The 288358-nt window shown below is 37.4% G+C and overlaps 2 protein-coding genes and 1 pseudogene across 3 annotated transcripts in view; 2 read left to right on the forward strand and 1 right to left on the reverse strand.

Annotated features, from left to right (window-relative positions):
* Positions 1 to 10292: 10292 nt before the first annotated feature.
* LOC123645661 lies at positions 10293 to 11062 on the forward strand (annotated as a pseudogene).
* Positions 11063 to 24837: 13775 nt separating this feature from the next.
* Positions 24838 to 149796, forward strand: LPAR1 (lysophosphatidic acid receptor 1). Of its 2 annotated transcripts, XM_045563644.1 has the most exons (4): positions 24838 to 25129; positions 74239 to 74397; positions 95940 to 96687; positions 147317 to 149796. In XM_045563644.1, exons 2-4 carry the CDS (start codon positions 74353 to 74355, stop codon positions 147616 to 147618), a joined length of 1095 nt encoding a protein of 364 aa, XP_045419600.1. In that variant the 5' UTR covers positions 24838 to 25129; positions 74239 to 74352; the 3' UTR covers positions 147619 to 149796. The 2 variants fall into 2 exon arrangements, with proteins under 2 accessions (XP_045419600.1, XP_045419601.1); XM_045563645.1 differs by lacking the exon at positions 24838 to 25129 and having other exon boundaries at positions 74235 to 74397.
* A 50370-nt stretch (positions 149797 to 200166) lies between these two features.
* MUSK (muscle associated receptor tyrosine kinase) overlaps positions 200167 to 288358 on the reverse strand; it is a 93620-nt gene continuing 5428 nt past the window's right edge. Inside the window, exons 2-15 of the mRNA XM_045562207.1 lie at positions 285818 to 285944; positions 282449 to 282600; positions 277915 to 278042; positions 276449 to 276590; positions 245905 to 246029; positions 235698 to 235857; positions 230051 to 230057; positions 222218 to 222481; positions 217074 to 217249; positions 216378 to 216401; positions 213269 to 213470; positions 212606 to 212797; positions 211424 to 211572; positions 200167 to 201312 (exon numbers count right to left, since the gene is read on the reverse strand). Coding sequence (XP_045418163.1) covers positions 200630 to 201312; positions 211424 to 211572; positions 212606 to 212797; positions 213269 to 213470; positions 216378 to 216401; positions 217074 to 217249; positions 222218 to 222481; positions 230051 to 230057; positions 235698 to 235857; positions 245905 to 246029; positions 276449 to 276590; positions 277915 to 278042; positions 282449 to 282600; positions 285818 to 285944 — 2531 coding nt within the window. The 3' untranslated portion in view covers positions 200167 to 200629. The remainder of the gene's footprint in view (positions 201313 to 211423; positions 211573 to 212605; positions 212798 to 213268; positions 213471 to 216377; positions 216402 to 217073; positions 217250 to 222217; positions 222482 to 230050; positions 230058 to 235697; positions 235858 to 245904; positions 246030 to 276448; positions 276591 to 277914; positions 278043 to 282448; positions 282601 to 285817; positions 285945 to 288358) is intronic.

Consider the following 288358-nt stretch of genomic DNA (forward strand, 5'->3'; position numbering starts at 1 on the left):
CTGCCTCTGAGAGAATAGGATTGGAGATGAGAAAGTTGGTATCTTATTCCCTGCAGCAAAGGGGCTTTGTGGAAGCACGTTGAGAACATATTTAGGACTAGGTTCACTCTCAGGTGTGATTTAGCATATTTTGTTTTCAGGAAATAGATGGATACCCTTGTACTAAGAAGAATAACTCACTCTAATTTTTTTTTTTTAATTTCAAAATATTAAGAAGGTTTAAGTGTTTTTGTTACATGGATGGATTGAATAATGCTGGTCAGGGCTTTTCAGGTGCCTGTCATCAGAATACAGAGTCATATACATTGTACTTGATGGGTACATTTTTATCCCTTACCCCCCTCATCCACTGTTTCTCCTTCTTAGGTTCCAATGTCCTTTACACCACTATACGACTTATGCACCCATTGTTTAGAGCTCTGAAAATTTAATGAGACTCTAGTGTTGCGATTATGACTGTGCAGAGTGCTGAGCTGGTTTGCTGTGGTCAATGACCAGTCCCCGTGGGCAGCGTTTGGAGTGTGATCCCTAGTGAGCAAGAAGAGGAAGTGAGTAAGAGAAAAAGCTGATGACAAAGAGAGAAATAGTGACAGGTTCCAGATTTCCTTTGTTTTTCCTTCCTTTAGCTTAAGGTGGGAGCTGAAGATTAATAATAATTATTATTTAGAAAAGTCTCTGTAATTGTTATTACTTTAGGGCAACAGAGATGGAATCTTTAAAAATAAGCAAAAATAACCTAATGTAGACATCTTTTGGGGAATTCCAATTCATGGACAGTCCAGAGATAGTTGTAAGATTTTCCACCCTATCGGAAGCGTATTTTTACTACCTGCTCCCACAGCTGCCAGTTCTTTTAAACCAAATTCTAATAAGTGGTAAGTAGAATTGTGCAAGTACAAAATCAAAAATAGCATAGCAGCATAGCTAAGGTCAAATTTGAGAAAGTTACCTTTCTTGCACATTCTATGAGTGTGGGAGAAAATAGGGTTATAAACCCATAGAGAAATAAATGTCTTGGTATGAGAATAAGTTATGGAAAAAAAAAATCCCAACCTCTGAGATTTGCTACCCAAGGAGAGGGAAATCATCTGCTGTCTTCATCTCAGAGTTTGACTCCCTTTTCCAGGCTAACTGCTTGGCTAAAAGTTATTTCTTGCTGAAAGGCTGCTGAGAGAAGAGGAATCCCACAGTTATGGGTTTGATTTCTGACTGAAATATTGTCAGTTCAAAGCTTTTAGTAATTCTTTATTTGTGTGCATGTGGGGGTGGGTGGAAAGGGGGGCAAACATTCCTTTGTTATGGGAAGACCACCACAAAAAACTATTCTGGATTGGATAGGAGGGAGACCATGTGCTTTTAAGGAACTAAAATCCTCTGCTATTCCTACAGAAGGTTAACTTGTGGACAGAGTTAGATCTTTGCAGATTTTGTGTCCTTTAGGAATATGTTGCTTTTCTAAATATGGTTTTAGGCTTCAGTGTTACCGAAAAGTATTTATTATTTTTATGAAGAATGTGTTTGTGTGTTTTCACAGTTAGACACAGGCTGCTGGGGAAGAGGTACAGGGCCAGAAAAAAACAAAAGCATTGGAATTATCAAAGTCTTACAAAGACCCATGCTTAGAAACTCATGGTGCTATGACAATCAGAATAACCTAGACTTTTGGAAGAATTCTCATCAGATGATTTCATTCTGATGCCTTGGTTGTGGGAAAGAACTTTCTATTGAAGAGACTTTCTGCCATAAAGCAGGGAAAGGAATTTAGAAAGTTTTAACTCGATCATATTAGGAAATGTGAGTTTTACATGTTAATGAAATCTAGGAAATGTAGGTTACAAGAGGAAAGAACTAACTAGTTGTTTGATTATTGAATTGGAAAATATTAAACAAATTCACATTATCAGTGTATTGTTACAGTCTTTTGAACTTTCTTCAAAAGAATCTGAATTCTAGAAATACTTTTGTTTTTATTAATACAGCAGTAACTCTTAACTTTTCTTCCTTTTCTTTCTCTTCCTTTTATAATGCTTCCCTTTCTTTCTTTCTCTTTCTTTTATGATATTATAGCAGATGTTTATAATTTTTTGGCTGTCAAATGTGAACTCTCAACTTATATTTCGGAAATTGACTCATATCTGAGTCTTGGCAGAGAGCTAAGTCTGATTCCTGATATAAAAGCTAAAACTTGCTCTCCCAGATTCCCTTGCAGCTAGGGCATGGACACAGGACTGAGGCTCTGCCAATCAGAAACAACTATTCCATTGTTTGAACTTTGAGCTAGCAACTGAAAGAAGGGAATCCTTTCTGGTAAATGACAGTGACAAATGCAGAAACACTCAGTTTCCATGAACATCAGTGGCAGAAATGTCTCAGTGTTCACTGCTAGTGGTGTCAGTGGTGCCAGCTGTAGCTTTGCATATTGGTGGCAGCAGTAGTAGTCACTCTGCAGTGTGATTTTCGCTGTGTCCTATTTGGCTTCTCTTTGCTCTTATGCAGATTTTGAGTCGATTCTCCAGTCTTCCTGGCAACTCAGCAACTCAGTAAGATAGCTAATATCCCTTCAAGAAATTCCTCTTCTGCTTAAATCAGCCAGGATCAGTTTCCATTTCTTACAACTAAGAACCATGGCTGATAAAGATTTTTTTTTAAAGTCATTTATTGTATTCCTTAAAGAATTTATCTATGTCTAGATTCCCGGGAGCAGGGGAACTGCTTGCAACAGGTCTGTCTCCTGACTTACTACTAAATGAAGACAGTGTTTGAACAACCAGGATGGCTGGAATTTAATATAACCCAATCCTTGGCCATGAAGGACTAGAGAAAGTGCTCTCAAGAAGTATTTTCTTACAATCCTTCTTCTGAAAAAGATACTTAGTGACTTGGGCAGTAGTAAAATTTAGCTAAAATACACATTTTTTGAAGTTTGATGATAAATAGAATTTGGCATTCAATGAAAATGTATGCAAATTGCATGGATCTAAAGTTCAGTTATTTAACATTCAGTTATTGTAATCAAGTAATGGAGATATATTACCTTTCTGATAAAAATGCTTCCTAGACAGAAGAGGAAATTCTTGCTACCTGTACTTACTTATATTTACCGTGCATGTGTATTTCATCTTTCAATGGTTTGTGGCCATTGAAAGATGAATTATTAGTCAAAAAGTCCCTTTCCAGATTTTTATGTTGACCAAATAAAATCACCGAAGATACATTTTGTTGGTTAGCTAAAATCTAAAATATATGCAATTAGAGTATGATTCTTTAACTTTCCTTTACTAATGAACTAAAAAATGTTTAGAATAATGATTCTCCCTGCCTACATATTAGAATCACTTAGAGAATTTTAAAGGCTGGGCACTGAGGCTCACACCTTCAATCCTAGCATTTTGGGAGGCTGAGGCAGGCAGGAGGATCAAAGCAGGAGAGTTGTTTGAGCCCAGGAGTTAGAGGCTGCAGTAAGCTAAGATTGTGCTGCTGCACTCCAGCCTGGGCCAAAAAGCGAGACCCCCATCTGTTAAAAAAAAAATGCTGATGTCTAATTCCCACCCTAGAACCAATTAAATCATTATCTCTCGTTGGGATCTAAGAACTGATACTATTTTAAAGGTTCTCAAAGGGATTTTAATGGGCAATTGGGTTTGTGAGCCATTGATTTAGACCTGGGGTTGGTAAGCTTTTATTTGTAAAGGGCCAGATAATATTAGGTTTTGCAGGCCATTTGGTCTCTGTCATTGTAGTACAAATACAGCCATAGATAGTATGTAAATAAGTGGGAGTGGCTGTGTTTCAGTAAAACTTTATTTGCAAAAACAGGAAGCAGGCCAGAATTGGTTTGTCAACCCCTGATTTAGAGGACTAGAAAGAAGGACAAGAGGATTTTTTTTTAAGAGACGAGGTCTCACTCTGTCTCCCAGGTTGGAGTGCAATGGTGTTATTATACCTCACTGCAGTCTCGAACTCTTGGGCTCGAGTGATCCTCTTGCCTCAGCCTCCTGAGCAGCTGGGACTACAGGAGCACACCACCATTGCTGGCTGATTTTTTTTTATATTGTGACAAGAGGATTTTTAAAGAAAGAGAAGCATTTCAGGAATGTTGCATTTGTACTTTCTGCCTTTTATGCCACCCTTCAGATCTGGTCCATACCAAGAATGCTTTGAAATAAATATAACCTAATAACAGAAGAAGTCACTCTGTTCTTGAAGATTTAGATAAAATCTAGGAATAAAAAAATGAAATCCCATGTCCCAAGGACTTTGGAAAGACAGTTTTCACCCATGATTTCACTTACATTCTCAACGTTACTTCTTGTTCCAAAATTGACTACATCACTTTTTCCATGGCTGATCTCTTCTCTCTATTTCATGGCAACCTCGATTCTTCCTCTTAACATGTGAATAGCAGACTCTCCTGAAGTTGTGGAGCAAAGGAAGAGATTTATCTTACAGCAATACAAACAACTTAAGTTTGATGATTAATATCTCTCTTCTAAAGAGTCTGTTGGCCACCTAAGCAGTTTGCCAAAATTTTGTTTGGCATTAAATTATTATAATCAAACTCTCTCACATTAAAATGATAATTTTTATTCTATGACATGTAGAAGACTATAGTGCTATATGCTGACAACATATGTTCAAACTGAAGTGTTATTTCAGTTTTAACAGTAACCATTTAGATTTGTAAACATTCATGAACCATTAACCTCAGAGAACAGCGTTATGTAGATACACACACAGAAGTCTAAACAGACAGAAAGTAGCTCACAAGGGTATATATATATTTTTAATCAAATTATATAGTATATATATCTTATACAAGTCAGATTCAAGTGAAAATATATAATGTACTATATTCTACATTAAATATAAAACAATATAACATACATATATATGCTATATATATATGCTATTATAGTATATATGCTATAAACATGCTATAATAGTATATACTATATTACATATCATACTACATATTATGTGTTTTATATATAGAATACATTATATATAGTTATATATGGCATATATTATCTATTGTATATGTAATATACTATATTATATATTATCATATGCATAGCATATTTTATATTTTTATTTGCATATAATTTGTTAAATAAAAATCAGTTGTTAACTAGGTGGTGAGGGGTTGGGGAATTACTATCTTTATTTTATTAATAACCTTTTCTGAGACGACCTCTAACACAAGCAGAAATTTCAAGAGCTAACATACAAAAAAATGGGTCAGAACTTTGCAAATGGTATTAGTAGAGAATAACCTTTCCAAAGTCAAGGATGGAAATATGGGAACACTGGAATAAAAGGGTAGCAGGAAATTTAGCCTGAGAGAAATGAAGATATTGTAAGAGGGAGTAGCGTGGCGAGAATTAAAAGTGGGGAGTTCAGAAGATAGTGCCAGTCTAAATGTACACAGTGAGCTATGTGATTTGCATAAAGGAATAGGTCTGATTTGCATAAAAGAATAGGTCTGGGATTTATAATATAATCTGTATTGCAAAGCTAGAAGGGACTTTGGAAGGAAAAATTGCACATATTAAGCACTGACTATTTACCAAGCATAATTCTTTCATACAGGGATTTTCAGGGAAGCAATAACTTTGAAGCCACTAAACATAGATGCAAATCTTGGCTCTGGCACTTTTTTGCTTTGTGACCCTGGGCAAATTAATTGACCTGTCTGAGCTCGTGTATATTACAGGGAGAGAAAGTCTTCCTTTGCAAGGGTTTTGTGTGAATAAAAATGAAATAAAAATGAAACCATTCTCTGAAGTGCATAGAACATTGTAGGTACTCTGTGAATGTTAATTTTCTGTTATCTTTTTGATAGTTTAGAATAGTGAGACTTAGAGATTAGGTGACATCTTTGATGAAGAGATTTGACCAAATTTAGGTTTCCATTTCCTGGTCTGATTCCCACCCCCCCACTCCCCCTACACACATTACACTTTGTCACCACTCAAGTTTGAATGCCCTTTACTAGGCTACCTGGACACATTTGGTGATGCCATATCACTGCGCAGTTTCTAAGAAAGCAAGTAACTATTCCTTGCTGTTTCCTAGAAATGCATAAAAAGCAGCCCTATCATGGAGACAGCAAGGCGGTGACCAATCAACTGTCCCTGAAGGTATATAATGTAATGCAGAAATTAATTAGATAGAAAAGAACGATATGATATTGTACAGCAGGAAAGGGCAAGCACTTAGACGATCTGAGTGGAACAGTAAAAGCATTTATTAAGGAAAAAATATTTCTTGATGAACCACTGGGATGATGGAGCTAAGCTTTTAGGTTATTGTGGATATAAGATAAAAGCTATTTTTCATTTTAAGTTAATATTTTTTCTGACATGTCCTGGCATAATTATATGGACATTAACATGACAATGATTAAACTTTGAGCTCATTGATTCAGATTCACAGGGAACAGAAGCTTCAAAAATCTGTTGTCTTGGGAGAGGTCATTTTATGCTCTTACCCAAGCACTCTGAGACTCAAGTGTTGTTTTAGTCACTCCGGACAGATGTAAAAGGGCACTGGCTCCAACTCCTTCTATTTCTCCATTTGTTTTTTTATAGCAAAATGTGCAAAGATGACCATGTCTGTGTATTGTACGAGTCAAGAGCCATGTGACTTGAGGTTTTATGAACTTAACTGGTGGCTCTTTCCAATGTGTAATATCTACCCAGCTCCTAAGAATATACCCTAGGGGCAGATATGTAGATTTGTTGACGTGCAGACGTGAGACATAGTACCCTTTCCTGAGGCTGTGGTCCTGGTGGGCAGACGGGAAACAGACATGCTGAGTGGTGTGCTCTCAGACAGTAACTGGAAGGATTGATGTCATTTTATAGTCCATATTTCACAATAAGGCACTAAGCCTAGCTTTCTATCCTCTCAGAACTAGACCATGTGCACAAGCCTAAAAAGGGAAAACTAAAAGCAGAACATGAGGAATATGTTCCATTATAAGCTCAGGAGGGAGGTGAAAAGTTTAAGCAAATGAAAAACAGAATCATTGTCAACGGTTGGATATTGTGATTCACATACAAACGCACCCAGCCATTAACCAACTGCCAACTGTCTTTTGGGGGCAAAAGAAAATATTACAAGATGGATACTTAGCTTTTTTTCCTTAGCATGATAAAAGGCAGGCTTTCGATCTTTTCCCAACTCTTATGTGCTGCAGAGAAAGGGTTTTAGTAGAGAGTGAAAGACCAGATCCCGGCCACAGGGATGGGAAGCTGGTATAATCAGAGGAGGGAAAAGACTATATTATTTAGGATAAACAAGAAGGGGAAAGCAATTTAATTGGTTCCTGATGTTCCACATAACACAGGCCAGAGCTCTTAAAACCTAGTGGCTTATTTTTATTTGTGAACATATTTGATTTTTTGAGAAAATGGGTTTTCCATCTGTGTTGGTGGAATTCCAGTCAAGAAACTTCTATCCTGGCTGCTTTGATCTTGTGCTCACCTTTCCAAATCATAAAAAAGTCTTCTTTTTTTCCTTTATGTAAAAGTACTTCCAGCCAATATTTAATATGAAAGAGATGTTTATCAGACGTGGGATGGGCATATTGAAGCTATTCAAGAGTTGGCGCTTTCTTTCCCTGTCGTTTCTTTTTCTCAGGTACACACTTTTTTCCCCCTACCAGTCTCAGCCCCTTGACAATATTTCCTACTGTGGGTTTGTACAGGTGAGGGAGGTATAGGTGGAAATTAATAAAGTTCTCTTAAAAGTGAGAAGCATAAGAACTAAACGAGAATTGCTGCCTACGAGAGAAACATGTATTAATTCAATTGCAAAACCTCTGACAGTGAGCGGTGATTATTTCAGAGGGTTGACAATTTCAGTATTGTATGTTTGCCAGATCTTGATGTGAAGTCCAGACTTAGAGGCGGTATTTGGAAGATAATTCTCAGAGGGTGCTGCTGTTACATTTTTTTCCTTCCTATCTCTAGGAAAGCTGTCTGTCTATAAATTATTTAAATTCAGCAAATGAAATAGGTCTCTTTGTGGACTTTTGCAAATAAAAGTGGAATTTGTTATTTTAAAAACCAACTGATGGTGATAAAATAGATCTTTTTTCAAGTGAAAGAAGTATTTAGTTCCTGGATCTCTAAGCCTAGTGATCTGAGACAGCTCTAGAGCAAACCAACATTCTTCAGCCCACTTTCTACGTAATGTTTTTTTATGAGCTGTGATACTCATCAGTAAATGAACATATAATTAGCATTATTTCTTATACAAGGTAAACATGCTTACAGTATTTCTGTTTCTTCCAACATTTAAAGAAAAACACTCAGCGAGAGAGAAATGCCTCTACTTTAAGGAAAATGGAGCTTTGATCAACCTTAATTTGCAAAACAAGACACAATAGGATGAATATTTACACATCAAAAAGAATTCATTATTTGGCCAAAATCTTACTACAGAGTTCCTTTAAATCACACAGTCTGGCAACATAGTTTAAATATGCTTTTAGTCAGCATGATTTAATCAACTTTTCAGTAACATAGAATACAATAAAAAAAGTAAACTTCTAATTAGCTTCCTTTTAACTCTTGTTTCTAATAAAACAACAACCATAGTCTTTGCCTATATTACCCACTTCAGCAGCCAGCAGGCTTTGAAGAACTTTCTTTATATTCTACTAACACAGAACTCTACTACCACCTGGACTAATTGAGCCTTTTTACGTAAAGGCTATAGGATGGAAGCTTTCTTGAAAGATAATGAGTTAGTAAAATTATGGTGAAGGATAAAGGAGGCAGGACAATGTCAGCTTTTAAATATCCATTTATCACACATTCCAGATGATGGAAAAGAAATGCTGGAGCAATAGGTCAGCTGTTTTAATGTTTCTCCCTGAATCAAAGAGGGGAGGGGACTTTATGGATCCCAGCTGTGCTTACTTTCGGGTTTCCCTGGCTGGTTACCACTCTGTATTCTGTAGTCTACGTGTCCAAAGCTCAAGGGAGATTTTGAGCCAGCAGCTCTTGCACAAGTTCGTTTTCTTTTCTTTTCTTTTTTAAAATAAAGAATATCGCATACTTGTAATGCTTACCATACTGCTGGGATACACTTAAATGCCAGGCCAAGGCAGGGCAGGAGCTGGGGGCGGGGAAGGGGGAGAGGGATAAGAAAAGAGGGATGAAGAAAGAGTGGAAGGGAGGAAGAAAGATTCCCAGAAAGTGAGTCCAGTGTGTTCCATTAAGTTCCAAGGAAGGAAAAAAGGAATGGAGAAAGGAAAGAAGGAACCAAGAACCAAGAACTGAGAGGACTAAAGGGTCTCATCTATTTTTTTACCTCCTTTCTAGGTCCACTAGTTCTTAAGTGTTAGTGCACATCATAATCATCAGAAAAGTTTATAAAATGTGAAATCCCAGGACCTACCCACAGTTTCTGATTTACTGGGGCTGGTCTGGGGCCCAGGAATCTGCATTTGAACAAGAGAAAATTTAGTAACACTAATGCTGAAAAGCAGTTTGTCCCAGGTATTGGGGCCCTGTAGAGGTTGCTTGAACGTGGGCGATATGGCACAGGATGAAGTCACATAAGCTTAAGGAAGAAGGAACATTTCAGATGGAAATAGACAACAGGGGAAGTGTGTGTGGGGGGGTGCGTAGCTACAGAGATCCATTTAACTCATAACATACAGATTTGTCTATTGAGATGACATAGAGGCAGGAAAAGGAGAAGAAATAAAAGACGACCAATTTGCTGCTAATGCATTAATTAAATTAGCCAAAACTTTTGGCTAAAATTCTTGATCACTTGGTTGGTCACATGTCCCCACATTCCACTTTGAAATACGTATTGCACAATAAGGAAATCACAAGAAAGCACTATCAGAAATAAATGACTGATTGAATTAATTGCCCTCATGCCCGGAGAGGAAGATGGAATTTCAAAGCAGCTGAAGCAAATCTGCTCCAGAGGAGACAGGATCAAAACTCACCAATGGGCAGCCGGTCAGGGGCTGTGGGGGGCACCGCAAGGCCCCTGCCAACCTCTGCCTGGAGATAGGGGTTCTGCTGGGGACCCACCTCTGTGCCTTCATCTCCCTGGTCTTACATGTGTCCCCACTCCCGGCACAGCACCCTGTACACAGTAGGGGCACAATGAAGGATGAATCAGCAGCCCAGTAATTCAGTCCTTTGGGGGGCTCAGGTGGAGTGGACTGGGCACTTACAGTGTGTCAGGCACTGTTCCAATCCCAGGGGGTAGAACACACACACACACACACACACACACACACACACACACACACGCAAATGTGTTCTCATCAAGTTTATACGTTAGAGGTGACTGATAAACAAGCAGAAGAAAGGAAGGCCAAGGGGAAGAAGGTGTCCCCGGCCCCTGCTGTTGTGAAGAAGCAGGAGGCCAAGAAGGTGGTGAATTCCCTGTCTGAGGAAAGGCTGAAGAATTCTGGCATTGGACAGGACCTCCAGCCCAAAGGGGACATCACCTGCTTTGTGCAATGGCCCCGCTACATCCGGTTGCAGCGGCAAAGGGCTACCGTCTACAGGTGCTGAAAGTGCCTCCTGCAATTAACCAGTTCGCCCAGGCCTCGGACCGCCAAACAGGCACTCAGCTGCCTCAGCCGGCCCACGAGTACAGAGCAGAGACTGTTGGCCCAGGCTGAGAAGAAAGCTGCTGGCAAAGGGGATGCCCCCAACTGGGAGGCCACCTGCCCTCTGAGCAGGGGTTAATACTGTCACCGCCTTGGTGGAGAACGAGAAGGCTCAGCTGGTGGTGGTGGCACATGCCGTGGAGCCCATGGAGCTGGCTGACTTCCTGCCTGCTCTGTGCTGGAAGATCGGGGGCCCTCACTGCATTATCAGGGGGAAGACAGGACTGGAGCGTCTAGTCCACAGGAAGACCTGTGCCGCTGTCACCTTCACACGGGTCAACTTGAAAGACAAAGGCTAAGCTGGTCGAAGCTATCAGGACCAATTAAAGTGACAGATATGATGCGATCTGCCACCACTGGGGAGGCAGTGTCCTGGGTCCAAAATCTGTGGCTCATATTGCTGAGCTGGGAAAGGCAAAGGCTAAAGAACTTTTCAGTAAACTGGGCTAAATGTACAGTGTTAAGTTTTCTGTACATAATAATAATAATAAAAAGAAATCCTCCTTAAAAAATTGCCAATAGAAGGATGGAAACTTGTTATTCTCTGACTCAGAAAAGAAAATTTCAAAGTTCAAGTGCCTGTTCTAAGAGTTTACAGTTCAAAACGGTATCTGGTTAGCCACTGATGATTACAAAATTTCTATGTATGAAGGACTTGGAGGCAGCAATAGGGTTGGTTGGAAGGAAGCCTACAGTTGGGTTTATATAGCACTTTACATAAGTTTCAGAAAGTCAGCCATTCATCTCAAAGAATAAGGGATGACAGAGATTATTGGTGGTGGGGTAGCTACAGCTATCCTAGTCTGTTTTTTTGGTGAGCCAACAACAAGGCTATATTACTCCCTGAAGCGGAGTCACACAACATCTCACTAAAATATCTTTTTTGAGACAGAGTCTCACTCTGTTGCCCAGGCTAGAGTGAGTGCCATGGCATCCGCCTAGCTCACAGCAACCTCAAACTCCTGGGCTTAAGCGATCCTACTGCCTCAGCTTCCTGGGTAGCTGGGACTACAGGCATGTGCCACCATGCCCGGCTAATTTTTTCTATATATATTTTAGTTGGCCAGATAATTTATTTCCATTTTTAGTAAAGACGGGGTCTCACTCTTGCTCAGGCTGGTCTCAAACTCCTGAGCTCAAACGATCCACCCTCCTCGGCCTCGCAGAGTGCTAGGATTACAGGCGTGAGCCACCGCGCCCGGCCTCACTAAAATATCTTAACTACAGAAAAAATGAAAACATGAGTCTTAAAAGAGACTGGTAAACTATTGCCTGCATCCTAGAGGGGACTGTACTGACTACAAAGACACTGGAATAAGCTATACGCATCCTACCTCCTGAAATGAAGCAAGCTGGGAAGTCCCCACCACCGCGGTCTCCTTATTTCAACAGCAGACATTCCCATTCATTGGTCTGTCAGTCTACTCAGTGTCTCGTGTCCCCGTGGGAACATTTGGTCCTCCCAGATGGCACACACACGTGTGGGAAGCCATCTATCCAGCCACCTCCCTCTGCCGATGCTGCGTTGCAGCCCTCATACATTGTTGGACGTCACAGTGCAAGTGTAGTTAGGGCTTCCCCTACACCCAGGAAAGCAGTTCACAAGCTCCAGGATTTTCCATTTCCTTTTCTGGATACATTCACTGCCCTCTACCCTAAGAAGAGGAAAGTGAGGACACTGGTATCTGACTTTATCCTATTCTTTTTCTCGACACTCCACTAGAAAGAGAAGAGATGAACTTTTATTCCTTCCGGTGCGGCAGAGGCTTTGCTTATTGAACTCCTGTCTACTTTATACTTGTGAAACTCTGTGATCAAGTTAGCGATTATGCAAGTGAGAGCTCAAAGAATTTAGAAAAGCCTTTCCTCTCTGGGCAAAGCTATTTCTATTTGACAGTCAGAAGCTTAACATTGACTGCTTTATTTCTCTTGCATTCTTGCTGGTAACAGTGCTACTTACCCCGTGACTGTCACCCAAGCTAAGTGGATGCTCAAAAGAGGAAATTCACATTACAATATTTCAAAAACTTATTCATATTACACAAATATTTTTCAAGTTTATCATTTTTGAAAATATGGCTTATTTTTATTTACAGGCTTTTGTGTAATTAAATCTATCAATCTTTTCCTTTATGCTTTCTTCCATTGATATCATGCCAAATCATTCCCAAGTCAAAGATTATTTTTTAAATCAATAATGTATTTTTCTAATACCTTTGTGTAAGAATGGGGGTATCTATTTCATGAATGAGCACCTCAGTACTCCCTACCTTAGTAAATGTTACTTCCTTTCTTCCTGTTGCTCAGGGCAAAACTTGGGCATTATCTTTACTTCTGTCTCTCACGTTTAACATATTCAATACCCAAGGACATCATGTTACCTTTTCCTTTGAAATATATCTAGAATCCAACCATCTCTCGTCTGGTCACTTGCAGTAGGCTCCTAAATGACCTCCTTGTCCTTTCGCCCTGGTTGTCTCTTTTCAACATGCCAGGCAGACTGTTCTTTTAATACATGTGTCATTTTTCTTCCTGAAACCAATGGTTTCATCCCATTCAGAGAAAAATCCAAAGTTCTTCCCATGGGCTTCAAGGCCCTGTGTGGTCTCTCCCCCAGCACACACACCCACCAGCACACACAGCCTTCTCTGACTTTTTCTCCCAGCCTTCCTTCCCTTCCTCCTTTCTCTCCAGCTATGATCTTGACCTCTTGCTGTTCTTTTAATAAGGGAAGCAAACTGCCATTTTAGGACTATTGCACTTCCCTTCCCTTCTACCTGGAATGCTCACCCCTGCCCCTTCCTCACTCCCTCAGGTGCTTTCCTCTCTATTCAAATGATTACATAAGCTCTTTCTTGATGATTCTATCTAAAATATGCACACCCCTAATAACTCTGCACTCCCCTTTCTCTAATTTTCTTCATAGTACTTATACATGACATATTACACATTATATATTATACTATACTTGACATATTTTTAATTATATCTGGCACATTATTTGTTGATTTCTGTCTCTTCCCATTAAAAGGTAAGCTCCTTGAGGGAGAGCTATGTTTTGTACACTGCTGTATCCCTAAGGTCTAAAATGGGACTTTTCTGTCTTTCTTAAGATATATTTTTCCCCCTTTGACCTCATTTTGGGATGACTTATGAATAAAATTACAAGTCATTTTTTAAACTACTAAAATTAATTTTATGTAGTTATTTTGAAATTTTATCATACTGAAATCTGTTCTATAATGCTGTCTTTAGAACATTTTTATCTTTACTTGTAAGTCCGATTGATTTGTAGTTTTTGTTTTCACTGTATTAAAAGCTCCTGCTGTAAAAAAGAATTCCAAAATACCAGGGCTTAAATAACATGGAAATTTATTTCTGTCAAGTAACAGTCTAGAAGTGAGTGATCCAGGTTGATGGGGCAGCTCTCCTGTCTTCAGTTAGTTATTTAGGGACAATGTTTCTTCCATCCTGTCACTTCTTCAATTCTTAGGATGTTGTCCTAATTGATTAAAAGTAGATCAAGCTAGAAGGAGAAAGTACAGAGATGAAGGGCAAGCAATTTCCTTTCAAACAGGTGATAGAGAAGTTGCGTATATCTCTTCAACTCACATTCTTCCACACACCTCTTCCATTTCTGTTGGTGAGAACTAATCACATGACCATAACTGGCTGCCAAGTAGGCTGGGAAATGGAAGCTATAGCTGAATATCCATGTGTCTAGCTAAAATTCCACGACTAGGGAAGAGAAGACTACTAGCAGTCTGCCACACCAAACTGATTCCTATGTAGGAAACAAATCTCTTTAAAAGTTTGGAAACCCAGGTCAATAAAGTTTCCCTAAGAGCCCAAAACCATCTTTGTGGCTCAGAGGCCAAAAGGTAAGTCTCTGAAGTCTGGTGCAATAGCACAAATGGAACCTTGTAGTTACCACCATAAAACTTAATTGTTTTTTTAATTGTTAAAATAATTTTCTTTCCCCTTCATCCCCAAGGATCCTGTGTGAAAGTGCAGAATGTTTGCTTTTCTAAAAGGGCCAATCTAAGGTTTCTATTTTAATGCTCTGAAAAATTAACTCCTTTCAGGGATATCCTCAAATCCCAATTCTTTTGTTCTCTACAGAGCCTTCATCAAGTATTCCATTGTTTCCGCTCACAAAGAAACACAAGGCAAGCTCTCTCCAAAGGGGTTAGGGACCCTCAGTTCTCTCCTTCTGTTGGAACTCCTTGGATAGCAAGGGAAAATTTAAAAAGATTAAATAAAGATGGGGATTTCTTGGCTTTTGTAACATAAAAGTTCAAGGGACAGACAATAGGTGCACCTTGATTCATGGGTTCAAAATAAGTAATCAGGATATGTCCCCTAATGCTACTTTTCTTGGTGTTGTCTTAGCCCTTTGGCAGATTCTCATTCATGGTGGCCTCCAATATTTCAACCTTTGTTTCACAGCTCCAATTCTAGCAGGAAAAGAGAATATATTCCTTTCTCATCAGCTCAAGCAAAAATGACCCAGATCATTGGTATAGATCATTGGCTCCCAAAGGATCAGTGGTTCATCTGGGAATCTATCAGTATGACTATGGAATCGAATGCTCTGAATGGCCAGTATCATATCACAGGTCCACAACAGAGCAAAAAGGTTAACACCAAACAAAAAGGTAGAAAGGAAAATCACGGAGCTGTTCACAGAAGGGAGTTTAGATGGTAGACAACGAAATAGCAACAAATGTCTGCTACTTTGCCGGTGGAGTTGACACATCTGAACTAATCTAAGGATGACTCAAATACTTGCCTTTGGGTAAGGATATTCCCCAAAGCCTTTTAAACTACTGAGTTTTCCTGAGTCTTCCTCTTGTGGTATCATATCCCCAATGTTTGTGGTTATCATGTCTTCATGTGCTTTCACTGTGAGGGAAGGCAAATGTCTTTCCACTAGAATCTACTGCTCATGAGTTATCTCACAATAATTCCTATTTTGCAAGTGTAACTCTTTGTAGTTTTACAGCCCACTTCCATTTTCTGCAACTTCATGCCACACTTTATTTCTACTGCAGATGGATGATGTTTCTTTAAAAATTTCAAGGCCCCTTTAAGATAATGAGGGATACCAACATTAGAGCATCCATAGCCAGAGTGGTTTGTAAAGGATTTTAGGAAAGAAAACTTTTATTTCTTAAACAGAATAATGGAATCTCTCCAAGATGCCGTAAAGACTGGTCCTATTGATAGGTGGTTACGTACCCTGGCATATTCTCTAACGCTTGGAATACACAAGACATTTGTCACAATAATAGCAAGACTCAGTTCACATTAATGAAGACCAAGTAGGGAGCAGAGACTCTTGTTTTACCACTGTTTTCTTGGAACAAATAGATGAGCTGGAACTTAAACAATGTAGTGTGTGGTGAGGTGGTTAAGAACACAGACTTTGGGTTACAATCCTAGTTCTACCACTTACTGCCTGTTTGATCTTAGCTAAGTTAATTGACTTCACTATTCCTTAGTTCCTTCATCTACAAGATGGAAATAATAATAGTATTGACTTCATGGAATTGATGTGATGCTTATATGAGTTAATAATGTATAAAATGTTTAGAATAGTGTGAGAACTTGAAAGTACTATAAGAGCCATGTAAGTACATAGTAAGAACTTTGCTAGTGATTCTTCTTTTATTTTTTCATGAAAATTCATACATAAATATTCAATGGACAAAGTGAGAGAAGAATTATTTGGTAGCAAGTTCCTTGAGGAAACGACCAAAGCACAACCCACATTTTCTTTTTATGAATCCTGCCTAAATTACCCACATCTGCGTAAGAAAGTGGGAATGACATACCAATGGAAAAACAGGCTAATAAGCCTACCCTAGTTTCACGTTCAAGGGGTGGAATAATTTATGGGAAAGCTCTCAAAGGTTCTGAATGCTGCAATCAAATCACTATATGGAGAAAGCTGCAAAATCAAGTTCCAAACAATGAAAACATCAGTTTCTTAATGGAACAGGTCCAACCATCTGGCATTCATATGTTGTTTGTAGGGGCAGTTATTGTACAGACATAATGACCCAATTCCACCTCTAGGCAAGAAGCTTTCACGAAGGAAGTTTACCCTCGCCACTTGTGGCTGGTTAAAATTACCAGAAGAGTTTTGTTTTGTTTTTACTCTTCCATTGTTCATGTTTCAAATTCAGACCTTTTTTCAAGAGAACTCGAAAAGAAGGAGCTTCAAATATATTTGTAGCATGCAAGGGATTGGGGATAAGGAGGTTTCAATGTCTCAGAAAGAATTTTTTTTCAAGGCAATTTTTTTTTTTTTTTTAAAGAATTGCCCTGTTATACAGGCTAGATACAGGATACAGTCTTAATGATAATCAGTTAATTTTTCTAAAAAGATTTAAATTAAATATTGGATAATTTTTTTTTTTACTACACTTTAAAATGGATTTTTTTTTTTTTTCAGAGAGAGAGAGATTCTTGCTCTGTCAACCAGGCTAGAGTGCAATGGTGACAACATAGCTCACAGCAGCCTCAAAGTCCAGGCCTCAAGTGATCCTCCTGCCTCAGCCTCCCAAGTAGCTGGGATTACAAGTGTGTGCCACTGCACCCAACAGTTATTTTTATTGTTGTTAATCTTTTTGAGAAACTTAAGTCTCTGAAACAAGTTTTGAAGATAACTTTTCATACCCCTTCCTTTCTAGATATTTTCTTGAAGATTGGAGATGAATTAACTCTTCAGCAAATTCTATCAAGGCTCAAGTGTGATCACTTCCTTTCTTCTGGTCACACTGCATCTTCTCAGGCATTTTAAAGTGTTCTCTGTTACTGTTTCAAACTCATTACCGTCCATGTGTACCTTGCAAATTAGCAGAAACTTCTGAGATCACCTCTTGTCTGTATAGTAATCCTCTCCAGGTTGTATGTCTCATATTAAATTGGTTCGTATTCTAGGGTTTGTAATCTTTGCATGGTGCGGACACAAAGTGTCCAGGGTTTCTTGGTAATCATGGATGAGAACTCCACACTTAATGGGTGTTATGGGCTGAAATGTGTCCTCCTGGACCCAAATTCATATGTCAAAGTCTTAAACCCCAGTGCTTCAGAATGTGACTGTAGTTAAAGATAGGCCCTTTAAACAGGTAATTAAGGTAAATAAGATCATATGGGTGGGCCTTAATTCAATATGACTCATGTCCTTGTGAGAAGAAGGGATCAGGACATGGACAACATACAGACCGAGGGGGGAGACCAGGTGAAGACATAGGGAGAAGATGGCCATCTGCTTGCCAAGGAGAGAGGCCTCAGAAGAAACAACCTGGCTGACACCTTGATCTTCAAGCCTCCAGAACCGTGAGAAAATAAATTTCTGTTGTTTAAGTCACCCAGTCTGTGGTACTTTGTTATAGCAGCCCTATCAAGCGAATACAGTGGATGTGAATCTCAGTCAATAAACTTAGATATCATGGCCGAGTAGTATTCCATGAAGGAAAAACAGGAAAAAAAAACCTTAGGTATTCAAGAAGTATTTTTCTTTATGTCAGATTAAATTCAAATTCTGGATCTCTTATTCTTCATGGTTGGTGGGGAAATAGGAGCTCAGCTCTTTTGGAGTTTTCTTCCAATCTTAGGGAATTAGTTATACACACCTACCCAGGTCAGTTGCCATTCCACAGATTATATGGTGGCAATGTGTTGGAGACGGTCCAGCTAGCTTTGGCTCTTAGACATTACCTTTGAGACTTCCTTTGTTCAAGTTCCCTTGGTGCTATGTCCATTGAATGTGAACATCTGTTACTAAGCTATTCTAGGCCCCATCTACCTAAATATTCCTTGCAGTCTTTCTTCTCTGGGGTCTTGCTATCTCCCCAATCTTGCTGCCAGGAAGTAGGGAAGATGAGCCCTCTGCTCTTGGTGTATACAGATCTCTCTCTGTCACTCTCCCACTTGTAGAGTGTCTGTTTCTAAAGTCTGGGGAAACTGTTTTACCTTCAGGTCTAGTCATACCACTCTGTAAATCTCCTCCTAGTCTTTCTGTCAAGATTTTTGGCCTTTCTGTTCTCTGTCCCATCACGTACTTTCCTGAGCAGTAAGCACAGACCATATTACTATTCAACAAGAAAGGGGAAAGTGGAAATACAGGGAGAAGACAAAATGGAATAAAAACCTAAAAATAGAGTCCTACCATATAATTATTATATCCTACTAAAGACAGAAAAAACTACACACAATTGATTGTAGAAGTATATCTCATAGTTATTAATATATAGAATTAGGATGCTAGCTATGGGGAATCACAGACTTTATGCATAGGAATAAACTATTGACTTATTTTTAAAAAGTTAATTTGTCTTAGGACATATTTATAGTGTGTCTTGGTTTTCCATAGGAGTACTGTCATTTTCTGCTCTTAGGTGGTGTAGTGTCAATATGTGGTTAATCACAGTAGTAGCCCCCAAAGGATCTCATGGCTGAACATTATTCCATAATAGTTTGTTTTAGAAATATTATTGTATGGATAGATCCAAATAAATTTCATTTGCAATCAAAAATATATTATTGACGTATAATTTACAAACAACAAATTTTACCAATCTTAAATGTTCAGTTCAATGAGTTTGGACAGTTATATACACCCATGTAATCACCACTCAAAATAAGATACAGGACATTGCCCTAGCTGCAGAAAGTTTCCGTGTGTGTCTTTTCAGTCAACCCCCGCCCTGTAGGCAACCATTGTTCTGTTTCTATTATCATAGATTAGTTTTGCCTATTCTCAAACTTCATAAAAATGAAATCATATAGTATGTACTATTTTGCATCTATCTTCTTTTGCTAAGCATGTTTTTGAGATTCATCCATGTTGTTATGTATATTAGTAGTTTGTTCCTGATACTGCTAACTAGTCTTCCATTTGTGTCCTTTTAAAAAAAAATCTTTGGGATCTACTCTGTCTCTGTACCTGACAGAGTATATGTTAGCCTCTGAGAAATGCAGGAGGTTTGGCAGAGCCATTCAGTTAAATATAATCAGTGCCTAGTCAGGCAGAGTTTGTGCAAAGGTATAGCATCTCTAACTTGCCCACTTCTGGTGAGTGCTCACGGTAGAGGGCAATACCTTTGAGTCCTTTTCTCTGAGCTATCCACACTCTAGACTACAAGGTGTCATTGAACCCCTGAGATTACATTCAAAATATGTGTGAACATATACATTAGTTAAACTGAGGTAACAGATAGATTCTTAAAATGTAGTGGCCCAAAGAACAAGAAATTTAGAGTTTACATGAAAGTCCAGGGTGGGCACTCATGTCAGCAGAGAGGCACTTCTTCACATGGACATTTAGGTGTCAGGACTCTGTGCTCATCATCTTCACCCTGTGGCTTCTGAGGCTGGTGTGGGCACCACCATCCCAGTCATCCAGAAGGGGTGAAAAGTATGGATGGAGGAGCACACATGGGATTTTATAGGTACTCTCAGGATTGGCAGAAGGCACTATGCTTACATTCTACTGGAGAGAACTCAGTTAATGGCCTCAACTAACTGCAAGAGAGGCTGGGAAATCCAGTAGAGCTGGTGCCCAAGAAGGCAAGAATGGATATTGTAGCTAGAAGCCTCTCCTACAATATAGTATACTCTACATTTATGTGTAAAACAGTTTCATAGCTTTGATTAGGGTCTTACAGGGGTGACTCTCTACCCAGAAATGTTTAAGAGCCTCCTGTTAAGGGAACATTAGCACAGCTGTTTCCACCTTGCTCTAGAAGGTATATTGGGCCATCATGGCAAAACAACAGAAATGACATAAAATACACATGATGTAGGAAAACCCTCTTCCCCATTATTGCACAGGGTGGCATAATAGTGTTCATATTTCTTGGAGTACTCATTGTAGGACTTGAGGCAGACATCCTATCAGCTACTAGATCTCACAAAAATCCAGCATGTTAGAAGAAGCCATATATTATTTGAAAGAATGTGTTTCTAGAATTAGGTTGTTGGTAGTAACTCTTTATCACATTCAGGAAATTCTTCCCTATTCTTACTTTGCTAAGATTAAAAAAATAAATGAATAGTGAATTAATTTATATTTTCTGATATTAAACCATTTGCACATATACGGTGTCAATCCAATGTGTTTATGATGTATTTTGTGAAAACACATTGCTGAACTTGGTTTGAGAATATTATATGTAGAATTTAAAATTTTTTACTCCTTATGAAATTGGTCTATTATTTTTCTTTCTATGTCTTTGTCTGATTTTGGTATCAAGATTTTATTAGTTTACAAAAGGATAGGATGCTTTTCTTCTTTTTCTATGTGTTGAAACCATTTGAATAGAGGTTATTTGTCCATGAAGATTTGGTAAATCTTGCTCACCAAAACTTTGACTTTTTGTGTAGGTGGATTTAGAAATAAGGATTCAAATTATTTAATGGGCTTAAATACATTCATGTTCTTTATTTTTAATTTGTTTAATTTTTATGCATTCTCACAATGTTGCCCAGGCTGGCCTTGAACTCCTGGAATCAAGTGATCCTCCTGCTCAGCCTCCCAAGTAGCTGGGACTACAGGCACATGCTACTGGGCCTGGCTCTTTATTTTTTGAATCAATACATTTTCCTAATTTACTTCTCATTAAAAAGTATCTATTTCAGCTAAGTTTTTAAATGTTCACAGTACTGTAAGTATTAAAAAAATTCTACTAAAACTACAATTAGAATTTCCACATTCATAGTCTTATTTGTGTCTTTTCTCTTTTTTCATTGTCAGTTTTACCAGAAATTTACCTATTTTATAATTGTTCTACAGAACTAGCTTTCTGTTTTATTGAGCCTTACTATGGTTTCATTGTGTCCAGGTTTATTATTATTGGGTCTAAAATTGTGTATATAACACACACATATATAAGTTTTTTTCTTTTTCATTTTCTTCCCCAACCTTTGTTTTAGATCTAAGCCTTTTTACCTTGAATGAGAAAGACTGCAGAGAAAGGATTTGCTAGCCCTTGACCTGCTTCTGACATTACCCAGATTACTCATTCAGATATATGTGATAAGAAGGTGAACACAGTCACTTTGCTTCAGGCTTTCATTGCAGCCCCTGTCCTCAGAGTAGGCATCCACATGCACAAACCTAACTTCTCCCCATTCTTGAAGTTTCCTTATGCCACCTCCACCCTGAAGTGTTATTTTTTACTAAATGGAACTGCCCCACCCACCTCTGCCACTGGGCTTTTAAAATAGAAAGGTTTCCTAAGGGGAATGCTTTCTTTCTAGCCAAGGGAAAAACACCAGAGAGGCACAAATACCCCATTTTAAGAGGAAAGAAACTTATGCCCTGGGCTTCTGAAAAACTTTCTCAAGCAGGCTTTCTCTCAGGGTATTGTTTCACCAAAATGTATTCTTTGAATCAGTCTCTACCTTAATAGACTGGAGGGAAAGTTTCCAACAGATCTTTTTACTGATAGTTTTGATTACTCTCTAGCAGAAAATTTCAAAGGCTTTTTGCCAGAGGGAAGGGAACAGAGGGAGGAAGAGGGAACTCTTCCATGAGTTTGGCACGACTGGCAAACTCTTTTGACCAAATAATAGTGCCAAAGGCAGTGACAGCCAATTTTTAAATTCTTAATGAGTCTTGAATTATAGTCCTTGGATCACTAGATAACATCGATAATCTGACAAAGTCTATTGTGTCCTCCAAGACATTGGCGTAAAAACTCCACTTGAAATATCCCTCATCAAAATTTCATTTTGCTGAGAATATTTTTGTCATGTTTGACAGCACGAGATTCTTTGGGTCTTTGGCACAGCTGAAGTCATTTTAAGAAACAAATCTAGAGAAACAGTGCTTGGCAGAGGATAGGAGAGAAAGGGTATATCAGAAAGCACCAGGATGACTCTCCAAGAAAAGGACTAAGTCTGAATGACAAGAGGACTACAGATAGGTGAAAACATTCAAGAAAGTTTATCAAGGTATCCTCCCTGGCTTTCACTAAAACAACATGATTGCCGTTAGTGTTTTAAGAAGCCCATTCCAATATATTGTTTTACTTTGATAACGACAACTTGGAACCCTATACAACAAACTGCACTAGTATTATTAGTATTCCATTTTACAGATGATAACACTAGCTCATTTGAAACACAATACTACTTTTGATGCATTAATCTATATGCTAAACTGGATTCTGTATTGTATTTCGTTTTCTCTCTGCTTTTACACTGGACATACAACCTACATTTGATTTTAAAGTTATTGGTCTAAAGCTGGCTGCAGAAGCAGTCTCATTCAGACAGGTCCACACTTGTCAGGAAGACAGATCTGTCTGAACAGACCTTTTATTTTGTTCTCCACTTCATTTTAGGACCGTAGTACACCAAATAAAGAGGAAATAGGGTTTTACAGCAAATAACGTACTCTTGAATACACATATCTTGTATGGACAGATCTCCCCATTTGATGTTAGAAGGGACCACAGAGTAGTTAAGGTAGTTAATATGTAGCTGAAGCAGAAGCAACTGTACTCCTTAAGAAGGTAAGAAACAAAATCAATATATTAAAAATATTCAAGCTGGATGGTAGGTGAGAAACTCACTTGTACTTTACCTTTGATTTATGGGGAAAGGTTATGGAAATAATTTTAAAATGTTCTTTTTATTAAAGAAGTATTGGTATTGAGAAACTTAGTAAGAATGTATGGTAAGAAGGAGACAGGAAAATTAGTTAATAAGTGATATTTTTCTGAATTGAGTATAGCTATGGTTAAAAATATATAAAAGCACCTTTCAAGTATATTCTTTTCTTATCAATCTATACTTTTTATGATACTTAGTTTTTGTAGTGGACATTTTCCTATTCATTCCAGTATAATATTTCTTACAGTTTAAGATCAACCCCTATCATTATTTGTGAGATAAGAGAGTGGTTTTATAAGTATTTACATGCATTTCTACATGCTGTACGTGAACATACTGGTGTTGTGCATGAATGAACATATTGGCACTGTGCATATATTATTAACATTCATTTTTTTCACATTTTAAATCATATATTGGTGGGAAAGGAAAGAAAGCAGACTCGTTTAAAGTTGGTGTTAAAAAGGATTTGAATGATTGTTTTTAAAAAGGAAACAGCTTTGATTAATAAATGACTAGCAGCAGTCAGTCTTTTTTTTTTTTTTTTTTTTTGAGACAGAGTCTCGCTGTGTTGCCCGGGCTAGAGTGAGTGCCGTGGCGTCAGCCTAGCTCACAGCAACCTCAAACTCCTGGGCTCAAGCGATCCTCCTGCCTCAGCCTCCCGGGTAGCTAGGACTACAGGCATGTGTCACCATGCCCGGCTAATTTTTCTATATATATTTTAGCTGTCACATAATTTCTTTCCATTTTTAGTAGAGACGGGGGGGGGGGTGTCTCGCTCTTGGTCAGGCTGGTCTCAAACTCCTGACCTTGAGCGATCCTCCCGCCTCGCCTAGAGTGCTAGGATTACAGGCGTAAGCCACCGCACCCGGCCAGCGAGTCTTGAGCATCCTGTGAAAACCACATGAGCTTGGTCAGAGCTCTAAGTAGTCACTAGCGGGAAACGGTCCTGGTCCCTTCAAAGCATAACTCACTAGAGACTTGAAAAGTTTCCATCCCCTTTCAAGAAGTCTTGCCCCCCCCGCCCACTGCGGTTTACAATGACCTTTCCCTTCTGCAAAGCCCGAGATTACCGGGTGACCACCACCAACGCAGCCCTCCCTCGCTGTCCTGAATTTCTCTCTTAGACGTAGCCGTATCAGTCCTGCCGCATCCCCTGGCCTTACTACTGCTGTCCTGCCGTCCTAGGTGCCATTTCACGGCGAGAGCTGAGGAAGCTTTTACTTCCAAGCAGCTACTTTTGATATGCGGTGGCCTTAGCGGTGAAGAAGTCAGGGTGGGAGGTGGATGGGTGTGGTGGCGTGGCTGGAGAATCGCCCTGGAGTGCGTGTCATTATAGGACCTGGCTGAATCCCTGTGGCTGCCACTCTCTAGAAAAACATCCCTAGGCCTTGGTCCCGCGCCCTCCCGCCCACACCTCCAGGTGCACAGTCCCCGCCCTTACTCCTACTAAAATTGATAGTTTGCACTTGCAAAGTTATGCTGGGGAAGCGGAAGAGCCATTTATAATCGTGGCTATGGAGAACTAGGGGAGCAGAGTCATACTTGCTGTGGGCTGCAGAGCCAGTCAATGGAAAAATCAGAGAGAAACTGACACACCTTTTCTAGCAGCAAAGTCAAATCTCCGTCCTTTGCAGCCTCCAGTGAGGGGCGGCGCCGAGAGAAACTTTGCGCCTTCAGGAAAGTTTAGCAACTGAACTACGAGAGAGGCAGGCCACACTTCAGGGGATTTGCGGGCTCCGCGATGTGTTCCAGAGCTTTCCAAGTGGGAAGAGGAGAGCGGCAAAATGAAGACGCAGCGTGCAGGGGAGCCCACTGGAGTCCCGTGAGCTGTCCGGCGCTGGGGTGAGCACAGGAGGGGGTGGGGTGGGATCCCGAGCTGGCGGCCGCGGGTGTCCCGCCGCGGGTGTGTCGCGTCTGGGGCGGCGGAGTTTGGTAAGGTAATGAATGGGAGGCTTAGGTGACCCCCCACCCGCAGGCGGGGAGTTCAGCAGATGAATGGGGGAGGAGAGGGATAGGGGCGCGGGGGGCGTCACAACAGGTAAGGGGACGAGCTGGGGGCAGGGAGTCCAGGGGTGCGGGAGTTGCTACGTGGAGCAAGCAGAAAAGAAAGGAGGCGGAGGAAGAAAGGAGGCTGGCGTAGGCGCCGCTTCTTCGGCCCTCCCTCGGCGCCCCCTCCTCCGCCGCCCCTGCCAGCGCGCCAAAGCCGGGGCCGGAGGGGCCGCGCGGCGGCTGACACTCCCGGAGTTGCGACTCCCGCGTCCCGGTGCAGAGCGCTGCCCGGATCTTGGGCGGACTGGGCCCGGCGCTGCAGAGCCCTCCCCAGCCTCCCGGCTGCGCACGGGCCCCCAGCGGGGTGGGCGCTGGGGGCGGCCCCGCTCTGGGCGACTGCCGAGGGGCGGGCGGAGGGCCGGGCTCGGCTGGCGGCGGGGCGGGGGCCGCCGGGACTGGCCGCGCGGCCTGAAGCCAGCCCGGGGGCGGCGGGAGCGGGACGCGCGGCGGCGGCGGCGGCGGCGAGCGCAGGTAAAGAGGACTCGGTGCGGGGCTGGGGGACGGCGCCCCCTGGGCGCGGAGCCAGTGGCCGCGGCGACCGCTCAGCCGCCAAACGGCGCGCCCGGCTCGCACTGGCCAGCCGCAGACGGGCTTTGTGGCTGTGCGTGCGCGAGTGTGAGCGCGCGCGCTCGCCCGTGCCGGGTGTGGGTGGGTGTGCGTACACACGAGCCGGCCTGCGGGAAGCGAGGCTCTCCGGGCCTCCTTTACAGACCAGTTGACCGAGCCCCGGGAGGGAAGTGGCCGCAGCCGCCCGGGCCGCCGGCTCTCCTGTCCCTCGGCCAGGTCAGTGCGCCCTGGGGCCCGCGCTGTGCGCAGTGTCTGCGGCCGAGACCCGCCCAAGTGACACGTAGGTGGCCTCCGGTTACCTGGATCGGGGTGGGGGCATGGGAAGGCTTGCGAGGGGCCTTCGAGGTTCCCCCAGAGCCGCGTTCCGGTGGACGTGGACGGCCGGGGGGAGGTCCCCGCACCCCGCAGCGCAGAGCTGCTGAAGGCGCGGACTCCCGCACTCCTTGCTTCCCGCAGTCGACTCGGTCGTCCCTCCCAGGCTGAGGATTTTCACTTAAGTTTCTGTCCAGCCGCCTAACAAACATGCTTAGCAAGTAACTTAGCAAGTAACAGGCAAGGGACGGACTTGGTTTTGAGTCGATGGTTTTGAAATCAACAGGCTCCTTTAGCTTATGTAGGACTCGTTTGTTGTGAATGGATTTGAAGTTTAATCTTGTTTTTCTTTGCTGCCATTTGGCCTTTGATATGTTAAGAGTGTAGGCATTCAGGACTTGTTGCTGCCTCCCTGTCTGGGGCCCGAGATTGTTGCTGTCTGCTGCTCCTCCTCTTTATTTTACTTTTTGTTGAAATCCATGGATTTATCGTAAATGCGGGTGCTGTCTTGTTTCACTATGAATGCTTTGTTTACCATTGGAATAGATGCATATTTGTAAACGTAAATATCGAAAACATAACTAGTTTATTAGAGCAGAGTCCTCCATTCCTTCGGGCAATCACGGTCTGTTTTTCACCTATTTGCGTGTCATTTGCTAAGCGTAAGCATAACTATGAAGCTAGAGATCTGAGATTTAAAGTCTGCCATTCTGGTTAAAGCGAGACTCTGCACTCGGAAAATTCCAAATTCTTGTAAGAAGTTCTTCCCTTGTCAGATAAAAGATTGAGTCCCCAGGAAAAAGGGTGTATATTAGAGTTATGGCTGTTTGATCCAAACAAATTCCACTAAAACACACGCACACACAGATGTAATGTCACCTCCTTACTCTGCCCTTGGTTCTCCGAGTCCGGGTAGGAGTGAGCATAATTGCCCCAAATGCAAAACTGAATAATGATCAGCGTTTTAAGTATATTAAGGCTGCATTTTTCTTGATGCCATTTAATTTGAGGATAAAGACGCCAAGTAGCAAGAGGAGGAGGTAGGGTGAGGCAGTACAGTACCGGCTGAGGAGCAGGCGGAACCTGGGTTGTCAGAATCCGAGCCCGCACGCGCGCCGCGTCCCCTAGCGGTGCGACCTTAGCCAGGTCAGCTCGGTGTCCTCATCTGGAAAATGGAAGGTATTTGACGAATCTTTGCTGTTCCTTCCAGCTCCCCAAATATCTAGAAACCGGTGGGTGGTAGTCCCATGTTAGCACAGCAGGTACGGAGTAAAGGGAAGTGAGAGGGCAGGAGGGCCAAGAAGGTGGGAAAAATCCAGCAACAGGGGATGCCTGGAGGAGAGAGAACCTATAGTTGGGAGCTGATTTCTTTCATTTTTTTCTTTCCTCCTCCTCAAGGCAATCAGTAATACTCCTCCTGCCTGCATCAATCTCGTTACTCTTATTATTTAAAGCTTGTGAGTCTGTTTGGCTAAGGAGAAGTCAGGGTGGTCCTTGGAGTCTGACCTCTATTATCACCTGATGGGCTTTTCATGTGCATCATTGTCTCTCAGAGAAACAGCTGCAGCCCAGTGCTGTGGGCGCTCAGCATGGATTTCAGTATCCCTGGGAGTGATGGGAAAAAATAACAGAGGTGGGAATGTAAGTGGCAGCTCTTTCAAAATTTCTATTTTCATTCAAAGCTAATATTTTCCAAAAACTAATTTGATTTTTTTTTTCAAATTATACCTTAGACGTTGCAAGGTTTTACTGAATCTCTTCTGTACTGATCTACTGGAACATGCAAAGAAAGTAAAAATCTCACTTGCTAAGACTTTCTGATACACAATCACATTCAGCCTGAAGTTAGTGATATTTAGGGCCAAAAATCATTACAAATGCTTAGTAAGGAAAGTTGCAATCTGGGCAGAATACACTGTATCATTTTCACTGGGAAGCTCCAAGTATTCAGCAAATAGCACTTTTGGAATTCAGTTTGAGGTCAATATTTTAATGTCCATGCTTGATGTGTGGCCTGTCTTTAATGTTTTTTTTTTTTTTTGCTATCAATATGCCCACACCCTTGAGGAACATGATTTATTTATAAAGTGAAGTGTGATGTAATAAAAACTCAAACATAAGCTCTTGGTTTAGAGTCTGAAAAGCGCTCTGGTCTTGTTAAGTCAGCATCATACTACTGTGTAGTTTCTTATTTTTACATATCCTGTTACACCAAAAGTCCCTGTAGTGTTGTTATATAAATATGGAAAACTATTATGGATGTCTTAGAAAGTTGGGAGAAAAGAAGGAAATTTTAATTTGACAAATAATGCTGAATTCTTTTCATGTGGCAGATACAAGGATGATGACAAGGAAACTCCAGCAAGAGCTACAATGCAGGAGGAATAGATGCTTTAGTATGTATACTGAATATGTACATGCTATATTGCATAACTGGGTGGTAGATGTAGAGTCCAAGTCCATCCTTTGGCATGCCAGGGAATGGAGAATTTTTTAAACTCTGGGGCAGACTTCACAGAGCTTGAAGAATGATGTGTCTCTCTTTTTTTTTTTGAGATAGAGTCTTGTTCTGTTGCCCGGGCTAGAGTGCTGTGGCATCAGCCTACTTCACAGCAACCTCAAACTCCTGGGCTTAAGCAATCCTTCTGCCTCAGCCTCCCAAGTAGCTGGGACTACAGGCATGTGCCACCATGCATGGCTAATTTTTTTTCTATATATATTTTTAGTTGTCCAGATAATTTCTTTCTTTTTTTTTTTTTTAGTACAGACGGGGGGTGGGAGTGGGGGGGGTGGGGGGGGGCGGGGGGTGGAGGGTCTCGCTCTTGCTCAGGCTGGCCTCGAACTCCTGACCTTAAGCGATCCTCCTGCCTTGGCCTCTCAGAGTGCTAGGATTACAGGTGTGAGCCACTGTGCCTGGCCAATGATGCGTCTCTTAAAAGATGAATGGTGGGAGAGTGAAGATGAAGGTAGTAGTCAGAGTCCTGGGTGATGAAGGCTGGAAAGTTACAAGGTGGCAAATTATGGGGGACCTTGAGTGTTATTTTAAGGAGCTGTGCTACATGGGGAAGGGGAGGGGAGGAGGGAATATTATTTAAACCCAAGATGCAGGAAGATACTGGGTAACCCATATTGGGGAAAAAGGGGTGCAATGATTGAGAGGTGGCTGGGTTCTTATTCTGTTACATTCCATGGTAACTCATGGCTGCTAAGTTTTAGGCCATTTTATCCAGATTATTTAAAGGCTGTAGAAGAGACTAACGTGGTTTCTTCTTCCCTATTCTCTCCAAATTGATAGTGCTCTTTGTGTTTCTGAGACTTTTAATTTAGTAAAAATTAATGATGCTATTGGGTTATATCTGGACCTTTTGGGGCCTTTTGAATAGGTGGGTTAGAATCACTCTGCAGCCACGGAGCTGACCAAGAAAACATTCTCTTTCTCTCTGTTTAGGGAAGAGCTTGCTGGTTAATGCTAATTTAAACATGTCTGTCTTCTGGCAACTGGCATTCTTGACCCTGTTTATTTTATACATGGTATTTAACCACAGTGGTTGAATATTTGCAGCACAGAAGAAAAGAATTATTATTAGCTTGAAAATGGGGTAATGCCCTTGTAAATGATGGGAGGGAGAGTAGATGGGAGAGGAGAGGGAGAGAGCAGTACCCTGGGTACTGCAGTGAGGGCTGACACAACGGTGAGAATGTTTTATTAAATTTAACCTTCAATAGAAGTAGCTTGCTCAACCCTGTACAATAATACCGCTTTAAGAGTTTTTTTTTGTTGTTGTTGTTCCTGGTCAACTTCTGGTTTTTATTATTATTTTTTAAATCCCTAGAGCTGAAGTGTTTAGTTCATTATCTCTCAGATAGGAAGAAGCTCTGTGGGACCTATTTGGGAGAGGAGTTCAGCAGCTCTGTAAGTTCCCTGTCACACCCCAGTACCTCTGTGTCGCAGGTGGGAATGGATAGGTTTTCAGCTGCATGTCGAAAGTGGAGCTGATTTGGGTGTCTTTTCATGGCCCTTGAATCTGGAGATGTTAGCTACCCAAGAGAGATAGTAAAAAGAAGCTAACCTAATCTCCTTTAATTATCTTCTGAATACAATTGGAATGAACGATTCTCTCACCAGTTTGTTTTATCTTCTGTAAAGGAACTTGAGCTTGGCCTGTTTAATAAGTTAGTTAAGTTGCAGGAACCCTAGGTTAGTATACTTTATTTCTTAGGACACATTTTTGTGGGGGAGGGAGCAGGGATGGTGGTGGTGGTGATGGTGGTAATTTTGATTAAATTCCCTGGCATTTTTTAAAGCAGGTTAGTATTATTTCAAAGCAGTGGTGGTGTTACTGGCTTGTGGAGATGGGCCAAAAAAAATCATCGTACCACTTGCATGTTGGTTCCTGTCATCTGACCAGTGCTATAGAAGCTTTAGCCCAGAAGTTCATCTAAAATTCAAATTTGTTTTTTTCAGAAAGGAAGGAAGACTATTTTACTGCATTCATGTATTTAGGTTATAATTTATTTTCATTCTGTGAGACTATTTTTAAAAACCTGATATAATGACAGGGCAGACCCTTAACTATAATCACTTTAGTCACAGTGTGAAGACAAACGTGAATAAATCTGAACGAGGTAGATCAGGCTGTGTTTGCTGTATTATGAAAATAAAAAAAACCCAGCCTTTTTCTCTAAAAGAGAAAGTAAGTTTGAGTAATGATATCTGGCCATGGATCACTCTTTACGGTGGGATATCTAAGGTTGTAACTGTTAGTTAAAGGAAATTTTCTCCATTATGGCCCTTATGTGTGCCTATGGTTCTTAAGGTTGAGGATTCACTACACAGGGACTGCTTTACTGTGAACCATTCCTTTCAGCAAGTTTCTCTTTATTTATTTATTTATTTATTTATTTATTTCTGATATGGGTCTTGCTCTGCTGCCTGGGCTGGAGTGCAGTCGTGTGCTCACTTCACTGTAGCTTTGAATTCCTGGGCACAGGCGATCCTTCTGCCTTAGCCTCCCAAGTGGCTGGGGTTATAGTTGCATGCCACCACACCCAGCTAATTAAAACATTTTTTTTTTGTAGATGTGGGGTCTCATTGTGTTGCCCAGGGTGGTCTGGAACTATTGGCCTCAAGCCATCCTCCCTCCTCAGCCTCCCAAAGTGCTGAGCCACCTTGTCCAGCTTTACTTACTTATTTTTGGAGACAGTCTCACTCTTCTGCCCTGGGTAGAAAGCAGTGCTGTCATCAGAGCTCACTGCAACCTCCAACAACTCAGCTTCAGTGATCCTCATGCCTCAGCCTCCTGAGTAGCTGGGACTACAGGAGCATGCCATGATGCCCAGCTAATTTTTGTATTTTTAGTAGAGACAGGGTCTTGCTTTTGCTCAAGCCAATCTGGTACTCCTGAGGTCAAGCAATCCTCCCGCCTCGGCCTCCCAGAGTGCTAGGATTACAGGTGTGAGCCACCATGCCCAGCCTATTTATTATCTTAGATGTCAAAACAATGCTCTTGATTTTACTTCATGCCAATCTACTATACTCAATTTTCTTTCTCTATGTCCACATGGTTCTCCTTGACAAATCCCTAACTGCTCCCGTTCTAAAATTCTGCCCTCATTAATGGATATTCCTGGCTCTTTGGAGGGAAACATGGTTCACAGGCAGAGGAAACAAGTTCTGTTCAACCCCAGGAGCACTTAATTGACAGCTTGCTACATAATAGGTGTTGTTACTAGGGGTGAGTGTGAATAATTTTCAGATTCTTACCCTCCAGGAGGAGCTTACAGACATATTAACAGATAATTACAATTCGGCACAACAAGTGTTATAAGAGAGATAAGCACCAAAGACCCTCAGGGTTGAGATGTGGGTGGGAGGGTCCGGGAAGGCTCCTGCAAGATCAGGGTCTGGAAGGACCCTATGGGAGCCTAGAAGAGGAAAAAGGAGATCAAGAGGCTTTTTATTTCTAGTTTTGCTATTGCTGGGTAAGTCGAAGTGCCTCTCTTTTTATATCTGTAAAATAAGAATAAGAATTGATATTATCTGGTTGCCACTTCTAGTTTCCATTTACTATTTGTTCCTCAATTTAATCCTTTATATTTTCATTCATTCATTCATTCCACATTCAATAGGTATTTGTTGAGTACCCACCATGTACTGGGAAAATAGCACTGCAGGAAACAAGACATGTATGGTCCCTTCTCTCTTGGAGCTTGCATTCTATCTTTATGTTAATACCAGAAATTCTTTTGAAATGCCTTCAAATATAGGGGTATGTCTGTTGAGTTCTTCAGTTTTGGGAACAAACTCTGCGAAGTATTCTCCGTGCTTTCGGGCCCGTTAGCTTTTCCCTCTTAGGGAAGGAGACACAGACACAGTATCTTCACCATTGTTTTATAAATTTGAAATGTTTTGCCAAGATTTACCTGTTAGTTGTAAAGTCTAGAGACAGACACAGCTGTGTTTTACCTATAGCCTTGGCTTGCTTCCAATTCATTTTTGAATATTCTTACCTTTAACCCAACTTGTGTTTGAGTTTCTATGTTCAGTTTATGACTTGCGTCCTAGAATAATCCCAGTCCTAGTGTTTGTGGGAAGTTAGACTTATTTTGAGGTCACACTATCATGGTGCTTTGCTTTGTTAATGTATGTCACTTGCAGTCTTGTTGAAGTCACTCAGGGATACAAACACAGTAGAAAGCCTTCCCACCAGGAGGAGGTAGCCGCATTCATTGATAAAAACACCATAGATGTGTCTAAAGTGCCTCATCCACCTTACCCATCTGATGTAACCCCTTTGTCATCAGTTAGTTACATAGCCTTTCAAACTCGTCCTTTTACTTACACAAACCTACAGAAATGTATGTGTGTTTATGCATATTTATGTGTGTGGGATGGGTGTGGGTGTGTTTATATGTACACATACACGTTTGTGTGTGTGTCTGTCTGCATTTTTGCCTGCCCCTATCTGCTTTTGCTTTAGAAAGGCCATACTTGACGCTGCCGTTAAGCAAGCGAGGTTCGAAGCCAGAAGAGCCTGGTTAGGCTCTCCTTGAATCAGTGCAGTATGACGTTATACAATTAGGAGTTCTTGTTAGAGTGATGTGAATGTCTGTTATGAACGAAGAACAAGAAAACTGTTTCCAGCTGTGTGACAACCCACACAACAAATACTGCAGAGAATATTTCCACAAGAGCTGTGCTTCATCTGGGTCTCAGACAGGGGAGGAGGGGCATTTTGGAACACGTGTTTAACATCTGTGAGCCTTTTGTTAGGTAGAAAACAAGGCATGGGTGGAGGAAGGCCTATCAACCACTCTGGGAGCAGAGAAGATAGGTGGAGTTATTCATTATAGTCGGGCTTCATTGTGGGTGTATTAAGCGAGGACCCCCCTCCCCCTTAGAAGTCTGTAATCAGCAGATGATAAGGATAGTGTGTTCTTACTAAGGGAGTAAAACAGCTGAAACAGAATTGCCTTTTGTTAAGGGGCTGCTTTGCCTTCTTGGACTATGATTTGTTGGGAGAAGGATGATTGTCAAGTCACAAAAATGAGGCATTCATTCTGTACCCACCATTTCTTGTATTAATAGGTCCACAGAGAACTGCATGCTTTACTTTCTGAGTCGACACAGTGGTGTAAAGGTTCAAAGGCTAGGGCAAGATCGCTGACTTTTCCAAATTCAGCAGAATCTGTTCTCTGGTCACTTTATCTGAGACCCTGTGAATCCAGTTTTATGCAGCCGAAATCTTGGAGCGCTTCTGTGTCTTTATGCTTGGCTGAGGACACCGAAATAAAAAACAAACATGCAAACCAACAATCAAAAAAGGATGGTACCTGCTCTCGAGTAGCTCGTATGTGGAGAGACTTGGAGAACAATGACTAAGATCCAGTGGACAGTGAGAAATGCTGTAAACCAAGGTTTACACAAAGAGCTTTCTGCATGTCTGAGGATGGAGAAGGTAAGGCAGCCTTGGAGGAGAGGAATGATGTGTAGCCAGATGCTGGCCTCGATGGACAAGTTGGTGGAGAAGCTCATTCCTTGGAGAAAAGTGGTAACACAGGCCCAGGGTACTGCCTGAGAGTGCCAGGCTTGGGGAAGAGTGCCTGAAATTTATAGGTTGTAGCAGGGAGTGGTGATGGTGTATGGGGCTAGTCTTGAAGGTTGTGGAGGTAGCATAGAAAGTGCTGCAGAGTTGGGGACAAGAAAAGGGCATCTTGATGTCATTATGAGAAGGGATGAGAGAGTATGAGGATTATTGCAGTGAGGTTTGCTTTTGACATGTGTAAGACATGGCAGATATTTTCAGCTGGTAGCTAGAAATTTGAGTTTGAAGCTTAGCTGAGAAGTCAGAGCTTGCTGTGTTCAGGAGTAATTGTTATTAATGTATGTTGGAATAAATGTCAGTGGAATTGATGCAATAAGCTGGAGAGAACTTTTAGAGTGAGAAGAGTGATATACTCAGTATTTTAACAAGCATAGGACTTACTTTGATTCTTTATATTATTTTTCTTGAGCAAATTAAGACAGTTTTATGGGTTATCAAACATTCATTGAGCATCCACTATGGCTTCTATTGATGTGGTAGTTCTGGGATGATAGGAAGGAAATGTGTGAATTTCAGCATAATATTCCTATAGAGTGAACAGAAATCTCTGAAATAATCCATTCCAGCTACTATTGCCTGAAAAAAAAAATTCTTAAAATAATTGGAAGACTGGTAGTGATTTGGGGGCCGAGGGGAATTGCAAATATAGTGTTAATTTACTGTAGGACTAACAGCAGTGTCATATTGTTGTCATTACTACAATAAAAGACACACAGACTTCTCAGAAGAACTTAGGAAATCCCAGTAGCCTAAAGATGATACTTGGAGAAACTCCAACAATTTTTTCATGGAGGTTTTTAAAATCTGGTCAAGTAATTTTAAGCTTTAGTTGCCTGATTAAGCAATAACTTCAGGTAAAAAGCAGGATACGGTACAACTTTGTGCTTTATCTGGCTTAAAAAAATCTTTAAGAATTTATTTCAATTTCTGATAATTATATGGGCATGCCTTCCTTGCAAAATAGAACAAAGATAAATTTATTCTTGTTTTTTCTTTCTAAGCCATTATGATTGTTTAAAATTATGGTCATTTCCATTTGACGGCAAAAACAGTACCTGCTCATTTTTGAACGTTTGGCATGTACAGGAGGTTCGTGTGTAGTTTCACCACTTCAGAATAACTTTCTTATTCCATTTTGGGATATTTGCTCTTTCTGAATATTTAATGGCATTCTGCTTTATATGAGGAGTATGTACACATGCCATTGAAATCTTTCATTTTTAATTTCTAATGATACATAAGTCACACTATTTAATATGTATCATATATAATTAATCATTCTCTCTCTGATGGCTTCTTTTGGTCTCTTTTGAGGGCTGGTGCTTCTTTGTCCATCTTTCAGTGCTGATGTTCCTAGAATTTTATCCTTGCTCTAAACCATCTCCATGTGTGAGCCTATCCACACAGTGGACTGTGGTTTCCTGGCCTTTGCCTTGTCCCTTCTGCCTAGAATGTTCTTTCCCAGGTATCCAAATGTTTGCCCTCTCACCATTTTCATGTGATGAGGCCTCCTCTAATCACTATGCTTAAAATTGTATGACCTTTCCCATCTATCCAGCCTGCCTGGATATTTTCTTCTCCATTGTACTTACCTTCTTCTGACATCTTCTTAGATGAGGCAAGGTTTTTTTTTTTTTTTTTTTTATTCCTATTTTATTTTCTGTTGTTTTTCCAATGTTTAGTACAATATCTTGCACATAGTAGAAACTCATTTTTTTAATAAAAAAAGAATGAACTTATAAATATTTGAATAAGTGAAAAAGAGATATTCCTCATCTACTGAGCGTATTATAGTAAATAAGATACAGTCTTGACCTCATGAGATTGACCTTCTAGTGAAGGAGATGACCTTTGAACAACTAACTCCGTGTGATTGGAATTAGGGAGAAAATCAGGGTGTCCCGGAAGGACATAACAGGGCGACTAACCTTGTCTGAGGGGATGAGGAAAGTTTCTCTGAGAAAGTGGCATTTATGCTGAGAATTGAAGCATGAGTTGAAACTGTGAACTAGGGATGGAAAAGGAGGGAACCATTGATAAAGAAAAAGAAAGGCTGGTTTGATGAAAAAAGAAAAGCAAAAAATTAGATAAAACTTTGGTTCTTGCTTCTTGAGTTGAAATTAGTTCATATGTTTTAAATTATGAAAGTAGGTAAGGATAGAAACTTATCAACTTTGCTGGCATTTTTGATATACAGTGCTGTGTGTGTGTGTGTGTGCATGTGTATTTTTGAGACAGGGTCTTGCTCTGTTGCCCAGGCTGGAGTGCAGTGGCATCATCATAGCTCACTGCAACCTCAAACTCCTGGGCTCAAGTGATCCTCTTGCCTCGGCCTCCTGAGTAGCTGGGACTACAGGTGTACACCACCATGCCCAGCTAATTTTTTTCTATCTTTAACAGGAACAGGGTCTTGCTCTTGCTCAGGATGGTCTCGAACTCCTGACCTCAAGCAGTCCTCCTACCTCGGGGCCTCCAAGAGTGCTAGGGTTATAGGCGTAAGCCTCCGTGCCTAGCCTATATTTTCAATAATTTTGAAATCAACAGTGTTTTTATTTTTAGTTTTGAGTCAGTCATTATTGACAAAGGAGATATTTTCCATCTGAAAGTGGCAATCTTTTTTTAATGGAACTAGCTTAAATTCTGTTTTGTGCTAATACAAATTACTGTAAAAATTTAAAACAGTACAGGGAAAGTAAACGTTCTTGTAATACGTGCCTTCACTGGGAATGCTACTAGTTGGTTTAGTATGGCTTGGCTGAAGATTGCTTTATTATAGGTACTTATACATGTAGACTTTTGCATTGATTATTGGTTTTATTCTGATAAGTGAATGTGGGTTGTGCAATTTCTATGTCTTGTGGATTAAGGGTTTCTGTTTCCTGAATGCTTGAAAAGAGCATGGTTTTCTAAAAGTGACAAGGACAATATATATTTATTAATTCAGCCAGTATAATAATATTATTCACGTTCTCTGTGCCCTGTTTATCTTCTTGAGCTGTTATAAACTGATAATGGTCCCTTAGTATGTTTGTACAAATTACAAATGAGCTTTTGTCAATTTTTATAACAATCTGTATGTATTAGAATACTGTTAAATATATAAAGGTTTCTATTAGGTCTTTATTATGTATTTGTCAATATAAAATAACCCTCTATGCATTTGGAACTACATTCTGCTTTTTGATATTACCAGCTTTTTTTTCTTTGAGATGACTTCATCCTTCTGATCTTAAACTCTTGGTGTCATTTTGTTTCACATATTTTTGCCTGTAAGCAGCCTTTAATTGGATCTTGTTTTTAAGTACCTCTTAATAGGAAACATTACTTCTACATTTATTATTATAACTGCTACATTGGATCTTCATTCTTACTCTCAGTTTTCTGTTATGAAAGGTACTAAAGCCTTTTGTAAAGAGCACTGGCTTGCCAGGCAATACCATGTTATAAGTCCTTATTCATCCAGTAGTTAGCTGCGTGGTCTTGGATAGATGACATAATGTCTCTAAGCCTACAGCTTTTCATTTGCAGAGAAACAACACACAATACATAAATCCTCAATGAATGTTTTTAAAATGCCTGGCATGCTGAATGTATTAGGTACCATTATTATTATTATCATTATTGATAGGTTGAGTCATATGAAATTGCTGGTATTTGACTGGTATTTGCTGGATCTTGACCTATAAAAAAGGCAGTTTCATATGGTTCAATCTAATGTTATGCTTCTCCTATTTATCTGGACAATTGCATCTTTCATATTTCTGAATTAAACTCAGGATTTTTTCTAAATTTATCAGAGCATATGTCTTATTGAAATTCAAAAAGTGTGCATGTGGCTCAAGAATATGCTTCTTATTCATCCTTTAATGCCTTGATTTTGGCTTTTTTCTCTTATATTCCTAGCACTATTGCCAATTTTTGCCTTTTGGTGCACCTTCTTGAACATTATTTTAATGGGAAATTGGGAGGAGTTATATTGGGACATTTAGTTCGGTGTCTTTGAAACTTTTTTGTCCATGACCTATAGTTAGAAATGTTCATACATATATGAATGAAAGAATAGTTTTATGTAGTTTACTACATAAACTCTGCTATTTTCTCTATTTTTTTCCTATAATAGCCTGTTCAGTTTCATTAAAAAAGGTGCTGGTTACAAATCAGACATTTTCCAAACACTGATCTAGTCTGTTGCTATGCTATGTGGAATTAGCCTCATTTGTTATTGAACATCTATTTATTATGTACGTTATCAATTACTGTGTTTGTAGCTGGGAATTGAGTGGTGAGTCATTTTCACTGGGCATGAAGCATACAGTCTAGTGGGAAGGAGGATATTGACCAAATAATCACCCAAATGTATAAATACACAATGTGATAAATGCTATGAGGGAAAGAGCAAAAGAGATTAAATGGGAAACCTCATCTGACTTTGGGGGTGATTCAGGATTTTGGAGAAGTGAGATTTGATGAGGTCTACAGAATGAGAACGGGTTAACACTGTAAAGAATACTCAGGGGTGTGTGTGTGGATTGCAGAATCATGGAAGAAAGGAGTAACAGAAGCAAAATAGATTAGTGAAAGTGAATGACAGGTAGAAGGAGGTCTTTGAGGAGCTGGCATTTTTTGTGATACTTAGTGGGCCTTCCTGTTTGTGATTTTTCCCTCTTTCACTTGACAAAGTCAAATAGCAATAGAAAAGATTTTTTGGGGGAAAATTGATGTAGGTGTTTAAATAGTTTTGTATTATAGCAATTTAGCATATTCCTAAATAACAGCATTTATTGAAGGCTTGCTCTATATTAGAAGCTGTGCATACATAGACAGGAGAAGTGGATTTGGTTAGGTTAAAAAAATACGCTTACATCATGTAATTACCAATTTAGTAACTATGCATAATTTGTAAGAAATTAGAACACCGAAGTTAAGTTTTGGTAAGTAAAGACCAGATGATTAGGTGAGTATTCTGTAGCCTCTCCTTAATTTAAAAAATAATGGTAAGAATTATTGCTGTGCTAGGATTCTTATTTATTTATTTATTTATTTATTTATTTATTTAGAGACAGAGTCTCACTCTGTTGCCCGGGCTAGAGTGAGTGCCGTGGCGTCAGCCTAGCTCACAGCAACCTCAAACTCCTGGGCTTAAGCGATCCTCCTGCCTCAGCCTCCCCAGTAGCTGGGACTACAGGCATGTGCCACCATGCCCGACTAATTTTTTCTATATATATTTTTAGTTAGCCAGATAATTTTTATTTCTATTTTTAGTAGAGACGGGGTCTCGCTCAGGCTGGTCTCAAACTCCTGACCTCGAGCGACCCACCTGCCTCGGCCTCCCAGAGGGCTAGGATTACAGGCGTGAGCCACCGTGCCCGGCCCATAAAGAGTTTTAAAGAAATATTTTAAATTAGAAATCCATAAAGTAAGTTTGAGACCAAATGAGATGGGAGACTGTGATTCAGGTGCCAGTTTTCCTGCTGCTGCCTGTGGGGCCCCTGATAGCACTCAGCCTTCCAGGTCATCAAGTCCTTGTCTTAAAATAGAGGACTTAGAATCAGTTTGCACAAATCATTCTCCCAGTCCTGTTCTTCAGCTGTATGCTTTCTATTTTCAACTTTGCTCTGGCTGTTTAATCTTAAAGACTTGACCCATCATTTAGCTATTTTAGTCTGACAGGCTCAAGCTAAACTTGAGAGAGCTCCAGGTATTTGCATCCTTCTACATCTTTGTAAGGTTGGGCTCAGGTGGCACTAACTTCCTCACGTTGGACCATAGTTTCTTGGAGAAATTTTATTTTCAGATTCGTAAGTGTCACTTGAACTTCTTTGCTTGTTCAAGGGAATCTCAACACTCAACAGAGGTTTTTTTCACCATGAATTTGGGGAAGAAATCCCAGCTTTTCAAGCATTTGGCCATCTTAAACTAGAGGGCCATTTTGAGTCACAAATTCTTATCTAATTCAGAGATTAGGAACATTGTTGAATACTGTTTTTGTAGGAGCAGGAATTAGCCCAAGTTTCATGTCTAAATACATATTTCTGCAAGAGATTTATTGTAAAATATATTTAACATTTGCTAAGGACTGAATTGTGCCCCCCAAATATTCATATGTTAAATCCCTAAGCCCCAATTTGACTGTGTTTGGAGATAGGGCTTTTAGGAGGTAATTAGGGTTAAATGAGGTCATAAGGGTGGGGTCCTAATCCAATAGCATTAGTGGCTGTGTAAGAAGAGGAAGAAGGAAATCTTTGTCTCCACACATATGCACCAAGGAAAGGCTATGTGAGCATAGCAGGAAGGCAGCTGTCTGCAAGCCAAGAAGAGAGCCTTCCCCAGAAACGAACCATTCTAGCACCCTAATCTTAGGTTTCTAGCCTTCAGAACTATGAGAAAATAAATTTCTGTTGTTTAAGCTATCTAATCTATGGTATTTAAATATGGCGGCCTAAGCTGACTAATAAAATATTCCATTAAGTTTGACTGGAAAGAAAAGTATTAACTCTTGCCAGTAGCTGTCATGGCAGAAGCTAGTGGCCTACTTTGGGCTTATTCTGATAAATGGAGAATGTAAAGGATTATTTACCTGCCAAAGTCACTTCCTTTTGCCTTCATCCCATTTTAATGGCAGAATAACTCAGTGGGTAAAAATTTTTCAGTAAACACATCTTAAAGTATTTAAAACTGTTGAACTCGTTTAAAACTATTTTTATGTGAAATGCTGCTTAGCATATTCTTAAATGTTTTCTAAATTATTTCAAAAACCACATTATGGCAATATTTAAATAAAACCACTTATATTTGCCACATATTTTCATTTAATTATGTTCATTTTATGGCCTTTTTCATTATGATCTATTATGGTTTACTTCTACCTAGAGGTAACAAATGTGTGTTTTTATTTCTACTATTTTTTTTTTACCCATGGTCTTATATGGCAATATAGTTTAAATCATATTTTTAATAACCTGGTAATAATCCTTTAAGTTGTTAAACTATTCATTCAAACATTGTCCTATTTTTGGACATTTAGTTTTTTTTTTTTTTTGAGACAGAGTCTTGCTGTGTTGTCCCAGGTAGAGTGCAGTGGCATTATGATAGCTCACGATCCTCCTGTGTGAACCACCACACCCGGCTGACTTCTATTTTTATTAGAGATGGGGTCTTGCTCTTGCTCAGTCTGGTCTTAAACTCCTGACCTCAAACAATCCTCCTGCCTCGGCCTCCCAGAGTGCTAGGATTACAGGTGTGAGCCACTGTACCCAGCCTTGGACAGGTAGTTTTATTTCCCATTTCCTTGCTATTTTAAAAACCATTGCACTCAACAGCTTTCTATGTAATTTTCTTAGACTATCTAAGAGTGGGATCACTAATCTGAGAGTAATGTTATTTGGTTTCCAAGTAGATTTAAAATGGTTGTTAAAAAAACTTTTCAACTTACAAAAGTAATTCCTATATGTGTTCATTGTGGAAAACAAAGCTATAAAGAAGAAAAAATAATCATAATCCCCACTTAGAGATAGCCATTGTCAAGTTTATGAGATATTCCCTTCTAATAGCTTTTGAAAGCTTACTGGACAATCAGAATCCTGTCCTTTCTCTTAATGGTATGTTGTAATTAGAGGTGATCTTAATTCCATTTAGTTGCAGTGAACTCACTGCAGTGAACACCTTTGTGTGCAAACCTGTTTTTCAGGTGATTTCTTTAGAGTAGATTCCCAGTAACAGAATCTGCTGCCTTAAAAGGTAGGGATGATTTTTATGGCTAATGATAGAAATGATTGAATTGATTTCCAAAACAATGATAACACTTCCTACTCCTACCAGCAGAGTTTGAGAAAAATTTAAAGATAGAAATTAGTAGCAGTGAGATGTCTATTTGTAGAACTTGGAAAATGATTAGAGCAATGGGAAACTGATATTGATTGATCCTGGATGACATTAACTGGACCTCATTGGTGGATGTTCTTCTCTCAGCTCTGGTGATATCCTTGACTCCTCCATGGTTTTGTATTTTAATGGAGAGCTCCTTCTATCAAGCTTCCCTTGGTCCTGTTCCCTTTGCATGCATTGACTTTAATATGCCATGAAAAGGTTTGGTTTTGAACTGCATGAACGGATGGTAGAATATTCTTGGTGAATATGCTTCTGTGAAATAACTGGTTAACTACTAGAAAATGGAACAAGTACTCTAAAAATGAATAGCAAAGAACTAAAAACTAAATCGTATTTAGACCTGTACTTATTTAATGTGTATTCCTTTATTAATCCCTATGAGCTTAAATTTTCTCCCAGATGCCATTGCTATTACAGCCAGGGACCATTTTTGTGCTTTGGGGAAATAAAGTAAGCTTCCATAAGAGGTAGTTAATTTACATTTCACCCATTACTGGAATTAGTCACATGTAATACAATTAAACTTGACATCTAATTAATGATCACTTACTAGACCCTGGAGATACAAAGATGAGCAAGATGGAGGCCTGCTTTTGAAAAATTAAAAAACACTAGGGGTGAGAACTAAATTAAAACACTGTGTGATAAATGTAATGTTAGAAGTTAGTTGCATGTGTATTTCTCTACTGAACATAGTGAAATCTAATAAGCACAGAAAGGAAATATGAAAAGAGGAAGTGAGAGTGTGAATTTACGCAGAGAGCAAGACTAAGGGTCCACCTCAGGGTCTTATCTATGTACTAGAAAAGGGCCACATGTTTTGCTCTCCTTCCTAGTAGTTGACACGAAGAGGGGACACAGTCAGCTGTGTGATCCAGAGAGCCCATAGTGTTGCTCAGTATAGGTCTGTGGCATAATGCCAAAGCTTATCTCAGAAAAGCAATTTTATCAGAGCCAAAGCAAGACAGTTCGGACAAGTATCTCTCTGCTGACTCTGTCTAAGGATAGACATTCCATATTCCTTGTGGAATGATGGATTAGATACCTTTCAGGATATTGCCTATGAATATTCATGTAAAAGAATATTTTTGATAAGTACTGAGTAGCAGTGAGTTTACGGTTATACAACTCAATACTGCATCCTCTCTTTGTAGTCAGTTAAGTGTCAGCTGAACTGAGGATAGCATGAACAAGGATCAGCCTATAAGCACAGGTATCCAGGCCTGAATATCCACAGGCACGTTCAGGAGTCTTTTCACTTCAGGGAGTAACAGGAAAAGAAACGAAGGCTCTGACATTTTATACCTTGGGCCAGAATTTGCAAAATTGGCAGTCTGTGTGCTAAATGAATTTGGCCTCACATGTGTTTTATTTGTTCAGGTCAAGGCTTTAAAAGATGACATAGACAGGCATTATGATTGGTTCTAGTGCAAGCATAGTTTCTCTGTATCAATGCAAGTTTAAGATCTGTTTTCAATAGTTACTTCATGTATTTATGATACTTGTTGGTCCCTGTGGGTATTTGTGATACCTGCTAGTGTACGATCACAGAACAATGAAGTATGTATAAGTTTCAGAGGCAGCATTAAGGAGTCAGTGACTAATGTAGGTGGGGACTAGGGTCATAAAAGGGTTCAGTGACAGGCTAGGACTGGGAGGATAAGTAGGTATTTTCCAGGCATAGAATTTGGACAAGAGAGGGTATACCAGGAAGAGTCAAGTGCATATGCAAAGACAATTATGTGGATCAGCATTATATGTTAGGGAATTTCGGAGTAGATCCAAAGTGCTGGAGCTTAACAAATGGGTTATAGCCTAAGTGGGAAGTCGCTGGAGGACACAGTATGCTGTGCATGAGCAGGTTGAACTTGAGGCAGTGGGGAACCATGGAAGGGTTTAAAACAGGTCATTGCCATACTAGATTTCTGTTTCAGTAAGGTTATTCTGTACAGCCAAGAGTAATAGTTGCAGGTGGAAAGGACTGGAATATCCTTTTTTCCCCTTTATTTATAAAAACCTCTTTAGTTTTTCTCTAATTGGTTTTCCCAAGTACAAAAATATTCTCAAATACACTTGTAAAGTTAAAAGGAAAATATGGAAAAGAAGAGAAAGGCGGAATGTCATTTCTCTGAAATTATTTTTGTTTACAAAAATGATAAATGCTTATGGTCAGCATCACAGAAAAATTCAGCCAATTAGAAAAAAAATTATCCATAATTACATTATCAGGAGATATCCATAACATATTATTCCAGTTAACTATTGCTATTTTTTAATCCAAAATTAAAAGGAAGGGCTCAGCTGATACCACCCAGGGTAGGGTGGAAGGTATTACAGAAGGGTCCCAGATCAGTGCTTTCCAAGTGGACTCCACTGAAATAATGAGGGGGACAGCAGGGTATGACTTTGTATACCCTTTGTCTATCAGTACATCTGTTGAGGTGATCATGTGCTTTTTCTCTGATTGACAGATCGTAATTGTATACATTTATAGGTACAATGTGGTATTTTGGTACATGTATACAATGTATGATTAAATGAAGCTAATTAACATCCATCACCTCACTTAACTATCATTATGGTGATATATTTGAAATTTATTCTTGTTTTGAAATATCCAACACATTATTACTAACTGTAGTCACCCTGCTGTGCAATAGGTCTCAAAACGTATTAATCCTCCTGTCTATCTGAAACTTTGTACCTTTTGATCAACAATTCCCCATTCCCTCCACCTCCCACCTCCCCAGCCTCTGGTAGCCATCCTTCTGCTCTCTACCTCTTTAGGTTCAACTTTTTTAGATTCTACATATGAGTGAGATCATGTGGTACTGGACTATCTTAAAGGAGATGATTAGGGCCTGAATTAAGGCAGTGACAGTGGGTCTGGAGGGAAGAAAGATATTTAGGAGGAAGGATTGATACAACTATGAGTAGCTATGATAGGTGAGGGAGAGACAGGAGTAATAGTGAATGACGGTGATGCTGTTTAATAAGATGGAGAAGTGAGAGGATAATGAGGGCATGGGAAGTGACAACAGAGGTTTATTTTCTCACAGTTTTGGAGGCTGGAGGTCTGAGATCAGAGTGTAGGCAGGGCTGGTTTCTTCTGTGGTCTCTCTCTTTGCCTTGTAGGTGACCATGATCTTCCTATGTCTTGACATGGTCTTTCAGAGGAAAGACCTGCCTGTGTCTGACTTTCCTCTTATAAGGACACCAGTCATATTGGATTAGGGACCACCCTAATGACCTCATGTTAATTACTTCTTTAAAGGCCCTATCTCCAAATGTGGTCCCATTCTGCGAGACTGGGAGTTAAGACTTCAACATATGAATTTCTGGGGACACAGATCAGCTCATACTAAGAAGTATGAGGAGTTTGGTACCTGTTGAGCTCGAAATGATAATGGGATGTGCAGGGGGGGCATTTAGACAGCCCACAAAAGAGCTCATATTTGGTATTTAAAACCATGGGGTGCAGAGAGCGGTGGCACATCCCTGTAATCCTAGCACTGTGGGAGTCGAGGCAGGAGGATCACTTGAGCCCAGAAGTTTGAGGTTGCAGTGAGCTATAATGATGACACTCTAGTCCAGGTGACAGAGCAAGACCCTGTCACCAGAAGAAAAAAAAAATGTGGGGCTGGATAAAGTTGTCTTTGCCTGTGATACCCAACCTGGGCTCATTTTAAGACTCACCTGGAGGAGCTTTTGAAACATAACCACGTTTGTTATGTTTGAAACATAACCACGTACAGGGCTCTGCTTCACACCAGTTGACTCAGTCTTTGAAAGAGGGACCGGAGCAGCCACCTGGTTATTCTAATGTGCATCCAAGCTTGGGAGAACTGGTCTAGGAGGAGGGTGGGGGAGTTGGTGGGGAAGCTAGAGAAGAGATCTGGAAGAAAGGCCCAGCTCATTCAAGTGGTGGGTGATGGGAGGAGGGGAAAGGTGGAGCTTTGAAGGGCTTCTTGCCTGATGTCTACTGGCTTCTCCGTGATGGGCATACAGACTCTGGGGTTTCTTTGAGAGGATTTAAAGGCTTGAAAAAGGTGCTGTGAGAAATGGAAGAGAGCACAGAGAAATGACACCATAAATGGCTGCTATTGTGGGCTTGGCTAAGATTAGAATGCATTGATTAATAGTGACAGCTTTCCCTTATCCTTAAGTTTTCTCCATGAAGCCTCTGCAGGCTGTGAATGGGAGCTCAACAGGCAGTGTGGAGTTTAATCAGGATCAGGGTATTAAAAGGCAGATTGGCAGAAAGGAGCGTGGGAGGTAGCAGGCTGGTGTGAGGGGAGCCCAGAGGGCTGACTGTGGTATTTAGGCTGAGCATTCTGAGAACTGCATTTGGGTAGGGCTGGTGAAGAGGGAAGAATGAAGGGGCAGGAAGCTGGGTAATTTGATGTCCAAGGGCAGAAATAGTGTGTGTGAGTACAAATAGCTGCCTGGATATACAGTTCCAGTTAGGGGATTTTGAAGTGTCATGGGGTAATTCTGGGTGATGAGGGGCTAGTTGAGAAAATAACTTGACAGATTAGATTGTTGGGTATGTTAAAATTGCCCTTGATAATGACTTGCTTGAAGACTGAGTGGTTTGCAGGGGGGGCAGGGAGATTTACTAGCTGACCTTTAAAGTCCCTTCCAGACTCATGATTTAACAAAATGTCATTTTTTTGAGTCACTGCTTCCTCTCTTCCCCCCTCCACCCTTCTTTTGGTTTTGAAATCAGAAGATAGAGCAATCTGGAAAATAACTGTCTAACAATCCCCTTTTTATTGATCCTCTTGTAATTGTAAATGTTTGACAGATTATGTCCTCTTTCAATGCCTTTGGAATCAGTCCATCAATGCATGTTTCATAGAGTTCACCTGGAGTGAAGTAGTACGTTGGTCAGAAGATGCTTTCCTGTATATCACTGAATTGTCTCCACTAAACAGCTGGCATCCGAGGGCTGTAATGGGCAATTGGACAAGAAGGAGAGGAGTTACTTAAATTCTTTTCAAGGTAACATTAATTGGATTCATCTTTTACCGCATGGCAAGGGTCATGGTTATTATATTTACCATTTTGGGTTTGGCATTTAATCTCTTGATTGTGGATTGGTTGGTCCTGAGCATTTTCAGATTTAGTTTTGTGGTAGGATGTTTTGTCTGCAGCTTGCATCTGTATTTAGAACTAGGATGAAGTGTAGTTTTTTAAAACCGGGACCCTAAACAATGAAAAGAATTTTATGAGCACTTTTTGCCTTCATTGTTAGAATGTGGTCTTGTTATATGAGGAAATAAATTTGATCACCATCCTGGAGTGTAAAAAAAAGTGACCCTTGAATTTTCTTTTGTTGATATTATTGCAGCAAATGCAGATGTCAACAACTTCGCTTTAGAGTTTGCTTATTTGGGGAGAAGTTTTTCACATCACATAAGGCTTAACATTAACACAAGAAAATTTGAAAATCGAACTTGTAAGAGTGAAGCTCTAGAACTTTCACAAAGCCTGCAGGTTGAATTCAACTGGTCTGTCCTATAGAGTCACAGGAATTCCCCTTTCTATTGCTTGGAATTTTCCTTCCTTTTTTCCCCTCTCTTTCCTTGCCCGCATTTTCCTCTCCTGTTTTGGCAGATTTCTCCAAATTGAACAGTTTCTCAGTTTTTTACCACCCACTTCAAAGGGTCGAGTGTGAGTGAATAATTGCTTTAGGCCACTTATTTCCCCCAGTTCAGCTCTATCTAATACTCTGACCCTCTCCTCATCCTCCTACCACATCCCAGGATATTGTTCTCTTCTTCAGGGACTGAGATAGGACGGGAACAAAAGATATGATGACCAATCCCTCATTCTAGTCCCAGCTTTACCATCAATTGGAACCAATCCAGATTGTTCTAGTCGTTTGTGGATTGCCAGGAGATTGAGGGTGTCTGTGTGGATTTGTGCTTTTTAAAGCAATAACAATTTCGCAAACATGGGGTAAGGCATTGGTTCTTACCTTTTACTGTATATCAGAATCACCAGAAAGGTGTGTATTTACTTATTTATTTTTTATTAAAGGCTGGTCAAGTGAAGCAGTGGGAGTGGAGAAGGAACAAAGAAATGTATAACTGGTTCTGATCAATTAGTTATAAACACCACTGCACTCGGACCAGCCAGGTGTGTATTTAAAATGCAGAATCTTGAGCTCGCCCAGAGTTTGTGATTCAGACAATCTGAGAAGGATCCAGGATTCTGCATTTTTAACAAAGTACTGGTGGCCCACATTTTCTTTGAGAAACAGTAGATTTGGGGACTTCAATTTTATAATTTTCTGTCTTATGGTAACAGCATTTTTCAAAGTTGGGCCGATTTGAAATGGCTGTTACATCAAACTATAGAGGTTTTTTTTATGATAGTGTGCTCTCTAAACACCTCCTATCTGAAAATTAAAATAAGAGCAAGTGAACTGTTAGTTTCACTGTATTTTGCTAGCACAGGTACATACTGTGTTTTGGGGGCCATCCTTTAAAGACAGAATGAATCAAGCATAGTGTTCTCAATAAAGAGTGGAAAGGAGTCGCAAAGGATCTGTGAAGTAGGAATTATGAGAAAGACGAAAGAAAGAAAAAAACAGGTGATCTGACCTCTATCTTCATTGGCCTGATAAACCTTGAAGTATTTGAAGGGTGAGATCCAGTTTGGTTACAGAAGAGTAGCCGGCTTGCAATAATGGGTCTTTCAGTCAGGATGATTGGAACTACATATTGGAGACTTTCTAGCAAGCTGTCTGCCCAAGGACTTCATAGCTGGCCTTGGAAGGTACTGAGTTTCCTATTATTGGAAGTGTTCCAGAGATACTACAGAACATAGATTCTTCAGGGATTAAAGCATTGGATAAGAGGTGGAACTAGATGACCTCAGAAGTTTCCTTCAAATCATGAGATGCTGTAAAGTTTATGAACACACACTTAAAATAGTTTCAGGACACTATAAGAATCCAAGGCTGAAGTAAGACTAAACTATAGTTAGTCGATTGATTATTAAAACCAAACAGACACACACCCACCACACATGTCTATGCCCATGTATGATAATGCCAGGATAGTTTTGGATTGCCTTTGAAGTTTATTATTTGCAGGTGTAGAAGCTCTTAAGTTTTAGTTTGTAATGTTTCTGAAAGTGAAGTGCTCTGTCCAACTGTCTTTGATGATTTGATGTTTATACACTGCATCTGCTGTGAATTTGGAAAGCACTGCAAAATCACTCTTTTAAAGATCAGACGAATGCTGGCTAGAATAAATTAAGTTTTCTCCTGATATTTGGGATTCTTGCTCTTTGCCTAGGGATCTGCCTTTAGGGATCTGTTTCTGGAAGGAAGGGGAAAGTCATGGCATTTTGTGCAAACTCAACTAGGCAATGTAAGGTTTTCCTATCATTAGCTAATAATATATATTTAAAGTCACATGGAAATGTGTTGCCTATGGTCTGAATTTTTTTTTCCTAAATGGAGATTAAAATCTGTGGTTTCCAGTTCAAGGATACTGTACCAAAGAAAAATGGTGTATCTGATGTGGGTTTTGATGTCATTAAGGAAAGTGGCAATAGCTAAGCTTTATTAGCTTTGTCCCCTTTTTCTTAGTTGTGTTGGTCCTTTTTGCTTATCTTGAAAGGCCATAAGTAAATGTTGACTTTTTCCCTCTAATTGCCAGTGATTGTAAATTTTAATGTGCTTTAAGATAGGAGGTTTTAGCTCCTACCTTGTTTTCCTGGCTCTCTTGCTTCTATTGCTCTGGTTCCCAAGAATCAAAATTGAGGCCAGATGTGTGTCAACATCAGGAAACCCTGACTGGCCTTCTTGTTCTCTCCCTCCTCAGATATTAATGCAAGAAGGAAACTGGGACACCAGGGACAGCCACTGGTAACATTCTTCTCTAATTTCTGCCCATTATTCCCCTGCAGGTTCTTTATGAGATCTGCATATATTTTTGTTCTGTTCTTTAAAATTTTACCATTTTAAAGCCAGTGCTTTCCCATAGCATTGTAAGTCCCTGAAAACATTGTACATACGTAGATATACTGGATATTCGTCTTCCATTTTGGTTATTTTAAAATGAGGGTTTCTTGCACAAAGTTTTACCCATAATTCTAAGGCCAGCTGACCTGTCTATGTATTTACATGCATATGTATAAACATATTTTTTCCTAATTGTGAAATGACAAAAATGTGTAAAATGTAAACCATATAAATAATGAAAATTTGTAAAATATAAAAATTATAAATCATATAACTTGGCATCTGTAATAAAACTTCTATTAATGTTTGTAAGTACCAACTCTTCTTCCCTTTTGTATTTATCTGTATAATTTGTTTGATCATTGATTAGAAGCTATAGGTAAAAATCATTCAAATCATCCAAATTCTCACAAACTGGAAATATTAGCTGTTAACATTTTGGTATGTCTCTTCATATACTCAAATGTTAATACATATGTCTGCTGAGTATTATTTTCTATTGATTTTTAAATAAGCTTTTTATTATAAAAATGCTTTATATATAATTTGGAACCCCTGGAAAACATAAAAAGCATAAGTAAAAAGTGGACTGAAATATTTATACTCAAAAGTAAGCCAACTATTTTTACCAATTCTTCCAAAGATGTACACTTTTGTCTGTAAACCCATATTCTTAAAAAATTAAGAATGACCCAAGTATATATTGCTTTGTGGTTTTTTTTTTATACTTAGGAATATATCTAACATTTTTATGTCAATAATTGCTTTATGAAATTTGTTTTGATGTGGATTTCTTTTTTTTTTAATCTCACTATTTCCTGAATCTGAGGATTCATGTCTACCACCAATTCTAGAACATTTTTCTATATTATTTCTTTGAGTAATGTTTTATTCTTGTTGGATCTCTGGTTTTGGATATCATCCTATTAGGTATTGGAGACTTTTCCACTATAATTCTTGCTTCGGAACCTTACTTTCAAATTTCTTTTCTTTGTCTCTGTCCTTCATTGTGTGTAATTTATATATAGCAATGGTCCAGTTTACTAATTCTCTCTTTAGCTGCACTTAATCAGCTGTGTTACTTACCTACTGAGTTTCTAATTTGAAATACATGCTTTTTATTTCTAGGAACTCTGAATCTTTTTAAAATTTGTGTGCTTTTTATCCTTTTAATTTGTCCTCTTTTATTTTAAAACATATTGAACACTTTTATCATCTGTATCTCATAATTCCAGTATCTGTAGACTTTATAGGTTTCATTCTGCTATTTGTTGTTTTTGATGACTCAAATATGTTGGCTTGTTTCTGCATTTGTTTTGTGATCCCCCCTTTGTGAGCTCATGTTTCTAAAAACTTTTCCTCTGGGAATTCTTTTGAGAGCTTTAGGTGAATCTATTCAGAAAGAACTTGTATTTTCTTCTGTTTGAGGCCTTAAAGGCACCCTCAACCCTTATTCATGTCAGTTTAAATATTTAGCTTGAGTTTTTTGTGTGGTCACACAAATAATATGAATTCAGGCCCCCAATTTATTTTTATTTTTATTTTTTATTTTTAGAAATGGGGTCTCACTGTGTTGCCTAGGCTGAATGCAGTGGCATGATCATGGCTCACCTCAGCCTTGAACTCCTTGGCTCAAGCCACCCTCCTGCTTTGGCCTCCCAAAGTGCTGGGATTACAGGCGTGAGCTGCTGTGCCTGGCCAGGCCCCCAGGATATAAATTCTCAGGGAGATTCTTTCTTACTTATATCCAAGTATGAGACCTTCAGGTTTTCTCACCCTCTCCTGTGTGACATGTGTAAGTATTTTTTCCCCTTAGTTGACCTGTTGAGGGTAGAATGTCCCAGCTTTTTGCACAGGGCTTTGATCTGACTTCCATTTTCCACTTGATTTCTGCCTTTAAAAGTCAAAACTCAAAGTCATCTAGGGTTAGGATATAACCAGCTGCCAAACTCAGTGTTTTTGTTTTTGTTTTTGTTTTTCAAACCTCAGTTGATTTCTTGATATATTTTTGCTTCTTGGGAGATTCATTACTTTTGCCAACTTGGCTAAGCACTTAGAAAGGTAGGGTGTGTGTGTGTGTGTGTGTGTGTGTGTGTGTGTGTATGTATGCACACTCAGCAGTTTGAGATGTTTTTGTGCTGGAAGAATTCAGCATATTTTGCCCTTATATTCCTTGAAAAGAAATCTACAATGTGACTTTTTAAATAGCAGGACATATTTTATCCTTCAAATATATTTTCATTTACTTAAATAATCCCCTTCTTTGAAACTTTAAGGTTACTTTCAATTTCACTGTTCGAAATAGTTTTATAATGGATGTTTTCATGTAGATATGTGGCATAGATTGCTAATTATTTCCCCACAATAAATATCTTGAAGCAGAATTGCTAGGTGAAAGGGTATGTTTATCTGGTTTTTGATACATATTGCCAGTCATCCTGAAGGGACAGAATGATTGCTCCATATTGAAATTCTTGATCACAGTGCTTAAAAGTGTAACAACTCTGTTAATGCTGAGTATTGTAAATTTAAAAAAATTACCAATATGTTAAGGGAAATGGCATTTTATTTTTTAAAATTTATATTTCTTTGATCATTTGAGAAGTTAAGCACGATTTTTTTAATGTTCATTGACCATTTGTATTTCTCTTGTGATTTTCCTGTTCATGCTTATCAATCATTTTTCTATTAGGATACTTATTTTTAAGTTTATTTTTATTTGTTTAAGCTATATATTTAATACATATTCTTTTTTTTAAAGTTTTTTATTTTTAATTATGGGTACATAATAGTTGTATATATTTATAGGGTACATGTGATGTTTTGATACAGGCATACAATGTGAATTAATCAAATCAAGGTAATTGGGGTATCCATCTCCTCAGGCATTTGTCATTTCTTTGTGTTAGGAACATTCCAATTCCACTCTTTTAGTTATTTTAAAGTATACCCCATAGCGGTGAATCCCAACCTTTTTGACACCCGGGACCGATTTCATGGAAGACAATTTTTCCACATATGGGGATCTGGGGGGAGGGGAAGGCAGAGCTCAGGTGGTGATGCACAGAAGGTTCCTAACAGGCCACCAACTGGTACTGGGCCCCAGCGTGGGGGTTGGGGACCACAGCCCTAACTTATTGTTGATTATAGTCACTTTGTCGTGCTATGAAATGTTGTTCATTGTATCTAACGAACTATATTTTTGCACTCATTAACCATCCCCACTTTGTCCCCCATCCCTGCTACCCTTCCCAGCCTCTGCTAACATCATTATCTTTTCTCTGTCTCCATGAGATCAATTGTTTTTGATATTTAGCTCCCACATTAGAGTGAGAACATGTGAGATTTGTCTTTCTGTGCTTGGCTCATTTCACTTAAGGTAATGTTCTCCAGTTCCATCCATGTTGTTGCAAATGGCATCATGATATTCTTTTTTATGGCTGTATAATATTCCATTGTGTTAATACATATTATTCTTGTTTTTAAAGCTTTTAAAATATTAACAGTTTATCGTGTGATGTAAAGTATTTTTCCAGTTGTGAATTTCTTAAAATGTAAAACTTTAAAGGTTTATGTAGTCCCTTCATCAATCTTTTCTTTTATTATTTTTGCTTTGGCCTTATGCTAAATATTCTTTCACTCTAGGATTATGTAACTGTCCTATTTTTTTTTTTTTAGATCTTTTAAGGCTTTGTTTTTCATATTCTAATGCATAGAAAATAAAATCTGTTTATGTGCTGTGAAGATTTATCTCACACCTCATACCACTATGAATTTATTTGAGTTGGCTTGCCCATGTACCTATTTGGTATGATTTGGATAAAGCCAAATTATTTGAGAATTATTTTGTTTTAAGGCTGTAACTTTGAAAATGGAATTTCTGTGGCATGGAGTTGGTAATGTAGATGTTTATACAGGCAATGGTGAAACCCAGATTCATGATATAAAAGGCAGGTGAGTGTGTTAAGGAAGAAGGAATGAATTAAGGGATGTGCTAAGGAAGAAGGCTGACTATAATGCTTAACCATTAGCAGGTCATCTTCCTACCAACTTGGGTTTCTTTTTCTTCCTAAAGGCCATTGGGAATGGAATGTGTGGGTTTGACTAGGATCTAGGATGGCTCTTGTATTGTCAGAGTTTGTAGTGACTTGAGAAAGCTGGGAAGAGTATTACTAGCACTTTGTGTCTTGTGTGGTATACAGCCTTTTGCGTGCATGAATGAATGAAGGAGTTTCACTGGTCAGGAAAGAGTTGTGTTTAAATACTTATGCTTTTGGGTAAATCAATGCTCTAGTTCATTTTTCGTTTCTAGGGGCATGATGCTTTTATTCATTAGTTTTTTTTTTGTTATTGAACAGTCCTTTATTGAGCACTGTCTATATGCCAGGCACACCAAACATTAGGATAAAAAGATAATTATGCTGCTAGCTTTATCCTCAAGAAGCTCAAAGTCCAGTAGTTGCCTGATAAGTGGAGTTTAGTGTGATGAATGTTACCACTTACGTGCAAGGTGCAGAGGATGATGGCATAGAGGAGGGCATGACCAGTGCACTGCTGATGGTGGTGTGTGCATGTGGCGGTGACCAACAAGGAGGCTGCTGAGACTTCAGCCGGACATTGGAAGATTGAAAGATAAAAAGAACTTCCATGGCCTTGTGGATAGAGGAAGTAGAAGAGGGCATTTCAGTCAGTGAAAATAGAAAATGAAAGGCAGGAAATGATGTGTTTTCTAGGAACTCCAAATTTTGTTGGTAGATAATGGAAGACTTGCTAGTGGAGGAGGCAGAGGCCCAATCAGGGGAGCTTTTGTGGAGTGTGCAAAGGAATCTGAAGTTTGCCTCATCCCTCCCCAATTCTTAACAATGGAAAGGATTTTGACAGTGTTATGTTAGATCATCGTGGGAAGTTAAATTAGAGAGGGACAGAGAAATGAAATGAGATGAGACCCTTGCAATTGTCCAGGGGAGGTGACCTGAACTATGCAAGTGACAGTGGGGGCTGGAGGAGAGAGCATGGATTTGAATCTATTGAAAAGTGTAGTCAGCAGGATTTAGTGACACACTCAGTGTAGAAAAATAACAAGCTGGATTTGGGCTATCTTTAAATTTGAGGTGCTTAAGTGATATATAGGTCAGTTGGAATAGTGAAGTGTGTTCTGGAATGGGGATGTGTATGTGGGAACCACCAGCCTGTAAGTGTCTGTGGAATCTGTTGCCATAGATAAGACGAGCAGAAGTAGAATAGGAAAGGGCTAAGTAAAGAACTTGAGGGTAAACCAACACTTCCTGATCCTCAGAGGAAGAGGGAACTGCAAAGATGCTTGAGAAAGAGCAATCAGAGTAACCATCAAGGGAACATGGTGTCATAAATAGGGTGAGTTTGAAAAGGGAGTGATTAATGATACAAAATGCCACTAAAGGGTCAAGTAAGATAAGGACAGAGAAATTAAGGATGCAAAAGCAGTAAGCAGTACTCTTGGCCTTGAAAAGAGGGTGGGGGAGGGGCTAGGGAGAGGAGGAAGAGAAGTAGTTGGGGTCAAGGGAGTATTCCTTTCTTTTTTTTAAATAGGCATTTTAGTATGTTTATATTCTGAGGTCTGGGACCTAAGGAGAGAACAAAGCTGAAGCTACAGAAGAGAGAATAATTGGATGAAGTAAACTATAGTTCAAAAGTAGGCATGGCCAATTGAGGACTACGATGAATGGGAAAAATGTCTCACAAAGTTAGTGTTGGCCAAAATTGTGACTGTGTGACTATCATTGGAAAATCCAGGTTTCCAAAACAAGCATTTCACAAATGTTTGTGGGGGGCTAGGCATGGGGGTTCATGCCTGTAGTCCCAGCACTTTGGGAGGCAGAGGCAGCAGGATCATCTGGGCCAGAGTTGGAGTCTGCAGTGAACTGTGATCACACCACTGCACTGCAGCCTGCACACATAGCAAGTGGCTATCATATTGGACGGTGCCGGCCTAGACTTTGGAGCTGCACCCTTGCCCCATTTCCTAGCTGTGTAGCTTCTACCTGGGTTCAGAAGGCTTATTGTTTTGGACAAGCACAGCTCCACACTCATGCACACATCTGGGGGAGTGGTGCAGCACTTGCTGGACTGCAGTCCTAGCTCTGCCACTCAGCCTGGTGCCCTTGTGCAGTGAGCAACCAGTACTGTTGACAAAGATGATCTACCATGCATATTTCCAGAGGCTCTGAACCCTGATTGCTGAAACAGGAGGCAACCCTTGCCCATTCCTTAAAGAAGTCACCTAATCAAAGTGAGGCCTGTTGTTTCCCACATCACAAGTCAATACTAAGAGACTTGACCAGTGACAAGGAAATTCTTCATGTTAGGGTTCTTCCTGTACCCAGATCTTTTAGAACTGAACTTCTGTTCTCCTGTATTCTGGAGGCCATGAACTGACCAGGGGATCATTTATTGTGCTTTCTGATTTATTAAAAAACTTTGTATAGAATTTCTGAAAGTGGTGGGAGAATGGGGGAATAGTGGTATTATTAAGCCACCCAGTCTACGGTAATTTGTCATAGCAGCCTGAACTGACTAAACCAAGTGGACGGCTGTCTGGTTGTTTTAGAAAGCAGAGCTGCACACGACGGGGGTGCTTCCTGCTGCTCTTTTCATTCTTGTATTTTGGAAAATGATGTGGAGTAGGGGAGGTCTGAACCTTCTAACTTATTTCTGGCTGTTCTTTTTCAGCAAACTGTTCATTGGACACTGATTGCTTTTAATTCAGCTCCGTCTGCACTGTACTTAGTAGATATTACTCCCAGATTCTTATAAATGGCTGGCTGTTATTCTTGGTTTCAGAGCCATTTGGAGTTTTTGTCTTCATGTATATTTTAACTGGAAATTGGGTTGGGGACATATTGGGGAATTTGGGCTGATGTCATCTTTATTCAGAAGTCAGTTTTTAACCATTTGCAAAATTTATTGATTTCACCACAGCTTTTCGATCTTAATGAAATGTCTCTGGATTAAACTGACTAATCTCAAAGATTTTAAACTTTAATGTTTCTTAAGAGGATTGATACAGCCATCTGGAGAATAATGTATGTAGGAAATACCTTTGGCAGATCAAATTCCATTTTTGAATGATATAAAACCCACCTGTGTCCATATCTTCTGTCTTCTTTTAAATTCATAATTTAATAACTTAAAAAACCTGTGTATGAATTAGATATTGCCTTTCCAGTAGAGCTGTGGTATGATCTTATGGTCATGAACAGGAAATGAATTTAAGAAGCCTCGGACCGGTTGGCCAGTTCTTTTCTTAGAGGAGAGCTTGCTATTGACTTTGTCAAAACTAAAGCTGTTACTTTTGGCAACACTATCCATGATTTGGATGGACAGCACTAAATAGCTTCATTCCACAGGTCAATTCATATAATGATGTGGTGGGTACATCTTATTCATGTGGACACATGCTGAGGTGAAGTCCGGCTCAAAAATAACATGTTCTTAGGGGCTTCTTTACCGGAGAGCTCAGACTAAAATTTTGCACTCAATATTGAGATTCCTATTTCCCTTGCGCAATTTAATCCACAACTCCAGTTCTTTTATAACATTTTGTCACCTGGCTGATATTTGTTTGGAGATAGATGGGGCCCCAAAACTAAGTAAATGATGGAATATGCCCTTTGCTTGGAAATGGGTTTCTTGTTTGGAGAACCTTTTGCAGCTCTGGGTCAGTGTCTCCTTTATGTCTTTCTCCATATGAGAAAGTTGGTAGCCTGACTGTGAAAGAGTTAATGTTTCCCAATACCAGGCACTGACATAGGCAGTAGGAGAAATCTGGTTCATTTTGTTTCAAAATACACCATACTTCGAATAAGTACAAACAGCTGCAATGTGGGCCTGGGGCCAAAAGAAATCCGTGTGGCGCTATGAACTCCAGCTGAGAGGAGTTCATGTACCATGGATCTGAGATCAGGCTCCATAACGAAACCATCAGACCCCAGCAGGAGAAGGTCCTTGCGTGTCACCCTGATTGCCTCCACAGCCACCACCCAATGAAACTGGGGCGGTTCTTTGGAAAGATGGCTTTTTAAAAAAAATCCAAAATTTTTCCACTGGAATCACTTCTCTGCAGTGGGTTGAACACACAGCATTTTGTCTTTTGTGGCCCAGAACTACAGTACTGTAAAATGGAGAAATCTGGGAATACCAAGTATTTGTAGATTTGCCACCTGCTCATTTTATCTCTCTGACTTGGCTTAAAATAGCAATGACACTAACCCCAGTCCTACAATACCCTGCTACATTCTCAAGCCTCGGAAAATTCTTGGTCAGACAGAACCCACAGCCTGTGAGTCTGGTTGTTTCTTCTCCCAGATTTTTAAGGTAATATCATGTTAACAAAATTTATTTTTTCCTTAGCTGATTCCTTTTGTACCAGAATTCCCTATCTAATGTGATAATGCCTTATCTCCTTTTTGGAGCGGTCATCAAATCCCCTTTTCACACTAGTTAGAAGTTTTTTGCGTGACACTCATCATTCTCTACATATTTGGAATGCTCCCTCTGTGTTTTTCTGGACATGTAGGACAGCATCTTTTAGGCTGATGATTAGATGGTTAGAAGTCTTTGAAGTGGGGCCTCACAGCTATTTCTAGGTCACACCTCTTAGGCGTGGGGGCTTTGTGGCTGCTTCGTGGTTTTTTACTATCTCTTCACAGTTTATTTTTTAAAGAAGCTTCTTTTCCTTTCCTTTTCCTGCTGCTTTCTTGATAAACAGCTTCAACAATTATTTTTAAAGATGTCCACTGTTATACTTAAAACCCTTTCATAACAGGAACGCAGGACTGTTAGCATATCATTCACATAAGTTAGAGAGAGGCCCCCCTTGTTTTGGTTTATTTTTATGATTGATCATTGTGAACAGAGAAAAGTCGTTTAAGTCCCTTTGTTTCACTTTCCTAATTTCTTCAACAGAGTAGTGAAATTTGAGATGTTATTCATAGAATCATTATATTCAAGAATGAGACCAGCCTTTTTTTTAAATTGCCTCCTCAAGTTGATAAAGTCATGTATGTGAATTTTTAGGAAACCAGAGTATTTACATATCCTCAGCCCAGCTGGGAACAATTCATCCTGTAGCACAATACTAGTTTTCTTCAGGTTCCCTCTGGACCTACTGTTTTAAGGAGGGATTGCCAAGAGGGATTTCACTGAGGAAGGATGGTGTGTACTGGGAGCAGGAAAGGAAATGAAATTAAGCACCTCATTATTTTTCCCATGCTGAAGTCGATACTAGGATTGCATTCAACAGGTATTTTTTTTTTTCCTCTCAAAACTTTGGGCAGGATATATAAGTCTAGCTAACTTTTATCTCCAGTTTAATTAGAGGTTAGTGAGGGAAACTAGATTTTTTATTTGGCTCTTGAACTTTGAAAATAAACAAAACTTTCATATTTTTGAATAGCACATTGTGGGCCAAACAACATCTGGAAGAAATTATTCTCACTGGTAGGCAGAAGAAATTTCATAATATACCATCTTCAAAGAACATGGTACCTTGTCACATTTTTCATATATCCTGGAGACAGAAGTGGTACTCAGGGCCCCATTGCTAGAGCATCTGCTTTTTTCTTTGTTTTGTGTTGAATGTAAATGTATCTTTCTCATACTATAGTATTTCTTTAGCTTTTGAAAATAACAGCAAAACTTGGTGGTGTGATGCTGCCTGCACTGTTTACTGTGGTCCAGACTTCTCCTTTTTCAAAAGACCTATTTGACTTTTGGCAAGATGCCTCTTACAGTCTGCGATTTGTCTGAGATGTCTTTTCCTGTCTTCTCTAAAATCAGGCACATGTGTGTCTGGGATAGTTGTGTAATTTGTAGCAGTAACTTCTAGCCAGATTAAAAAAAATTTTAAATTAGATTTATTCTTCAGCATGTTTATTCTTATGGCTAGTAGTGATGCATGAACACTCTTCCATTGAAAAACACTTCCATTGAAAAGCTGCAAGTGTTAGAGGAGGAGACTAGGAGAGAGGACTGAGACCAGTTGCAGGGGCTTGCAGAGTGGGTGCAGGTGTTAAGTACATAAGCCTCAAACAGAAGCTAACTAGAGGGGCTGCTAACCACAGGAAAGGACTTCAGTGAGCTTATCAGCTATCTCTGAACTTTGGCTAATTACAGTATTATTTACTTTATGGTTTTAAAATTTCTCATACTTGAAATCACCATGACAGTTCTGAGACAACCATATGAAGTATGAAAATGGGGAATCCAATTCTAGGAATTACTACCCAAATCCTTAGTAAAACCCAACACCTTAGCCTTGAGTATTCCTCCCATCAATTGATAAGACTTCAAAAGACCAAAACCACTTCCTCCTAGTGTATCTGGTCTTTTCAAGCCTGCCTGCTTTCTTACTCTTGAGGGAGCGTACTTTTGCTTTCAATCTTTCAGTAAAAAAGCTTCTTGCTTGGCTTATGGGGTGCTCCCTGAAATTCTTTTCCCAATGATCACCAAGAATCTGGTAAAACCTCTACTGGGAGGCTGCTAACAGTTTGCGATTTGTCTTGAGACATCTTTTCCAGTCTTCTCTAAAATCAGGCACATGTGTATCTGGGATGATCTTGTAATTTGCAACAGTAACTTCTAGCCAGATTAAAACATTTTTTAAAAATTAGATTTATTCTTGGGCATGTTTATTCTTATGGTTAGCAGTGATACATGAACACTCTCTTCCATTGAAAAATACTTTATATTAAGGGATGCTGTTTCTCCTCCCATCCCTGCTCCTTCTCCTCCTCCTCCCCTGCTCAAACTCCCTCTTCTTCTCTCAAACTTATAGAAAAAAAAAAAAATGTGAAGAAACTTTTATCTCTCCAAGTCAACTGATGTCCTGACACCCTCAAATACTACATAATATTTTTCTCACAAACAAGGACATTCTTCCACGTGGTCACAAAACAATCATTGACTAGTAAATTAACCTTGTTATTTTACTATCATCTAATTTTTGGATCCCATTTAAGTTCTTTCAAATTATCACAACAATATTTTTGACAGCAAAGGGTCAGGTTAGAATCTTACATTGTATTTAGTTATGTCTCCTCTCAGTTTCCTTTAATATGGAATAGTTTTTCAGTTTTCCTTGGCTTTTATGGTCTTGATTTTTTTTTTCTCTCAGTGTTTCATTTTGGATAGTTTATTTTTTTTCTTCACATAGTAAAATGGAGAGGTACAATACATTATAATTCCAAGGAAATTTTTATATTAAAAATGCTATTTTTTTGCTTAAATTTGGAAGGGTCTCAATAACTGAAAAACGAGGAAATACACAATCAAGGCTGGCTGAAATCTTGTCTATATTACCATATATTCCTAATCACACATTATTTTAAACTTCTGTTTTTACCATTCTACTAATCTTTTCTTCTGTGATGTCAAGTTTTCTTTTAATCCCATCCAGAGTATTTTTCATTTTATACATTGTATTTTTCCTCTCTAGAATTTTGATTTGGATCTTTTTAATATATTTTACGTCTCTTCTTTTTTAACATTTGGAATATAGTTGTAATGACTGTTTTACTGTACTTGTCAGTTCTAACAACTGTGTCAGTTTTGGGTCTCTTTCAATTGAGTGATTTTTCTCATCATTGTGGGTCATATTTTCCTGCTTCTTTGTATGACTGGTAATCATTGATTGGATACCACAGTATGTAAATTTTACCTTGTGGGATGCTGATACGTTTATGTTCTTATAAGTATTCTCAAGCTTTGTTCCAAGTCACAGTTAATTATTTGGAAACAATTTGCTTTCCTTATGTTTTGCTTTTAAGATTTGTTAGACATGATCAGCTTAGTGTTTAGTCTGGGGCTAATTATTCCCCACTACCCAGGCAAGATGAGTACTTTGCCTAACATCCCATGAATTATGACTTTTTTCAGTCCTGTTGGTGTAAACAGAGACCATTCCTAGCTCTGTGTGAGCACCAGGTATGATTACCTGTAATCCTTTAAGGTGGATATTTCTCCAGCTTCTAACAGTTTTCTCACATGCATTTCTGATCAGTTTTCTGTTGACTCCTCAAGGGGGGTTATTTTGCAGATCTTTGGAGTTGTCTGTCTTTCTAGTTCTCTCTGGAATGCTCTTCTGTAAACCCTGGCTGCCTTGAGCTTCTTGGATTCTCAGATCTCTCTCTTCTCACTCATTAAGTTCCCTGGGTTCTACCTGCATTTCCCCTGTACCAGGGGTCCCCAACCTATGGTGAGTTGTATAATTATTTCGTTATATATTACAGTGTAATAATAATAGAAATAAAGTGCACAATAAATGTAACACATTTGAATTATCCCGAAACCATCCCACCTGCTTGGTCTGTGGAAAAATTGTCTTCCATGAAAATAGTCCCTGGTACCAAAAAGGTTGGGGACCGCTGCCCTATACTGTGGCCTGAACTGTGTCCTGGATACTCTTCAGGCAGAAAACTGGGGCAACCATAGGGCTTACCTTGTTCCTTTCCCACTTCTCAGGGACCATTGTCCTTTGTTGTCTAATGTCCAGGGTTTTACATATTTTATTTTTTTTGGTTGTTTAGATAGACAGTTATTATCTCATCTTTGTTACTTCATCTTAGCACTGTATATTATTTTTCTGTAGAAAATTAACATGCCGTACCACCTCAGGGTATAATACGTATATATGTGGTATTTTTTTTTCTGTGTTTTCCCAAATAGGGGATAGATACTTCAATACAATTTAATTTTATTGGCTGTATAAAGTTATATTACATGTAAGTATAGTTTTAACAACTCAGTTGGCAAGTACTGTATTGTTGGATGCTTAGATTGTTTCTAAAATTTTTCTGTCAAACATGATATTGCATTAAGCATTCTTGGAGCAAAATCTATGCCCTTAGTATTCTTTCCACAGTATAAATTCCTATTAGTGGAGTTATATACCTTCTGATTCAGCATATTTTTTGATGCAAACCATACATACATCTGTAATGCATTCCAGAAAGGTTTTAACAATTGCACCTACACTAGAAATATATTTGAGTGCCTATTTTCCTACGTTGTGTACAAACACGTCAGAAAACTGTCTTTCAAGAGTAACTTTCTTATGTTGAGGTACAGTTTTAAATCATTATCCTTCAATTCAAGCACTCAGAATTGATTTTGATTTATTCTCCCAAAGGTGCTTGAATTTTAAGCTACTTGAAACCTTAAATAATGGAGGATGTCTCTGTCAGCAGAACCCTTTGCTGTTGAAAACTGTTACTCTGGGCTCAATCACTTTTCTTACCACTGCCGCAGAATTCTGTATTCTGACTAGCTATTTTGACACTTTGGTCCCACCCCCATTTGGTCTCTTTTCTTCTCTATTTTCATCTCTACCAATATGAATATATATTCATATTCCATTATTTTAGGCCATTTGGGAATTACTTGTGATGTTAGAAACATGCACTTACTTTAGAAGGAAATACCTTCCAAGACTCCTTGGTCTGCTGTGATTGGAAGAGTCTACCTTGCCTGAGGCTTGATTATAGAGGTTGTAATTCTCCTTGTCCTGAAAACTATGGACTGAAAACACTCCAGCTTGGCTGAGTGGTTCCTTCCTTAAGCATTCCTCAATATAAATATATCGGCTTGGTGTGATAGCTCACGCCTGTAATTCCAGCACTTTGGGAGGCCAAGCAAGAGGATTGCTCGAGGCTAGGAGTTTGAGACCAGCCAGGACAACATAGTGAGATCCTGTCCCTACAAAAAAGAAAAAACATTAGCTGGGTGTGATGGCATGTGCCTGTAGTCACAGCTACTCAGTAGGCTGGGGTGAGAGGATTGCTTGAGCCCAGGAGTTGGCAGTTATTATGAGCTATGATCACAACACTGCATTTCAGCCTGGGTAACAGAGCAAGACCCTGTCTCTTAAAAAAAAAATAAACACACACACACACACACACACACACACACACACACATGTTATATATATTAAAATGTATCCACCCTATCCTTTAGGTTACTTCCCCCCTAGGTGGGAATTGTAATTCCCATTCATCTTTGCACTGCTCTGGGCCCCCGTGCAGGTGGCTGAGGGTCGTGGCACGCAGATACTAAGATGATCAGGAGTTCAGACGTTGTGGGCCTTGGACCCTGGAAAGAAACAGGGATTTATGAAGTCTGTCTCTTAAAAAGTACAATTCTCCTACTTTTTGAGAGGGTTTTCTCAATCCTCTTTGTTGACTCCTCTTCCTTCATTCTCCTTTAAAATGTAGATCCCATCCCTTCCCTTCTTGCTCTCTTCCCCCATGACAGATCACACTCTCTCGAGTTGGTTTGTTCTCTAACTCAGAAATCTGAGATTTGAGATTAAGACAGTGAGTTTATTTATGTAATTTTTGTCTGGTTTCTTCAGTTTCTAGAATACTGGACTCTGAACTGATAAAATACGCATCAAATAGTGCGACAGTAATTGTGTTTCTTTCTGCAGTCAGTGTGAGCAGGGTGGGCTAGCTGTCGTCCTTCCTGTGAATGCGTCAGCTCTGTGCCACGTGGAAAGCACGATAGACTTTGAGGCCAAATGTAGAATAAAAGGTCTGATTGAAAAGCTGGAGAGGCAGATGGAAAAACTGATCCTGTCAGTGGAAAAGGAAAGATTTACAAGCATGAAGTATATTGTCTCCTGTGAGTATATGGAAGCAAGATCTTAGCGAGGCCTGATACTCTGAGGAGGAAAGTTTCTGCAGCCACAGGTGGGGATGGTGTTTTAAAACAAAACATGAGGAACTTATTTGGTTTCTCAAATGCTTTTTAATTTCTTTGTTCTGACTCTGCAAGTGAAGCAAATGAACTCTGAAAGTGGTCACAGCTTCCCTCATCCCAGCTGGACCGTTTGCCTCACTGTTTTTCTAGGAGGCAGTGGTAAGGATGGGTAGCACAGATAAAAAGTTCCCCTTTCTTGTTCAATTTTGGTTCTTTAAATCTGAAATTATGATTTTTATGAACTTGAGAAATAAAACAGTATCTCTTGACTCCTTTCTCAAAAGGTGAAGAATTTTCTCCTTTTTCTTGGGATTTTCTAGAGTTTTCATCTTAGCTTATTAATTATATGTATTTTGATTGTATAGCTTTCCCCCCCATTAGTTATAAGGCATCCTTTTTTTGTCACCATTATTATCACAGGTATTCTGTGTTTGCCTGGATTGACAGGGTGCTCTTGCCAAAGTTCTCCTGAGCACATTATTTTGATTTGTCAATGAGCAGTTGTATTATGTCGTCCAGTGGAATTTTCAGGGAGAAATATATCCTGCCTATATTTAAAAGTGCCTTGTTCTTGCTACTGCAAGTAAACGACAGCTTGGCTAAATGTAGAATTTTTGAGTCATTCCATATTTCTGACAAAATCTTAAAATTTGTTGCTTTGTCTTATCATCTGTTGGGGTCAGCATGATGGCTATGTCCAGCTCAGTCTTTCCCATTGTGATTTGATTTCCCCTCCCCACACTTGATTTTTTTAATGGGAATTTTTCTTACGTTTTGAAGCTTAGTAACTTAAACCTGTGTTTCAACTATAGATCATTTACTGCATGTTTTTTTCCTGTAATGTGGGCTCTTTTTGAAAAATTGTGATAAAAGACACATAACATAAAATTTACCTTCTTAACCATTTAAGTGTATAGTTCAGTAGTTTTAAGTACATTCACATTGTAACCTCCAACTCCTGGGCTCAAGCAATCCTCCTGCCTCAGCCTCCTGAGTAGCTGGGACTACAGGCACACACTACCACACCCAGCTAATTTTTTTTCTTTTTTGTAGAGATGGGATCTCACTACATTGCGGTCTACTCTTTATCTTCATGAGATCCACACTTTTAGCTCCCACTTACGAATGAGAACATGTGATATTTGGTCTTTCTGTGACTGGCTTATTTCCCTTAACATAATTCCTCCAGTTCCATCCATGTTGCTGCAGATGACAGGATTTCATTCTTTTTTATGGCTGAATAGCATTCCTCATGTGTGTGTGTGTGTGTGTGTGTGTGTGTGTGTGTGTGTGTGTGTGTGTATCTCACCTTTTCTTCACCCGTTCGTCTGTTGTTGGACACCTAGGTTGATTTCATATCTTTGCTATTGTGAATAGTGCTGCAATAAACATGGAGGTGCAGATGTTTCTTCAATATACTGAGTTCCTTTCCTTTGGATAAATGCTGAGTAGTGGGGTTGCTGGATCATATGGTAGTTCTGTTTGTAGTTTTATGAGGAACCTCCATACTGTTTTCCATAGTGGCTGTACTAATTTATATTCTCACCAACAGTGTATGAGGACTCCCCTTTCTTTGCATAATTAAAAAAAAGATTACAGTAGGTACTTTGGTAAATAATGCTAGTTATCACTGTTACCATGTTCACAATATAAATATTACTCTAAGCTTTTTACAAACTAACTGAATATTTGATGATATCAAGTACATCTGGTTAATTGTTAAGTATGATTATGGCAAGGCAGTTTTTTTTTTTTTTTTTTTTGAGACAGAGTCTCACTTTGTTGCCCGGGCTAGAGTGAGTGCCGTGGCGTCAGCCTAGCTCACAGCAACCTCAAACTCCTGGGCTTAAGCGATCCTCCTGCCTCAGCCTCCCGGGTAGCTGGGACTACAGGCATGCGCCACCATGCCCGGCTAATTTTTTCTATATATATTTTTAGTTGTCCAGATAATTTTTATTTCTATTTTTAGTAGAGACGGGATCTCACTCAGGCTGGTCTCGAACTCCTGACCTCGAGTGATCCACCCGCCTCGGCCTCCCAGAGTGCTAGGATTACAGGCGTGAGCCACCGCGCCCGGCCAGCAAGGCAGTTTTTTTAAGGAGTTTTTATTTTTTGAGGACAAAAGCTAAATATGGTTGATATGCTAAGTTATTTACAGTGCACATATATATATCATGCTGAGTTATTTATAGATTAAATTAAATGATGCCTGTGATTTTCTCCTCTTCATTATTTTGTAAAAATGTGTATTTTAATTGTCATAATAATTATACATTTATGGGTATATGTATACAATATGATATTTCAATACATGTATACAAAGTGTAATGAACAAATCTGAGTAATTAGCATATCTGTTACTTCAAACCTTTATCATTTCTTTGTACTGGGAATATTCAAAATCCTCTCTTCTAGCTGTTGAAAAAATATAATAAATTGTTTACTGTATTCACCCTACAGTTCTACAGAACACTGGAACTTATTCCTTCTATCTAGGTATAACTTTGTGTCCCTTAACCAACCTCTCCCTGTTCCCACCTTCCCAGCCTCTAATAACCACTATTCTACTCTCTACTTCCATGAGATGAACTTTTTTAGCTCCCACATGTGAGTGAGAACATGTGGTATTTATCTTTCTGTGCCTGACTTACTTCACTTAACATAATGTCCTCTAGGCTCATCCATGTTGTGGCAAATCATGACAGATGTTTGTAATTTAACGTGTCAGATGGCTCTGTGAGGCCCGCTAAGAAAGAAGAGCCCCTGCTCCCGCCCTCCCAGTTTGTCTTCCCCAGAGCTACCACGTTGAGTTGTTTCAGTGGCCTCATTTGCTATTTGCATTGAATACTGATTTTTACTTCTTTAAAAAAATTTCTTTTATTGTGTACAACATGTTTTAAAATATGTGTATGTTGTGGAATTCTAAGATTTTTACTTCTACTTTTTGACTTATCAGTTTTGAATATTTATAGATTTACCATGTGGAAGGTGTGCCATACACATACTCTGTCCTGTACCTCCTGGTCCTAATACAGTTAGGTTGTGATTTTGACTAGGCCATTATTCAGTGTTAATGTGATGATGACCTTGTTAATGTTCATACCCAGCCATGTAGAATTCTACAAATCCTTTTCCTCTTACGCAAATTTTCTGTTTTCCTTTAAGTTAATCATGCTTTTGACGTTTGCCTAGTTTTCTGTGTGTTTATTACTCATTCAATTCAAGTGCTCCAGTTGTAGAAATCCGCTCTCAACATGTCCAGATGGGTAGTTACTCTGTCAAGTCTACCTTTTGAGTCTTCTTGTCACCTCCCTCTATCTTCCTTCACAATTATGCCAGGAGTTCCCTTTGTTTTTCTCCTGGATTGGACTCCTGTTTCCTGTATCACATGCCTGCCTTTTTCTTAGTTTCCTTCCTGTTTTGCAGAAGAATATCTTCCAATAGAATTATAGGTTGTAAATTACTTTCCTCATTGCTTCATTGTCTTCTAGCCTTTAGGGTTGCTGTCGAAAAGTCCAAAGACTTTCTGATTCCTAATCAGTCCTTTGTTTATGAGCCCCTCCTACCCTCTTTCTGATATCTTATAGGATTTTTCTATATAGTCACCATGCTGTACAGTAAATCTCTTGAACTTATTCCTCCTATCTAACTGTAAATGTATATCCTTTGACCAACATCTCTCCATCCCCTCTCTGTCCCAGAGGCTAATCACAGCAGCCTTTGGTAATCACCATTCTACTCTGTACTTCTGTGGGATCAACTATTTTAGAGTTTTGAATTATCAGTTTTTAAGCATCTTGGTTTTGTTTCAATGAGTGCAATATCTTCTTCTTGATGTTACTATTGTTAAGTTTTTTAATCTGCTCCAATTCCAGAGAGAAAAGTTTTCCAGTCCTGGGCCTTAGATACTATAAGACTAGCTTCAGATGCTATTTAGCTCTGATGGGGGAACCAGATACTAAGAAAGACAAGCTATAACTCTGGTCTTCCTATATCGGATCTTGTTTCTTTAGGGTTGGGGTTCAGGGTTTTTTCTACTAGGTTTCTGCCAGAGCTCTCTGAGGATGATATACAAGTTTGAAAACTTTTCCCATCTAATCTAAATTGTTGTTTATCTGAAACACGTTTATTTTTTTAAAAAAATTTTGATAGATTTAGGGGTATACATGATTTTTAGTTGCATGGGTGGATTGTACAGTGGTGATGTCTGAGTTTTTAGTGTACCCATCACCCAAATAGTATACCTTGTACCCGATACATAGTTTTTCTTCCCTCATCCCCCTCCTGCCTTCCCTCCTTCCTAGTCTCCAGTGTCCCTTGTGCCACTCTGTATGCCCTTCAGTACCCACAGCTTAGCTCTCACTTGTAAGTGAAAACATGAGGTATTTGGTTTTACATTCTTGCATTTATCTGTAACGCTTTTCTAAAATTTTGAGGATAAATTTTTCCTTTCCTGGTTTCAGCATTGATGGTTTCTTCTTTTCTCCTTTAGTAGTTTTGTTCATCTGTTTTGCTTTGGGTCTGAAGGCTTTAAAATCTTTATCCATGTAGCTTTTCCACTCCACCGGGAGGTCTGATTCATCTGCTTCACTAATTTTATTTTCTGCTTTATTTTTTCTTCTACTTTCTACTTAATTCATTGCTTTCATTCAAGTTCACAATTTAGATTTTCTTTTTTCTGGTTAATGTAAACACATTTCTGGTCTCCTATTTTTTTCCATGACTACCTGAACTATGTTCAAAGATGCTGCTGTGTCCTTAGGAATTTTAAGAACATGAACTAGAAATTTTCTAAAGTTTTCTCTTTTATGTAGTATACCTATTTCTTAAGTAAATATTTGCTCTGATTCTAGAATCCTCCTTTTCTTTTGTACCATAATATGTTTCATTTGCCTGATGGATTTGGACTTTTCTCTGTTGCATATCCTCAGAGAGGGAAATCTGTGCATATTCAGTATTGGGTATTGCCCTGTGTTCTTTCAGGAGACTTGTATGAGTCAGTGTTTGACTCAAACCCAGATGAAGGAAAAAGGTTAGGTTTGTAGTAGATTAATTTACCAATTAGAAATTCATCTTCCTGTGAGGCCTGGCGAGGCAGCCAGCATCAGCTCCAGAAGTAATCAAAGGGAAGTTTGCTTCAAACCAGAGACTTTCTTTTAGGGATTTGGTGTGGTACTCAGTGATTAGCAAGGTCATTGTCACCTGGCATGGCTGCCCTTGCCAGAAGCCAGCTCGTAGTGTTTTTTTTCCCCCACATGTTTTCTGTGGCAGTCATCATGGCCACATATAAATCAGAAGTAAATGCCGCCGAGGTTACTTGCTGGGTTGGCTTCTGGAGCCAGGAACTCTTTTAAAGGAATTAGTATATTTTAAATGTACCCCAACTCCTCCCTGGCTTAGTTCCCTCAGCTCCCATTGCCTCTAAACTAGGGGTATCATTATGGGTTTATCGGCTTCTCATTGGCTTATTTTCATGCAGTTGAGTTTCACATGAAGGGGATGTTGTGCCTTAGTTCTTTTGTCAGCCTCCCATGTTGATTCTTTCCAGTACATATTTCTGGAAATTTAAGCAACAGTTGGGATCCATCTGTAGATTCTAGGGCTGATTCAGGATATTTCCCAGTCTTATAGTCAATTGGCCATTTGTTTGGTGATCTGACACAGAGAAGTTAGCCTATGTGGCTTTCTTATTTGGAAATTGTATTTTATAAATGTTATATGAATTGTGTGTATGTGGGGAGGATATTAATTCATACCCATTGGCTGTGGGGGAATGGATGAATGGTCCAGTAACAAAATAAATGGCAAAGCTCATCTTTTGCAAGTGAGAGGCATCAGAGGTAGTTGTATGGTTTTGAGAAGAGCAATATAGATTAGAAGAGATGCCTAAGAGAATAGAACATGGAGACAACTAGGGAAGGTAGAAGGGGCCTCAATAAGGGTCCAAGGGCAATTGGAGAGTCTGATGTCAGTGGGGTAAACCCACACTGTGTTGTGGTTTTCTGTGGGTGGAATACAGTTTTGAAGCTTAAGCAAAGGAAATGGAGAATCAGGTTAGAAGACCTGTAGAACAGGTATTCAAGTACTTGGAGGAGTTTAGAGGGGTGTATTTCTTTAAAAATTCTTGTGCAACTCTATAGTTGACAGTCTGGGTCACTGATAAGGCAGGGCACTAGTCTGTCAAAGTGAATCAGCTTAGTTAGCTAGAGACTGAATGAATGGTATTGCTGCTTAGGTTATTGTCTTTTTTGTCTTGTCTAGTTCTGTGATTTGTGTAGTTTTGTAAGTTGGGAAGTAAATAGATTTCATAGATGTAATTTTAAGACATTACTCCTGAGAGAGTTGGTTTTTACCTTTGAAGTAATGTTGTTCAGCCCTTGTATTTGGCAGAGTTAAGTAACCATACACTATTTTATAAAGAGTTTTTATAATTTGTAAATAGGTTCAACAAAAGGCTCAAAATTAGATATGTCTCAAATACTTTAGGGGAAGACAGTTAATTTTCTGTCTTATTGTCTTGAAAATATTAATCTAACAATATGTCCTATATTAGGCATCTCAAGGGAATGAAACACAAAACAAGAGTCACATCATTGAAGTTTTGTATAGATGAGAACAGCCCAGGGTTCTCTGTGTTGGGGTTACTCTGCAGGTCGTCTGACTTTTATCCTGCTTTCTTCATTTTCTATCTGACATTTTTGTTTAAAGATTCCATGTACTTTCCATCTCTTCTTAATTTATGTTGATTTGGAGGGTTGGTCTATGGAAAGAGCATGGGCTGTAGAGTCAGTCCTTGTTCAGATCTCTACTCACTCACTTCCTGGCTATGGGACTGTGGGTATGTTGCATAAGTTTTCAAAGGTGTCTCCTCTATGAAGTGGGTTAATGATATCTGCCTCAAACTCTATGTGAAATGACTGCCCCAAAGCTCGGCATCCAGTGGACTTCCATTAAATCTCAGTCTCCCATCTTCTTTCCTTCTGTTAGCAATAATGCCATATGGCATATTTATTTTTGGGTCACATCAATTTCTTATCTCTTTCCTTACTACAAGATAGCAGCCTGTATCCACCTTTCAGGCAACTCTCTGTATTATAAATGTTGAAAATATTTTAAGGTTAAATGGCTTAATGACTTGGCTTAGCTGGAATGATATTGGACCCAAACATGTAGTATGAGCTTTTAAGGATGGAATCTTGCTTACCTGCTTTTTTGTTTTTTAGTTATCATGCTATTGATATATTCATCTATCTATCTCATATAGAATAGAGCAAGATAATTGGGAACTAGGAATATAGAAGAAGGAGAGAGGAAAAATGAAAATAGAAGTGGCCATGAAAATGATGTCACGAATAAGTTTAGTATAAAACGGTGTACTACACAGTCCTATAATTTTCTTGGGGTAGGCTTGACACCTTAGTGGTCATCATGAAAAATGAAAGGCATTCTTGTATACGTATACCTTTTTCCTGGCTTGTTCATTTAAATTCACAGTGTGCCTAAAATTAAAAAAGAATTAAAAATTAAATGAGACTTTATTATAGCTCTTTTATTTGTTCTCCTAAAGCTGGGACTAAAGAGAACATCAGTATTGTTTCAGGGCAGCTACGGATGAATTCTGTGTTGAATGTTATACCTAGATAGCTTGAGAACTTTACTCTTACTTGTTAATAAAAATAATCACTGTAACAGAGGGGAAGAAAATAGGAAGATTCTACAATTCTAAACAATTAGAACCTAAAATGATTGAATTTTCATACCACCCAGCAATATCCTTTCTTTTATTCAAAAGCTATTTATTGAGCATCTATGGAGAACTAGAGGCATAATGAATAAGAATGAGCCAGCCTCTGCTTTCAGGGAACTTCTGTCTGTAAATAAACTTTCTGGTTTCACCGACATGCAAGATGACACTTGAACACTTTTACATTATTGGAAAATGCTACTTTTCATAATAGTAAAAGTAATGAACCACAGAGATGTGATTCAAATGATTTTTGAATGATTGAATGATTTAAAATGATTGAAATTTTCATTGCCTAGAAATGAAAAATTTTCTTATAAGAATTTTTATTTTCTTAAAATGAAATTTTTTTACCTTTTATAATAAATTGAAATGTGGAAACAATCAGATCAGGCTTTGGACAGAGCTAGGGCCATGCTTTACTATAGGGAATTTAGCATCATTCTGAGTTTTCGTAATGAACATATCAATAAGAGATTTGGTTATACTTTGTGCTTATTTAGCATCTCTTTGAGGATGTCACAAGGATTTTAGAAATGTCCTCTTCCTCACACATTGGGAGTCCAATTTACGAAGCTCCTCACTCACCTATCTGAGAAACCTACTCTTTCCTGTGACTGACTCCTCTACTGTCGAAGTTTCTTACCTTTCTTTAATCTTAAAAATGGTAACTAAGTTCCTTGAGAAAAATGCAAACATGGAACATATTCACTGTCTTAGGTTTCACACTGGACTGAGAGTTGGGGTTTTGCTGTAGTCCTGGTTGCACCACTAACTGAATGGGTGATTCTAGTCCCTTCTCTTCTCTAAGCCTCAGTTTTTTGATCTGCAAATGGGTAGGGTTGAATTGGGTGATCTCTAACCACTCGATGTGTTACAGTAGTCCACCCTTATCTGTGGTTTTGCTGTCTGTGGTTTCACTGTTCATGGTTTCAGTTACACACTCAGTCCAAATATACTAAATGAAAAATTCCAGAGCTTTAAATTGCACACTGTTCTGAGTAGCATAATGAAATCTCATGCCATTGATGGGAAATCATTCCTTTGTCCAGTGTATTCACAATATATATGCTACCTGCTCATTAGTCATGTAGTAGCTGTCCCTGTCATATATAGGGTTCGGTACTATCCACAGTTTCAAACATCCACTGGGGGTCTTGGAACATATCTCCCTCACATAAGAGGGGACTACTGTATTCTCTCTGCCCTTTGTATATAAACTGTCAGCTATTAATTGTGGACCATTCAGTTCCCTTATTGTTTAATGACGGGGTGGCTTCTCCCCCGGCTCACCTTCCCCGTCTCTGCAGGTTGAAACTGCCTTCCCAAACAACTAGCTGGCGCTCAGAATTGGATCCAAACCTATGAAAATATATCAACTTAACATCATTTGGATAAACGGTACAGAAGTCATAGCTTTTAGATCTTAGATCTTCCCTCCCAGGTTCCTCTTTCCATTAAGCTAGTATTTGACACCTGGTATGGGGATTTTTGCCTCCTCTGACCAATGGGACTTCTCTGCCATGTGCTAGTCCTCTTAACGTTAAATGTGGGTTTTCCTCTTCTTTTCTAGGTACACAGTGTCTCCTAGTATGACCTTGATCTGATCAGCCACCACGAGAATTTGACTCCCGTGTCCTGCCCTGTAGTGCTGGGGCCTGATCACCGCCCACACTATAGAGCTGCCATGGCTGCTGCCTCTACTTCCACCCCTGTCATTTCACAGCCCCAGGTAAGCGATTCAAACTAGCATAGGTTTGTGCTAATTATGGTTTTGTCGAATATTTAACTTGAGTTTAAGAATGTATGTTTGACTCTAGGGATCATGTATATTTCTCTCAGTATCATTTGGTGGGTATTTGGATAATGGTGCTTTTGTGAGTGAGGTGCCATTTAGTTCAGGAAGCAGCTGGAACAATGAACAAGTGATTTTAGTGAACTGGCCTCTGTTCATAGGGGGCCTTGGTTTTCAGTGCCGAGCATGCCTGACTGTTACTCCAGGCATCGCACTCTAAATTAAGATAACTCAGTAATAAATCCTGCTGTTTTTCCTCTCTTGGCTTTTTTTGGGGTTAATAAAATATTTCAGAATAGATCTAATCTTATAACAAGTTTTCTGAGTGTTGTCTCATCGTCTTCCTCTTATAATTATCATTTTGCCTTGACCTGTTCTGGGAACTTTGAAAACAAAATGAAAGTCTAGAAAGTTCTGAACAGCAGTCATAGGAGTTACTTTTTCTATCCCATGAATAGCAGGAATATGGCTGGGACATTCTTTGTTTAGATTATTTTACAACCTGATCTATTTGGGTACTCACTGAACTCTCAGATTCAGCAGGTTGCGCGGTATGGTGTGGAAACAGACTTTGGAGTCTTTAGATCTCAAATCACCACCCTGCTCCTCTGATTGCCGGATAAAGAGCCTTAGTAACGCTCACCTCTCTCAGCTTCAGTTTCTTCTCACGTAATCATACCTCACACTATGGTTATACGGATGAAATGATAGAATATATGTGAAGCACACAGTAAGTGCTCAATAAGTGCGGTTTCCCATTTACTCTTCTTTTATCTCCTCTGTCTAGAGTATGACCTCTGCTGTCATTCATAACAATCCTTTTTAGGCCAAGGTTAAAGAAAAAAGTATATCTTCAAGAAAAAGTCATATTGATTGAAATTTGAACCTTAATGATACAAACTGTCCCGCACTTTTTTTCTGTAGCATTTTACAGGCTATTAAATTTTGTATGTATTTGAAGTAGGGGTGTATATGTTTGTGAGAGAGGGAGAGGAGAAAGAGGGGAAAAGGTGAAAAGGCCATTTTTACTTCATTTGTTATAAACTTTCTTTTCTTTTCTAAAAGACCTTGAGATTTTATCGTATGATAAAGTATTTGCTGTTCTTTAAGCTTTTAGTATTTTTTTTTTCTGGGATGTTTATTATTACTGTCATCATGTGTATTTCTCTTTCTGGTAAAAGGATCACTGCCCTTTCAACATTTCGTTTTCTTTAGGTGTTTGGTTTCCCTTACCTTCAGTAGGTTTTTTTTTTTTTTTTTTTTTTTTTGGGTGCCTGAGAGACTTGGAGAATGGGTAAAGAGATCTGGTGCCTGTTACCTGAGGTCACCATTCCAAAGTCCACTGCAGCTGTTCCCACGTAGTAGTGACTGTGCTTAGCATTTTGCGGAGTGAGTTAGGCTCTAGTACGGATTTTGTGGACAAGGCATTCCAGCATCCCAGGGTCGCTGCTGTCATTTGTCAGCATTTCCAACAGCAGCATCTTATCTGCACATCTTCCCTGTTACATAAGCTCCTATCAGCTGGTGAGTAACATAAATACTTCTCAATGACTCATTTAATTAAAATGTTTAACACTGCCCAAGGTTGAAAGAGGTTATATTTAATAAACACCAGGGGAAATGTGTACTCTCATAAATTCTCTGTGGGAAGTAAATTGGTCCAGTCACTGCAGAGAGTAATTTGACAGCATCTATTAAAATTATATACTTTACACATACCCTGCCCCTATCTTGGTATCTACATTAGAAAAACACTCGCACGTGAGCCCAAGGAGGAGTGCATACAAAGATTCATTGACGCATTGGTTGAAAACCAGGAAGTGCAAAACATGAATATCGAATAGTGCAAAGACTTAATAAATTCAAGTTTGTGGATATGACTGAAATACCATTCAGCAGTTAAAACATGAAGATATCTGCAAAGCTATATATTGCTCAAAGATACGTTATGGAAGAAAAATAAAGCAAGATGATGCAGAATGATACAAGAGGGCAAAAGTTAGATCTTGGGAGACACAAAACCCCTTTAAAGCTTAACTTTACCCAACAAAATCTTATTCCTTAGTATTTAATTTCTCCTTAGGGAGAATTTAAACTTAATTAACATCTTCTCCTTCAGGGTCACTAACAATAAAAAAAAAAAAAAGGTCAAGAAACACTGGTTTCTTAAAGGGTGCATATGGGCTCTGCAGTCCCACTGCCTGAGTTGAAATCCTGGCTCGGACATTTACTTATTAACTGAGCCTGAGAGGAAGGTGTTTACCCTCGCGGTGCCTCTATTTCCCCACCCGCAAAATGAGCATAGCAATAGTGAAGCCAATCTCATTGGGTGGTTCTAAGGATTAAATGAGAGGATCTGTATAAAACTTAGAGTAGTGTCTGGCATATATTACTCAATCTGTGTTAGCAAGAATTTTTGTTATTGTTCAGCAAGCCCTGTGGCCAACCTGGGGAATACAAGAAAGGAGGCTTTGGTCCTGCTAGAGTTTAGAAATGTAATGGGAGACACACAGATAAGGAAACAAGTTCCAACACTGTGTCATGAATGCGATGATACAGGAAGTATTGGGTGTTCCACGGGTAAAGCGGAACATCCAGAAAAGACTTGGAGGATCAGGGAAGGCTTCTTGAAGGAAGACCACCAGGCTGGGAACTAATGACTACGAGTTATTTTGGTAAAGGAGAAGAAAAAGTATGTGTGAATGTCAAATGTCCCAAGGTGAGAGAGAGCAAGAGAGCACAGCATTTAGAATTTCATTTAGGATAGTTGTAGTATAGTGGGGCCTGGGGTTGTCAACAGTGATGTCCCTAGAGCCACCTCTGCCAGCTCAAGGAGGGGCAGATTGTTAAATTTTCAGGAATTTTGTAAGCTGGTTGACTTCGTGCTGGTAGCTTGAAATCAGCCTCAGTGGAGTATTTACACTACAGAAATTGGCAAATGCTAGAATTAGCATAAATGGGTTAGAGTATAAGGTTGGAGATTTTTGTAGGGCTTTGCAAATCATATTAAGGAATTTAACATTGATCTTAAAGAATCAATAGTAGTGTAGTTTAATGGCTATCTAGGCTTTGGAATCTTAGACCTGGATTCAAATCCCAACTTTTGATAATTCTATTGAGCAGATTGGTTAATTAATCTCAACTGGGGTAGATGGGAACAACAGTGGCAATTGATAGGTGGAGAAGTAAGCATTCTTGGAAGGAGCCCACTATAAACTCTGGTGTTAGGTCACAGAGAGAGGTAACTTACTGTTCTGGAGAGATGCAGACCATTGGCTCACTTGGTTCCCAGGATCCTCTGGTCAGTGATGGACCTCCTGGTATATGTCAGCTCTTCACATGTAATTTGTACAGTCAAATTTTAGCCCAAGGCTGACTTTCCCTTGCCCCCACACTTGCATTGAGGTCTTCTCTCTTATTCTCAGTTTTTCCCAAGCTCAGAGGAGGTAAAAATAATTTAAATACAGCATCTCTTTAGGCAAAGCATAATACGCAGTTTACTCAATCAGCTTAGCGTGGTATTGTCTGGCACATCAACTTGCATTCTTTGAGAGTGAATTCAGGGACCTGTGTAAAGATAAACCCACATTCAAGTGTAAAAGGCTTGAAACTCCTTTTCTAAAGCCAAAACAACAATTATTTTTAAAAAAGCTTTTGGTTTTGTTTGTTACTCTATTCATTTGGTAACAAAGAGCATTTTTCTCATCAAGGCTGCCTAATACTAGATATAAACTAATTAAAATGAACAAATAGCTTGTGATTGTTTCAAACAATAATAGGGAAGAAAGCTCCCATTGTCACTCCTGCAGGGATTGCTGTTTAGTTAGTGAAAGATATGCCTTGTGCTTTGAAGTCAGACAAGTTTGTATTGTCTGCTTTATTCCTGCCTGGACTTAAAGACAGATTTTTGTTTTCTTCTGCTGAGAAAGCACCTAGCTTCCTTGCAAAGCTAGGTGAATACCAAGGCAAAACTGGACTAGCAGCAGCAGGAAGACTGTGTGTGTAGCTGATTTATAGTTTTGCTAGTCCAGACACTGATAAAGAGCTTCCTTATCTAAAGGAAGCTCCAAGGATGTATTTGCAGACAGGAACCTGTTCATTAGGTTGAGTTAATGTGTTCATGTCCTGTGCATGTTGGGGGGTGGGGATGTGGTAGGAAACCAACAAAAACAACAAAAAACTTGCCACTCTCAATAGCCATTTTCTGTTTCTAGAATTGACTTAAGCACTACCTTAATTGTGTTTGATCAGGTTACTGTGGGTAGAATTTGCATTAAAAGTTTAATTTTCATTTTTATTAATAATAGAAGAGTCAATAGTTCAATACCTGAATGAACAGTTTGGCTTCTCTCAAACCCAGGACTTGTATTAGAGTCCAGAATAGCCATCTGAGAACTTAAAAGGCATTCAGTTCTCACACCTTCTATTCCAGTAAGGAAGGATTGTTTTCCATCAGTGTTTCATAAAGCATTTCTTTCTGCCTCTCATTTACTTTGTGACCATTGTGGTTTTAAACCAAGGACATAAAGATATTTTGATCTCTCCAGCAAATCCTTAATTTCTTGTAGCTTTCATTAAAGATGTGAATTCGGGTAGATTTTCAATGTCTTAATCAAGAGATTGTTCCTCTAATTCTTGCTCACTGTTCTGATAAAAGGTGATTGGTCTCTACTTGTCTGTTGAAAGACAAGTTTTTTTTTTTTTTTTAAATGTCATTAGTGATAGATTCTCTTAATGAAATACATCACATTAATATTTCCAAAATTTACATTTTGGAAGGTTTTATTTCTGGCATTAGAGAGTAGATGTTTTTTGATCAAAGTAACTAAATTTCACATAAAAGGGATTGCATTTTTTTGAGGTTGAAAGATTTCTGGGTGGTTTTTTTTTTGGTAGATTTTTTTATTATGGTAGTTTTCAACATTCACAAAAATAAAGATAATATAACATAATGAATTTCAATATAGCCACCACCTAGATTCAATAATTATCAACATTTTGGCACACTTGCTTCGCTTGCTTTCATTTTTGGAGGGAAGAAGTATTTTAAAGTAAATCCCTGATGTTGTCATCTTTTTTTCAATCCTCATATATCAATATGGATCTCTAAAAAATCATTTGTTTACATAACCACAATACCATTATCATACTTAACAAAATTAAAAAGATTCCTTAATATCATTTTATACTCAATATATTCAGATTTCCTCAATTGATTTTTTAAAACATGTTTTAGTAGTTTGTGTGCCACCCTTTTTTTTAACAAAAAATTGATTAAGATCAGTTTACTTTTCTGCATAAAATTATTCAATGACTCTTAAGGTTTAAAACAGCAATGCCACTTCCTCCCTTTATTTTCTTTTTTCTTTTATTTATTTTCTTTTTTTCGTACTGATTATCAGTGTGTATCTTCTTTTTTTCTAAGTGAGAAAACAGATTGAAATTATAACCAGAATATTTCACCACTGAAGAATACAAAAATGAGACATACACTGAAGGCTCCAAAGTAAGGAAAGTAATATGATGGTTGCAATTGTTAAATTATGGATCTCTTAAGTAAGGGATCAGGGATTATCTTGATAGTGCTCTCTTTCAGACAATTACTTACAGTATAAAGTATAGTTCCAGTGCCATACAGTAAAGACGTAGTGTGATCTGGCTTCACCCAACATGGAATTGAGAAAAGAGAATGCATGGGCTTAGATCCAGGTGGATTTTGGTTCAAATCTAGGCTGTTGTTGTAGATCAGAGTTAGGGGATCTTCAGTATAGATCCCTCTTTCAGCTTCATTTTTTTTTTTAAATCTCCAGAATTCAAATATACACTGTGGTCACAAGTTTAAATGTCAAAAACACTGCTGAGGGCTTTGTGCAGTATCAGCCCTTTACTAGATACCTGACATGTGTGAGTTCCTTCCCTTTTCCCCATGATTACGCTGGGAGTTCTTCACAGGGAGAAAGTGGTTACTGGTACATATGGGCTGTGTGCTTATGTGGTATGCCAGAGGATCCATCAGAGGAAAGCCAAGTTAGATAAACACTCCATGGAGAACTCCAGTGTAGTGCCAGGAATAAATGCATGTGGAGATAAACATTGAGATTTCTGACTTACTCCATCTCAAACTCTGTTTCTATTAGAAGTTAAATTTGTTCTCATATTGCAATTTAAATTCATCTACGCCCCTTTTGTGTTTATAAACTCAGATAAAGCTTGAGAGGATATATTATTTCAGAATCTGAGAGCACATTTTGAGTTTTCTATTCATAAGACAGAATTGTACAGGGGCACATAGGGTAAACCACAAATGACATCTTTCATGTTTGTTTATTTTTCTTTCTATTATGTTTTTGAATTGGCTTAGTCTTTCATGATTAATGGAGCTGCTGCTTTATCCTTCAAAAGGGGGGTGGCTTTCTCCCTCTATTGTGCCTTGTGGTGCAGTTTGCCTGATTTCCTTTTCATACTCCTAGGTTCTCCAGCTACTTTTCTTGGAACTTTTATTGCAGCTTTGTCATGAATAAATACTAAGGTGGGACAATGCCTTACTGTTTTTACTAGCTAAGGGAATCATAATTATAGAGCCCAGAGGATTTCTGTCTTTTGAGATCTGTACCGTGCTGTAATAAGACCATCATTAAAAAAAAAAAAATCAACCTTCATTTGCTGTGCGATGATACTGCCATTGGGTAATTGCATGGCATCACTGAAGAACTGCCCTTAAGTTAAACTTACCTCATTTCATAAATGATCTTCCAAAGAGAAGTCAACGTGGGTTGATACCTGCTCCTTAGCATCAGACAAAATGTTTGCGGAAGGGCAGTGGGATAGATTAGTTTCTGAGAGCCTAGGTTGGCAATACAACACCTCTCAAAGATTCAGACAACCTTTGGTAGCCTGAGTTCCAGTCCTGTAGGAAGAGGAGTAGGGTGTGTTTGTTGGTGAACTAGATGGCTGCCTGATTTCAAAGTCAGGGTTTCCAGCAGGTGATTTTAAAATATTTGCACTTAGATGAGCCCCCACGAGCCAGTTCAGGCCTGGAAAGAAGCACCATTTATCGGGATTCAGGTGTGGGCCCAGCTCTAAGGAGCTCTATTAACAGAACTCTGTTTCCTATTACTTTAATTGTGGGTGATCAGGTTACTGAAGTAACCTGACAAAACAATGGAGAAGAGGACCCAGGAAACATCCCACTCCAATGGCCTGTGGATAGTTAAGGGTTTAACCTCTGCCATATTGGATTGTGTAGAGATGACAGATAGGAACTCAGGATTCCTCTATCATGGTCAGGGGTAGATCTCACCTCAGTGAGACGTGGCAGGGTGGAGAGACTCAACTGCAGATCATTCCAATGTCTTATGCAAAATTAACTAGGAAAACTAGGGCAAAATTGAACCTGCAGATGGGAAGTCAACTCTATGGTGGTGGAGAAAGAGAAGGCAGAGGAAACAAGGTGGCAAATGATAGGGGTCTGCAAGGATTATAGTCATCAGTCACACCATGATCCTTTACTGTTTCAAATGATGTATCAGAAATACACATTTACTCATAGAACTCTTAACACTTTTTGCACAATTTTTTTCTTAAAATTATTAAAAATAAATTTCTGTCACTATGTAAAATGTTAAATGCTGTTTTTCTGATTGTACATATTCATTTTACTGCTTCCTTAAGCTAGTCACAGAAAGAAGAGTTTACAGAGACAAGCTGTTTTGTAAAAATAAAAGAACACAGTAATGGAAGGTAATAGATGATAATAAAAACTAAAGTAGGCATACAATCCTATTTTTATTTATTTTATTTTATTTTTTTGAGATAGGGCTTCAGTCTGTAGCCCAGGTTGGAGCAATCACAGCTCACTGCAACCTCCAACTCCTGGGCTCAAGTGATTCTCCTAGCTCAGCCTCCCAAGTAGCTAGGACTACAGGTGCGCACCACCACCCCTGGCTAACTTTTTTCTTTTTAAAAATTTTTGTAAAGATGAGGTCTCATTATGTTGCCTGGGCTGGTAATCCTATTTTTAAAAATTGAAATGGAATAAGGTTATAAAGAAATATATTCTGTTATTATTAGCCTATGAACAAAATGGACTGATGGAAAATAATTTTTCATTTACTTCATAGGATAAATGATTTAGTTATATCATTTTGATCTGTGAGTTCAAGTAAGGCTGTGTTTTAGAGATGGCAGTTGGTTTATGAAGGTTCAAGCCCTCTGAGTTTAAAAGTTTCAGGAGTACAGATGTCACGGAAATAGAGTAACCAATGCTCAATTCTTAAAAGAAGGTGTTTTTGTCTCCATTTTGTAGATGAGGAAACTAGTATGTCCCTCTCCTTCTTTTCCCTTCCTCTTTTAATGGCTCAGATGGAATTAGGTTTCTTTCTTTCTAAAATAAAATATGTCAAACATAATAAAATGTGCAGAGGGAATTATAATACAATAATATGTCCATTACCCAGCTTTGTAAAATTTTAATGTTTTGATGTAATTTCTTCAAAATCTTTTGGGATTTAATAAATAAAACAAATGAGTCATTACAGATAAAGTTGAAGGCCCTTGTATTCCTTCCCAATTCTATTAACCTTCTGTTTACCCAGATAATAAATTGATATTTAGCACCTCTCTGCATGTGTTTGTGGATATATACACATGTGGGAAAAATATAGACAATATATAGTAGGTTTCTGCAAGTTTTGGACATTCATAAGAATGGTGTACTGCACATATGCTTGTCAAGTTGCTTTAGTTATTAGCATATATACAGCTATACTTTATTTTAACTGCTTTGTTGTATACCTTTCTGGTTCTATTATAATTTATCCATTCACCAGTTGATGAATATTTATATTGATTCTAATATTTTATATTATAAAAGACTGGCAATGAAAATTTTTGTGGGTCTCCTCAGGCACCTGTGTGATTTTTTTTCCTCCCCCCTAGGGTTAGAATCTTTCAGTCTAGTGTGTGAATATGTCTGACATTAGTAGGTTTTGCCAAGTGTTTTACAAATCTGTTGGACTAAATTTTACATTCATTAGCACTATATTACTGTCCTACCCAACCCTTGATATTTTCAGACTTGTTAATTTTTGCCAACCTGGTGGAAATATTAATACATTGGACCTCACTGCAGTTTGTATTTAACTTTGTCTGATTTCCTGTAAGAGTTATTTTCCTTTTATGTGATTATCTGCCATTAAGGTATCCTCTTCTGTGAATTGCCTGTCCACATCTTTGCCCAGTTTTGTTTTAGACTGTTTGGATTTTCTCTTTTTGATTTGTAAAAAGTCTTTACAGTTCACTGTCAAGAAGTCTGTCTTTTGTGTATTGCCAAACTTTCTGCTAATCTTTAGCTTTTCTTTTCATTCATTTTCAAGTCTTTTTGCAGCACAGAAGTTTTAAATTTTTGATTAGTTAAATTTTTATCAGTGTTATAGTTTTATTTAGAAAGATCCTCCCTACTCACAGCTTATAAATTTCTCATTTTCATCTAAAAGTTTTAGAGATTTACTTTTTACACATATAGCTTCATATTGCCCAAAATGGGTTTCTGTGTATAATACTGGATTTATATCACCTGAAATGGATTTCTGTGTATGACGTAGATATTCAATTTATTTTATTTTTTTTATATGGATGAACAGTTAAGCCATTTTCTCAATTGATGTGTAAAGCCATGTCTCATATCAAGTTACCATATAAGTGTGTGTTTCAGGCCCTCTATTCTGTTCCATTGGGCTATTCGTGTATTTCTGTGCCAATATCACAATGATTTAACTACCATTACTTCAAAAATGTGGTATTCAGAAGAGTGTCTCATTGATTTTTCAAGCTATCTTGGATGTTCTTGTTGTTTTTTACTTTTATATCAGTGTTCAGAGAGCCTGTATGTTATGAAATGTTATGAAAACCCCTTTGGGAATTTAATTTTATCACATTAAATTTATACAGTTGACCCTTGAGCAATGTGAGGGTTAGGGGTGTTGATCTACTATGCAGTCAGAAATTTGTGGGTAACTTTTGACTCCCCAGAAACTTTACCACTAGCCTACTGTTAACTGGGAGGCTTTCTGATAACGTATATAGTTGACTAACACGTATTTTTTATGCTGTGTGTATTATATAGTGTTTTCTTACAATAAAGTAAGCTAGAGAAAAGAAAATCTTAAGAAAATCATAAGGAAGAGAAAAGACATTTACTATTAAGCGGAAGTGGATAATTATAAAGGTCTTCATACTCCTTGTCTTCACATTGAATGGGCTGCAGAGGAGGAAGAAGAGGAGGGGTTGGTCTTGTTGTCTCAGGGGTGGCAGAGGCAGAGGAAAATCTGTGTGTATGTGGACTCATGCAGTCCAAACCTGTGTAGTTCAGGGGCCAAGTGTTTATTAATACTGGAAAGACTGATATCATTATAGCTTTCTTTATTCATAAAATAGTTTACCTTCATTTAGGTTTTCTTATAAGCTTTTGAATATTATTTCTAGATTTTGAGTATTATTTCTAGATACATTAGAGCTTTCATTGTTGTAAATGTGTTCTTTCTTGAAATAAACACTATGTTTTCTGGTGTTTCTGTAGGAACTGTTGATTCATATGGCTTGATGTTTAATCCAACAAACTTGCTGAACTCTCTTAATACAGTTTGTTTATAGATTGTCTCATATTTTCTATGTAGCTGATTATATGTGGATGAAAATAAGTTTTTTTCCCTTTCCAGTTCTTTTCTTTTTTTACTCTGGTCTTACTGCCCTGACCATGACCACCAGTACATGCCAAGAGCAACTGGCAATTGAGTCAGATTTGTCTGTTTTAAAAGGGAATGCTTCCATCAAATATGACAATTACTGTACATGTTTGGTAGCTGCCTTTTATTAACTTAAGAAAATTAGTTCTCTTCTAATTCTAGATTACCAAATTATGTCATAAAAAGGTATTAAAAATTACCAAATACACTTTCCATGTCTTTTAAATGATCATTGGCTTTTTTTTTCTTTGAGTTTGTAAAAGTGGCTAATTATGTAACCAGATTTTTTAAATGTTAAATCATCTTTGAATTCTGGAAGAAACCCTGTTTAGTCATAAAAACAAATATACATACATACCCTGTTTTAGTCATGCATGGACATACCTTGTCTGTGTATACAGACATACAATACATCAATATTTTTACATATATCTTAATATTTACATACACACATTGCTCTATTTGATTTACTCGCATTTTATTTAGAAACTCTGATTCATGTTCTTAAATAAGATGGGCTCATAATTTAATTTACTCTTACTCATCTTGTTTGTTCTTGCAATGTGATTATGTTGGCTTCAGACAAAGGTAACCAAATACGCTTTGAAAATACAAAACCAAAACAATAATAGCAGGTAATTTTAGGCAGGCTTCAAAGCAAATAGAAATAAAATGCTGAACCACAGTAACATATAAGACGGGAATGGAGACATTGGAGTGAAAGCATTTCAAGGGAAGAGGATAATCTTTGGACTTCAAGTGTGCATGTTAAAATATTGAGAATAAGTATTAGAGAATAGAAAGTATAATTCTTAAACCAGTAAAAGTGGAAAAGGGGGAGTACACCCAATCAGTTCATTTCTGTCTTTAATCATTTATTTTCTGACATTCTTGGGTCTAATCTTGCTGCTGACTGTTCTGTCAATTCTCACATATGGAATCCCTCCTGTATTTTTATTCTTTTGAAAGATGAGTTCATATTCAGTGGGGCTGATCCAAGAGAATCCTGTGTGGCTGCATTGAGGTCTGGTCCTCTGGAGAAGCTGGGTGTGTGCTGGTGCCAGGCACATGGAGTGGAGGGAATACGGGAATATCACAAACTCAGGACCCGGTTTATGTTAATTGCTTCTCCTGTGGGTTCTCAAACTTGACAGGTAGTCTAACTTCACATCGCAACCTTGTGTGATTTTTAGGCTTGGAGTCATGATTTCTTAATGGAGTCTTTTAACTTATTTATTTTCCAATCTGGAGCCTAAGCTCCACACAGACTTTCTTGTTCTTCCCAGATAAATTGGTATATTATTTTTTTCTGATCTACTCATTTACTGATTTGGAGATCTTTGAGACTGCATATGAGTGGGTCTCAGTTCTAACTCACTGCCTCAGTCAAGGCCAAGGGTTCATTTTCTGTTTCCCAGTAGCATTTAAAACTCTGTCTCCATAAACTCTGATAATCTACTGCCCGGGCAGCCTGTCACCTTGATTTGAAGTTCCCTCTTAGCTCAACAATGCATCCGGGAACTATTTAATTTATTTTATCCACCATATTTTAGCGTTTTTAGTGAATTTTTGCATTTCTTTCTCTTAGGACTGATAGAGAATTCTCTCTTTGGAAATTTGGTAAATATGATGATGTAGCCTGGTAGATAATGGGCTATAATGGATAAAAAGTATTTTTCTTGACTTATAATTTATATTTTCCATACTTTCTTTTTACATATGTGTACATCATTTTTGATGTACATCATTGCTTTTTAAGAAGTAGCACTTTATGTACTTTTTCATATAAACCTTTTGAAATTTAGTTGCATATTCTTCAGCATTATAAAGATTCTAGCTTTAAATCATTTTTAGTTGGTATCAGCATTATTCTGTGGCCTATTTTCTGATTCTAGTGACAAATTGTGTCATTTTCTTGTTTCTAATTTGAGGCCTTAAAAAGCGTAAGGACTGTTTTTTTGTTAATAGAGACTTAATGGCATTTAATAAATTTTATGCTATCTATTTTCTAATCCTTTTTTGTAGGGGAGGAAATAGGTCTGATTATTTTAGATTTAAGAACTAGAATTGAAAAGGTCTTAGAGACCATTCTTTCCTTAATTTACAAATGAGAAAATTGAGACTCAGAGCAGTTGTGGAACTTACTGAAGACCAAATTAGCTGGATGAACGTCAGAATCAGGAAGAGACTTGGTTAGCCAAGGCTATAAATCAGGCCCTCCACTGTTGTGCTTTAACAGAAGTTGGAACAAGCTGGCTTGATTTATATCTTATTACTGGTCCTTTATCCAGCATGGATTAAGATCCCTTCCTTAGAGTATGTCAGTAGAGTACATATTTACATTCGTATCTAAATGCGTACTCAACCAAATCGGTTTAATTACCAGTCTGTGAGTTTATACTAAGTGTTCCCTTTTCCTTTGGGCTAATGAATATGTAATTGTTTTTTAGGAGATTAAAAAATGCATTGAAGGCACAGCGCAGTGGCATGCCCAACCTGGCAGCTCATACACGTCTGTGAATGTGCGCATGAATAAATGAAGTACGTAGGGAAGATGAAGGCCACATGCGACCCTTTAGTGTTTAGGCTTGGCAGATTTGTTGTGACTTCTTTTGAGGTCACACAATAGGGTGAGGTAAATTTCTGAGATTTGGAACATCTGCTCTGTAGACCAGCTATTGAGGACATCCCCACCCCTGCCCCTTCATCTTGAGATATAGTAATTGGTGCATGAGAAAAGGGCGTGAATGTGGACTTTATCTAATTTGGAAATAATGATACCTGTATTTTTGTTTCTTAGGGCAAAATTCTGTAACTTCTCTTTTTATGGACAAATTTCTACTTATAGTGATTTGGATATTAGAATAATGAACTTTTAAAAAAAAGTACTTACTGAGTTTTGTCTGAGCATATTTTTGTTTTTCCCAAAATTTCTTGCAATAAATGAGTTACTTTCTAAAGATGAAAAAATCATTTATAATCTTACTTATATAAATTTTACACAATTGTCATTCTGTACATGTTTATCCTTTCCCCTATGTTTCACTCCATTTTTCACAATTTATATAGTATATTTTGATTTTTATCTGAGTAGTAAGAGAAAATTAATACATTTATATTCTCCCCCAAGTTTTTATCAATACAATAAGTAATTTTAATCCTAGATTAAGTTATTTTTATAATAGGTATAACTTCTTTCAAGAATTATTTTTGATATAATTCTATATTTGCTTTAAGTTTTATAACCACTTGAAGAACAATTACTTAGTATTATATGCATTGTGGGTTTTAATGCTTGCTGCCAGGGTCTTCATGTTGTGGGTGTTTTTGTTTTTCTGTTGTTTGGTTTTTTTTTTTTAAACTTCTCATGACTGACTTGTATATCTTGTATATGTACTTTCTTTAGGAAGGAAACATAGATGGTATTCTTTCTGAGAACCCACATCTCTGAGACTGTTCTTTTTTTTTTTTTTTTGAGACAGAGTCTCACTCTGTTGCCCGGGCTAGAGTGAGTGCTGTGGTGTCAGCCTAGCTCACAGCAACCTCAAACTCCTGGGCTCAAGCGATCCTTCTGCCTCAGCCTCCTGAATGGTGGGACTACAGGCTTGCGCCACCATGCCCAGCTAATTTTTTCTATATATTTTTAGTTGTCCAGCTAATTTCTTTCTATTTTTAGTAGAGACAGGGTCTTGCTCTTGCTCAGGCTCGTCTCAAACTCCTGAGCTCAAATGATACACCTGCCTTGGCCTCCCAGAGTGCTAGGATTACAGGCTTGAGCCACTGCTCCTGGCCTGAGACTGTTCTTTATTGTCCTCATATGAGAACATCACTATAGTTGGCTGTGGGTCTCAAATATTTTCTCCACATAGTGGAGATTTTGGTTGCTTGGGCTCTCTCTGTTCTTAGCAATTCTACATCAGAAGCCTGGGGATATCCTGTTCTCTCTCTCTTTAGATGTTTGATTGTTTTTTGTTGTTGTTTGTCTATACTCATAATTTTTCTTTATCATTGAGATTCCAAAATCTCATCAAGCTGTATCTATATTTTAGTTGCTTTTCATTAACTTTCTTTTGTAATGTATATAAATTTAAACCAGTAATCTGAAGTCTTTCTTTTTCACTTTTCTTCTGTTTGGAGCTGTGTTTCTTCAGCTTTGCCTTAAACTTTCTCAGATTCTGGTGTAACTTAATTTTTTTTTTCTATATCTGCCTCTTTCCTTTTTTTCTTGTCATCTCTTACCCTCTTCTCAGTGCTGAATGAAGTTTTTAAGTCTTCTACTTGCTATTTTAGTTCTCTGGTATTTTTTTTTTTTTTTTTTTTTTTTTTGAGACAGAGTCTCGCTTTGTTGCTCAGGCTAGAGTGAGTGCCGTGGCGTCAGCCTAGCTCACAGCAACCTCAAACTCCTGGGCTTCAGCGATCCTACTGCCTCAGCCTCCCGGGTAGCTGGGACTACAGGCATGTGCCACCGTGCCCGGCTAATTTTTTCTATATATATTTTAGTTGGCCAGATAATTTCTTTCTATTTTTTTAGTAGAGATGGGGTCTTGCTCTTGCTCAGGCTGGTCTCGAACTCCTGACCTTGAGTGATCCACCCGCCTTGGCCTCCCAGAGTGCTAGGATTACATGCATGAGCCACCACGCCCGGCCTAGTTTTCTGGTATTTTTATACTTCGTTTCATTGCCTGTGTTGCTGTTTATAATTCAGAAATTGTTTTTCAGTTTGCCCTGGTAGGCACAATAATGGCTTCCAAAGATACCCATTATTAACTTAATTCCCAGCATATGTGAAAATGCTGCCTTATATAGCAAAAGAGACTTTTCAGATGTGATTTATTTAAAGATCTTGAAATAGGGAGATTATTCTGGATTACCTGAATGGACCCAGTGTAATCACTAGGGTCTTCAGGTGTGGAAGAGGGAGGAAGAAGAGTTAGCATCAACAATGTGAAAGGACTTGACTGGCTGTTACTGGCTTTTGAAGATGGAAGGGGGCCATGAGCCAAGACATGTGGGCAGCCTCTGGAAGTTGGCAAAGATAAGAAAACAGATTCTCCCCCAAAACCTCTGGAAAGGAACACAGCCCCTTCCACCACCTTGATTTTAATCCAGTGAGACCCATTTTAGACTTCTGACCTCCAGGACTATGAGATAATAAATTTGTGTATTTAAGCTGCTAAATGTGTAGCACTTCGTTATAGCAGCAATAGGAAACTGATACAATCTCCATGTAGTTTTTACTGGTTTTTTTTGTTTGTTTTCATAATGGCTTTCTCTATTTTTAATATGGGTTCCCTAACAAAGAACATTGAGAACACAAATCAGAAATATCCTGTAATTTAATGTTTCTTTTCCCCCTCTTTCTCTTTGTTTCCCACCCCACTCTCATAAATCTGCTTCAGCGGGAGTTGTTTTCCCGTGTTCTTCAGGATGGTCATCTCCTTTGAAATTACATTTTTCCCCATTGTGTTTGATAATTTTTTTGTTTGCTGTAACACTGTAGCCATGACTGTCTTATTGGCTTATATATAGTCCAATCGTAGTTAAATTGGATTGTCCCTGAGCTTGATGTGGGTTTTCTGACCGAGTTCATTGGGTTCTGAAGAAGGAAGAAAGCCCATTCACACTGCCCTTCTGACTGTTACTGGAGGTGCTTCCAGGTTCTCCTCTGCTTATTTTCTGGACCTGTTGCTTTTTGCAGACAATAGGAGAGGAGATTTAATTCCTTTTTCAATTCAGTCCTATTATACTAAATGCAGCTGAAATTTCTCTTACTTTTTCTCAGATATATTAGACCCTTCCTATTTTTAATTCCTGATATGTTTTATACTCTTTCAATATTTAGCTGGTAATTTTTGTGAACTATAGAGTTCTTACCCAGAATCTTTAGTGTAGAATTTTAAGTCTGAATTAGACCTTATGCATAATTTAGTCTGACTTCCTCATTTCACCAGATGATAAAACTTAGGTTCAAAAAATCATATCAATTATACCATTAAATATGTATGGTTTTTATGGCATCACACTCAATTTCTGAGAGGAAATAAATGGCATAGGACTGAGTCTCATGCCTTTTGTTGATTCAGCACATGAGATACCATTAGAGAAAATCTAATAGTTTTATTCGTCTTAGCTGACTGTGGTTTAGAAAGACAACTTATACTTTTTTGGCATCCTTAACTATATATAGTTTCTCTATGTGGGAAGGGCTAAGAAACCGTACGTATCTCTGCTTGACTGTGTTGGTACTTGGTGTTCAGAAGTTGGAATGTTGTGAAATAATGTATGCTTGATATTTGATTTGAACACTTCTCTTTGTCCAGAGAAAGTAAATGGTTACAGGGGCTAGTGGAAAGGACAGTAGTTTTACATTTGCATTTACAATTTTTGTATAACCTTTGCAGAAAGAGAACTTGTAAAGTATAAACATTTTCGATACTATCTTTATTAATGCAATCAATATGTATTTAGCATCTAATCCGTCTAAGAGGTGGATACCATACAAATGTAAATAAAAAAGCTAGAATCTCTGCCCTTATTGGGTTTATAGCCACATGGATGGAGGAATCAATGGGTAATTAAGCAATTATTATACAGTAAATTAAGTGTCATTATAGTTGAACTGTGGTAGGAAACACTTTGCCTAGACTTGGGAATGTCTGAAGCGAATGAAATAACATTTCAACTGATGAAAATTGGGGGGGGGGATTGTAGCACTCAAAGTATGGTCCCTGGACCAGCAGCATCCACATTACTTTGGGCCCTACCTTGGATCTACTGAATCAGACACTTGTGGAGTGTGGCCAGCAATCTGTGCTTTACAAACCCTCCAGGTGATTCTGATGCTGAGAATCAGAGGCAAGAGAGAGCACAACATATTAAATAGAGCTGGAGCAGAGACTTTGAAGTCATTAAGAGCTTGAGTTGTGGCAGGTGAGACCTGATAAAATGGTTCCAGAGTTTAGATTTTTATCTTAAGTGCACTTGTAAGCCATTGAAACATTTTCAGTAGAGGAACAGCTTGATCAGCTTTGTGTTTTAGAAGGATCACAAGAGAAGAGATTGGAGCTGAGTAGAAAGAACACGTAGGAAGCTAGTATAGTAATAATGTTGATAGTCATGCATGTGGAATAAAGTAGACAGGTTAGATAGATACTTAGGATAATTTCTAGGATTTGCTTATTGATTTAAATGATGAGGAGAAGGAGAAGGAGGAATTCCCAGGTTTGGCAGTTGGGCCACTGGATAGATAGTAATTGTCTATCTAGTCTCTGGGGTAGAGAGAGCTGGAGGGCAGGTTGGGGAGCACAAAGAAGATTATGAGTTTGAGTTTGGTTTTGAACATTGCAAGTGAAGAACTTATGGGGATAGTCAATAGAGATACCAGTAGGCAATTTGATATTTGCCTAGAGCTCAGGAAGGAAGTATGGGTTAAATATATAGACATGGAAGGATTTGGGATATATGAGGTAATTGAAGTCTTAAGGGATCAATTAGATAATGAAAATATGTTGAATGAATGAGAACATAAATATTGCAGAAACATCCATATTGGACATCAGAAGTACAAAATGACTGAGAAAGGACCACCCAGAGAGAATAATCAAAACCCAAGAGAGTATGATGTCATGGAAGCCTAGGAAAGAACTTTCCAGAAAGAGCCTCTCAGTTGTATGTCTGATACTCAAGTCAAAAGGGGCAGAAGAAAAGTTTCCATCTGGGTAGCAACACAAAGATTAGAGCAGCTGTGGGAAGTTATATGGATCTTAAGAATTTGACTAAAGTAGACTTACTATTAGATGGGGGTAGAAGCCATACTATGAGAAGTCAGTGGGAGACAGACATTATAGATGATTTGGCTATGAAGGAGGAAAAGAATCAAAGCTGGAAGGAGAACATGAGATCATAGGGGACCTTTTTTATTAAAAAAATAAAAACATAGCAGAGACTTAATGTTAAGCGTTGATGGTAAAGAGTGATGGTGGAGGGTGAGGGAGAGGAGGGAGAGGAGGGAAGGAAGAGAGAGGGATGAGAAAGGGGAGGAAACTGAAGACGGAGGAGAAAGGAAGCAATTGAGAGAACAAAGTTCTTGAAATAGTAGGAAAGGGCAGGATTCAGAGCACCGCAGTGGTAAAAGGGACACCTGTTGTAACAGAAGAAGAAGAAAGGATGGATTATTGAACAGGTAATTTTGTCTTGTTGCGGGAAGAAAAATGAGGGAGTTCCAATCTGATCATTTTCTACTTTCCTCTGTTTGGCAACAGCTGATGGAGAAAGAAAAGATGGGCTCAAAAGTTTGAGAATGGCAGATAAGTTTAAAATAGTCATTGTGCCGAATATGTAGAGTGGTAATTAAGGGGAGAGCCAGATTGTCATGTTGCGTTGAAGTCCCAGTTGAGGATAGACGTCATGAATTTATACGGGGATCAATCTGCAGATGTGTTCGTTTTCTCTTTCTCAGATGCCTTAATGTACATGTGGAAGTAGCAACAAATTGGATTCATCCAAATAACGTCCAAGGCTGATCTTATTCTAATATATCGTTTTAGAAGTACAGTGGGGTGAGGAGGAAAAAAGATAAAGGCCTCCATTTCCTTATCTAAAAGTTCTAAAATTCAAGAAACTCTGAAAACTGAAGATTTTTTTTTATAACTCATTTGGTGGCAAAACTTCTCTGAATGAATTGATTTGAGGTTATTTATAGCTTTTGCTTATTAAATTTAATATGCATGTCCATGTGTTTCACAAATTGCCTGTGATTATGGAGTGCTATCTCAAACTCCGCTGGGGATGTTATATCATATAGGGAATATGTTCCATATAACCGTTCTTAAACTCAGAAAAATTTTGAATTCTGAAAGACATCTGACCCCAGTGTCAAGAGGAGATTGTGTTCCTGTGTTAGTAATGAAGAGATTTGCAATGATAGATTAATACTATGGAATCTAAGCTAGATAAGAGAAAAGGGGAAGATGGGGAGGGTAATCCCACTAGGAAAAAGTAGAGTAAAGGAAATAGATAACTGCAAATAACTAGAAGTATTGGGGGTCAAGTAGAAAATTTGAGGAATGGGAAGTTGTGATGAGCAGTTATTATAGAATGCCTCAGTTATTTCCAAAGGGAGACAGTTCTGGGTGGTTACGAACTCCAGAGTTTGTGACTGTGGGCATGGGTAGCTGAGTTGTAATGGAATAGGAGGTCATTAGGGATGAGGTCAAGGGAATGAGAGACAAGAAAATTAGATGAGTTGACCAAACTAATGTCAAGATTTCGGATGGAATGGAGCACTACAAGCCAAGTTCTCTGATCCTCAGTGAATGAGGCACTCTGGAAGGTACAAAAGATACCAAGATGTTTAAGACAAATTCTTCACTCTTCCCTTGGACTATGATCTCTTTAAGAAACAGACAAGTAAAGAGATAAATAATTATACGGCATGTTAAGTGTAATGTTCAAAGCATGATCTAAAAGCTGTTAAAATCTAGATGTGGAAAGAGACTTTAGATGTCTGAATAAGTCAGAAGACTAACAAATTCTTAAGTGTTTCACATTGTTTTTGGAATTTTCAGTGTTTGATAAACATTTATATACAACCTATTGATATCTGGTAGAATATTTGATCAAAAAATAGTGTTTAAAACAGTCATATTTGCTAAGTAATTTGTTAATATTAGAAACAAAGCATGATAAAAGAAAAATGTAAAATATGAACTGCTTTTAAGAAGTATTTTTTGAGTCTTAGATAAATTTAAGGCTCTTGGAAGAGTGATTTATTCTATGTGATGTATAATTTTCTAGTTTCTTCTTTATTTTTTATTTTCTAATTTTGTTTTTTATTGACTACCTCTATTATTCTATTACAAACTGCCTCAATCCTTTTTGGATTCAAGTGAGAATATAAATAATAAGCAAAAACATTTTAGTCAATGATGTTCAAAATAAACATGTTTTAAAGCATTATCATCTCACGTTTTAAAAGATACACTTCATGTAATGTAAGTGTATTTTACTTCTTGTAGGGCAGTGTCAAAGTGTCAGCTGCTCTTTGGAGGCCCTCCAAAAAGGAAGAAAAGTTCTCAAATGTTATAGATTGGTTGACAAGTGCTATTCTGGGGATAAGGAGTTGTGGGGGTAGGCCATGCTGACCACAGGAATGTTGAGCAGCAGATGTTGGCTTTGGGCAAAGAACTTTTGATGCATAGTGACTTCTTTGAAATGTTGGGACTGATGGTCCTTGTGGGAACCTGCATCACAAAATGTCTGTCCCAGATGGAACGTACCATGTGAGAATAGAAATGCAGAATAATAGGGCAATGATACCCTACCAAGAAACCAACTGCATTTACAGATTCCCTAAATAACAGGTCAAAATAGATTTTACTATGGTAAATATTCCAATTGCAATGCTCTACAAAATTTTCATCTGTCTGATGTATTTTAAGCAAGATTTCTGGGTCATGTGGCTTTTCTAGTAGACTTCAATGACATGCAACCACTAAACAGAGACCTTGTCATTTATTTAACTCCAACTTCTTTAATCTTGAGGACAGTAATACTGTGAGAAACTTTGGGGTTTCAACATAATCATAGAATGTTATGCAGGGTCAGATTTTCAAATTCTTTGCTTTTGTTTTTCCCACATTTAGTATAGAAAACTTGTGTTATCTATATGTCTTTAAATTGGGGTCTGTGGTTTCTTTTTTTTTTTTTTTTCATCATCTTCCCTCCTTTCTCTTTTAGTTCACAGCCATGAACGAACGACAGTGCTTCTACAATGAATCCATTGCCTTCTTTTACAACCGGAGTGGGAAGCATCTTGCAACAGAATGGAACACAGTCAGCAAGCTGGTGATGGGACTTGGAATCACTGTCTGTATCTTCATCATGTTGGCCAACCTACTGGTCATGGTGGCAATCTATGTCAACCGCCGCTTCCATTTTCCTATTTATTACTTAATGGCTAATCTGGCTGCTGCAGACTTCTTTGCTGGGTTGGCCTACTTCTATCTAATGTTCAACACAGGACCCAATACACGGAGACTGACTGTTAGCACGTGGCTCCTCCGTCAGGGCCTCATTGACACCAGCCTGACAGCATCTGTGGCCAACTTACTGGCCATTGCAATCGAGAGGCACATTACAGTTTTCCGCATGCAGCTTCACACACGGATGAGCAACCGGCGGGTGGTGGTGGTCATTGTGGTCATTTGGACTATGGCCATTGTTATGGGGGCCATACCCAATGTGGGCTGGAACTGCATCTGTGATATTGACAATTGTTCCAACATGGCACCCCTCTACAGTGACTCTTACTTAGTCTTCTGGGCCATTTTCAACTTGGTGACCTTTGTGGTAATGGTGGTTCTCTATGCTCACATCTTTGGCTATGTTCGCCAGAGGACTATGAGAATGTCTCGGCATAGTTCTGGACCCCGACGGAATCGGGATACCATGATGAGTCTTCTGAAGACTGTGGTCATTGTGCTTGGTAAGTTTGTCTTGACTATAACTTACTTTATGGATTCCCAGTGCCTTAATATAAACCATGTTAGTTTATGATCATGATAAACAGCAATATGAATATTCATGTATACATGCAGGGATTACAAGGGAATTAGGCACCTTTATATTAAATCAGTTTACCAGTGTTTCTACAATTACAGAATCAGCTTTATGGATATATGGGTTTCAGCGGTACAGTATAAATAGTGGTGATATAAAAGATGTCATTGAAGAGTTTGGCTATCTAATATTGAAAATACCAAAATAACGCATCAAATTCATTTAGTTTTTGAAAGATTTTCTTATAGCTCAAATTGCTTTTGCCTTGTGGTCTCTGTTACAGATTTTCTGATAGAAAGTGCTTTCATATAATAAGGAATATACTTTCATATGTAGTTATTTTTATGAGTCTATTTCTAAGTAAGTTATCTGTCACATCTGTAATTGTTACTACATTATTGTGCATAAGTATATTAAGGTTTTGTGTGGATTTACTGAACAAAACATTGGAATTAATGATATTCTCAGTCATCTTCATGAAAATTTACTCTTTTTAAATTAATTTTCTGTTTGTAGGAATGGAAGTTAATACGTAGTTCAAAATGAAGAGCAAGATTTTATTATTTTTGTAGACTCAAATAACTTTTTCCTTTAAATAAGCACTATTTTTCCTGAATGAAAAATTTGTGAGAGTGATCAGGAAGAATATATTTATTCATTTAGGTACTCAGAAAATAGTTAAAGAACACCTAATAAGTTCTAGGCTCTGTGCTGGCCCTGGAGATGTACCCATGGGAGGGACAGACATAAAACATTTCTTTTCGAGTTTAGAGTAGAGTGCCTATTTAAAAAGTTTACTCGGTGAGAATTTGTTTAAATAATTACCCAACTGAATTACATATTTTCCAAAGACTATATTCAGGCTAATATTTAAAAAATCCTTTTATGATTTCATCTTTCTCTAAGGAAATTCAGTGGAAAGTTCCTATTATTCTCTTTGCTCCAGTTTGTAAAGCAGTGTTGAGTGAATGTAGCTGGTGATTATGTGGCTCCCCTTAAACTCTGGGAGTTACGTTAATTTTAGTGACTGGAAGGAGATAGAACCCTAATTGTCATTACATAAATTAGCATTCTGGTTGATGCCTCAGTCATGGAGATCATTTCTGGCTCTACTGATTGTGACCCTCTTCTCAGAATGAGAACTAGGCCTTGGAATTGCTGACACAGCTAAAGCCCTGCCTAGCTAACTGGAACACTTAGATAATGTGCCCACTGGGGACCTCACGCCAGATGTGAGGTTGTCTTATTCCATCCAAGGAAGTTTAGTAGATGTACCAGAAATGGTTTCCCTGTATTCTTAATTATCAACAAGACCTTGGGTGTGCCCGTGCCACAAGGACATAGTTTCCATGATATCGATGAAACACATCCTAGTTTACTGTGAATGCCATTTTTGTATGAAATTAAATAACATGAGACATTTTACTTTTCTGTTGTCTCAAATGTTTATTTACCAATGATCTGAATGTTGCCTGACACTTTTCATATTGTGTGTACTTTTCCTATTATGACAAGTGCTGCTTAAAGTTCATGGAACCACCAGCAATACTGAACTAGGACTATTAACCTGCCAAGTTCTCGTTTTACTTTTGACCTTTATATAATATTTAGTGTATTCCAGTGTGCAGTATACTGAATGATTCATGCAAAATTAACTTTTGTGTCTCATTGGGTTATTTTGCAGGTTGAGATAATTATTTTGAGGATTTATAGAGCTGTACTTTCCGTGTACCTCTGCCCTAAATGACTCTTCCCCGTCTCCCACCAACACATACCCCTAAACTTGAAAATAAATAGAAATAATATTGCCCTCTAAGATTTAAACGAATAGACTCCACAAAGATTGAATATAGTTAACTACCTCTAAATATTATTTCTATAGCTGTGTGATGGAAGAAATTTTAGAACATGGAAATCTCCAGTCAAGGTAATAGGTAAAGAAGTTTGGTGAGGCAAGATGGTAATGTGACTGTAATATAGGAAGCAGAAATTAAATTATTATTGCTTTTTTTGAGAAAAGTAGTGAGAATCAGAATGGGCAGGGTATGGGCAGGGGAGTGGTTGGACAGCTTAGAATAGGGAATTCACAATTCTAAAGATGTTTGTCAAGGTGATACCTTAATGCCATTCCTACAGTGTGTTTCCTTGCTTGAATGGTGAGTGTCCATCCCTATATGGGTGTGATTATATGGAAGAGGTAGGTTGGTCTTGTAGGAACAAGAATTCTGGTCTACCTGAAGCTCTTCTCATTGTAAATTAGTCCATTGACAATTTGTTTTTTTTTTGTTTTTTTTTTTTACAGTTTGCACATTTAGTTTTTAATATGTCTTTTCTGCCAGATTGTCAGATTTGTGAGGGCAGGCAGGGATTGTCATGATTTGTTGTCTATCTTCTCCACATTGCCTGTCACAGATCTCTGGCCCAAAGAAGGTGTTGAATAAATAATAGTTGAATGAATGTATGTGATGCCAAAACCAAGTTTCTGAGCCTTCAAAACTAAAACCAGAGAGAGCCATTTACTACAGAATATGCCACTTTAGCCATGTGGAAGCCAAACTAAGTTACACTCCTATTGCATTCCATGCCTTCTAATCCAAATACAACAGCTTGGAAAAGGACTGGCTACAATAAGTGCTCAGTATATAATATGTTTGTTTTACTTTCATTTATTCTGGGGATGATTCTTCAGTTTCCATTCTCACTCTGTCACAATGACCTCTGGGTTTTAGACCTGCTTATTCTTCATGATCAAGAGAAGAATTTGTTGGTAAACACCTTAATTCTTAGTAGTCAACTTAAAAAGAGATTTGAGATTTATGATGGCAATACCAGTGACAGGTTTTAAAACATGATCTTGTATATAAGCTCCTTTTGAGTGAGTACTGGATCTTAATAATTGTTTTTATTTGTCAAATGCTCATGGTAGCATTAATCATGTGCTACCTTAGAAATTAGTATTTGTAAATAATAACCATATGGTGTATAGGTACCATTATTGATTTATTATTCTCATTTTCCAGATGGTGAAAATGCAGGTAAAGAGAGGTTAGGTAACTTGCCCAAGGCCACACAGCTAGTAAGTATAGAAGCTGGGATTCAAATTCAGGCACTCAGGTTCCAAAGCCCATGTGTTTTTCACCTCCATGTCATCCTGCTTCTCTTTATAAAAACAACTATTGGCACAGGCTGTAATTTGTTATAAAGTTTGAATAGCAGTGTGCTATTAAATAGAAACATTGTGATCCATTTATTTCTATTGCTACTGCCTACTACCTGGGCTTTGTTTCCATGGGCAGGCAGAGAAAGCTTTAAGGAGCATTCCTTTCCTCCTTTTGCTTCTAATGAGCTCATGACTCTAATTTCATCTGCCCTTTTCTGCTGTTTGGTGTTGCAGCATCCGTAACTGCTTCTGATTGAGGAAGGGTTTTGTTTAAGGTATAGTTAACTTGAGGGTTCATTGTCTCAGTATGAAGTCATGCAATCCCTCCCTAGGCTTTAATTCTCCCTCCTTGACCCTTTACCAAGAATGCCTTTTGAGTCTATTCTGAGGCTGAATCAGAGTGGCAGTCAAGATGTTCTTCCTTATTTGACCGCAGACTGTCTTGTGTTGCACGCCCTTTCCTTCCCGGCTCTGTTTGTGATGACACTTCTGTTGGGGATCATTAGAAAAGAGGAAAATTGGAATTTAGGAAGAGAAAATCAGGATTAAGGTTTGCCTCTGAGCCCTGGGAGGGACATCAGTAAATCCAGGTAGGGCTTTGGGGAAGAAGAGGGAGACATCGTTTTTCTAGTTTGATCTGTTTGGGCTGGAAACGATCACCATTGAAGCCAAATTACACCTTATTACCTACGTTCTCTGTGCTAGCCAGGGTCAATACTCAGCATTACTCTTCTTGTGTTGTTTGTAAGCTTGCAACCTAGGAAAGTTACATTTTCTCCATTTTATATTGAGGGAACCAAGTTAGGATAGGGAAAATAAGTTGTCTAAGATCATTCTTTTTGTAAGTGGCAGAACTGGAATTCAACTTTAAGGTTGTTGTAGATCATGCTCTCCGGCCACAGGACACTGACTCCACATACCATGCAGGTGACTGTTAACCAGTAGTGACAATAGTGGTGGGAGCCAGAAAAATTTAAGCCCATTGTTTTCTTGTTCATTCTGATGACAGATAATGTGGCCAGTATCCCGTTAGCAAATCTATATGTACTTCTGTTTTCAGTTTAATTCAACAAACATGTTGTTGAGTGTCACTTGTGTGCTAAGGGGTGAAAAGATGAATGAGGAAAATCCTTTACAGAGCTTATGGTGTAGAAGAGGAGACTAAGAGAACTACACAGCAGTTGGGTCCATGTGAGAATAGAGGTACGGGCAGAGGGGTCTCGAGTGGAGGGAGGGGACTCCCTGGGGAGCCAGTATTGACCTGGGTGGAGGAGCTTGCTGTACTGTAGCACAGGGTGAGGAGAAGGTGAGTGTTAGCATGAGCAATGGCTGTCACCTTTGAGGAATGAAGGTGGTCAGGTGTGATTAGCATATAGTGGGTATGCTGGATAGAGTTTTGACTAGAAGGTCAAAGCCTTTATGAAAAGCTATGAAGTTTGGGCTTCTGCCTGTAGGTGATGGGAGGTACTAAAGTGTTCCCCAAGCTTCCTTATAGGTAGTGTAATCATGTAATGTATCATCCTCGCTGAGAAGCTTTTGATAGTGAAAACAGACACTAACCGGTGGGGATGCTGGGACAACAGGCATAAACTGAGACTGTTCTAGGCAACCCGGGATGTATGGTCACCCTCCTCCTGGGCTCTACTCTGTGCTTGTTTGTTTATATTCTTATTAGGTTCCCTTTTGGCTTTTCAAATGCAGAACTCAATGGTTTTTTTTTTTTTTTTTTTAAAGGCCAGGGTCTGCCCAGATTTAGAATTTTAGAGCTTAAAAGAGTCCTTAAGAATCACACCATTCAACACCCTCATCTTACAAATGAAGAGACTGAAGCTCCCAAGTTAATTGAGAACTTTAGGTCTAATTTAGCTCATGATCCAAACCAGGATCCAGGTTTCCTGGCTTCCACTAAGGTGCTGTTATTACTGCCTATGCCTCTGGCTTGTTTAGTCCCATCCACACTTTCCATCATCTTTTTTTGTGAACATCAACATGTATTTATGTGGCTAGCCAGGATTAGGTGTAAACATTGTGGCTGTAAAGGTAACTGGCTCCCGCAGAAAGGGTCTCCTTGAATTTGGTCTTCTCATAACCAACTGGTAATCTCTGTTATGAAGCTTTGTCAACAGTCATCTGAAACTGAATTGCTTGCACATTATGTAGCTTTTGCACATATTAGCTTTCTGTTAGCTTTCTTGACAACAACATCCAGCTTTGTTTTTATTTAAATTTGTGCTTTTACCTGTGTGTGTGTGTTTTCTCACTTACATTCCTTGAGGCAGATGTCTCTGGGATCTACTCTTCACTACCGCATTAACTATTTCAGTGATTTTGGGCAAGGTACTTTCTCTATGTTAATTTTTCTGTGCCTTTGTCTTTAGGATGAAGTTGGCCAATTTGATTCCCAAGATTATTTAGGGCTCTTTTTATTCCATAAATATAAGGACAGTAGCTACTGTGGATCAACTGTGTAGTGGTTTCAAGTGGAAAACTTAGAAATGAGATTAGAACAAAAGCAAGGGACTGTGATTCCTCTTTGTATAAAAGGTGCATCACCTTTATTTTATTTTTTATTATTTTAATTAGTCAAGCTGTTGGAAAGGAGAAGGAAAAAGAAATCTGTAACTGGTTGTGATCAATTAGTTGAAAACACCACTGCACTCGGACCAGACATCACCTTTTAATAATGAGCTGTTAGATACACTATCCCCCATTAAAGGGAGGGATGCATTTATAGAGGATCATCTCAAAGAAATGAATTTTGGGGCTTTACTTTCCCATGCAGAGCTGTGTGGCAGGAAGGGAAGCCTTCTCAATTGGTCCTGTTGCTAGGGGCAGAGTGTGGACACACAGTCGCTTATTCCCTGGCCGCAGGTGACCAGCTACACATCCTGTTGCTCTGAAGAGGAATGAAAGCCACCGCAAGTCTCCTCAGGTCCCAGTGGCACCCCTGAGAAGGCCTTTTTGAGGAAGAGCCTGAACGAATGTTCATGAGAGCCTTGATTGTTTGTCCAGCCACCAGGCTGTCTTGGCACCACGGGTGGTGGCCAGGAGAGACTCCCTGCAAGCGTCCCACAGTGCTTCCCAGACCCCAAACCCTGGGCTCACATCAAAAGAGAAAACAACTTTCCAACACCAGCTCTGTATACGCTTTTGTCGCCCATCTCCATTCAAATATTTTTGCTCAGAAGAAACTTTTAAACAGAAACAAAAACCAAAAATACCACATGAACCTAACAGAGTTCCTTTTGAGGTGCGGACAGAGGAACCAGAACATGAAGCTCTTTTTTATTTTAGGTCTGACAAGAGTGATTCAGACTTTGTCTAGCTGAGACGCTTATTGGTCCAAATATAGATGTTGGAAAATCATTTTTCCTTGTCAGTAAAGGTAATAAATTATGCAAAGATCTCTCAAATGAATTGTGGTGGCCATTGGGCATTACTGTTGCCTAGGGATTGAGAGTTTAGATGTGGAGCAAGATAGGCCAGAGTTTGAAGTTCAAATCCCAGCTCCTTGCTTAGTAGTTCCAAACCGTGGATAAATGACTTAACCTCTGAGCCCCAGTTTCAGAATTAATAAAATAAGCACAGTAGGACCTTTCTTATCAAGTGGTTGTGAGCATTAGATGAACAGATTTATGTAAAGCACTCAGTACCATGTTTGGCTTACAGAAAGCACTAAATGGGAGCAAGTGTTACCATTACTATTAGGTTCTGTCCACATGAGCAACCGCTCCCTTTATCTTTTTCTGACACACCCACATCCACATCTACCCACACACCAAATCCACATACAATAATGGATTTGGTGTTTGAGATGGTGCTTCATTTCCATGACACAGAATAAAAGTTTTATTGTGTTTAGCAGCTCTTGGCTTGGATAATCTGTAAATTTTATTGTGAATGGCCTTTGCTTTTCCAAAGATATGTCTTTACTGCAGCATTGCCTATGCCTTATTTGTTGAGCCTCAACCCTACCTATAAAAAGTCCTATTAGCATCAAATGTCAGTTTTGACTGGCTAACTCTCCTGAGGTGATTCTGTGGTGTTGACTATTAAAAGGAACTTTGCAATGGAATAGGCCACTTTGTCAATATCTGTTAGAAAGTCATCAGCTCCTTAAGATGGTTCTACAATACTTAAGGCATAGCCCAAAGGCCAAACATCACTTAGGGTACCATTTTGTTTCCTTCTGATAATCAGTGAAGGTGTGTCTGACATATGTGGATGAGATGGCAAATGGATGGGGTCATGAGCACCTTATTGCTGTTCTCCAGCCAATCCCAACTTTATGGTGTAAATACCCATGAATCCTTTAATTTGGGAAGAAAAGGATATTTAACTCCTCCTTTAATCTCTCACTGCTATTTCATGGATGTCTTTGGAACATCGTTATGGATGTTCCATGATGGCAAGGCTTATCTTACTTTCCAGCCCCTAGAACAGGGTGTGGCAGTTAGCAAACTCTAGGTGTTTGTCAAATGACTAAATGAAATAGATCTCTTATTCTGGATTGAGAGTTTTACAGGTTGTGTAGCTACAATAGAAATATACCTGTGTAGTCTAAAATTCAGTGTGATTTAATAGGGAGTTGCTATCAAAAGGATCTTTGTCATAGATAGTTATAATAAAGCAGTTATAAATCCTGCCCATCATGACATTTTTTTTAGGCTAAATTCCATGTTTGTGCTTAATAATAGTTCATTTTGTCAAGAAACGTGTATTGAATGTTTTCTAGGCTCTCTGTTAATGAGTATGGGTACAAAGATCAACAAAAATATGGACCCTGCTCTCAAGGAGCTCTCACACTAGTAGATAATGACATAATTTAAATAAATACGATATAATATGGTAAATAACACAATATGATAAAATAGGTGAGGTGTTATGGGAATGCTGTATTTTGACTGGGCCATGTCTAGAAAAGACTTTAAGATGAAAGTGATGTTGGAATTACATCTTATATGATATATAGGGGTTTGCCAAGTGAACCTAGGCAAAAGAATTATTTCTGTTAGTTATTCTTTATGCTCTGATTGAATGAAATATTCAATCACTTCCATTGTATTGCAGCTATCATGCCACTTAAATATGACAATAATCCTTGTTAGACATGCAAATCTCATGTAAATTCCTGAGGGTGGAAGAGGAAGCTTCCATAATTGTCAGATAATATTGTCTTACAATTTTTTGCCTGCATATTTCACTGGTATAATACTTCCATTTTTTGAATTGGCCAAAGGTAGCAAATTAATATCATCAAATTGGTTATGAAGTAAATGGGTTTTGCATGGTTACTGAACTATAGGGAAAGGGATGAGAAGGGCTCTATAGTGACATGAATGTGTTTGAGGACCTGAAAGATCATTGCCAGGAAAAGTTGATACCTACACCTGGAGCATTATGGGAATATAATTTTTTATGGTATCTTACCATCTGTAATGACCTGGTTGGTAGAGATTTTGGAATGTCTGTAGATGATTTTTGTTCTTATTATTATAGCAATAGAATTCAAAGGCAGCTGTTACATCTAGAAACGTACTTTCAGGGGTTTACATTCTTTGGGACTGTAAGCATCCTTTCTGATTCTCTGCTATGATGGACTAAGTAAGTATGAACAGGATACACACAAGAATTGCCAAACTTAGCAAATAAAAATAATTGCATGGGAAGTACTTATACTAAAAAAAAATTGTTATTTATCTGAAATTAAAATTTAACTAGATTTCTTGGATTCTATCTGGCAACCCTAATGCATGTATACGCACACACAGGATTGGCTGAGAATTAAAGGATTTTAGATGGCAATCAACTCTGTTTTACATAGATTTTCTTCTTTGTTTTATAGGTTTCCTTACTTTCCTGGAACTCAATTTAAGTACAGAAGGGGTTTCACTTATTTACTATTTCTGAATTTTGAGTTGTCTTGAAATAAATAAAGGATTATATCCACTTTATAGAATCTTATATTGGCTTATAAGCAGGTAATGTTCATATCTCTGGGACAAAACTGAATTATTCTCTTCTTTTACATATTCTTTGTCATGCTCTTTGAAAACATTTTAATGAAATTTGTTTTTCCATATAAACAAAGAATTGTTTTCTTGTGTTTGTGCCTTTGATATTTTTTCTTTTAAGGTCTAACTAGAGCCTTGTGCCTCTGAGAAGCTACTTTTTATTGGTATATTTTGGTGAAGATGATAGTGTCTAGACTGAATGTGGTCATGGCTTTACTTAAACCCTGGCAGGTCTCCTGCACCCATAGAGGAGTTATTGTAATGATCCAAAGCAAATATGAAGTTCTAACAGGGTGACATAGCAGTAACAGGGTCTTTTTGAAGAAGTGGGATTTAATCTGGCATTGGGAGACTGGAAATTCATGGCTTCACCTATTTATTCTGCCCAAGTAGACTTTTGTTGACACAAAGAACTCTACTCTGAATTTTAAGTTGGGTTTTCCATGAGTTCATTCTAAACAGGTATTTCTGCACTTCAAAAAGCTTCTCTTTATGTGACAGGCATGGATTCATTCACTGAAGTTATTTTCCTTTCTCTTGGGACAGGGAAGGTAGCCACTTAGGAGCCCAGCCTTAAAGGACGTGCAGAAAAGACGGGTAAAGTGAAAAGTCAAGAAGCTTTTGCTGTAGCCAGCAAGTGATTCACCATTTTATGCTAAAGAAATTTATTTTGCTAACCTTGCTGAGCACGTAGTGCACAGGAATGCTTTGTATATTGGCTCAGTCTGAAAGGAAAAACCAAGCTGTAAATTGAGCTGGAATCAGTGAGTTTCTGAACTAAATCAGGAGAGGCCATATTTAGACATCCTAAAAAATGTGTGTGTGCACGTATAATGATCAAATGGTCAAATAAACAAACATAGAGATTAGAGCACTGGCTTTATTTAATTTGGCAAATTCTAATGTTTTAGAGGAAAAATGAAGACTTTTTAATTAAAAACCTATTTCTAAGCCACTACAGGTATATTCTAGAGTATTTATAATTACCAGTATATAATTACTCATTTAGAATGGAAGAGAATGCTATAGAAATAAAATTTGAATAATAAGTCTAACTGTAGTGTATGTTATATTGATATAGTGCGATAATAAGATTAATATAATTCATTAATGGAATTTCTTAATGTTTTAGTTCAATCTGAAGTAGTACTACCACTTTTAAGGCAAGAAATCTATCACTAAGGCATTCATAAATTTAAAAAACATTAAAATTAGAAACAGGAACAGAAAGTACATTCATTTATATGTATTGATTTATCTATATTACATAGCAAGTGATTTACTATTACATTATAACATTGTATGTTCAATGTGTTGTCCTTCTGCGGTTACTGATTTATAACTTTAATAGTACTGTGCTGTATGTAGCTTTATTATTTAACTTTTTGAGATTATGGGATATTTTGGCCTACTGTTTTGATTTAGACTTTGAGGACATTTTTATTCTATCTTTATGAATATGGATATTTAAATCAAAATTAAAGTAACATCGATTTTTGTTGAGAAGGTGTTTCTGGAGAATATATTATTAATCCACTTTAATCTCTTCAACAGTTTAATATATAGCACAGTTAAAATATTTTCAGTTTGCTACATTTTTCAGATTTAACTGAAGTTTTCACAAGAATCAAATCTTTTTGTAGAAATGATACAGTGAAGCCTTAACTTATTGATTAGTTTTTTTAACATATCAAATTGTAACAGCCAAAGCATCTACTATTGTTAGTTTTAATTTTTCCTCCATGTTTACTTTTCCTTGGCCTTATTTTACAGCTGAATGTTATAAAAAAGACTTGATTCTTCTTTTAAGTTTTAATATATAGCAAACTTTATTGTATACAGTTTGGTAGTTTTCAGTTTTGTTTTTAATTAATTTTTCCTACTGATCTTAACTTTTCCTGGGTCAATATTTTTAGTTTTGAGAGTTTCTAAAATGATAATAATAATGGCTAATATTTGAGTGCTTACTAATTATCAGGATTTATTAAGTCCTACTTTGTCCCAAATTTTGAGCAAGAATCTTAATCCCTTTGAATTTCAGCCCTCTCATCTGCCAAATAGAAAAAATACATTTTTTGTGAATATCATATGGGATAATGAGTGTGAAAGCTCTTTTTATAGAAAGTGCCACGCAAATATAAGCTATGAATGTTTTTGCAGCTGCTGCGTATAGAGCAGTGACCCAAATTTAAAAAAAAAAATGTTTGGAATGCTAAGTAAGAAATGTGATGTAGCGTGGTTGCAAAGGCATTAAACTGAATTCTAACTCCACATTTGCCACTTACTGGTTGGTGTGATTCTAGGCAGTCCACTTAATCTTTAGGACAATTCGATATCTGTACCACAAAGGCCTTCACTACGTCAGTGTTTCTCTAAGATCTCCTGCATCTGAGTCACCTGGGATGCTTGTTCAGCAGGCTGAATTTTGGGCCCAATCCTAGACCTGCTGAAGCAGAATTGTGTTGTGTTGTGTCGACATTCAGACATCAGTACTTCAGTCACACAAACCTCAAGAACGTCAGTGCTTGGTTCAAGTTACATGGCCTTCAACTTGTTCAATTTTAAATTCTGTTTTTCACCTTTTCCAGTGAAACTGACACATTTTTGGTATCATTTAGACAGCGAGTACCTGTGATTACCCCATGCATTTTGCACCCCTCCTTTTCAGGGGAGGCAACAAGAAGGGAAAGGAAAAGGAGTTAGAGAGAAAACACAAAATTACTGGGATAAAATTCTTGGTTCTCGAAGAACTTACTATCAAAGAAAATCGATACTTTCACACTACATAGACTTTCCTCTCAAAATATTTGAAATATCCACGTTAATTAGTTATATCACCCTAAGGAAATTTATCACCTATAACTTAATGACTAAAAATGCACCTGATCTATTATAAAGGTACCTTGAGAAATTATGGCATATCTAAGCATATTTTAAATAGGCATGTGATTTTATGTCATTCTAAGAAGAAACCCATTTATTTCCCCCCTAAGCATGGAGGTGGAGCAGTAGTAGTATTTATTTTTGCATTAACGTAATACAGTTGTATGTGTCTGCCTGGAAACCTTTGTAGAAAAAAGATAAATCAATCATTTGCTGCAATCATAGGCTATATTAGGAATAAACCTTTCATTTTTTTTTTTTTCCTGAGTCAGTGTGGCATAATCTAAAGATTTTGGGATATGGACTCATATGTACTTAGGTTAGAAACCCCAGTTTTGCTGACATATTAACTGTGTGACCTTGGGCAGTATGTTTGACCTTTCTAAGCTTCTCTTCCCCATCTATGATTGAGGAGAGCACTTTTTCCCAAATGTGAAGGTTGTTGAGAAAACTAAATGAGGTATATTCAAGTACATAGCCTGCTGCCTGGCAAATATTGCAGAGAACATGATGTTTTCAGGACTTCCCTACGGCTTGCATATATGAAAGTGCCACCTATGGTCTGAAATTAGTGGTTGGAACTGCTTTCCCAGAATGTTCATTTGTTGGGGCCATCTAGCTTATTTTACTGGCCTATATAATAATGAGTAGCATTTTCCTATTCTCTGCCCATACAAGTGAACTGAAGATTGTGTATGGGGATTCAACCTATTAGTATTAGTTTGTTCATTCTTCCATCACTTCATCCTTTAATCATTCATTCAACCAATGAATGTAGAATCCTAGTAGGATTCTACAAACTATCATCTATCAGGATTATGAGACTGTCAGGATTACAGTGTTCATACCCTCTTCCACACCTCTTGATATATGGTGTTTCAGCATCTGCTCAAACATCTTGGATGCAGGGACCACTCTTATCCCCCTGAAGGCCAGACAATCTTCAGATATATGGAATATATGGACTATTTTATATATATAATAAATATACTAAAAATATAAAATTGAATATATATTATATATAGCCAAAATCTAGTGCCACCCACTGTATCTATTTCTATTCCCTTGGTGCCATAAAGAACACTGCAACTATGTACAAACCTGTTCAGTTCAGGTGGCATATATTGCCTATCATGTGTTGGGAAAACAAATACCAAAATGTATAATCCCCACTCATTTACAGATAAGGCTAAAATACAAGGCAGAATGGCAGTAAGTCTTATGGCGGATATAATTATGAAGCAAATACGGCCCTACCATGCTAAAGCCTACAATCTGGTAGGAAAGATGTCACATGTACATAGATAATTATAAATATTATGACAGGCAAGAGGAGGCAAAAGTATCATAAAAGAAGTACAGATAAAGGTATATGAGAATTAGGAGAGATAGTATCCTGTCAGTAGTGGAATCAGGAAAGCTTTATATAAATGAATCTTTTGACATGGGTTTTGAAGTATGGGTGAATTTTAGGGAGTGAAGTATGCTGACCACATTTACCTGTTAAGTACTGAATCCTGTTTTATTCTTTTTTTGATTAGCAAAGTAATGCATATTCATTGGGGAAAAAAGAAAATTAAAATCATTGAGAATTTTACCTTTCATAGACAAAACATTAAGGTGAATATGTTGTTTCTTGTTCTTTGTTCTAATTCATAATTTGCAATTTAGATAATATAATATGTGCAGTTTTACAGAATGATTTTTAAAAAAATATCTTGAGCATTTATTATGCCATTAATCTTTGAAAACATGATTTTTCTACACAAAGTTTAGTCTATTCATATGATAAAATATATAATCACTGGGCATTTAAGTTTTCTGGTTTTTTGCTATTATAAATAACATTGAGATAAATGTTATCTCATATAAATCTTTACTCTCCTCCCTGAGACTTTATGAATCTTATTGTTTGATGTCCTTCAGAAAATTTGTGACAATTTACATCTACAATTTGCATAAGGGAATGGGAGAATTTTGTCAGGTACATGCCAATATTGTATGGCTTTTCTTTAAATGTTACTGTATTATAACCATTTACATAATTTTTATTCATGAGGATAAACAGCAAAACTGAAAGAAACAGAAATGTTTCGGGGATTTAGAAACTAAGAGTAAATAAAAATAGAAATGCATTTGGTCACATTTAAATGTATGTACTAATTTGAAGTACTTTGTTCCATGTAGAGGTCTAGTGTATATTTACTTCTTTAGAAACCTAAAGGCCTAACAGCTGAACAGTACAGCACAGTGGTTAACAGTGTTACTTTTGAAGCCCCAACTTCCTGGATTCTAATCCTGACCCTACTACGTACAATCCAGCAGAGTCAACTTGGGCAATGTATCAAATTGGTCCAAGCTTCAGTTTCCTTGTCTGTAAAAGAAGAGGCAGAGAAGGAACAGTAAAACCTCAAAAACTTAAGATTATCATACAGATATTCCTCAATTTACGATGGGGTGACATCCCAATAAACCCATCATAAGTTGAAACTTTTGTAGGTCGAAAATGCATTTAATACACCTACCCTACCAAAGCACAGCTTAGCTTACTCTACCTTAAATGTGCTCAGAACACTCACATTAGCGTAGAGTCGGGCAAAATCATCTAATGCAAAGCCTATTTTATAATAAAGTATTGAATATTTCACGTAATTTACTGAATACTGTACAGAAGAAAAACAGAATGGTTGTATGGGTACTTGACATATGGTTTCTACTGAATGCATATGGCTTTCACACCATTGTAATGAACCATCGTAAGTCAGAGACTGTATAAGATACCAAGCATATAAGTACTTGGTAGATACTATTTTAAAAATATATAATACATAACTTGGTGTTTCCATAAGACAATATTGCTAGGCTGCAACCTAAAATCCCCGAATTAATCCTCATTATGGTAGATCTATATTATATTGTGAGGAGGAGGAGCAGCCTACAAGGGTTGGGACCCATCCTGCTTCTGGAACTTAGTGGGACAAGTCTCCCTTGGACTGGGTGGTGCTGCCATATCCAAGGATCCTGAAAGACTTGAAAATGGATACACGTGTGCACAAAGGAATGTAAAACTCAGAAATCAAGCAGGAGGGATGGGGGAGGAAAAACCTACCTAATGGGTACAGTGAACACTATTTGGGTGATGGGCACACTTGTAGCTGTGACTCAAGTGTTATAAAGCATTTGTACCTCCTTAATACTTTGAAATAATAATACTAAAAAAATAAAACAGATATGCAGCTCACTTCTGAGAGCCCCTGCTTTTCTGTCTTCCCTAGACAACTTTAATCCCCAATTAATGTTCCCACAATTTCTCAGTCCACAGTGCTCTGTCTCACATTTTTTTCCCAGTGCCCTTAGGCCAAGAGAAATATCTAACAGTTTCATTTAGTAAACTAGTTAAATCAAATTAATAAGTATTTAGGTCCTAATAAATTAGCTGCCATTTTGTAAAGCAAAGTCATATAAAGAAAGAAAAAATATCATTTTGTCTAATTTTTAACAGTTACTAGGAGGTGGTGTGCCTGTTGGGTACTGAATAACTTCTCAAAGCTGGGACACCGCCATCCTCATTTCCTGTTCCACACTGAGTTTTACGCAATACTTCGTTTTTATCATAGCAGACATCATATTGTATAAGACATGACGTTGTCGAAAGGAATGTGATGCCATCTAATGTTGAAGCTGTGAACTACCTCTAACTAGCAGTTCAAGTGTTACTGTTTCCCTCAAATTTACAATACATGGTGTGGTGGTCTTCTAAATTCACTGTAGCACCTCAAGGTGCCTTGGGGTACAGTTTGGGAATCAGAGCCCTGTTGTATTCCTTGTTACTGGCTTTACTTCAGTTTTGTTTTCTTTTGGCTTGTTGACTCGTCTTGTTCTCTAGTTCCTGCTTTTATTTATTTCTTGGTTCTAGCTGTTTAGTTTCTTTCCCTTTTGCCCAGGGCTGGTCTCTGCTTAGTTACCATCAAGCAGCAACAGCAGCAGCCTCTGGACCTTTACAGACCTAGATGCAGTCTTGTAGGCTCTGATGTGGTAGGTGGCTGTAGGTCAATTGATGTGTTCTAAATTCTGTAGGACTTCTAAAGTCCACAGCTCCAGGAAGCACCATTTCCATCATAGGCTGCCGTAATAGCATGCTGGCGATGTGGCAGAGCATTAGGTATCTGTCTGTGGTGGTCTCCCTGCAGTGTGGGTGGGCATGTCCTCCCCCCAGGCTGCCTAGCTCCCAGGGACACTCTCTGCTTTATAGCAACGAAGACCACCTGTGTGCCCAGACTACATCTCATTGCTCCTGTTCTTGGAGTGTCAACCCAGAAAATGTATTTGAAACAGTTGAGTGGTTAATTGTGAACTCTGGATTAGACTGCTCAATTTTTTTTTAATCTCAAGTTTACCTCTTTTTGCTTAATTTCCTGAAATTTCAGATTCCTTATCTGCAAAATGGAGATACTACTAGGTCTTCCTTTGTGTGACAATCAAAGGAGGAAAAATGTGGTATCCCTTAGCACAATGCCTGACATGCAGTAAGCATTTAATAAATGTTAACTGTTACTATTTTTTTTCTGACAGTAACTTTGAAATTTACTTTTAAATATTTTAATTTTTGTTAGGAACAAAGTAACAAGCTACTCATTTTTAAAACTTAGTATCTATGTTTGCCACTTTATGAGAAAAAGCATAAATATTGAAATGAAAAAACATATAACATTTGGTTTATATATACTAAAATATCTTTGTAAATGTGTATAATCTCTTATTAAGATTTTCATGAAATTGTAGGTATGATAGTACAGACATTATTTTGCCCATTTTAGAGATGATAAAACTGAGACTCAGAATATGAGAATTGCTGAAGGTAATTCAGTATTTGTTAGACCCCACACCCTAACCCAAAATTTGTGATTTCAATGCACGTGCTCTTTACTTGGTATATTGCTGCCATCAGTATTTCAAAAGTTAAAAAAAAAAAAGAGGAAGGAATAAAGGAAGGGAAGAAAGGAAGGAAAAGAAGGTTATTGCTCTCTTTGATTTTTCTAAACAGTGAAAATTTGCTATTTCTGCTCGTCTAATACATGTAAGTGTTATAGTGGTTTGGATTAGTGCATAAGAATCACAACAGTTGAAAAAAATTGCCAATGCTTTGTTGTTAGAAATAATTTTAAAAAATAAAATGCCCATTGGCCTTAGTTAAACTGTGTATCTAAAGCATTGCATTCATCTCTCAGAAAAGTATAAGGAGAATTTTTAAGTTGGATTTCCAATTGTGACAGAAAAATGCCTCAGAAAAAGAGACAAACTTTCTGTTCCCCCTCTTCTCCATTCTTCCTAATATTTGGATGCCTAACCCTTTCACCCATGCTAGAGCTGTCACTGCCTAACCACTTTCTGGGCACAGTGGCGTGGAAATACATCATCAGGGTATAATTTTGTGCAGAGCAGAGAGAACATGCTATTACAGAATCAAGTCTCAGCTGAATAGCCTGACCTTAGGCTATGTTTTGATCTCAGTGTTAAAATGGAAATGAAACATTGCCTCCTCCTTCCAGGCCTATAGGAAGTTTATTGGTTTCCGTGCTTGCTTGGTGACTTTAATGCCCAAATAGGTGAAAGCAGAACAAATACATAGTTACGGAGCTTTGAGGTTGAAGGCATTGACGTGAATGTGCTGAGTCACTGTGATGATCTAATGATGATGTTTCATCCTCTGGCTGATTAGAAAATTGTGGCAGTCGTAGGTTGGCCAGATTAAACATTTATTGAAGGAGGTTTCTTTGGGCTTACGTAAGCACTGAAACCCCCACAGTGACGGCAGGGTGATTCTCCAGCAAAGCTTCCTGGACGTGGTGGCAGCAGCTTTAGTTTAAATATATGGGACATCTAATTTGGAAGAACTTGGCTAAGTGTGATGTGGGAAATTAAGAGAGGATTCTGAGATTTCTATTAGATTTTTTCTGTTTCGTTGACATAAGGCAATTCTCATGCAAATTTGCTGTCTTTAGATGTTGTATTGGTTTTTTATGCTGCATAACAAATGGCCACAAACTTAGTGGTTTAAAAAAACACCCATTTATTATCTCATGGTTTCTAGAGGTTGTAAGTTCAGGAATGCCTTAGCTGGGTTCTGTGCTCGGGGCCTCACAGGCTGAAATCAGTGTGTCGGCTGGGCTGCATTCTCATCTGGAGACCCAACTAGGGAATGATCTGCTTCCAAATTCCCTTAGATCGTTGGCAGAATTCATTTCCTTATAGTTTCTGGCTTCTATTTTTTAAAGAGCTCACTTATTTAGGTCTGACTGACCCAGGATAATCTCCCTTTTGATCAACTTAAAGCCAGTTTAATTATATCTGCAAATCCCCTTCACTTTTGCTATTTAACAGAATCTGATCAAGGAAGTGACCGTCTGTAACCATTGCCCTATTCTATTTGTTGGAAGCCAATTCTGCCCATACACGGGGAGGAGGGACTACATAAGAGTGTGACTGATTGGGGGTCACCTTAGGGTTTTTCCACCGTAGATGTACTATGTGTTTTGAGTACAGATGGAAGAAAAATTAGCTTTTAAAAAAATGCCATTTTAAAAGGAATTAATGGTATTAGATTGAAGACTAAAGGATGGAATGTTGTGTGTATTTATTTACATCTATGTTTATTTAAAAAAAATTTGCACCAGAAATGTTTGTCTTCTCTTAAAGAATGTATCATCTAGCATTTCACTTTTGCATTTTTCCCTAACTTTGACTGCTGAAACATTACGCTTTTCTGATTCTGCTATCCCTTGACCCATTCCTTCACTTGCCCTTCCTCTATCACTTCTCTTTGTTTGTTTTTGAAATGCCGCATCTCTAACCTAACAATTCCCTTTGTCCACTCACCTCAAGGATGGCTGGAAATCTTATACCCAGACCACTTACTTCCTGAGCACAGTGCCATAGAAACACATAATCATGATGTAATTGTAACCCTGCAGATAAGCCCGAAGCTCTGTTGGGGTCAGGTTGTAATCTGAATGTCTGTAGAATGGCCTGTGGGTGACAGATCTTAGACTTAGATCTTATAACCAGATCTTGCTGTCACAATGTAAATGAACAATTATTTTTTTTTCTTTTGGGTCTATAGGAAACATGCTGGTCCCATTTGCGTTGGGTGGTTTTTATGTCTAAATAGCAGCATTACATAAACAGTCTTGCAGACGTGTGCAGTATGTGCCTGTGTTTATTTATACTTAACCTTGTATAAAAAAAGGATTTAAGGCAGCTGAAAAAGATGCATACAGTTCAGAGGACAAAGTTGAGTTAAAAATAAGGAAAAGGAGGGAAAGGGCAAAATGAACGGAAGAATGTGACATGGAGTCAGGCAAGGGCATACTTTTTAGCAGTTAACATAGATGTAAACCCAAGTAGATTCACGATTTGGTGGCCATAAAGTAAGATCAGAAGAAATAACCCTTCTAAGCACTGAGCCCAAAGAGACATTTCTCCTGTGGGTATTCATCTGTGATGGACACATGGGCCAGGGTGTGAAGTTCTAGACAACTCAGTCTTTGTGACACATGCAGTACCATGTTCCATAAAGTCACGTCTTATCTCATTCCTCAGTGAAGGCTGGTGGCCTGTGACCAAAGTGCAGCTCAGTAAAGGCATTTCTCTGGGGCTTAAAAAACATAGTGCAGTCATTTGTCTTTCTAATATATTGGTTGTCTCAATCAGGAATCAGGGTTATCATAGTGTTTCTTAATCCTTTTAAAACTTACTAGCCTGTACCCCAAATGTTTAAGAAACTTTTAAAGTTTTATTTTTCATACCCTAGATTATGTTTTTAAAAAAGGTTGTTTTGTCTTCCAACTCTAAAGTTGTTACAGTATCGAAAGTGAACACACCTAGCACTAGTTATTCTGCTATATCTTCCCTCAGTAGTCTTAAAAAAATCTTTAGCTTATCTAAAAGAATGAATCACAGAGTTCACCATATATTTTATAGTTATTTCCAGATTATCTTTATTGATAACATCTGGACATACCTTTTAAAAATTATTTCTAGTTATATATAAAGTTTGAAGTCAGTGGATTTTTCGGGTATGGGATGTAGGGATTGGGACTTAGCATTCTCTAGACAAACCTGAGGAGCTTAAAAAGACATCTGCCTCATTAGGAGACTCTTCCACCCCAACTGCAAGGAAAAGGAGAGGGAAAACCCATGGCCAACTCAAGAGTCTCAACGTGATAATGGGTGTCCTATAAGAGCAGGGGACTGGGCCTTCTAGGCCTCATGGCTCTGAGTCATAAAGCCTATATGCAGTATTTCTTATTCACTAATTTATTCCTGAGTATATTAATAAAAGTAAATCGCATCCTGTGTCAATGTTTTATACTATGCAGAAACATTTAAATAAGGGTACAAAAGTCCTGAATTTGACCACTACCGTTTTGGTATATTTCCATCCAGCGTGTTTTTCCTATGGCAGTATAGCATTGCAGCCAGGGGCAAAGGCTTCTGTAGGCATACAGGTCCGGATTGAGATTCCAGCTCTCCCATTTATTAGCTGTATTGTCCAGAGAAGTTTCTCGATCTCTTTGAACCTTAATTTCCTCATCTGTAAAACAGAGATAGAAGGAGTGCCTGTCTTATAAGGTTATTGCCAAGAACTACGTGAGAAAGTATCTTCAATGAGCTTAGCGCAATGCAAGGCATGTGGCAAAGCCTCAATAGATGCTGCTATTGTGTGTGTTTATATATGCATATAAATATATAGTAGTGTTATAAAATTGATATAATCAACACAATTTCCTTTATCCTAAATAGAATTTGTTCCTAAATCTGTTTAACATTTTATTGTAGGTTTATATCATTCTGTACTTAACCTGTTTGCTTGATTTTGGTAATTCACATTGTTGTTACCATGATTTTTAAAATGGATAATTTGATAATTTATTAAGTTCTTATATTGACAGACACTAGGAATAAGCAGGGAGAGGTAAAAAAAAAAGGCAAACTTTTGACATTTCTCTTCTTTCTTAGGGAAGTCAGTCATTTTTTCATTATTGATGGAAAAATAAGCTAAAATATACATCTAAAGACTTTAAACTGCTCATATCCTTTTATATCTTTGTACTTCTAGGAATTCTAAGAAAAATTTATACATACAAAGATATGTGTGGTTGTATGTATATGCACATGCAACATATATATGTATATATGTATATGACTCTGTACATATATATACACATTTTGTATAAGATATTCACACATTGGATCCCAAAGATGGAATTACAGATAACTTTTTGTTGTATTTTATTTTTAAAACATTCTGCAATGTACACTTATTGCTCTCATGATCATAAAATAGCAATAAATCTTAATTTTTTTTAAATGAAAGAAGATAAACTATAAAATCATAAACACAATTTGAATACCATTATACAGGGTGTTTACAAACAGTTACAAATATCCTTGAGGATGGTGTCTGCATCTTAAATGTATGACCTCTATACTGCACGTCAGTGTCACCTGCTCAAAGGGGTCCTCACCATCATTCTGGTCATTAAATTCTGTCTGCCTGTTTTAACTTGTGAGATCGGTTTCACTCAAGCTCTTATGCAAGCCAAGTGGTTAGCACTAAGGATAGATTCCAGTTTTGAGGATGAGATTGGCACTTCACTTAGCCTGAGAGCTAAACCATTCATTTTTAAGGAGAAGTAAAACACAGAAGTACATCTCAGCAAGCAAAATAAAATGAGCTTTTTCCCCCCTCCTTCCCTGGAGTCTTTAATGAAGAAAGGAAGTAAAAAGAGATGAAAAGAAGTCTGTCTGTGCATACTTTATCAGGAATCCTCTGTGGAAGTAGCAGCATTCTGCCTCTCTTGATAAGATTGCCAATCTGAGGAAGAAGGAAACCATGAGTTATTCTCACAACCAGAATTATTCTAGAAATACATTTATTAAAGACATTTGAGTACAAAGTGATAAAACAGCTTAAAGGGTAGGGAGACAGCTACATAAGAAGACAAAAGGAAACATTAGATTCAAGCAAGGGTTGGGAGTTGATAGTTCTTGGGTATGGAGCTTCTTTCTCTTGGGAAAAGGTACCTTTTGAGATGCTGGCATCCTTTGTGGGCAGGAACTAAGGGGAAAAAAGCAATTGGGGAACTTCTTTTTGCCCCACATCTTTTGCTAAACATAAAGGTCAGTGATAGTTATCGAACTTGGACGTGTCTTGTTAATATAGTCTAAAAACAACCAGCCTTCTTGTGGAGGAATATAGCAGGTACCTGAAACTTCTTATCCATTCTCTCCACTTTGAGCATCTCACCCTTCCTCTACATCCTACAACATGGTCACTTACATATTCCTACTCAATAATTTAAGTGGCTCCCCACTGCCTAAGAAGGAAAGCTGAAATCTCTTACCCTAATTTCTGATCTGGTTGTAGGGCTTACTTGTAAAAGTGGTGAATATAATACTACCTTTGAAAACCTGTACTTAATCTAACAGCTGCTCTAAAAGTCTATATTTTCTATGAACCATGGTCTGGTAGAAAAACACCTTTGGAGTCAGACAGTTAACACTGTAGTTACATAAACATAGCTAGATACACACCTAGATGAAACCTATTTGCCAGATGGGTTTCTAGGTCAGGAAATATAATGGAGGATCTGAATTTGAATACAGTCTTTAATTTGAACAGTAGCTTGACAAGCCAATTGATTTCAAGTTTAGGTTCCTCATCAGAGAAATAGCACAAACGATTCTACTTCATATGCTGTGCTGGAGAGTAAATGCAAAATGTGTGCTGGGGAGTCCCCTCTCAATGCCTGTTAGCCTTGTAACCTTGCCAAAACTTCCTGAGGCTGAAAATCTGATCTTCCCAGATTTGACCAATTGCTCCGTTCAGCTGAGGTCAGCCCTTTTATTTGTTGGGACAATCCCAAGAGATGCAAGATTAGCACCCTGTGAACTGAAAGGGGCCCTTCTCATCTGGAGGGTGAAGAAGGAAGGACAGAGTGTCCTGGTGACATTTAGAATGAACTCTCTAGCCCTTCTCCTTGGATACAATTTGGGTAATGAAAAGCTGTGATGTTGAAACATTGTCTTCAGTAAGAGGCATGGCTATATTTTAATACTTGGTTCAAATTTAGACTATACCAGCTTCCATAGTTCATGAAAGCCTGAGTATCCAAACACTAGCTCCATTAATAAAATTTCAATGCTCTCTGAATGATGAAAATCTGAAGATGGGTTTTATTATGTAGAAACAAAAAAAGCTCATTTAAGGGTTCCTCTTCTCTCTTTGCTTTTAGAAGACAAAAAAAAAAAAAAAAAAAAAAAGAATGAGAACTCTAGTAAGCAAAAAGGTCTTTGTCCCCTGATAAATCCCTTATTTTAAAACTCTTATTAAAAGGTAAGGGTTTTTCTTTTTCAATGTTTTATATTCTACCTCCCAGTTGGGGATCAGATATTTGTATTTATAAAGAAGTCAGAATTTTCTTTGAGGGGTGGAGATTCCTGGCAATATTCAAGTTCCCAAGTTAACAATGTTCTGTGATATGAAGTTCTTCTGGTGGAGAGGGTCACAGCAAAGAGCTCTGGCCTTATGGGTGGTCAAAAGTAGAGTGTGTTTGGAAAGAAGTTGTTTTTCTTTCCATTTTCTGTTGTTAAGTATTTAAAAGCTGTGATTTGGTCACTTTGTTTCTGCATTGTTCTTGTGCTTGCCTTTCTGCCTTCCACAGTCCTCCTTGACCCAAACTGAATTTCTTCTATCCACCTACCTTCTCTATCACGAGAGGGTTTGTGCCTTTGAGGTCTTATATAGGTTGAGATACTGTCTCCCTAGCTTTTCCACTTTCTGGCTGTCCCTTGAAACAATCACTCAGCTCTTTTCTGTATTATAAGTGTTTAATTCTGATCTCAACTGAGAAATAGAAGGTAAGAATATGGGAAAGAAACAGGCATACCTTGGAGATATTGCTGGTTTGGTTCCAGAACACTGCAATAAAGCAAATATTACAACAACAAAATTTTTTGGTTTCCCAGTGCACATAAAAGTTATGTTTACACTATAGTGTCTGTTGAGTGTGCAGTAGCATTATGTCTAAAAAAACAATGTACGTACTTAAAAATACTTTATTGCTAAAGATATGCTATCTCAACTTCCTGCAAGTCGTTATCTTGCTGTCAAAGGGTCTTGCCTCAATGTTGATGGCTGCTGACTGATCAGGGTGGTGGTTGCTGAAGGTTGGGGTAGCTGTGGCAGTTTCTTAAAGTGAGACAACAGTGAAGTTTTCTGTACCAATTGACTTTCATGAAAAATTTCTCTGTCGCATGTGATGCTATTTGATAGCATTTTACCTGCAGTAGAACTTCTTTCAAAATTGGAGTCAATCCTCTCAAACCTTGCAGCTGCTTTATCAGCTGAGGTTATGTACTATTCTAAATCCTTTGTTGGCATTTCAACAATGTTCACAGCATCTTCACCAGGAGTAGATTCTATCTCATCCATAAGAAGCAACTCTTCCTTCATTAAAGTTTTCTCATAAGATTACAGCAATCCAGTCACATCTTCAGGTTCCACTTCTAGTTCTCTTGTTCTTTCTACCACATACGCAGTTACTTTCTCCCCTGAAGTCTTGAACCCCTTAAACTCATCCATGAGGGTTGGAATCAACTTCTTCCAAACTCCTGTTAATGTTGATATTTTGACCTCTTCCCATGAATCAGGAATGTTCTTACTGGTATCTAGAATAGCAAATCCTTTCCAGAAGGTCTTCAATTGACTTTGCCCAGATTCATCAGGTGGCTGGTGTAGAATTACAAAGTGTATTTCTTAAATAATAAGACTTGAAAGTCAAAATTACTCTTTGATCAATGGGCTGTAGAACTGATGTTGGGTTAGCAGGCGTGAAAACAACATTAATCTTTTTGTATACCTCCATCAAATCCCTTGGGTGATTAGGTGCTTTGTCATTTTAGAAGGAATCTTTTTTTTTCTGAACAGTAGTTCTCAACAGTAGGTTTAATATATTCAGTAAACCATGCTGTAAACAGATGTGCTGTCATCTAGGCTTTGTTGGTCCATTTCTAGATCACAGGGAAAGTAGATTTAGCATAATTCTTCAGGGCCCTTAGGATATTCAGAATGGTAAATGAGTATTGGCTTCAACTTAAAGTCACCAGCTGCATTAGTCCCTAACAAGACAGTCAGCCTGTACTTTGAAGCTTTGAAGCCAGGCATTGATTGACTTGTCCTCTCTAGCTATGAAAGTACTAGATGGCATCTTCCAATATAAGGCTGTTTTATCTACATTAAACAATGTGTTGTTTAGTGTAATCACTTTTCATCAATTATCTTAGCTAGATCTTCTGGATAACTTGCTGCAGCTTCTACAGCAGCACTGGCTGCTTCACCTTGCACTTTTAGGTTATGGAGCCTGTTTCACTTTTTTTATCATTTGTATGTTCACTGGAGTAGCTCTTTTAATTTCCCTCAAGCACTTTTTCTTTGCAGTCACAACTTGGCCAATGTTTGGCTTTTGCCATGCTTTCTTCACTAAGCCTAATCATTTCTAGCTTTTGATTTAAAGTGAGAGTCCTACAACTCTTCCTTTCACTTGGACACTTAGAGGTTATTGTAGGGTTATTAAATTGGACTTTATTTCAATATTGTTGTGTCTCAGGGAATAGGGAGGCCCAGGGAGAAGGAGAGAGGTGGGAGAACAGCTAGTCATTGGAGAAGTCAGAACACACACAACATGCGTCAATTCAATTTGCTATCTTATATGGGTGTGGTTCACAGTCCCCCCAAACAATTGCAATAGTGCATCAAAGATCACTGAACACAGATCACGATAGCAGATAATATAATAAAGAAAAAGTTTGAAATATTGCAGGAATTACCAAAATGTGATGTAGAGACATGAAATAAGCACATGCTGTTAGAAAAATGATGCCAATAGACTTGCTTGATGCAGGGTTTCCACACAACTTCACTTTGTAAAAAGCACAGTAGTGAAGCACAATAAAACAAGTTATGCCTGTACAGGAAAGTTTCAGCATCATACAGACTTTTACTACCCTGGTGTCTGGTTGGTAGATCTCTTGTCCTTTCTGATACGGACACTAAAAATCCCCTTAAGCTTTTTTCTATGTGTGACCACATCAAGTCTCCTGAAAGGATGCTGGGAACTCCTGTTTTCTTCAACATGGTTCTTTCTAGCACGATGGACTTCCCAGCAATTCTAGGAGCTGGCCCTTTTCACAGGCTTTCTGGGAAGTTGTGCTCATGTCAGGGAGTTTCTGGTGCACAGAAGAAAAGGCATTTCCTCAGTGCCTAGTTAACCTCACTGCCTAATGAATCTCTCTAAGAGACTACAATGTTCTTCTAAAATGTCTTTATTCTTTTAGGTTATCCTACTTTATATTTCCCTTTGGGTTTCTTTCCAAGATATGTGATCAAGCATTAATTTAATTAAGAATTTCCCATTTTAATACTTCAATAATTAAAATTTAATGTATTTAAATTATAATAGTAAAATAGCCATCTCAACAATAATTAATATTTCATTAAGCATCAATAAGTCATTATAAAATTAAATGTCTTAAAATTTTTTAAATAGTAAAAGTAAAAATATTTTTAAATAGCTTACTAAATATTTCTAAATGTTTAAATTTAAATATTTAAAATTAATGATAATTTCTAGTTTTAATGGAAAATATTCCTAAGCTATGCTTAAGGGAAAAAAAGAACAAAACAAAAAAGTTATTTCCCAAGAATAAACAAAGAACAATTGATGAGAAGCTGGATTATTTGAGTTGGAAAAGAGCCTAAGCCTCTATCTTCTGTAATATAATTTTCTTATGAATCCATTTTAGCTTTTCCCTGAAATCAAAAACTGTGTGTGTGTGTGTGTGTGTGTGTGTGTGGTCTAAGGATAAGTCTTTCTGTAGTTCTTGCTTTTTGTTCTGCTTTAATCTCAAAATCATGATTAATAATAATTTATTGTCTTCTACTATAAAGGTGATATATGATCAGTACAGATAAATTTGGAAATAGTGAAAATCAAAGAATGAAAATAGTCACCTGTAGTCCCATCATGCAGAGACAAAAACATATCCTTTATCTGAGGTCAGGAGAGAAGATAGAATTAATAGGTCAATACATTTTCTGTGAACTCGTACAGATGTTGCCTTACTGGACCCTGATTTTTAATGTTGTCATAGCAGAATCTGAAGTTAGTCTTGAAGTTACTCTCCCTTTACAGATAACCTGTTTATTTTGGCCTAGGTGATTGTGTCCTTCCTTTCTTCCCTTCTTTCTTCCTTCCCTTCTTTCTTGTGTCTTGCTATGTTGCTCAGTCTGGCTTTGAACTCCTGTACTCAAGCAATCCTCCCACCTCAGCCTCCAGAGTATCTGGGACTACAGGTGTGCCTACCACACCCAGCAACTTTCTTTATCTTTATAGTGTTTTGTCTGTACTCTTCTTCCACCAGAGACTCTATTCCATTGAAGACCAAGACCTTTGACCCCTGACTTTTTTTTTAGACAGAGCTAAAGGTTTTAGAACCATTAGAGACTGCCGAGTATCCAGTGAATTATTCTAGGTTGTTCTCCACACATCTGTTAGTCTTAGTTTCTCACTGTTTCTTCCTTGATGGTTCCATGATATTATTCACTAGACAGTATATTATTATTATGAATATTTATTGTTTGTGACATCATTGCTATCAAATTCTGAAATAAGATTTAGTCCTTTCTCAGATATGGTATTATCCTTTTCTCTCCTTTGTTAGAGTGATATGGTTGATGAAATTTTTAACATTTCCAAACATATATTAACTTTTGTGGTTAGGTAGCTACGTTGTTATACCAGAAGATATGTAGAGATTCATACAAGTTGTTTTATTCTTAAGTTTAGATTTTAAATTACAGAGTTAAAATATTAATCTGAATCTATTTTGCATCATTGAAGGATTTTTTTATATCACAATTTTTAGAAACTTCCTTTGTTCTTCAGTTGGCCCTTAAAATAGATCCAATACCACTATGTAAACTTTGTTCTTATACATAAAATATATAATTCATATTTTATAGAATGTTTGTTATGTTTTATATTTGCTGAATAGATTTATATATTTTATATATAAAAGCATTTTAATTTAAAAATTAGTTTGTCCTTGAAGGGGCCTAGAGGAAAGCTAGCTGTTTTTAAAGTACTTTGATAACTGGTTATGAACTCTAATAGTTTTGTTGTTGTGAAACATTTTATTTTCCTGACCATAAGAGTCAAACCCAAGAAAAATATTTTAATATGAAAAAATATTCTACCACACAATGATCAGAATATGTACTGTTATTAGATAATTTTTTGAGGTGACTATTTTGGCATGTGTTGGGTTGATATTAAAAGTGAAAAAATAAGCTTGCATTTCTAGCACAAGCTAAAGTTATGGAGATGATATTCTGAATTATTGCTTGTCTTTCCTCAGTTTTCTCCCAAAGAAAAGAACACATGGCTTGAAAGAAGCTTTTCTAAAACATCACTGGTGTCAGCTATAAAAACAAAGAAGTAGGATTTTACTCTTTTTTAAGAAACATGTTACACCAAAGGGGTTAACATTCTCCTAACACAGAAGACCAGCAATGTAGTCATGTGGTTGATCCTAGAGTCCCAATAATCTTAGAGTCCCAAAGATAAGCCTGGGAGAATTTCAGCTTTGGAGGTAACATCTCTCTTGTCTGTAGAGCTTGATGTATTTCTGTGCCATAACCTTTACTAATCTGATCTCTTGAAATGTTTCACTTTGTTTCCAAAACTGTTACTACCTTTGGTAAAGTTTCTGATAAAAGGCGTGTCCCTGGATAATAATAGCTACTGTAGAGTCCTCATTACATGCCAATAATTTGGTATATTTAGCTTCCTTTGGTTGTTACAGCAATCCTGGACATTAGGTATTATCATACCCTGCTCTCTCTTTCCCCTACTCAGTAATCATGCTGCTATGATGGACTTTAATGAGTGAAAGTCCTTGTATCATTAGGAGGGGGAAGAAGTATCAAAGCCTCTCGATTTGAGATTGCCACTGTTATTGCAGTGGGAAAGTGAGTCAGAAAATACTGTCCTCAGGCCACCACTTCTCCTTCTATGTTCCTCTTGTCAACCTCACCAACCTTAACTTCTCGCATCTAGGAAAATGAGCTTTCAAAATGTATATATCAAACTCAAAAAGGGAAAGAATTGCTAAGTGTAAATGCCATCTGGCTTTATTTACTCAACACCCCCCATCTCAGAAACACTTGAGCAGATACAGGCTTTTACTTGAAAGAGCAATTTATAGGAACAAATTGAAGAAAGGATTTGTTTTAAATATCTTTGCACTATAATTAGATTCAATTAACTTATGTTACTAAGTGTTCTGTAACTTAAGGTGCTCCAGCCCGTGGCACATATGAGCAAAAATCTGAAATATATAGGAGAGGTGCTGATGAAGGTTTTGGATGAGAGTTCAGACAACCAAACACCACCTTCACTTTTAAGGAAAATAACAAAAAATCTAAAGGAAATTTTAAAAAATAGTAAATATAACTATAAAATACAAATGGAATTCTTAAATTCTAGAAAACATCTAAAGATTCAGAAATGAATGATATTTTCTGATTTGTTGGGTGTTAAAAATATAACTTTATAATCGTATCTCGGCTGGGGTTAGGGAAGCATGGGCGGTGCCTGAAAGTATAACTTTCAAAGTAGAAAATCTTGATTCTTTCTTAGACAAATTTGTGTGTGCATGGGAACACTATAAAAATGTTCTCAGGCAGGCATGTATTTGTGGCACAGAATAAAATCACAGTGCTCTAGAACTTTGGGGGAAAACCTCATCTTATTTTAGGTGTAAAATTATTTACTGCTTTAAAATTTTATTTTAATACTGCGGGACTGAGCAATATGGACCACCAAAGATGTTCACAATCCCTGGTACCTGTGAATATGTCACCCTACATGGCAAAAGGGACTTTGCAGATGTGATTAAGTTAAAGGCCTTGAGATAGGGAGGCCACACTGGATATTGTCAGCTTCAGAGATGGAAAAATGGCCCGTGAGCCATGGAATGCGGGAGCCTCTGAAAGCTGCGAAAGTCAAGGAAACTGATTCTCCCCCAGAGCCTCTAAAAATAAACTTAGCCCTGCCAACACCTTGATTTTAGCCCAGTGAGATTCTTATCAGATTTATGAGCTCTAGAAGTATAAGAGAATAAATTTGTGTTCTGAGCCACTGAGTTTGTGATAATTTGTTACAGCAGCAATAGAAAACTAATACAAATACCCGTGCTATTTTTGAGTGTCGCTGTTCACCTCATCTAACTTTCTATATAAAACCATTATCTAGACCATTGGTTTTGCCCCTAGGAAAACGTTTAGCAATGTCTGGAGACATTTTTGATGTTCACAACTAGGGGCGAACTACTGGCATCTACTGGGCAGAAGCCAGAGTGCTGCTAAGTATCTTACAATGGAAAGACCAGCCCCTCAGTCCAAAATAAGAAAGAATTATCCAGCCAAGGTTAAGAAATCCTGAACTAAATTAATTTATGCCACCAAAGTACGTAGGAAATTAAGGCCTACAATTCAGTTTGCTCTAAATTAACTTCATTAACTAGACCTGCACTGTCCAATAAGGTAGCTATTAGACACATGTGTCTATTTAAATTTAAATTTGTTAAAGTTAAATAAAGTTAAAATTCGATTTCTCAGTCATACTCATTATGTTTCAAGTGCTGAACAGCCACATGTGCCTAGCGGCTACCATATTGCGTAACTCCGATGTAGAACATCTCTGTCATTGCAGAAAGCTCTGTTGGGTGATGCTAGTCATCTAGATTCTTGCTTCCCAAAGTGTTGTACACAGATGAGTAACATCAGCATCACTTGAAAGCTCATAGAAATGCAGACTCTCAGGCCTCACCCCAGACCTACTGAATCAGAACGTGTATTTTAATATGATCTCTAGGTGATTCATATCCACATTCAAGTAGAAAAGCACTGGGCTAGGTGACTTTCTCTTGCTTTCCTTCCTGCCCCTGTCATTTCCTTTCTCTTCCCTCTATGACTCCCTCCTCTTGCTTCCCTTTTAGCTACGTAAATGCCTTTCTTCCCAACTTCAGTATCCAGGCTCTTCAGGCCGGGTCTTTGTCTTATTTCATCCCTGTATCCTCCCAAAAACACTGACCACACTGCACTGCACAAAATAGCCGCTCAGTGTTATTTCTGGACTGAGCGAACTTCTGAACATTCTTAGTACAGGTCACTTTCCTTTCAACAGAAAGGATAGCTGTCTTCAGTTTTGATTTTGTGATATCATTTAGAAATTTCCTAGATTTTCAATTATGAAAAAATAAAACCATTCAAATATCTGGAAATTTCATAGTAAATTGAAGGTTCCTAATGATTTCAGTGTGAAGAAGAGAACACAGCATAAGTATGTCATATTCTGATTCTGTATCTGTAACAAAATGTAGCCACTTTTTTCATTCTTAACATAAATTGCAAATATCTCCAGCACAATAATTTGTTTAATGGAATAATTTCTATCGTATTAAAAAAAACCTCAGAAAGCAAAAAATACCTGATGTTTGTCTGAGGGTTATCAGGTTTTGGGTATTTATCAAAATCTGTTACTTTATATGATAGTTATAACTGCAGGGAATTAATTAGTTCTTTCTTTGCATTAATGCAATGGAAACATTCATAGGTTGTTTTGGAGTTACGGTGACACACACAACATGAAAAGCTTGATTTTATGATTATCATGCCTTGCAGCATAAGGAGCAAGTTAAAAATTCTAGTTTAATTAGCTGAAAACTCCTGAGGCTGTTAAGTGACCTTCATTTTGTAGTTGAAGAAACTGAGAGCTAGAGAAGTTGGCACAAGGCAAACAACCAGGCTGTTGCTCATGTTTTACAGAAAAAGAAATATTGGATACTTTCTTTTAAATGTAGTTATCTTCATCTCATAAATGTGCAACAATAAACCAGATGATCTTTGAGTGCCTTGCAATGTTTAAAACATTTTAAATCGAGTTCTTATTTCTAAATATAGTGTTCTTCTTACAGTTTCATGCTCTCTGTAGGGGATTTCTGTCTGTGGTTAGGGGAGAAAGATGGTAAACGGGCAGAAGCCCTCATTACAATACTAGTATTGAAGTTAGATTTAAATTCATGTTTCTTTGCACATATATGTGAAAGCAGTTTGTACTTCATATGTAGATGAATAAAAGTGCCAAAGTATATTCTCTGATAAAATAGTTTTGTAATTTGAAAGCTGCTGGACAAAGTCAAACAGACATAATTTTTAAACAACTTCTAAAAGTACAACTAGCGCTGGGAAAGAAAAAATTTGGTCCAGAAATGTTGGTGTGGATTGCCTAGAATTTTAAGAAAAATAAGGCCTTTTTCACCCCTCAGGATAGAGTCATGGCTTTCACTGGACTCTCAGAGGGGTCAATGTCACAGAAATGATTGACTCACTATTTTTTTCAGCTCTTGAAATGTATAGCTGAAGCCCAGTGAGGATATGGCTTGTCCAGGACTATGATTCTAATTAGTAGAGTTTCTTGAGTCCAGTATTTTTTTCCATTAAATATTTTTTTCCTTCTTCCAGAAATTCTGTTTAAGGATTTTATGTATCCTTTGTGAAATAACCCAAAATAACGAAAATACAGCAACAACAGAGGAATAATGACAATATCCTTGACAAGAATAGGGTGGATAGCTGTTCAGTTAAAAAAAAAAATTCAAAGGGCTCATTTTAGTCTATACCCAGTTCTTTTTACCTTATCCTCAACGTTTCTCCCTATTTTTCTAGAATTAGTTCTCCATTTGTCTTTTTCTTCCACCTTATATTATTTTCAGACAGTGTGATAAGGATCAGAGAGAAAGGGTGCTGTCATTTGAAGAACACAGGTGCCTGTGACTTATGTAAGGGGAAGCTAAATGCTGTTCCACTCTCAGGTAAACAGATGACATTGACGAAAATGTTTCTCCCATATTATATGTTTGCAATTCTGACGCATAGGAGCTTTGCCAATATGCTAACAGGGTTGGAGCATGGAAAGGCAGAATGCAGGAAAATAAATTCTCTGTCCAATTAAAGTTCTTACTAAAAAGTTGCAAGTTCAAATACAAGTCACTGAACTTCCTGCAACCTCCCCCCCCAGTTTTAAGCCATGCTTAAATGTAGTATGTGTTTATTAAATGTTCATGCAGTACTTGACTCCAGAAGTCTTCAATCTTAGCAACCTCACTCTGGGTTCCATCTTAGTATACTATTCTTTTTTTTTTTTGAGACAGAGTCTCACTTTGTTGCCGGGGCTAGAGTGAGTGAGTGCCGTGGCTTCAGCCCAGCTCACAGCAACCTCAAACTCCTGGGCTTAAGCGATCCTACTGCCTCAGCCTCCCGAGTAGCTGGGACTACAGGCATGCGCCACCATGCCCAGCTAATTTTTTCTATATATATTTTTAGTTGTCTAGATAATTTTTTTGTCTCTATTTTTAGTAGAGACGGGGTCTCGCTCAGGCTGGTCTCGTACTCCTGACCTCGAGCCATCCACCCGCCTCGGCCTCCCAGAGGGCTAGGATTACAGGCGTGAGCCACCGTGCCTGGCCTTAGTATACTATTCTTAATGATGCTTTGTTTTGTGTTTCTTAACTACTTCAGTGTAGGGTTACCTTCCGGATTTTACCATGGGAGACAATGGGGAATAAAAAATACGTAAGTGCAAAATACAAAATACTTAATTGCAAAACAAAAATAAGTTGTAATTGAGTAATTAGAATAAGCAAATGAATTTCATATTCTGAGATGATTTTTAAACTATGAGGTGCCCCTGATAAATTTGACTAGCCATTATGAAAGATATAAAATGTATAAGAGATATAATTACACCTCAAAACTTTACATAATTAAAAATCAAAAAGGCCACAAGAGACCTGAAAAGATAACAGGTGTCTGAGAAAGAAAGCAAATTATTGGCAATGTTTTTGAAAAATAATGAGAGACTTAGAAAGTATCAGCAGAGTTTAAAATCTTTAGTAGTAAAGAGGCCAATTTCAAGTTAGACTGGAAGCTCTTCATTAGCATCATATACCTGGATTAAATCTAGAAAGTCCATTTCTCCCTCTGAACTGGAAACAGACACTTTACTAAGGGCTCACAGCTAAAGGAAGGCAAAGGGATTGACCCAGCTTACATCTTCCCTAACAAAATGTGTCTCTGTGTGAGCCTGATCTAATTAACATCTTTGCTTAAGAAATGGACACGAAACGTGGCAGGAGAAGCAGGAGAAATGTCCAGGTGGTCCAAAGGTTGCCTTCCCATTCCCAAAAGGTAAACCTGAAGCCCCTCTGGGCTCCATCCGGTTCTCTCTTATTGCTATTTTATTTCTTTGGACAATTCTTATTTTTTCTCTTTAGCCAAAACTGTTCTACAATGAAATTATCTCAGTACTGGCCCTTTCCCAGCAGCCCAGCTGTTTCTGGAGGGTGGGGTCCAATCCTACTGAGGTGGCCAGGGGGTATCCAACTCTGAACACCCCCCTCTGAGTGCCTCTGTTGTCTCATACGTCTCCACTATCCCAAGGTGTAACCTGTGAGAAAAAGAAATATGAGGCCTGTGTCCAATCCCTAAAGAAGTTCCTTCTCTGCCTTATCTGTGTTCCTCAAACATGTCAGCTGGATCAGGCCTTGTCATTAAAAAACAAGTGGGTCTCATCCAATTTCCCAGCTAGGAAGATCTGGCATCTGCCTTAGGCCCTGACTGGGGGATGGGGAGGGAGGCAGCCCAGCATTTCTTGATTGTGGGGCCCACCCCACCAAGTGGCCAAGCCTCAGCCTCTGCCCCAGAGAGGAGAGTTTGGAGCCAGCTGCCCAGAAAACTGTGCTGGCTACGGCAAGGCTGTGGCAGCTGCCTGGCTACGCGGCTCTGAGCATGCTCAGAGTAGAGTGTCCACTACACCCTGTCTTCCCAGGCTGTCCACAGCCAGGAGATTTCATTCTTTTCCAGAGTGCCATAGCTAAGCATGCTGAGGTTGCCCGTTACTCTTTAGAAATTATGTTCCCCTCTGCCTGAAGCATAGTAAAATAAAGGACCATTTGAACTTTTTGTTCATTTGACTCTTACCTCAAATCCTTTTTCAAATGATATAAGGCCTAAAGTTAAGAAATTAAAATACCTATTTTATTTTCAACCTTAAGTAGAGAAGGGACTGACCCTAAAGTTTGAGAGTTCATCAAGAAATGCTGATGGGTTAATTCAGAATTTTTTCAGATTAAAGGAGGACAGCCTGATGCCACTCTGTGACTAGGATAATGGCGCAGTAGGGAGTGCAGCTCCCCAGTTGGCTGTCCCTAGGTAAGGAGGGCCAATAATGGTTCATCCCAAGTGTCCATATTTTGTGTAGGTTGTGCTTTGGCTAGTCTCTGAAGAAGGAAAGAAAAAAAAGATATAGGGAGCCAGTTAGGTGGCCCTGTGCTTTTATCCCACTTAAACTGTCACATTCAGTCCTCACAATAGAACTGAAAGGATACTATATCCCCATTTCACAGATAAGGAAATTGAGGTGCAACAAACATGAATAACTTGTCCAATGTCACATAACTAGTAAGGGAAAGAAATGGTATTTGACGTCAGGAATGAAACAGGATCTGTATCTCTCACCACTCACAAAAATTAATTCAAGATAGATAAAAGATTTAAATGTAAGGCATGAAATGATAAGAATTCTAGAAGAAAATTTTAGGAAAACTCTTCTAGATATTGTCCTAGGCAAAGAATTTATGAAGAAGACCCCAATGGCAATCACAGCAGCAACAAAAATAAATAAATGGGACTTTATTAAATTTAAAAGCTTCTGCACAGCTAAGGAAATAATCAGAGCAAATAGACAACCTACAGAATGGAAGAAAATATTTGGAAACTGTATATCTGATAAAAGGCTAAGAGCCAGAATCTACAAGGAACTCAATCAAATCAGTAAAGGAAAAACAAATAACCCCATTAAAAATTGGACAAAAGACATGAACAGAAACATTTCAAAAGAAGATAGACAAATGGCCAATAAACGTGTGCAAAAAAAGCTCATCTTTAATCATCAGGAAAATGACAATTAAAACCACAATGAGATATCACCTTATCCCAATTAGAACAGCTTTTATTAAAAAGTCAAAAAACAATAGATGCTGGCATGGATGCAGAGAAAAAGGAACACTTATATACTCTTGGTGGGACTGCAAATTAGTACAACCTCTATGGAAAATAGTATGGTGATTCCTCAAAAAACTAAAAGTAGACCTAGCATTTGATCCAGCAATCCCACTATTGGGTATTTACCCAAAGGAAAAGAAGTCATTTTGCCCAAAAGACACCGTACTTGAACGTTTATTGCAGCAAACAATTGCAAAGATGTGGAATTAACCCAAGTGCTCATCAATTCATGAGTGGATTAATGAAATGTGGTATATGTCTACAATGGAATACTACTCGACCACGAAGAAGGATGAATTAAGGCCTTTTGCAACAATTTGGATGGAACTGGAGACCATTATTTTAAGTGAAGATTCTAAAGAATGGAGAAACAAATACCACAGGTACTCACTATTAAATTTAGGTACTCACTATTAAATTTGAACTAACTGATAAGCACACATTTGCATAGAGGGAAGTAAAACTCAGTGGAAATCAAGCAGTGGGGAGGCGGGTGGAGGGGATGGGCGAAAACCAAACCTACCTAATGGGTCCAGTGAACACTATCTGAGTGATAGGCACACTTATAACCCTGACTCAAGCATAACAAAATTGATCCATGTAACCAGAAACATTTGTACCTTTGTAATATTTTGAAATTTTTTAAAAAAGAAAATCAGGTGCCTTTACAGTAACACACACACACACACACACACAAAAAAAAGAAGAATCAATTTTGGCGATATTTTCAAATTTATTGGCAAATAATGTCATGTAATGTCTACCAATTTTTGTGAATTCCCTAAGCATCCATGGTTATCTCCTCTTTCTAATTTCTACTTTTATTTCCTTGGTTATATTTATAAGAAACTTATCTCTTTAAAATTGTTTCTTCAAATACAGCTTTGTTGCCTTCATCAAGTTTATTGTTTTTCATTTTCTATTTCAGTAAAATTTATATTTTAATTTCTTTCTTCCTTTTTGGGGGAGTTGTTTTTTTCCCCCTCTTGAGTTTCCCCCGTGCATTCTTGAGTTGAATGCATAGTTCAATTCTTTGTCATTATTTTTATTTATTTATAAAAATATTCCAGCCCCAGAATGAAAAACTGTGGTAGTGTTATAGGGGTTAATTTATAGGATTTCTAGTGGATTACAGACATTCCTCCTATTGATTGAGTCTTCATAATTTGATGTGGATATAATACAGTTACTTAATTAGGGTATATTATTTGTGTTACTAGAACGAATATGGATTATTTCGTAACTACAATATGCTGTCTGCCCCAGCAAATGTACCCAAAGATGCTTTGAATTTTTGTCAGCTTGGTTGCCATCCTGTTAAATGTTGATGGTTGTGAACTCTATTTCAATTTTACAATCAATTTTTAAATAATTTGTAGTAAAAAAATTCTAATAGTGAAAAATATATGGTAAACCATCTCTCTCACCCTAATCTTCAGCCATGACAATAACAATTTCTGATGTAGCATTCCAAAAATATCCTCTGCATATATGAGCATATATGTATGTAGGGGTGTATATGTGTATTTGTCTATACACACAGAGTATATACACTTATTCTTAAGTGACTTTCTCTTCACCAATTTAATGTGTTAACCATAGCTTTATAAAACATAATAATGCGTGCCCATAGCCACTTTTCTCTTATTCCCTTCATAGCAAAACTGCTTCAAAGAGTTATCTATCCTTACAGTATCCAGTTTTTTTTCTGTTCTCTCTTGATCCTAGTCTAATCAGGCTTCTGTTCTCACTACTCCATTTAACTGTGATCAGTGACCTCCTTGTCACTAAATTCACTTTTTCTGTTGCTTACAGGTATCCTTGACTCTTCTTCTTCTCCCCATCATCCAATCTATTAGCAAATCATATCAGCTCTACTGTCAAAATGCATCTGTGATCACCACCTTCCCATATTCAAAGCCACCATTATCTCTTGTCTGGATTACTATATGAGCCTCTCGCTGGCTGGCCCATAGTCCCCTAATACTACCAACCTTCCAAAAGATATTTTATTTTATTTTATTATTTATCTTTATTCTTTGTAGAACCTAAGCTCCATGAAGACAGAGAGTTTTTTCTATTTGATTCACTGTTGTATCCTTAGTAGTACCTGGAATAGTTCCTGACATATATTAGACATTCATATATTGGGATAAATTTTTCATTTTTTAAAAATGAAAAGTTAGTACAGTATAGCCCTTAAGTTCAATTATTCAACTCCTTACTGTTAGTAAGAATCAATTGGCTTTGCTCCTAAAGCTGTTTATGCCAGGCTATTATAATTACATAACTAGTTAGACATTACACTATCTGATAAAAATGAGTATAAAAACAGAACACTGTTTTTGTCAAAATTAGGTGAATACTTTTAATATTAAATGAAGGAAAATTTCAAAAGGAATTGCTTTAAAATAGCTAGTGAAAACAACTATCAAAGTTTGGAGAAATCTTAAAAATTCTACAAGGTTTTTGCACTCAAATTGCTTTGCAAAAATTTTAAGTTCTGACTCTATTCTGAGGCAACCAAATTGGAAACAGTATGTGATGCTTAACTAGTGTGGCTTTTGCTTGGAAGATGGCACAGAACTTCAGTCAGTGGACCTGTATTCAAATAAAAAGGCTTGGCTTTATATAAAAGGATGGGTAAATTAATACAAATATGTATTTTTAAGTCAAATAACATGTTTAAGTTATGGCTTTTATGATTTCTTATTCTAAACATTTTAAAATAAGTTGACTATTAGCTTCAACTGGCATTTATTATAGGGCATCTGTGTGTGTGTGTACTTTTTTTGTTGTTACTTTTAATAAAGCATAAATGGTAGCATAATTATACATATTTTTCTATATCTTGTTCTTTTTATCTATTAATATCTTGCAGTTCATTTGGTGCCAGTAAAGACAGAATATATTAATAACTGGCTAGGATTTTACTTTATGGATGCAACATAATTTATATTTCTTCTCTGCTTATAGTTATCAAGTTATTTTCAGTTTTTAAACTTCCAAAGAATTCCTTGCACATTGATAATTGTATTGTACATGAATATGTCTATAGGATAAATTCCTAGAAGTGATATTGTTTGCAGCTTATGATGGCTTTAGAACTGATTGACTTTTGCTTAGGATTTATGTGCTAATCAAAATTTGTTTTGTGATATTTAGACTTGGTTTTGTCAGTTTTGATCAATCAATTTTTTATTCTGTACTTATAGTTAAAACAATTGAAATTCATGCAGAAAAAGTATATTTATGATTGTAATTCTGGAATTCTTTAGACTAAACACCCACTTGCCAATTGAATAATTGTTTTCATAACCTTTTTAAAAGTTTTTTAAAAACAACTTTTTAATGAAAAGTTTTTGATAATGGGAGATATCTTAGGCACACAGCTATCATATTATAGCGGAACAGACTGTACCTCCCTTTTGCTCTGCCAAGAATCTGTGCTTCGTAAAGATCAATCCAGGACATTTGGCAACTCTAGGAGACATAACCAATCTCCAAAAGAATGACCACATTTATAATTTCTGTTCTTCTTCTCATATCTTTTGGCCACTAAAATTTATATTATATGTATACTGAACATTTTTACATCAGAAAAATATTTCACAAAATTTTCTGAATTTGCTTTTGGGTTAAGTCTTCATTTTTTTTCTAATTTGATAGTAGGAAAATAAATTTTAAATTAAATTTCCATTACGTTTTCTATCCTTGAAGTTTGTCTCCTGAGTACTACACATCTTGTTTATCTGTGCCTGTAGTTCATGAACTGTGAAGAAAATCAACAGGACAGGACTTTGTCATTGGCTATATTCTGTGAGCATTTTCAGCCAGATTTCAGTACTTGTTCAGATTTTTATCATTTTGGGAGAACCTTAATTTGGAGCTAAAAAATTAATTATGTTGCAAAACCAATTATAAACTTCCTGTTAATGTTGAACTTTTGGTAGGGAAAGATTCTGGGGGGAATTTCATTTATCCTTTTAAAGAGATAAATATTATTCAAATCACCTTGGTAACAGCTGGACCACAGTCATGCAATAAGTTTAGTATTGCTTTCTAAGTTAGATGGTGTTTGGTCTGGAGTTGACAACATTGATTTTCTGTGAGGTTTAAGATTTTTTTATTTTTTAAATAAGGAGAAATTTTGCTTTTTTAAAAAATGCAATCTATCACTAGGTTTGGGAGGCAAAACATTTTAACCATTTTGAGAATAGTGAATTATTTTCTATGTGAAGAATACATGTTGCACCATCTTATTTGATTGGCATAGTTTATGGCATGTGAAAGAAAATAAATCTCATCATCTTTTTTAAGATACTAAAATGCAGGAACTCTTCTGAATTCACATATGCATGCATGTTATGTTTACATTTATATATCTATGATATGTGTATATACATGTATATATACACATTTTGTCTATATTTTATATATGTACACATTTAGTAGTTTAAGATGTATCTATCATTTGAAAATAGTAAAGGCTTACAAGAAATCCTTTGGTAGGCTTTGGAGTGGCATTATTTTTTGGTTATTGGTTATTGGTGAGTAATAATGTTCTGGTGAGTCACTCTTAACCTCAATTACTTCACCCCAAGACAGAGCTGGGTAGAAATTAGAGGACAAGTTTAGGGAGGAAGGGGAGAAGAGGCACTGACCCATCTTAACATGGTTTAGACTGTATTAGTTTTATGTAAAGTAAATTAAAGCATTTCCTGTTTTGTATGCTTATAGATACCTCATGTATCATATTTATTCCTGAGAACATTAGTAACTGTTGAAAGTATGAGTGTGTGTGTTTGCATGAGCATTCTTGAAAGGACATAAAACTCATGGTATCCTGGAGCTAATTAGATGGTCTTGCTTCTTCTGTATTATTTGAGCATTGTGACTTTCTCTGTTCATAGATAAGAACTTTCAGAGGAACACACCTCTCCCCATGTGATTGTCTAATACAGCATTTTCCTACTCATTAGATGGCATTGCTGGATGTTTTAGGTATAGGAAAAAGCTGGCTTTGGTGGCAATTCATTATGCTATCTTCCAAAATTAAGGGGGTCCCCTGTTCAGGAAAGTTTCCTGCATAATGGGCAGACATTCCCTGAAGCATGGTGACCCTCCAGTGCATTTGAATATAGAGCAACATCTACATGGAAATAGTAATAGTATAGAAAACACAAAATAGCTTCAAATAAATTCTAATTAGTAGCTTCACAGATTTAAGAAGATATTGTATTGACTAAATTAGGACACATTACTGTATAAAAACATCATTCAGAGAACAAGAAAGTGTTCCTGAAAATAGAAAAAAAAAATATGATTGCTCGCCCTCTTTTACCCATCACTAATAAACAAACAAACAAAAAATCTATACCAAGTAGCAAAATGGACATGACTAAAGACCAAATATTTGACCTGGAAAATAAGTTTAGGATATCACTCAGGATACCAAATAAGAAGCAAGGAGTTGAAAATACAAAAGAAAAATTAAGAGACTTCAATGATAAATCAGATTCTAAATGTACATTCCAAAATATCCAATACTCATTGTAAAAGAAGTCTCAAAAGAAATGAACAGAAAGAATGGAGAGAAAAGGACTCAAAGAAATAGGATATTTGATATTTCCTTAATCTAAAGAAGAATGTGATACTTCAGATAAAATTGTCCAACAAGGGCCAAGCAAGAATTATAAGCAATGATAATATATCAAAATAGATATATTCTGAAGATATTTGTGATCTCCCAAAGTTAATGAAAAAAAGTTATGACAGTCTTAGGAGTGGGTGAGAAAAAAAGTTTGATCAATGACCTACATAATTAGCTAGCCAGATCTTTGTTCATTTTTCTACTTCTTTTTCTTCATTCAACAAATATTTATAGAGCACACACTATATGCCAAATATTTTGTTAGGCAGTGTAGACATAGTGGTAAGAAAAACTGGAATGATGAGGAAGAAAAGTAGTAATTAACAATCACACTATAAATAAAAATAAATTACAACTGTGATAACTTCTGTGAAGGATTATATAGTGCTGAGAGCATATAACAAATGAATTTTTACTTAATTGGGGAAGGCATCCCAGAAGTAGCAACAGGTGAAGAGTAAGTAGGAATTAGAGTTGGGGGAGAGGTGATAACATCCCAGGAACAGGGAAAAACACATACAAAGGCCCACAGATAGAGGAATTGTGACAGATTGGGAAACACTGCAAAGCTAGTATGTCTAGAAAGGCAGTGCAAGATGAAGCTTGGAGAATTAGGACCATACCATGCAGGTGTTTTATGCAACAAGAATGGGAATCATATGACATCAGACTTCTCATCTAAAATACTAAATCCTAGAAGAAAACATTCCAAGAGAAAATGATTTTGTGCTTATGCAGACTTTCTAGAAGTAATGCCCATTGGATATACTCTAGAAAATGGTGGTGGATGGTGAAAGGTGGTCTTACTAATAGCCTAACAGAGGAAAACAAACTATCAAACAGAAAGTAAGTAAGAGAAATAAACTCACAATGCATAATTGCCCCATGAAGAGAAAACTCACAGCACAACTGTCCTTTGTTTTGTTCAATTAAAACACCTGTGGCCTAACTCGTTATCTCTAAGAGTTTTTTCACAGCCTTGAAGAGCCCTAAGTGGACAGTAGAGGTATAAGCTCTCTGCCTCAGTTCCTCCCAGGACAGATTCCAAAGATTCAGATAAGCTGATCTCACAGAGAAAAGAGAAAAATAAAGAATACCTGCAACAGCTTCGCCACTGCTTCTGTTATCAGTCTACTAAAACAGAAAAAAAAAAAAAGCCATTTTCACTCTTTAAAACTCCAAGCAACTTTCCCTCAGCTGCCTGACATTTCTACTCCTTCACTGGTGTGCTGTGGCCACTTACCCCCACCCCCTTGTCTCTCTCTCTCTCTCTCTCTCTCTCTCTCTCTTTCTCTCTCTCTTTCTCTTTCTTTCTCTTTTTCTCGGGGAAAATAAACTTTGCACTTCTTTCTGCCCTAATCACTGTGTAAGAAGTCTTTCTCCCATTGTGTACGAATTCCACACCCTAACAGAGGGGGAGGAAAATAAGTTCCCTAAAAGAGGAAGATACAGGTTACAAGAAACAATGTACCACCCAAATCTGTAAAGAGAAGCAATCCCTGGTTGAAGCTGACCAACAAGCCTAGAAATCAATTGATTCAGTAAGGATGGTAAATCAAGATGGCTTCATGAAATGTCTTTTGGGAGAAATTGTATAACTAAAAACTTGGAGATACGTCTATGGCATGCTTCTGTTGAAATAAACCATTTTAATCTGATCTACAAAAAAAAGAGAAAGAAAAGGAAAAAGCGATTAGAAGTTCAAGGGAAAATAAGCTATTCAAAAGTCATGTTGCTTAATCTAAGAATCTTTGTTTTTAATAAGGGAATTAAGGGCGTCACATTTATGACATCTAGTGACATGTTTGGGCTTATTCTTGACATCCTGGCTTTTGTTTGTATTTTTTCCTTTCTTGCCTTTTGATAAGTCGAGTTTTCTTTTCCTGTTCTTCCTTCTTTCTTTTTTCTTTCTTTCTTTCTTAGTGGTTTCAGTTGTATATCCAATATTTTTTTTACTGTTTTTTTACTGTTGGCTAACCTTAAATTTTAAAAACATGCTTTAAAAAATCCAAGATGTAATTGGTATCTACAGTAGCCTCCAAACAAGACAAAGCTTTTAGCATGCTTTCTACTCTTCTACCTGCTGTCCTCATCTTTTATTAAAAAAAAAAAAAAGGAAAGAAAAATCATGACTTCTATTATAGTTTCATGTTGTTAATCCGTTCAGCTTGCTAATCCATTCAGCAGAAGATATATCAAGTGTTCACTCCACCAGGCACTGTTCTAGATGCCAGAGATACAGACATGAAAGAGATAGCAGTCCTTCCTTCATGAAGCTTACATTTTTGTTGAGAGAAGATCAGCAATACACATATAAACTAATGAATAAGATAATTTGGGGTGCAGATAAGGGATACAAAGATGACAAAATGGAATAATGCAATGTTGGTGGTGGTGGGCTCCCGCTTTAGCTAGGATAACCAGGGATACCCTTTTTGAGGAAGTGACATTTAATGGTAAGTAGACATGGAGAGCTGCAAAAGGAGTATTTCCAGCAGAAGAAACTGTAAATGCAAAGATCCTGAGCAGAAATGAGCTTGGTGTGGGTGGCTGGAACCTAGTAAATGAGGGGTGAGTGGAAAGAGGTGAGATGTAAGAGACTGGCAGGGGCCAGTCATGTGTAGGACATTATGGACCACAGTAAGGACTTCAGGTAGAAAGCCTTTGGAGGATTTTATGCAGAAAGTGACATATGTTTTTGAAAAATCATCCTGGCTGTTGTGTACAAACTGGACTTTAGGAAAGAAGCATGGAGAAAGAGGAATTGGTTAGGAGCCTATTGCAAAAGGCAGATAAAAGGTAGTGTTCACTTGGGGAGGGTTATAGCAGTGGAGAAGTGGTTTCCACTGGCTGTTCAGCACAGAATGGTCTTCTATAAGAGATGGCACTAGCATACAAATCACTTCAACGTGTACTTTCCAATGTACAGTTACAGGATACAGGGTGTGTGTCTGTGTGATACTCATTGCTTAATGTTAGGGAGAATTTAAAAGCAGAGGGAAGGTAGCTTTGGCATTCTCTTGTGTGTAGGAAGGGCAGCATCATGATGAATCAGGGCAGACTTATGGGGCTGAAACTCTCACCCAGGAATGTTAAAAAGGGAACATAATGAGTATTCTACTTTGCTTTAGAGTTCTATGTGGTGTTAATACCTTTCTCTAACAGATAAATGTTACTCCCAGGTGTGAGTGATGGAAACACTAGAGCACAGAGCACATCACACAATAAATGAAATCATGAAACTTTAAATGTATGCAACACTCACTGTGACCAGGAAGAAGTAGAAGTTTTGGGCATTAAATTAGATGGAAGAAAATTGGTATCAAGATATAAATATTATTGAATAATATTGTGGAGATACCTCCGTTAAATTAATTCTATCTTTTCAATGGTCAGGAAAATGGATTTATAGTTAATGTTGGTTGCTATTTTAGAAAAAACTTTAATTTGAAAAAGCCATCTACATACATCCGCATTGTAATGACCCCTTTGCTGCTAGACTGAGGAATATACTTTGTGTCTGTTTTCTATTATCTAACATAGCTTCTTATAAGATATATAATAAAGAAGGATTTCCTAGCTAGTCATGTCTTGTATCTGTACCTTAATAGCAGAAATCACAATATAACTACCAAGATGAACTAAAATGCAATTGGATTCTGGGATACCAAGATGCCTGACCTGAGGGAACACAAAATTTAGTGCAACAGAAAAAGTAGTTTACGTTATGTACTCATTTCTCACTTGATCCCCACCACAAGCCTCTAAGATAGGGAGAACTGTTTCTGAGATCCTTATTTGAGAAACAAGAAGTGTGAGGCCAACTTGGGCACAGCGCTGGTGTAGAATTGATTTACCTTGACTTCTTTCAGATCTGTGGGATGTCTGATTCTTTTGTAAAAACACAGTTTTGCCAGCCAGACTGGAAACTCTTTCTGTTTCTTTCATCAAAAATCTTGGGCTCTCTCCCTAGAGATCTTCTCTGGCAAGGACTTTTTTCCTCTTTAACTTTAGTTCTTGCATTCCATATGTAAGTAAAGTTCAACCAGTTAGGAAAAAGTCACTCTAGAAGAAAGGCTCTAATTGTGAGACCAGATGGTAAGCATTATTCAGCTGATGGGGTTGTGTAGATTTGAGGGAAGGTGTGGTAATATGATCTCCGTCTGCAGCTGTGACCTGTTGTTCCAAAACAGCCTCATTCCTCCCCGCCTTTTACATCTGCATTCCAGCACCTCTCCCTCCATTTTTGTGGGCACCGGAGCCCTCATGGATTGCTTTGACAGATGGAGGAGGAGGATTGAAGCTTGTTCAAGGAAGAGCAACCCATGGATATGTTTTGAATATCCTCCTCCCCGTGTTACTTGTAATATTGGCAAATCAAGCAGAATGTAACCACTTTCGTTGAACATACTGAGAGACAGTTTCCCTGGATTTAAATTGCCATGAGCCTGTCATGATTACCTTTAGGCCATCTCCATCTGGTGTCTTGTAGGTAGCTCAGACTAAAACCCGTACAGAACTGAGATTGTCCACTCTCTTCTCACTTCCTGTTACAAAAACATCAGTCGACACTTTCTTCTCTGTTTCTTCCCTCAGCAAAAGATACCACCATCTTCCTTCAATCAGATTGAAAATCTAAGAGTCACTAGACTTTTTAGTCTTTCTCATCCCTCTCATGGGGTCTGTTTCCTAAATATTTTCTGATCCTTCTACATCTTTCCCCAGTGCCACTGGCCCTGGTTCTGGCTTTCATCATTTCTCTTCTGGAATTTGGAAATATCTGATATTTTCTTTACCTTGATTATTTTCTTCTTCTACTCTGTCACCAATGTTGTGTCTTAAATGAAAATCTGACCAGTGAAGCCACTGAAATTAAAATTTCGTAGGGGCAGAGGTGGGTGAAGATTATTTCTTTTTTTGTTTCTTGTTTGTATTCTTTTTTTTTTTTAGAAAACTCAAACTGGCTGAAAGATCATTGTTTCTTATAAGCTCTGAAAGCAATTGTGCTATGTGGCTAGGGTTGAGAACTAATACTGGACTGGACAAATTTCAAATATCTTAGCCAGGTATACAAGACTTTTGTGACCTTGGACATATTATCTTCTGCCACTTCTGTTTCTGACTTTGCAATCAATAACCATAAACAATTTGTACTTCCTCTTACTTTCACACTGTTGCCTACCATTCCTTGGTGGTCTTGATCGGTGGGGATTCCTCCACTGGAAATGTGCTAGAAATATACAAACTACCTAAAACATTGTCCCTGCTGAGTGCCATATTATAGTCCCCATCTCATTAGGTGTTGAGAACCTCCAAAATGATTTGGGGCTTCTGTGCTTCCCTGCATTCCCTCTCTCTTTCCCTTCTTGTTATCTTATCCTCCTCATACCCAACTGCAAGTCCTAGGCATCTCTTATAATCAGGATGGTTTCATCTCAAAGCTTTTTGAAATGCCAGGTTTTCACTGTCCAAAACATGCTTTCACGTTCTGTCCTGGAAGAACCTGTCCTAGAGCTGTGCTACACCAGCCTTCATATGTCTATGGTAGTAGGGTAGATGTGCAGTTTGTAGAAGGCTTTTTATAAGTTGTATCTTAATTTGATCCTCATCGTACCCTGTGGAGTAGGCAGGGAGCTATTACTTCTCCACTTCACAGATGCTGAGATGGAAGGGTTTTTTTCTTTTTGCTTTTTTTAAACTCTTATCAACCTGTCTTACAGTGTACACTCGACTCTCTGCAGACTATGTGTTGATAAAGTCCACAATGCACGTCTCAGGTCCTAGAACTTGATTGAGTTATGGTTAAGATTGAATTTTACTTATTATTAAAGGGGCTTGGGTGTGGTTCATCTTTGTCTTTAGAAGCTCAGGAGGAAATCTGTAAGTTGAACAAACTTGATTTCAGAATATTCATTCACTATGGGTTAGAAGGCTAATCACCTTGGGATTTTCCAGGACTCATTCTCCCGTCTCTGTGGTCCATCCTCATCTTATGGCCAGTTTGATCCTTGACAGCTCTGTGAAAGAGAAGGAAAAGAAGAAGAGGGGAAAATTCCATATGCCTGGATTTTAGATGTTGATTTGAGTCCTGTGCTGTGAGTTACTGAAATCATTGCATCAACTCTTGAAGATCCAGCCACAGAGTGTTGGGTCTGTATGGTTGGGCCTAACCATAGTACAAAAAACAGCTGCTTTCATTGAAGAAGAAGGGAGAGGACTCTGGGTTCCTCAATGAAGTGTCCACATATATTAGCTCCTGTGTCAAGCTGTGGCACTTGCCATTTCCTGTCTCCAACCTAGCAGGGCTCCTTGCATATTTTGGTCAAAAAGTAAGGTTCATGGACTCTTTTTGGAAAGTTCTTGCTCTTTTTGAATTTTAACATTGGAAGAAATTATGAACAGCAAATAACTGTATTTGAATTCTCTCACTTTTGAACTAAGTCAAGCAGCTTGAGCTAGTATTAATATGTGAGAATAAAGATATTTCCTTCTGCTGCCTGGAAGGAGAAAAAGATCATTTTATTTAAAATCTATCTATTGAGATGCATGTTGCTGGTATCTAATCAAGCTCTGAATTTGAGCTCAATTAGAGCTTTGATAAAAGAAAGGGGGAAGGAAACTTGAAAGAATGCTCTCCCATTCATGAAGGGCCTGTGTGTTTTTAGTTTCCAAGTAAATAGAATAATGGGACCATGCATTTTCCATCCAAGCATTTTCCATCCTGAGAATAATTCCCTTCCTGGCTTCTCAATGAATAATACATTATTTCTGAAACCCAAGAGGCATTCCTTTGATTTTCCTTTATGTTTAGCTTTCTGAGTGATTTTCAAGCAAGGAAATTCAAGGACTTGGAATGAATGCTTTATTAACATTTTTATTGAAGTTCAAATAGCTCTTTGGCTATTATCTCCTGATATTTGAAATATTTTTTTCTCTCTCTCTAAGGAAAATCTAAGGTATTGTATTTATTAGAAAATGAAGTACCTTGGACAGTCTTCAAAGTGAACAGCAGTTTAAAACCAATACACATTTGAGTTGTAGAACAAAGAGCTTTATGGGGGTACTTTTCTTTTTTATTTTCATTTCCCTGCTGAAAAGTTTCAAAAAAGAAAACTCACATCCAAAAGTGGGCTGTTTGGAGACTAAATCTCATTTGTTTACATTTTGTGAATCTCATTCCTTGAAGCTGGTCCAAACCCATGACCCCAGTCCAAGCCTGCATCCACCAAGGCCAGCGCCATTTACATCTAAAGATTCAAGTGTACTTCTGGGGTCACCTCTGTTCCCCCTCTGCTTGTTACGTAGCTTGGTTATATGCATAGGGCCTGTTAGTTGTGGCATAAGGGGGCATGACAGTGCCCACCACTCCTGTTGGCGCATGTCCTTTCAGTAGGAGATCCCCAGCAGATCCCAGGGTAGGTTTTGATGTCATTTCATAACCTCCTTTTTTCCCGGCATCTGAATGTTGAGTGATTTCAGGAACTAAATAAAATGGAATTAAGAATCTATATTTCTATTCCTCTTACAGTTACAGTAAAATCTTCATGATTCAGAATAGTTGAGGGAAGAAAGAAAACAAAGTTGATCTAAACTAGTAAAACATCTGAAGCATAAAATTTGGTTAAATATTTATTAGTTTCAAGAAGTGGAGGCATAATGTAATATTAATATTTTCTGGAGCATGGGCTCTGGAACCAGCCTCTAAGACCAAAAACTCTGGAATTTGTCTCCTACCTGCCACTTTTCAGTACCATGGGCTTGAGCAAGTTATTTAAACTTTCTGGATCTCAGTTTCTTCATCTGTACAATGAGGATATTAGTTTCTATGTCATATGGCTGTTATGAAGATCAAATGAGTTGTTATTGGTAAAGCATATAAAAAGCACTATATAGGTGGTTATTTAATAAAAATAAAACATACATCTTATCATTGGAAATTGCTGTTTCCAAACAGGCCATGCTACTGAGCAGGGGAATAACCACTATTATTTTTATTAATACATACTGAATGATTACCTTTCTTAGCACTCATTTAATCCTTACAACAAATTTCATGAGGTAAATATAATCATCTCTATTTTTCAGATGAGAAAACTGAGGTAAGAAAGTAATTTACCTAAGTTCACCCATTTTATTAAGTGACAAAGCAAGGACTTGAGCCCAGGCAACCTGAATCCAGAAACTGTGCCTTAACTAAGCATTAAAGAATATTTATCATTAGTGCTTATCTTTTGCCTAAAAACAACTCTTTGATATTAAAACCCATGTCTTTATAAGAGGTGTCGTGTATACCCTGAATCAGTTTTTCATGTCCCAATTGCTTATCACACCCTTTGTGTTTTGTTCAAAATAATCATCAATGCCTCATAAATACTCAATTTTAGTAGGACCTGAAATAATGACATTTTAGTATGTTGATTATTATTACAATTTTTTTCTGATTATTTTAGAAAATGAACATTTTATTGGCAAGGATTGGTGGCTTCCAATCTCAGTGTTTTTATATTGAACTGAAATCCTTTCACTTCTGGCTGCATGTTTCATAATGATATTTTTTCATTCTCTTTTTTAAAATTCTCCCTATCCCTGCCCTTGCAGGTGCCTTTATCATCTGCTGGACTCCTGGATTGGTTTTGTTACTGCTAGACGTGTGCTGTCCACAATGTGATGTTCTGGCCTATGAGAAATTTTTCCTACTCCTTGCGGAATTCAACTCTGCCATGAACCCCATCATTTACTCCTACCGTGACAAAGAGATGAGCGCCACCTTCAGACAGATCCTGTGCTGCCAGCGCAGTGAGAACCCCAGCGGCCCCCAGGAAGGCTCAGACCGCTCAGCTTCCTCCCTCAACCACACCATCTTGGCTGGAGTTCACAGCAATGACCACTCTGTGGTTTAGAAAGGAAACTAAGACAAGGAGCCCGCCATCCTACATTGAAGGATGAACAGCCTCCCCCTACCCAATTGCCAGGGCAAGGTGGGGTGTGCGAGGATAAAAATAAACTCATGTACTTAAACACTAACTAACCGATGACAGTATTTGTTCCTAGCTCCCAGAAGACTTGATATGTATTGCAAATTAGCTTGTGTGACAACCCTCATCTTGATCCCCACTCCTTCTGAAAGTAGAAAGTGGAGTTCTTGCAATGGAATTCAAGAGTAGACTTCGGAGTGTCCATTTAGATTACACTAACTAAACTTTAAAAAAGATTTTGTGTGGTTTGGTGCAAGTCAGAATAAAATCTGACTAGTTGAATCCACAACTTCATTTACATACAGGCTTCCCTTTTTTACTTTTAAAGGATACATTTCACTTAAGAAACATGCTTATGCCTATCAGCATGTTTGTGGTGGATAAGACTATAGACTGTTTATAAACTACCATAATTCCACTTTTTTCCTGATGTAGGAAAACTGTAAATTAGAATTATTTTGTTTAGAAAGCATGCATGTAATGTATGTATGCAGTATGCCTTACTTAAAAAGATAAAAAGGATACTAATTCTAAATCTTCTAGGAAATAGAAGAACCTAGATTTCAAAGCCAGTATTTGTTTAGGTTATGAAGCAAACAATGTTCTAATCACAATATTAACTTTTTATTAAAGTGTTCTAACAGGTGTAAGACAGGGAATGTAAGTTTATTACCAAAAGAATATGTATTCCAAAAAAGGCATAGAAGGTGAAGTGCAGTAATATTGTTCCCCACATATTTAAAATACCCAGGTACCTTCTAATCACCAGTACATCAGAGGAAATTTTTTTGTAGCCTGTTTTTCTGAATTATGAAATAATACACACTCATTATAGAAAACTTGAAAAATACAGAAATGTATAAAAAAGCAAAAAAGATTACTGATAATCATAACCCAGAAGTAACCACCTTTAACATCTCCCCGCATATATGTCTATATGTATATTATATACTTTTTAAGATAATTGGGATTATACTGTAAACAGTTTTATAACTAGATTTTTTTTTCATTGCAGAATTGCCACATTTTCCTATGGCATTAAAAATTTTACAAAAACATAATTTTAATGGCTATATTATATTCCATTTAATGGATGCAACTCAGTTTATTTAACCATTCCCATATTGTTGACTATTTAGGTTATTTTAAATTTTTACTCTTATAAAGTTGCAAAAATTTTGTGTACATAAAACGTTGTCTGTATAATTAATTATTTACTTAGGACATATTCCCATGAAGGATTTTTTTTTAAATGTGAAATGTCTGATTACACTTTTACCTTCGTAAAAAGGGATTTCCTGCTTTTGTACTGCATGGGTGGCAGTTGTGAGGAAAACCAGTTAAATTGCCTTTTTACAAAAGAAATGCAGGGGTTACTTCAGTCAAAAGTGACTTTTTAATATAATAAGATGGCGTAGAAACAGTCAACTGTCAAAATAACCAAGGCATCCTAATATATCTAGCAATTCCAAATTTTGTTTGAGGGCCCAGTTATCCAGCTAGTGGTAGCCACACCTGCAATGTAGAATTGAAGAAAATGCAAAGAAATCAAACGTGCCAAGTGAATAAATGACTGTCATTTTAAATAGCTCGGGGCCCTTCTATAGCAAATGGGTTGAGTGTGTCAGTACGTGCCTGGCTACTGTGTATTGTCCAGGAATCACCCTGATGACTGCCTCCATGTTAGGTGATACCTGTTTAATACACTGTCCAGGTAAAGTAGTAATTGCATCTGTTTGTTGTGAGAAGTAACGAGTGAAGTAACGCAGTCATGAAGCAGGTTGGGGGAGGTCAGGAGAAAGTCTAAGAGAAAGAGGGCCAGAAGATGAATGGCTGTCTAGGAAGGAGGAAGTCGGTGCAGGGTCAGTGTTTGAGCGGAGGACAGACTTACAAAGTCCCCACAGTGAAAGGAGTGTGGGGAACCAGTTAGCAGAAATGTGTTTGCACATACTTTATACAAAATACAGAACATTTTATATTGGAAGTCAAAGAAATGAACTTGGACTTTTGCTCATGTGCATATTTTTTGGAGGAGATATGGATTATTTGAAATTAAAAGCATACTAATTGGACCTTAATAAATCCTTTGCAATCAGTGTTTGGCAATGTGTGGTTCTGGTCAGTGCGGTTTTTCTTGTTCCAGAGTCTTCTAGCTTGTGTTGCATAGTACTTTCCCCTGTGACCTCCTTTATTAACCTGCTTATTTTACTTATTTATTTTACTGCTGACCTCTGAGGTGGAGAAACCATACAGATGTCCCCCAGCCCAGAATTGCTTTTTTTTTCAATCTGAATAATAAGTCTTTCCAGTGTCCAAAGGTGATAGTTTATGTCCCATGAAAGGGCGACAATGTGTTAGGACAGTGGTTTTCATCAACAGGATAATTGTTAGAGTGAGTTTCTTTTTGAAAAACAGCGATTTTATAAAACCTTCAACAACTTTACAAAAAACTCTCATTAGGTGTTCATAAAGTCACAGTGGTCTTTCTGCTTATAAATTTAATACCTAATATATGTCTTCTAATTATGTGCCAGTTGTCTTTCCAGTGTATCACTGAAGTATTGGAAAAGGTAAAATATTTATTCAAGTAAATGTCCTAATGAGTATTTGGAAGAGAATTCTGAACCTTTAAATTTAGGTGGATATAAGATTGTTAGAAATCAAATGTCTTTGAACTTTTCTTTACAAATTAGCCACCCCTCACATGTTCCCTTTTTTTATTAGCAAAACCACAATTTCTTAGACTCAAAACCTCAGCTAATGTTACACAATTAATGAACTTTTTGGTCTTCCCTTTCTCCTTTGCAATTAACTGTTGCTTTAAATCCCACTGTTCATCTCCCTTCTAATTTATAACAGTAGTCTCTCTACTTCTGAAATATTGTAATTTTATAATATTTCTAGCTCCTCCCATTAAAAGCTTCAGTGTGCACTCATGCTAGGTAAAAACTGTAGAAACACTTCATTAATCGGGTCCCTTCACTATACCAAAGTAAGAAGAACATTTTTATGAAAAACCTTTTGAAACAGGTGACTTATTTTTTAATACCAAGTGAGCTTCACCTGATCTCAAACCCTCCAAAGAATCATGGTTTATATGTGGGTTAAGATAGGGTGGCTCATGAATGGATTGGGTTTAGGCACCATCTGACAGAAGAAATGTGTTTAGGAGACAATGTGTCGTGAATTTCCTTAAGCAGGGTCTGTTCACACTCTAGCATTCACTCACCTATGTCTTGGATAGCCATAGCAAACTCTTTATTTCTTAAAGTTATAAAGCTCACGGTCATAGATTATTTGCTAATTATCTGTTTACCAATGTTGCATGTAACGACCATTTGAAAATATACAGCAGGAATTGTCAAACTAAGTCCCATTGGCCAAATCCACCTAATTTTGTATGACCTACAAGCTAACGGGTTTGACATTTTTATTTTTATTTTTTTTTATTTCAGCTTATTATGGGGGTACAAAAGCTCAGGTTATATATATTGCCCATGTCCCGCCCATCCCCCTGAGTCAAAGGAATATTTTGTGATGCATGAAAATCATATGAAATTTAAATTTCTTTTTTTTTTTTTTTTTTTTTTTTGAGACAGAGTCTCACTTTGTTACCCGGGCTAGAGTGAGTGCCGTGGCGTCAGCCTAGCTCACAGCAACCTCAAACTCCTGGGCTTAAGCGATCCTACTGCCTCAGCCTCCCGAGTAGCTGGGACTACAGGCATGAGCCACCATGCCCGGCTAATTTTTTTGTATATATATTTTTAGTTGGCCAGATAATTTCTTTCTATTTTTAGTAGAGACGAGGTCTCACTCTTGCTCAGGCTGGTCTCGAACTCCTGACCTCGAGCGATCCACTCGCCTCGGCCTCCCAGAGCTAGGATTACAGGCGTGAGCCACCGCGCCCGGCCGAAATTTAAATTTCAATGTCCATAGTTTTATTGGAATATAGTTCCAATAAACTCATTAGTTTATGTATTGTCTGGCTGCTTTTGTACTACTATGGCAGGATGGAGTAATTGCAATAGAGACTGTATTGCTCTCAAAGTCTAAAATATTTACTGTCTGGCCCTTTACAGAAAAAGTTTGCTAACCCTTGATTTAGAGGATTCTATTTTCAATCATGCTATCCTCATTTGACCGTGGATGTTTTTTAGAAGAAGGAAGAGGAAGGAATTGGGCACAAGATCTCTTCATCTAACTCTAGCTGGCAGAGAAAATTCTCCATCATATTTTTTGCACTAAAGATACTTTTTATTTTGAAACAATCTCAAACTTAAGGGAAAGTTTACCAAAATTACAGAAGATTTTTCCTGAACCATTTGCCAACATGAAGCCCCATCATCCCTGAATACTTTTAGGTATGTAATGCCTGGAGAGAAGGACGTTCTCTTTCATAACCTCAATACAACCACTAAAATCAGGAAATTACCATTGACACAGATGCTACCACTTCATTCACAGACCCCATGTAAGCTTCATCAATTTGTCCAATAATGTTGATTACAGCAAAATAATCCAGTCCAGGATGACTGCCTGCATTTAGTTGTCATTTCTCTTTAGTCTTCAATCTTGAACAGTTCCTCAGTCTTCTTGACCTTGACGCTTAAAGATCACAGGTGAGTCATTTGGTAGACTATCCCTCAATTTGGGTTTGTCTCACTTATCTTTGAAAAATAAGGCAGAAGCGCAACTGTGGATCTTCTCACTTCATCCTATCAAGTAGCACATCGTGCCGATTTGTTCTATTACGTGATGTTAACTTTGTGTGATTAAAGTGGTCTGCCAGAGCCTGATAAATTTGAGGCATGTACTTCTATGCCTATTTTGTTGAATGTTTCTATCATGAAAGGGTTATGGATTTTACTGAGTGCCTTTTCTGCATTTAATGAGATAATCATTGTTGGAGGGAATGCAAAATGGCATAGCCACTTTGGAAGACAGTTTGGGAGCTTCTTATAAAGCTAAACATACTCTTATTATATGATCCAGCAATCATACTTCTTGGTATTTACCTGAATGATTTAAAAATTCATGTTCACACAAAAGTCTGCACATAAATAAATGATAGCAGCTTTATTCATCATTGCCAAAACTTGGAGGCAACCAAGATGTCCTTCAGTAAGAAAAGAATAAAATGTGTACAGTTTGGGAAGGAAGAAATAGGTGAATGGATAAACTGTGGTACATCTAGACCATGGAATATTATTTAGCACTCAAAAGAAGTGAGCTATGGTAAAGATATGGGAAACATTAAATGCAGATTACTAAGTAAAAGAAGCCAAACTGAAAAGGCTACATACTGTATAATTTCAATCATATGATATTCTGGCAAAGACAAAACTATGGAGGGAATAAAAAGGTCAGTGGTTTCCAGGGGTTAGCAGGAAGGTAGGGAGGCATTGGGTAGGCACAGAGGATTTTTAGGACAATGACACTATTCTACATGACCCTATAATGGTAGACACATGTCATTATACATTTGTCCAAACCCGTAGAATGTACAACACTGAGAAGGAGCCATAAAGTTAACTATAGACTTTAGGTGTCAATGTTGGTTCATCAGTTGTAACAAAGGTACCACTCTGGTGTGGGATGTTGATACTGGGGGAGCCTGTGCATGTGTGGGTGGGAAGGGGGTATATGGGAACTCTCTGTTCTTTCTCCTCAATTTTTCTGTGAACCTAAAACCTCTTTAAAAAAAAAATAGTGTGTATGTGTCTTCCTTTTGTTACTTTGCTTTCATCTGTGTCTTTTCTCCTTCATTCTGTTGTCAATATGAACTCCATTTCTGTGATGTTTTAATTTTTTCCTCTTTCCTAAGCACTGCCAACTCATTTTTAATCATCTCTTGTTGTCTTCTAGTTTCTTGCCTGAACCTTGTGTTTCTTCCATGGGTTCCTGATTCACAGAAGCTGTGTGTATCATCCATTCCTTTGAACCCATGGAGAACTGCATGGCATGATTTTCCTGTGCTCCACAGCAACATTATGCTGCTGTGTGCTCTTCATCTGCCTTTTGTTGATCATGTATTTTTTTATTGCAGTGCTTCTGGGGATATCCTCTGCTGAGTTTTGATCATTATTCATTGTATAATATGAGCACTTCATAGGTCTTGCCCCAGATCTTTGTGGAAGGATAAGGTAGAGGAAAGGTCAGAGGTGCACCAGGTGGTAGGAAGTCTCCCTGGGTCCCAGAGAAAGTCCTTTTGATGCAGGGTTCTTTCTTTTCTTTCTCTCTTTCTTTCCCTCTAAGGAGGTGTGGCTTGCACTTTACCCTACAGCAGCTCTCAAGGACCTGAAATGGTCAGTGGCTTCCATAGTGACTCTTATTCTAAGCCACACATAGCCACACATTGTATCTAGTTGCAAGGAAGGCAACTCTTCATGTTTCCTTTGACAGCTATTCTTTGTGTGCCATTTTGCAGCTCAGACACTTTTCAGACTATTCCTGCAACCAGCGCATGCACTGCAATCCTATTCCAGACAAGGGTCATGATTATGAGGATAGTTCATAAGATCATGACACTCACTGGAGACCTACCAGTGTGGTCCTGAATCTGCATGGCTGACTCCCTCTCTCTTAGATCTGCACCTGATGTCTTCTCTTAGACCTGTGTGTCTCATTATGTCTCTCAGTTAGCACGTTCAATGTGGTCTCTTAGCTTTCACCCTGACATGGTCCAGTTATTACTCATGGATTTGGCAGATCTTCTGGTCACCATTTTGCCAAAAATTGCCTGGTGGTGCTCAGCCCCTTCTAAAACCCTATTGTTGTTTTTTCCTAACTAACATCTATCAAAGTTGGATTCTTACCCTCCCACAGTGACTGGGAGAGAGGGGCCCTATCTTCAGATGTTGGCGGAAACAAACGGAAAATTCTTTTGGCAGCCTTGGGCTTTCCAAGACAGGAACTTAAGGGAACTGGAGTTGTCATCCTAGGGACATGGACTTGAGCTGCTGGAAATGATGCTAGTGTTTGTGCAAGTCTCTTAGTGCTTGTGATGGTGATGGTGGCTGAAATCATTTCTACTAGGAGGCTGTAGCATCTATAGGCAGAGGATGAGGCCTAGTTGAGAATAAGGCTCAGAGGAGCCTGACTAGAGGAGAGCCTGGTCAAGGAGCATCTTTGTCATTCCCACCAAAGCAAATAATCCAAAGGACCAAGGCAGAAGTGGCAATGCCTTTAACAAGCTAGCTTGGAAATCACACTCTGTCACTTCCATAGTATTCTATTGGTCACACAGGTCAGCTCTGATTGGTGTGGCAGGGACCCATCCAATGGTGTGAATACCAGGAGGCAAAGATCACTGGGTGCCACCTAGAAGTCTGGTGACCACAGTCTTCACTCTGTACACCAATAACTCATGATCCTGCATGTGTAAAGCATACATTCCCCCTTCCCAGGTACCCAAAAGTCTCATCCTTTTACAGCATCCACTCAAAGTATAGGATCTAATCATTTTGGGGTCTAGATACAGAAGTAGCTCCTTGTGTGTAGTTTCTTCTATACAGCTCCTTAACAGAGTTTCTCTCAGTATAAAGAGCTGTGAACTAAGAAGAAATAGTTATCTGTGGCCTACCATCCCCCAACCTAACAAATCAAACATACCATGGTGAGACAGGTATAAAATAACTACTGGAGAGACTCCTGTTTAAGAAAGGGGGAGGGGCATGGGAGACACATAGGAGATAGGTATCTATGGCAACTGTGATGTCCAGCAGGACAGCTGTTGGCAGTTCCTTGATTAGGACTTAAGGCCTGGGAATGATTCTCCACCATTATTAGCTCCTCCCTCTGAGCTCTTGGTTTTCCTTTTTTTTTCTATGAAAGTTAGCTTGTGTTTGCTGCTAAGTTGTTTACTTAGTCTGCTTTCAGACTGTAGAAGTCTGGGGGTCCAAAAGTTTCTTTTTGGCCAGGTGCAGTAGCTCACGCCTGTAATCCTAGCACTTGGAGAAGCTGAGGCAGGAGGATCACTTGAGCCCAGGAGTTTGAGGTTGCTGTGAGCTATGATGACACCGCTGCACTCCAGCCCAGGTAACAAAGCGAGACCCACCCTATCTCAAAAAAACAAAACAACCTCCCACCCCTCAAAAAAAGAAAAACCCAAAAGTTTCTTTTCATTTGTGCTGTGTCTACTTCAGTACAGCTGGCAATGATTCTGACAATACATTTATCTTAAAACTTTGTGAGTTTTGTATGAATTTTATTGGAGTTGACTTCACTAAACCAAATCACCAACCACTAAACAACAGATCTCTCTGAAATAAGACTTTTCTACCTTAGCCTCTTGCTAAGGCTGCTGAGAGACAACAAAAGTTTTTTTTAGGTGCCCTATTGTTTGGGTGGTTCTTGGAGGCACAAATTTAGACCTTTCTGACATCTGAACAAAATATTTTATAGTCACCAACTTGGCTTCCTCTTCAGATCATGTTTTCTTGACAGTGCCTTCAATTTGTACTTAACTTGAAGCTGTTTTTTCACTTAGCATGATTTTCCATTGTTAGAAGTGGGCAGTTTTCAAACTGAACAATTCCTGGATCTTTTATATTTAGCAGTACTTTCTTTAGCTCATATATCTCCTCTTACACTTTACTATAAATGGCAAAAAGAGGACAGAAAGAAAACCTCCAACACTCCACCTGGAAATCTCCTTAGCTAAACCACCCAGTTTATAGGGTACATTTTATACTTTCCAGGTTACTGTAGGTGTCATCATTACTTAACTCTCTGCCTCTAGATGTAAAGGATCGCCCTTCCCTCCAGTTTCCAATACCATTTTCCTTGTTTTCCTTTAAGTTTTCACCAGCAGCAGCCCAAAGTCCACCATTTATGACTCCAGCTTAGAAATTTTACATTGTCACTTCTTTGGTGTTCAAATATCTTGAATAGTTTCCTCTGCTGGAGTCCTCCAAAGTTCAGTCCTATGCCTACTCTCTTTTTTCCCTGTCTTTTAAAACTTAGGTGTTTTCATTTAGTTTTATGATTTTAAAAACATCTATAAGCTGATAAGTCTTAAATTTTTAATCTCTAATCCTGTCTTGTCTCTTGGGCTCCAGACTTACATTTCCTATTATTTTTTTTCTTTTCCGTATTATTTATAGGAGCTATTTGTATATTAGGGGAAATCTAAATAAAAATAGCTATAAAATATAAAAATATATAAAAATTGTCTATTAAAATATTGCAAATATTTTCTCAAATTGCACACTTTTTTTGTGTTTTTAGTTTTTGTTTAGATATACTTATCCATCTTTTCTTCATGGCTTTTGGGTTTTTTGTTTTGCTTTGTTTTGGTATTGTTTAAGCCTCCCACCTGTAAGATAATTTACATATTATTTTTCTAAAATTTTGTAGCTACGATTGTTATACTTTAGATATTTATCAATCTGGAAAATTTTTATGCTATTGACTTAACATTTTCTTTCAAATATATGCTTGTCTTAACATTTATTGAATGAACCATTCTTTCAACTTTACCTTATAGTGAATTCCCACATATATGTAGATACGTTTCTGGAAACTTTAATGGGTTTTAATGATCAATTTTCTATTATTGTTGTTCCTTTTTTGTTTCTAGTAACTTTAAAATGTGTTTTGATATCTGGTAGGACAAATCCTTCCTAATTAGTTTATAACTCTAATAATTTTGGCTACTCTTATATTCAACATTTTATCTGATCACAAGTGTAACAGCTATTCAATTTAGGAAAATGTAAAGTGGAAAAAAAAGGAAAATAATAAAATGCCTTCAAAATAGAAAAAATAAAAGTCGTTCATGGTTTTCCAGCTCTGGTAGAGCCACTTATTACATGTTGGGGCTACATTTGAGGTGGAGACTGATAATTGTCTACCCAATATCTGTGTTCTCATCTCCTTTGCTAACAAATTCCTAATCCTCCTTCACAGATAAGGGTGGTCATATTTCATGGTTCAGATCACTGAGATAAGGAGAAGGTGCTAGGTGGAGTTTTTAAAACTATCCTTTAAAAGGGAGCTGACAGAGATGACATGTGCCCTTTTGCTCTTTACCCTTCCCTTTCTTTCTGTAAAGTAGATGTAGTGAATCAACTGTCTTGTGACTGCTTGTGCAGCCTTTGGAATCCCGATATTAAGGTTCTTCATGTTATAAGAAAAGTAAAATCCCTAATGTGTTTTTCAAGTTCCTGTTAATCACAGCTAAGTGCGTTTCTATGTATATATTCATTCTATCATGTATCTCTATTTAATTTTTCATTTCACAAATAAGACTGTACTTCACCTTGCCTTTTCTAAAATTCTTTTAAATATTTTTGTAGTCCCTAGTGAAGCATTTATTAAGCATGCGCTATGTTAAACATATGCCACGTGTTTGAGAGCTTGTTTAGAGGTTCTAGCAGGCCAGTGCAGCTACGTGTATACCCTTGACAGAAGAACAGTCCTCCTCTTATGGGGAAGGTCATCCTCTTCGAGCAAGCATGGAGCTTCAGGAGGGACACACATGGAGTGGTGAGTGAGGAAGGGGGCACCTGTCCAGCCAGCCAGATCAGCCAAATGGAGATCAATGGGGTGACAGGTGTGGCAGCCACATTGCCCTCACATCTGGTGTGGCACGTATTTGAGAAAGAATGATGAACAAGAAAGATATGGTACTTAACCTCACAGAGCTTACAGTCTAGAAAGGAGGACAGTCTTAGGAAGAGTTAATTATTCCAAGTGAGGTAACCTTGTCTGAGAATGGGGCGGGGGTTGCAAACTGGATTTCCCTGAGAAAGTAACTTTTGAGTTTAAAGCTGAGGGCTGTGTGGGAGCTATTTAGGTGAAAAGGGGATGTGGAAAAGCCGATGGAATGTCACGTGTAAAAATTTTAAAGTATGTACTTAAGGACCTGAAAGATTACATATGGGGAACAGGAAAGACAGGGGCTAGAGTTGGGATAATTATCAGGAACTGTATCGGCTGAACCCTATAATTCATGCTAAGACTTTTTTCTTTATGCTTGAGGGCAATGAGCCACTCAAAGGTTTCAAGACAGGGAGGAAAATGATGAGATAGGCGGTTTCAAAACTTGCTGATTGGATAATGTTTTAGATGGGGCATGAGTTAGGAGAACAATAGAGTGCTGTCAATGTATCTGAGGTGAAAAATGAAGTTAGCTTGGACTAGGGTGCTGGTGGCATGGATGGAAAGAAGTGGGCATATTTTAGATATATTTATGAGTTAAAGTCAACCAAGATTTAGTGATTGATGGGATGTGAGTTATAAGGGAAAATGAAATAATAAAAATTTTTTTCTTGCTTCTGGCTTAGGCACTTGGCGTGGGTAGTGGTGCCACTTACTAAGGTGGGAAAGTTTAGAGAATGAACAGATTTGGGACGAGGGTAGGAGGAAGAATATAAGTTCATTTATAGATGTTTTGAGTAGTAATTATTTCTGGGACATCCAAGAAGAGAGGTTGCATATGAAATTGCACACATAGGAGTTGCACGCATAGTTCTGTCTTAGAAGAAAGAAGTGGGTTACAGATAAGGACTTGTAACTGGCATAAATGGCGCTGGAAACATGAGAATGTTTGGGATTTCTCAGGGAAAGCATGTCAAGTGAGGGGAAAAGAGAAAGCCAACAACAAACCTGGACAAATGCTAACATTTATGGTTAGAAAAGTGTTTACCAAAGGAGATTTTTAAAGGAGTTCTCAAAACAGCAAGAAATGGGAAGAGAGAAGGTTAGTAAGACACATCTCATTATGTCAATTGCTTCCAAGAGATCATATGAGATAAGAAAAAATATAGCTCCTGGATTTACCTACAAAGATGTCATTGATGAGAAAAGTTTCAGTGAAATTATGGGGAAATAATCTAGATTGAATTGAGTTGTGATGTAAATCAAAAGTGAAAAAATGAAAACAGCAAATAAAGTCAGTTTTAAGAAGATTGATATCAAAGGGAATAAAAGAAATATGCTTATAATTAAAGAAAAAGATGGTTGATAGATTATATATCTACCTCTCATTCATCCACCCACCTATCCAGGTATGTATGCATCTATCTATCTATGATTGGAGTATAGTTAAATGCTGGTGGGAAGAAGCAACTGATGATACAATTGGTAAGAAGAACCCTTCTTCCTCTTGTGAAGGAAAACCAGAATAGCTTTGGATGCAAATAGGTTTGTAGATTTTGTGATATACAGTTGAAGAAGCTTATGACTGATAGCTTCTATCCTGTTAAATAGTAGGTGCCAGGTGCAGTGGCTTACACCTATAATTCCAGCAATTGAGGAGGCTGAGGCAAGGGAACTACTTGAGCCCAGGGGTTCAAGACCAGCCTGGGCAGCATGGTGAGATCTCCATCTCTAAAACAAATAAAAAAATTAGCCAGGCATGGTGGCTTGTGCCTGTAGTTCCAGGTACTCAGGAGGCAGAGGTGGGAGGATCGCTTGAGCCTAGGAGTTCGAGGATACAGTAAGCTATAATCGTGCCACTGCACTCCAGCCTGGGTGACAGAGTAAGACTCCATCTCTAATTAAGTAAAAAGTTAATAGGTGAGATGCTTTGTAGAGAATGAGGTTTGAGGAGAGTAGAGATACTGGAAGACAGTTGTGAAAGAGAGGCTAAGCAATCTAACTAGAAACACATGGTAGGATTGTTAGGCAGATTTGAATTCCCTTGTTTAAATCCATTACCATTAGCAATTATCAACAAAAAAGATATCAGTTTTCTGATTGTTTTTTTTTTCCTCAGTAATATGTAGCATCTCAGAGTAGGATAAAGAAGGCAGACAATTTAATTGATACCAATAAGTGACACAAAAAGACAGAAATGTGAATTAAGGGCATATGTTAATGAAAGGGACAAGACTACAAGAGGGTAGTTGATGTGCTAAATTTGGACTCTGTGGGAACTAGTTTCGGCAAGGAGGGCCATCAGTTCCTTCCCTTCCGTTCTCATACAGAAGTGGAGTGGATTCTTTAAGCCCCTTGAATCTTAGCTGGATTGTGACTGCTTTGGCCAGTAGAATGTGGTGGAAATGATGCTGTGTCAGTTATGGGCTCAGCTCTGAGCCACCGTGGAAGATGTCCAGGTTACTCCTAGGACATAGAAGCCCCCTGAAGGAGTGCCGCAGTCAGGCAAGTAAGTGAAGGAGCCATCTTAGACACTCCAGCTCCAGCAGACACCCTGTGGGAAAACCAAGGAACCCAGCTAGTAGCCTGATACTGTAATATATTAATAGTAAGAAATATATGTTCCATCTTCATCCACAGTTCCTGGCATAAAGGCTTCTAAAACCCTTGGAATTTCCTGTATATAGGGGTGAGAGGAGTGCCTTATGTTATTCATAACAAGCCCTTTCAAATCTGTCTGGGTTTATGCTAATAAAGTGAATCTTGGTGGGCCCCTAGATAGATTCAGGATAAGGGTTGGTTGCCAGAAGAACCAACCATGTGATTGGAAGGTTGGAACTTTCAGCCCCACCCGTGGACCTCCAGGAAAAGGAGAGGGGCTAGTGATTGAGTTCAGTCACCAATGGTCAATGACTTAATCAACCATGCCTGTATACTAGAGCTTCCATAAAAAACCCTAAAAGATGAGGTTCAGAGAGCCTCAGGGCTAGTGAGTGCATTGGGGTGCTGGGAGGGTGGCATACCCAGAGAGAGCATGGAAGCTCCCCCCATGTACCTTGCCCTGTGCATCTCTTCCATAAGCTGTTTCTGAGTTGTATCCTTTATAATAACCCAGTGTTAACTTCTAAACCATTTTTCTGAGTTCTGTGAGCCATTATGGCAAATTATCAAGCCTTATGAGGGGGTTGTGGGAACCCCCTGATTTTGTAGCCTGTTGGTCAGGTGGCCCGGACTTGTGATTGACATCTGAACTGGGGCAGTCTTGTGGGACTGGGCCCTTAATCTGTGGAATCTGTGCTAACTCTAGGTAGTTAATGTCAGAACTGAACTGAATGGTGACACCCAGTTGGTCACCAGAGGGTTGGATATGTGGTTGGGAGAAGTGTCAGAAGTGGTGATAAGAAACATCATCAGGTGAGGCCTCAGACACATGCCCCAAGTTGAATAGGCCCAGCTCTCTAAAGTTGTTTTAACCACCTAGCGCCAGGGCCAGAGGAGGACAGGCTGGGCAAGACTGCTGATTACAGTCTGTGTCCAGAGGGAAGAAGGTAATTATTTAAAGATTAATTTGGGTATTTTCAAGAAGAGGAAAAGGATACTGGGCAGTAAAAACAGCAAATGCCCACTACACCTAAGTTTTTCAGGTTGACAATCATATCGCCCGCGACTGATGATTTTATTATGTCTGACTTTATTTGGTTTGGTTTATCCACATAGAATTATGTGAATAAATTAAGTGAGTAGATTTTAGTTTTTGGAAAATAATAATCATTATGAAGCACCCCAATTGTTTCCTGCATTAATTTATACAAGGATATTGGAGCAGAAGTGATATCATAGACTTCAAGCATTATCTATATTAATGAGGCATTGGCTCTACTGGAGGTATTTTCTCTCTTTAGTGACCAGAGCATGGGTTCTAAGAAGCAGGATGGTGTAATCCAGTGGCTTTTGCCTATCTTTATGAACAATGTTTTTGTTTAAAAAATTATTACTCCTGAAATGAGATTCATAGATAATGCAGTGTACCAAATTTATAACTTAAAAAATCAATATAACCAATTACAATATAATGGAAAACATATAAAAGTAACTAATTTATAACAAATGATGCTTCAATAGGTAAATTCTCAGTAAACACTATAGGAAAGAATGAGGCAGTCAGATGTTTGTACTACCTATACTAAGTTTAGATTTAAGAGAAACAACACATATTCAATCAAATATAGTAAAACCCACCAGTAGTACAATTAAGTGAAGTCCAGCAAATTCAATTACATTAAATGCAGGTCACATTCTTTAAAGGTCAATGAAATGACTAAGGCAAACCTTCAGGGCAGTGAGCCCGCTGAGATTTCCTGGGGTTGGCTGTGTGGGCTAACACCATCTTGCAACTGTGGTTTGGAGCCTCCTGGTGGCAGTTGCCCTGTTAGGCTTAATACTGATGGAAAGAATACCAGGTCCTGTACTTGGAATTCTCCTTTGAACTGGATTGGAACATCTTACTGGTTCCCTCATTAATTAATGAGCTAAATAAAGTGACATACATTCATTTTATTTTTTGTAGGAGAGTCATGGTTTTCTCTCTTAAAAAATACCCCTATTAACACTATCATCTCCTCAAAAAAACATGTCATATTGCACAAATGCTGAGAAAGCCGGTGGGTGGAAAGAGGCTGAGTGTCAGGGATGGGGAAAGGTGGGATTTGTAGAAACTCATGGCCTAAGGAAATGTGTCAGGAACGACGGGCAGCAGTGGCATATCCTTCCCACACCCAAAAGCAAGGCAGGACCTGCTGCAGCTAGGCAGAAGTTGGTGTCCAATCCTCAGAAACCAGATGGAACAAGCCTGGAATCCTTGGGAGCATCCTTTTTTTCTAACCAGAGCCTCCTTGTTTCGACACCATGATATCAGTGAATTTCCCTGGTACCCAGATACCCCTAGTGAGAAGTCTCCTAGATAAAATAAAGGAGAAAATGGAGTGATGAGCAAAGTTTCCCAGAGGAAACAGTTAATCTTTAATAAACTAAGTTTTAAAATAATTTTCAAAGTTAACCTGCATGAGTGAGATTGATTTCTTTCTACCACCAAATGGAAATAGGGTTTCATAAGAAGGTTGAATTCAGTTATAAAGAAATAAAGTTACATATTGGTACCTGTAAGATGTAACTATAAATTTCAACCAATCAGGCAAAAATTGGTTCTTGGCATATATATTGCATTGTAATCTGTTTTTGTTTTGTTTCTGTTTTTTTTTTTTACATATATTGGACAACTTTTCGTACATACACATATACATGTATTACAACTTTTACATTGCTGCATGATATTCCATTGTGTGTATGAACTATAATTAAAATAATACTTCCTTGGTGAACATTTAAGTTTTTATAATTTTTTTTCTTATAAAAAGTGCTGGAATAAAATTCCTATATCTTTGTACTCTTGTCAAATTACTTCCCTACAATAAATTTCTAGAAGTGAAATTGCTGATAGAAGTACATGCATTCAATTTTTGTTACTACTTACTGAGTGTCCTTGAAGATTTTTGTTATTAGAGAGCCAATTTCCCCATGCCTTCATCAATACTGGCCATGAGCAATCTTTTAATCCTTAGCCAAAGTGGTATGTGTTTATTTCTGACTTTTAATTTTTACTTCTTTGTTTATTGGTGAGATTGAGGTTTTTTTCCCATAAGTTTATCCTTTTTCTTTGCATATTCTTTTTATTTTTTTATGAATTGTTGTTTTCATTAATTTGGAAGCTATTTATTTGTTAACATATTAACTTTGTCTTTTGTATATATTACGATTTTTTTTTCCTAGCTTCGAGTGTTATGTCTTTGGCTACATAAAAATTTTTTATTTTTCCCTTAACAATTCTATATTATTTTCATTTATGGTTTCTGAATTTTGTGACAAGACTAGAAATGCTTTTTATTCCCAATTTTATAAATTTATTTGACTATCTTTTGTTTATTTTGTGTTTCAATTATTTTTAGTGACTAAGTATTCAATCTCACTGCAATTAATTTAAATGTATGGTGAGAAATAGAGATGTACCTTTATTTTTCCCAAGAAGACAGTCAATTTTTCCAACACCAGTTATGGAATTTTTTATATTTGTATGTGTGGATTAGAAATGCATGTTCATATGAAGAAAGAGAAAGAACAAGAAAGAGAAAAAGTAGCTTGGTGATCTCAACTCTTTTAGTTTAACAATTTATGTATCATAATTTAATATTCATTTTAATAATTTATTTATTTTTAATTATTACAATGTTAAATGTTTTAACATAAGACATGGAAACTTACCCATACTATTCCTTTGTGCCAATTATTTTTGTAGATATTCTTATACTTTTGTTTTATTTACAATTTAGAATTAATGTGTCAAATCCCCCCAAACTTGAAAAGTTTGTAAGTTCTTCTCTTGGTATACAAATCTATATTTTCTTTTTTATAAAATTTAGGATTGGTATATTTAATTTACTATATTATAATTTATCATTTTCTATCTTTGTTATGGAATTAAGATAATTTTGCTATAATCTCCCTTCTTGATCATAATTTTGGCCAAATTAAATGCTTATTACTTAGATTAACATTGTTGAACATATTCTTATTCAATAGCACTTTTGGTTTGTTTGATTTTAGACTTCTTTGAAAATTAGTATTTACAAGACTGCTATTATCTTCTTTATTAATGTTCCAACTCTATGTTTTTTGTTTTGGACATGTATCTTATACACAGCAGAAATCTTGATTTTGCTTTACTATTAATTCCATGAAGTTTTACACAATAGGGTTATTTAGTTGATTCTCTTTCATTTCTCCTTCTCATGCTTTTGCACATCCCTATTTTTCTTTGTTTTAATATGCCATCTGGAAATTATTTTTCTAGTTTCTTTGAGGTTGTATATTTAAAAAATGTTTTTCAAAAACTTTTTAACCTCTGTCAATAATGAGAATATATGTGCATGTTTTTTCCCTTTTTCAGGTTCAGAAACTTACCACAGTTTTACTTCCTATCCATTTCTCTAAAATTCCTCATATATTTAAAAACTGCATATTTATTTTCAGATAATTTTTTTCATAATGAAGTTTCTCTTTGGAGAAACATCTGCTAACATCTGCTAACAAGTCCTTAGAAAACTGTATTTTGCTGGTTATGTTGCTTGTTAGGTTTTCAAAATATCATTTCTTCTCTTTCCTTGCCTTTTTATGCTGAATAATTTTCTCTTGGCTTCCATAAGTGATTTCTTCCCATCAGAAAGCATACTTTGTGATTGTTTGTATGTTTGAAAACATGTTTTATTTTTCCTCTTATGTGAACATTTTTGGCTGAGTCTATAGTTCTTGGGTAATAATATTTCTTTTATGAAATTTTAGACCATTGCTCAATCATTTCTAGCATTGTTTCATGAGTGATAAATGATGACAGTCTGGTACATTATCATTGTGAAGGATTTAATCTTTATTTTGGAATTCAGAAATCAAGGGTTTCTATCCTGGTATCTATCTTCTAAATGTGTCTCGTATGCTTAAGAACAAATATTCTCCAATAGTTGGATGCAAAATCCTATATGTTTTCATTAGATCAATCACACTGTTTATGTTTTAAAATCTTTTCTATTTTGCTGTTTTCTGCTTTTTCTACCTACAATTGAGAGAGACATGGTAAGATCTCCTGCTTTGAAGTACATTTATCATTTTTCCCTTGGGAAGTCTATGAATTTCTGCTTCACGTATTTTGAGGCTATTTTATTAGGAGTATTTGTGTTTAAAATTATCTTCCTCATGAATTAAATTTTATTTCATTATGTAGTGGTGCTTGCTATGTCTAATAATGCCTTTTAACTTAAAAGGTTTTTAAATTTGATATTAACACAATTAAATTCCCTTTACCATTTCTCCTGAGGAATCAGGGAGCCTTTTTGATATAAACTTCAATCAGCTCAGAGAGATTTTCTTCTATTATTTCTTTTGTGTGATCTCTAGTCTCCTTCTGGAAAACCTGATTATACAGATATTGGATCACCTTTATCTATTGATCATATTACCAACCATTCCATTTATCATTTAAATCAATGTCTCTTTTTGCTCTAAATTCTGTGATAATTCCCACTAGAATGAAAGCTCCATGGGACAACAAATATCTTTCTTTCTTGTGTATCCAATGCCGGAACATGAGCAAGAACAGAGAACGAAGGTGGTATGTAAATAATATTTCAAATAGGTGAGTAAATTCCTGGGATGTTTTTCAGCAGTCCTGTGTTCATTCTGCTATTTCTGGCCTCTTTTATTTTTATTTTTTTTAGTTTTATAAATTATTTTTTCCCTTAAGAACTCATTCTATTCTCTGATTGCTCATTTTTTTTCCACAGCAACCTGCATTAGTTTTATGCTTCCCTATAGCCTATTAAATTGTATTGAAAATGCACATTCTAATCTTTTAAAAATTATTTCACTATTTCTGCTATTGGAGCTTTGACACTAAGCTAGTGATTCTCTATATGGCAAGGTGCTTTTTAAAATTTATTTTAGGATATTATGGGGATAAAAACATTTGGGTTACGTGTTTGGTGCTTTTGATGAATATTTTATTTTTATCAATTAAGAGTAATCTTGATCTGTGTTGGAACTGATCTGAGGCCTTTCAGCAATTACATATGTCACTTTTTGGTGTCCTGAGTGTGGTTCAACCTGACCAGCTACTGACTATAAGAGTTCAAGAACAGGCTTTTCTCTAAGTATGGTAAATGGGTGGAGATTCCCTTTGAAGCCTACTGCTAAAGCTTAGATTGAGGCCGAGGTTGAGAGAAGTGGGTAATTGCGTGGGTCTCTAGATTGCAAAACTTCATTTCTTTGGTATTTAGGAGTGTTTTAAAAATTTTAGTGATTTGAATTTTTATTTATTTTTTGGTATTATACTTTCTATTTTCTTTAAATTTCATCAGAGTTTCTGGCCTATAGAAAAAAAAAAGTAAGATGAGAGATATATGATCTTACTTCTTACAGCTCTTATTCTCTCTCTGTGCTTTGCTATAAAACTCAAATTTTGTCTGTAGTCACTATTTCCACTTCCTTATCACCCACTTTATCCTCAATTCACCCTAATTGGGCTTCCAGTCCTATCTCTCTCTTAAAAGCTCTTTCATCTTTCGAAATTTGGTGGCCACTTCTCTTCTTTCACTTACTCAACAGCATATGTTGGGTTTGACAAATATCTTCTTCATTACGCTTCCAACAAGTGCTTTCATTTTCCTACCTCTATGGCTGCCCCTCTCTGTCTGCCTTTCTGGTTCTTTTTCCTCTTCACAATCTATAAATACTGTAGTGCCCCAGGGCTTGGTCCTGGGCCTTCTTCTAAATAATATTTCTAAGTGGTTTCTGGCAATTATAAAAGGACTTTAAATATACCAATATGGCTTTTAAATATATGTGCCTAGTCCTGTGCTCTTCCCTGAGTCCCAAACTACCTGACAACTTCACCTAATTGTTTAATAGGCATTTCAAACCTAATACATCTAAAAGAAATCACTTAAACTCCATTCTCCTCCATGCCCCCAATAACCATAACCTCTTCCTCTCCCAGTGCCCATGTCAACAAACACCCTGCTGGCCATCCAGTTATGTGAGACCCCACACTTAAGAGTCACCCTCAGTACCTCCCTTTCCTTTCTTCATTCCCAACGCAATCCACTAGCAAGTGCTGCCTGCTCTACTTCTAGAGCATAACTCCTTTCTTTTCATTTCAGTTGCTACCTCTGTGGTCCCAAAACCTATCACTAGTCATCTGAATTAATTTAACAGCCTCTTAACTGGTGTCCTTCATCTACTTTTGAAAAATTATTTTTTAAAACCAGTTTTAGATTTACAGAAAACTTGTGATGGTAACACAGTCTCTATATACCCTGAACCCAGTTTCTACTAGTGTTAACATTCTACATCTCTGTGATACACTTGTTATAATTAATGAACCAATATTGATATATTTTTATTAACTAAAGCCCATCGTTTATTGAGATTTCCTTAGTTTGTCCTTTTTCTGTTCCAGAATCTTACCAAAAACACTGTTTAGTTTCATGTTTCTTTAGGCTTCTCTTTGCTATGACAGCTTCTCAGACTTTCCTTGTTTTTGATGATTTTGACAGTTTTAAAGAGTATTTACCCTTTGTACTCTTTGTGTTCACTAACTGCTATTTCATGATTTGGGGCATTGTGGATGTGAATGAGATGTTAATAGAAAAGGGTAATAGCCTGTGTGGCTTTTGCTGTCATAACCTGGCATTGAGCTTCCTGCATGTCAGATTCCCAAACACTGATTTTCTTTCTTGGGTCACTTTTGTGGATTTTTTGGAGATTCTCTGGGGACTTTTGATCCAGCACTACTCCTCAGTGTAAGTAATGCACTCTGTGCCTACTATTGCTGATGTCTTCTTATCAGTTTATAGTTCTCAGGTTAAGTCTGCAGAACCTCTTATTACTGAGGTCCTCCTGCCCTGGCCAACTTATCGGGTAGAGACCTTGCAAGATGACCCAAGCCAGGCTTCACTGAACCTCACTGCTACTCCGATAAGGTCTGAAGTTCTCAGCTAACACATTGGGGAAATCTCAGTCCAAATTCTTCATGGATAGGCTACTCTCACATACGCCTTATATCTTTGTTTCGCTTTCACAGGGGCTCCAGGCAGCAGTAAGTCTCCGCTTTCTGGATCCTCTAAATCCCAGAAGACACACGTCAACTCTCTATGTAATTCCTCATTTCCACGAAAACCATGTTCAGTTAAATTTGGGGGAAACTGAAAATCATGCCTGAGGAAGCTTTAGGCTACATTTTTATGTGGGGCTTGAGTTTCTAATTTGACTTTGAGATTTTCTAAAATATCTCTTCTATTGTTTACTGCCTTCATTATGTTTTAAATTTGGTAATTGTGATAGTAGTTTGATATTCTTGAAATATTCTTAGATATTCTTGGAATATATTCCCTTTGTGCCACAAAGGATTCATCCATGAAAGGTTTTACAGTGAGCCACTGTGAGAGGGGTTCAGAATCTGATGTGCTTTGATTAGTTCAAGATTTCGGTCTGCCTTTATCCAGGAGAGTTAGATCCACTGCCCCCCCCCCCACCAACACCAACACACACACACACACACACACACACACACACACACACACACACACACACGGACTGCTGTATGGCTCCCATGAGACTTGCAGTTTAGCACACTTTGGAGACATTTGGTGCTGGCCAGTTGCCTCCGAAAGCTTGAGATATGATAGTATGTAATGTAATAGGGTGTGGTTAGCATGTGTCACAGAAATGTATAAGGAAAGTCATGTTCAGAGACAGAGAAATGCTGCTATTTATGAGTGTCTGCTGGGCCTCCCAGTTGAAATGGTCATGGACTCAGAGTCTTTCAACAGCTGACATTTCTGAGCAGAAACACCTCGTTGCCTTTGACCAACATGGAAAGTGATTAGGACTCATATGCTAATTTATAATATTTTTGGGAATACCAGGGCTACCTTCCAAGGGGCCAGTGAATTTGAAACTTGAAGGCTCAGAAGCAGCCAAATAAAATTCATGTAGTGTCAACTTACAGTTAGGAATTATTAAACCATCCTGAACTTCATTGCTACTCTGAAGACCCTCTAAGTCTTTCTGTTGGTGAAGAAGAGTAGAGTTGAGGAAAAGAAGTCAACATTAAAAGCTTTCTGGGTGCAGGAGTTCTTTTCCTAATGAAGGTCAGAACTTAAAGCTGGGATAGTGTGTGGACACCCATTCACTCCTTCAAGACAGAGCCCCTTAAAGAGAGGTTTTGGGGGACTCTCCAAGATAGCCAAGCTCTGACTGAGAACTGCACTTCTGATTGCTCCCCAAGAGGCTCTGCCCATCCAGATGTTCATTCTCCTACTGGTCCCAGGCTCCAAGTGATGCATTCCTCTGTTTAGGTTGAAGGGAAGAGGGACATCTAGTGGTAGTCTGCAACCAGGAGGACTCTTCCCAGAGAAACCACTTAAGTGCCAAATATCTGGGACAGAGCTTGGGAAGTGACAGCCAATTAAATATGGAATCAACTGTGTTTGCTTCCCAGGAATTTGCCTGTCCCTTAGCCTCAAGTTTGATGGGAGGGACTATGGTTGTCCACCTGGAAGAGGTCCAGAAGCAGGTCACAAGGACACTTATAGATATTTCCAGAAGAAGAAAGAAAGTGTGAAAGTTAGATTGTAAATAAAAAGAATTTCTGGGATCCCTACTTAAAGTAAGAATTTTCGTGTGTGTGTGTGTGTGTGTGTGTGTGTGTGCACGCGCACGTGCGCATGTGTGTTTGTGTGTGTGTGTTGGAGGGGGAGATGGTAATTTAGACCAGAGAGGCAGGAAGACATAATAAAAATTGTTAATCTATGTAAATCATTTCAGCAACCCACTTCCCCCAAGAGAAAGCTGTGTTCTCACCTTCGCTGTTCCCTGTCCACCACCCTCTGAGGAACATACATCTCTCTTCTGCCCCCCAGAAACAGAAAAAGGGCAAAGATATCTTCCCCAGAAAGACCTGGGTGGGGAGGGGAGCATTGTGGTGGGGGAGAGAGATGTGAAGTTAATCTTTACAGTAACTTAGAAGGAAGACAAGGAAGGGTTTTGAATTCAGTACCATGTACACTCTTTGTTGGTGTTGTTTTTGAGAGTTCAGTGTTTATAAGTGAATTTTGCCAGCTGTTTTTGACTGTGTTTCTTTGAATGTGACAGCAGCCAGGTCCATTTACATCCGTGATTATAAGTCATGAGTCAGTCCTGGCTGCCATATTCCCCTTGCTGCTTACTTCTAACCTGGGTTCAGAATTCTGGCTTTTTCCTGAAGTGACTCTCCAAGCTCCTGCACGTGAACATCTGATTCTGATCACCCTGCTTCTGTGGCAGAATGGATCTAACCCTTAACTCCCCATTTTATCAACTTAGCCCATCTCCAAACTCTTCCTGACAAATCCAGTTCCTGATATTCTTTCTCTTCCCATGCTACTCCCAGTGTTCCTCTTCAAATGGTTCTGTCAGCTCTGTAGAGCAAGGGCATGTTCCTGTCCTACTGTTTTGTACAGCTCTATATTCCCTTTCATTAGTCCCTAAAAAGAATGTTTTCAAAACAGCACTCCTGCCATTTGGTTACTCCTACAGGAATCTTGTACTAATTTTTTTGTTATCACAAGCTGGTCATCCCATAAACAGATTACTTTTAATTCTAGACCTTTTTTTCTATTAGCACACAGATTGTATTGATTGTATAAATCATGCATATTTGTGATTTCCTATTTGAGGAAGTGATCTAGGTAGAGAAAGATATCTTTGCTTACTTCCTCTCCCTGCCCCACTCACCCTACGCTCTGATTTACAGTACAGGCAATGCTCGGAATATTTGCACCACTATAGAGTATTCTTTTTAGGTATCTTCAATTTAATACCAATGGGGAGATATTCTCAGGTTTCCAGAAAAAAAAATTTACTTCTCTCCTGGAAAACAGAATGTCAGAGGTAAAGTCAATTGGGGAAGGTGAGTTAATTTGAATAACTAAAGCTGATGGACAGTTGTAACATCCATCAAGAGTGGGAAGGGTTATTATGAACAAGATTAGGACCAGCTGCTTTCACACGTGTTTGTTAAAAGCCAGAACAGGCTGTAGATAGTGCATGGGGCTACCAAATAGGTTGGAAACCTTGGATTTGGAGGTGGGGTCTGAAAATTCATCCTCTGAAAATGAAATAAAAATGAGCCTCTCTTCTATGCATATAAGCACTCAATCAAAAAGTGAAATGCATTTGCTGATGAAATATTTCAAAGTCTTCAGCAAAAGACCAAAGTATGCCTCATGTTCAATCAAGAAAACCAGTCAGGAGTATATAACTGACATATAATTGAAGTAAACAGTAATCTTTTCAATTGTCATGTATCAGAAGGACTGGTAGTCTGTGTGGAGTCTAGAAATCTAGAGCCAAAGAGTGATTCATTTGTCTCCAATCCAGTTTGGAGATGTGGCTATAACAGACTGGCATAAATAGTGAACCCTTAGTAGGGGATTCCTGTGGGAATACTCCAGTGAGGTTTTCCCACTGCTTTGTTTCCATTCTTTTTTTCTTTTTCTTTCTTTATTTCTTTTTTAATTTCTAGGTCCAGACTGAGATAAAATGCTTTGTTTTCATTCATTGCTCACAAAGAAACCTTTCTTTTTAAATTTGTAGCTTTTATTTGTATGTACTATTTTATGTGAGACATTTATTATTTTATCATAAAGTTGTGTTTTTATATGAAGTATTTTGAAAAATAGAAACATTTAAAAGAATCTCTTAATTTCACTTACCTAATAACCACTTTAGGCATGTATTTTCCACCAATCTTCTCTCTAGGGATATGTTGTACAATAATATAGACAAATAATTGTACTTTCTGTTTTTTCGCTTAACATTATATCATAAGCGTGTCCCATATAGCTAAATCTTGTTCATAATCATCATTTGTAATGTCTCCACACAAGTACCAAAAAGCTTGTCTTGTATATACAGCATGAAACATTTAAATGCAATCTTTCTGTGTCACCATGTGAAAAGTTTTTCGATAGAAGTCGTCCATGCCAGCACAGCTGTCTGTCACCTGTGCCATAGGCTGCATGGCTCTCTAAACAATGACAATACCTTTTCATGAGTGTAAGAATTCAGTATTCAAGGTGCCTTTCTCTAGACTTGTACCAGGATTCTCTGCCTGCTTATTTCTCTGGGATTGGCTATAAATTTGGACTATGAGCCAGTCTTTTAAATTTAGCATTTCCACAAAACAGTGCCTTTCAGATTTCTTCTTTCACTGACAAAAATCCCTGAACTACCATCACCCTCGCAAAGACATAGGCTTCTAGAATACTGAGCCCTTGATGGAAACTAATGTCCCGAACCTTTGTTTATGGCAAAGAAAAACTCAGATAAACGCACTCGGAATATAAAAGTATTTCTACTTGCAAAGTCTTTTAAGTTACTCCAGATTTCAAGAGAGCTGGGCTCTTTGAATAACCAAGGTTAAAGTCGGTTTGTTTATGGCTGAAAATCAGATGTTTCTTTGTATAATTGTCTTATCTGAAACTGAAGGTTCCCATATAGATGCAGGTATTAGTCTTGTAAAAGTGAAGGGTAAAATTGTTTTGGTTAGAGAATTAACAACTTACAGGAAGGGACTCAGACTTCATTTATTTGGGAGAACAGTGCTAGGCAGGTTATATTTACTGTTTTAAGAAACTTTATTAGAAAGAAAAGAAGATGTTTCCCCCCTCTGACTGAAGTTTATGATGTGCTCAATAGTAATGGCAACAGGTCAAGGTGCTAGTTATGCTTTCTAATTTGTCTTGGAGAGAAGCTGGACAGAGGCATGCAAGGGACAAATAAACCGCACGGATGTTTCCATTAATCTATTGCTACAGTATACCCTATAACAGGCAATCACAAAAACTGGGTTGCATTAACAGTAAACATTTATTTCACGTGTCTGTTGGTCCTCTGAGGGTCAGCTGATCGAAGGTAGACTCAGGTCAGCTCCTTGGAGAAGTTCTCCATGTGTTTCTTATGCTTCTTTTGGGACAGGCTCAGACATGTTCTTCTTATAGTGATGTCAGAAGTTTGTTTAAAGGGGCTCGAAGCAGGCACATTATCATCTCTGCTTCTGTGCTATTGGTCAAAGCAAGGCACAAGGCCAACCTCAAAGTTAAGATGTGGGAAATTATACTTTGGTTATGATGAGGACATGGCAAAAATGTAAATGCAGAAAGTGGTGAACAATTGGGGTCACTAATGCAATCTGTCACACTGGGGATAAGGGACGACTTCTTGTGAAAGGGGCAAATGAACTGCTCCTAGGAGGATGAGAGGAGAGAAAGCCTTGGGGTTTGGAATGGCATTCCAGTAGGAGAAACAGAGAGTAGGAGGGCAAGGATACATGGATACAAGGATACATGATGTGTTTGGGAAAACAGAGGTAATAATCAAGGTGCAAGTGATGTGGGAGGGAGATAGAAGATGAGAGTCTAGAGGTAAAATGAAGCCAGACGATGAAGGGCCTTGTGTACAAAACAAAGGGGCTTAAGTGACTTTAGAGTCATGGAAAAGCCACTTAAAAATCTCAGATTTGGCTTTGATAAAGGTCATTATGGGAGGAATATGTAAGAAAAATTGGCATGGTCCAGAAAAGTGTCGAGCTCAGTAGAGAGATTTGAGAGGCTATTGAAGGAGATGTCACACAATCTTGAATTAAGGCAATGGAGGGAGGGATGAGGAGGAGTGAAGAGACATAAACAAGGTAGAACCCACAAGACTTGATGATCTAGTTGTTGCAGTTATGAAAAGAATCCTTGCTTCTCACACTTGATATTCAAAGTGGCATCCCAGTAGCATCAACTTCACCTGAGGAGTTAATTTTCTGATTTGGACAGTGCGGGGAGGCACAGGGGCAGATGCTTAGTTCAGGTGGGGCCTGTTGAGTTTAGGTCTCCATGCTTTGTTCAGGTGGAGATGTCCAGTCTATAGTTCTGGGTTTCAAGATAAAGATCTGGGACGTGAATCTGTGGATTTGGATGAGGCTACCCAGAGAAAGTATTTAAACCCAAATAACTGAGTACTGCAGACAGATCCTAGATGCGAGGGGTGAGATAAAGAATAAGGAGAAGAATCAGCTGACAGGTAGGAGGAAAACCAGAAAAGTGGTGCCATGAAAGCTCCAGGAGGAAAGGTGATCAGCAGGTTCCAAAGCTGTGGAGAGGTTAAGAGAGATGGTTATAAAGAGTCTGTTGGACCTGGGAACCAGCAGGTTCTTGGTGACATCCATGAGGCTAATTATAGTGGAATGGTAGGTTAAGTGGCTCAGCCAAGCTCACACATAATAAATAAATTTAAATGGCTGATTTGGGACTCAGACCATAGGTTCTGACTTTAAGTCTGTTTTTATCTGGTGCACCCAGCTACTGATGTATTTCTAAGGATAAATTAATTGACTGACAGCCACCAAAGCTTTTGTGGGAGGGAAGAGAGTAAAGATGCACAAATAGATGGTTTATCCAAAATTACCTTGTAAGTTCATTAAGTTAAAGCTCTTGGATATCCTAGGAAAGCCCCTGGTTGACCAAATACATCTGGGCTCCTGGATATGCAAAGCTGAGGGATCCCTTCAGCCTGGATCCCTGGTGACTCCAGCAGTCTGCAAGATGCTGCATGACATTGTCACTCTATAATTTCCTTAAAGCCACATAGACTTCAAAGGACTCCGGGTTTATTCTTTTTACTCCACACTGCTGGAGGTCAGGGAAGAAGGGAATACACAATATTGGCCCTTAGCTTTTGCATTCGTCCTTTCCAAGAGTTCTTTCTTTTTCCACATGGGTGATAAATCTTGTAACTAATAAAATGTCAAATCACCATAATCTAAAAATCTATGAAAACTCCTCTCCTCTTCCTTCCAGTTAAAATACTGACACACAAAAATAAACTATCTGTCCAACATTGTGGTTTTAAGCACTTTTCCAGGCAAAATAGGCAAGGGAAAGAATGTAAAGAATCTTAACTGGTATGCATTGTTGGGAGGTGAAGCAGGACTTAATGGTTTCCAGTTTATGGGGACTGTTCAGCCTGAAAGACAGATTTGAGTTCTAATGTCCCACTCCCTTTCCTACCCCCCCACACATTTAGCTTGTTGGGTTTTTTCCCATAGACTTTCCCTTTTTTGTATTACTGAAATGTGGTACTACTGAAAATGATTTTCTTGTATTTTTCTATTTATACAATCTATTATATAGAAATCATTATTTTTCATTTTCTTTTTCAAGAGAAACCTCATTTTTTTTTGCCTGTTACTTATTGCATTGGTCAAAACATGTAAAATGATTTAAGTTAGGTTAATGAAAACAGATGTGTTTTATTCTTTATTACTTAGGTATGTCTTTCTTATATCACTATTAGGTATTACAGCTATTTGAGACAGATGTGTAAGGATTCTTCTATTCTTGGTTACTATGAGTTTTTTTTTAATCCATCTTTTTTTTCTTCTAGAGATATACATTAAATTTCTCAAATGTTCTTTGGCATATGATTTTTTTCATTATAGTTATTGGTATACTATATCATAGTACTAGGTTTATTCAAATTAAACCATCTTTACATTCCTGGAATAATCGCTACTAGTTTGAGTTTTCATTTTTGTAATATAATACAATAAGGTGGTGGTATAGCAGAATAGTTAAGAGAATGTGTTCTGAAGACAGACTGAATTTAAGTCCCAGTCCCACTATTTACTAGTTGTGTAACTTGGGCAAGGTTATTGACTTCTCTCTACCTCACTTTCCTCATCGGTACACTGGGGATATTAGCTCCTACCGAATAGGATTGTTGCAAAGATACACCAGTTTATGCAAATGACATATTGGTATGATGCCTAGAGTGATGGGGGTGAGCAGTGACAGCTAAGGGGAGTGGAATTTCTTTTTGAGATAATGAAAATGTTCCCAAATTGATTGTGGCAATTAATGTATAACTCTGTGAATATACTAAAAGACATTGAATTGTATACTTAAAAACTGACTGCATTGTATTGAAAGTTGGTGCCTAATAAATATTAGCTGAAAATATTGATGTTGATAACAATATTCAATGTTGTCATTTAGAGCTTAGGTTTTACGACAGGATTACCTTGCCCAGCTCAACCACTAACTAGTTGTGTAACAGGCAAGTTACTTAACCTCTTATGTGTGTTAGTTCCCTCAGTGAAAAAATGAAAATAATAATAATATCTACCTCCTGGGTCATTATAAAGAATAAATATATTAATACACTGTGATGCATAGCATACTAATACTTAGAATACTAAATTAGTTTAAGTACTTAAAATAAATATATGTACATTTTGTTCTACTCTACCATTTAGTTCTTTATGTGTAAGTTATCTGAGGGTTATTTTGATTTATGTGAGTTGGTCTGCTCACCTCTATTCCCTCTCCTAATGAATGCCCTTCCTTGCATTGCACAGGCTGAAAAACTCAAGCCTGTAGTTCCCATACATCTGTGCGACTAGTGTTTCTGATGTGATTTAGGTTTTGTTGATTGAATGTACTTGCATGAGACTTGACTTTGCAAGTGAGTTGTGGAGAGAAAGCGAAATGACATCCATTTCACTGATGCAGAAACTAGCAAAGGCTGTATAGTTTCAGATCTGGCCACTGTAGAAGCAACTTAGCAACTTGGCACTAACTCTCCTTGCCCAGACCTACCATGTGGTTTTGGGCATTATTCCTGGGAGTACAGCTGATAGTCTTTTTTTCTTTTTTGCAGTTCTCTTAGTGATTCTGTAAGCCCTTAGTGCCATGTAATGAATTCCCTTCTTCTTAAACTAGCTAATGAAGACGCTGGGTTTTTGCAAATGTATGTGACAGATACACAATGGTTCAAGCTTTATTTTTCCCAAATATAATTCGCTAACTAATCTGTCCTCTTCCCACTGATTTGAAGTATAACCTATATCATGTGCCAAATACTTTTATATATTTGAGTCTGTTTTTTATAACTGATTTTTTTCTTGTTCATTCTACTGCCAGTACCACACTTTTTTGATTATTGTAGTTTATGATAATCTTTAATATGTGTTTGGACAAGTGTCCCCAATTAATTCAACATTTTATAAGCCTCGTGGACTTTTCTTTCAGATGAATACTTTTGTCAAGTTTTAAATGTATCTTCATTGAATTTTAATTGAATTCAGGATATAACTTACATCTTATAGTATTTATAGTCTAATCTGAAAATACATCTCTCCATTTAAACAGTTTATTTTTAAAAATAGAATTTAGTTTTTTGTTGTTATCATTGCTATTTATATATATCTTATATATATATTTTTATGCTCATTTCCAAATTTTTGCTTGTAATTTTGAGAGTTACATAATCTGTAGTATATATTTTAACCAGTTTTACTTAGAACTATATTGATTTGTACATGTTTAAATTTTTAACTATCTACTCCTCTGAACTCTTTCACAAGTTTCATAATTTTCAGTTACTCATAGACTATCAGAGAAATCAGTCTTATCTGTAAAATGATAGTTTCCTCCTTTATAATACTTACATCTCATTTTATATAGATACTTACATCTCATCTTATATAAAGTTAGGATCTACACAGTGTGGTAGATTACCCTTTTGAGGGATCAGCTTTGGACACCAGTGGGATCATAAGAAGAGAAAATCCTCATGGACTGGGCAGTTTCCTTGGTTCTCAAAAGGTATCTGCTGTGCTCCATTCCTTTTTGACTGTGGTGCAGCATATACTTACCACCATTCTGTCCATTAATTCTAATATTCTCTTGCTTAGCATGATCTTACTATTCCATGTTTAGCCACAAATGATCGGATCATTCTCCCAATGGAAGATAACCCAAATTTATATCACTGGGAGCCCCTGTTCTCTGAGTCCAGATCTCTTCCTGATATTCATTCCTTTGGCATTTCTGTGGCAAAGTCATCATGTGCAAAAGCTATTTCTGAAAAGAGTGAAAATATCCAGAGTCGATAAGAGTGGAGAGAAATAGGCACCTGTCGTTGAGTAAGTGAATCCCATGCACTTTGTGGCAAACTATTTGGCAATATGTTTCAATGTGCACATGCTATGTTAATGAAAATTCTTTGGTTGCAAGTAACAGGAAGCAATAAAGAAAAGGGGTTGGGGAATTTACTGTAAGAATACAGAAGTATTACAGGCAATCTAAGAGCAGAGTTGCAGCTGGGCCTTAAAACAGTATTAGAACCAGAATATGAGTGATGTCAAGAGCTCAGTCCTTGAGTTTCATGTCTCTCCCCTCTGTGTATCTGTTTCTTCCATCTGTGCTTGTCTGTTGTTCATGTTTATTCTTGCCATGGATACGTAGCATACACTCCTCCAAATTCTATGTCCTTTATCTTATATGTTCTTCTTTCACCCTGGTGTTTAGGATCCCTGTATGGCCACTTGATGTTCTAAGCTCTTAATTTTTGGCTTCAGTCTGTCCTCAGCTTTGGGCAATATTTATAATTTGTACTTTGCCATTTTGTCTATCTTCTCCCAGGTGTCTGACCTTAGTTTTGGGCTTTGTTCCTACTGGTTTAGCAATAAGGTATAATTGGCATGTTATCACCACATAAAGCATCTAAAACTACTATTTCAATAAGGAGATAAGTGACTTTTAAAACCTTTTTTTATTTTTTAATTTTTATTATACAGTGATTCTCAAAATAAATTACTGATACCCTCCCCTGCAATCTCCCGTAATTAGGATAAGTGTTAGAACAGACATTTTGTATTGTTTTGGGTGTGGGGTCTACTTGAAAGAGAAATAGGACTTGTTCAGGCATCACTGTGGTTTGGGGCTGCCAGTCTCTGCCCTAGGATAGTAAGGGTGCAAACCAGCTGGGTCTCTCATTTCAGCTTTCTTGGCTTATAATAACAAATGACTCAGCTTGGGATTTTATAAAACAATGAGTCAACCCAAACTAAGGAATAAAGTATAGCACTTATGTTTCATAACCTTAGTCAGCACAGCCCACCCCATCCCTTTCTCTCTATATGCATAGCTACAGTATGTCTCTATTCTTAGCTACTTGCTCCTATTACAGGCTATTGGTTACATCTTGAGCCTGGAGTGATCACTACTAGGCTGGGCTTCCTTGGACAACATGTCACACAGAATATCCCATGTTAATTACTTCATAGAAGTTCCTGGTCCATAATAGACCAAGTTTAGTTTTTAAGGTACTTTCCGCTGTGACTCTATGATTTCATCAACTTTTCCCATTATGTTGGGATTTGGGGTGTTCTTTTTTGCTATCTGTGAAATGTAGAAAGGCTGGAATTTTGTCTGTTCTATAATGTTAATGGTTGTGGGGGACAATGCCATCTAAAAAATTACTGAAGCTGTGGTGGGAGAGGGTTAGAGGCTTCTCTGGCTTCAGGCCAGAAAAAGAGTATCTTTGAAGTTGGATGTTTCCTGAAAGATTTGCCCCAATTGATCAGAAAGACTTTCTTCTATAGCTGCTTTCTATTTACCAATATTTAACATCCCCTGGGCAGGTAGAGTTAAGAGCTGTTGTTTTTCTAAAAATGGAAAACTTAAATTAATGTACAAACTATTTATGGTTTTCATCATATGATTGTGTGGGCTGATGTTTTAAATATTAATGTGTGGAGAAAATATTTGTAAGAAACAAGACAACATACTTAATACAGTAATGATCATCTACTTTTAAGCATGCTAGAAGTAACTGGATGTAACAATCTGAAGTCATTAAAAATGTTCTTTATTCATTCTTGAGAGTATAGTTTTCCAAAAGACTGTTAGTAGTTACTGTTGTTTGTTCATTAAAAAGGCATTTAGAGAAATAAACCATCCTCTTCTTTAAAAATTGGCTATGATTAACAGGCTTTCTCCTTTTTTTCAACCAAGCAAGTAAAATTTTATAATGTTGGTTATTTTGATTATTAGTTAACTTATAAATTGTGGTTAAGAGATATTTTGTATGGAAAATTAATTGCTTCATTCTTGCAACTAGCATTCTTCTCCATAGCCTGATTTTTTTTCTTTTCTTTTCTTTTTTTTTTTTTTTTTGGTTTTGGTGAGCTATTCAGTACACATACTCTCCTAATCTTCTCATGTATGTGTCAGCGGCTGGTTCCTATCCAAATGTTGAACTCATTTGACTAAGCACTGCCAGGGCCTTTTCTGAGTGATTTTCCCTCTCCCCTCCCCATTTCTGGAGACTTCTATTTCTCCTGAATGCCTCTGCCTGGGAAAGATTATCTTGGCAAAGAAGGGGGACTTTGGGAAATAAGAGAAGGCAGCTTCTTTGCTGCCAAGCAGAAGTAGTGCCTCGCTGACTTCAGAGAAATGTTGGTGGGAGAAGTGGGAAGCTCAGAGTGTCCCTTGGTCTTTAAGAAGTGTAAGTGATCTCATTCTTTGCCTTAAATGACTTCCATCCCACAAAGCAAAAAAGGATGCCTGAGAGCTTGACATTCAAGCTGATCAATCCTCTTTTTAAAAATAGCCTTGGATCCAACAAGAGCAATGCTTGATTTGGGGTCACTAAGATGATGCTATGGAGCACTCAAAAACGAGTCTTTATGGGTCTTTGTTACCATAGCACATTACATGGCTGTCCTAGCCAGCAGACTGGTGTTCAGATGGTATGCCCTGGAGCCAAACCACTTATTAAAATGTTGACATACTTCCGGGATCTTCTGGGTCTTCCTTGGATCCACTCAGGTGTTATAATCTAGCAAGAGAGGGGCCTCCAGGCCTCCTATGGATGGCAATCTTTCAAATCCATCCATGTTTGGGCCATGTCAATTAGAAAATATTTTGATCATCACTTCTAATTCCAGTCTTCTTTCCAGTTATTCCTCCTGCCAATCCATTCATTCTTTTTTAGTTCATTTATTCAAGTACTTCTTGCTTACCTGCTAAAGGCAAGGCATTGCTGTAGGTGCTAAAGAATCACTAGTGAATAAGATGGACAAGGTCCCTGATCCAGTGACACATTCATTCCAGTAGAAAGAACAAACAATAAACACGAATACAACGATATAAACAAGATAATTTCAGTAATGATGGGTACTATGAAGGCAGTATAAAGTGAGTGTAATCATTAACCGAGACTTGAATGAGCAGTTCTTCTGATCTGTGTTGGGCTTGATAGCGTTTTTAAGAGTCAGCAGGCTGCCCCTGGGGCTCTACTCGGTGTGTCTCTCACATTCTGTCCAGAATCCAAGGAGTAATATAAAAGAAAAGGAACACATTTTTCTGGATTATGCCTGTGTCACATTTGCTAGTATCATTGGCTAAACGAGGTCATATAGATGAACCCCAAGGCAAAGAGGGAAAGCACCACAAAGTTAAATAGGACTTGGATAAAGTGAAGGGTGAAGAAGTGGTATCACTAAGACAATCAACCAACCATATATTCTTCTATTGAGTTTCCTCTTTTAGCTAAAATATTTAAATTTTAAAAACTTTATATTTTTCTTCTTTTCTATAGCAACCTGTTCTTGTATTAATAGTTTTGGATGCTATATCTCACTATCTTCTCAAACTTCTCTGAGAATGCTAATTAGAATTTTTTTCCCCTTGATCTTCTCAGTTCTGTAAATAATTGCTTTTTCCTTGGGGATCAATATTATTTTTTGTACTTTGCCCATTTTGGTCCCTCTCCTTGGTGCTGTGGTTTGTGTCAGATGTCTACTAATGCTTGGCTCTCTGTTCTTTCATGAAGGAATGGGTTGATTACCATAAGGTGCAGCTATGAGCTTTTTCTATAGGGTTTTCCATTTGGGTATTTGCCTGTGTGCTCGTCACTTTTGCTTTCTAGATTAGAACCTGCCAACTAAACCAAGGATGCAGTAAGCTCCCCTCTTATTTTACTCTGAGGTGCGAGTATCCACAAGGGCAACCCTGATCCTATCCAGATAAATTAATTGAGACTTTAGAGAATAGCTTGTATATTTCATTTGGGGTAAAAGTTGGCTACACCCATTGCTCCACATGGTCAGGGACCTGGGAACAGAGTGAATGGCTGAGAGGAGCAGCTGTTCTGTTGGCTGAAAGAGATTTCTCTTCTCTTTCCCATTCTACTCTCTATACCTGCCTTTGCCCAGCTAAAAGCGTCTCAAGGGTTTAGCTAACAAGAATGGTTTCTGCCTTCCCCGCCTCATTCTCTTGTTTCCTATACTCTGTTATCTGTCAGCATGACCCTATCTGCTTTCCATCTTCCAGAAATTTTTCATATCTGTAGTCTACTGAGGCCCCAGGCAATGAGACAGACACATGTATTTCCTCTTCCATGTTGAATTGGAAGCTCCCGTGAAATTTAAAACCCCACAACAACCCCGCCCAAGTTAAGATCACCAGACATTAAATGCACAAGTTAAGGAATGTAAGTAAATCAATTTATATTTAACATGGTCCATTTTGTATCACTTATAGTATCTCACTATTCACTTTTTCCTTTTAAACAATAAAAAAAGAAGATTAATTTTAAAGATTTCCTTTCAAAAGATACACACTCATAAAACCCATTGTCGGTTGCCTTTTGGTGCTAACTATTCCAGGAACAAAGAGCCCATAGCAATTATAGGTTTAATCTAACTTTAACTGGACATTCTTTCCCTTAAAACTTTTCTGAGTTCTTAAAACCTTCTTTAATCTGTCTAGGAAAGACATATTTTAGATATGAATGAGGATTTTTCTGAAACCCTTCTACTGAAACAATCTCAAGTACAATAGACCCTTCTCTCCCCTCCCAAACTCCCACCCCCGCCCCCATCTGCCCCTAGCAAAGAAATTTCCTGGAGATAAACTGTCCTCAAGCCAACAATTCTGCCCAAGAGATTCCAGGCTCACAACTGCTTAGGCAAACTGCCCACCCTGCCCTGCTGGTCTGCAGTCAGGGGTTTTCCAACAGCACAGAGCTCTAGTTTAGTTGTTCCCATTTTTGAGTTTAAGGTTTAGGGAGGGTGAGCAATTCTTTCATCCCTTTGCCTTAAAGTTTTGGTGGGAGGCTTCTCCCTTTTGCTTGGCTTGGAGAAATGAAAAGAAAACACTGACTACATACGCACAATGTCATTGTAAATGGCTCTCAACACATACTAGCATGAATTTTTTTTTTTTTTTTTTAGAACACTGGAAAACTTATTTCTGGCTGGAATTTTGTTTGACCATTGCATCATGAAAGGTGTATAATTGTAATTACTAGAACTTAAGCAGAAAATATTTGGGGTTGTTTTGGAATCTGTTAACTTCAATTAACTAGTACATACTAAAAGAAGAAAAGAGTATATATTAAATCAATTAGCCCTTCATATGCACATTGTAATTACAATACTGCTGTGGGGGGCTCTTGTACCCTACATATCTCTGAGCATTTGATCTATTTTTAATTAAACTATTTTATTTCAATTGAAATTTTTTGTTTACGTTAGGTAGGAGGTAGAGCCTTTGCAATGGGAAACAGCTTGGACCATGGTCTCTGGTTGTACACACTAGGATGTGACCATGCCTCATATGTCTATGCCTCAGTGGTCACAATCTGGGAGACACACAGATAAGCTTTCTGCTGTAGGGACCAGCAAGGATCCAGAGACACTGCATGTGTTAATAATCCTGGATCCTCTTTCATTGCTTTAATAAGGTCAGGTCCTTTCACCACTTGCCCAGATCCTGTCCTAAAGAAGGACAGAGGATGGATCAATGCATCTGAGAATCTGAGAGCCACAGAATTTTATATAAGGGGACTGTTTAAATGTTATTGGGCCAAGTTTACTATAGTAAACTCAAAAGTAGGTTTTCTTTCTACACAGCAGGTGGGAATACTTGAGGAAGCAATAAAGAATACATTTTCTGTATTTTCTCTTGCTGTAAATAAACCTGTGACTCTGATAGTGTATGTATTTAATGATATTTTTCCAGCTTGGGATACAAGCACGTTCACGTTTCTCATTTTTTTAAATTACTAATTCAAATACCCACAAATTCTTCCTCTTAAGTTCCCTCCTTCTTTATCCTTAATTGTCCAAGGACCCCAGCCAAAAGGGACCAGCTCTGCTTCAGCATTCTAGAAGAGACAGGGAACTGGAAGGGGGAATCATTCCATCAGCTCTACTGCTGCAGTTCTTGCCTGTAACACTATTGTTGCTGGAGACCTGTTGTGTGCAGTGCAATGGATACTTGTCCATTGTCCCAGTGATCTCTCTGCTGCCTTTTTGGGAGTCACTGGTCCAGAGGTGCTTCCCACTTCAACCTCATGTTGCTACAGAACTAGCCTCTCTTTCTAATTTTCATACTTTGCATTAAGCTCTGGGACCATCTCAAACTTCCCTTTCCTTCTGGTGAGTATTTTTTTTGGGGGGGGGGCGGGGCAGAGGGGCTTTGCTACTCTTTTTTTTTTTTTGTTAGAAGAACTTGGCTAGGCCATTACAATTCATTCTTACAAGGTCTTCTAACTTTGAATCTGAAATCCAGGAAACCATTAGCTTTCTGAAAATTACTCTATCCCACCTTCAAGATATATCAAGATGTCTATGGGAAAAGCAGACTCCATCAAGTGACAAAAAGGTTCTCCTTTGTCCTTCAGTCATGAAATTAATGACCTTATCCTACATTTGCATAACTAAGCAGGGCCCCTCAGTGTTATATCCTGAAGTTTATCCCAAGAATACAGATACTACAAGAAGATTTTTTTAGTGTTATTTAAAATGATGTAAAATGTATGACAATTCATATACCCTATATGATCATGTGTTGAAATACTACTTTGAGTTTTCCTTTTGCTGATGGAAAATTTAGAGATATTTGAGATGCTTTTTTCTCTGGAATTTGTTCCCACTTTTAAGGCCTTTGTTTCCTTTGCCACAGATGTTTTTGCAGTGCCTATAGCCCAAGTTGAATACAAGCTTTCTTCTTGGCACTTGGGAAAGCCTAAAACAATTGGAGAGATTATGCTAAATGTCTCAGAAGGGAGGGTAGAAAGGAAAATGTTCCTTTTTGAGGAGTGGGGTAGGAAGGCAGCAAGAGAATGGAGAACTCTCCAAGGCTGAGAAGGGGACAGAGGTCCCTGGGTTCCAGTGGTGGCAAGAACCCACTCTCTACATGCCCTGGTGGAAAGGTATGACTCCCAGGGTGAATTGTTACTTAGAGCACCTAAGATTGGACTGTAGGCACAGGAGTTCTTATACTGACTCTATGATGATGTGAATGTCCAAGTGTGGCATAGACTTGGCACAGGTCCCAAACTTCAAGTGGTTACATAGACTTGAACAATGGGCATCTCAGTTGTGACCAGTGAAAACCAAACCCTAGAATGTCCTTCCCAAATATTGTCCTCTGCTTAAGACCTCAGAGCCTTTGCTTTAACCACTCTGACAGGAGTTTGTGGGCCCAATAAAGACTAATAATAAAAATGAATTTCTGCTTTGAGTCAAGGGATCATGATTTTGCCAACTACTGCTTTTGTCATGCGTGAGAATCATTTTTCTTGCCCACAAAGTGAGGTCACGCACTACTGAGTTTCTATAATTCTCTCCCTGAATTTTCAGTGGAGCAAAATAGGTTCTTCATTACCACAGGATATATTTTCAGAGGATACTTTTACGATAAAATCCATGGGCTTAGAGATATTATAAACCCTGCAACTCTGACCTCTTCATCTTCCCTTCATTCTTGTCTTGAGACTGCTTTGCAGTGAGTTACTCATGGATAAAGGGCCCTATTCCCTACTTGTTTTTGTTCTCCTATCGGAGGCTAGAATAGACTATCCTGTTCTTATCTCATTTGCTTGCCTGGCTTGGACTGATCCTTTAAAACTTATTTCAGGAATTATCTTCCTTAGGAAGCCCTCCCTGACTCCATGGCCTGAGTTAAGTTCCCTTTGCTGTGTGCTCTTGCAGCAAACTGCTCTATAGCACCTGGTCCACCCTGTTGTTATATCTAAGCAATTTGTATTCTCTGATAAAATCATGACTAAAAAAAAAAAATGCCACAGAAGATTCTGATGCATGTCAAATTTATCCAAGGTGGACATTCACAGAGGGATGCAAAATTGTATCTGAATGGTAAAATGGTTAAGAGTATACATTTTGGAACCAAGTTGCATAGGATCAAATCTTGGACCCATCGCTTATGGTGTGACTTGGTCTAGATTATATAATCTCCCTGCAAGCATATATCCCATAAGATTGTTGTGAAAATTAAGGGCATTTATATATATGGTGCTCAGGATAGTGCCTGCCACGTGGTAACTCTGTTATTACTTGAACTCAACACTATTATATTTATATAGAGAATTCCAGGACTCTTCAGAGTTCTCTGTGGGCATATGGTGATGTGGGATGAGCTGAGCCCTGGACCATGACCCTTCCTTCTCCTTCCTTTTCCCACACTGGGGTCTGCCTAACACGTGAAGGACCTTGTGTACAATTTGTGTCCATTCTCCTCGTAACAGCTGCTCCTTGGCCAACCCTCAGCCTAGAGGTGTGCCCACCAGGGCACTGTGTGCTCTGGTTTGGAGGGACTCAGCAAAAGGTCTGTGCCAGAGCTGAAATTCTCAGGTCCCTCAAATCTGAAACATGGTTTAAAAGAAGGGATACAGGCTCTAGGTAGTCATAGCGCCTTGTTCCCTTGGACCCTCACCCCATGAGGATGACTGTAGCCAGAGAAGGACCAGAGTGAAGTCCTCTCAACCATAGTGCCCAAGTCAGAGCCCTCTCTTGCCCAGGTCTAAGGTTGGTACTGGTCCGTGCTGTGGGTTTTTCACACCCAGTGAGACTCACTGGTACCAGTTGATGGATTACATTGTTTGGTGCCAAGCTTGGAATTTTCCTTGCTGACCAAGTCCTTTTGTGGTGTTTGTGAAATATTGTCAAATCTGCTTTGAGAACTTTCCCAAGTGTGAGTGAAGATGTGAAATCCTTGACAACAGGAAGAATTATTGTTTATTAATTTCTAACTGGACACTTCCTCTTTCTCATTTCCAGCACATAGAGGCATAGGCCTCCAGGAATGTTCTCATCAGAGTTACAGAAAATCCTCAGTTTCTTTTTAAATGCTGAGAACCCCAATTGGAACCATAAGAGAAATTAGGGATATGCTATAATTTGTAAATACTAAACGGGATAGAAGATTTCCCCCTGCTTCTTTTTCTTCCTCTTTCCTTGTCTGTTTTCAGCATTTGTGATACTTTGAGAACTCAAAAAACCTGGGATAAAGGCAGGTATTTTTAGTAATGGGTAGTAGCTTCTTATAGGGAAGACTCAATTAATGGACTAAATGTGTACTGTTATTATGGTATAGAGAAAAGATAGAATAGGCAGTTTCTATCTCATTCCTTTTGTAGCCAGCTTAGGTTGAATCTGGAAAGTTTTTCTCTCCTCTGAAGTTCAGCTCCTTTAGCAAGAAGAAAGGCAGGATCGTGGATCAAGCAAAAAGAATTAATTTTGTTACCATGATTTATGCCCAATCTGCTAGCAATGTGAAGGGAAGTCTTCAACATACAAGGCTAGCATGTCACTATTCCATAACTAGATGATGACTTCACCTGTAAAAATAAGCCAGACAATAAGGAATCTTTCCAAATTGAAAGTTTCAAAGTCAAGAAACTTGAGACTTTGAATTTAAGATGGTAATTCCAGCATACTTTACCCTTTAACATTTTCCTCTGTTCCAAATTCCAATGAAATCAATCAAAACATCCAGTAAGAGGGAGCATTAGATCATCGGTGGAAACTAGGGAAGGGTATCATCCATATATCAGAGATTTGGGGGTTTTCTTAAATAAGATAGAAGTAGGTGAATTTGGATTGATGGCCCATGAAGGAAGACTGTCTAGGAAGCAGATGGAAAAGACCTTCATACAACAGAAATCTCTAGAATCCTTTACCCCAGAATGTCAGAGCTGAAGACAACAGTGGTATACCAGATGCTTTCCTGCCCTACCCAGCTCCTCTTTCGCAGGTCTGGAAACCCATCCCACAGCTGCTACAGGTTTTGGCTGTTAACAGGTTACATCCTTCTCTGAAGGATTGCCTTTGAATGACAGGAGCTGCCTCACATGGAGATGCCTGAGAGGTTATCTGCCACCACTGCCCACTCCCCACGCCAGGGTGGCTCACACCCAAGGGTGAATAAAGCAGGAGTCTAACAGTTCAATCTCCTATGCCTCTGGGTAGGACAGCCTCTTAGGTGCATTTCATACTCCAGAGCTCCCTGTGAGGTCAAGCTGAGGCCACACTTCAGCTGAAACCACACCTTTGCCCAGCTCCTTCATTGCCCGCTACTGCTTCCCTCACTCCCTAATGCATTTCCCCTGAGAGCGATCCCTCAATAAGGGAAGCGCCACTCCCACTTACCCAGGAATCCTCATCTCAGGCTTGCTTCTAGTAAACCTGATCTGCAACAGTATCCTACGTGTGGTCCTAGGAAGCATACTCTAAGGATGGGATTCTGGAGTCAGATCACTCACTGACAGCAATGAGAACACCGCCACTTGGGGTAGGTGGAATATTGACAGCCTTTGCCATGCTATAACAGTGCAATTGCTAGCAAATTTATTTGTGGTGAGCAGGTGGAAGGATATGCACTAGTATGTGCAATGTCTTTGCCTTCGTAGCATTCATTGCTAATTGAAATTGTCTCATTTATATTTTTGTTTTCATGTTTATCGGTTGTTCTCCACTCGAATTGAAACTTCACCAAATCAGAGACCTTGTCCATCTTGTTCACTAGTATTTGCCTAGCATCTATGATAGTGCCTAGCATTTAGTTGCTAATCCGACAGTATTGGTCAAATGGACGAATAAAAATTTAATGGATGGTTTTAAGGAAGGAATCACTGAAAAAGAGATTGGTTATTAGGAGTGGTGGTCAAAGTATTTATTGATATGGCCCAGGCACTGACAACAGAAAGGCCACCATCCACAGGGCCAGGAGTGCCCCCTCTAGCCTGGTGATAGCACTTTAGTTAGTAGATCTATGGAAACAGCCTCCATTTAGCCTCTCAAGGGTTTAGCCAAAAAGAGTGGTTTCTGCCTCTTTCCTGTGCTCTTTGTCTGCCAGCATGACTCCATCTGCTTTCCATCTTACAGAAATTTATTCAAATCTAAAAGTTCATTGAATCCTCAGGTGATGAGGCAGACACATATGCTCCCCATCCATCTTGGACTGGAAGCCTATCTAAACATTTAAAATCCTGCAATAATTATACTTCATGTAATTATTACTGTTAGGGCTTGTTTGCCATGTTATTTGTTGTTAATTGTTCTTTTTGTGTTTTATTTCTGTTTTTCCTGCTTTCCCCTGGATTACTTGAGCATTTCTTAGAATTCCATTTCTATTTGTATGTAGTGTTTTTCACTATATCTCTTTGTAGATCTTCGTGAGTGGCTGTTGTAGGTATTACATTATACAGTATATCTATCACCACAGTCTACTAATTTTGACATTTTATCAGTTTGAAGAAAGTGTAGAAATGACCTCTCCTTTTGCATCTCTTTAGCCTTCCTATTTATAACACAATTGCCTTAAATATTTCCTCTACTCACATGTAGAGCGCAGGGAGGGAATGAAAATCTCAGCTCTGGGAGAGGACTTTTCTGACTCCACACCTGTGGGGAGTTGAAGCCCCTCCTTACACCTGTTGAGGGAGGTGTCTAGGATCCCTGCTCAGCCTTTGTTGGTGTGGGTGGAGGTGAGGCCAGTTTTTTCTTTGGTGTTTGGCTAGAAGAGAGCAATTACAGTCTAAAAATTTTCTCTCTTACTAGGCTGCCCTTTTCCTTGTCTTTTGACTAAAGATAACAGGCTTTAGTTGGGGCTTTTTTGGTGTGTACCCATTGGCATGTCTGTGTTGCCGGCTTCTTTAGCTCCAAGTCTGAGATATGAGGCAGAAAGAAAACAGCATGTCATTCATTGGGTGTGTCTTCTTCCTAAGGATCTGCCTTCCTCTCTCTACCTTTCATGGTCTTATTATGTTTGTTTTATATGTAATGTTTGGGGTTTTTAGTTGTATTTATTGGAAAGAAGAGAGAAAACTATATCTGCTCCATCTCCCTGGAAGCAGAAGTCTGCTGTATAGATTTTTTGTAACCTTTGAATGTCAATCCCAGTGAATATGTTACCTATTAAAAATGATTAAATACAAATTAAAATAATGCAATGAAAGCAGTAAAAAGCAGATTAGATCCTTTGGATAGGAGACATAATGAATGAAAAAAATGAATGAAGACATTTACCTATCTCAGAAGAATATCATATAAAATTAATATAATGAGAGTGAAGATAATGGATATGAAAGGCAAACCCAGAACATACATTCTAATAGGGTTTCCAAAAAAAGCTAGACTAGAGCGGATGAAGGACAAGCAGTAGAAGAGAAATAGTAGAATACATGTGACAATTCACAAAATGAAAACAAAAAAAACCCTTGATAAAAACAGTTGTGGAAAACCCCCCAATATCTCCAGGAATTAAAAATAAATTAAGCAGAGGGCTAAAATTTCTCTCCTATCAACCTTCTCAAACTGGCTAAGAATTAAATTTCATGGTATTCTAAGTTGGCCAGATTCTGGGAAATAGGTACTTTCATACATTCGCTATTGGTTGTGTAACTTGCAAGGTTTCTGGAGGGTAACTTTGCAACATGTATTAAAATTCCTAAAAATGTTTATTAAGTCTGATCCAATTATTTCAGCTCTTACTGTATCTGTAGAAAATAGTAAAAAGATCTGTGTAATGATTTACCTCTGGTATGATTCATGGCAGTTTTCTATATCATAGTAAATAATTGGATACAATTATATTAGCAAAACCCTTGGAATTATTTACTATGTATCAGGTACTTTTCTAAGCCTTTTGCACATAATAAACCATTTAATTCTTCCAATAACCTATGAACTGGTTGCCATTATTATTCTCACTTCATGAATGAGAAATATTTAGGCATAGGGGGATTAAGTAAATTGCTGGGATTTGAGTTGGCTCCTGGGTCCATACATGTCACCATACTATCTACTGCCTGTCTTGATAATACCTATGCCATATAATGATTTATTATATAGTCACTGAAATAATGTTGTCCATGCTTGTATTTAAAATATAAACAAATCTAAATTTATTGTTAATGGAAAACTGTCAGGTTAATTAATAATACAAGACAATCTTGGAAAAATGACTAAGTGTAAATTTTTAAAGTGTAGAATCTAAGTGTAAAAAATTCATATTAAAGAATTAGTGATTTTTCCTCTAGAGCTATTTCTTTTGAAGTCATCTTGTTGGTTGTGCTATAAATATAATGAGTTACCTATTAATGGTAAGTCTGGGCAAGTGCCAGATAAATTCACACTTACTGCAATAAGAAAAGAGATATTTCATGAGGAAAAACTGAATTTTCTCCAAATTTCTCTGAAGTTGGCTGAGTAGATGCTTACTTTCTTCCAAAATTGTCTTAAGCACAAAAATGTAAAACTATTTTTCACATAGCTTTGCAAAGCTGATCTCATAATTGGAAACTGGGTTTGTCAGCTATAGAAACTGAGATAAAGATGTTTTCCCTAAAATATTGGAGGCTTATTTTTAAAAATTGTGTCTTTTCAGCCATTTCCTGGTCTTCCTTGCTTTCTTCTTAGAAGTGGAATTTACTTGTGGTTCTTTGCTCTCAGAGTCACTGCTCTCTAAATCTTTCTCTCTTCTTCCATTATTTTATTCCTTCTTTCCTGTCACATCTGAGAGTACTTTGGAGAAATGGACTGAAATTAGGGTGGTTCCTTTTTTAAGTTGCCATGACCAAAGCAACCTGAGCAGAGTGATGTGGGATAGAATGATTCTGAGAATCTCCTGAGAAGGTGCCCTTTGAGTCAGAAGATGTTCTTTAAGTCACACTTAAATGATAAAATGTCATGATGCTCATTAGACTTTCTTAAGCTCTTTAAATATAATGCATCCCCAAAATTTAAAAAAAAACCAAGATAGCAAAAGTGGAGTTGACTTTAAATCATGTTTAGTCCATACTTGAGTAAAGCATCAATTGAAATGAGGAGAATTACACTAACCACTATAGTGTGAATATTGCTAAAAAAGAAAATCAGAAAACAGTGCCATGCCAACATTTCTAATTTTAATCATAGCTCTAAATAGTCAAGAGCACACCCAGAAAATGATAGTGTATATCTAAGTCTGGTGCATTTTGTGGTTAACATCTCTCTGACATAACCTTAGATAGTGCAGGTGGTTTTTCTTCTTATGGGCAAAATTCTAAATATGGTATGTACTTTCCAGAGGCTGTGGTTTGAAAGGAGAGTAGTGATGGTCAGTTGCATAATTACAGGTATGATGATGAAGCTCATAAGAGGAACTGTCCCTGTTGAATCTCTTAGAAGTTTTTAATTAAGAGGGATCTAGTAAGGAAGACATGTAAATGTTTAGAAGTCATTTAATGATTTTTCTTCACCTTTATTTTGCTTCATAATCAGATGACATGATCTTTTGGAAGGCAAGGAAAACATCTAGACACACATATATCTTTTTCATATAATAATAAGACATGCACTGGGGAAGACTTGTTTTTAATCAGATCCTCACACTATGGGTCTTTCCTATTAATGTGGTTTCTGATCCTTTCAACATGTAATGACTCAGTATTGAAAGCGATGTGAGTGGGGCATGATTTCTATGGTGATCTTTACCAAAGTAAAGTTTTATAAGTACACATATCTTGGTGGCTGTGCTACATAAATAGATCTGAGACAAGTAAAAGAACAGTGACCTGGAATACACCTGGTATTAAGATTTGAATCTACAAGGTCGGGGCAACATCCTCTTCCTTATAAGGAAAACTGGTTAAAATGGTGGGATGAGCCCAATATCGAGTTCTCTTCTCTCCAGTTCTCATAGAGTGACGTAGAGACCATATTAAAAAGAAAACATCCAACCAGCGTTGCAAATCAGGAACGGGTAACAGATAAATGCAACCCATTTGCAGCTGGGGAATATCTGCCAGCTGTAATGGGAATGGTCTAGGGTATTAGAAGCTATCAGAATGGACACAATCTACCCTCTTGAGAATAAGTATGTAAAACAGCAGCACCAGGACACTGCAAGCATGCGCTCGTTTTGGAGAGGCTCTGAGATTCCTCCCTAAGCTATTCCACCCATTCCAGAGAGGCTTCTTGATCAAGATGGTCGACTGAACCTTTCCTTTCCTCCTAAGATTTCATTGATATGACAGTGAATGTATAGGAATAAGAACCAATCTATGCAAATACTGAAAACAATCTAAGTGCCACCACTTTGACAAATATTTAGAAAGTAGAAAGTATCTTAGTGTTCTCATCCGTGGATAACACAGGGCACAAGAAATAGTAAACTGCAGCTTGCAATACACAAAAGCCAAGAGTCAGTGGAAGTGAGAAGTGATTTCACATGTATAAAGGCTCCATGCTCTGAGTCAGCAAACACAGAGACAGGGATGGGCTATGGGTTGTCAATCAGGATGGTCAACTAGAGGATTGGGTACAGAACAGGTAGTCTGAAAGGTTTTGCCACTATCCCCATAAACTGCCCTCTGAATAGATCAGAAGATTTGCCTGAGAAAGGACGTTGGTGTGAGTGTTGAGTCTAAGTAGGGAGGCAGTGTAGAATATGGGGAGAATAGACTCTCTTGGGGAATGGAAGCAGTGAAGGAATAGCAGCTTTCTCCAGCAGTGAAATATACCAAAGTATTATATCCTCGGAGTGGAGTCCTTCATCACTTTGGCAATTGTGGGGGTTCTGACTCAGGCTGCCTATACCTCCCCATGAACTGCATATTCAGAGCCCAGAGGTCGCCATCAGACTGAAGAGAGGCCATGTTGGGTAAATACACCAACGAAACCGCAAAGGAACCCCACTCCTAATACCAATACTAATCAAATCAACTCTGCATTTGTTAATTATTTATGGTAATTCAAAGATCACCAGATACTTGTGGAAAACAAAAGAATGAAAGAGGGGAGGCAGAAGAAAGAGGAGGAATAAAACAATGTAAAGAAGAGAAGAGAATGTAAAAATTCTGTGATATTTTAAATAACATTTCATCTAAAAATAGAGGAAATAAAAAAATGTATATTAAAATATTTTATCAAATTAAAATAATAGAATACCATCATTTGTTTGGCAATGCATAAATCTTTATGTGATCATATAATTTAATTGCAGATATTTTGTTTTGTTTTTTTCATGTTTAGAATCAACTGATAGTCAAAGCACTCAAATCTTGTTGCAGAACAAAAAATGCAAATATTGATCCTGATAGCATAGAAATAGGTGTGTAGCTGACTGATACTGAGAGTAGACAACAGGGATAAGTGGTAGAGAAAAATTTGGAAGCTCTAATTTTATCTTACATAGTCTAGAATTAATGGGTAACCTTCGTATATTTTTGAAAGTTATGAAAAACGATATAACATAACTAGAAGTTAATTAATATATCTCAGGAAATGGACAAAGAGTTTGAGTAAAAGTGCTCTCAACTGCTCATCTTTTACGAAGTGAACTATTTTGTACCTTCTAAAATTGATTGATTCAGAAAGAGATAAGCAAGTGTATTTGTTAGAATTGCAGCAGTAATCACCAGAAGAACTCAAACTAGAAATATAAAGTGGTTAGCACTTAGGCTGAGACTAGAGATAAATAGAAAGAGGGGACCTTTTATTTATTTTTATTTGTACCCTTCTTAGGAGTTCCTTTTTTTTAAACATATGTATATGTCTTGACTTTATAAATAAATAGCAAATATTTTTAAGTAAACTAAGATAATAGAAAAGAAACTCCTAAGTTTATGAAACTATAATAATGCTAATACAAAAAGCTAACAGAGAAGAAAATGATAAACTTTTAATTTTATGAACTTATAAATAGTGGTGTAAATAAATGTTAATAAAACAGATTTGGTAGTTAAGTAAAATATTGATGTGACTCACCCAAAGAGAGTTTATTCCCACAACACAGGGATATCTCAACACAGGAAATCAATTCATACAATTGCACATATTAGCAGATCAATTCAGAAAAAAGCCACAGTCATCTGAATAGACAGAAAATTCAACATTCTTTCCTGATTAATAAAACCTATAGTAAAATATAAATAGAAGTATACATTTTAACATGATAAAAGTAGTTAACACATGTATGACAAAACTTAACTCCTTCATATATGAAGTGCTTTTATAAAGCAACAAGAAAAAGATGCACCCAATAGAAAAATAATACTAGGAGGAAAATCACAAATCAATTATCCCCCAACCATTGAAAAAAATGTTCAACTTCATCAGTATTTTAAGGAAATGTAAGTGTAGGCTACAAAATAAACAGTTTAAGATATGATATTGGCAATGATTAAAATGCTTATACTCAGTATTGGTGAGGTTGAACTAAATGGGCTCTTCTCTGGCTGGAAGTTTCATACATTGATAAAATAATTCAGGAAGGTAATTTTTCAATATATTAAAAAGCATTAAAAGTACATAGACCCTTTGATATAGAAATTCCATTTTCAGGAGTTATATCTAAAAATATCACAGCATAAGTGCTCACAAAATTTAGCAACAGGATTAATTATCAAAACATGTTTTATAATGGAAAAATAGAAATGAATCAAATGTTCATCACTAGAAAATAGTTACAAAAATTATGATTAATCCACATAATGCTATTCAACCATCAAAATTAGTGTTGCACATGAATATTTATTCATATGGAAGATGTTTAAGATGAATTAAGTGATAAAAGGAAGGCTTGAAACAATGTAACCATATAATCTGGTTTGGTTTAAAACTATCTATCTACATCAATATCAATCATTTATCTATCTATTTATCTACCTACCTACATATCTGAAAAAGGTGGAAAGACTATCATGATGTTAATGTTAATTATCATCCATAGGTGTTTTAAAATTTTTTATTGTTTATTATTATTGAGCATTATATATTTTGTATTATTTTTTCTCTTCAAAAAATAAAGTATTGCTTTTGCAACAAAGAAGCAAATATTATTTTAAGGTAAAAGTATATATATATATATATTTTTTCTCTCTTTGTGTACAGAATGCAAAAGATTTAATATGCTTTTTTAAAAATGAATCTTCTAATTCAATTAGAATATGAACAAAATAGAAAACTGGCTGTAGACAAGTACCAAAATAAAAACTATTAATGACCTTGGGAACAAGAAAAATTTGACCTCACTAGTAATTTAAAAAATGAAAATAAAAAGAGAGTCTTTTTTTTTTTTTTTTTTATTTCAGCTCATCATGGGGGTACAAAAGCTCAGGTTATATGCATTGCCCATGTCCCACCCATCCCCCTGAGTCAGAGCCTCAAGCGTGTCCATTCCACAGACAGTGTGCCTGGCATTTACCATGTAGTCAGACAAAAGGTCTCTAAAAAAGAGAATTAATTCTGTATAATAGCAAATGTTTAGGCTATGAGATCTCTTGTATAATGCAGAAATAGGAGCTATATTTCTAGTGAATATGAAGCTATATAGCAAAAGTATTAATATTGTGCACACCATTTGGCCCAGATATTCCCTTTCTCAGAATTTTCATAAAGAGAAATGTGGACATTCACAAATAAGGATGATTGTTACAGTATTGTTTGTAATAATGAAAATTAGAAAAAGTGTAAATGTTCAAAAATAAAAGATTTATTAAATTACAATATATTCACAAAATGGAATATCATTCAGAAATTAACTGGATTTTTAGAAGAATATTTAATGACATGGAAAAGGTTCATAATAGACTATAAAGCAAAAAGGAAGTATTCTTTTTCTGCTCTACCACAATAAAAGAGAATGTTTTCAGTGTCATGTGCAAAATACTCTGGTATCTTGCTATGTCTGGTATCTGACCACTTAAAATGACCGCAGATGCCTTACTGATGTCTACCTTGGCATTTGGTAACAGTGGCACTGTGAATATCTCTCTTTCTTCTCCCTTTTTGAATTTATATGATGATTCTAATATGGGACAAAATCTTTATTAAAAAAAGGAAACAATACTGGTAAATAATGCATCCATATTCCTGTGATCCAGAACATTAGTGTGAGTTCTACGGTATTAAGTTAGTGATCTTCACTTGAAAATGCAATTAGAACTCAATGAAAAAATAAACACGCCATCTATTGTACGTTTTGGTTAACATAACAATGCTAAAATAGACACTTTTTATTCATTAAAAAGCCTTGGATAGGAAATTAATAGAATAAGGGGTATAGTGTGTGCTTTGAAACTACTTGCAGATTTGAAATCACCTCCACAGAGTTATATACGTAACTATAAATGTATGAAGGCACCACAATACGGTGTTTGAGAACTTGGCCTTTTTTGGTCAAAAATGAAGGCTGTGTTGCCCTTTGTGCTTGGCCCAGTTACACAATAGTCTCTCTATGACTATTTCCTCACCTAAAAAATGGGCATAATGATAGTACCTACATCACAGGGATGTTCTGATTTTTAAGTTCATATGTTTAAAGGCCTTAGAATATGCAAGGTAATCTTTCAATAAACACTAGTTGATATTATAAAATTATTATGGCTGTTACTATATTTCCTGTTGGCCTGACTTCCATGTCTTTTACAATAAAACTTTAGCAGCTGAGAAAACCCAAGTCCCTCTTTGAGATTTGCAGAGCATATGTGACATGCATACGTAAACTATCTAAAATATGCCATGGATATCTACACTAAAGTTCTAGACTTGCTGGTGGCCCTCTTCCAACTTTTTTGCTTTGGTGGCTTCTGTTTGGGACTCATGCTGCAACTTCATTTCATCTAGCCCTTTGGATGACAGTATCAATTTTGAACTTACAATCATGACTTTCATCTCTTTGACTCTGTAGGTCTCAATCCTAAGTTCTGACTTCCCTACTTATGAATAAGAACTGTGAATGACTGCCCCCTTACTGTCGTTGTAGCCTATGGGATCTGCTCAGGCTTGAAATGAGAGGAAGTTCTGATGATAAACTGGTGGGCTTGGGTAACTGGCTGACGGGCTGAAGGGAAGAGGATGTGAGCAGGAGGATTTTAGGAAGTAAAACTGATAGACTCTTGGGGATGAAGGAGAGGACAAAGTCTGGGGTAATTTCCACATTTTTGTCTTGGTTGCCTAGAGCAACTCTGAACAAGGAATGGCAGGTTTCCCAGCAAAGATATCAAGTTGTTGCATAAGGAAGATTTGGGGATTTCTGGTAGAGATTTCCAGTCGACAGCTGAAAATGTTTTCAAAAATTAGACTATTTCTCTATTGCCCTAAATACTAATTAGTTTGAATTAAAGTGAGCTGATGTAGAGTAGGCAGACTGCTATTTTCTCTTCCCTGTTTATTTGTCAGAAGAATTAGGGTTCATGCTATATCAGCAATAAACTCATATCATTTATGTTGGACTTAGATAAAGTTATATCGTGTGGGGCTCCACTGAGAAATATGAAGCTCCAGAAATCTGAGTTCCAGAGGTTTTTTTAAAGATCATAAAATACAACAAGATATGTTAATGTATCATGAAGAAAGTTTTTAAGCAGCACTATATTAATTCTATAGCCAATAGAATTGGTTTCTAAAAGGAAAAAAAAATGTCAGAATGCACAAAAACATTAGATTTGAAATAACTTGGAGCCACAAGAGCATCTTGTGAAATCCCATATAATAAACTATGATGAAGAGGGTTAAAACTATGGCAGCAAAATTAATAGATGACAAATTTTAAATGTGTGGCTTCAAAGGCAAATACAGAGGAAAATGGTAATACTAATACTTTGCAAAAGGCATATATACATATATATATGGTGTCAGTTAAAATATTTCTTCCATGGTGCATTATATGAATGAAATAAAAGGGAAAAAATAGTTAAATAACTGAAAAAGCAGAGAAGGGTTAGAAGGAAGAAGAAATAAAGCTTAAAGGAAAGGAAAAGGTGCTAATAAAATTATCAAAGAAGAGGGTGAATAGATAACATACAGAAATTGTTTTTCAGAAAAATTGGAGGAATAAAATTAGCAGATTAAATTTGTGACAAGTGCACACAAAGAAAAAACTTGTAAAGGAGAAGCACAAAGACAGAAAAGCAAACTCAAAACCACAGTAAAAATATAGCCTTGCTGATTTGTCATTTTATTCCTTAGAAACTCTCTACTAATAAAGTATAAGCACAACTCTGTAGACTACAAACAAATATAAAACTATGCATTAAATGCAAGAAAGAAATTTAACAAAAAATTAACACCCGTCTTTGGGTGGGGAGAGAATGAACGGTTTTTCGTTGTTTTTAGTTTTCTATGCTCTGCCTAAAGGTCTTACATGAAGGTATGCACAGGGAATTAACTCTATTAAAAAACGAAGCTCTGAGTCCCATTTCAAATTAAAATTTAATTCAGCAGAACCTTGCTCTGTGGCCAGCTACTGCGGGAACTGAACAGGATGCCATTCTTCTCTGTACGATGTGTGTTGCAAACTTTCCCCAGGAGGAAGAACTTATCTCCTGTTATCTGCCACATTTCCTAGCCTGTGTTTCCAATCCCCGACTTTCAGTGGGTCTGTCTGCACACATGGGTTGTGCAATGTCTTTGCTTTGGGGGGTGGGGGGTGGGGAACAACAGGCTATTCATGTCTACTATTTTTCTTTCCTCTCCGGGTCTTGCTGGGCCTCTGGTCCAGGATTCCTCTAGCTCCCGGAGTCTGAGAGGAGACGGCAGCATTTCATTTGCACATCTCCGACCTCAGACACTCACAGCTCCCTCCGCCCTCTCGCACATGCGTTCCAGAATCCGGTGTATACTGGCGAAGCTGGGTCTGTCTGCAGGCACCTTGCTCCAGCACAGACGCATCAGATTGTACAGCTCCAGCGGGCAGTTCTCAGGGCAGGAGAGGATGTTGCCGTCCCGCACGTAGTAAATGACCTCCTCGTGGGCCATGCCGTAGTAGGGCTGCAGGCCGTAGGAGAAGATCTCCCACAGGACCACCCCGTAGGCCCACACGTCCGACTCGGTGGTGTAGCGGTTATAGAAAATGGACTCCGGTGGCATCCAGCGGATAGGGATAGCGTCGTTCTCATTAGCTTTGTAGTAGTCCGCCGAGTAGATGTTCCTGGAGAGGCCGAAGTCAGCGATCTTGACCACCATGTTCTCACCCACCAGGCAGTTCCTGGTGGCCAGATCGCGGTGGACAAACTTGCGCTCTGAGAGGTAAGCCATGCCGGCTGCCACCTGCCGGGCGATGCACAGCTGCTCGGCGCAGGACAGGGGCGGGGGGCCGGGGCTGGAGACCTGAGCCTCGGGAGACAAGTCACTGTGACTGAGGCTGCACACGGTGTGAGGGGACATGCTGCGGAGGAACTCGTTGAGGTCCCCGTAGGCCATGTATTCAAAGAGCAGACACATAGGCTTCCCGACGGCACATACACCTGGAACCAGAAGAGCATCCTCCGTGAGCCTTGGTTTCTCCCATTTACCTTTTAAGATTCAGCTTATTCGTCACTCTCCCTACGGTGCCTCAGCTCCTGACCTGCCCAGGATCGGTTAGATTTTGCTTCTACCATCCTTTAACATAGTGCCTCCCATCCTATTTTATAATCATGTATTTGAGGTTTCTTTTCAACATTTTAACACATTGAAAGGAGAGATTATGTCTTATTTTTCTTTAACTTCCCCACCTCGGCCACGCGTCTGGCAAAGTAGGAGCTCGATAATGTCTGGTGAATGAATTTATGAATGGATGCTTGCTCGGGGTATGTAATGGAATTGCTCTGTGTTTCTGTTTACTTCTCTGGAGAATGATAATAAGGAAGATGTTGTATAAAGTTTGGAAAGAATAATAAAAACAATCCAAGATTCTTAGACGAAGTGTTTAGGTTGCTGCAGTAAAACATTTTGATATTTAGGTTTATACTGTTCATTCTACAAAGAAAAAAATGTAAATATCAATAGTCTTAGATTTAATACCAGGAGGGCATTTGTAAATCTTAAAATCTTGATATATTTGAGAAAGAAACTGGAGAACCTGCTTCGAATATTAGATCAGATGGGCACAATTTCACATCACCTTAAAAATAGAGATTATTAGATCTATTATTTTTTTTTTCCAGCAAAAATTAGAAGTCTGTTTGAAAAAGAGAAGAAATAAGGAATACTGTTATCTTGGCTTACTTATTTTGGTGTTTTTACTTCCAGAGACTTTAGTAATCAGCATATTTATACATAATAAGGGGAAAATTAGAGAAATGTTAGCTGAGTCATACTTAGAGATTTCTTCTTCATGATCCTCTTTGGATCATCTTTAGTTAATAGGGATTTACCTCTCTCATCAACTGACTTTACCACTGTTACGCTGGTTGAGTTGACTTAAAATGATTTTCTTATCTTGGAAAAAAATAGTAACATATTTCTCTGAGATATGTTACTCAGAGAAAAACATTTTTTTGAACTGAGGTTATTTAATGAAATGTTCCACTCTTTGATACAGAAAATATTATATGGAAGATTTCTATTTTGATGGTTATGAACAATTACATACACATGCATATACATGTAATTTATAATTATATATGTAAAAAATTATATACACACACATACATATGAGCTTGAAATGTCTTATATATTGTAATAACTCTAACCCAACTCTCAGTTGGGACTTCAAAGTGAAATAACATTCTTGAGGGAAGGACTGTTTTATTCACCCTTGTAATCTCAGGCCTAATACTATACATGGCTCACTATGGGTTTTCAATAAATGTTGATGGATGGAAGGATGAATGGTAAAATGGATGGATGGATGCTTTTAAAGTTTGATGGATGGATAGATAGATGGATTTAAAGTCTGGTGGATGGATAAACTTAAAGATGGACGGGTAGATGGTTAAATGTAAGAAAATCTCATACCTAGTCCAAGCTATATCTTGAAACTTTAGCATGACATTTCAACAAATCATCTCACCTCATTGTTCTACTGTTTTCTCAACTGCCAGAATATTGAATAACAGTCTGTGATCTCTAATGGCTATTCCTATTCTAAAATTCTGCATATCTCTGTATTCATATCCATTTTCTCCAATTTATAAAACCATTATACACTAGGATTTCAATAAAAGGGAATCAATTCTTAAGATACATGTTCAGTAAGTACGTAATATTTCAAATGTGTAAAACAAAGCAAATTTATTTTATTAGAAGTGAATTTTATGGATTTTTCCAATTCCCCTTCCTTCCACTATTGTCTTATTTAAATGTTACTGATATCTAAGAAACTGCAAGAGTAGTGGAATCACATGCACGAATGATTACTGTCAATGCATGCTCAAATAAAAAACAGACCCTGTGTTCATAGGACGTTTAAATGACATTTAGATATGGGATTTAACAAATGGTAATATAAGTCTGAGTTCTTGTTGGGCAATAAAAATAATAGAAAACTCTCAGTAGTGATGTATAAACATGATACCACAGTAACCATAAATTTGTAAATTGTACATAGTTTGTGTTTGAATCGATGTCAGGAATTCAGAATGTTAGGAAATTGCAAATACTTATATATGAATGCAGAATCAACACTTTAAGAAACAATAGAAATTATTCTTCAACAGGAAAATTTCAGTTTGGTGCTCATTGCAGATCATTGTCAAAGGTTTTCAAATTACACAAAATTCAAAAAGCAGGAGTACCTATCTCTTCAGTATCTTGCTCAAGCTCTAGCACTATATTTTCTATGCCTGATAGATGTTAAACAGGCATCTCAAAACCAGTGTGATAGGAGGGACTCAGCGTTCTTCATGAATCTTCAACTCTTCCTGGTATTTCTAGCTCACAATGTTTGGGTAAGTGTTTAAGACAGAGAGCCAGACATAAAACAGCTAGTTTAAAAAGCCTTATCAGGTGTGGTTTTGTGAAAGTTGAGTTTGAAGTAGCTATCAACATCCAGCAAGCAGCAGACAGTTTGTATCTGAAGGTTAGAAAAGAAAGTAGGGTGGAAATTTTGATTTTTGAGTTATCAAAATATAGGGGGAGGGCAGGAATTACCCCAGAAGAGTGGAAGAAGAGTGTAGAGTGAAAACAAGGACAGAAACTATAGTTGCATTAACTTTTGGTAGGGGTGGAGGTAGGGCAGTGGAAGTGGAGCCCTTGACCAAAACTAAGGGAGGAAGAGAGCAATGGAGAGAGACGGGTCATAGAAGTTTCATGGAGGAGGCCAGCCTGTAGTGTCAAATCCTGCAATAAATTGTTTGGGATGAAGGCTGAGAAGAGACTATTTTATTGAAGTAGAAATTGCTTGATGATCTTGAAAAATATATGTTTAATGGATTAGTGAATAAATGTATAATATTTGAGAAAAAATAAGTGTGGAGGGGCAGAAGCTGGATTCAGATTGTAGTGTTATGAGGAATGAATAAATGAATGTTTGGTAGTTGAGGAAGTAGAAGTGTTTTCAAGATGAATTGCTAGATACTGAATAACTTTTATTCATTTATTCATCACCTACAATGTGCCAGAAACTGTTGAAGATATATCGTGATTCTTGATTTTAACATCCATGTAAATTCCTTCCAATATCTTGCCCTCTAAGTTACTTGACTTCCTTTCCTTGTGACCTCTACCCGACTTCAGTCACTCATTCTCCCTGTCATAGTCCTCCTGTGTCTTCCTCAGCTCAGTCAATGGCACCTCCCCTCTTTCAGCTGCACAGCAAAAACCCTTGGTACTATCCTTGACTTCTTTCTTTTTTTACACATCTCACATTTTGTCTGTCAGTAAATTATTTGTCTCTACCTTTCAGTGACACGTAGAACTTGATCATTTCTCATTATCCTCCCCACCGTCACTTGGTCCAGGCCACTATCTTCCCTTTCTGTACTGTTGCAATACCTGTTTACTGTCTCCCTGCTTTCATTGCTTCCCTTCAGATTATGCTCAAGAAAGCAGCCAGAGAAGTTCTAAAAAAATATGAGTCATGACATGCCATGTCACTTGCATTTGCTTCCCATTTTACTCAGAGTAAAAGCCAACGTTTTTCATAAGGCCAGGTGGGATCTGCCCACCTCTCTTATCTCATCTTTGAGACCTCTCCCCTCTTTCACTCTGCTCCAGCCACACTCATCGTCTTGCTATTCCTCAAGCACACTACATGTGCTCTTGTTGCAGGACCTTTGCAAATGCTTCTCATTCTACTGGGAATGTTGTCCCAGGATATCCACATTGCTAGTCCCTTATTTATCTTTGTCAGGTCTTTATGTAAATGTCATATTTTCCCTAAAGTCTACAAAAATTTTAGCTTGCACTCTGAAAACTTCTCTGCTTTAATTTTTAAAAGAGACTTTAGAACTTAACATCCAGCATATTATAGGGGTACAAAAGTTTAGGTTACGTATATTGCCCTTGCCCCCACCCCTGGAGTCAGAGCTTCAAGCATGTTCATCCTAGACGGTGTACACTGCACTCATTATGTATGTATACACCCATCCCCTCCACGCCCATCTGCCCAACACCTGATTAATGTTATTTCTATATGTGCACTTAGATGTTGATCAGTTAAAACCAATTTGATGGTGAGTACATGTGGTGCTTATTTTTCCATTCTTGTGATACTTCACTTAGTAGAATGGGTTCCAGCTCTATCCAGAAAAATACAAGAGGTACTTTTCCCCAGAGTATGTTTTTGTCTGCTTTGTCAAAGATTAGATAGCTGTATGAGGATGGTTTTATATCTGGATTTTCTGTTCTGTTCCACTGGTCTGTGTCTCTGCACTTGTGCCAATACCAAGCAGTTTTAATAACCACAGCCTTGTAGTATAGTTTGAAGTCTGGTAAATTAATACCTCCCATTTTGTTTTTATTGCCTAAAATTGCTTTTGCTAAATGGGGTCTTCTCTGGTTCCATACAAAGCATAAAATTATTTTTTCTATATCTGTGAAAAATGATGTTGGTAATTTAATAAGGATTGCATTGAATCTGTAGATCACTTTGGGTAGTATAGACATTTTAACAATGTTGATTCTTCTGATCCCCGAGCATGGTATGGTTTTCCACCTATTTACATGCTCTGGGATTTCCTTCCTCAGTGTTTCATAGTTCTCCCTATAGAGGTCCTTTATCTCCTTAGTTAAATATATTCCTAGGTATTTTATTTTCTTTGTTGCTATTTTGAAGGGTATTGAGTCCTCAATTTGGTTCTCTGTTTGACTGTTATTGGCATGTATGAATGCCTCTGATTTGTGTGTATTGATTTTGTATCCTGAGACTTTACCGAATTCATTGATCAATTCTAGGAGTCTCTTGGTTGAATCCTTGGGGTTTTCTAGATATAATATTATATCGTCAGCAAAGAGTGAGAGTTTAATCTCTTCTGCCCCCATTTGGATGCCCTTAATTCTACTCTCTTGCCTGAGTGCTCGCGCATACACTTCCAGCACTATGTTGAATAGAAGTGGAGATAGTGGGCAACCTTGTCTAGTTCTAGTTCTAGTTCTAAGTGGGAATGCTTTCAATTTTTCCCCATTCAGTATGATGTTGATTGTGGGTTTGTCATATGTGGCTTGTATCATTTTTAGGTAGGCCCTGTCTATGCCTATTTTGTTAGGCATTCTTATCATAAAAAGGTGTTGAATTTTGTCAAATGCTTTTTCTGCATCCATTGAGAGGATCATATGGTCTTTGTTTTGCTTCTGTTTATGTGGTGAATTACATTTATAGATTTGTGTATGTAGAACCATCCCTGCATTTCTGGGATGAAGCCCACTTGGTCATGATGGATTATTTTCTTGATAAGCACCTGGATTCGGTTTGCTAGGATTTTGTTGAGAATTTTTGCATCTATATTCATAAGGGATATTGGTGTGTAGTTTTCTTTTTTTGTTGTGTCCTTTCCTGGTTTTGGTATTAGGGTTATATGTTGGCTTCATAAAATGTGTTGGGGAGGATTCCATCCTTCTCAATGTTGTGGAATAGCTTCTGCAGTATAGGCACCAGTTCTTCTTTGTAGGTGTGGTAAAATTCAGGTGTGAAGCCATCTGGTCTGAGACTTTTCTTTTGAGGAAGGTTTTTTTTATTGATGTTTCAATTTCAGTTTTTGATATTGGTCTGTTCAGGAATTCTATTTCTTCCTGGTTGAGCCTAGGGAGGCTGTGTGTTTCTAAAAATTTGTCCATTTCCTCCATATTTTCCAGTTTGTGTGCATAAAGGTTTTTGTGGTATTCATAGATGATATCTTGTATCTCTGTGGCATCAGTTGTAATTTCTCCTTTCATGTTCCTGATGGAGCTTATTAGAGATTTTTCTTTTCTGCTCTTAATTAGTCTAGCCAAAGGCATGTCGATTTTGTTTATCTTTTCAAAGAACCAACTTTTTGTTTTATTAATCTTCCGTATAGTTTTCCTGTTGTCAATTTCATTTAGTTCTGATTTGATCTTATTAATTTCACTTCTTCTGCTGGGTTTGGGGTTGGTCTGTTCTTTCTCTAGCTCTTTGAGTTGATTCATTAGGTTGTCTATTTGTGATCTTTCTGTCTTTTGGATATAGGCATTTATGGAAATAAAATTTCCTCTCAGGACTGCTTTGGCTGTGTCCCACAGATTTTGATAACTTGTGTCTCCTTTGTCATTTAGTTCAAAGAATCTTTTGATTTCCATCTTGATTTCCTCATTTACGAAATAATGATTCAGCAGAAGGTTGTTTAGCTTCCACGACTTTGAGTAGAAATGAGAGTTTCTGTTAGGGTTGATTTCTACTTTTATTCCACTGTGATCTGAGAAGATGCATGGTATAATTTCTATTTTTTAAAATTTTTTAAGAGATGTTTTGTGTCCTAGGCTATGGTCAATCTTAGAGAATGTCCCATGAGCTGATGAGAAGAACGTCCTGTAAATGTCAGTTAGGCCCATTTATTCTAGAGTTCTGTTTAAGTCCATTATTTCTTGGTTTATTTTCTGTTTGGAGGATCTGTCCCATGCTGTCAGCAGGGTGTTGAAGTTTCCAACTATTATGGTGTTGCTGTTTATCATTTTGTTTAGATCAAGTAGGGTATGCTTTATGAATCTGGGTGCACCTGAGCTGGGTGCATATATATTTAGAATTGTTATGTCTTCTTGTTGAACTGTACCCTTCACCATTATATAGTGACCATCTTTGTCTTTCATTACTTTTGTTGATTTAAAAACTAAGTTATCTGAAATCAAAACAGCCACCCCAGCCTTCTTTTGGTTTCTGTTTGCTTGAAATATCAATTTCCACCGCTTTACTTTCAGTCTAAATGCATCCTTGCAGGTTAGATATGTTTCCTGAAGACAGCAGATACCTGGCTTGAATTTTTTTATCCATTTGGCCAGCCTATGTCTCTTGAGTGGGGAGTTCAAGCCATTCACATTTATTGAGAGAACTGATAGGTAGGGCAAATTTCTGTTCATGCTATTGGGTAGAACTTCATTGCTTTGTTTTCTCTCTTGAGCCATTGTGGTATCTGGCCTTTGATACTTAGATTTTGAGTGGTTTTACATTCCTGAGTGTTTATTGCACTGATCCGTGTGCAACTCTGTTTTGAGTACTTCTTGGAGGGCTGGTCTTGTCTTGGTGAATTCCTTGTCTTTGCTTATCTGAGAATGTCTTAATTTCTCCTTTGTATACAAAACTTAGTTTTGTTGGGTACAAGATTCTAGGCTGGGCATTATTCTGTTCCAGAAGAGTGAGAATGGGGCCCCAGTTTCTTCTTGCTTGTAAGGTTTCAGTTGAGAAGCCTGGCGTTATTCAGATGGGCTTTCCTTTGCATGTTATTTGTTTCTTTCAGCTTACAGCTCATAGAAGGGCCTCTTTAGTGGACATTTTGGTGAGTCTGATGACTGCATGATGTGGAGTCTTCCTATTTGCAGTGAATCTCCCAGGAGTCCTTTGGGCTTCTTGCACCTGTATATCTAGATTTTTAGCAAGGTCTGGGAAATTTTCCTCTATTATGTCTTCAAATAGCTTATCCAACCCTCGTGTATTATCTTCTTCACCCTCAGGAATGCTCATAACTCTCACATTAGGCTTCTTCACATAATCCCACATTTCTTGCAGGCTTTGCTCTTTTCTCTTATTTAATTTAAAGGTGTTATCTTCAATCTCTGAGATTCTTTCTTCTGTTTGATCTTCCCTGTTCTTGAGGCTTTCCACTGTGTTTTGTAGTTCCCTGAATAAATTCTTTATTTCCAGGAGTTCGGTTTGATTTTTCTTTAATATTTCAATTTCTTTAGTAAATTTTTCTTCCAAGTACTGGATTTTTTTTTCTGGTTTCTTTTTATTGGTTATCCATTTTTTTCTTGGATATCATTGAGTTTTCTTACAATCTATGTTTGAAATTCTTCTTCTGTCATTTTAGTGTTCTGAATTTGGTTAATGTCCATTGCTAGAGAGCTGGTGGTCCTCTTTGGGGGTGTGTTTTCCATTTGATTCTTCATATTTCCAGAGTTCTTTTGCTGAGTGCTTCACATCTGGATCAGCCATTGCTTCCCACCTGTCAGTTTTCATTTGGGAAGTAACATACTGTGTACAGGCTCTGTTCCAGTAGATACTGTAGGAGCAAGTAGATTACAGCTGCTGCCTACCAGCGTGGATGTGGGCACTTCTATGGTTGCTTGATTTGCCACTAGAGAGAGCTGCTAATATGTTGTTCAGGGTTCTTCTACCACAGTTGGGAGGCTGCTCCTGGTGGGAGGCATTACTTGGGGAGCCTGTTTTGGCCTCTTGCCAGGGTTTTTGTTCCCTGACCATAGATCCCACTGTTGGCAGCAAGCTGGAGGAAGGAATCCAGCCCCAGAGTTTTGAGTTTACTGGATGACCTAAACCGGTCTGACGAGCGAAGTCACTGGGCTGAGGACTTTTGATCTGCACCAAGGCCCCATGCTAGTTGCAGAGTGAGAGTGGCTTTTCTTGTCTCTCCCTACCTCCAGAGGTGGCACCTTCCACTTTTGGCATGACAGATGCTGACCAGGGGGAGGGAGTGGTGCCACAGTCCACCCAGCACCCCAGTGCCTGTAAGTCCCATGGGCAATAGCTTCCCCATGACTAGGGAAGCTCTCAGAGTTTACACATCAAAACGGGTCTGGCTAGTTGACCGTAGGTCATGTAAGGGCAGAGCTCGTCACGAGAGTCCCGGGCTGGAGGCCCAACACACCAAATCACACCACAACAGCTGGGTTATGGACCCTGAAAATGGTGACTGTGTCCACCCACAGAGCGCTAGCACTGGGGGCGACTGATCAGGAGTTGGCAGGTGCCAGGTCAGGAGGCTCAGTCAACAGGATGTCCCCTTGTCTCTTTTATGTTGCCCTCCCACAATCTCAGCCTGTCCAGCAGGAGCTCTTGCTCTTTCTGATCCACCCTGAGTGGGCCTATTAGCCCGCGGTGTTTTCCAGGTTAGAGTTCCCTATTTAGTGTTCACCTCTATTGATCTGGACCCGCTGAGTGGCAGAGGCAAGTTACCTGTCTCCTAACTCCCTCCAGCAGTAGCCCAGACCGGTCCCTCCCCCGCCCAGTGCAGTCCTGGCACAGAGCTCAGGGAGTTCAAGATGCTTCCCACTATTGTCTCCTCTCCACAAAGCCCCATGTCTCCCACGGTGATTTTACACCAACTTCAGGCAGATCCCTGAGTGGGTGTGGAGGTCAGTGGGGGGAAGCAAGATGTTCTCCTGTAGGTCTGATCCTACCTCACTCACTGGCCAGGCAGGTGCAGCTGTCCCATACTCTACTTTCTATTGTTTGTCTCGCGCTCTCCAGATTTCATGATCTTATTTCCTGTTCACCTTTTCTTTTTCCTGCTTTTTGTATCCCATGCTGATTCTCTGCCGATTCACAATGCTATTCTTGTGGGGGAGCAATCCACTTATGTGTAGCAGACTGAGATCTACACTTCCCTCTCTGGGAGCAGGAATCCAGTAGGTTACCTTCACTCTGCCATTTTTTCCCCCTTGTGTGTTTATTTTTATTATCCATCTCTCCCAATAGAATGTAAGCTCCATGAGAGCAGCGATTTTTGAAAGTTTTGTTCATTGCTGTATAATTAAAACAAACTAAGTATTTTTGAATATTTGTTGAATTTATGAATCTGTGAACAGATGGGAACACCACAGTGAACAAAAAATGTATAAATCACTGCCTTCATGACATTCTAGTTAGGGGGGAAAAAAGAGAAGAAACAAAATAAACGAGCAAAATATATAGACTGTTCAACCTTGATAAATTCTGTGATGGAGAAGCAGTGTCAATGGAAGATTCTTTTCTATGGGGACATTTTAAACATTTTTACAAATAATTAGGAAGCAACAAAGGCAGAGAAAAATTGAAGTGATGAAATTAAAGAGGAATAATCTATTAAGTAGCAAATGACCTAGAGGGTTGGGATAGACCTAGGTGAAGAGACTAACCATGAGAAGGAACAGAGACAACCCATTGATTAAGGAGTAAAGGAAGAAGCATAAATAAGTGAAATATAAAGGAAGAAAGACTTGGAAAGCCTCTGTTTTCTGATGAAATAAGTTGCCTTACTTGTATTTTCATACCTAAGAGTTTCACAATGTTAGGGTTGTCAAATTCTGCCATGAGGGCTGCCTCCCTCTGAAAGTCTGCTTGCATATCTGCTGAGGCTTCTTCTTTGAGCATCTTTACTGCCACCATAGTGAAAGGTTCGTAGGGAAGTAAGCCTGGAGCCCTGAGAGATAAATTTATTGAGAAAGAAACCAAAGATCAGGAACATTATACATGCCTACATTATATCCACCCACATTTATGCATGTCCCCCCACTCATGCAGCCTTTCCCAGAACCAAAGGAAGATGACAGCAGTAGGTCACACTTAAAACTCCTTGACTCCAATTGATAAAAATCACTCGAGTTATTTTCAACATAGATTAAGTTCTAAAAATGCATTATTTATATATTATTGGAATTCTAGAGTACATAGACCCAATGGGATTATCATTGCCATCCTAACCCCCTAATCTTTGGCCAGAATATAAATTCCTTAAAGGCAGGGACCATGGATTACTCATTTTTATATCCCCCACAGAGCCTAAGTTGGTGCTTTGCAAATTTTGGTTTTCAATAAGTGTTTGTGTGAAGTTTTCATTATTCACGTAACTTCTATGCCAGAGCCATCAAGAGTGGAGGCAAGGTTGTGTCTTGCCCAAGAGCACAAGGCTAAAGTCACAGTTGGTGGTTAAAACCAAGTCCACATTTTCTGGCCCAGCTATGTGTCTGTGGAGCTGCATCCATGCAGAGTCAGTATTTTATTCCAATTCACACAAAGGCAGGAGATAGGCTAGTGTTGGCCCTAATACATATTCCTTTCTTGAGCTTATTGTTTTCTGTATTTTTGCATTATTTTTTCCTTTTCTGTTTTGTCATTTCATGAGCATCTACTTAATATCTAGACAATAAAAAATGCAAGACATTATGATTAAAAATGCATGACAGATTCTTAAATAAATGAAGATACATTTAGATCTCCTATAAATTACTTCTTTTAAATGTAATAAAATATATTCTTACATAAACACTCTTATTTTCCAGCAAAGATAAGAAATTGTTAAGATTCAAAGTATATTACACAACACAAATAAAGCTAATGATGTAAAGAATTAACTTACTTGATAGTCATTATTATACATGGTATATATACATCAAGCTAATGGTCTGGTAACATATTTCAATGGAGAAATTTTTTTTTTCATGGGTAAACTTTACCTTGCTTGAAAGACCCTTCCAAATGCTCCCTCTCCGATATCTCTCACATATTCAATGTTATTCCTTGGATACTCTAAGCTGAGAAGCTTGGGATTCAGAAGGAGTGGCATCCTCTGGTACATGGGGTTGGGATGAAGTCTGTCTAGCAAGAGCTCAGAAGGCAGTGTTGTGAGGGTTACTGCTGCTGATTCTCTGCAGGCAAGATAGACAAGATCAATACTGAGCTCAGGGGCATTGTGCTTGGACTTAGATTCTAAGCAAGATGGCATTTAAGAGTAAGCAAAGCAAATCCTACTAAGGCAGCCAAAGTTTGAGAGCAATGACATATTTTGTTTGGTCTAAGGTACAATTACTCAGGAATTTTGTCACTATCCAAACAGGCAGTGGCAATGGAGCTGAGAGGGAAGATGGGGAGCAGGAATAGCCATTTCCTTACAAATTATTGTTTAGATTCTATCTGTTGTGAAAGGTTACCCTTAGGACATGCGATCCTATACAAAACATCATTGACACTTTTAAAGATCATGGTGGGGGTGCTTAATTTTAAAGTAGGGCTATGGATTCATTAAGAGACTGGCAGTGTTACACATATTCCTCTTCTAATATTAAATATGTAGGTTTCAAAATATTGCTACATGTGCTTAGCTTAAACTAGAAGCTCACCTTTTCTTATTTTTCCATTGTTTTCTTCTTCGGCAGCAATAAAGAGTAGTTATGGTAAGAAGCACAAATATTGCAAAGCTGGACATGATGGAGATTATTACAGTCATGGAGTACGTAGGAGAGACAGAGAAGGAAGAAGAGGAGGAGGAAGGCAAATTTGGAATGTCCACACTCGGCTTTGAGGACATCATTGGTGGGAATGCTGTAAATAAAAAGTAATTCTTTTCATTCATTCTCAAACTTTTAAGAAGCAATTTTTATATTCAAGCAATTAGTAAACTAAATTTAATTTTAAGAATATATATGTATCCAGTTCTCTCTGGTTATATATTTATAAAGTCCAGTTGTAAGAATTCAGTGAGACCTCGTTGTAAGTAAATCCAGCTTATAGAATCATAGAATTATAAAGATGAGAATCAGGGAGAAGAAATAGTTTTTTCTAAGATAAATGCAGATCCTGGGCTAGTGCTCTTTATACTGCATCATGTTGTTCATGACTTGACAATAATTATAAAAATTATTAAATATTTTCATGTAATTATATTGTCTAGAGCTGAGCTTTTATACACATTGACTATCAGTTTACAAACAGAATAGAAATAATGGAAGATGAATAATGAAAATATTAAGACATGAACAGAAGTTAATTCATCTAAAAATTGGAGTCTAAATGATTATATAATTCATTAGTTACACACACACACTCTCTCTCTCTCCTTATGGTTTCATCTGTGTACACAATGGTAGCTGGTAATTATAGAAAAATGAGTTTTGGATGCAAAGCATATATTCATCTAAATGTTGACAAAAAGTCAAATCAAGTTGCCTGGGTGATTTAAAATTGTGGACAACATTTTTGTCAACTAGACCTTCTTAAGAATAATCAATTATAATAGAATGTGAAAAGATAGTAGTATCCATTCAAGAATGAATCAGTTTAGCAATCAGTTCAGTTTTATTATACGTGAGGTCTTGGAAATAAAAAAAAAAAGGGTGATAACAGAGAGGCATTAGGTATAACAGTTAAGAAACTAGGCTCTGAAGACAGAGTCAGAATCAGGTAGATTTGCGTTCAAATCCTGGCTCAACGCCTTATTAGATGGGTGAACTTAGGAATGTTGGATAATATATTGTTCTTAAGTTGACTTGAATGTAAAATGGCGGATATTCATGGTACCTAATGTCATAGGGCTATTGGGAGTATTAAGACATAATATACATAACACACTAATCAGTGTGCTGGATTAGGGCATGCATGCACTGGTTCATTCTCAAAATATATGTAAAGGTGGAAGAAAAAAAGAATTAAAGAGAAAAGCAAATCATCATTCTAATAATTAAGCCAGATTATACTTTTCTCCACAGAAGCTTTGAAATAGAAGACAGACTCACCGCTGAGTATTTCTGTAGTAAAGTGTGTGAAGTCCCGTTGAAGAGAGGAATAGTGCAATGCCTGCTTAGCAAATAACATCAACAGTACAAAGGCATTGCGTGCTCAAAAAGACATTCCACTGCATCAAAAGAAGCCATAAAAAATAAAAACTACCGAAATTCTAGTCCCTGTGTTCAAGCAAGAACAAAATAAGGCAAAGATAAACAAATGATTAAAAAAAATTCTTTGCCACCCCTCAAAGTGAACTGATAATATTCTTTAGAGTTTACTCAGAATTCAGGATACGCTTCAAGAAATATTTGAGGTCTTTACACATTTCCATAGAATATGGAACACTCTGCCTAATAAGGATGCCTCCTTTGCTCAACTATTAACCAACCTGAAGAGATATGGCCAATCTCTTTAATATTAATTGCATTTAACCCAGGCAACATACTTTTAGACATTCCCTATCCCAGGTTCAGATAAAATGGTCAGTTTATGACATTTGGAACTCATTTTCTTACATGTATTAAAGATTTCATAAAATTGTGTTTTTTAAGACTAGGAAGTTAGTTTTGTAGCTAGTTTGTGCTGCTCAAAATTCCTTTATAATCAGTGTAAAGGCAGAAACATGGATTTTTGTGTGTGTGTTGTTCCTATTTAATTTAAGATTAAATCGGCACTTTCTACACAGCAAATCCTCAATGAATGTTTGAATGGACAAATAAGTAAACAACTGAAGGGTAACAAAGACCACAGTTATCAATTAAAAGTCCAATCAAAGTAATCTTTGGCTGCTTATATAACAATAAATTGAAAAGCTTTTTTTTTTATTCCTTCATTTGGGAGTAACAATTTGATAGGCTACCAGGATAATAGAATTTTAGGGTTTCCATACTGTTCTTGTTTGATAACTCTGAGTGATTCAGCTGGGATCAGTAGCATTCTTTCTTTTAATATTTTAAATCTTAGTCCTTTAAGTAAGCTGGTAAAATGAAGTCCTGGCACCTCACCAAGTGCAGAGGGCATTAGGCCTAGAACATGCATTACAGGAAGTAAGTGTGATTTAAGCCTTAGAACACTCAAACCAAAGGAAGTTAATTTACAGGAAAAAGTTTTCTAATTTCATTCTGAGTATTTCTGCATTCTGACAGGTTAAAGTACCATTTGATACAAGTTAGTTTCTAGGACATCCCTTTTCAAGCAATCTTCTTAAATTCTTTCCTAGAGATTTTGTGGTTGTCCTTTTAAAGCCATTTGATTTGACCCTATAAACTTTATACTGAAAATTGACTATCTTTAAAAAAAAACACCAGTCTTCCAAAACAAGGATCTGTGTCACAAATGAAGATGAGTCGGCTCAATGAAGAAATAAATATTTGTTTTCATCTATAAATGATTAGATAATGCAAAGTCATGAAGGCAAAATCAAAGGTAGCATTTTAAATTTGGCTTATTTTATGGACATATAAGGGATAAAATAGGCTAACGACCTTGAGTTGGGAGACAGTATTCATATCATTCACTAAATATGCGGCTCTCCATGGCCTAATTAGGAGCTATAAACTGAGATCTGATGTTCCTTCTTGTTCTACCCTGGGTGAGTTTGGTGAGAAGCCTTTGAGGGGGTCGTACATTCTGTTCTGGACATGAAGGAAGTATGAGCGTAAATACACATGCATGAATCCAACTACATACACATAAGATTTCAAGGGCACAAACAAAATTACTTACTTGTTAGGTTTTCTTTTTTATAATCTGAGGGGAAAAGGATAAAAATTTGTTTAAAGTGAGCATCCAGATATCTCATATATTCTGTGAGAGAGTGCTAAGAAATGCCAAGTTCTCTTTCAGCTTTTTAATATACAGCTGGAAAACATTCTTTGCATTCGAATGTGGAAGAATTGGGTCTTTCAAATTAAACCGGCTGTTAGGGATAACAACACAGTTCCTTACAAACAAAGTTCATGAAAGCAACATGCAGCAATTCAATTTTGTTTTGTGAGATCAGCGTTTTCAAACATGTGGCTTATTTTAGCATGCTTAAAAATCTGCTTCATTAGCGAAGAAAGAGGACTTTATTCTTTTGTTCCACTCTTCTGACAAAATATGAGATGTTTCTTAGCTATTTTTCTGCACATTCCAGAAAATGTTACGAGCTCCTGTAAGATCCCCTACGAAAGAAGGTAAGATCTTAAGCAGCAGTTCAAACTGCTCTTTCTTTTAGAACAAATGAAATAAATCCTTACACTAACCTGTGCAATTAGGATAGCATTAGGATTCTGCTATTAGGTATCTAAGGAAAGCAGAGCTAAAAAAGAAAAATTAGAAATGCCTAGAAATATTAGGAGCTTTAAGTTCACACCTTAGTTTCTTCAAAATAGTAAATTTCTCTTAACTTCCAAAGTCTTGGGAGAGCCCTTTTCTTACCTAAATATGGCAGTCTGCTACAGGCCGTCGGGTCCCAGTGCATGCTGGGAAGCTTGCTGCACTCTGGAACGGACAGCAGATGCATCCCAGATCTGTAGAGTCCTCTGTGGGTCTTTTCTTCCATAGCCAGCCATTCTTTTGCACAGAAGAGCTCCTTTACTGCCAAGCAGTACTCTCTAAAATGTTGTATGGAGAAAAAACTAGATCAATTATGGCATGTTAAAGACAAATTTGTGGCAGTACCTAAATTCTGTATTTTCAAAACATCATCATAGTACACTGTTATTGCAAAAGCATTTTTGAAAGCACCCTTTTACTGTAAGTAATGTGAGAGTTTATGAAATATATTATCCTGTGAGATGAAATGCTATCTTGTTTTGTTTCTTAAACATAATTAATGCTACTGGGGGAAAGGAACTTTCAAATTTCAAAGGTATTGGATTAGGTGTCCCTGATATGCCTTCTCTCAACTTCAAATTAAAATAACTACAAAGGTACAGAAATAAGGTACACAGAGTTTAAAAAGAATATCTGTGGCTCATGCATGTAAACTGATCTGGGATATAAATGTTGGAAAGTTATTTAATAAATGTATTTTGTGCTAGCATACAAAAATAAAATTGAATTTTAATTATGGTAAAAATTTCCTAAATTTCAATTAAGAAAAAGGAGATGCTATAAGAAAGAGGTCTATCATTATTATGGACCATATTATTTCTGACAGAGGAACCACAAGATTATCAACCAAAAATGTAACAGAATTCTGTAAATTGGGACATATATGATGTATAATAAAATACAATGGCTTTATGTGGACTAGTAATAGCTTTTTAACAAATAAAATGGAAAAATTATCCTACTTACTCACAAGGATTAATGAATTATGATATATGAGACTTTATTCCTCTCAATAATTAGGAGGTATAATATTAAGCATAATTGGAATACACTAAGAATTGCAGGAATATATTCTTTGTATGTTCTTTTGTGCCTAAATCTGGTATCTGACTTTGTTGTTGTTGTTGTTGTTAGTGAGTAATATTGAGTGGACTGACATTTATACAATACTTTTCTTTTTGATACTACAGTTGTTGAAATGAATTGCATTAAAATTCACAGGCAGTGCCAGAAGAGGCTTGCTCCTGCCTATTCCCCTCACTTACTCTACTTCCACCCCAGCCACCCAAAGAAATAAAAGGAACAATAAAAAGGAACAAGCCACTTACATGCAGCAACATGGATGAATATCAAAAACCTCATGTTGAGCAAAAGAGATCAGAAACAAAACAGTACATATTGTATGATTCCATGAGTATGAGATTCAGGAACAAGCAAAACTAATTTACAGTCAGAGAGATTAGAATAGATGACTTTGGGGATAATGGGAAATTGATTAGAAATGAGCCTAAGGGAACAGTCTAGGTGGTGAAAACATTCTATATCTTGGTTGGGGTAGTGGTGACATCATTGTATACCTTTGTCAAAACTCTGAACTATATGCTTAAAAGGGGTGCAGTTTATTGTATATATACTATACTTCTATCAACTAAATACCACAAGAAAAGAATATGCCATTTTGAGAAATCTGATTAAAATAATCCAAAAAATTACATAGCTCAACTCTAAAATTCAAAAATTCTAAGGAAGTTAATAACAATTTTTATTAAAATAAGGAAAAAGGGAAGTATATTTTGTGGACATTCTAGCAAAGTGTGTGTGTGTGACAACTATCCTGTAATTAGTATTGCGGTAACAGCAGCAAAGATCATAAAACACATCTAGTCATAAACTTAATGAAAAAAGAAAGATTTATATGAAAGAACTTTTACCAAACTTTACTAGCAGGCATAAAATAAGATCTGTATAAAAAGGAATGACATACCATAATCCTAAATGGGAATACTCAATAGTGTAAATACAGCAATTCTCTCTAAATTAATTCTATAGACTTAGTATCATTCTAATTAAATTCCAAGCGGAATTTACACATTGATATTGACAAAATCTTTCTATATTTCATATTTTAAAATAACTGCATAAGTAAAACAATTTTTTAAAAATAAAAAACTGAAATTCATAGCACAAAATTTTAAAATTAATTATAAAGACATAGTAATTAAATCCTAATGTTTCTAGTACAAAAATTGACAAATCATCAATGAAATAGAATTTAAAGTACAGAAACATAGATCTAAGTAAATATAAGTAAGAACATCTCTCAGTAGTGACCAACTATCCCAGTTTTAGCATCAAAAGTCCCACGTCCGGAGAAACTCCTCCATCTCAGGCACATGAAGAGAGTTGGTCACTCTACCTACTCTCACTCCACAAATATAAGTGATTCAAAAATTTTTGCTAATAGGAAAAATTTAAATATGTTCCATCTTTCCTTTATAATGAATAGAACAATTTTGTTCTTATGATTAAAGGAAAAGAAAGCTCAAAATCTGTTAAGTTTATACATTTATCATTATATGGTGTAGGTAATTGTATCATATAAATAAAACGTTATCATTTCTGATGTATGTCACTGGTTTGTCTGAATCTGTGCAATTTAAGGCAAATGGGAAGTATTATTAAATAAGATCCAATTTTAGATGGGATTTTAGTTTGATGCAGTGACAAAGCTTCAAAAGTATGGTGAGCTGAGAAGAGTGACATAAAACTCATGCTAAGCACGAAACTCACATTGGAAGAACGTGATTTTGTATAGTCATGGGCTGATTATGACTCAGCTATTTAAGAACAAGCTAGTATATATCACACAGTATTATAAAGAGAGCACTTGAGTTATGACTCATTAGTGTTATGATAAATGCATTATTTTAAATCAAAACAGAAGAGATGAAAAATTTGACATATGGCAGTGGGACAACTGGCTAACTCCATAGTCATAAATTTTAAAAAGTCAACTTTTCCCAAACTGAAATCATAAGAAAAACTTTATAGCAAGATTAGGGTCCATGTTTTAAATGACAAAGGTAGAAACTAAAAACAAAAAGACAGATTGATTTGATGACAAAAATTAACCTAAATTAACAAATTGTGCCTCAGAAATCAACCCACATAAGCGAGTTCTTCCTCCTTTAGAGACACATACCAAAATGTATGCAGACGAACTAATATGATGTCTGTGATTTGCTTCAAAATAAGTAATCTGGGGATGGCATTGCAGGGGGCTGGATGGGTAGAGATGAGATGAGATTGACCCTGAGTTAATAATTGTTGAAGCTGGGTGATACGTACATGGGCCTTCATTGTACTATGATCTCTACTTTGTACATAATTATGAAAATATCTGTAATTAAAAAATAGAAACCAAAACAAAAATCAAAGTTTCACTTTGCATTGGGAAAAATAATTTACAAACATATAATAAGCAAATAGTTAAGTGATAACAATCTTACAACTTTATTAGAAAAGAATGAGCAATCTAGTGGAAAAATTAGTAAAGGCTATAAGCAGAAAATTCCAAAAAAGACCTAAAATTGCCATGCACACTGAAGATTTTCTTGTGATTTTTTTTGTATATTCTATATATTTTTTCTACAATGGAGTCTTGTGGGTTTTGTAATCAGAAAACCATAATGACTGTCACAAAAAAGGAAACATATTTCTAATCTAATTATTATTCCTCTCAAGCATCTGTTTGTAATGTTGAGCTGATTTGCCTGAGTGTCACTGTGTAAGTATGATAACTATTCCAGTGGCCACCACAAATTATGTTAGCCTTGCTAAGGACAGGACTGATAGAATCTATTGTCACATTCTTTTGCTGGCTACATTATCTATTTGTTACACATGTGACATTTTCTAGTTAAACGATTTTCACTGTTGAGCAATACCTCAAGTAAACAATTTTGGAGACTCCTATAAAGAAGCCCAAGAAACCCAAATCTAAACTAAAGAAGTGGCAGTCAACAGGGGCACTATTTTTTCAAAGAACTGCAGGTGCAGTTCAAATGCTGACTAGTATTTCCTAACTCCTAGTAAGACATTTTACTTCCTCACAGCCATGCTTCCCATTCTCTTTTTGGCAATAGCTTTAGTTTTTCCCTCCTTATCTTTTTCCTTTTTATTCCTCCAGTGTTGAAGTCCCTAGAGATTTTTAGATGTCATGCCTGATCATAATGTGATCTTCTTGGACAAAGAAACAAATTACAGTACTGTTATAGTGTCTCCAAACCCTCAAACTTTGCAGTAAGTTGAGGAATAGAGCACTCTATTTTAATGATCTTACTGTAATCTTTTTATGCTAAATAGAAAGTTCACTAAAATCATTTTAATAGTTAAATAGTTTATGATTTTATCAAAAAGGAAGTGGAAATGTGCTGTGTTGGTAGCTTTCAAATTTTCAAAAGAAAATTTAGGAAGAACAATATCTATCCAGCTTCTAATATACTCCATGGTACAATTTATCCTTTAATCCTCTCAACTCTATTGTGCAGATGAGGAAACTAAAGCTTAGGCAAGAACACGTAAATCTAGAAAGCCGAAGTAACAGTATTTGAGCTTTGTTCTAGTTGGCTCAAAAGCCAGACTGATTTTTGTCTCTTCTACAAAAGAAGTACATAAAGACGAAGATAATTCTATGAACATGCATTTATGAATCTCAATGTTTAAAGAGTGTGGGCATTTTAAAGAAATATCTATTTAAAGTCTACTCCCCCACCCAAATGAGGTAAGCATGTCAGAACTCAGAATATAGGATGCAATGTACTTACTTTAAAATAATATTCTAAATGCTCATCATAATCTCATTTACTGACAAATAATGTCAAAACACTTGAAGTGTAGTCTTTATTTTCTCTATCTTAGCTTACTAATGAGGTCTGTGCTATTTTAGGATTTCTCTTTTTATTTGGTAGAAAGCAGGGATATTTATGAATATTATCATACCGTGCAAAATAGCAAGAGTAATAGAATATTGTACTGTTTTTGATATTTTCTAGAAGTTCTGAGCCCTTGTATTGTAAGTTATCATTAGTGATTTACATGGTAGAAATTTTGCCTGACTTCCTATTTTGGATGAAGCTCAGCTTTTGTCTTTACTATTGTACATGACAACTTCCTCTTTTGAAACCTCTTCCTGTTTGCAGACACAAAAATGGAATTTTCGCATTTACTTATTTTTGAAATTTTACCTGCAAACAGGGGTAGGAGTAGGGACTACTCCAGGGTTGCACTCTTGGAAGATGTGGTTACACAGCAAAGCCTCAGCAGCTGGCCGGCAGAGCGGGCTCACCGCTTTCAGTTCATTCCAAGCAGTGTGGACCAGTAGCTCTTGGGCCTCCTCAGGGTCCACGTAGGAGGTGTTGAAAAAAACAAGAGCATCTCTTGCCAGGACTGCATTACACACCTCCCCTCTGTACTGGGCACAGTAGCCTTTGTTATCTTTCTGTGGTTTACTGAAAGAAGCAACAAACAATGTTCCCAATCACATGCTATTTCTTGGCATTCATTCTGCATTTTTTATTTTTTTTGGTTGCCACATCTGCATGACAGAAATAAGAGAAAATTATACTAGCAAATGGGTTGAAATGCTCTATCTGAATATTGTCTTCATTTCCAGCTGCAATTATATCATCTCTAGCTCCTCCAGAGGGCTACTATGAAGACCACATGAGACAATGGATGTGGAAAGCTTTGGGAATGATCAAGAACTGAATAGATTTGTGGGGTTTTTTTTATTATTTACATTATAAATAGATTCTGACTACTTTAAGCCACCTCACATGCTTCTGGCAAATAAGCTGAGGTTTTTCTAGAAATGCACCTGAAAAACATATTCATCATGATAGTTAACAAATAACTGAGCATGTTAACAATCTGATCTGAAAAGCTTGCAGCTTTAGGAACGTAGTTCATTTATGTGTTATGATAGTTAAGTACCTGAATTTTGTAGCACACATACATCTTTGCAATACTTTCCATACTCAGATTCTCTCACTCATATCTAGAAGCCAATTAAAGACAAAGAAAGTCATGTAGGGAGGAGAAGCATGAGATATGGCTTCCAGGAGCTAAGTAGCATCTTCAGCTTTGCTATTGTCCCATCGCATGTCTTGGGGAAAGTCAACTGGTCACTCTTTGCCCAGTTGCCCTACTCTGTAGAGTGATGTAAGTAATTATTCTGAACTCAGATTATTGTCTGTTAATGGGTAATATATGTAGCAGAAAAGCCTGGAAATTCTATTATGCTAGCACAAAAATAAGATTAAAAGCTTATCTGCTATAACAACTGGAGACAATTAGAACAGAAAATGCTGCTAGTACTCTTTTCACACATCCACTTGCCCCCTTGATGCAATGCTGGGAATTATCATAAGTCATATACTCACCTGAAAAACATTTATTGAGAACTTATTATGTGCAGGCACTATGGTCTCAATATATTCTTATGTCTACTATCATCAGATCTATATCGTTAACAATGACAAAAAACTCTTAAGTTGTGTTCTCATTTACATTTGTACAGTGGTTAGAATTTAGCATTTCATTATCTTTATATAAAAGATTTTCAGGAAGAAAATTGAATTGGAATTTGAGGGAAATTTAGAGACCCCATTTGAATTTCAAAACATTTATACTTTAATTACAAATCATCATGGGCTGATCTTTAAAGCAAATCCATTAGAATGAGATATAAAGCTTTAGGTAAAACAATGAACTTTTAAGAAACATAGCTATACTTTTAAATAATGTTTTGTGATAGAGACTCTTCCTTTAATTCATACTCACCTTTTATTAATTAGCCAAGATGATTTTTGTGGTATCACTTCATTCATTGTGAATTTTTAAAATACTGAATAAGAAAACTCAAAACTTCATGAAAACTTGCACTAGGTAAAGGTGAGGAAACACTCAAAGAAATAACTTATGACCCAGACTTGTAGGGAATCCAATCTATGATGACACTTAGGAAGTTAGAGAGAAAGAAGGATGCTGTTGTTGGGGCTCAGAAAATGATACCCCAAAGTGAAGGCCTAAGAAGCAGCCTTAGAAGCAAAATCTCTCTGATCTTCTCCTGCCTGTCTGTCTCTCCCTCCTTCTTCCCTGAGATAGTGGAATCCCTCCTCCCCAAAGCTGGTCATAGAAACCAGAACACCTTTTCCCCAAAGCCAGCCATAAAACCTAAAAATATTACTCTAACCTCCCCCTTTTTCTGTGTAGCAGCTGGCCGTAAAGAAATGAAGACCCTCATTCCAGAAGGGTCCTACTCCATACTCTGGAGAAAGGAATGCTGCACAGACAGGCCAAGCACAATCTGGACAGACAGGCCTTGCTGGGTGTCTCTACTCAGTCTGTTAGATTAGATCAGACCCATTCTGTCTAATCGTATTTCTAAACAGCTGTCCATGCTGCACTGAATCTAAGCATGGAAATCGATAGTTTTCCCTGCATCTCTGAGTCTTCATTCAGAAGGCTCCTGTGTCGTGTAAAACTATGATCAAATAAATTGTTATGCTTTTCTCTTGTTAACCTAGATGTCTTTGTTATACGGGTGTGGGCCGTGCGTGACCCTTATGCTGGGGAGGAAAGGGATCACTCCCTCCCCACCCTACACTGTGCTTTAAGAAACTGAATAATAAGTAATAACCAGAAACAGCTCAAACTGGTTTATCAAGTGGTCTCACATATCTATATAATATCTCAGTATAAAGGGAAGATGAATAAGAACATGTGTAACCCTTTTCACTTAGGAAAAAACTGCATCATGTAAAAGCTAAATATTTCCCACAGTGTCTCTGAGCTGAGAATTATTCATCCAGGCTCCACTGTCACGTGTTAACTATTGAATGATGCTGTTTTTCATTTTTCCATGAGTATTTTTTTAAAAATAAAACACATTCATGATGTTTCCCTTAATGACACCAGTAAAACACATTTTTTTAAAAAAAAATAGGAAAGTAAGAAAGTATACAAAAGAAAAATTAATGAAAATAGCTTCAAAGTCCAGGCATGGTGGCTCACACCTATAATCCCAACACTGTGGGAGGCTGAGGTGGGAGGATTGCTTGAGCCCAGGAGTTCGAGACCAACCTGGGCAACATAGCAAGACCCTGTCTCTATAAAACATAACAAGAATGTAGTCCTAGCTACTTGGGAGGTTGAGACAGGAGGATCAGATCACTTGAGCCCAGAGGTTTGAGGCTGCAGTGAGCTATGATTGTGCCTTTGCACTTCAGACTGGGTGAAAGAGTGAGACCCTGTCTCAAAACAAAAAAGCAAAAAAATAGTTTCAGAGATAAGGATTATTAACTATCACTAACAATCAATCCCTCTGTCTGGATTTCTGCTGCTTCTTTTAATAAAAGCCCTAGAAAATCTTTAGAACAACCTCAGTGTGGCTTAATAATACTGATTTTTTTAAAACTTTTGAGCATTAGGTATATAATGCAAAAGAAAAAATAAAAAACAAAATAAAAAAGGAGAATAGGTTTCAAATAGAAATTAGAAAAGATTTTGAATAGAAAATTGATTTTTTAAAAACTTTTGAGCATTAGGTATATAATGCAAAAGGAAATATAAAAAAACAAAAGAAAAAAAAAAGAGAAAAGTTTTGAATAGAAATTAGAAGAAGATCTTGGTTTTAATTTTGATTTTTCTTTCAAAGAGCTTGCTGACCACTAGCCTGTGAAAACCCTTTACATGCTGGGAAAAAGTCATACAAAGTGTGTGATTATTGTTAATTTTCTACATCTCTATCACGTCCCTGGGAACATTAAGGACTTTGGCAGCACATCTATGCGTGAATTAGATTCACAGGGGCTATATAAGACCATATATCTATATTTACATATCTATAGCTATATATCTGTATCTGTTTATCTATCAACTGCCCAGTCATAGTTTCTGTGTTTCAACCACTTCCTTTTCCTTTTACTCTCCTCTTTTGCAGCTATTTATAATCTCAAATTTTACACAGTGATCAAATTTTAGATGCAAGACATGGAGACAAATTGGGCCATATTGTCCCTCAAACCCCTGAACCTATCACTTAAACAAAGTTTTAAAAAGGAGCTCACAGCAAGAACTGGGGAACAAGATGAATGCAAACAATTTCCACTGGCGCCTTCTGTTTTTTGCAAGTGACGAGACCCCTCCACGTCCAGCTCAAGTTGTTTCTTTGCCTGCAGTTCTTGGGACTGCTGATGGGGCAACACTGGAAGCAGCTGGTTCTGTTTGTTGCTCATTTGAACAGTAGGGCAGAAGTCACAGGGATCCGTTCACAGAATGCTGGTTATTTTGGATTGAACTGCCGGACTATGTCCTAAAAATGCTAGTTAATACTGCACATGGAGCCAGTCCCTCTCTTGCCTCCTGACAATGTAAACCTGATTGACCTCCTTTTATGTAAAGTTCCTTTTTTCTAGAGGCAACAATGGATATTTGATCCCAAATGCCCTTTTAACTTCTTTTATAAAAGACAACTCTATGTGATCAAATGAAACATTTAAAGGATTTTCACACTATGCCTCTTAGTCCTATGTATGAATCACATGCAATAGAACATTTTTAAATGTTATCTCCCAGTTTCTATGAGGGAGACATTTACTTCCTTTGAACACATAATACTTTGCCCAAGGGCACAGCAGATGAGCAGCCATGGCATGCCTGTGTTATGACAACCCCACTACCCTTGCGGAAACTCCGCACCTTACTTCTCTCCCTCCCAAGTACGGACACATTTGATAGCTGTACCTCTGGTGTAGACAAATCTTCTTCCCTTACATAGCAAACTGCCTTATCTCCCCTTGAACTTTCCCAAGAAAGGAGATGACCGAGGTTCTACACCACTTCCAACCTCCAAAGCAAACTGGAACTGTTTTTATTCTTTCCTGACTAGTGTCTTTGTAGATAATTCCTTCTCTAAGGCAAGGGTCAGCAGACATAATCCACAGGACAAATTTGGCCTGCTTTTTTTTTTTTTTTAGTTTTTATTAAATGACATTTTTCTTAATTTTAATTTAGATAAACTTTACTCTCCTGAACCATTAGCTCCTAAAATTGTCATAAAAACTCTTAAAGCAATATTTATATATAAAAATGAACTAAGGATTTTTGATACTTATCAAGTCATTGGAACGTGGTCAATTATGACAAATCACTATCACATTCACTTAAAAGTAGTTTAAATTTTCATACAATGTGTATCATGATTTTCACTTTCAGAGCAATACATACATGTATATCCACATGATACTTCTTAAAACTTTTTTCATTGACAAATTATCTATATTTTATCCTGTACATGTTTTGAAATATGGATACATTATGAAATGACTAAATTTACCTGATTAACATATACATTACCTCACATATTTATCTTTTTTTTTTTTTGTGGTGCGAACACTTTAAATCTACTCTTAGTGATTTTCAAGAATATAATGTATTATTTACCGTAGTCAACATGTTGTACAATAGATCTCTTGAACATATTCCTGCTAACTGAAATTTTGTATTCTGCTGGCTGTTTTTATACACAGCCTGCATGCTAAGAATAGTATCTACATTTTCAAATGTTTGAAAAAAAAATCAAAATAATTAATGGCAGGTGAAAACTCTGTGAAGTTGAAATTTCAATGTCCATAAGTAAAGTTTTATTTGAACGGATTCATGTTCACCTGTTTACACCTGTCTATGGCTGCTTTTGCACTAAAACGGCAGAGTTGAGCCTTTGCAACAGAGACTGTATGGCCCACAGGCTAAATATACTTAATATCTGGCCCTACGCAGAAGAAGGTTGCCAGCGCCTGCTCTAAGACACAGATCAAGTATCATTTTTTTTGAAATGCTAAACCCAATGTCCTCAACAAGAAAGACATGACCTCCTCTGAAAATCCTCTTGCGTTTCTTCTGATTAAAATTAATACTTATTTATTATATGAGATAGTGGTGTAAAGAAAAAAATTTAAAATAATTTGAAAATTAATTATATTAGCAAAATATATAAACATTTTATATATTTTATTTGTATATACATCAGTTATAATCAGCACATACATAAAATGTAATCAGAATTACATGTTTTATATATTTTTTAAAAATTTTAAAGCATTAAGGGGGTACAAAGGTTTTTGATACATGACTTGAGTCAGGGCTATAAATGTATTTTTGTATCCTACATTTTTACTTAGCATGGTATTATAAACATTTGCCTATGTCATTCATTATTTTTCAAAAACATGTTTTTGTTTTTAATCACTTATATCAATTTCTCTTATTGGTAGATATTTACATTGCTCATATGTTTCACTAATATACACAAGGCTGTTTTGAATAATGTTTATAACTTTAATCATTTACTTAGGATAGATTACTAAAAGTGAATTCATTCAGTTGTATTAAAATATGACTTATTTAATTCACTTGTATTAAAATACAACCATTTAAATAATGGTTAGCATAATAAAAATTGCCAAATGCTCTATGGAATGGTTATAACAATTTTCTCTCCACCGGTAGAGGTTGAGAGCATTTATGTTATCGTAAGTGAAAAATGGTATGGAATTGTTCTTCAATTAGCATTTATTTAACTACTAATGAGTTTAAACTTTTTATTTGAGTTTACTTGCATGTATATCTGTGAACTCTTGGAATTTGCACATGCTTCCATTATTATGTTGTATTGTAATTAATCTTTGTGTGTGTGTGTTTGTTTGTGTGCGTGTGTGTGTACCCTAATAAAATATAAATTCCTTTGGGAGGGGAATATGTGCAATTTGTTTTGTTTCTCTACTTTCCAATATAGTGCCAGGGATAGAGTGATTGGTTCAAAAATGCAGAGCAGGTATGCTGAGTGGTGTGGGAATGAAAGATGGCATCTCTTTGTTGGTAGCCTGTATTTTAATTTAACTTTTACCCCGTTTATGTTGTATATTTCTTCAGTAGATATTCAGACTCACTGTAGGGTCCTTATGGTCAATATTCTGTCTCTTAGAACTGTGATAGCCACATAATAAATCAATAACGATTCATCAGGTAACCTAATGTATCAAAGTTTGAATTGGGCCAAGATTTAGAACAAACTAAATTTTATCATACAATGAATTATTTCATTCCCTGGAATTCTAATCAATGGTTGGGGTTCTAGGTCTTGCTCAGTTAACTGTGCTTCCTGAGTAAGGCAGTTTAGTGCAGTAGTTACAAATCTGAGTTCTTGAGTCTATCTACATGAACTCAGATTGAAACTTTGTAGTTTGCTAGCTATGTGGTCTGGGCAACTCTTGGTGTATCAGATTCTTCATATAAAAAAATTGGGGTAATAATAGTTCTTGCCCCATAAAGTCACTGAAATGTTAAAATAAGAAAGGTGGGACTCGTAAATGGACCACAACACTTAGCTGCAATTGTCATTATTACTATTTTTTGTACTATAAAGTCAACTTGATTATACTATAAATAATTTTTATTATTAGTTAATCATTCTGAATCTGTTTCATCATTCATAAAATTAGATAGAAATAGTTATCACATTTCACAGTTTTTATGAAAGTCAATTTAAATAAGTACTGCAAATATAACACTATATATTGTAAAATGTTATGTTACAAGGTGATACTTTCTTATCTACAGGATAGAGCTATGAGGGGGAGCTTGGGAGTCAGTTCTGGGTTCCATTTCCTGCTCCATCTTTCACTAGCTGCGTAAGCCACTTGATCTCTCCAGTTCAAAGTAACTCTTAGTTTCTTTTCTATACAATAGAGATAATAATGGTACCTATTTCATGGGAACATCTTGAAGATAAATGTAAGTAATGCATGTAAAGCTCTTAGCGCAGTGCCTGATACATAGTAAGTATTCAATAGATGTCACCTGTCTTTATCTTCACCCTCATCATCTTGTAAGAATACCAAAAGGATTAGAAATTAGAAAGTTTCTAAATGGTTACAGTGCTCAGCAAGTAATAGACAATAAATGGCATATCAACTTAAAAAAACACATAACAAAACGTTGGTATAACTGTTTCTTACCTCCATTCTATTAACAGGAAAGGAAGTTCCCACAGGAAATCAAATTAGAGAGGAAAAGAAAAGAAAGTTAGTACATTTTCATCTTATGATTTGGAAGACACAGTTTTGACACCACTAATCTCGAAGTTTCTGGAAAATTCTCTGCTTCAGCGAGGAGGCCAGATACTGAATTCACAGGCAGATTCAGAGGAGATTAAGAGAATACTGAGCGTCTCCAGGGAGTGTGTTCTTTTGAAACTGAGTTAGCCACTGGCATCATCAGCCAAGGTCACCTCTCAGCTCAGAATTTCCCTCCAGTAGCCACCAGGGGACTTTGCAAATGGTCATGCTTGAAGGTGCTGACTCGGGGAGGTGGGGGGTGGGGGGAGGGGATGGAGGTATAACTATATGGTGAGTGCCAGGCGCACTGTCTGGGGAATGGACACACTTGAAGCTCTGACTCGGGAGGATGGGTGGGACATAGGCAATATATATAACCTGAACTTTTGTACCCCCATAATAAGCTGAAATTAAAAAAAAAAAAAAAAAAGGAAAGCAAGATGAGGTGGCTAAGTGAGAGGAGTGGAAGGGAGAGGGGAGGGTGGACAACTGCCCACCCTCATAGGCTTGGTGGGTGTGTAACCTGTGTATTACATGGGGTCCCACACTCAGAAGGGCCCCATGCTTAGTTTAATGCTCAGCTGTCACTGTCCTGAAATCCTTAGTATCTTTTGAACAAGGGGCCCCACATCTTCATTTTGCACAGAGCCCTGCAAATTGTGCAGCAGACATGCGCACAGAGGTAAAAATTTAGGGCTCTGAGGAGACTTCACTTCTCCTCTGGAGAGTTTATGTGACTTCCAGCACAAAGGGCCCCAACTCAGACTCTCCCAAGGCATGAGGGCCCTTGCAAGGGTGTGATACAACCAGCATTTCTGAATTATTCTATCTTCTTTTTGTACAGCAAATTTAAAACTTCACACTCTTTACCAAGTGCTTTATGGTTACTTCCTCCTTGTCCTCTCCCCACCCTCATTTATAAAAGTAAAAAGTCAAATATATACTTTGTCTAAAACCAGTTTCCTGTATTGGAATTTCTCTTAATATTGAGGTCTAATTTTTTTGAAAGTTTTAGATCCATTTGGATGTTTTTCTTTTGGCAATTTTAAGGACTTTAAAATGCATTCTTCTGAGAAGTCAATCTTCTTGAAATAGAATGAGTTTGCATTTCTAATCATTCCCTTTTAAATTTGCAAGAGTTGGTGACTATTGTAAACTCGAGTATGTGACATTTTAAAATCTTTGTGGACCTTTTATTCAATGAGCTGGGGATTATGAGGGCTGAGCTAGTAAAAAGTATCTCCCACATCAGGGCACTGTGCAATGCAGAGGGTTCTTGAAAGACTCTCCAAAGAATGTGTATGCCCTATGAGAGTCAGTAGTAGATGCCTGCAACACAGGTGTGAATAACCCATCAAGGCATTAAAAGCTCCAACACTGCACCTGCTGTTTTTTAATACTGGCTCTGCCATTTACTAGCTATGTGAGCTTGGACACCTCTTTGAGCTTCAGTTTCCTCATCTGTAAAATGGGGATAATAAAAGTACCCATCTCATTGAATTGTGGGGATTAAATAAATTCATACACACATACACACACATATGCATATATACATATAGCACTGGCACTGGGAATGTACTTTGCAATCACAGGGCTAAAACATCTCCTATTCAGGAAAAGGCATTTGCCCCCTTCCCTGTAAATCCTCTTCTTCTGAGGCATGCCAGAGAAATTAGAGAAGAGGAAGGGGCAGGTAGATAGCAGCAACAGACTACATTTCATCTACTCTCCAAGTTGCTGGATGAATGACTGACTGGCTGTGGGAAGAGGGAATCAGATGAGGTTTAAATTATATAAGAGAGTGGAGTTTTAAACTAGATCAGATTGTGGTTTTTTAATCTCTAAACATTACCTAGAAATTATAGAGTCTGCCTAAAAAGTTGTAAAGGATTTGCTTCCCAGAGGGATGAGGAGATTCTAGAAAGCATAATCTCTCAGTCCCCAGTGGCTGGAGAAAACATCATTTTCTCTGTGGACCTGTCAAATTTATATGGTTTAATATATACACTGGTTATACATGTAATCTCACCTCTCTGGTTCCTATTTAATTTATGAGTCATTCAAAGTTGTTCTGAAATCTACAATGGACTTTAAAAACAAACTTTTGATATAGAGCAGGATTTTTGTTGAAAATGAGCTCCAAAATGTTGTCCCTCCCCACATGAGTCACTTTGCTTAGGGACAGAAGGCCACATCCTTCTAGCAGCGAGAAAAGCTGGATGGGTTCCTTTGTGATACTTTCCCAACTATGTTCACAAATAAGAACTGACAGACTCGAATGACTATGAACGAAACACCAAGAGGTGCCCAAGATTTGCAGGACTCCAGCTGCCAGAGAAGTCACTGGTCAATGGCTAAACCAACATCATAGATTTTATACCTATTTCCACTCTGAAATAGGTTCTCTCTCTATTTTGTTGCGATAGGGAGGTTGGGCTGTAGGATTATCATTTTGATCATCTACGAAATGATGCCAATGATGTCCACAAATTACACATTTGAGTTCTAATTTAAATTTTAGTGAACTGGGAAAGAGGCCTGAAGGGATCCCTTAACTGTTAAAATGACCAAAGGATATGAAATAGGATGAGAAGAGCTCTGTCTCACTGCTGAACTCGAAAAAGAAGCACCCATGTGCTCCAAACCTCATGGTAATAGCAGCTGAGCAGGGAGACCTATTGAAACACAAGGGGGCCAAGGTTATGTATATGAAAGAGCTCTTGTTTTAATAAGTAAAAGGAGGATCCAATATCATGAAGATGAACCAATGCCAAAGAGAATCCAGCCATAGTATTTGGGAGGAGCTAATCTTAAACAGGTAATTTCCCCACTTATATTTTCTTTTGTTTTAGTGAGGAGGTGTGGCTAGGAGATGAGGAAAGGGTCCAAGAAACTTGCAATTATAAAGTGCTCCTGTTTCAAAACTAGAATTTTAAAAATTCTAAAAATTTCTAATATCGCCAATATTCATAGTATCTTTAAAATTATCTAGAAAAGTCAGTAAAACTTTGGCCCTCTTCTGAAATGTAGAACTGCTCTAATGTAAGAAAGGTGCCTGATTGTAAAAGCACTCTTACCTTTTATGCCTAAGTACAGAACATCTGGTAACGATTTAATGTGGTTACTGGCTGCTACTCATTTATTCCTTTCCATTTTATTAAAAACAAAAACAAAACATTTTTAATTAATTTAAAACCAGATAAAGCCACCAGGACATGCCAGGGATGGTGTCTGTTTTGTTGGTAAGAAGGCTGTTTACCTATAGGGGCTGAAGCACGAATGGTAAAGCAGACCATGTGCTCCTGCTGTGTTACCAGGAGGACAAAGAGAAGGCATCTTGCCAAATACCAGGCATCCTGGGGAGTTTAAATTGCAACTTGAACCTTTTGGGGTTGTGAGTAGAGGGGAAATGCAACTTCCTGGGTCATAGGGAGAGGTTCTAAAAGTTCTTTTTGACTCCTTTTGATGACCAACAGCAAATGTAAATGAGTCAGAAAGAAGTGTATCACATTTCTCAAACAATGCATAAGGCTTTGGGCAGACACATGGAAGGGTTTTGAAGAAATGAAGGTTGATCTTTATTTTTTTGTTGTCCTTCAAACACTAGAAATATCACTAGACACAATCCTAAGCACTAGACCAGCTTTTTCCACTTCCAGTTTTCCTGCTGGGAAGAGTAAATAAACAGATGGAGTAAATGCTTCAAAGGGAAACACCAGGAATGTGACGGAGGGGGCTGATGCCTACTGAGGGTACTGGTGGTCACGCTAGTGAGCGCTACTAGAACACTAGGGAGGATGGGGATGGCTAAATGCGACAACAGAGTTGGGAGGAAAGAAGCACTGCCAGAACAGCAAGGTGACACCATGCCTGACTTGAAGCTCTGGACCTCTGGACAGCTTCATCCGAGGACAAAGGAGGGAGGGGCTGGAAGCAGAAATGGAAAAACCAGGTGCCACACCCAAGCTCTGGGAGATCTGCGGAGCATAAGACCACGCTTCTTTGAAATGATCCTAAATTAAAGTTTCACCAAAGTGGCCTCACTTCCCCGGCCCAGGGAGCACTGCAGGGTTGGGAAGCGGTTTCCTCCATGATTACAGAGGGACCTTTGGGAAGCATCTAGCAGGTCTAACTGACAAGAACCAGGACAAAGAGAGGAAGAGAAAATGGGAAATGTCTCATGGGGGTTCAGAGGTCTTATACAATTGCACTCATAAGACACCCTCATTAGATCTGTCTGGGTAAATTTTGGGAAAAGTGGGGGAGGCTCAGGTCCCCTAAGAGAACCAACTAAAAAAACAGACCAGGGGTTGAACAAAGGGGTGTTGTAGGCTTTTATGAATTAGGGCAGGAAATAATACTAGATATGTAGCAATTTTCCAACTAATAAGACAGGTTTCTAATTGATCATATCCATTCTAGACCCTTTTAGTCTTTTCCTTTTTTATTTCCCAGTTTTTGAATAACAACTCCCATTTCATCACTTGACTCCCTACATTGTGCAACACTATGATTCTGATGTCTCAAGACACTGTAGGCAGATATTTTGCTAGAGGAGAAGGGAGAGGGAGCCTTAGTTTTGCAGTCTTCTCTTTCCTCCACGGGCATACCCCAGAGGCCCAGCCTTGTCCAGTGCTCGCTATGGATTTCTCTGTGGCCTCTATTCACCCGTATTAAAAATCATAGATATTACTGGAAAGTTCTCCAGCAGGAAAGATCAAAGAAGTGGCACGGTAATAAAAAAACAGCAGGCTCCGGGGAGCCGGCCCTGGGCACAGGCTCTACCAGTGCTCGCCTTACATGTGAGGCCAAACACCTCTCTGCTGACCCTTGGGCAGTAGGCACACTGTGAATGTAACACGCCTGGCATTTCCTGATACAGGGATTATTTCCATCTCTAGGAATTCCACTAATGTTCTCAGAAGCCTTTGGGACATTTACATTTTAAAAATAAACCTTTAGAACTGAACACAAATATCCTAGAAATTCCTGTGTCAGCCCTTTTCCTTGAAAACACCTGTAAGTCCTGCTGTTGCCTGTGTGACACAGGAGAGGGAAGGACCATGGGGGTCAGGCTCTTGGTTAAAATGCCCCCAAGAAATAGCCGTGCAGAAATTGGCACTACCATGTTAAATATCTGCCATTTACTGGTTGAGAGCCTTGGAAAGTTTTATGAACTCAGAGAAAGAAAGAAAGAAAGGGGAGAGGGAAAGGGAAAGGAAATAAAAGAAAGAAAAAGGAAAGAAGGAAGGAAAGAAGAAAGAAAGGGAGAAAGGAAAGAGAGAAAAGAAAAAAGAAATAAATGAGGTCTTGAATGCTGTTATCCCTCACTTGGGCAGATATTTAAGGATTTAGTTTTTGAGGCAGCAAATCAGCCAAAATCCAAATCTAGGTCACCTGTGGAATGTCTCCATGGAGGAGGAAATAACCCAAAGGGGACCAAGGTAAGATATAAAAGAAAAGGGAGATTTTCCCCAGTGCCACCAGTTGTAGAATAGTGCCAACTATCTCCTCTCCTGGGACACTGCAGTTGTGAAGGCCATCCTACCTGATATACTGATGGTGGCTGCCGCCTTTGCAGTACTGAATTTCTCTCCATGCTTATTAGTAGCTATGCATGTGTAGAGTCCTGGCTTGGTGATAAACAGCTGCAGTCTTGAGTCAATCACCCGGTCTTTCACACTCTCTTGAATGGATCCGGAAGAAACCTGATGGAGTAGGGGAAAATAAAAGATAGAACTAGGTCAAGGATTTCCTAATATACTGCATCAGTAGATGTGAAGGGAAAAGAATTAAGATTATGATCAAAAGGCATGTGGTAGGTTGCAAAAATAGCCCCCAAATTTGCCCTCCCTATGCCCATGTCCTTGCAATGTGACTTTGTAGCTCTTCCCTCAAGAGGTAGCATCTTTCACCACACTTTGAATCTAGATTAGCCTTGTGATGTGTTTTGGAATGATTGAGCAGGAGCGTGTAAATTTCTTGCACATTGTGGCTTGCTTGTTGCTTTTGGAACCTTTGGCCTCTGGTGAACAAGTCAGAGCCAGCCTGCTAGAAGATGAAATACACAAGGTCCATTTATCCCCACTGCCCCAGGTGAGAGCCAGCAACAGCCATCAGACATATGAGTAAGGCTACTCTGGACCAACTAGCACCCAGTCGACCAGCCAAGATCAGGCATGTAGGCCTAAATCAGCAAAACCACCCAGTTGACCCACACACTTATGAGCACTAATAAATGGTTATTGTTTTAAGCCACTAAGCTTTGGGATGGTTTGTGACACAGCAACTGGTATCTAAGGCAAGGTATGAATGAAATACCTTGTGGATTCACCAAGATGTGTCGTCTATGTCATGAAGAAAAGGATAGTCAAGTAGGAGGGGTTGCAGACTTCTGGACTTATATTCACAACATCTGTTCCATTCCCCACACTTTCACATCAGATGGGTGGATAATTATCAAAAAAAAGGTTGGCCAAGTATGTTTCTGAGGCATGATATACATGATGCTGAACTACTTAAACCAGAAAATCAAATGTCCTTGATGAGCCAGGATATAAATGCAATATTAGCACATAATTGACAGGCTAATTTTTATAAGTGCTTATCTATTGGTCATCATCATTCCAACTGTATGGGAAAGACAGACACCAACCCATTCTATGAGGCTGCAGAGCTAGAATTTGCATCCTAGCTTGTCTTACACTAAAGTCTGTGCTTTAACCATTATGTTACAGTGCCTTACCTTGTCATAGAAGAAAGAACAAATGAATAGTCATTAGAAAATAAGAGCTTTAGCAACAATAACCTTAACAAATCAACCAACCATGAACAAAATAAATGTCTGACAAATATCATTGTTAATAGTGATATTTTTTTAAAGGGAGTTTCTTTCTTCACTATTTTCTTGAGCACTATACCATCTTTTCAATAATTTTTCTTTAATTAACAGCACCTACATAACAGGAAAATGATGACAGTTCGAGGGAAATTGGAATGGAATGACAAGGAATCAGCCCATGGTATGCCATGATCTTATTCTGGGAGGAGTGGAAGTGAGTACCATGGCAGCCTGAGCTTGGCTGCCTTGAAAGGATGTCTCTGTCCAGTTGTAGGAAATGAGGCTAGGAATGAGAAATTTTGGAACCCATTATTTTGCTGTTTTGCAAAGGAAGATTTTCACAGTTAGACTAGTAAGAGGGAAGGAAGTCCCAAGGTGAGACTGGCTTTCTTCTTAGCCACCAGGTGGTTGGATATCCCTGGCCCCAAGCACTCTTTGCAGCAATTAAGCAGTGAAAGTTTGTCCAGGTAGCTTCTTTGTCTTTTTATTCTTTACCTTCACTCCCAGTCTCAATCCTTATGATAAAAGCTGGTTTATGTGAAGAGAGAAAAATATCTTTAAGAGATAGACACTCAGTTGGGAATTCAAACCAAATTCATTATTATATTTATCAGAAGAGCAACATCTTATGGATATGAGTGTCCAAGTTTGATTGAAAGGACTGAACAACTTGAATATAATTTTGGACTCTCCCTGAATTTTAATACAAAGCAGCAATGAGAAAAAAGCTAAAGACTCACACCTCCATGCTCCATTAATATGTTTGATGTTATTTTGAGTTTTGTTTATAAATATAACCCATTTTCAGTTTAGGTAAGTGAGGTTGCAGAGCAGTTTGGTTCTCTCCTTCAAGAAAGAAGGCTGTGAAACAGGAGAGGGAAGATGACAGACTAGGAATAGCCCACGTACTGCTCTCAAGGAGAGGACTGAAGGTTGTAGGGGGACGCACACAAAATTAATAAAGAAACACTGGACTTAAATGGGATTCTAGAACAAATGGACCTAACAGACATTTATAAAGCATTCTACCCCAAAACTACGGCATACACATTCTTCTCATCAGAACATGGGACATTTTCCAAGATTGATCATATCTTAGGCCACAAAACAAGTCTCAGCAAATTGAAAAAATTGAAAATCATGCCATGTATTTTCTCACATCATGGTGGAATAAAACTAGAAATGAAATCCAAGAGAAACACTCAAATTTTCACAAAGTCACAGAAATTAAACAACTTGCTGCTGAATGATCTTTGGGTCAATGATGAAATTAAGATGGGAATCAAAAGATCCCTCTAACTGAACAACAAAGGGGACACAAGGATTCAAAATCTATGGGATACAGTAAAGGAAAAGTTCATAGCCTTAAATGCCTACATTAAAAAGACAGAAAGATAACACATTAACAACCTTGGGTCATATCTTAAGGAACTAGAAAAAGAGAACACCAAACCCAAAGCCAACAGAAGAAAAAAAAAATAAGCTCCAAGCAGAACTAAATGAAATGGGAACCAAAAATCAACCAACCAAACAAACAAAACCAAAGGATCAATGAAACAAAAAGTTGTTTCTTTGAAAAGATAAAAAAAATTGATAGACCACTAGTCACATTAACCAAAATAGATGAGGAAGGACTCAAATAAGCTCAATCAGAAATGAAAAAGGTGACATTACAACTGATATCACAGAAATACAAAATATCAGCCATGAGTACTATGAAAACCTCTACACACACCACCTAGAAAATTTAGAGGAAATGGATAAATTCCTGGAAATGCACAAGCTTGAATCACGAAGAAATAGAAATCCTGAATAGACCAAATAACGAGCAGTGAGATTATTAAAAAATGTTCAACAGCATCATAAATCATCAGGGAAATGCAAATTAAAACCTCAATGAGATACTACCTCACCCCTGTCAAAACGGCCATTATTAAAATGTCAAAAAACAGTAGATGCTGGTGTGGATGTAGAGATAAAAGACCACTTATACACTGTTGGTAGGACTGCAAATTAGTACAAATTCTATAGAAAACAGTATGGAGATTTCACAAAGGAATAAATGTAGACCTACCATTTGATCCAGCAATCCATCTACTAGTTATCTGCCCAGATGAAAAGAAATCATTTGTCCAAAGGACACCTGCACTCAAATATTTATTGTAGCACAATTCACAATCTCAAAGACGTGAAATCACCTAAGTATCCATCAATTCGTGAGTGGATTAAGAAATGTAATATTAGCCATAAAAAAGAATGAAATAATGTCTTTTGCAGTAACTTAGATAGAACCAGAGACTATTATTATCCTAAGTGAAGTATCTCAAGAATGGAAAAACAAACTCCACATGTACTCACTAATAATTGGGAGCTAAATGATGGGCACAATGGGCATAAAGAGTTGTAAAGGACATTGGGGAACAAAAAGGGGGGATGGGACAGGAATAAGTGGTAAAAACTATTGGGTACAATGAACACTATTATGTTGATGAGCACACTAAAAGCCCCGACTTAAGTATTATACAAGGTATCCATGTAAGAAAACCATTGGTATCTGCTTAATTTTTTGAAATAAAATAAAAAGAAAATAAATATACATATGTTTAATATAGAAAAAGGAGGACTGTGCAATGCCTTATAGACAACTTAGAAACAAGTAATCCCCCAATGTTGCTTAAACTTCCACTATTTTCATGTTAACACCTAAGAAAGTCATTCCTAAACACCTCCTCAAGGTCACTGAAAACATCCTTAGTAGGAAAGAAAAGCAATTTTAAACAGCCTGACCTCTCTTCTCCTGGACTTCATCCAGGTGTCGAAATAGTTCAGTGAAGAGACCAAGTGAGGAGGCTCATGGCTTGAATACGACGTGGCTCCTAAATGCTTTTCCTCCTGTTTCCAGAGGCCTTGCTTGATTCAGTTTGTGACTCACGCACAGCAGGCCTTGTTAGTCATAGTTTGAATGTGTTTTTCTTTCTTCATGGATCATCCTGACCAACAGTTTAGTATTTTTGATGGTCTAAAAATAAAAAAAAGTTTCCGCCCTCCATTCGGATCTCTTTGCCCCTCGGGTTTGAAAGATCAAAAGGATGAGTTCATATTGTTACTGTACGCTTTGATCAAGGTATGTCTAAGCAAAACAGAGTACTTAACTAAGGTGACTCCCACCTGGTATTTATAGTAAATATACTGTTTTCTCCAAGTTGCTCAGGCTCAGGGACCTGAAGGAATTGGAGAAGCAGCTGTTTATATTCTGTCTTTCTGAGTTAGTGGTAACTATGTGAGGATATAGATATGTTAATTTGCTTGGCTGTAGTAATCATTTCACTATTAAGCATATCTGAGCCTTAAATATATTTAATAAAAGTAATAAAATACATTTTTATGAAAAGAGGGAGTAGAATAGGAAGCTATATCAAAGAGGCACACTAAATCACATCTGATATAATGTGTATGAAAACTCTTTGAAGGTGGTAAAGCAGTAAAAACCTGTGGAGTATTTTTTATATATCGGTAATACATTAATAATGCTATCTTGAGAGAATCTACCCCCAACTATGGATAATCTGGTAACTTTATGATTTGACCTTAGCATAGGAAGACTTCTAAAAGGTATTCTTGCCTCAATGACCCTGTCCTGCCAATAGTTCCAGCTAGCTGGGAATACGCTGTGGGACTGTTAGAATGTGGCCCAGTGGGGTCCATATTCATGGACTTGTAATGATGTCTGTCTATGCATCATAGAAAAAGGGATAATAGACTGAGAGGCCTTTCCATATTGTTTCTGATTAACATAGCCATAAATATTGGCCTCTTTCAAAACTAGCTGCTGAAGTATCCCACATAAGACTTGTTATATGTAATTAGTTTGGTTCACACAGCTAGTAAGATAAAATGACTTCAAAGCTCATGTACTTTTAGCCCAAACTACTGCCTCTTAAAAATACGTGTAAAATATAGATAAGCCTCCCATTCAAAAATTCAAAAATATAATCTTTGACAGAGATTATTTGACCATTTATTTTATCAAAATCTTCTAATATTTCAGAAATTTTATTTATTGAACAAAGCCAGAGAGACATACAATTTTTCCACATTCTGTAGTCAAATGCCGAAATAACAGAGAGTTATCAGTATAACTGTAAATAAATCTGATGATGGAATACAAAGAATTTTCTTTTAAAAAAGTAAGCTCTGCTCTATCCACACCAAACTACTCTTTCCAATGTTGTAAAACATTGGAGTATAACCACTCACTCTGAAGTTCATCTGCGACTATAAATTCCCATGAAAAATAAATGGCATTTCCATAGGGAGAAAGCAAAATATTTCTTAATCACTTTGGGGCATGTTGCTTGAATTTCTCCTGGTCTTTACCTCTAACTGTTCAAGATTTCATTTCTTGCCATGTTCACAGACGGGGAGAAAAGGAGCAGTCACCTCTTCTAGAGTACCCATTTCTGTGCTTCGTAGTGTGTTGTGACGTTAGCTTACTAACTTGTAGTTAGCAAAGAGCCATAATTCAAATTCTGTTTTATTCTGTGCCAAATTCTGTTTTATTCTGTTTTATTTCCCAGCTCTGCATTAGTCTTCATCCAGTTCACCAAAAATGATATCAGAGCTGTGGGATCCTCCATGTTCTCCTCAATGGACTTTCTGGTTTGCTACTTTTACACATCAAATGCCTGCACTTGCCTCCATTTCCTGTGATTTGCGTCAGTAGGGACAAAGTCATCTTGATTTCGTTTTGGACGTGGGTAGTATTACCAAGAATGAAACTTGGCTGAAAGAGCAGTACATACTCTATGACCGTAAGAACTGCGGATGTACTTTTGCTTTCTTCCTGGAGGAAAGTCACTATTAGTTTGTTTTATTCCTGTTTTAGAAGCTGAGGCGATGGATCTACTTTGCCTTCTACTGTTTGTGCGTCACATCTTGAATGATTAAGTTGGGGGTTTCAATATGACCAAAACCAACTCAAGCTATCGTACTTTTTTAATTCCTGAACTCCAGCAGAGAATAATCATTCATTTTCCAGTTCTTAATTCATGAGACTTTTGAAAACACTGACTTCTTAAAAACGTGTCTCTCCATCTTCTTTATTACTGTTTTTATTATACATAGTAAGACAAATTAGTAAAGTTCTGCTGCCAGTCTCCCAATTTTCTTAGGTATCTTTATACTACCTTGAGAGGTTTATGATGAAGACAGCAGCTTCCACAGAAGAGCCGCAAAACACATTGCCAAACAGAACTCAAATTTTAAATGACACTTGAAATATAGAGAAGTAAAGAACAACAGGAACTCCAAGTTACTTTATCGTAACTTAACAAAATTGGAGAACATTAGCCCTCATGTCATACTAAAGATCATTTCTGACAGCCAACTGACATATGTGTCAGTATAGACCAGAAAATCAATGTCTGAGAGGTAAATGGACTCCCTCAAAATCACATTGGCTGAAGAGGAGCATTTACGACCTAAGTCTCCCTACTCCCCATCTACTTCTCATTCTACCATGCCTCAATTACACGCTGGAAAAGTAGCATTCATTTGTTGATTTACCCATATTTTGAAGGGACGTAGGGTAGACAGATAAGATGAACCCAATTTTAATAACAAATTATGAGAAAAATTGTTTTGTTCAGGTATCAGAAAAGAAAAACCTTCAGCAGAAACAATAGTGAAAACACTAATAAGTGAATTATAAGTTTTGCCATAAGATAGTCTATTTTATCACATCCACCAAAATTTCACACACTGACAAGCTTTGTTTTCCACACCTTTCTTTTTCCTCCCTTTCTTCCCTTTCCCTTGTCTTGTTCCTAGTTCTCATAATTTGAGGCTATAGCCAGTCAGTCTTCTTAAGACACAGAGAATTGCAGGGACAAGGATGGGACCGGGTACAAGTAAACAGCAGACATTACCTTTTTGAGACTCCATTTTAAAAAATTTAAGTATTTTATTTCTAATTCTTTATTTTTTTTAGCTTACTGGGGGTATAACTGACAAATGTAAATTGTATATATTTAAGGTGTACCAGCTAATGTTTTGCTATACATATACACTATGAAATGATAATCGCAATCAAGCTAGTCAACCTATCACCTCGCATAGTTATGTGTGTGTGGGGGGGGGGTGAGAACACTTAGGATCTACCCTCTTAGCAAATTTCAAGTATGTAATACAATATTGTTCATTCTAGTTACCATACTGCCCATTACATCTCCAGTACTGATTCATCTTGCATAACTGAAACTTTGTACCCTTTGATCAACATCTCTCCATTTCCCCATCCTCCAGCCCCTGGTAACCACCATTCCACTCTGTGTTCGACTCTCAGATTCCACATATAAGTGAGATCATTTGGTAGTTGTCTTTTTGGGTGTCTGGCATATTTCACTTAGCATAATGTTCTCAAGGTTCATCCTTGTCAAGATGCCTTTGAATAAGGGGACAACTCTTAGGTGACTAGGCAACGTCACTCCCAGTCTTCTGACCCCTCTTCCCTTCTCTCTTTCTGATATTTTAGGTTGTTTAACTTTACTTAAAAACAGTATTAAAATTAACTTAGTATATGGAGATGCCTCAAGGTTATCTTTCTTGCATGCTGCAAAATGCTTCTGAAATCTACGGAATGCCAAGCACTAACAGCATAATAACAATCCAGCCTTAAAGTCTGTTTTTTATTTTTGTTTTGGTTTTCAGAGTATTTGCCCTAGTTTTAGTTGCTGCTGTTTAATTCAGTGGAGGAAACCTTATAATGGTCTAAAAAAGAGATGCATAAAAAATATTTAGGTATAAAAATTATGTTATGAAAAAACACTATGGGATTTTTGGTGCTCATCCTTGTAGATACCAAGACACTAGGGGTGCATACACATAGAGAGAAGACCATGTGAGGACCCAAGAAATAGCTGTGTGAAGCCATCTGCAAGTCAGGATGAGAAGCCTCACCAGAAGCCAACCTTGATCTTGAACTTCCAAACTTTAGAACTATTAGAAAATAAATTTTTCTTGTTTAAGCCACTCAGAGTATGGTATTATGCTATGGTATCTCTAGCAGACTAATATTATCCTGGAGAAGAAAAAGTCATGAGGATATGCAATAGTTCAAGTCCATGAAGGTATATGCCTCAGATTGGGTAGAAATAACACTTAACATGATTTGAATCATATCATAAGGTTTTGCCTGCTTTAAAAAAAAGTCCCCCATTTTCTTGTTGTGATGTCTGCATTAAACACAATTTGGGACACTCATTTGATTTCAAAGTGCTACCATTAATATATTATAATATAATAATATATGTTCACTATAGCCAAAATACCAAAAAGTTGGAGAGAGACTGTGCTGGAGGATGTGGAAAATGAAAATAGCTGAGCACCAGTTAGATGAGTTATCAAGGTTTGGGTTGTTTAGTCATATTCAGAGCCATCCTCACCCGACCCCCACCCAAAAGAAGAATGTGGACATGCACTCATCTCCTTAAAGCATAAAAGAGTGTCCTTGATAGGCCCACCTGGACAGGTGTTATATGTCCCCTGCTGTGCAGTAAAGGTTAAAGGGTTAACTCAGGGGGCTTGAAGTGCTTAAACCTGCTCATTCCAAAGAAAGGTCTGGCCTTTGACTAGCTCCTGGGAGATAAACTCTGATCCCTTAGAGTATCCTGACTGATAAGAGTGTCTTTGTATATCTGAGACCTTGGGCCATGCCAGATAGTTCATGTTAACAATGTGAATTATGGTAAATACCTGAGATCCTAAGTGTATTGTATCAATTTGACCTTTGCAGGGGCAGAACACTAGCCAAGATTAGTCATGTTGAGCACTCCATGTCTCTGTACCTGAGCCCTAGTAAAAACTCTGAACACCAAGGCTAGGGTGAGCTTCCCTGGTTGGCAATACTTTATACATGTTGTCACACATCAGTGCTGGGAGCATGAAGTGCTGTTTGTACAACTTCACTGGGAGGGGAAAACTGACTTTCCTTTACTGATTTTAATCCGTATCCTTTCCCTAGAATAAACTGTAAACATAAGTACAACAGTTTTTCTGATTTCTGTGATTCCTTCTAAGGAATCATCAAACATGAATGTGATCCTGGGGACCCCAACATACCTGCAATTTGGAGACATGGTGGACAAGTTATCTAATTCCTACTTATAAAATCCAAAGGGCAGAGTCAGGCTGCCTAGCATCTCCAATGGAATGAATAAAGAGGAGGTAGCTCTGATCAACGGTCTGGGCTCCCAGAGTTTGTAGATACAATGGTTTTATAGAAGACGTGATTTGGAGTCATTTTCAATTCTCCCAAGAGGATCTTCTGGGGATGATTAGACCTCAACAGAGACTTCCCATAAAATAACAAATTGGGGGCTAAACAGAAGATGGTTAGGCTGAGAAAAATGCATCACTGATGTCATCCTTAATATTCCCTGATCTCTGAAGAATCATGAATGTATCCACAGGGAAAAAGTCAGTTTTAAATACCTGGCAGGCACAGAGGGTCTAAAGCCAATTTACAAGAATGTCAGATAAATTAGGACTTTCCTGCACCAATTATTGCTCCTTCCTTCCTCCCACCTCAACCCTGTAGGAGTCACAATAGCAGCTAGGAAGTGAGGGAAGAAGGAGTGTGCATGAGCTAAGAAGCCAACTAAAAATATTTTGTGGAAATAAAACACAAAGAAAGAATTTGGTTTTCTATTATTCCCCCATGACACAAGGAAAGAAGCAAACTACTGGAGTTCAGTTTCTATGGCAATGGGTAGGACAGAGATGTTGGAAGTCTTAAAAAGTGGTGTAGGTGGGACCAAAGATGGAGATCAGGGTAACTCCACAAATATATGGTCTATCCTGAAATTCACCACAAATAGGTCTTCCCCAGACAAGTCCCCACACATATGACACTCACAGCATTTCCGTTTTCAATCCAGGTGATGGTAGGGACAGGCATGCCTGTTGCTGTACAGCGCAGGGTCACAAAGGAGCCAAAGGTGACATTGTGGGATTCAGGAGCCCGCAGTATTCTGGCAAAAACTGTTAGGAAGACAGAAGTGGTGAGTGACCCTCAAATACGGAATGGCCAACCTAGGGTGGCTTTTCAAAATGCAAATCAGACCACGTTTCCCTGTGTGTAAATTATTCAGCATTTCCCCCTATCTTAAGGATAATACCAGATGCCATGGCCTGGCCTCCAAGCCCTTTATGCCATGACCTTACATCACTCCAGGACACACTGGGCTTGCTCCCAACTTAGGAGCTAGCTCTTGCTCTTCATCTGTCTAGAACACTCATCCCCCGGGTCCTCATGTGGCAGGTTACTTGTATCATTCAAGTGTCTGTTTAAGTGACAGTCCTCAGAATGGCTCTCCTTAATCACCCAACATAAAGTGTAACCCTCTCCATCATTCTCCTTTGCATCATCCTGTTGTACTGTCTTTACAGACCTTGCCTCTGTCTAAAATCATCTTACTTATTTTTTTACTTGTCTATGATTTCCCTTCCCTGTTACACTAAAACCAGAAACCTTGCCTGTTTTGTTCACTGTTGTATTCATCACCCAGCAGAGTTCCTGACTGAAGTAAGCACAAGATGCTATTTTATTTAATTAATAAAATAATTAATGCTTTACACCCTCATCTGTATCAGAGTGGGAGGACAGACAAAATCTGTCAAATTTTTCAGATAGTAAGATGACATATTGGGTAAAAAAGAAAAAGAATATTTTAGGTAAAGTGTGGGCCAGAGAATGAGTAATTCATATTCCTTTCTGAGGCTGAATCCCCACTGATTAAATAAGAGGAGTTTCTTTTGATGTAAGAAGAAATTTTACCTTTAACTAAATAGTGGCTTTGAGGCTCATAACATACAATAAATTGGAATACACTTAGAATCACAGAATCATTAAACTTCGAAGAGACATCAGAGATACACTAGATTCCTGCTCTTATTTTACAGATGTGGGAACCAAATTCCAGTTGATATAAGTTGCTTTCCCAAGGTAATAAAAGTGATGGGTGAAGAACCTGGACTCAGGTCTTCTCACTGCAAATACAGTTTTCTTTCAAACTACTGTGGAATCTTTATGATAGGCTATTATCCTGTAACTATTATCTTTTGTGCTCCTGCATTTTGATTTCTAGGACTTAAGCACAGAACATAAAATTAGAGTATTAAAGCCTCAGTTAAATTAACATAATGCTTTGAAGCTTAGTTCTTCTAGTTACTTGAAATTTGTGAAGTTTGGATTCTAAAGTGTGGAAATATGGTATATACTAGACAGGAGATATGTAGGACAATGAGAGTTCAAGCCCAGAGCTGTGTTGAAAGTTGGCCTGATTGTTAAATACCTCTCAAAAAGGATGACATAATTCAAAGAGATAAAGGAAGAAATGATTTGATTGACAGCTAGATGCTTTTTGAAGATTTGAATTAATCTGACTTCCTGTCTTTTTATATTGAGGACTCTAAGAGATGGAATCTAGAACATTTTATTTAATAGATATACAAATGTTGGGCCCAAAAGCCAGGAGAAATGAAAAGCAAGAAAGGTGCTATCTTCAAGGCAACCAGCGGTTTAAAGAAACAAATAACAAAAAATAAAACAGTATCATGTGTTTAATATACAGCTGAATCTGCCCCCCAAAACCCAAAATTGAGCCTGATTTTAAGTAAGTCCTAGGGTCTAATGACCAATCTACAAAAGTTAGAGGGTTGAAGGATATGTTCAAGAACACCATGGAGAGATGGAATTCAATCAAATTCAGAATGTAGAAAATTTAACAGGGCAAATTACTTAGTTTCCTCAACAAATAAATAGCATGAAGGGGAAAAAAAAGGAAGAGTGAACGATTATAGATTAAAAGAGACTTAAGAAGCATATTACCCCAATACAATATGTGCTCTATTTGAATTCTTATCCTCCCAACTTAGTCTAAATTCACAAGTTGTAAACTCTTGACAACTAACACTGACTGATATCCTTGCATCCTAGCAAGGGTGCCATCCAGGTACTCTTCTAATGTTTTCTGGTAACAATAATATAGATATTTGAGTTTACATGCATCATTTGGCTGAAATAACTCTTGTAGGGGTTGGGGCTGTGCTTGTGTTTCTATCCTAAGCTTTTTGTGAGATTACTGCAATGATTATCTTATGGGTCCCATTTCCTCAGAACCTAAAACAAGTAGGATCCTTGAGAGATTTGGAGTTGGATCATTTCAATCTCATATGTGCCAGAAGAGTGTTCTAATAACATTGACTGCACCCTTGAACTTGAACAAAAGCTTTCTGGCTGAAGATGAGCTGAATAAAAAATCTGAGAAAAATAAAATCTAGGTTATTTTTTGTTGCTTTAATTTATAAAGCCAAGAGTTTTAATTTGTGGACTTTAAATTCTTCCTGGAAATTTAGTAATCAGAGAGGTTTAATTTTGTTCTAATTTATAGCTTTTTTTCCTCTTTTGGCTGGTACTATATTATTTAGAATATCATTTGGGCTCATTGCAAAATCTCTGATTATCCATATTGCACAATGCAGCTAAGCATAAAGTGGAAGAGTAATTAAAATAGAGAGTCAATTATCACTGTAGAGCTCGATGTGACTTTGGAGTTAACTTCATTAATATACTACGCTGCCCTATAGCAGAATCTTCTGGGGGCTCAGTGGGGCCCAGGAGGGTATGTAAAGGAGTACAGCTGGTGTGTAGGTAGCTTCATGAACGTGAGACTGTGCTGATAAACAGCTGGTCTCCTCCCAGAAGACGATAGATGTACTCCTGGCTGATCATGGATTTTGTGAAGAGCAGTGGTAAAGAGGGAAAAAACAACAGCTGTTTTTTCCTACACTCTCACATTCCCTCCAAAAGACAAAATAGAAACTCAACTCCTTTCTTTTTCACTATTGAAAGATAGCTTCCACCCAGGCTTCCTCTCTTCTTAAAGCAGGTTGCAGATGCTTTTGGGTTTCTATTCAAATGTCTCCTTATCATAAATGCTTTCTCATCCTCATTCCCCTTACCCTTGTTCATGTTTCTTCATAGCACTCATCACTCTCTGATTTATTTAGTAACCACTGGTTTATTTATTTATCTGATTTGGGGCAGTCTCTCCCCTCTGGAATGTAAGCATCACAAGGGCAAGGCTTGCTTTGTTCAGGAACCTGGGCTGACTGATATATCTATCTACGTATCTGTATCTATTTCCAGAACTCTGCATGGTACGTGGTAGGCACTCAATAAATATTTGCTGAATGAATGAATAAATGAATAAATGACTTCTCTGGTGAGACTGGGGGAAAGGGATTTGTAGATGTTATGTATATCTCAGCCCTTCTCTGGGCCATCCTGCTTATATAGAAGGGTGTGGGGTTGATCTGTGGTGAGTAAATTTCACCGGTCAGTGCTTCTTAATTCTACAACTAGGAGTGAAAGGGGAAAGTGTGGGGAGGGAGTGAGGAGGAGGAAGAAAAAGAAGTTATATTAGTCTAATTCTTATGTGGAGTAGAAATCTTTATGTTTCAATCCAGCCTTATCAGCAATAAAGCTGATATATTTTTACCCATCTCTATTTGTTACTGTTTACAAATACAAAAGGTGAAATGGTGATGAAAGAAATCCCAATACATTTATCAAGCATTGCAAACAATAAAGTCAGTTGCAATTAAAAATAAACACCAGACTAACTTCCATGAACAATATTGCACTTGCAATAATAAACCTGAATATAGGTCAACAGTAAATCCCATTATTTTAGTAGTAGCCACAAACTGAACATACTTTTCTAAGCCATCAATTTAAAAAGTAATGTGATATGCTTATCAAATAAAATGGGCATTGAAAGTCCCTATTTTGCATTTTATTTGTATGAAAGAAAACATAAAAGTGTTTTTGTTACATAAACAATTAAACTACTTAATAGAAGGGGTGTGAAATTACTTAGTAAGTTGGAAAATGCTCATAACTGCTTTTATATGGATTTTTAAAGAAAAAAGTTATCAAACTCTTCTTTCTGTAACACAGTCTTATTCCATCATTCTCTAATTCGCTGTGACCTCTTTGCCACTTGGCTTTCCTGTGGGGCCGGCAAATTATTGTTCATCTGCAACATGGAAAATAGACATGGGCAATATACTGATCTCTGGGTTTTCTCTCGTGAGATGAATTAATGAGTTTTGGGCTTTCATTTCTCCTGGGCAGATTTGCAGTGCTAACTGCAAGAAGAGAATCTTAAACAGCCAGCAATTTCAAAGCCTTTTATAACATAACCATATTATATTCTCCATCTCTCTTTCCTTCTTTCTCTTTCTTTCTCCATTTCTCAAAGCACTTTCAGATCCATAATCAGTTTTATTTCTGATTGTCATCTTAAGGGGTCCTATATATTAAGGAGATAAAGCCATTACTCATTCTGAAATTGCACTGGAGTGTAATAGAAATCTCAAGAGACAGGGGACTCAAATTACTTCCTGAAATTAATGAGTAGTTTGGCTTGAGATGAACTACCTCTCTTTTCTTGGCAAGGGAACAGTGCCAGAGGAATACTTAAGTCTCTTATCAATTTCTATTTTCTGAGCCATTATTTCAAAGGACACAAAGAGCTCCCACGGAACTTTATTTTCTCTTGCTTCTTTATTATTTTCTAGCTTTCCTGAAAGACGGTTTTTAGGTTACATGGTTCAAATCAGCAATGACTGATAGGTATAAGTTGGAGAAAAAAAACTAAAAAAAAAATTTCACTCAGGACCAGGGTGAAATGCTTTTAATTGCATTTTAGTTGTAAGCAACCTAGTATTTAGAAATAGGAAAACATTTTAAGTACTTCATGTAAGATACCAAGATAAAGGTGTACTGTTTAAAATAATACCAGTCTAAGATTAACTTCCAGAGTCAAACCCTATTACAGGAGAACTTGTGAATTTCATCCCTAAATTATCAAAGCTTAGGTTAGAGTACAAAGGGTGGGGGGCTTAATCAGGATGCAAATTACTTTTTTTGATGGAAAACTATTTTTCTACAATAGGGTTTTTCCCAAACAAATTTGATTTCCAGCTACTTCCCTCTAAATATATTCCACTAAATATATATGTCTATGTGCAATTTAAATGAGATAACTTAATTTTTATTGATGGAGCAACTGCATAATACTCTTCATGCTTTTGCAATGACAGTAAAAACCTAAGCTGGCACCTTGACATTTTAACATTTCTCCAAAAATTGTAAATCCCTCTAGCCAAAGAGTCTTTTAATCAAAGGGTAACTTTCTTTTCCCATCTATGTGGGATTTTTGTACTGATTTATTTTATTTTATTTTGTTTGTATTTCCAGAGTTCGGGACACCATATTTAAATACCTCTGTTGGCTTAGTCTTGCCTTAAGAAATGTAAATGGTCAGTAAGCATATTATATAATAAAGTAGATCATTTAATAATTCTGTTAAATGCCATGATTTAATAGTCTTCATATGTTGCTTGTTATTTCTTAACAAAATAATGGCACTTAAAACTGTTTATAAGGTCAGAACAAAATAAACAATTGAAAAGAACCACACATTTAAAAAGAAGCCATGCAGAAAGAAAAAAAACAAATACCTTTAATATCTTGCTCAGGTTCACTTTCTTCTATTAATAGAAACAAGACAAAACAAACAAACAAACACAATAAACACGCAAACAAAACAACACATCATAAAAAGAGAAATCTTTGGCCACAGAAACATCAGTTGTGCAACAAGATTAATTAGAAGCTGCTTGTTTCTTATTTCAATAAGAAACAAATGCAATCGAGGGAAACTGCTGACCTTTTGAAAGCAGAGAATTAAATGGCATAAGATTCAAATTATTACTTTTAGTCAGACAGTATTATACAGAAAATAAACTACAGCATACCCAACAATGTAGCTCGTTCATGAATTTTTACGTTAACATGGACAATTACTCTTTTTTTCTAAGGCAACAGAGTGCACACTATTCTCATACATTGTGTTCCCCCTTGTAACTTAACTTCTCCTCTTACCAGGCCCTGCTGTGAAGTCAGTGCGTTGAATCTGGGATCTCAGCTATCATTTCTATGGCAATAGACTCATGTTGTGGTAAACAGAGGATTAGGGGTTTTCTGCAGAACAGAACCTACCACCAACAGAGATCTGCGACTCTGTATCAACAGAGAGGCTGCTCAGAGAGCAGAGAGGAGAAAATCATTATCTTGTAGGAACATACCAATGAAGCAAAATACTCAGGACCAAGTAAAATGTCCAAAATTGGATAGAAAGGATCGAGAATTTATAAATTTTTAAAAATCCAAGAAGAGAGACAACAAAAACCAAAGTAATTGTTCCAGAATGTTTAATATAACCCTATCAGATGTAGACCCCACATGGAGCTTTATTTTTCTTTTCTAAAGTTTCATTTGTTCGTGACAATTTAGATCTTTCTTAGAGTTACTGATAAGCCAACTGCAATATTTGTTTATAAGTAAAACATGGTGATGCTGTTGTTAACAATTTTTAATGACAAGAATATAATTCCATAGTTCTTCACAGATTATGGATATTTTCATGCACATTATACATTTAACTCTCACCATATCTCTGTGATTGGACATAATTGATATCATCTAGCCTGAGTTTGTAGACCTGTACATTTAGCGGAAATGTCCCGCCAACAACTACATTATTGGTGCCAAGGACCATGTGTTCATCCAGATGATCGTGGCTGCAGTTGACAAGCCCACAGGCAGTTTTAATGGCCAGTTTAAAACCTGTGCTATATCTGTGGGGTATCCACACGATGGGGGAGTCAGATGACTCCCTTCCCTTCTCCAACTGGCCAAGCCTGACAGTACCATCTCAAAAAGAACCTCTGACATGAGAGAATTATGGATGTGGAATATTTGTCATTAATAAATAATGAATACCCCCCCCCCCCCCCACACACACACACAAACTAGCTCATTTTCCAAAGAATCTGAGACTTAGAGATTTGGGGCAAGTGCAGAGTCAGGAATTCAACCTCATTTTCAGACGTTGAGTCTCCTGGTCTAACCTAGTGTCACAGTGAAATGGTCTCATTTTCATACTTAACACCCAGTCCTCTTAAATTTAAGTGAATTTACAATTTCCCATTTAGATTTTACTGTCTGAACTTGCCCCATCTCCACTCACCAGTTAATGGGATTATTTGTTTGCTTTGTTAAGTATCATGGTTACAGACTACTTAAAACCTCTAAACTGAATGCATTTATGGTGGAGAGGAGATTTATAAATTGTCAAGTGTACCTCTAAGTGAAGAAATTGTTTTTCACAACATTCCCAACAGGGCCTGGTAAAGCATAGGTATTAGGTAAATATTAGTTTCTTCCATCCTTAAAATTGGTCATCTAGATACTTGGAAACAGCAAATTCCCTGTTTGCATAACAGACCTTAATCAGAAGAAATAAATATAGTCCATGGGTAGGCCAGATCTGGCCTGAAAAATTGCACTGGAATGCCTTTGTGAGGGGCATGTCTTTCTAGTTGTTCAGAGCAATGTGCTTGTTTCCAAGCTTGGGGAAAAAGTGTTTTTTTTTTTTTTCTTTCTTCCTTTCTTTTTTTTTTTTTGTTATCAGCCAAGTAACTAGTTAAAAGTGGTTGGGATGGCCATGGGACTCCTACAGCAATACTAATTATCTCTGTTCCTTGGCTGTTGTATCTCCAGAATTTTATATCATTAAAGTTAAAGAGTGTCAGTAAATTTTGGGACTCTTATTCACTTGCCATTTTCTTCCTGTACCTTACACTTTTTCAGGGTTCTAGAGCCAGTGCAGGTGAATTCTGGGTCTCCTTTCAGTTTCACTCCACTGATTTATACAGGACTATACTTGAACTATATTTGAGCATAGGCCCAGTTTTGGACAATGCTGATTTTCCTTTGATATTTTTCATTTTTGTTGTTGTTGTGACATTTGTCATTTTGCTGATTTGTTTGGGATTGGAAGCAGTGCAAAATTTTAAAAAGATATGCTTATTGCCTCCCCTGCAGATAAATAGGAACCAACTCGAGACGAATGAGTGTCTAAGATTTGTCATTTTCCTAGGAGGAAGCTTAGAATTTCTACCAGAAATTATCCTTTCATTTATACACTATTAAAATTTCTTTCTGTGCATAAATTCAAATATACATCTTTATACATACATATTTGTATATGCTTATGCATTAATATACACACATTCACATGCATGCACACATAATTGAGGTTACTTTAAATTAGAGAAAATTATGCAAGAAAAATCTGTAACACCTATTAATATTTAAGCTTCGGTACACTTATTCAGTGTATGAGCTTGTTAGTCATTTCAAGGTCAAATGGTAGTACTAGTTTTTCCATGTATCCTGCTTGCCTGGCCTACCATGGTTCCTCTTGACGAAGTGTTTTTTTTTATTTATCACATATCAATCACCACTTATCAAGTACGAGTATTGGTTTTTAAATCTTCTGCCTCATAGTCTTTACTCCCACTTAATTGCTAAATTCTCATTTAACTGCTTTACATATAATGCATTGTTCTTGTCTTCCAAATTGATTTGTAATCTTCTTTAGGGGGATTAAGGTTAGAATCATACCGGGGTTAGTATCAGACTTTTGCTCTTGGGTTTTTTTCCCCTAAAATTCAGCAGAGTCTCTTGCAGAAAAAAGAAAATACTTATTTTAAAAAACAGTTCATTGCCAGTTGGATTAATGGGGCATTTTACTTCTACTTTGTTGGAATTGTCTAGTTGGACATTTAGAGTAGAGAATCAATGACTGCCCTTATTGGAATAGTCTGAGATATAATCCATTCACTTCACTTCAACATCGAAGTTAAATAGTAATCCACAATTTTCTTGAAAACTTTTATTTATGGGGAACTCAGTACCATAGCAGCAACCTAGTTCCATCAACCGTGTTTTTAAAAAAAAAGAAAGAACAAGAATATTCTCTAAATCAAACCAAACCACAACCAGCCTCCTTATAATTACCGTTTAGGAGACCTATTTCCTGCTTCTATTCCCCAGACAAGAATAAAAAAAAAAAATCCATCAAACATTTCATATTTCTAAGTTTGATAACTACTGTACACTGTTCTGATTGCTCGCTTTTGCACTTATCAGTTCCTCTTGTGCTCTTGTGGTACTCAGAGCTAAAACTAACACACACACAAAGGCTAACAGATTTAAAGAATAGCAAGACTCTTTCAAAATACTGTACTGCTAAGAATATAAATTTGCAAAAATTTTTATTTACAGTCATATAATACATTTATCTCATTAATTCCATTGAAAATCATGAATATCCAACACTCATTGTTACTCTTGCTCTTATTAAAGTCTATCTCCCCAATTTTGAATGTGAATGTTTGTGTGTGTGTGTGATTTGATTCTAAGAAGGATAAAAGAAGTTTTTCCTGCTCAATTCACTGTACTAGTTAATTAGAGAAGGAATTTGAAGAGGAACTGTATTGTTATATAGGAAAAGGAAAAGCCATCAAGATTCCCTGATAGAAATAAAAGGAATACACTTAGTAAAATCATACAGGACATGTAGACCTTGTGGAAAGAGATAAAACCAGAAAACAGGCAGAATCGTAGGAAGGTTTGAATTCTTTTCACCACAAGAGTGACAGGAGCCAAGAAGATAATAGGAATTTGGCTACATAAAGTTGAGGTCTCAGAGGAAGCTGAAATCACACATTTTTTGGTCTTTGTTGGATGGCATTGGGACCTCCTCTTTCTGGTAATGAAGTTATTATGAGAAAAAAATGCAAGTAAAGCAAACAGAATTGGGAAGTTAAGCCAAATAAGATCTGGTTAGCCCTCCCTTGGGAGAGTGTTGGAGAGGTGTTTTGGAAAGGTTTGAGCAATAATCAAATACTAAAATCATGAAAGGAAAGAATTTGAGATATGTATGAAAGAGCTCCTTTGAACGTAGGCATTCCAGAGAGCTTCCACGTATACTAGTCCATTTCTTATCTCAATGATTAGGACCAACTCAATATAAGTGATAAATCATGTAGTGGCATATAGCATAAAGGTTAATAGAACAGGCTCTGGATCTAGGCTGCCTGGTTAAAAGTACGGATATACAATTAATTTCTAATAGGGTATATCTCTGCTATTAATATGTGTGCACGTGTGTGTTTTATTTGTAAATAGTATTAGTTATCATGTTAATTAAAGTAATTTTGGAGTTGATATTCTTGTGTTTTCTAGATGGATAAAAATATCACTTTTAAATATCAATACCTTTCACTTCTTTTAAATAATAATATATATTTTTAATATATCCCACTAATAGAATTTATATATTTATAATAATTATAGCATGAAGACTATTAATCCAGATGGTGCTATGAGATCACAATGCAAAGTCATCTAGCTAGAATAAATACATAGCAGTAATAAAGAAGATATAATTTTTTGCTACCTAAAAAGACAAAGCCATGTTCAAAAACAAGATGAATATCTTAGTATATAAGAAAGTAGACAAACACAATTGATAAGTAGGAGCTTGGGTTCTCTAAACAGGGAAAGGGGTTTGATTTAACTAGAAGTGCATCACCTGGGGTAGGGTATTGGAGGCTCACTGCTTGAAAACAAAAGGCAGGAGTAAAGCTTCCTTATTTGTGAAAGAGGGAAGAAGAAAGAAGCAGTCATAATCTTCTAGCTCAAATGTATGATATGCTTTCAGCTGTCTTGGTGACCGAATCTGGGTTGAACTCCAAAAAGTTACAGAAGGGGGGCCCTAAAATTTCCCTCTGTATCACCTTATTTGGAATGAAAGAACTGGAAGCCTTCATAAAGGCAACTTCAAAAATTACTGGAAAAGGGAGAAATTATTTCAGAGGGATGATAAAAGATTTGAAGTTGCAAATCATAATTTTAAAGCACAAACAGATAGCAAAGTAAAACAAATGCTAAGAAAATCAATGAATTCAGCATTTGGGGAATTAACTTACTCTGGAAGAAAATAAAGCAGTGCAAAAAGAAAGTTTAAGAACCTCAAAAAATTAATAAATATTTCTGCTTAAAAAAAGAACATGAAATTATGAAACAAGTAAAATTGAAATATAAACAAATAATCATAAAAACAGTAGAAATGCTAGAATTTAAAAATCTAATAACTGAACTTAAACATATATACAACAGATATGGTAAACTCAAGCTTGGAGAAGGTCAAATGAAGAATTAGTGAATCAGAAGATGGTACTTAAGAAATTATACAGCCCTCATTCCAGAGAGAAAAAGAAACAAAAATGTGACAGATTAACTAAGAAATGGGCAGAACAGATTTAAAGCTCTTATAGGAGTGTGACAGAGAAAAGAAGAGCAAAAAGATTATATTTAAAGAGATAATGGTTGAGATTTTCTAGATTTGAAGAAATATCTGAATCCCCATATGATTTAAAGTGGTGGCTTTTAAAACTTGAAATTCATCAGAATCACTTATAAAGCTTAAAACAAACCAACAATTAAATGCTTGCTACACAACTAAAATTACTGAATCAGAATTTCTGGCCTAGGACCTGAGGATCAGTATTTTTCATAAGTACTTTAAAACTGCCTAGTGTTTTCAAGAGACAGTGGAATTGTAAACCACTGTGGCAATGAGTACAGAGGAGCATTAGTAAAAATAATTTGACACTGTTGTGGTTTTAAAATGTGGTACAAACCTTCCCTTGGAAAAGTGCAGTGTAATTTCTCTCCTTGGAGGTGGGCTGGACTTAGTGACTCACTTCTAACAAATAGAATGCGGAAGAAGTCCACTATAAGGCAAGCAAGACACCATATTGTGAGGATATTCAACAGTCTGTGGAGAGACTCACATGGTGGAGAATGGAGGCTTTGCCCCAACCAGCATCAACTTGCAACAACTTGTGAGTGAACCACATTCGATCCAGCCCAGTCAATATTTCAGATGACTGCAGAACTGGCCAACCTCTTGACTGTAAACATGATCCAGGGAGTGGCCCCGCAAATCCACTCTGGAATTCTTAACTTGTAGAAACTATGAAGTGATAATTGTTTACTGTTGTTTTAAACCATTAAGTTTTTATGTAATTAGTTACAAAGAAATAGGTAACTAATAACAGACACATGATAAATTACATTAGAAGTGCTGATTGTCAAAGATAAAGAGAATAATGTAAAAGTTGCCAGAAAAAGGAACTAGGTTACCTATCAAAGAATTATCGTTAGAATGACAGAAAACTTGTCATCAATCCTTACAAGACGACATAGGATAATGCTGAAGGAAAATATCTATCAACTTAGATTTTAATATTCACCTGAATGATCAGTGTAAAATACTGACATTTTCAAACAAAGACAAAGAGAGTCTACTGCCCACAGATCTCATTGAAAGAATGAATGAAGAATGTATTTCAGAAATAAGAAATTGGAAACAAAAGAAAAAAGTGACATGAGAAAGGAATGATGACCACAGAAATTAGTGGCATGTGTTGGTAGAACTATTTTACTATGGAACAACAATTCAATGTTTTAAGACAAAATTTTTGGGTAATACCAAGGAAGATGGTAGGGGATGAGGAAAGATGATGTTAGATGGGATGGTAAAGAATGATAAGATTCTTGCATTAGTTGAGAAGAATGGAGAAGATTTTACATGATTTTAATCTTTGTCAGAATTATAGCATCATATCATAAATGTCTTCAACTTTTGAAGGCCTTTTGAAATAATCCAGTCAGATAAAAATGAAGAAAAAAGAACGAAAAAGAATGAGCAAATCCTTCATGACATCTGGGACTACCTGAAGTGATTGAACTTATGAATTATTGGTATTCCTGAGGGGATAGAGAAATCAAAAAGTTTAGAAAACCTATTTAAGGAAATAACTGGTGAAAACTTCCCAGGACTTTCAAGAGAGTTAGATAGACATTCAGATATAGGAGGCTTAACTAGCCCCAGGCAAATACATTGCAAAAAGGACTTCAACACAGCATGTTATAATCAGAATGATTAAAATTGAAGTGCAAGACAGAATTTTAAAATTAGCAAGAAAAAAGCATCAAGTCATCTATAAGAAAAACCCCATCAGACGAAGAGCAGACTTCTCATCAGAAACATTAGAAGCCAGAAGACAGGCCGGGTGCAGTGGCTAATGCCTGTAATCCTAGCACTCTGGGAGGCCGAGGCAGGAGGATTGTTTGAGCACAGGAGTTTAAGACCAGCCTAAGCAAGAGTGAGACCCTGTCTCTACTAAATATATACACACATATATATATATATATATGGGTGTAAAGAAATTAGCCGGGCATGGTGGCACATGCCTGTAGTCCCAGCTACTCAGGAGGCTGAGGCAGAAGGATTGCTTGAGCCCAGCAGTTTGAGGTTCTTGTGAGCTAGGCTGTTGCCATGGCACTCCAGCCTGTGGGCAACAGAGTGAGACTCTGTCTCAAACAAACAAACGAACAAAAAAGAAGCCAGAAGACAATGAGGTGGCATTTTCAAAGTGCTAAAAGAAAAAATCCATCAGCGAAGAAGTTAAGAAGTTTACAACTTACAAGAATGAGATTCATAAATGAAAGACAGATAAAGTCCTTCCCAAATAAATAAACACTGAGGGAATTCATCACTACTAGACCAGCTCTACAGGAAATGCTCAAAAGTGTCTTAAACATGGAATTGAAGGTCAATATACATCATCATCAAAACACACCAAAATATAAAACTCAAAGATCTAATGGAATAATTACACAAAGGAAGAAGAGAAAGGAATTAAAGAGCAACATGGCAGAAGTTTAGCAAACCACAATACAAAAAGAAAGAGAAAAAGAAAGAATTTATAAACAACTAGATATCAATTAACAATATGACAAGAACAAAGCCTCACATATTAACTTTGAATATAAATGAGTAAATACTCCACTTAAAAGAAATAGATTTGCAAATGGAGAAAAAGTCATGATCCAACTATATACTGCTCACAAGAAACTTGCTTTACACATAAAGACACATATAGACTGAAAGTAAAGGGGTGTAAAAGATATTCCACGTAAATGGAAACCAAACGTGAGCAGGAGGAGTTATACTTAATCAGAAAAAACAGACTTTAAATAAAAATCAGTAAAAAAGACAAAGAATGTTATTATATGATGATAAATAGATTAATTCAGCAAGAGGACATAACAATCCTAAATATATATGCACCCAATATTGGAGTACCCGGATTCATAAAAGAAATATTACTAGACCTAAAGAAGGAGACAGACAGCCACACAAATAGTGGAGGACTTCAAAATCCCACTCACAGCACTAGACAGATCATCAAGACAGAAAATCAACAAAGAAACACTGGACCTAAATTAGATTTTAGACAAATGGACTTAACAGACATTTACAGAACATTTCACCCAGCTACAGAATATACATTCTTCTCATCAGTGCATGGAATATTCTCCATGATAGATCACATTTTAGGCCACAAAACAAGTCTTAACAAATTTAACAAAATTGAAATCATACGAAGTATCTTCTCAGACCACAATGGAATAAAGCTAGAAATCAAGATGAAGAGGAATTTCAGAAACTATACAAATACATGGAAATTAAACAACATGCTCCTGAGTGATTACTGGGTCAACAAAGAAATAAAGATAAAAATTTTTAAAATTCTGTGAAAGAAATGAAAATAAAAACACAACATTCCAAAACTTGTGTGATACAGAAAAAAACAGTGTTAAGAGGAAATTTTATAGCCTTAAATTCCTGAATCAAAAAAAGTAGAAAGATAACAAATTAACAACCTAACATCAAATCTCAAGGAACTAGACAAACAAGAACAAACCAAACCCAGAGTTAGTGGAAGAAAAGAAATAACAAAGATCAGAGTAGAACTAAATGAAATAGAGACTAAAAAACAACATAAAGGATCAATGAAATGAAAAGTTGGTTCTTCAAAAAGATAAACAACGTTGATAAACCACTAACTAGACTAACCAAGAAAAGAAGAGAGAAGGTCCAGATAAACACAATCAGAAATGAAAAAGGAGACATTACAATTGGTAACACAGAAATGCAAAATATCATCAGAGACTATTATGAACAAGTATATACTTGCAAACTAGAAAACCTAGAGGAAATGGATAAATTCCTGAAAAACATACAATCTCCTGAGATTGAACCAGGAAGAAATAGAACTCCTGAATATACCAATAACAAATAGAGAGATTTATTCAATAATAATAATAATAATAGACCTCCACCACCACCTCATCCACTAAAGCTCAGGACAAGTTGGATTCAGAGCCAAATTCTACCAGACGTACAAACAACTGGTGCCAATCCTACTGAAACTGTTCCAAAATATCAAGAAGGGGGGATTCCTCCCTAACTCATTCTACAAAGCCAGAATCACCCTGATACCAAAACTAGGAAAGAAAGCAACAGCAACACCAACAAAACTACAGAGCAGTATTTCTGATGAGCACAGACACAAAAATCTTCATCAAAATACTAGCAAACTGAATCCAAAAGTATATGAGGAGGCTAATTCACCATGATCAAGTGAGTTTCACCTTAGGGATGCACAAGCCAATAAATGTGATTCACTGCGTAAAGAGAATTAAAAACAAAAACCATGTGATCATCTTAATAGATGCAGAAAAGCATTTGATAAAATCCAGCATCCTGCATGATAAAAATCCTGATAAAATTCATCATAGAAGGAACATATCTCAAAATAATAAAAGCCACATATGGCAAACCCATAGTCAAATCACAGTGAATGGGGAAGAGTTGAAAGAATTCCCCCCTAAGAACTGGAACAAGACAAGGATGCCCACTTTCACAACTTCTATTTAACATAGTACTGGAAGACCTAGCCAATCAGGCAAGAGAAAGAAATAAAGAGTTTCCACATTGGAGAAAGGGAAGTCAAATTATCTCTGTTCATTGATGATATGATCTTATACCTCAAAAACCCTAAGGACTCCTCCAAAGAACTCCTAGATTTGATAAATGAATTTAGCAAAGTCTCAGGTTACAAAATCTATATACAAAAATCAATAGCATTTTTAAATACCAACAATGTCCAAGCTGAGGATCAAATCAAGAACTCAATCCCATTTACAATAGATGCAAAGAATTAAAATGCCTAGGAAGAAATTTAACCAAGGAGGTGAAAGATCTCTACAGAGAGAACTATAAATCACTGATGAAAGAAATTGTAGATGACACAAACAAATGGGAAAACATCCCACGATCATGTATCTGAAGAATCAATATTGTTAAAATGACCATACTGCCCAAAGCAATCTACAGATTCAATGCAATTCCTATCAAAATACCAACATCATTTTTCACAGAATAAGAAAAAGTAATTCTAAAATTCATATGGAACCAAAAAACAGCCTGAGTAGGCAAAGCAATCCTGAGCAAAAAGAACAAAACTGGAGACATTACATTACCTGACTTCAAATTATACTACAAAGCTATAGTAACCTAAACAGCATAGTACTGGCATAAAAGTGAACACATACATCAATGGAACAGAGTAGAGAACCCAAAAATAAAACTGTATACCTAGGAATGAAGAGGAACATCACCCAAAGGTTAAAAACACAATCCACAAAGGAGGAGTTACAACAATAGTGAATGTATATGCATTTAACAATATCATTTCAAAACATATAAAGCCCAAACTGATAGAATTAAGAAGAGATGTTATAAGCGAATCTACTAACACAGTACTGTTTTTTCCCAAATAGTAGCTTATTGAGAGTTTGCTATGATTGTGCACTGTGAAGGGCAAATAACCTATTTAGATGGCAGGGTCAGCATTCAAAAGAGAAAGTAACATTTTTTTTTCAAACATAAATAAATAAAGGAGATAACTATTGCTTATACTCTTACATATAATTCTAAATGCAATTTAGTTTTCTGGCACAGTATAAATTTATTGAAATAGAAAACTAAAATAGAAAGTATACAAATGCTACAAAATAACTTCTCAAAATAGAAAGTTATAAATGCTTCTCAGTTTGAATTGTCCTTCCCTCTAAACTTACTTTTCAGATATAAATTTTCTTTGCTTTTCATTACTTTGTGACAATTCATTTGGTGACAGCATTGAAGATTAGGATGATTTTTGAAAATTTCTAGGAAGTAAAAAGTATGTATCAAGAAAAAATGTAAAAAGTATTCCATTTATATAAAGCACTCTTTTTTGCCTTTAAAAATAGACTCTCTTTTCTGAAGATTATTTTTAATAGTTCCGTTTCATTAAATTGTTTATAATTTTCTTTATAGTCAATGTCTTAAGGAAATCTCCGATCATCTGGAACTGTAAGAATACCATTCCAAAATTTTAAAAAATTAAACAAAATAAACTGCCTTAGAACATCATTCCAGGGCTTTTTATAAGGACAAACTCAGAAATTAGGAAATCAAAATCTTATTAATAGGACAATTTCCTTATATTCATATACAATGCCCTTACAACAATCAAGACGGTAGATCTGGACCCTCTCTTCACTGCTTACTATTTGTTCTGGGTTGTTGCTCGACTTCTCTGAACTTCAGTTTCTTCATCCAGAAAATGTAGTTACCAATTCCCAACTCACAGAATTGTGGAGAAAATTAAATGGCATGGTTTGTATAAAGCAGTTAATATAGCAGCTAACACACAACTACAAAGTACTGGAGGCAAATTTTAAAGCCAGGTCTTCTAGTTTTTTTTTTTTTTTTTTCCCAGAGCTATTTTGATCTCTAGGATATCTTTGTGACTCATGAAAGCTAGTCCTTCTACTGACTTCAAAGGGAGAGGGTTTTATTTTATTTTACTTTATTTTTAATGTCAACCTGCCTTAGCTGGCTGCATTCCTGATATTGATCATGTTGACTACCCCTTTTCCAGGAGTTAAAAGCATGTGCCTAACTCCATTCTTAAATCGAATTATCTGAGAAAAGAGGAATCGCTCTGTAGAAAGAGAAATTCATTCTTTAGTCCCTGTTTTTAAAACCTGGATACTAATCTGTATGGATTATTTGAATCTATTCTTAAATAGACTATGTGCCTCATCTAGTGTTATATTTCAAGAATTATTGTCAGATATGCCTGTTAGAAGACAAGTGCTACAAAGAACAAAAAGGGTCACTTCAATTGTTTTTGTTTTTATGTTTTTTTTAAAAAAAGTAATCATATTTAGCCTCTGTGGTACTTTGTTTCTGAACAGATTCCTCTTTTCTCCCCCAACCATTAAAAGAAAATCTGGCAATAATAATGACAAACCTAAATAAATACCTGGCTTCTCTTTTACTGACCCTTGGTAGCTAAAGCAAAGAAACCTGATCCCGGTGTGCTACCACTGTTTACATTTTTGTCTCCTTTGAAGCAGAGGAGTTTGATCCACTGTGGCTCCATCTCTGAAGGAATCAGAAGGCGGGCTCCTTTAGAAAACATACACACCCTTAGAACAGTGACTGTCTCCTCCAAGTCCTCAAAGTAAGGGCTGCCTGCCTCTGTGATATCATGATTCTCTAGAGTGGCTTGGGATGGGAACATTTCTGTGGCCTTTGAGATAATAACATTTTTCTAACTTGTAAATATGGATGGTGAATAGTGAGTAAGAACAAGAAATGTTTACCAAGTAAATCAGATGAGAGCCACGTGAAGTTTTCTTATTTTTATGTCAGTCTTAGATGGAGCTAGAGCAATTATATTTCTGTTAAATTGGTTCTGAAAATATATTAGGAGTTTAGCCATCAGCCAATAAAAACTTGGACTTCAGTTCTGATTCACTTTTTCATTCTTTAAAAAAAAATCAGTTTCTGGTTTTGATGGGAGGAGATGCTACATTGCTTAATTACAAGGACAGAAGTCTTTCTTAGTTTACCTTCTTAAAACATTTTTATTTTGAAATAATTTTAGATCTACAAAAGAGTTGCAAAGATAGTATAGAAGGTTTCCATGTACCATTCACCCACATTTCCCCTAATGCTAGCATCTTATGTAACCATGGTATATACAATTTAGTTTACTTTTAAAAACATTTTTAACCTAATTTCAGGAAGATACCTGTGCTCTGACAGCAAATAAACTGAAGTCTATTCAAAACAAGATTTTTTTTTTTTTTTTAGCTAATAAAAAATTTTAGCTGGGAAAATAAATAGGAGTCATAACCTTAATCTTAAATAACACCATAGTATCCTGGCTGCCTAAAGTGGCTTGGGTTGGAAACATTTCTGTGGCTTTCAGATGAGATTCTAGATGCCAAATAGGGTCACAGCCTCCAGACTGTAGGTTTTCATGTTGACAAGATGGTAGGTATTTAACCATTAAAAATCATGTCCAAGAGAGGATACCATTGGAGATAATCTCAGTGTTAGCCTGTGAGTCAAATCACTGTTCATTCTGGTTTTTAAAGATACTGTCCCCAAACACTCGAGTCCTTCTTTTACTCCCTGGTTATAAGGCAGTGTCAGGCTGTGCTTGCATGATAAATCTGCCTTTTTCCCTGTATTTCCTTCTTCCTCCCTCACTGTAATATGATCGGCACCATGAGCTGCTCATCATCAGTCAAATCCCTGTTGGACCTCATCTCATTGAAGCTTTTTCTGACCTTTCATTACCTCCTCTGTCCTGTGCATATGACCCTACACAAACTTCTATCATTGCAAATATGCCACTTCAATTATTGTAACTACCTGTTTGCATGCCCATCTTCCTCACTAAATTAGAAAACTTTTCAAGAAATGAACCATGTCTTATTTTTCTCTGCAGCCTTAGGAGTTACCTCATTATGTAGAATATAGTAGGCACTCAACAAATGAATAAACTTGAAGCTATCCTAACATTTACATTCTACTACCTGTGGATAACTAACTTTCTCCTTAAATTTTTTTTTAAACTATTTTTTTTTTTTCCAGGGACAGGTCTCACTCTGTTGTCCAGGCTGGGGTGCAGTGGCTCAATCATAATTCACTGCAGCCTTGAACTCCTGGGCTCAAGTGATCTTCCCACCTCAGCCTCTCAAGTAGCTGAGACAACAGGTGGATGCTATCACACAGGATAATTATTTTAATTTATATAGAGATGGGGCCTTGCTGTGCTGCCCAGGCTGGTCTCAAACTCCTACCCTCAGATGATCCTCCTGCCTCAGCCTCTCAAAATGCTCTCCTTAAATTTTAAAGATTCATCTGGAATAAAGACATTCTAAGTAGAAAGCCTGAAGTCCATGTTTCTCAAAGTGTGGTTCATGGATCAGTTGCATTAAGGATAATTTGGGGTGTTGCTAAAAAGCACTAACACAGACCTAATTAAATCTGGATCTCTGGGGAATGCATCCTGAAACTATGCCTTTTAATAAGGCCTGTAGATGCTCTTAGTGTGCACTGATGTTTGAAAACCACTTGAAAGAAGAGTTCCATTAATCCATCAACTTAGTTATTTCATTCTCTCCATAGAGATTTTGAGGTGGGTGTAATCAATGATATGACCACAAATTAAATGAATAACAACTTATTAGTATTAGTGAGAAGGTGACTTCTGGTCATTTTGGTGTAAGAGATACTATGACTAAGTTTCAAATCAGATTCAGAGATATATGACAGGCAGGGCAAAAAATAAATAAGGTAAAAGAAAGTAAAGTACACAGTATTCATGACAAAAAGGAAAGAAAATGCCACTTTGTTGGGGGGAGACCATTTTTTCCCCACAGGTACTAAATTTTTAAAGCAATTTCTCACTTGGGATTTATTTGGGAGCAGTGAGTGATAGAATGATCAATATTTTCAACAAGATTTTTGGCAAACGTCTATTTCTGTAGTGAATAAAATATGAGGTAAGCTACACATAAAGGCTACCTACTCTTTTATGTTGTTGTACTATTTTTATTTTTATTTTTTGGCATGCCGACTCAAAATAGCCTTTTTACAGTTTGCCATTAAAGGCATATATTCATACAGCTCCTTAGATAAACTTCCCTTCATCACTTATCACAGTGGGGCCAAACCAAAGTTATAATCTCTAACAAGTACCAAGAATGCAGGTACAAAGCATTGCTGATTGAGAGTAGATTTATGTTCTTTGGAGCCCAGATGAGCAGTTGGTAATGCTGACATTCTATTTTTGAAATTCGAGAAGTCTAACCAGCAGTATTCTCTGGATAGAAGTCATCCAGCATTATAACAATGTAAACAACAGACAACAACACCAACAACAGCCAATACCAAGCAAAGAGCTTCCTTGTAGACACTGTGTATATGCCATCTTGGTCCATTTTAAGAACTCTTTGCTATAGGTAATATTGGCCCTATTTCGCAATGAGGAAATAGACTTGCAAAGGTCAAATAAAATTATCCAACCTCGCATAACTAGTCAATGGCACAGTCAGGATTAACACCCAGGTCTATCTGATAATAAAGCATGTTACTCTCCAGCAGAGTACTAGCTACACGGCATAAATATAAAAACAAAGGAAAGAATCAACACTAGGTAAAGGAAGATGTCTTGGCCCAGGAATCAAGACATCCAAGTTCCTTTGCTAACTTGGGCAAAGTAATGATTTATCTGGTCTCACATTTCCTTATCTGCAAAATAAGAAATTGAGCTATATGACTTTGAGGTCTCATTCCAGATTTAAAGTCTACAATTACTCTTCTGTTAGAACAAAAGTTCATAAAAATGAACTCTATATTTTAAATAGGAATTTAGTTTTTGCCATTAGACTTTATTTCTTCTACCTCAAAGAGAAAGATGACACCCGGGAAAAAGAGCTGTGATTGTCTTCACACGTGCTTAAGTCACTGTTTCTGTTGCATAGAAGTTATATTAGCCCCGGAATTAACATTGATCATTTTTACTTGAGTAATTATTCTGTACCAATCATTCTTGTAAGAACTAGAAATATTAATATATTATCTACCTCTAAGTTCCACAACTTATGAAGTAGATAGCATGATTAACCTTATTTTATAGGTGGGGAGACTGAGGCACAGAGAGATTAAGCAACCTACCAGAAGTTTCACAGGTGGCAAGTAGGGAGCCAGGATTTAAACTCTGGAAGTTGACTCTAGACTCTAGAGCCCATGCAGTTTTCTCAAGAGTCTAGAGCCTGTGCTATTAAACAATATAAGTTCCCTCCAAAGACCATGCCTTATATAGTTCACCACTCATGGAAATAAATATAGTAATTAAAATCTTAAAATCATATATTTGTCATTTGAAGGAAATAACTGAATGTAACATTATTTGCACTCCATATGGCCATAGAATGCTAATAACTTTCCATGACATCTTTGTATAAATAAAAATAGTTACATTTTGAAATTAAGCCCAGGGGAGGCAGGGCCTTCTCTGTCTCACATAGCCCATGGAACATTGCTCAATGCATCTTTGTTGGATAAAATAACATATTTAATTTATCCAACAAAGAAATTTTCCTTTTCAATGTAAGTATGTTTGAACTTGTACATCTCATTTTAGTACCTGAAAAATGAAATTAAAAGCTTATTTCAATTAGAGTATACATATTTCAGGTCACAATAACTTTTTATTTCAAATAACATAATGTCAACATTATACTAGTTATTTTAAAGCATATTTTCTTCAATACTGCAATTTAAGGGAGCCTAACTGTCCTTTGACTTGAAGTATTATCTGCTCAGTGCTACAATTATTATATAACTTTTTTTTTCTTAGAGAACTTCAGTGACAACTCTTCAACTAAAGGACAATGTTACCATTCTTTCCTGAGAGCCCTACAGAATTTTTTAGATGAAACTGCAACATAATATCCCCTAAAGTCAAAATCAATGGATAAAACTCTTCTTTTAGAGCATGCACCCTATTAAATCATGCAGATTTAATTTTCTCAATGATAGCCCTCAGGGATATCAAAGGTTTATGATTTTTTTCTTTTGTTTGGTTTTACAATACACATTGTACTCATGACAGCAAATCAAACCTGTTAGTGGCATCGAACAAGTTGGACTGATGCCGGAACAGGACCACTGCAAATTTTATTAAAACTGCAATCACTGATAGCACAGCACACATTGGGGTTTTAAATACCTCTCTCTGTGGCATTTGTCATATTAAGAGCTGCAGCATAAACAAAGGAAAAAACAAATAAAATGTATAAACATTACATGATGGCTTCCACTTTTGTAGATGCAACAAAAAATTTGATCTTTACGAAACAAGGCAGCCAGAAGAAGGCTAATATTTTGAAAACAATGCTGATCTCTTACAGTTATATCTATTGACATCTGCCTCTGGGACATGGTAGATAGATAGATAGGAATTATGATTTGTTTTAGTCTTTTGAAATTCTACTTGTGGTCTTATATACTGCATATTTCTGCAAAAAATCATCAGAAAAAAAGCTTCTAAATAGATTTGGTCAGCCCTAAGTGTTCATGGTGAAGCCTTTCAGACTGCAAAGAAACTGGACTGACAGCACCCAGGTGTCATGACAAGCAATGGAGAGACTCATGCACTGAGGCCACTTAACACATTAACTGCCATGTGAGTTGTATTTAACTCATGCTAGTTTTGAGCCCAGGGACTCATAAAATATATGTAACTCACACATCTTTTTACCTTGGGAGCCATGAGAACTATTTTTCAAGTTGCATATAACTCACGCACAGAAAACAATAAAAAACAACAAATTTTTCATTAAATTAGAAAGGATCATTTTGTTTTCAAAGGTTTTATTCTGTTTTCCTAATAGAACACCGTGGCCCCAAGGGAAAAAAAATTTTTTTTTGTAGTGTGGCAGTCAATGTGTTAAATTTTCCATATAGCTTGCCTTCCCTCCCAACTCCCCCAAATACTTCTCCCATGTTTTGAGACAGGAGGCTGCTTATTGAAACCCCATGGAACTGAGGAGTTGTTTAAACACGAGGAAAGCCTAAAATAACCCTTTACCTAGGAGGACTCTGTTCTCCTTTTTGTTTTCCTTCTAGACCCTGCCTGGCTCTTATTTGTAGCCTTGTGTTGATGCCAAACTGCCTCTTCCCTCCAGTGACTGCTGACTGATAGCCCTCTCTTGGTTCCAGCTTAACTTCCGCCCAATCTGCCCATTTTTCTTAATGGCTTAAAGTTCCAAGGGTAAACAAGGTAATACCAGAAAATGCAATCAGCAGGGAGGCTTATATACTCCAACATCCATCCATTTTAATTTGGACTCTACAGTCAACCAGTTTCTATACACAAATCAGGATTTGTCTGAATGTGATATTCACAAAATGTAGTAGGATCCACATTCAGCCTCAAATAAATAAATAAATTTTTAGCATAGTTAAGTCAAAGAATATAAGGGAAGAAATAAAATTAGATATTTATAAATTTTTAAATGCATCTTTTCCAATGATTAAGAAATGTATAACAAAGACCTTTTGGCTATAAAAACAAGAAGAATTACATTATTACATAATTACACTAAACAGATTCAATTTCTGTGGTATAGTGTTCATTAAACAAAATTTTTTATGAAAGGGGGCATATACCTCTGATCAAGAACAGGAATGTGAAGTCAGAACCTTGTACTTGAGAGGCTGTTCAAAGTCACTATAGTGGCAACCTGTCCTTGAAAATTTGAGCCCTACCATTCAAATCAGCACATTCCATTGTCATATTCTTCTGCTATTCAGTATCTGTCTTTCTGTCCTTTAGAGGTAACTCAGGAGAAAACTGTTTCTGATATGTGAGAGAAAGGGTATGGATCATTCTTTGGATACACACCATACCAAAAGTAGCATATGAAGCAGTTTGGAGAAACAGAAACGACAGTCCCTTAGAAGAGAAATTCCTTCTATATACCCTGAAAAGCCCTTAGTCTCTGTTTTCAACCTGGCAATACTAATATGCAACAAATGTATATTTTTTGAGAGGAAATGGCTCCATGGAATCATCCTATTGAAAATTACACTTTTATTTCTGTGAGGAACTAATTAAAAGAAGTGATCTCAAGCAGGAGTAATATCTCTAGTGAAAAATAAGGAAAGCTTTATGAGCCAATATGATTGACTTATTTTTTGTTTTATCATTGTATAGTCATTCTCACACTTGGAGACAGCTAAGGAATGATCTTAGCTAGAGGGCAGAAGCCACAGACTGGGTGTGACCACATCAGTAAGATAAATCTCAATTTCGGAGATATTAAAATATACAACAAAGAAATAAAAATTTAGCCAGTCATGATTTTAAGAGACCACTGACTCTGAGATACAACCAAGATATGGTAAAATATGAAAAATTAGCATCTTAGAATCTATGAAATATGATGTGTAGGTTTCTCTGGTGAAAATCAGACAAAAAGATGTCTTCTGGTCACATTCTGCCATGAAACCTGTTCTAAAGCCCATTATCACAGAGGTACCTGAGACTGGGTTAACCCTTCCAAAAGAAGAGCCTCCACAGTTGTGAGCTTGACAACTCTTTTTTTCATTCCAGGTGATTATGGAATTTGGGAAACCATAGAGACTTCCTTGTCACCCTCAAAGCAGTGTACCTGTATAGTTCTCACCTAGTCGTGCTTCACGTTTCTATGGGAACTTACCTGTTTTACTTTTCCCTGCATGCTATAAATCAGTAACATCCAACAAAGTGTGGAAAATGTTCATTGAGAAATCAGAACCCAAACTGAACTTTCATGTCTGATTCTCCAAACCACTAGAGAATCATAAATTCCAAGTTTCTGCCCATAAGTAAGGAGAGTCAGATAGGTGAGAATTCAGCAGGAGCTACTGTTCTCTGACCCCCTGTACTGAATTCCATTTAGGTGACCCCATTTACTTCCTCTTGTAGACCTCAAGCTTACTGTCTTTATGGATTGATTCCTTCCCTAAAAAAATGGCATGTTCCATGTTGTGTTCATCAGAACCCCACTCTCAAAATTCTTCAGCCAATTCCCAGTGTTGAGAATACCTAATGAACTTAGGGATCAATAGTCTTTGACAAAACTTCTCCCATCCCTGACTTTGTCCCAGAGAACAATGGAGCAACAGAACTGCAAAAATAACATATCAAACCAGTTAACAAAAAGGTTCACGTCACTGTATCAAAACAGCATTATATTTGGAAGAAATATTTTTTCCAAAGCATAAATATATGTATTAATTCTTTTAAATTATTACATAAAAGTCTCTTTATAAGAGTTCAAAAAGTTTGGAGCCATATAAAGTATAAAACAGAAGTTAATCCCCCATGTAATTGTATATGCAGAGAGGATGATTGTTAAGAGTTTGATATACATATACTCTTAATATGTAATATATAAGATATACTGTGTTTTAACTTATTTTTTCACTTATGAATATATTATACTGGTAATGAATTAATATTTCAAAATCCCTTAGACCATTATCTCGACATGGTAACCACTGTACAAATACTTATTAAATAAATGAAACAAATAATAAAAACAACAGATAATTATATAGTGTTTACTGTGGCCTATATTAACTGCTTAATAATCACAACCTAAGAGGTAGGTGCTGTTTTTATCTCTATTTTAGAAATGAGGAAACTGAAGCTCAGAGATGGGAAACAGGCCTAAGTCACATACATATGGTGGACATTTTTAGAAGTTAATACGTATAGATCCATCTCATTCTTTATAATAGCTGCATGGAATTTCATCACATATTAATTGGTCTCTTATTGATGCAAATTTAAGTTCTTTTAAATATTTTACAATTATAAGCAGCTTCATAATAAGTTTTTATCCTTAACATATACTTGTGTAAGTATTACTTTAGGTAAATTGTATGGAACCAATTTTTATGTTTGTTGCTCCAGCTGCGGATCCCAGTCTGTGCTGGTAGGATTAAAGTCAACATCAGACCTACGGAAGGTCTAGTCCTAAGTGGTGAATTTTCATTCAAAGACCTGTTTATTTCTCCCTTACAACTAGAATCCAGGTAAAGACAGACAAGCCTTTGTGTTGTCTTTTTGTGCCAATGGATGGAATTTTTCTGGCCCATCTTTCTTCTTCTGTGGTTCTCAGCTTTAACAAGGATTTCAATGTTAACTTCCACTTCACATGGGCCCAAGACCTTGTCTCCTGCCCCTTGAAGGGTCTTCAAACCAGTCTCCTAGGTTATAGAGATGGGCACTTCTCCTATTACCTTCAGGATGATAGGGAACCAGCTCATGAGCCTACTGTTCTGTTTTTTCAATTCCTATTTATTTCTGACTTTTAGAGATTTACATTTCATTCTTATGAGTTATACAACTAACCCAGCATTTCTGGGTATTTTTAGTAGGAATATGTTTATATTATCTTGTCTGTCATATTGCTGGAGCTATAGTGTTTAGTCCTGGGTTTAAATCCTAGGATATTTGGCATTTAGATGTTTAATCCTAGTTGTATTTGGTCCATAAAGATTCCATGATTCACTGCTTCAATCTCTCTCTTGCAATATTCTCAAATATTTTGCCCTGTTTTCTTTCCTGGCAAAACTCCAACACTTTATGTCTTGCCTTTCAATTTAGCTTTCTACTTTTCTTTTTCTGAACTTACACCTGCACAGCAGAGCAACAGTGGGGGAAAATCCTACGACCATGCAGATCGGTGCCACTCCATAGTCACCGTCCTGTTCTCTACTAAAGCCTTAACATGGTCTTGCAATCTTAGTTTCCTTTGTGAGTCATCACTCCCATCCCACAGCTATTTTAAAATCTTTCTCCATCCCCACCCCCTCCCCTGGCCCACTTACAAAAGTATTTTCAAAAGATAACCTTAATTTCTACTTCTTGGAGGAAACAGAGACCACGAGAACAGAGTTTTCTCAAATTCCACTTGCCGAACTTATGAACTGATTTATACTGGAAAAAGCCCCTCGTCTTTCTTTCTGTTACAAGGAAGGATGTTCTCTCTTCCTGTCTAAGGAGAGTGACCATATAATTTATCATAGAAGCCTTGATACTTCTGAAAGTAAAAGAGAGACTCTATTAATAATTATTCCAGGACAACAGGTGTAAACTAGAACTGTCCTGGGAAAACTGGGACATGTGGTCATCCCCTGTATAAAGTGTATCATTCCACTTGGCCCCTGGATGCAACCCTAGAGCATTCTCAAGCACCACATTCCCCTGGGCATTTCCCTCTGTCCTATATGTTCAGGTTTTCCTTTCCTTCTCTCTGGGTTCCTTCACATTAATACTTTAACGTTTTCAATTTAAAAAAAAAAATTCAATCTTTTTAAAAGAGAAATCTTGCAAAATAACACTACCTACATGCCATACATACCTCCAGCTACGGCTCCCCATTTTAACTCCTCTGCTTTCTCTGCCAAATTTATTGAAAACTTGTCTACACCCACTGTCTCTTTTTTCAGCCCCAACTCTCTCTTTCATTTACAGAATTCTAGCTTCTTCCCTCACTTCCATTTCTGATACTTCTCTTGACAATGTCACCTAGGACTTTCTTGTTCTTTAATAGAATACACAGTATTCAGCCTTTTCCAATTCCTTAAACACTGCTATCTGTGTGGCCTTGTGTACGTTAAGTATTCTTTTCTGTTCCTTAGTTTCCTAAGATGGCATAATATAGGAGCTTCCTCACAGACTGTTAATGAGGATTAAACAAGATAATCCAGGTTAAGCCTTTAGCATCAATGGCACATTTTAAGATGTTAGCTATCCCATCGCACACCCTTTCAGAAAGACATCCATGCCGATGGCGTTTGAGCAGGAGGGGCTATCTGAAGAGAAATTAGAGAATGGTAAGACACAAGACAGGAAGAAGATGCAGGAGACTATGGCTGTCATTTAGAGAAGATGAATGTCTGAGAAGGAGGTTGAGAGAGTAAGATACTAGTTGGAATAAAAGAAGGGAAGAATTCAAGGACTGTTTAGTTGCTAAAACCTATAGGAATTAGAATGGGCTGAATATTGGGGTGGGAGTAGGGTGAGAGATGGGGAGGGGTGGAGCTTAGATAGACCTGGGTTTCTGGTTTGAGTGCAGTAGAGGTGGGGCTATATCAAAGGGTCAGATTTTTTTTAACTTTTTGTGGTATTTTATACAAATAGGTAGCATTAATTCCGCATCATTCCTCAGATAGTTCAAGGAAACACTAAATCTAGGTAGGTAGGTATTCAGTGCGTCTGAATGTGTGCCTAGTGTGCTGTGTGTTTATTTAGCTTTTACTGAATAAGTAGTATCAACTGATTGTTGCATACTGAGCTTTTAATAGCACTGATAATTTAGGATATATTAAATTATAACAACCATGCTAAAAATATATATCTTTTTATATTCTGACAGTCACTAGTCTCACCAACCTCATTCTTTTCCATGAGAAGTTAATGGAAATTTTATGAGCAATTGATGCAATGACATAATAAAAATATTACTTCAATCAGAGGCAAATGTGGGAAATGAGATCATTAAAGCTGTGAAAGGAAGGTCCATCTAGGAAATAAAAATAATCTTAAAGTAGCTCATAGAAAATTATATGCATGAGAAGGGAAAGATGCAGGAAAGGATAGATTTTGGCCTAAGAAGAGTAGGATGGAATTTAAATAAGATATGAGAAACTCTTGAAATCTTTCCTGATTGGAGGATAATTTGTGCAGGTATATGATACTTCCACACTTTATCCATCAGATAAGAGAAAAACAGAAAAATAGGTGATAATTCTTATAGCCAACATTTATTGAGTGTGTACGAAGGATCAGACACCCTGCTAAATACTGTCAATACCTAACTTCATTAAGTACAACAAACCCCACTTTGTAGATGAGAAAAGTTAATTCTATGGCTTGTAACAGGAAGAGCTGGAATAGGTTTGGCACTTGGTTTTGTCCCTCAGTAAAGGTGTGCTGGTAGTTCCTATTTTTAAGCAAATTGAGATATCATTTTAGGTCAACAAGAACCCAATGAACAAATGAATAGAATATCTAGACCTGTTTGGATTCTGATTTCTTAGTGAAGACCATCCACAAGTTGCTGAATTAGCTGATTTTAAAGATAATTCAAAAAATATTTTGACAACATAACTCATAGAACTAGGCTCATTTTTGGTTCTACATTTTGATTTAGTATTTTATTTTTCTCAACTCTTTGTGACGGAGTACAATCTGAAAAAAGTTACTTTTTTCCCTTTTCATGTCTTTTTAGAAGTTATTCTATATGCTGAAAAAGATTAAAATTGTTGTGTCCAAGTTAATAAATGAGTTCTAAAATAGTGTCCTGTTATTTTACTGTTGTAGTGAATTTAGTCTATTTTGGTCAAAATTACCGGTGATTGTGGACAACAGATGGAATATGACCATTCATGCTAACGAAAATTTCTTTCTTTCTTCAATTTTTCTTTTTTGTTCTCCTAGCCTTGACCTCATGGACTAATGTTTGGAACACTTGAGGGAACTGGGCTACCTAGATCTCTTCTTTCTCAAGCCAGGTACAGCCTTCACAGTAAAACGTGGGGTCCCCTGATGACATTGCAGTGGGAAGGAATGTAGCCCCTTACCTTCAACTTCCAGCTTCACCAATTTGGAATATGCTGTCCCAAGGCTGTTTTTTGCCACACATCGATACTGTCCTGCATCTTCCTTTTGCACATTATGAATCCTCAAACTTCCAGATTCAAGAACTGCAATGCGTGAATTTTCCTGCCAGAGAAAAGGATACAAATTTGAATACATCCGTGTCTCTATCAAAAAACATACATTTGCTGTATTTCATCAAGTCATCGTCATCACTATTATCATCAAAAATACTATTTTTAATCTTTATTGGGTATTTATTAGATATACCACATAGTGTTAAATGAGATAATACAAGATTACCAAATTAAATTACCTTCACAAAGATCCCATAAGATACTTTATTTTTATTTTCTTTCATCACATGAAGACATGAGGGCTTGCTTGACTTCCTAAAAGTCAAACCCAAGTCTGTTTGATTAAAAGTACTGCTTTTAACTACATTGTGTACTATGTACCCTATATGGTATCCTTAAAAGAATATATGTATGTCCTTTGAAAAATTGGAAAATTCCACAAATAATATAAAAATTACTCTTCGGAATTAAAACATTACATTTATATTTTCTTTTTAGGTCCAAGTTCAGTAACATATATAGAATCACTCTTGTTTTTCATTGTAAAAAATGCACCAAGATTTATAACAAAAGAAATGCTAGAGAAGTATATAGATTATCATTAAAAATTAGCATTGTTTATTTTATTTTAAATAAAACAATGCTAATCAATTTTATACTTTATTTCAATTAACTGACATACATTGACACATACGTATTCCCCATGGGATATGCTGGGCACAGTAAGGTGACAAACACAGTCTATTACCCCACTGTTAGGTGACACAAAGATAGACAGAGACCATAGTGATGTAGTATAATAATTTATCAGTAAATGTAGGGATAAGATACAACAGCTGTATGAAATAAGCATATGAATAATAAACCTTTAATTTGACTACTTGTCATGACTAAAGAGGATTTGTCAAGGTGTTTGTTTACCAGTCTTGTATATTCTTGCTCTAACTTCTCTCCACTGCATTCTCATTTCTTTTCTTCCAAACCTCATTTCTATCTCTCTCCTTCCTCCCAGAAACTGTCAGTTCTAAAATCCTGGAGTTTATTTTCAGCCGTTTTTATTCCCTAAGTCTCAGAGATTCAATGTTAAAAAAATGATTTAACCAGCTAACAAATAAAAAAGACTCCAGCTTTGCTTTTGCATTGCCTTCTTCCCCATCCCTAATGTTATTGGTTCCCATCTTTGTGTTTTCCCTAGATAGCCCCGACTGGAATGCCACAGAGTTTGCTTATATGCAAACAGAAATATTTAAATTTGGTTGAAATGTATATGGAAAAAAATTTATACTAGAAGTTTGTAAGTGTGTGAGTATGCAAAGAATTATTGTATTTGAAAGTATGTTTTATATACATGTTTTAACATAATAATCACTTACCCTGAGAGGGCTGTCCCCTTTGATCCAAGACACTGACGGCTTGGGATTGCCCATTGTAGTACATGGTAGAACTGCTTTTAATCCCTCTATTATTTTTACATTTATGGGAGGACGAGTTATTTTAGGTTCTAAAGGAAAATGAAAATTCAAAATTAATAAGGCAATATGGCTGCATGAAATATAGAGTTTCTAACTTTTTATTTAACTCTAAACATCCATTTTAAGAATCATTTTAGGCATCTTACATTACAAAATTCATCAAATGCTAAGACAAGTTGATTAACATAAGCTGTCATAGCAATTCAACATTATTTAATTCATACTATAGACATGCAAAAATTTGAAAATGAAATTTTGGTATAAGTATATTTTTGTATAGCTTTGAATTTTGACCTATTTTCCGTGTAGTTTCCATCTTAATTTGACTATTAAATCTGATGATAATTAATTAGATACATTTATCCTGTAGAAAGCAAGATGCTATTATATTAGTGATCTGAAAAAAATTTTGTCATACAATTTAATGGGACTCAATTCTGCAAAGCAAATGTGCAATTTATTGTTCTATCAAACACTCAATCTTTCAGAAGAAATAGTTTATGTCAGCTAGTTTTTATTCTCAAACATGAAGCTTTCAAAGGAAGAAGTTATTAAATCCAATACAGAGAAGAATTAAGTTTGGAATGCCAGTTATTTTAGTACTTGAAACATTCACAGAATAATTAAAACTGTACTTATGTCCTTAGTAATCTTGTTACAGATACAGAACAGAGGATTGTCTTTGCAGAAGAGACTACTGAGAAATGGATGAATTTTTTTTCTTTCAGGACATGTGCCATAATTAATTTGTTACTTTGAAAGAGGAGAGTGTGAAATAAGGATTTTTTTCCTCCTACTTCAATGTATGGGAGAGGAGTAGGGAGTTTGGTGGTGTCTGTTAGGAATATTTGAAAAGACTTTATGACCTATTCATTTTTAATATAGGCATTCATTGCCATTTAGAGTTGCTTTGATCCTGCATTATTGCAAAAATATAAGAAAGGCCTTGAAACTTGTTATGGGAAAATATCAGCTTTGTCACTTTTCCTGTTATCTAGAGCATACCAACTCTCATTCCAGTCAAAAACAGTGAATATCTACATTTAGATATAGTACTGGCCAAGTACCTCAATTGTGAGTTGTGTTGTCATACAGTTGTTGGCAAAAGCTTAGCTTAGGGCTTGATACTCCTATGACATAGTCAAAGAGAATATTATCTATTCCTTCCATGGGTTTCCTGAACAAGATCCCTGTGGTAAACCTAAGGCGCAGATAATGTCTTAGGTGAAGATTTTCGTTTAAAGCAAAAAGCCCCTATCTTCTCAGTGACATAGATGTCTTAGTCATCTGTTGGGTGAGGGGTGAGGAGAAAGAACCCTTGTGGGAAATTGAATAGAAACTAGGAATGAGTAGAATACTGATGTGAAGTCCTGGATTCCCACTCTAAGGGAACATGATTCAGGGTGGAGCCATGAGTACTGACCAATCAGAACCGGCCGTCTTGAAGCAGGTGCTGGGAGTATCCAGCGGTGCCAGCATCGAGACCTTAGCTGACGGACCACAGGGAAGTTGGGGAGGGAGCTTGTGAGGGAGGGGATAGGGTAGCTGGAGTAGTGATGGGGGCTGGGAATCTTGAGGATCTCATGAAGCAGCTCTTCCAAAGCAGCAAGGAAGCATTCCAAAATTTGAGCATTTGGGTTAGCTACACCAGAGTGTACCCACGTGAATGGGTGAGCTCTCCTAAGGAGAGGGTGGAAAAAGGAAGAGAGGAAGAGAAAAGAGGATTTGGCATAGAACCAAGATCAAGAACATTAGTGCCTGAGAGAATGAGAAACATTCAAAAGAAAGGTAGTGCCACAAAGCAGCGAAATAGTTAAATGTGCTTCGTTCTCAGAATCAAGACTTCATGATCTAGCAAATGAGAGCATTCCAACATCCCTACTTGATTTTCTCGCTACTCCACACGCTGAAGGAGAGCATGCATACAGGCACATCCCCACCTGCCTATACACAGTGAGTGGCAAATCAGCCTTCCCACAAAGGCCCACAATCCCGATTAGCTTCCTATTCTAATTAACTGAAGACGCCATTTACATTTAGGGTCAAACAATAAAAGATCAATTTGAGAAAAACTATAAACATAAAAGGAAGGAATCAAAACAAAATCAAAATTTATTCTTAAGGAAACAAAAATGAAGCAGGGAAAGAAGAAAATGTCTTTCTAAAAAAATGCATTAGTGATATCCTTAGAGAAGCTTGAGTGAATATTGCATCATACAAGTAGAGTTTGCTATGAAAAAAAGAGTTATCAATGAAAGAGTAATTCTTAGAAATTACAAATACAGTTTTTAAGATCAAAATATTCAGAATAACAGAATGGTCATACTAAAGACTAAAGATGTGGAAGGAAAAGTTAAAGGAATCTCCAACAGGGTTGATTAGACATGTAGATAATAGGAGCAGAAAAATGTGAAGTCATAAAAAATTGAAAAAGGAAATCTGATATTTCTTAATTAAGAGTTCAAAAATGAGAAAACAGAAAATAAAGAGAAAGAATAGAAAAAAATGTACCTCATTTTGGAAAAAAACTGGTCTTTAGAGCAAAAAAACCCCACCTGAATGGACATGCTTGAAGCTCTGACTCAGGGGGATGGGTGGGACATGGGCAATATATATAACCTAAACTTTTGTACCCCCATGATAAGCTGAAATTAAAAAAAAAACAGCTAAAACAGAGGTAATAATAATAACAGAAAAAAACCCCTAACATATTCTTGTAAGTTTGTGAAACTTATGAACTCTAAAAATAAAATGAAAAATTCTAGAGTTTTATGAAGGACAAACATCAGATTTAAATAAGAAAGAAGAAAAAAACTTCTCATCTGCAACAGAGGATGTCATATGACAATGAATAATTATCGACTAAAAGCTAAAGGAAACGGCTTTTTAAAACTCTGATTCTACACCCAGCAAAATTATTATCCAAGAGTGAGGGCAAAGTAAAGACTTCCAGCCTTGCAAAGACTCAGAAATTATCTCACATGCTCACATTCTGGAAAAAGTACCAAATGATTTCCTTCCAGAAAAATGACAACAAAGGATAATGATGAAAGACGACACAGAAACCTAACAAATAAAGGTCTCAAGTGGACCTAGATTCTGGTAATTTATGTGGTGCCAGTATGTAGGTCACATGATTTTTCCCATCAGTAACACAGTGTCAGAAAAGAGAAGAGAAAGATTACATGATTACAAGGTTGACAGTTTGCAAGCAGAGGTGCTTGCATCACAGGAGGTCATGAGATTTGAAGATGCTAGGAAGGGAGTGTTTGGTAATATACCACCAAGTAGAAAAGAAAACTAAGTACGGAAGGAAATAAAATCCCAATTAAGGGTCAATGGAAAGGAGAACAGAGAGGAATCAAGGACAGAAGGTGACTGTGTTGGTGACAGTATGTAGTGTGAGTAAGAAAATAAAGGGGCTTAGACATGCTTAGCTGGGAAAGAGACAGTGGGAGTTTGTACCCACAAACTTTACTTGGAGGAAAGTCATGAGTGTGGGAAACTGTTTTCCTCACCTGACAAAGCTGCACAAAGAAATGTCATGGTTATAGAGTGATATATTGCAGTTTAAGATTTTTAAATGCACACCATTACCAGGAGGGGACCAGGCCAAATGTGGCTCATTGATTGGGTAGTTAAGATGAAGAGTTAAGATAAATGTCACTGGACTTGTAGAGGTCAAGGAATTATGAAGATTAAGTGGCTAGTGGCTCTATTTCATGGCTTTTAAAATCTCTTAGGATGTTGGCAGGAGTAGGGATGTGCAGAAAACTAATCAGCCCAGAATCAGAGTCATTGACAAATACAGAGGAGTACCTAGAAGTGAGAAGATGACATGATGAACAGAGTTAGAGAAGAGGTTGGACAGAAAGGCATGAGCCCTCATGAGAGGAAAGACTTTGCACAGGAATAAAAATATAATGGCTTAATGGCAGCAGTGAGGGCCAGGAGATTAACTATCAGCACTTGCTAGTCATGTAGACATGGGGGGGCGGAAATCGAATAGCCTCCATTTAAGCAGAAAGTCACTCAGAAGAAAATCAAGTTTGAAATAAGGCAAAAGGTAGAAGAAGTGTCTGCAAAGGGGTTAGAGATAAAAAGAGCATTTGGCTATAATAGAGCTATGCTTAAAAGCCACAGGGTAAAGGTTTTAGAGGGATGTTCCCCAGTGAAAGAAGTCAGGGTGGAGGAAACACAGAGCTGCATGAAGGCAAGAAAATGGGAGAGGACAGAGAACTAAGAGGCTTGCATTCGTGTGGCAGTTGCTGGCAGGAATAAGAGGTGTGAAATGAACTGGACTCAAGCTTGTGCTTTGAACTTGACCTTGTCTTGCTGCTGAACCTCTAGGTATGAGGGGGTCTCTATTTACTGGCTGTTTCAAAGTGTACCACATCAACTTTAAAATCAGCGGATGATTCTCTTTCCCACTCACTCATCTTCACTTGCAGAGCTGCGCAACTCTCCGCAGCTCCTCCCACGCCATTGTTGGCTATGCAGCAGTAAATGCCATCGTCACTGTCTTCCACACTCAGGATGGTGAGGAGCTGCCCATTCTCCCGAATGCTGTACCGGGTGTCAAAGAGCCTGCAGGTCACAGAGGAAAATGGAAGATTAGTGTATCATCTGTGATTTTTCTAGCTATGATTAATTGATCAAACTGATGACCTGTCAATGAGTAGAATGCACCACTGAGGCCTCCAAAAGTTCTTTCAAAGGGTGATGTCTATTGATAAGACCAAATGTAAAGTTTACTTTATTCAGGAAAGTAGGTCATAACCAAGATATATGTGTCTTCTCTCCATAATTACTGGAAGTAGCAGCTAGATAATAAATATGCACACACATAAGTGTGATGAGCAGAAAGAGTTAAATATTTCTGGACATAACTAACAATTAATTGAATATTTATTCTTTCATTAAACAAATACTTACTGAGTGCTAACAAGTGGCAGGCACAGTTCTATTTACTTGGAATACATAAGGAAGCAAATGGCTTCAATTGCAAAATATGTGCTTTACATATATTAGCTATTAAATTACACACAAACTATTTGTTGAGAAGCGAATTAGAACAATGAAAGAAATTCAAAGGGAAGCATCAATATGAAAGTGAGTTTAGGGTTTTTTATGCCAAATGTGTGTGGTAAGCAGAATGACAGTCCACGAAAGATTCTTGTCTTAATTACCAGATCCTGTGAATCCATGTTACCCTACGTGGCAAAAGGGATTTTGCAGATGTTAAGAATTGTAAAATGGACTGTTCTGGATTGTCCAGAGAGCCCAGTGTAATAACACACATCCTTAAACGATGGAAGAAGGAGGCAGGAGAGTCAGAGGATGAGATATGATAATGGAGGTAGAGGCCCAAGTGACCAGTTGCTCACTTCGCACGTGCAGGAAGGGGCCAAGGAATGTAGGTGGCCTCTAGAAGCCGGGAAAGGCAAGAAATCAGATTCCTCCCTAGAGCCTTCCGAAGGAACTCAGCCCTGCCAACACTTCATGCTGATTTGAACCCAGTGAGATTCATTTCATACTTGTGACCTCCAGAACTATAAAGATAATAAATGTATGTTGTTGTAAGCCACTAAGTTTGTGATAATTTGTTATAGCAACAAGAAATAAATACAGATTTTGTTCCCTGGAAGTATGGTGCTGCTGCAACAAATACCTAAAAATGTGGATGTGCTTTGCAATTGGGGAATGGGTAGAACAGAGAAAAATTTTGAGGAGCACACTAGAAAAAGCTTAGATGTTCTTGAAGAGACTGTCAGTAGAAATATGCATGTTAAAGACCCCACTACAGAGGACTTACAAGGAAGTGAGTAGCATGGCGGAGAACAGATAAATCATCTTAGAGAAAACCTAAATTACCACAAGCAGACTATTGGTAGAAATATGGATTTTTTTTTTCTTTTTGAGGCAGAGTCTTGTTCTGTCACCCTGGCTGGAGTGCTGTAGTGTCAGCCTAGCTCACAGCAACCTCAAACTCCTAGGCTCAAGCGATCCTCCTGCCTCAGCCTCCTAAGTAGCTGGAACTATAGGTGTGCATCCCCATATCAAGCTAATTTATTATTATTATTTTTTTTTTAGTAGAGAAGGGGTCTTGCTCTTGCTCAGGCTGGTCTTGAATTCCTGACCTCAAGTGATCCTCCCACCTTGGCCTCCCAGAATGCTAGGATTACAGGTGTGAGCTACTGTGCCCGGCCAAATATGGATGTTAAAAGCACTATTGGTGAGGGCTCAGATGGAAATGAGCAACATGTTTCTGGAAAAGGAAGGAAAGGGGATCCTTGGTATATAGTGGCAGAGAGCTCAGCTGAATGGTGTTCCACAATTATATGGAAAACAAAACTTGTAAATGATAAACTCATATATTTAGCTGGGAAATTTCCAAGCAATATGTTGAAGCCGTGGCCTGGTTTCTTTTTGTTGCTTATAGTAAAATTCAAGAGGAAAAGGATAATTTGAGGGAAAAACTGCTAAGCAGAAATGGAAGTGGGACTTGATGATTTGGGAAATTCTCAGCCTATCCAGATTGCACAAGATGCTGAAAACTATTTCAAATTGCTTAATTTAATCTGTGAGCCTTCCTGTTCCAGAAGTTCTGCGATAGCTTGCCTAATAGAATATTTGAAGACTACCACAGCACAGGGTAATTTCCCACATTACAACATGTATAATAGAAGGAAACACTAAATTTCAGTTCAAGGTAAATTAAACTAAAAATGTCATTTTCCCCATCCAAGTTCACGGATCCTAGACTATGGATACTAGTGTAAGTACTTGCTATAGACTGAAAGTTTATATCCCCCTAGAATTCATATGTTGAAACCTAAGATTGAATGTGATGGTATTTGGAGTTAGGACCTTTGAGTGGTCATTAGAACATGAGGGTAGAGCTCTCATGAGTAGCATTAGTGTCCTTATAAAAGAGACTCAGGAGACCTCTCTCGCCCCTTCCCCCAGGGGATGACACAGAGAAAAGATGGACATCTATAAACCAGGAAGTGGGCCCTCACCAGGCATTGAATCTGCTGCCACCTCGAATGTGGACTTAGCAGCCTCCAAAACTGTAAGAAATAAATTTCTGTTGTTTAGAAGCCATATAGTCTATGGTATTTTGTTATAGCAGCCCAGATGGATTAAGATACACTTAGCTGTAATGCAACCTATATTGCCTACTAGAAACCCTATGATTTCACTTTGTTACAGATTTTAGAGTATTTTTGATCAGAGGTAATGAGGAAAGGATAGCATAATGTTTATGCCAAATGGGAATTTCACTTGTTTAAAAGGCTGACTCACTATGTATCGGAATCCCTTCTAACTTTCAACAACAGCAACAAAAACAAAAAGTGATGGTGACCTAGAGGTCAGATTCCTAGACAAGAGACTTCACTCTATTGGGATATCAGAAGCACAGGAGATATGGCCAGTCCCTATTAACTCCCCAGCATGTCCTGGAATATGTGCCCCCAGACTTAGGGTATCATGGTGTTTCCTAATTACTGTGAATTTTCTTCTAGTTTCTAATCTGGGGGCTTATCTGACTTCCCCATGTCAATAAGCCACAAAATAGCCCTGACTTTCCCACATCAGTTAAATCACTGTTTTGCTTTAAGAAATTTTCTTAAGCTCACTGAACTTCAGATCTTACATCTATAAAATGAAGAACTTTGCATTTTATAAATTCCAGAATGTAACCTTTACTACAGCCAAGAGCTGTGGTTGCATTTATGTCAGAGATAAACTGCAAGGCAGCAGTGCACATTCCTACCAGAAAAAAAGGCAGAATACTTACTTGATGAGAATTTTATTTCTTGTCCAGGAAATCTCAGGCTGGGGATAGGATTCCACTGCACACATAAAAGTAGCCACTTCTTCGACTAAGGCATCCACTGTTTCAAGAGGAGTGGTGATGACCGGAGCTGAAAGGAAACGAGAAATCAAAAGAGAACATTCTAGAATGTTGTTTACTAATCCTTCCTTAAGCAGTCAGATGCCATCAAATACCTGAATGAGAACTGTATCTCTTCAGAGCAGAAATTTGCCACAAGAAAGGACGATTTAATGTAGAGAATGTTTTTACTTTCAAAATAGACATTTGAGAATTAAAAGAGAAGGCTCTCAAGAGGAATAGGACTTAGAATTTATTATATATGAGTAGAGGCAGATCTAGGTTTTATGGAGCCTAAAGTTGTATAACTTGAGTGCCCTTTAAAAGTATATATATAAATTCATGAATATAAAATTTCTGTGACTACCTCAATGCCATCCGCATCAAGGGAAGTGAGTCAAAGTAGAAAAGAATAGCAATCTTAACAACTGTTAAGAATAATTTTTCCCAAATTTTATAAAAATATATGTTCATATGAACACACTGCTAGAGCCCACGGAGCATCTTAGAAGGGGGTCTTGTCTATGAGAGTCTCTGACGCTTAAGTCACATCTGATTTACAGAGAATTCACATGTGCATATTAATAGAATAGAAAGAGACTCAATAATAAAGACAAATAATGCAAACAAAAAATGGGCAGAGGATCTGAATAAACCTTTCTTCAAAGAAAATTTATAAATGGCCAAAAAGCACATGAAAAGGTGCTAAACATCATTAGCCATTAAGGAAATGCAAATCAAAAACACAAGCTACTCCTGCTCACCCACTAGGATGGCTATAATTGAAAAGATAAATGTTCATGAGGACGTAGGGAGATTGGAACCCTGTGAATTGCCGGTGGGATGTAAAATGGTGCAGCTTTTGTGGAAAGGAGTATGGTGGCTCCTCAAAAAATTAAACAGAATGACAGTATGATCCCACAATTCCACATCCAAGTATATATTCAAAGGAATTGAAAGTAGGGACTCAAACAGATATTTGTACACTCATGTTCGTAGCAGCATTATTCACAATAACCAAAAGATAGAAGCAACCTAAGTGTCCACAAATGAATGAATGGACAAACAAAATGTGGTACAATCATACAATGATATATTACTTGACAATAAAAATAAATGAAGTAGCATATATGCTACAACATGGATGAACCTTGGAAACTGTAAAAGTGAAAGACACCAGTCACAAAGGACCACATATTATATAATGTAGTATATGTATACCATGGAGTACTACTCAGCCACAAAAAAACAATGGTGAACTAGTACCTCTCATATTATCCTGGATAGAGCTGGAGCCTATTATACTAAGTATCACAAGAATGGAAAAACAAGCACCACATGTACTCATCATCAAATTGGCATTAAATGATCAACATTCAAGTGTACACATAGTAATAACATTCATCATGTGTCAGGCAGGTGAGAGGTGGAAGGAGAGGATGGGTATATTCACGCCTAATGGGTGCAGTGTGCACAGTTTGAGAGATGGACATGCTTGAAGCTCTGACTCGGGTAGGGCAAAGGCAACATGCGTAACCTAAACATTTGTACCCCTGTAATACACTGAAATAAAAAAAAGAAATAAATAATAAAAAAGAAAGGCATATAGATGACTTTCACTGCACAAAACAGATTAATTGTACTAAATTGTACTAATTGTGGTAGAGTGGGAGAAGAGTTAAGCAGACAATTTTGTCTTCTAATGCTGGTCTGCTGGAGCTGGCTTACACAGGCTTGCAAGAGCCAATTGGTAATTTTTCAGGTATTTTATGCTAAATACAGCCATTATTAAAAACTAAATTGTATATATTTATAATTAAATAAATTATACTGAAAAAAGTAATACTCAAAATTCATCACCTCCTAGTTATTTAACTACATTTTACTATTATCTATGTTCTTTTTTTTTATCTATGTTCTTAAGGTTATTTACATCTAATTTATCTGTATGGTAGAAATAGTTACAAAGGCTGCTATTGCACATGCTGTTTCCCAACTCGGTATACAGTGTTTGCTGATAGCTTAAAACTGGCCATGGTTTGGAGTGTTTACAATACAGAAGTCAACAAATGCAATAAACCAGGGCCTTTTTTTTTTTTTTTCTCAGAGAAGTGGCTCTTAAACATATACCAGCAAACTGTTATCTAAATAGAATATTATTTATCCAGTTACTGCAAATGATGTTTTGAGGAGTACTAATAACATAGAATATGCTTATGCTTTAGTGCTAAGTAAAAATGGCAGATACAGAATTGTATAAACAATACATTTGCCCTTTTAAAAAAAGATACATAGAAAACAATGGAAGGAAATATATCAACATGTTAACAGTCCTGAAAGTATGGGTGACTCTCTGTTTTAAACTTTGTATATTTTGTGTTTTCAAAATCAATCTTAAATACCATGTATTATTTTTATAAAAAAAGAAATTTTATTCATCAGTTT

The sequence above is a fragment of the Lemur catta genome, chromosome 10 (genome assembly GCF_020740605.2).
Source record: "Lemur catta isolate mLemCat1 chromosome 10, mLemCat1.pri, whole genome shotgun sequence".
Classification (NCBI taxonomy): domain Eukaryota; kingdom Metazoa; phylum Chordata; class Mammalia; order Primates; family Lemuridae; genus Lemur; species Lemur catta.

Coding starts and splice junctions, on each gene's coding strand:
- LPAR1 (XM_045563644.1), top strand. CDS start 74,353: ATGGCTGCTGCCTCTACTTCCACCCCTGTCATTTCACAGCCCCAG. Junction 74,398..95,939: donor CTGTCATTTCACAGCCCCAG/GTAAGCGATTCA, acceptor TTTCTCTTTTAG/TTCACAGCCATGAACGAACG. Junction 96,688..147,316: donor GACTGTGGTCATTGTGCTTG/GTAAGTTTGTCT, acceptor CTGCCCTTGCAG/GTGCCTTTATCATCTGCTGG.